A 246,996-nucleotide genomic window follows, 5' to 3' on the forward strand; every position below is an offset into this window, starting at 1 on the left:
AATTTTAATCTAACCCTTCTAGAGCATGCATTAAACGAGTTAATCTCGTGAGATTTATTTATTTTTGAGCAGCGTTGTTCCGCCGACCCGCCCCACTTAGTCTCCCGTGTGTTTCCAGTAAAGCTCTTTGGAGGGCCGTGAATACATTTACATATGAAACGCTATATTTCGCGAATCCTCCAGCCAGGGGACTGCACCTACGGTGTAAATGCTAGCAGATATGAATAAATAATTGAATTGTCTCTACCATGACGTAAAGGCAGACAATATACGGCATGGAGCTTTCATAATGGTTATAGGTTTAACTGGTGATTAGTAGTACCATAGGTTACCTACCTAGATATCGTTCGTTCGTTCGTTTCAGCCAATGACGTCCACTGCTGGTCAAAGGCCTCCCCCAAGGTTTTCCACAATGAACGGTCCTGCGCGGCCCGCATCCAGGCTCTTCCCGCGACCTTCACCAGATGGTCGGTCCACCTATGTCCTGTCCACGCTACGTCTTCCAGCCCGTGGTCTACATTACGGTAGACTAGATATAAATAGGTGATACACTTCAGAAGTCGTAGTGCACTGTACCTATGCTAGATACAACTATAAAGTTTGTCTCAAAGCGCTGGTAGGGAAAAAAAGAATGAGGCATATTATGTATAGGCTCCAGAGCATTTTACGATTTGTAAGTAGGTACTAATTTAATTAGTCTACACAAATACAGATAAATTTTGAGTTTGATTTTTAAGGCACCTTATTTTACGAGTAATAGGTAAACGCTCCTTCTGATTTACATTAAAATCATAAAAAATACCTTAAATTAATATCAGGAACGTGTAAAGGTGCTCGAACTGAAATATCTTAGCGGAAACCGAATGGTAAACAAAAGAAGGCCGCTTCACCCATATACAATTCAAAGTTCGTTCACCTTTATTTCTCTTTCAAGAAGTCTAAAATCACAATCATCATTTATCGATGAGGCGTGCGAATCTGGTCCTTATTTCTTCTAGAGAAGAGCTGAGTTGTGTAGAAGATGCACCCAAACAGAAACAGCGTCTCTTGAGAACGAGGGTGGTATAATTTGAACAAACAATGTATTGCAAAATGACCGAGGATCGGCTGCCGTAGCCCCTGCCTAGGGACCCATAGATCCTCAAACTTTACTGAACGAATGACCGAACGATGAGCGAACGAAATATTGAGTTTCAACGGCAAAAGTTTGGTGATTTATCGTCTGGTGTTTGAAATATTTTTTGAAACGCCAGATTTGGAAGTTTGCTTTGAATAAATAAACGCGGAATAGAGACAGTTTGCAACTTTCCAATCAAAAGTATGAAAAGGTAAAAAAATATTTTCTTTGAATATAGCTACTTTGTGTTCGTCTAAAACAGATGTCTTATTTTCGTAATCTAAGCCTGGGTTGCACCATATTACTTTAACTTTGACAAACGTCAAAAATCTGTCAAACACCATACAAAAAACACCGGTTATCGATAAAGTTACAGTCAAACCACGGTAATACTATCATACAGTATTGTAACTTCATATAAACGGATGAAACGCGAGCTTTCCTTCGAAATTCAAATCTCGGTATGCGCTCGACATGCAAAAGTCGGGGGTGTCGCGAATGTGCCACAGTAATAAACGGACGATTGTGTTGTTTTTTAAACAGTAAGCGCTCTTTTTTTTATAAAAATAATTACCAGTACCTATTTATACAGGGTGTTAGGTAAATAGGTTTATAAGCCGACACTAGCCCATGTTAACATATTATTATTATTATTTTTTTAATTTTCATACAAAATAAAATTAAAATGATGATATCAATTTTCTGACTTCACCATAGGCCATTTATATGCACGCACGTCATGTTAACATGGGCTAGTGTCGTATTATAAACCCATTTACCTAACACCCTGTATAATAATCAAGCATTTTGTACGCCTCTGTCGAGGCGCATACATTTTACGGTCGCAAATTTATAAGATTTGTTGCTAAATCTTAACACAAATATGTATATTTTTTTATTAAATCTACTAATCACAAAACAACATGCATTTTTATCCTATTTCATTCACGAAGTATTTTGTTTGTCAAAATAAAATAACAAATTACAATCACAAAATACATTCACAAAACTAGATAGAAATTCTAAGTAGGCAGATGTAATGAAAATAGGGTCTGCAGGTGGGCAGCCCTATCGCATGTTGTCATAGCGTGACGTACCGCGCGGCTGTTGACATTTAATTCAAAAATATGGCCGAGTTGGAATACTGTATAGATAGTATTACCGTGGTCAAACTTAGGTGGTGCAACTCAGCCTTAATATCAACAAAACCTTTGGAAAACTATAACTAAACACTAATTTTGAAAATTGGTAATGTTTCGATCACTTGAAAAGAACACTTTTTTGTTTTAATGAAAAACTGTTTCTAGAATGGTATTCGGTGTGATACGAACACAACACACAACTATATACGTTTTAATCTTATTAACATAAACCTACTTAACTATCATAATTACATGAAATAACGCCAAGCAAGTATACTTAACATTCTTAAAATGTAAATTGCAGGAGCGTCGATTAATTAATTTTGTAAACCGGCGAAGTTTGTTTTTATCTCGAACGAGTTTGTAACGGAGCGCTGCTGCTTTTAAAGGATTAAGTTTGTGAACTGTGTGTACAACGAAATTGCAGAGCTAATAATGATTCATCTTCTATGTTATAGGTTTTCAATACCTATAAAAAATAATAATAATACACACTGACAGATTGCCATTTCAGCTCGCTAATCCGTCAAGCTACTACTATTTTAGTTCGCTTACAGATCTCCTCATTTCTGGATCTCTTCATTGGGGGAGGCCTATGTTCAACAGTGGATATCATATGGCTGAAATGATGATGATGATGATGACTGCCAGATTCAAAAATATTATTATAATCTGTTATTGTGCTTACTTGCTATAGTTTTGTATCTTTTCACTTCGTTCGTTCATTCCTTTAAACTAAATGACATCCACTGCTGGACAAAGATCTCTTCTAAGGATCTTCATAACAACCGGTCTTGCGCTGGGCGCATTCAGGTGCGTCCCGTGACCTTAACCAGATCGTTGGTCCACCCAAGTCTTTTTACGTTTAAGTCTAATATTGTTCAAAATAAGCGCCCAGAACTTCAACGCCAGAATCAATAACAATTTGCAAATCACCTACTAGACAATTCATAGACCCTTCGCAATTCGCTAATACAAACGGAGTCTGAAATGTGACATTATGTATGCTAATGATATTGGGCCGCCTGCTTATTGGGCCAGAAGCGTTCGTTCAATATAGCGACGTCGCGAACAAATACCTCGTTTCAGATGTAGGTTAGCCTTTGTCAGCCGAGACTGTCGGACCTATGCTTGTTTACGGTTCGGGAATTTTGTTTGTTTATTGTATGCCTTTATTGGCTCGAAATGGTGATCAAACGATACATTTATATAGTTAAGCAGAGCAAACATGTTTCTAAACTTCATTGGAACGTCTCAGCATAGCTGATGTGTCGTTAAGGTAGAGAGATCCAATGCCGATTAATTTTAAATCGCTTTCATTATTTTGTAACGAATTTAAATTACAAATTCAATCGAACTAAGTAGTGTGGCACAAACAGAAATTAATACGTTCAAGTTCACAAAAAAATATTTGATATTCTATCGACTGTATTACGGCTATAAACGATACATCTTTCTCAGTGTTAGATATTATATGTATAGCATTTGTTTTTCTCAATAAATCCTGATAACCTAAACAAATGGTCTGTAAAAGTTGAAGACTGTCAAAAGTGCAAGATAAACAGATAAAACTCTGTCATCCTACGTCTACGATAACTTTTCACAATAACTTTATGCCGCCCTATCGCCGAAACTTCTTTGTGCAGCCGCAAAATAAATAAGCGATTTGTTCACGGAGTGACGCACAATGGGCCATGAAGTTTGGGAGCCGCTGACAATGACCCTCTCAATATTTCACGCTACATTGCATCCCGGGGTAATATCGTCGCGGTGTATTTTGCGCGTCCCCTTCTTTAGGGCTGTCAGTGGATTGGCTGACAACAAAATATTGGCTCTAAAACTACTTGAGTGGGTACAAAGTTCATACTGACTAAGGTGGCGTTTGAATAATAATTATTTATTTACAAAAATACAAATAAACAGTAAGTAGGTACTAAATGGAATGTAAAGTAATTAATTTAGTCAATCAAGTATTTACTTCACTGTCATTGGACTACCATGTTTTACTCTCTAGTACAAACGTCTAATCAGAAACATGAAAATGCAGCAGGGCTACTCCGAATAGGATTATATCTGTCACCGTCATTCATACTGGCATCTTGCTTTACTTGTTAATCTTTGGCTTTTATAATCTTTGGCTTTAAAATTTGTATTTGGCGTGGACAGCCCTAGTAGCTGGATCGTCGAACGCCTGCCGGACATTCCCGGCGTTGTTTGCGCTGCTTTATGAAGATTGCTCAATATTGATGGCCAGGAACTCCTAGTTTTTGCTCAAAACTTCGCGTAATTCGTAAACAAAGGAGTTTGCTTGAAATAATACGTCAGGATATGAGTATGCGCAGTTTATAAGGTAAAAAGATGACGTAGGTATACAGGGTGACAGGGAAACTCGATTTATTCCTTGAAAGAGATTATACTAGAGGTCATTAGCAACAAATTAAGAAGTGAACCAGGGGTCAAATGGGATGGTTACTAACTTATTACATTTTTCAGATTCTGGCTTTCATGTTAATCAGTATTATTCAATATGAACATGGAAGTACGCACACTGCACAGATTTGGTATCGGCCGACTCCTCATACAAAGGAGCCGACTAAAACTATAAAGTGACTAAGACTCTGTAGTAAAATTCTACTTCTGAACCATAGATTATTCTTACTAATTAACCTTTAAGTACAAGAGACACCTCGTTCCCAAACTTCCGTCGTAAACTCGAACATAAAAATATGCATATACAGGGTGTTATATCTTCGCGAAACGCGGCAATAAAAAATAAAATCGCCCATTAAACTTTATCTACGAAGACATAAGGACGTAAATATCAGCACATAAATTTGCGTTTTCAGGCGCTTATTGCTGTGGTTATGCTTGATGTTATTATTTATGAAGAATGGGATTCGAATGCTGGTTTTTGTGGGAGGTTTCAAGTCCTAACTGGTATGCTTATGTTTAAATTACAATTTAAGGCTTGAATCAGTATCATCATCATTCCTGTTACAGGTACTTATTATGTCTGTTTAAAGTTATTTCATTAGGAATAAGTAACATACAGCAGATAAAATGCTACTGTAATGCCGTTAAAAAGACAAGAGTGAACTAAAGTATATGAGAACTATTCCATTTAAGAGTTGTAAGGGCTGAAGAATCGCTGTTAACTCCAATACAGCTTCCTTATACAGCTTTCAGTATCCAGGTAAACCATATACGGCCACTGTAAGCCTCTCTTTTGTGCTACTTATGACTCTTTACTTCACCTATTTACTTCACCTATTTAAAATAATTTTTAAACAAAAGAGAAGTTTATAGCTTTTCTTAGATAGGCACGTGAAAAAAAAAAAAAGTAGAGGTATTTTCGTATTTATAAGGCAAAATTCTCTGAATTCACAAAAAGTACTTCTTAATCTGAATTTTACTACTCATAAACCAGTGAAACTTCGTGTAAATGTGCTATTAACTACTCCACATAGGGGCGAAGTCCCTAAGGCTGTAAATTAATTTGGCCAAACTGCCAGCCCAGCTGATTACATTGGTCGGCCATGTTGCAATATATTCGCTCGTAGTTTGGCCATTTTGTGCGTTTCTGAAAATTACTTGGATAGATTGGTATTGGTATACATTTTAAATCTATTTTTATAGTTGAATAGCTTTGGACCCAAGCTTTGGGTTAACTTATAATCCTTTTTACCTACTTGAGTAAGTATTTATATACTTTCACTTATTTACATACCTGTAAGTATAAGAAAAAAAAACGATTGAATTGTGAAGAACACTGTAATTAAAAAAAATAAGAAATCATCTAGGAATGATTATACGGATGAAAACGGATAAACACCTCTATAAGATCAATATAACATGCCGGGGGTTTCTTTTCAAGGATTTTACTTAGAGTAAAAATTATGGAATTTAAGTGCTAGGTAAATATTTAAATAATATGACGTACAGCAAACTGCCGATTTTAACAAAAAAAATCGCAGCCAACGAACCCTTCTGCATAACGTCGTCCTTTAAGTTTTCAAACTGCAATAAATTCTTGCTTACTACAAACTGCAGAACATAAGAGGACGGTGTCGTACACGACGGAGCCAGGCTGAGTGCCCAAACGATGATGGCTGAGTGCTCGCACCTGAGACTTGAGGGTAATTAATTTCTATGATTCTCGTAAGTATACTGTCGTTTTTCAACTTTGTTATTTTGACGTTTTGGAGTTGTGAAAGTGGTTGGCGCTGAATTTACAACTAATGTACAGCAGTATCTATATCAAAATGACATCTATTTATAATTAATTTAAGACGCCAGAGTGCTTTTTGAACTATGTTACTTTTGACGCTGAGTTAAAAACTAATGTAAAGTCAACAGTATTTTGGTTGCAGAATGGCACCTCTTATAACTTATAAGAAGCCACAGTGTTTCTTAATTTCATGTGCTGTCATCTTTACTAAACGAAGTTCAAAGCAAGATTCAAACTTTGTTGAGTTTTAGTATTCCGAGCACTCACAGTTGAAACTACTCTTGAGTGTGGATTCATACTCACTTAATAACATTATATCACTCGATTTCAGAAAGAAAACAGATAATTCATGACTAGACAGAAAACTAATCATCTACCACTATCAGTCTACTAGGTGGACCGACGATCTAGTAGGGGAGACCTAGGAGAGTTGTGACAGAGGTGAGTTGTGACAAGGGCGATATCTCCTTACTTAATATAGTTAGGAAGCTTGTAAAAACGCTTGTTTGTCGCTTTTAAGACGCTCTTCTTGACTAAGTACCTGCGGGCGGCGCATGAGACACGGTTACGTAAATATGACGTCTGTGTACAAAAAAATGCGAAAAGTAAGTTTTTCTTCAAAATTTTATTTCAATTTATATCATGTTTTAGTATATGTGCACTGTTGTGTTATTTTTTCTCAAGTTGTATGGTTATTCAGGTCTCAAAATGTAGCACTGATCTTTTGTGTGTGCGTCGTGTTTAGAAAATTAAAATTATTATTCGAACCAAGTCGTCATTTTAAACACCTAGGAGAGTTGTGACAGCCTGTCACAACTCTCCTAACTTACTTAATTTTTCTGATGGGCCTTTTCCACGATGTTTTTAGATGTTTTTTTTGTGTGTTTGTTCGCGATCGCGAGTGATATAAAACCTATTTGGATATTGTGACAGTGAAAAATCATACGGCATTCTTTTGTTTTACTCTCTGTCTGTTGGATTCGATCAGTACACAAGTCTGTTGAAATTATTTCGCATTTTTACTTTAAAATATACCTGATTCCCTTCATGGTCCTGGATCGAGCCGGATAACTATTGCTATCGAGGAAGTTACGGAAAGCGCAGTTATTGGCACTGGGGATTGCGCGTCGTCAAAGAGTGGTCGAGGTTCAAAGTTCAAGTTCAACGGTTTGAACGTGTGAGCGAAATGGTATAAAAAGTGATTAATTTTAGGACCCAGCACTCTACTAAGGTATATTTTATGTGTAATTGTAAGGATATATAAGGTTAGTAAGCATTAATGTTTATTTTATGTAAAATTTGTGAAATAATGACTGTGTAACTGATTTACCTACCCGTTGCAATTTAGCAGTGTAGATACATTTGGCATTCTGTTAAACTAGTTAAACTGTGTTAATAAGTTCGCAATTAAGTGCCGAATAATTTATCTAGTATTTGTTTAAGCCAAATTATCATTATTTTCACACTCAGTGTAACGGTTGTGATTTTTGTAGGTAATTAATCCACCTTATTATTCAGTGTAACAATAGTCTCATTTAGGCATAATTATTAAGAGTACTAAGTACATTCTAAACGTACGTTTAGAATGTACTTAGTACTCTTAATAATTATGCCTAAATGAGACTATTGTTACACTGAATAATAAGGTGGATTAATTACCTACAAAAATCACAACCGTTACACTGAGTGTGAAAATAATGATAATTTGGCTTAAACAAATACTAGATAAATTATTCGGCACTTAATTGCGAACTTATTAACACAGTTTAACTAGTTTAACAGAATGCCAAATGTATCTACACTGCTAAATTGCAACGGGTAGGTAAATCAGTTACACAGTCATTATTTCACAAATTTTGCATAAAATAAACATTAATGCTTACTAACCTTATATATCCTTACAATTACACATAAAATATACCTTAGTAGAGTGCTGGGTCCTAAAATTAATCACTTTTTATACCATTTCGCTCACACGTTCAAACCGTTGAACTTGAACTTTGAACCTCGACCACTCTTTGACGACGCGCAATCCCCAGTGCCAATAACTGCGCTTTCCGTAACTTCCTCGATTGCAATAGTTATCCGGCTCGATCCAGGACCATGAAGGGAATCAGGTATATTTTAAAGTAAAAATGCGAAATAATTTCAACAGACTTGTGTACTGATCGAATCCAACAGGACAGAGAGTCTGTTGAAATTATTTCGCATTTTTTTGAAATTGCGAGACTGTTATAATCGCGAAGTTGTCGCTCGCGCCATCTTAGACAGCGGCAGCACTTCGTGCCTGATAACCGAACGGCTACATAAACAATTAAAGTTGCCAGCTGATCATACCGATAGGATTGTCGTAGGTATAAATAAAAAAACATCGAGCATTAATAAAATGTGTCGTTTGCCTATTGCGTCGTTGTGTGAAACTTATTCAATTAATTTAAATTGTTTCATTCTTCCGTCGATCACAGATAGTGTTCCCGGTTGTAAGGTTAATGTTAGGGATTTAAATATTCCCTCTGATATTTGTTTAGCGGACCCTCAGTTTTATTCGCCCGCCGCCGTTGATATGATCATCGGCGCTGATGTTTTTTGGGACATTTTAGGCTCGCAAAACATTAAGTTAGGTGATGGAAAACCAGTACTTTATGAAACTAGACTAGGATGGATAGTCGCCGGCCCTGTCAGTCGCGGTCGTGTATCTGATTTTCCACACATTAAATGCAACTTTACTCAGGTTGATCCATTGACTTCACATTGCACTGAAGATGACATTCAAGCCCAACTTACGCGGTTTTGGCAGCTCGAAGAAGTTAGCCCTCAGTCATCTCATTATTTTCCAGAGGAGAAGCAATGTGAAGAACATTTTGTAAAGAATACAACTCGCCTCTCAGACGGTAGGTTCTGTGTTAGGATCCCATTAAAGCAAACACCAAGCGTGTTAGGTGATTCTTATCAGCGAGCGAAACATTGTATGTTATCATTAGAACGTCGACTTAAAAAAGATTTGTTATTTAGTAAAATGTATAATGACTTCATGGTAGAATACGAATCGTTAGGTCACATGACCAGCTACGCAGACTGCTCTATCAGCAAGCTAACACGCTTTCAACGCATTGAGCAATTACGCCAGCACTTTTGGACGAGATGGAGCAAAGAGTACATTGCAGAACTTCAGCAAAGAGCCAAATGGCATTCATGCAAGTACTCCCTAGAAGTCGACACGCTTGTTCTGCTGAAAGAAGATGGACTTCCACCTCTAAAATGGAAACTTGGGCGTATTGTCAAAGTCTTTCCTGGAGCCAGTGATGGTATATGTCGCGTCGCTGACATACGGACTGCGAACGGCGTCGTACGGCGTAGCTTCAGCAAGATTGTTCCGTTGCTCCCAGAAGAAGACGTTTCGGTTGAAGGACGAGCCTTCAACGCGCGGGGGCATGTTCGCGATCGCGAGTGATATAAAACCTATTTGGATATTGTGACAGTGAAAAATCATACGGCATTCTTTTGTTTTACTCTCTGTCTGTTGGATTCGATCAGTACACAAGTCTGTTGAAATTATTTCGCATTTTTACTTTAAAATATACCTGATTCCCTTCAGTGTTAGTAGGTTCATAATTTGTATGCATGCTGTTACTTTTTTGATTCAAAATGCCTAATAACTATACATGAAAGCCATAATAATATAGAGGAACTGCTTGCTAAAGTCAAAATCTACGACCTAGCTTATGAAGTGATTAGGTTAAAGGGTTAAAGTTTAAGATATGCTGCGACCTCTTACAATCTAAACTTGTCAAGATATATTAAGAAGAAAGAGGCTTATCAAGTAAACCCAGAAGGCGAAGCTCCGTCTATGGATTATACCATATTTTATTTTTATAGAAGAGAAAGAAAATACTATAGGTAATTAAGTGACTATAATATTAGCTTAAAATATAATAAAAAAAATCCAGGGTCATGGGAGAAAAATGAAAGCTGGAGAAATGTGGCTCAATCTGTGTAACGACATCCTATAACTATTTGTTTTAACTGGTAGGTACTAAAGGATGATTAAAGTACCTTTTTGCTAAAAATCATATTTGATTGAGTTTTATGGTATTTTTATATCTAATACATGAAATACAATGCTGTCACAACTCACCTCGGTACCTGTCACAACTTACCTCGGTGCTAGGAGAGTTGTGACAGAGGGAGTGGTCTAAGATTTTGGTTATTTTCTTAGAAACCCTAATACTTTAGTTGACTTTGGTGATTGTTTTGAAAACAGAAGGAACGGCGCTACATTAATTTGTATGATTTATAGCTGTGGAATGTTTTTTGAGCGAGATATGGCCCTTAAAGTAAAAATTGTCACAACTCTCCTAGGTCTCCCCTAAAGGTCGCGGGAATCACCTGGATGCGGGCAGCGTAGGGCCAGTCGTTGTGGAAGTCCTTGGGGGAGGCCTTTGTCCAGCAGTAGACGTCATTTGGCTAAAATAAAGATTAGTAAAAGATTTTACCCTAGTTTCTGTGCCCTAAATAAGCGATTAATATTGATCGATGCTGATGCATTCTAGGGTGGAAAATACCTGCGTTATACCATATTTCATAGTGCTCGTAAATTCCCACCGTTCGTCAAAGAGCGCCTGTTATTAAGCAATATAGAGTTTACGGCGGGATTACAAGGCGGTCGGTGGGTTATATATGTCAACGTGAAATTGTGAACTCTGTCAGTTTATAATATAACGCGTTAGATTGTAAACTTACAGTGGGTTAGGTTAGGTTAGATTGTAATTTAACTACGTCAGATTGTAATCTGACGGAATTCACAATTTTACGGTGACATATACACTAGGGCATTATTAGGGTTACTATGGTTCTTGGAAAGTTGAGGAATGTGACGAAAGACAACTTTTTGTAGTATAATTGTTTCCCATTCGTGTTGGTAATACTCTACTCGTAATAACACGAACACACAATATTAGACGTAATAAAAATGATGATACAAATTGGAAACTAAAATCTCGTTGTATTGTTTAATTCCGCCACGGAAATTTATTTTTTCAGGTATATGGTGGCATACCTACCTAAACTAAATATTATAGTCTAAGCTATTAATCATTTACGAGGCTGCTAAACAAATCAAATCAAATAATATAAATCCATGCTTTAGGTGACAATTTAAAGCCTACGAATAAGTAAGTCTCCACGACGGAAATAAATAAATAAGTATCGACAAATTGATGACAACGATAACTACAGTAATTCATTTTATTTATTTTTATTTTTATTTAACAATGGCAGCAAAGTTTTACTTGGAGGTAAAATGTATTATTGTGTGACTCAGAGGCGCTCCACTTAATGGTCACCCCAGTGGAAGCCAGTGCCGGATTAAGCCAGCGCGGGGCCTGTAGCAAATTTCTATCAAGGGGCCCTTGGTTTGCTTTAGGTTCTCAAGTTTAGGGTATTAAATGAAACAAAACTGTTACAAATGAACTTTTCTTAATTTAATGTGTGCAAATTTAGAGATAACACTTTCAATATCAACTTCTTTAAGCAAATCATGCTCTATATTCAACAAAGTAAGATGATTAAGACGTTCTTGTCCCATCGTGTTCCTTAATTCATCTATCTACAGGGTGGAAACGATAAGTGATCTCACGCGATTATTTCTTAACTATACAAGATTTCGAAAAACTGGTTACTGATCCTGAAAGTGCTTCACGAGCTCTTTCCAATAGTATAATAGGTTACAGAATTAACTGGATCTATCCGAAAATTAAATGTTTTCAGTCTCCATACTAAATGTATGCCAGCCACACAATATTAGAAGTGTTAATTTTTTTAATAAATAATAAACACTTAAATTGAACTCGTAAATTGCATTCTAATTTACAATTTATCATGGAAAATATTGGTTTTAGGCTTTACTTGCTATAATTTATCAGGACATGAGTGCCATGACTGTGGCAGTACTAAATCTATGGAATCTGGAAACATTGAATTTTCGGATAGATCCAGTTTATTTTGTAACTTATTATTGGTACCGTTGGATAGAGCTCGCATAGCACTTTCAGGATCTGTAACCACTTTTTAGATATCTTGTATAGTTTTTAATACTTATGTGGTTTTACTAAATGTATGGAAGCTGGAAACATTGAATTTTCGGATAGATCCAGTTTATTTTGTAACCTATTATTGATACCGTTGGATAGAGCTCGTGAAGCACTTTCAGGATCAGTAACCAATTTTCAGATATCTTGTATAGTTTAGAAATAATCGAGTGAGATCACTTATCGTTTCCACCCTGTATATTCTATACTTATAATAAACTAGCTTTTGCCCGCGGCTTCATCCGCGTGAAATTTAGTGTCACAGATCGGCATAAATTATAGCCTATTGTTATTCTGGGTTACAAACAATAATACTGTAAAGTTTCAACAAAATCTGTTCAGTAGTTTTTGCGTAAAAGAGTAACAAACATCCAGACATCCAAACTTTCGCATTTATAATATTAGTAGGATCTGTAGAGAGGTCAATTATGTACATGAAATATATTTTCAAAATAACTATCAGGGGGTGATTAGTGATCGATACTGATGCCAAAAATGCAATCAGTAAAATTTTTGTCTGTCTGTCTGTATGTTCCTTATACATAGAAACAAAAACTGCTCGACGGATTTTAACGAAACTTGATACAATTATTCTTCATACTCCTGGTATACTTAGGAATTCCCACGGGAACAGGAATTAGCGGGAAAATCTTTTTGTATGAAAAATCTAAACCGCTTAAGTTAGACGCTTGAAATGGCAATGCCAGATTTTGTATGGAAGGTGGCGTCTTTTTTTTTTCGCGCGGCCATCGACCAAACTTTATTTATTGATTACAAAATAGTGTAATAAACCAAACTTATTATTGCATGTATACCTCTAAACTCAGTCTGAACTGAGTTACGAGCATTAGAAGTTTGATGATTTTCATACTAGACTAGCGGCCGCCCGCGACTTCGTACGCGTGGATCCCGTTTTATCCCCTTTAAATTTTTCCTGAATTTTCTTTGCTATAAACCTCACGGAGCCCGAGACCTTTCCAACGAATGCAAAACCGTGGAAATCGGTTCGTGCGTTCTGGAGTTATAGCGTCAGGGAGGAAAACGCGACTTATTTTTATATAGTAGATTTGCTTTTTGCGCGCAAGTTTTGTAAGAAATTGCAACAAAATATTGCGCAATTTTTTTATTGCGCTGATTCTGCTGCATACTGCTGTCTGGAGCCTTTAATGGATGGTATTGTTTGTTTACACATACAATGTCACTATTTTGTTGCAATTTCTTACAAAACTTGCGCGCAAAAAGCAAATCTAGTATGAAAATCATCAAACTTCTAATGCTCGTAACTCACTTCAGACTGAGTTTAGAGGTATACATGTCATAGTAAGTTTGGTTTATTACACTATTTTGTAATCAAAAAACAAGGTTTGGTCGATGGCCGCGCGAAAAAAAAAAGACGCCAATTTCCGGCATTGTCTTTTGGCATGTAGGTTGTTCGCGCTGCTACATCAGCGCCACCACCGGCGACGCTAGCGCCCCCTATCATAATCAAGCATGCTCCATAGAAAGAGGTCTATGGAGCCGAGAGAATTTTGGTCTAGGCGACGACCGCCAACCGAAGCGTCGCTTTCACTTTTTTACCGCCAACAAGAAAGGCTTTATTTTTCTGTAATGTACCTATAATATTGTTTTAAACCAAAGTAAAACCCAATGTTCACCGAAGAATGGCTTATTATTGAAAAGGCCCCTATTTCCAAGAAACTACAAACTACAAACCTTAAGCTCCAACATAGGTACCTTAGTAAACTTTAAGCTTAGTTACAATAAGGAATTTCCGAAATTCCCACGGGTACGGGAATTGCAGGAAAATCCTTTTGTATGAAAAATCTAAACCGCTTAAGTTAGACGCTTGAAATATGGTATGTAGCTACCTTAGTAAACTTAAAGCTTAGTTACAACAAGGAATTCCCGAAATTTCCACGGAAACGAGAATTAGCGGGAAAATCCTTTTGTATAAAAAATCTAAACCGCTTAAGTTAGACGCTTGAAATTTGGCATGCAGGTACCTTAGGAAACTTAAAGCTTAGTTACAACAGGATATTGCAAAATTCCCACGGGAACGGGAGTTATCGGGAAAAAATCTAAACCGCGTAGATGAAAAAATCTAAACCGCATAGATGAAGGGGGTAAAACGGGATCCACGCGTACGAAGTCGCGGGCGGCCGCTAGTTTTTAATACGTTTTAATGTTGAAAAATAACGTTCGCCACTGTAGTAGCGAAGCACTAGTCGCTTGCATGCTTTCCATGTAATTGTCATTATTCCCGTTTCTAACTTATTCATCGTTGAAACTATCTAACTTAATCTTTTTTTATTTCGGTCAGACAGGCGTTGGAGCGCGGGGCCCCCAAATTCACGGGGCCCGTAGCATTTGCTACTCTTGCTACGTAGCTAATCCGGCACTGGTGGAAGCAGCTTTACGGTTATGCAAGCCTTTATCACTCATTTTTATGCACCCACTTTATGGAATGCGCAATACTTCTGCGGTGCTTTTTGGGTTATGACCCGATGGCGCAGTGGCGCAGTGAACCGATGCGCGTGAATTATCACGGGATCATATCTCATATAGCTAATCCATTAAGATTTTCCAAATAAATTGATTCTGTCTATTTATTCTTTTGGTTCTGTCTAAGCCAATTTGGTGAATCGGAAACGGAGATCCGTAAAAAAACTAAAGTTGCTGACATAGCCCGACGGATTAGCAAGCTGAAGTGGCAATGGGCAGGCAGGGCACATAGCACGCAGATTTAACGGCCGATGGGGCAGCAAGGTTCCGGAGTGGAGGCCGCGTACCGGAAAACGCAGCGTGGGACGCACGTAGTGGACCACCCACAAGGTGGACCGACGACATCATAAAGGTAGCAGGAAAGCGCTGGACGCAGGCCGCTACCAACCGGGCAACATGGAAAGCATTGGGGGAGACCTATGTTCAGCAGTGGACGTCCTATGGCTGAGATGATGATGATGATGAATTTGATAAAGGTTGCGGGAAGTAGGTACCTGGCTGCGGGCAATGCAGGGCCAGTCGTTATGGAAATCCTTGTCGAAGGCCAAACCCAGCAGTGGACATCATTTGTCTGAAACGTTCGAACGACTTAGCTAGCATTAGAGAGTTTGTTTCAAAATCAACATCACAAAATATTGTGTCGACATTTAGATACTTTACTGTTTTAATCTTCCATGATCAGCGTTTTAAATGTTCTACAAACGTCCTTGATATTCTCAGCTATTATTTAGTTAGTGCTGAGTCACTTCTCAAACCACAGAGTATAGACAGAGGTCACCCTGTGTTGCTAGGGCTGTCACTCGCCTGTTTACTTTCACGATGTTAGTTTACAGTCCGCTATGGCCTGACTTAGGGCTTCTTGCGTACGGCCACTAGACACGGGGGTGTTTGGTGGCCGCTAAAGGAGGACCCGTGGCGGCGGCGCGCGTATGTGTTCACGCGCACCGTTAGCGAAGACCAGGGGAAGTACTACTCCCCTGAAGCCAGTCGTCGCTTGCTCAAACAGAGCGAGCCACAGTCTGGGGCGGAGCCGCGAAAGAATGTCTGGGCCGTCTAGCTCGGACAATAACTCGCAGCACCGTCCCAAAGACTTCGGGAGGACACCGTCAGGTTTTAGTGAGTAGGCCCTGCCCATCTGGCAGGGAGAGCCTCACATAACGCACTGGTTCCCCCGGGCCAGTGGGTATGCAATTTCATGCATTTCCTGACGAAAAAAAAGGGGCTTCTTGCGTAGTAGTCCAAGGGTTGTCCACAAGGCAAACAAATTAACTACTTAACGCACAAAGATAATATGGTTAGATGATTTGTGACAGAACCCGTTAGCTTTTTGTTTCTTAATTTGTATTTAGGTAATTATGCCGGTATTCCTAATTAAACTTCAAGTAAACTCAGCACTTTCCGAAATTGTTTGTCTCGAAGCGCTAGTAGGAAAAAATAATGATAACAATTTAATTTGTAATACAAAAATCTTTATTTCTTTTATACTAAAAAAATCTAATCTTGCTGGACTCAGGCATGCCATTTAGCGTATCACATGACAGTTGGTGGCACGTCCAGGGAACTGATATGCAAGTGTACCAGTTTCAGTTACTGACTTGACCTTAAGTTACGAATGACGTCCATTAGTTTGACTTCTATCTGGAGGTGATTCTAAGGTAATTCGCTGACAATAGACGATGTAAATTGTACAGAATTTACATAAACACACAGGCATTGTAAACAGTGGAGTGTTTAAAAAGACATTAATCTTTGAAATCTATTTGTCATGCCTTCATCATGGCGAAACATGGTGCATCACCAGTCTGATTCTTATTATGTCAGTTCTTATTTTACTTTCTGGTTGAGAAGGCATAGGTACTACTCCATTAACGAATTCCTCCTGGACAAATTAAAAATGTGATCATAAAATGTTTGCATGTAAAATTATAAAATGAACAGGTTAGTATTAAGTAACCATTTATATATTGCACGCCATCTGCTTGGCAAATTGTAGCTGAACAATTCACGTTTAAATTTAAGACCCATCAATGTATTATATGTACCTACAATTGCAATAAACTAATTTGATTTGATTTGGTTTGATATTAAGTCTCGAAGCACTTTTTTTTTCAACAAAAACTTCACCTAAATGTCTGAAAGCCAAGCTTCTTCGTGGAGGGTAAAAAATATAATTATGAAAAAATGTGCTTCACTTTGGATCTCATCGTCACGTTTTGTGAAGTGAGATTGTCCAAAATGAGTCGCAATTCCAAGAAAATAAAAACGTTCAGACTAATAACTACTTCACTAATAAATAGAAAAAAAAATAATTAGCTTATCTTAATAATATTTAATATTACGATTGCTTAATCCTTAGACAATGCAACGCGGTAAATATTCCCGATACAAATCTTCCCAGAACTCCACATCTTCCTGCTCCGGGTGGGATTTGGTAGCCAGAGTGTTCCCAATATCCAGGTATTCCTGACCTTCGGTAGTGAATGGAGTCCATTTCACGCCGAGAGAGTCATCTGGTGTGGGGTGCCTACAAAATAATTTTATATTATTATTGAGAGCAATTCAGTGAAAAACCTCTCCTTGATAAAAATCGGGTCTCAGAGGCAAAATTTGAAATTATAAAATGACTTAGTATTTATGAGACCACCCATAAGGTGGACCGATGAAATCATAAAGGTAGCAGGAAGGCGCTGGACGCAGGTCGCTACTTATCGATCAACATGGAATTCATTGGGGGAGGCCTATGTTCGTTCAGCAGTGGATGTCCTATAGCTGAAATGATGATGATGATGATCAGCATTTATGTTTGCTTCATAAATTCAACCTGAGTGTCTGAATGAAAATTGAAAGTCAACATTACCTATTGGTAGGTGTAATTAATTACGAAAGTCAAGATAACGACTGAAACATTAATTAAATAATATTCCAAGTACATGTTAATCTGTCTCCATTTATGAATATGCATGTATGAATAAGCAACAGGTTTAGAGCTCGTAGGTACATGACAATGTCTTAATGTCTTAAAAGCTTAAATATATTCCTAAAACATTTTGCGACGCAGATTAGTTAGTGACTGGTAAATCAACAGAAGTAATGTAATTTGTCTCGTAAATTCCATTCTATATTTTTTAAAGTTTAGGTAAACTTACCCATATTTTGCGAAGTTTGTCCACAACTTTGTGACGTTGTCAATTAATTTGAAACTTTCAGGGCTTATATTTATTTTCTGATTGGTTATTTTAACCGGGAACAAGTAAGGCAAGTCGTCCGTGTGACAAACTAAAGATTTGTTATCTTTGAAGATTTCTACCGCCCGTAATACATTCATTAACTGGTTGCGTTCAGATTTGCAAGTGAACTTGTACAAATAAGTGTTAGTTCTCTTCGCACAAAACTTGGCCCAACATATTATTTCAAATATAAAAAAGTCGATGTTCAAAAATCGCAGAAGCTCTTCAATGGTGTCCATTGAAGCAAATTTGTTTTTCATGTAAAACTGTTTCACTTTTCTCGCCAAAACTAACTGGTCTTTCAATGGACATTCAATCATCATGCGTTTAGGAACGTAACTTTCCACATAGTCATTTATAAATTTGAAGAAATTATTAACATCACCACACAAGTTGAAAATAAACGCCAATACTCCTTCATGTTCAGTGTATCCCACAATAACTTCAACGTCTTTATTTATATTGTTTTGCAAAGCGTCAAAGATGTCTCCGTAGAAAAATCTTTCATTTTCACCAAATTTTTTCTCATCTACAACACCCAGAAATGTTTGGCACGGCTTCTTGGATAGCGTTGCAGATTCGCTTACGTTAACAAACGCTTCCGGTGGCTGGTTTTTGAAGAACTCGTATAACTCCTTATCATCTTCAGAGAGGCATCCCAATTTGCGAGCTATAGTCAGGCCAGTTTCACGGGGCGCAAAAGCTGAGGCCCAGTAATTAACAGGAGACCCGCTCTGGATGATAGCTCTTTTAAAAAGTCCTTTGGACATAGGTGATAGGAGTTGGAACCCAACACTAGTCGCCCCGCAACTTTCTCCGAAAATAGTGACGTTAGTTGGATCTCCTCCAAAACGACTGATGTTTTTCTGTACCCATTTGAGGGCAAGAACCTGGTCTTTCATTGCGGCGTTTCCAGGGATGTCTTCTGTGTCCAAACAGAGGAATCCAAGAACGCCTAATCTGTAGTTGAAAGTTACTAAAATTACGTCATGCCTTATGAGGAATTCTGGGCCGTACATGTTGTCATTGCCGCTGCCCCACATGTACCCCCCACCATGGATCCAGACCATCACTGGGAGAGGGGAGCTGGGCTTTACACTTGGGGTGTAGACGTTGATGTACAAACAATCCTCGCTTCCTATTATAGACTTTGCTTCTAAGATATCAAACTGATGGCTAACGGGCCCAAATGCTTTGGCTTGTCGCACCCCTTTCCATGGTTTCGCCGGTTTGGGTGGCTGAAATTAAAATTATTCTTTATCAGTCACTAGTCCTTTCAATATAATATTCAAGGTTTTGTAGTATACCACTTCTATAATTATTTAATACACACATACAATATCTAGTAGGTTTTCATTTTCGTCTTCAACTAAACAGATTTTCATTTAAAGCCAAAACTGTTACTGTAACATACTGTAACATAATAATACGATTTTTTGCCCAAAATTAATACATTAAATGGTATTGACATAAAATACAGTTATGTTGATGACAAAATAATGTGCAAATACTAACAACTAATTTTTGCATTATTTTTTAACATTAACATTCAAAATATTTTTTAAACAGATTCGTTTAAAAATGTTTGTTTTAAACTGTCTGGCATAATCGTCTGGTGGTCAAGGTAACACTGGCCTTGACTTTGTTTGTCTGTACGCAATGTTTATACACATTTGAGAGAGGACACGGTATATTATACTGTATCTAATACTTTGACTGTTAGTCAGGTACGAATTAAACCATAAATTAAAAGGTTCGCAGCAGTTCCTTAGCAGCTAATAACCTAACGGGACTATTCCTGCTTCTTGTTCCCACCACTGCAACTACTGTGCAGCCAGCTAGACCGCCAATAAAAGTACTTTGTAAAAGCCTATTTGCAAAAATAAAATGAGGTTTATGAGTTTTTTAAGCATAGGAGGAGTTCAAAGTTTAAAATCGATTAACAGCCGAAAGCGATTAAACCTACTAAGTCTTTTGCATGAGAAATCAATAAATGTGGTACTATTACTTATTCTGTGGTAATACAAAACTATTTTGGAGTTATTGGAACAACTGTCATAAAAACCATACCCAAAAACTAGTAAATAATTAGTAACTGTATTACGTAGTAGATATGACGTAGTATCGCGTCGTGCGGCTCACCATTAGCTGGCAAAATTGATACTTACCGCCCTCCTATAATATTAATTGTAAACAACACGCAGTCTTGATTATAAGTGTACTATCAACTTAATATTATTCTGTGGTACCATAACATTTAAAATCTACTGCGATGAATGTGCAACAATGTCACAACAAACATTTTTATGTTTAGTGACATAAGAAATGTATAGATTACTAGCGGCCGCCCGCGACTTCGTACGCGTGGATCCCGTTTAACCCCCTTAGTGATTGAATTTTGCAAAATCCCGTCTTAGTGTGCACCTACGTTCTAAAAGGAACCCCCATGAAAAATTTGAGACTCCTAGCACTTGTAGTTTCTGAGATTTCGTAATGGGTGAGTCAGTCAATCAGTTTTTGCCTTTCGCTTTTGTAGATATAGATTTTAAACTACACGCAGTCTTCATTATAAGTGTACTATTAAATTTAAAATCTACTGCGATGAATGTGCAATGTCACAACAAACATTTTTATGTTTAGTGACATAAGAAATGTATAGTTATAAGCATAATTTTGTAATTAACTTATAAAACAAATTATACTGACCTTGAACCTTAAGTCACCAATAGGAGGTTCCGCATACGGTATTCCTCTAAAACTGCAGAACCTCCCGCCATACTCATTCGCCACCAGCTCTCCTTCGAGGATACCATCTTCAATAGACACTTGAACCGCCATATTTCTTGACGAACAAAACGGAAACGTCTCCGAAACGTCTAACCAAATGAATTGAATCAAAGCAAATGGTGATTTCAGAAGTGATTTTGCACTGTATGTATTGTAAGCATTAGTCGGCAAATTTCGCCACAGTGGAATCATAAGCAGTGCTACCTCTACAAAGTACTTCGAACATTCTCTTATTCCACAGCAAAGATTTAGCATAAAAAGACTAACCCTGGGTCGCACCATCTTACTTTAAATACAGGGTGTTGATTTCAATCCTCGCCATATTTAGGGAGTTGATTATGTAGCTTATTCTGGTCACGAATCAGTAAAATTTTACTTCGAAAAAAATTTAAATGAACTTTAACTTTAGTAAGTCAAAGAAAAATACCTATTCACTACCTTCTTTACGTGGCTTCCTTCATTAGGCTATCCGACACGATAAGCGAGCGATCGGCGTAGCTCAATGGGCACAATACAGTCATGTCGCACGGAAAATATTTGCTAAAAATGCCACTTTCGTGTGTAATTTATTTGTTGGTGGATAATGCGTTTATATAAGTCATAATACATAATCTAAATAAATATGGCGATGATTGAAATCAACACTCTGTGTAACAAACTTCATGTGTCAAACTCCATACAAAAATGCCGGTTAAAGTTATAGTTACGGTTAGAATTAAGGTAATGAAACTCAACCCAAGAAAACTTATTATAAATGTAATAAAAGTGCCTCAAAGCTACTGAATATGAAATTTATTTTCCATGATTAATTTGCCTTTATGGAAAACTACTGGCGTAAGATTGAATTAAATTATAGATATAATTTTGAATACCTAAGATTAGATTGTATTGTATATATTACTTATCTTTAGAACGATAGGGCTCGATCGAGATACAGTGTACTTATTAGAGTAATGTAGGTGGCACATCAAGCTGTACAGTTTTGTAGAAAAATCACCTCTATTAAAACTACATAAGGTGCGCCAGTGTTAATCTTGACGTGCAGTCGCCTGTAAATAAGTAGGGAAGTGTAAAAATCTCCGATGTCCATTTGTTGTTAGACGATATTTATTTCAAACGTTTTTAAAATCTAAATTGAAGGATGTTGCTTAAACTTGTTTAGGTGCTTATAATCATTTAGATTAGATTCAAGGTCAACCAAGTAAATAAACAACTCGTATACCTACTTATGTTTGTCTATACTAATATTATAAAGCTGAAGAGTTTGTTTGTTTACTTGAACGCGCTAATCTCCGGAACTACTGGTCCGATTTGAAAAATTCTTTCAGTGTTAGATAGCCCATTTATCGAGGAAGGCTATAGGCTATACAACATCACACTACGATCAATAGGAGCAGAGTAATAATGAAAAATGTTGAGAAAACGGGTTTTCATGCGTACGAAGTCGCGGGCACAGCTAGTTTGTTGATAAGTACTTACTAATCTGTTACAAGTAAATACCTTTAAGTAAGCTGAAATGCTCTTCCATCAAGGTTTAATCAAATATCATCCATGATCAATTATTTTATTTGGAGTGTTCAGCGAGTTTGTAATAATGTATCACTTATGACTATGGCCTGTTAACCTCTTCACCGACTCACGTTTCCCATATTTAGGTCAATTCTTACAGGAGAGTGTTGCGACATTATCAGTCATAGAACATACCAGTACAATTCCAGGAAATCAAAAGGAGCACGTTGTCTAGAAGATTTTAAAATCATGTTGATTTTGTAGCTATAAGGTAAATATCATATAATATTATTTATTTTATTCGGATTGATTTACATAAGGGCCTGTACAGTGTACATTAAAACATCAAAGAGATTCACACAGCTACCTGGCAGGTACATTATTGAAAAAACATTCCATTATTTCTCGTAAGTAGGTATACGCAATTGAGAATGTTACTAGGTATGCAAAATCACTTGAAACCTATGTTACAGTAAAGCTTTTACATATACAAATACATTTGTTTTTATTTCATTTAATAATACCAAGTAGTTATGATTTTATAGGCATTCAAAGTTCGCTTAAATATAGAGTCCCGCCGACGGTCACGTGACCCCGCGTGACGTACATTCACAGTGTCCGCTCACTAGACAACGGATTTAAACATACTTAAATAAATTTTTTTTGTAAATACATACATATTATACTAACACCCAGACCCATCACAGAAATTAAAATTGAACCAAACCCAAACTTGATGCGATTGTGTCGTTTTATTGCGAATTACCTTCCAGCTCCATCATCAGACCCTGATTACTATATAGAATTGAAGTACTCATCAATACAAAACGAACGAGCCCAAACTCGATGGATTTAAGTCGTTTTATTATAGAGTTCCTATGGCCACCTTCCAGCTCCATCATCAGATCAGCTCCATGTCATCATAATATTGCATGGTCAATAATGGTCATCCAAATCACATGTGTATGCGAAATTTCAGCTTAATCGGTTGCCCGGAAGTGGGTCTTAATTCAGCTTGCAAGATTCCACCCATACAAATATGAGCCAGTCACTGTACTATGACGTCACGCGCATAAAATGGCGGGCCAGCCGCCGCCCGCACTTTTAAAATTCAATATCTTAGAAACTAATTGTAGTCCAGTCAATGAATGCTTTAACGACGGTGTAGAGAGAAATCCGTGGAACACAATTTCTGACCTCGGGACTTTATAGGAGGTGAACATAGCAAAAGTCCCCGCCCTTAGCCCTTGAGCCGGCGGGGAGAGGGGGGTTTAAAGGTACTACTTTTCGGTTTTTCGCTTAATTCTCGGAAACTATGCGTCCTAGTGACATGACTACTATGAAACAAAAAAAGCTTATTCAATTTGCTACAGGTGAGACAGTCAAGTTTTTCTATATCTTTTATAGTTTTCACGGCATAGGCTCTAGAAGGTCTGTAATATTGGATATTTTATTTTTGTTTTACATGTTCCCATCAGGAGAAAATCGAATAAATCAACATTAAGCAAACATTTTAGACATGCGGGAGCATGTTAAGCCTAGTTCCAGGGAAGGGACTGCACCGTGCGTATATTTAGACGACCCAATTGGAGCCACTTTTGACTCCTCATCACTCAAAAACTACTGTGCGTTAACACTTCAAATTTGGCTCATGTATTGAGACTTGCAAGATAAAAATCAGCTTCAAATTTCATAAATATACCTCAAACGGTTATTTAGATATTGACGTTCAAAAATCGACATTTAGAACACTAAAATCTATCTATCACCTGTGAAATGTTAAAATTTACTGTTCTTTTATTTGTTCCTTTGTATTTACACATCTACCTATCTGGATGCCAAATTTGAACCTTCAAGGTCATCTGGAAGTTGTTAGAATTTGGTATATAGGTCAGATATGTAGATTTTTGGACGTCAATACCTAAAGAACCGTTTGAGGTATATTTATGAAATTTGAAGTTTATGTTTATCTTGCAAATCTCAACACATGAGCCAAATTTGAAGTGTTAATGCACAGTAGTTTTTGAGTGATGAGGAGTCTAAAGTGGCTCCAATTGATTCGTCTAAATATACGCACGGTGCAGTCCCCTCCCTGGAACTAGGCTTAACATGCTTCCACATGTCTAAAATATTTGCTCAATGTTGATTTAGTCGATTTTCTCCTGATGGGAACATGTAAGACAAAAATAAAATTTCCAATATTACAGACCTTCTAGAGCAGACTCCGCAAAAACTATATAAGATATAGAAAAACTTGACTATCTCACCTGTAGCAAATTGAATAAGCTTTTTTTGTTTCATAGTAGTCATGTCACTAGGACGCATAGTTTCCGAGGATTAAGCGAAAAACCGAAAAGTGGTACCTTTAAACCCCCCTCACCCCGCCGGCTCAAGGGCTAAGGGCGGGGACTTTTGCTATGTTCACCTCCTAACTAGTCTAAATAAAGTCCCGAAGTCAGAAATTGTGTTCCACGGATTTCCATCTATAATGCTTTATTGACTGGACTATTGATGTATCGAAATAATTCATTCACGTGTATTTTTCATTTTTAACAGGAAATACAGAAAGCTAAAAAACAAAATTAGTGAACATTCTTCATTAAGAAGGCGTTAATTACTGTAATTGCAGAGCTCCGCAAGGTGCATCCATTTCTGTGTACGCGACAGCGTTGCATTTTTGTTTGGAAAGAGGTTTTAACATGATCTGTGGACATCATCTAATCTACACCTTTTAAAAGGGGTACGATACTACGATATTTCCAGACTTTATTAGATTTTTTTTTAACACTCCTAATATTTTATGTGCGGCTGGCACACAATTTTATATGAAAGCTTGAAACATTATATTTTCGAATATTGATCTAGTTTATTCTGTAATCTATTATTGATAACGTTGGATAGAGCTCATGAAGCACTTTCAGAATCAGTAACCATCTTTGGATAAATTGTATAGTTTAGAAATAATCGAGTGAGATCACTTATCGTTTCCACACAGTTATTTTATTTATTAAAACACAAAAAAAGATGTTTCAAAGTGTATATTTCATGTGACAATATAAATTAATAAAAGTTAGTAAAAAAAATCCTTATTAAGGTTCGGCCAAACCAACGCGATCACATGCGATCAGCCGGCGTGCAGTGATGGCGATCAATGCATTAATGCAATGCGATCGCGTTAATTTGGCCGAACCTTAAGTCTGGTCGCCATCACTGCACGCCGCGCCGCGGCGGCTGATCGCGTGTGATCGCGTTGGTTTGGCCGAACCTTAACTATTTCTATATTCTATACTATCTATAAAAAAAGTGGAAAATTGTTACAAATTAAAACAACGATATAACAAAAGCATAGATGCGAGCGTGCTAAGCGTAATCTTTTCATTGTGGTGAAATTGTAATCTTTTGGCAACTTCCATAAATAGAAAAGTAAAAAAGATATGCTTAAAAAAATAGTGCGTCTTGAAGTTCACTCTTTCTACAAATAATAATAATAATAAAATAAGATTAAGGTCGCGGAAAGCACTGGATACGGGAAGTGCAGGGCTGGTCATCGTAGAAACCCTTGGGGAGGCCTATATCCAGCAGTGGACGACGGCTGAAATGAAGAAGTAAATCCCCGTTAAGGTAATTCGACACCACCTTCCTCGTATATGCCAGTCCAGAATTCGTTGACGTCAGCATCAGGAGCTCTGTCAACGCGCAGCGTGGAGTTGATGATCAGGTAGCCCTTGGAATCGTTGTCGTACTCGGGCCAGTCCACGCCGAGAGAAACGTCAGGAGTCGGAGTTGGATCCCTAAAAGTGGAAGATTTTTAATTTTATAGTCTTTCCTCCGGAAAATGCTTCAGTTTTCTTGAATTCAATATATCATTAAGAAAAAGTGTGAGTAATCAAACACGAAATCTATAGAAATTCTTGTGACCCTTAATAATATAAATGTAATTCTAATCGTGGACAAATAGATTATTATTAAATGTGTGCTGATATAAAACAGTAATCGAATATTATTTTTCGTAAACTAAAATATTGTGCTAATAAAAAATTAAGAACATACCCATATTTAACAAAATTTGTGAACAACGTAACTGTTTGATTAACGAGTCTGAAGATCTCTGGTGATAGGGCTACTGGTCTACCAAGGGTAACAATAGATTCAAATAAATACAACAAATCATCTGAATGCGCCAATCCAAAAATTCCCAACGGCACCCCTTGTGAAGAAAACCGGTTCCTTTCTGACAAAGTGTAGAATTTGTAAAGATACCTCTTATTTCCACCAGGCAGATGTTTTAAAAACCTATTGACGTTATAAACAAATATTTCATCGCTTTGATACTTAAGATACTCTTTTAATGTTACAATATTTATGGCTCTGTTTCCAAAATATTGTTCAGATATTTTAGCGGCTAATGCGTTCGGGTCAACATTGTTTTTTCCATACAGCAAAATTTCACGAGGAACTAATAATTGGCGCATATTGTTGTATTTTTCGAGTGAATTGTTGATTTTTGTCAATAAGAATAGGTATTCCAAACTAGTGTACCCAATCAGCAAGTCTACTGCAGCGACGTTCCCTCTTTTAAGCGACTCATTTGGAGGTTCGACCAAAAATCGTTCTTGCCCTAAGTCTTCTTCTGGAGCAGGTTGGAACGCCGTCATTTTCAATTGAATATATTGCCATTCTTCTTCTTCTGGTATTACGATAGGCACCTTATTGACAAGACTATAAGCTGGCTGTTCTTGCAGGAATTTTAACATTTCGTCAGGATCAGTTGTGTTGCTGCCTAATAAGTTACCGAGAGCGAATGACCGTTTTGTTAATTCATACGAGATTGCAAATTCGCAAAATGGTACGCCGCTCAGGGCTATGGCTCTCTTGAACAATCCTTTGGACATCGGTGACATCATGTGATACGTCACTGACGCTGACCCTGCACTCTGTCCAATAAGAGTCACCTCGTTAGGGTCGCCGCCGAATTTGTGGATGTTATCGTGAACCCATTTCAACGCCAAGTTCTGGTCTTTCAATCCAGCATTGCCTGGAACATCCTTCGTATCTAGCTTGAGAAATCCCAAAGCATCCAGCCTGTAGTTGGTTGTAACTAAAATAACTTTTTTATCCATTATAAAATCTGGGCCGTATATAAGTGAGTTTCCTGATCCAGTCATAAATGCACCTCCATGAATGTAAAACATCACTGGCAGAGGTTTCTCTGGCGTGAGGTCAGGTGTGTAGACATTTAAAAACAGACAGTCCTCGCTGCCTGGTAAATAGGTTCCGAATATTAGTCTGTCAAATTGGACGCACCTAGGGCCGTGTACAAGTGCTTCTCTTAGCCCTGTCCATGGCTTGTGAGGTATAGGGTCCTGAAATTCGACATATAAGAAAATAACAAAAATATCCTCTACATAATGTAATATGTAATATTATAGACTAATAATTTTAGACAAAATGTTAAGTATCGCTCTTAACAATAACTTATTACTTTTTGCCCTAAAAGCTTTTCGAGATTACTAGGTACCTTAAATCTGAGATTTCCAACTGGCGGCTCCGCATAAGGAATCCCTTTAAAACTGTAGTACTCCCCTCGACCAGTGGACGTGGGTCTGCGAACTCCCAGTAATAGCCCTTCGTTTACCTGGACGACGGTCGATTCGACATAAATAATCTGGGAAGAGAAATTGTTGTTTTTTAAAAAGGTGGACATTTCAAGTGAATATCTTAATTGATCACCAATCACCGCAAAGGTAATATTAATTCTGAAATTTCTTTGTGTATCTCTTAAAAGGGTTTCCGGTTTACCGGACTATTCCCACTTTCCCACCGCTGCAACTCCTGTGTAGCCAGATCTACAGCTTGACCGCCAATAAAAACCCAACCAATGAAGGTCAAGTTTCTCCCAGAGGAAAGTTAAACTGTCATTGGACCCGCAACGAAATGAATCAGAAGAACACGCGGAGTGCGGGAATTTTGATCCGAAGAATCCGAGCGTCATTATTGTTGTGTGCGTGCACTCATGGATGATTTTGCGTGCACCGATAACAGTCAACCATTAGTGGAAGAATGGGGGGCGCGTCTTCGTGGATGGAACAATTATAAAAAGAAAAGAAATATAACAAGTCATGAACAGAGATGCTCTGGTTTTGGTGTGCCCCAGGGAAGTATCCTAGGCCCTACCCTGTTCCTGATCTACATTAATGACTTGTGCAACCTCAACATAGGTCATGGTAAACTTATATCATACGCCGACGACACAGCGCTATTATTCACAGCCAAAAGTAGCGCGGAGCTTTATGAGACTGCACAGCTAGGTTTTAACATTGTAACAAACTGGCTTCACTGCAATTTACTAACACTAAACGCTGACAAGACTAAATTCATACACTTTTCCATGCGCAGCCGACACGAAAATTCAAAAAATGCTTACCTTTCTGCACACCAATGTCAAACCTCCCTGACTCCGACTATTTAGGTCTTTTTTAAGTACTTACCGTTGATAAAATATTGAGCGATATCCATGTTAACGTAGCCATGGTGACGGATGCACAATAGCCTTTGCCAATTCACTATTGTATTTATAGTGTATTATCTAGGTCTCTGTGATGCACAAGTATCATAGTTACTTAAATGCAGATGCCATTGTCAATAATAACACCAATTGAAGAGTTTAAGTGACTGATTCACGCTACTTATAAATTAAGCCGTCGATCACACCTAAAACGTATCGTTGGAATCCCTACTTATCATAAATTAAAACTTTGAAGAAACTGCATAAGAAATTGATGATTGATAGAATAGATGCTTATACAGGATGGTTAGACTTGAATATTGTACAATTTTGACGATCATCATCATCATTTCAGCCACAGGACGTCGTACACTGCTAAACATAGGCCTCCTCCAATGACTTTCATATCGCACGGTTGGTAGCGGCCTGCATCCAGCGCCTTCCTGCTAGCATGTGGGTGGACGTTCCACGTTGCGTTTTCCAGTACTTGACCTCCACTCTAGAATCTTGCTGCCCCACCGGCCGTAAATTTTCACAAAATTTTCTAAAATATGCATTTTGTAAATACTCCCTTTATGATAAATCTGAAATCTTGCTTAATTTATAATCAAGTCTACCATCAGCAGTTTATTCCTAATCGGCTAAGGACTGCGATATTGCAATCACAATAGTTCAATGGCAAATGAATATAGGTAGGCGATGTTGTGAAGAGTTTTGACTTTAAAGTTTTATGTTCGCTCGTGCATGCATAAGTCATGCCCTTTTGTTCTTAAAAATCAATAGGCACATTATAGAGGATGCCTTGACCATACTTGAAAGTGAAAGTCACAAAATGAAGTCCATAATATTATCCTAAATTAAACATAATCGTAACATACATGGGGTTGATTTGGATAATTGTTACAGTCAAGACTCAATCGATCAAAATCACTTTTGACTGCAAAAATCAGTCAAAATCACTTTTGACCGAGGGCGTTAGTCAAAATTACTTTTGAATTAGACCTTGACCTTGAAATATCACTAGCGTGGTGAAAAGAAACCGCGCACTGTTTTTCGCGTGTTCAGTAATTACGCCCTGTGTCCTATTACCTCTCATCTACATTTAGTTGCTTGTCTCGCTATGATTTGCATCGTAATTTTGTATAATGAAGTTTCAATTATTAATAATTACTAGGGCAATCGTACAAAATTGAGGAATCGGCCAAATAGTGCGACATTGCTGCCCTGAGCGGGCGGTGGGATGCTGCCAGAGCGCGCGATCACGGGCGAGTAACCCTGTTACTCGTTGGAAAAAGAATTCCCGTCCAGTCACACCGTTACTTGATCTCTTTAAAATATATTGTCCGCAACAGATACTGTCAAATTCTATAGAAAAAAACGGCCCGACACTTCTCCGCGGTGCTCCGCTCCGCCTTGGTGGAAACCCGGCCTTACTGCCATAATTATGTTTGTCTCGAAGTGCTGGTAGGGCCCAAATGATAAGGAGACATGTAAAGTGCCCCATAAGGGCTACCTTTTTTTTATATATTTGACGTTTATAAGTGCCACTTGTGGTCTAAACTGAATAAATATTTTTGATTTTGATTTTTTGATTTTTTTGACTGCATCTCGCAAAACTGGAATAATGTACTTAAATAATACCTTCAAGTAAACTGAAAATATGGCCTCCCATCAAATATTTTATTTAGAGTATTTAACGAGTTTTTAATAATAATTTTATTTTTGTTACAGGTATGTGATAACCTACAGCTAGACAGTGAACCCAATAAGTAAGTCTCCAATTTAACACTACTAGACAATCATTAAAGTTTAAGGCTGGGTTGCACCATCTTAATTTAACTTTGACAAACGTCAAAAATCTGTCAAACTCCATACAAAATACACCGGTTATCGTTAATGTTACGGTCAAAGTTAGGTGGTACAACTCAGCCTAAGAATTTAACGATTAATTACCATCTCCCTATAAGCTAACGACAACCAAGTCATTCTACAACCCAATGATTTATGATCACTTATGACTAAGGCTTGTTAACTTCTACACCGGCTTACGTTTCCCATAATTATTTAGGTCAGTTGGACTGTTTCAAGAACCCAGGGTATTAATAGGGGAGACCAAGGTGAGTTGTACTAAAGAGAGTTGTGACATTGTCGATTTTTGGAAAGATCAGCGAGCTCGCAACAGCGCGTAGGTATTTGTTAGCTTGAGACTTCTAAAAATAGCGCACTCTCGGGCTCACTAGTTTAATAAGTTCCAAAAAACGAAAATTTCACAACACTCCTCTGTTACAAATCACCTCGGTCTCCCCTAATTGGACCATTACATCGCTGTACCGAAAACCGATCCTTTACAAACAGATCGCATTCGTGAGCGATTGTTGATTTTCTTACACCTGTTTTGTGGAGGAATGTGGCTCAACAATGCTTGACTTTTGCTGATGGACAGATGACCTAGTAAAGTCACGATAGATGCAAAAGAAAAGAGTATAACTATTGATTAATTAATATTAGTTTAATGTCTGTGTAACAAAGTTCGATTCAAATTATAAAAAGCTTGACAAGATTTTATTATTACAAATGTTATAAAATATTGTTGATAATTTTACACTATGTAACTACTCGTAGACTAAATCTATATTATTCAAAACTATCAGATTCTATCAATCGAGTAGTCATTATTTTGAAAGATTTATTGTAGGTAGGTACAATTTTCCTGCCCCAGCGGCCATCAGCTCTTCGAGCTATGTGCCCCGCCCACTGCCACTTGATTTTAGCGATTCTGCGGGCTATGTCAGTCACTCTGGTTCTCCTACGGATCTCCTCATTTCTGATTCGATCACGCAGGGAAACTCCGAGCATAGCACGCTCCATCGCTCTTTGGGTGACCTTGAGTGGCAGGAAAGTTCTTGAGTGGCGACCACGAGCTGGAAGACGTAGCGTGGGCAGGCCTCCCACTAGGTGGACCGACGATCTGGTGAAGGTCGCGGGAAGTACCTGGATGCAAGCAGCGCAGAACCGGTCTTTGTGGAAATCCTTGGGGGAGGCCTTTGTCCAGCAGTGGACGTCTTTCGGCTGAAACGAACGAACGAACGAGGTACAATTTATAGAAAAAATAAATAAATGAAGAGGTTACGCAATATTATCTGTAGTTTTTTAATAATGATAGGAGGTCCAATTTATTACATCGACATAACTAAAACGTTTTGAAATATCCCATTATATTATAGAAATTGTAAACCAGCGTAATCGTAGATAGATTTCCAAAAAGCGACGCTTTCTGAATCTAATTTCTGTCCAATTGTCAAGGACTCAGATATATCGCCGTAGTTTTCTTTGTCATCATACTCCGGCCAAGATACGCCCAAGGAAGAATCTGGTGTAGGGTTCCTGAAATATAAATAATAGAAACTTAGATAATGATTGTATTAGACTTATAAAGATTATAACAATAAAAGATGATAAGGAGGCGGGTATAAAATTTACAGCTTCATTATTTATTGTGTATTTGGAAATACTATTATAAGACGAAATTTGATTTTACTCCTCATTATTATTACTGATTGATCAAGAAGTGTTATGCACTTACCCATATTTAACAAAGTTGGTGAACAAGGTGCAAGCCAATCTCACCATTTTATATTCCTTACTATTCTTTTCCATCTTAATATTAGCACGTTTGGAGTCAAACAAGTACATCAGGTCATCTAAATGCGAAGCTCCTGTAATTCCATACTTTTGTCCAGAAGCACCAAAAACATTTCGGTTGGAGTAACATGAAAATCTATAAAAATACTTCTTAGACTTTCCAACACCTCTTAGCAGAGTCAAGTATCTGTACACGTCATAAGTAAAGGTACATTCATTCGCATAAACAAGGAATTCCTTCATATTCTCAAAGGTCATTTGTTTTTTTCCAAAGTAATGTGCTCGAATCTTGTCTGAAATTTCTAGAATTTTCGAAGGTGGACATTCATTCAATATTTTCCTAGGTACTAACAATTCTGGGTACCTATTGTATTGTTTTAACAGACCTTTCTCCAAAAATGGTATGCCTACCAATACTTCCATGTTCGTACAACCAATCAAAACATCGACGTCGTTTATTTTGCCGCTTTTCAATACATCAAAAGGCGCTTCAGTTAAGAAATGGTCTTGACCAAAATTTTTTTCTGCAACAGGCGTAAAGTGAAACATCTTAAGATTATTGCACGTGATTTCCTCTGCAGCAAGTAAGCATGGATTAGGGCTGATTAATTTTTCAACTGGAAGCGATTGTAGAAATTCCAGAAGCTCATTTGGATCATCAGTTTCTAAGCCTAATTGTTTGCCGAGTACGAAGGCTCTTTTCCGGGGATGAAACGCCTGGCTCCAGTCACAAAACGGCACTCCACTCATCGGTATAGCTCTCTTAAAGAGACCTTTCGACATAGGAGAAAGAACATGTAATCCACACGACGAGCCCCCCGCGCTCTCTCCAAATATGGTCACATTATTCGGATCTCCGCCGAATTTGGCAATATTTTCTTGAACCCACTTTAAAGCGAGGACTTGATCCTTCATGCCGGCATTCCCAGGGACCTCTTCAGTGTCCAAGCATAAGAACCCCAGAGCATCTAGTCTGTAGTTGATTGTAACTAATACAACATTATGGGTCATTAGAAAGTCTGGACCATAGTAGTCGTCATCTCCTGAGCCACTTTTGAAGCCTCCTCCATGAATGAATACCATGACAGCCAATGGAGTTCCAGGGTTAAGGTTTGGCGAGTAAACGTTTAGGTATAAACAGTCTTCGCTTTCTGAGATCAACTCTTCGGTAAAAATATCTACTTGTGGACATTTAGGCCCGAATTTGGTGGCTTTTCTGATGCCATTCCATGCCAAGGGTGGTTGGGGTGCCTGAAATAAAATAATAAGCCCTTTAGTTACACATTTAAGAGTTTGTGGCTAACTTATCAATTAACCCAAACACACTATAACTGAATGGAGCTGCTGTAAAATTAATATTGATTAAAGTACAGATGATTACACATCAAGATCTGCGACATCTTATTCAGTAATAGGTGCTATGTTGAAAAATATAGCAACAAATAAACTAAAATTCTAGTGTCATACAAGAGAAACGATTGTGTTCAGCATTTTTTTCTGAATGGTGACACGGTATAATTAATTTGCGATACTTTTAAAAAGGTTCCAAAAATCCACGCAATAAATAAAACTGTAAACATTGTTTAAATTATTTGCCTGCTATTTTTATAAGGCTAAACATGAGATCATTGTAAAAACCGACATCCTCAACCATGTTTGAAGCAAATAAAGACATTCTTATTCTTATTGCTCGTAAGCAGTTGTATGTTCACTTCTTCGCGAACAAAATAAAAACCTGACACAATAGTATATTGTGTGATAAGAAGATATTAATTTATGAGTCTTATGTTCTTATCACTAAATACAAAATTATTTTTAATTTTACTATTACGCTGGTCAAGGCGACCCTTTACAAGGCTTGGGAGCCTACGGGTGACGAGCTATTGGACGTGGAGAGAGTCATTAATTATACACATATTTTCTACTTTGCCGAACATTTGCACGAGAACGGTTTGTCTAAAACATAATAATATGAATTTGGTCTTATTTAATGCAGGATTAAATGCCCTTAAACCGTCAGGAAGGCCACTTTTCGATAGAGTAAGTCCTTTACGCGGTATAACCGGAAAATCGAAAAAGCGCCCCTTTCGGGGGCCCCCACCACTTAAGCACAACTCCGTCGAAGTCGAAAACCTAGGAGAGTCTTTATGGGCAACTAATGAAGGCATTAAAGGACTAAAATCTTTAGTAGGAATTATTTCCGATTTAATTCATTTTTGTGTTTAATTCTACTGGCCTAGATAGTTGTGCCCGATTTTAAATTGTATGAAGAATCGGCCAAATCGAATCGGTGTAGTGTGCTCACTCCCATATACTCGTATGCCCATACTGATCAACTGCCCGACTAAACTATCGGCCGACGAAAAATCAACGGTGTGCGCCTACTCTAAGCTACCTATCTTGCTCAAACTGCAGAGTCACTTGATTTCATTTATCCGTCTTGCACGTATATTGCACGTTGATTTTAACATGGCAGGTATTTATCTTTACACTTAACAAGTACGCCACACAAACTAAAGTGACGTGCACTTGTAATCGGTATTTAGTAAAGGTAAAACCTGTCACGACACTAACACGCAAAGAAGCTGCGGCGCTTTTGATATAATCGTTTGTGCAGAATGCATGGTATAGGTTTCTTGATGCATTTTTACACTTTTGTATCTTAATACATACCGATTAGCACTGAAGACTTGATGAATATGCCATTTATATATATTTATAAAAAACATACACACCTTGAACCTCAGTTTCCCCAACGGAGGAGCAGCATACGGTATTCCCTTGAAGCTGAAGAACTTCCCTTCTCCAGTGGAAGTCTCCAGCTGCTCCCCCTCCAGCCAGCCCTGCTTTATTTCCACTTTCACCATCGCGACCAGAACCGAACTAACTCACGTGCGCACGCGCCTGTGTACACAGACTACTGGTAAACAGGCTGTTGACTTGGTGATTGGAACAAAAATGTTCGCCCGTATTCATAAACGAATCATAAACAAAAAAGATAAGCAGGTTAGCCGTTCATTTATTATTTAAATAAAGAGGAAAGATTTGTATGTTTGTAAATTTAATAGGTTTCGAAACTATTGGACCGATTTGAAAGCCTCTTTCACCCTATTTTTTCTGAAGACAATACCTACCTAACTTACAATAATTTTATCATGCTGATCTTTTCAATTCTTTTTTACATGGTAGGATTTTTATTGAATATTTTATAGTCTTACCATAGAATAAACAATTAGGTATTATAATACTTACTTAGGTACCTACCTTTTAAATTATGTATTTTTATCTTGTCTTGTCTTGTGTGGTGGGCAATAAAGTGTGTTCTATCTATCTTAGGGTAGTAGAAAAGTTGATCAAATTGAATTTTTTCGAGAATTTTTCATTATTTATGAACTGTTTCTTTTTAAATCATGTCCATTCCGTTTAATATAAAATTGACACAATAAACATTATGTTAAAAACCGATAAACTGTTTTCAGTTCCAGCGGATGTGAATGCAAAAAATGATTAATTAAACATTAAATTTATATTTCGAATAAGAAAGATAAGAAGATAAAGACAAGAACAAAAATTTAAGAGGATCGGTTGGTCATTATTGGTCAATGTGAACCTATACACATACACACTACAGTCCATGTTATTGAGCACACATACACAGTCCAAGCCAACGTCACAAAATATAATTTGTGCCAACGTTTTGTTGGCGGTAAGATAAATTACCTACTGTTACTTGTAAATTCAAATTAAGTTTGTTATGCTCCTGCTTGGATACTGTTTTGTACTACTGAAAAATATAAGTACACAAGTCTTACTATTATTTTTGTACCATTTATTACCACTTATTTTTTACCATTACCATTTATTTTTGTACGATGGACATTATTTAATACTTCTGATAAGTCCTATGATATGATATGATGCGATAAATTATACAAGTTCAATGCATTAGTTAGGTAGGTAATTCAGCTTTTACCCATTGAAGATCTCCTTGAATTACTACTTAATTATTAGATAAAATAATGGAGATTCATTAAAATTACTGTATCATAAAAATAATAAGAAATAACGGTTATGGGAATGCGCAAGAACAGCCCAACAAACTTTTCATAGCAAAGTTTTACTGTTGATAACTTTTGCTACGAAATTCTACTTTATTTATTGACTCTTATTTTTGAGTTTTATTCATTGATCTGCTTGATTTTTTTCTTTGTTAATTTTTATGTTTTAAATGAACTGAATTAATTAAAAGGACATGAGCTCCCCTGGCTTACCTGGAAGTCTTTAAATAGACTTCGGACAGGTTGGCCGTAGTAAGGACAATCTGGTCAGGTGGGGATTCTTGGATGGCTCAAACATGGAGTGCTGGTGATGTTTTGTTCCACATGATGTCGTGCCCTGAGTGCCCGAGCAACTGCACTCAAGAGGATTTAATGAATGCTGCTGACAACGCCACTCTTGTAGCGGAGTTTTGGGCTGACACTGTGTAAGTTTGTTGTCGACACGATAAGAAGAAGAAAAATGAATTAGAAAAACTGTTGTTGTAATAAGATATACCTTAAATTTATTTTATTTACATAGCCTTTGATCATTTAGCAACATTTTGAAATCTTCACATGGTCTAACTAAACGAATTGTAGCCCTGCATCGTCGTAGACAGACTTCCAAAACACCATACACTCAGCATCCAACTTCTGTCCAATTGTCAAGGTCTCGGATATATCGGCGTAGTACTCTTTGTCGTCATACTCCGGCCAAGATATCCCTAAGGAAGAATCTGGTGTAGGGTTCCTGAAATAAAATTTCCAGTTTTAGGAAACATTCAAAATAAATACAAGCTTTCCTGCTTAGTGCAGAGACCGAGAATTATATGTATATGTACAATGTGAATACTTTTTACTTTTTAAATATACCTACACAATATTGTCCGTCGCACGATCTGGTGAAGGTAGCGGAAAGCACCTGGATAACTTTATTTTAAGGAGTTTTTTTTTAAATATCACTTTATGATGATGATAACTTACCCATATTTGGCAAAGTTGGTAAACAAGGTGCATGCCAATCTCACCATTTTTCCTTCCTTACTATTCTTCTCCACCTTTAAATTAGGCTCTTATGCGTGAAACAAATACATCAAATCATCATCATGCGATGTTTGTTCAATCCCATACTTTTTTCCCATAACGCCTGTAATATTAAGCTCTGAGAAAGATGAAAATCTATAAAAATACTTTTTCGATTTCGCAACATCTTTGAGTAAAGTTAAATATCTATAGATGTCAATATTAAAGGCAATTTCACTAGCATAGACAAGGAACTCCTTCATAATCTCGATGGTTAGATATTTATTGCCAAAGTAGTATTCTCGGATCCTGTCTGAAAGTTCTAGGATTTTCCGAGGCGGACATTTATTCAATATTTCGGTCGGCACTAGTAATTCTGGATATCTGTTGTATTGTTGTAGAAGTCCTTGCTCAAAAAATAGTATAGCTATCAAAGCCTCCAGACTCGTGTAACCAATTAAAATGTCAACGTCGTTGATTTTGCCGCTTTTCAATATATCAAATGGCTCTTGTGTGATAAAATGGTCTTGACCAAAGTCTTTTTCCACGACAGGCGTGAAGAAATACATCTTAAGCCTGTTGCTTGTAATTTCCTCTGAAGCCATTAAGCAAGGACTGAGGCTAATTAACTTTTCAACTGGTAGCGATTGGAGATATTCTAGGAGTTCATTTGGATCATGAGTGTCTAAGCCTAATTGTTTACCAAGTAGAAACGCCCTTTTCCGGGCCTCAAACGCCTGGCTCCAGTCACAAAATGGCACCCCACTCATCGGTATAGCTCTCTTAAAGAGGCCTGTCGACATAGGAGAAAGAACATGTAATCCACACGACGAACCCCCCGCGCTCTGACCCCGGATCTCCGCCGAATTTGGCAATATTGTCTTGAACCCATTTTAAAGCGAGGACAGGTACATAGGTGGAAATGGATCGAGCGTAGAAGAGCGGAAGTGTCGGGCGCATTCTTGTTTATCCATAGAATTTGACGGTACGGAGAAGAGCGGAGCAGAACGGAGATGTGCGCACCGCTGTGCAGTGTTTCATAGATATAGGTGTACCAGAATCTCATGGCAAACAAAAATATTGGAAAAGTGTGTTTTTCATATGGCAATTGTCTATGGTTTAATTGTCACCTGTCAAAGAAAATTATGAAATCTGTCAGTCGCTGCAAAAATTTTGTAATCTCTTCTTGACTATTTGTTATTTTTGTGAAAAAGTCGTAAAAGCTCAAGCAAGTCATATTGTTTTCAATGTGAATTGTAAAATAAGGCATAATTCAAAGTCAATCTTTGATTCTAAACGCGCCGTCGAGTTGACAGTGAGTTGGACTGAAATGTTTAATACATTTAGCTTATTACCCAACTGCGTCAGAAGGAGGGTTATGTTTTTTTATTCTTACTTAATAGCTGCTTTATCGATGTTTTCAGGTATATCTCACAAATTGGTGCAGAGGAATGGTCAAAATGTTATGACCATGTAAAGATAATTGAAAAAGATTTTATCAAGCAAGATTGAATAATGGAGAAGTTTCCAATTTTTTTCTTTTAAATAAACTTGAAATAAATATAAGTAAAACTAATAATAATTGTGAAAGAATCATGAAAATATCTCTACAAATAAATAAGTTACAGGGCCCTAAAGTAGCGCATAACTATTCACGCCGTTTTGATCGGTGTATTCACGACAGTCATTCGGAATACAAACAGTAAATCACCCCTGGTCCAGTGCTGTTGACAGATCCATATTTGTTTAAATCTATTTCTATTTTTTTAAGGCACTCAAGATTCTTTCTTAGTAAAATTTTGCAACCTTTTTTTAAATATCCCAGACCTGGCCATTTATACAAAAAGAACGGCACCGCCTGTTCCAATTCCACGCCAAAATATGTAGGTAATTTAAATAATTAATTTCCCAGACATTTCTTGATCGATTTTAAAAAAAACTTCACCGTCTTTTTAGTTTTGGTATAATTATATGTTACGGTTAATGTGATAAATTGAAAATTATTAATAATAACCGGTTATTATGAATAATTCCCGACAGTCGCGGTGAAAGTGATAAATTAATCACATTTAACAGTGATTATTTAATAATTCAACCTTAGTACTAACAAATTTCATAAAAGAGAACAACATCTTGTGTACGTGCTCGTGTACAGCCAAACTTTTGAACGTTTTGATATCATATATTAGTATAATTTGGCATAATGAGTTTGGAATGTTTTTTGCATAATATTACTTTTCCATGATGCCTATAACATAATGTTTTGATTTAAAGTGAAAAATAGGTTAAGGTGCGGCGGGGGGGGCCCCTGGGCCACCCCTAAGCCGCCTATTTAGTTTTATACACATATAAATGACCTCATATTAATCACATTTACCAAATCATGCGGTAATTATTCATAATAACCGGCGATTATTCATAATTTTCACATTTATCACTTTGACCGTAACACAATTATATTTTAATCCCATTCAGAGAAATATAGTTTTTTTTAACATCAGGAAACTTCTCCATTGAAATGTTGGAAGAACAATTTATTTACAACACCTCTTTATCTTGATCATCTATTGAAGAACAAGAAATGCAAGTGGAGTTCTTAGAATCGTTTTCTAGTTCTGAATGAAGTGATAAGTTAAAAGTATGGTGCATAATAAAATTAGTTACTTTAAGTAATATACGATTTATTTATAACAACATTCTTCATACACATTCTTCATACACATACCTACCTAAAAGGTATATTCGTACTTCATGTTCATTAATATTAAAGTCATAAAAGTAAAAAATTAAATAGTATCAAGATCGTTTATTCCAATTTCCCCAGTATTGCTCTCAACAAAGTTTATGTTCCCTATTTGCCATGAGATTCTGGTACACCTATACCATTAAACTGACAGCTGACAGCTACCCATAGCTTACACATCTCCCCTCGTCTCCGCACCGCTCCGCTCTTCTCTGCTCGATCCATTTCCACTGATAGGTTATTCAAAAAACTGCTCTTCTCCGCTCCGCACTGCTCCGCCTTGGTGGAAAACGTGCTTTAGGATATATTTTCGCCTATGTATCTATCTGTTCAGTATTTAACCATTTAAATCAAAGTGATAATCACTTAATTATATCCTTATCATTAATTATATCACTTGTAACCCACTTGTTTACCAGCAGTCTGCATACTCGGGCGTGTGGTCCGGTTCTGGTCGCGATGGTGAAAGTGGAAGTAAAACAGGGCTGGCTGGAGGGGGAGGAGCTGAAGACTTGTACTGGAGAGGGGAAGTTCTTCAGCTTCAAGGGAATACCGTATGCTGTGCCACCTTTGGGGAAACTGAGGTTTAAGGTGTGTACGATGAAAATACACCAGTAAAAAATAGTATGCGCAGTTGCAAAAAGATCTGTCAATATCAATTTACATAATAATAATCCATTTGCTTCTTTACATAAACCAGTTAATTGAATAGGGTTTCCACAAAGAGAAGAGTATCAAAAATGTGTATGAAAAACAATCAAACGTTATTTCCACAACATCTCTTCGCCCCGAGTCTTCGGTTCAGAAATTAATCTGATACATGACATCTCTTTTCTCCGCTTTTTGGTGGAAACCAGGCCTCGTGTGGAAAATTATTTCGATAATTAAATCTTTGGTTCCTCAGTCCTGAGAGGAACTTTAAACCTAAATTTTCAATATCAATTAATTACAGCTGTTATTAGTAATTGTGTAAGTAGCACCGATATTTTTTCTGTGCACGTTACTCGTACTTGCAAAATTCTTATCTTATCGCGCTTATCACTTTAATATAATCGGGCTAATGTTTGATATCTTTTTTAAATTTTTGGGGATAGATTATTACTTAACATAGTAATATTATGCGCATTATTTGTACTCGTATGTCTTGAATTTCTGTTTTAGGCACCTCAACCTCTTCTGAAATGGGATGGTATTAGAAAAGCCACCAAATTCGGGCCTAATTGTCCACAAGTAGACATAGTTACTGATGAATTGATCTTAGGCAGTGAAGACTGCTTATACCTAAACGTTTACTCTCCAAACCTTAACCCTGAAATTCCATTGACTGTCATGGTATTCATTCATGGAGGAGGCTTTAAAAGTGGCTCAGGAGATGACGACTACTATGGTCCAGACTTTCTAATGGCCCACAATGTTGTCTTGGTTACAATCAACTACAGACTGGATGCTCTGGGATTCTTATGCTTGGACACTGAAGAGGTCCCTGGGAATGCCGGCATGAAGGATCAAGTCCTCGCTTTAAAGTGGGTTCAAGAAAATATTGCCAAATTCGGCGGAGATCCGAATAATGTGACCATATTCGGAGAGAGCGCAGGGGGTTCGTCGTGTGGATTACATATTCTTTCTCCTATGTCAAAAGGTCTCTTTAAGAGAGCTACACTGATGAGTGGGGTGCCGTTTTGTGACTGGAGCCTGGCGTTTGAGGCCCGGAAAAGGGCATTTGTACTTGGTAAACAATTAGGCTTAGAAACTCATGATCCAAATGAACTCCTGGAATATCTCCAATCGCTACCAGTTGAAAAGTTAATTAGCCTCAGTCCTTGCTTAATGGCTTCAGAGGAAATTACAAGCAACAGGCTTAAGATGTATTTCTTCACGCCTGTCGTGGAAAAATACTTTGGTCAAGACCATTTTATCACACAAGAGCCATTTGATATATTGAAAAGCGGCAAAATCAACGACGTTGACATTTTAATTGGTTACACGAGTCTGGAGGCTTTGATAGCTATACCATTCCTTGAGGACGAAGGCGAGGACTTCTAGAACAATACAACAGATATCCGGAATTACTAGTGCCGAGGGAAATATTGAATGAATGTCCGCCTCGGAAAATCCTAGAACTTTCAGACAGGATCCGGGAATACTACTTTGGTTATTCAAATTTATGTATGCGAGTCATTTCTACTAGTATCTTAATATGTAAGTCTAGATATTAGCACGTCACTACCTTGTTTAATATACCACGCAATCTTGTATACCCATTCTTATAAGATACACCAATACAAGAATGCATGGTAAATTCAGTGAACTGCTCCTGAATCGAATGTACCTACTACTACTATTTATATTTATTTATATTAACCGGCAGACAGTGGTGACTGAGTTTGTTGCGGCGCTTCTTCTCTGCACTTGCCAAATGTTGGTCTCGAAGCGCTGGTAGGGTAAAAAGATTATGAGACATGTAGAGGCTCCTTAAGAGCAAAATGACGATTTGTAAGAACTATTTATTAGTCTAAACAAATAAAGAAATTTTGACTTTGACTTTGACTTTGACATAAATATTTAACCACCGAGATTATGAAGGAGTTCCTTATCTATAAAAGTGAAATTGCCTTTAATGTTGACATCTATAGATATTTAACTCTATTCAAAGAAGTTGCGAAATCGAAAAAGTATTTTTATAGATTTTCATCTTTCTCCGAGCTTAATATTTTAGGCGTTTGGGGAAAGAAGTATGAAATTGAACAAACATCGCATGCAGATGACTTGATGTATTTGTTTCATGGAAAAGGGCCTAATATAAAGGTGGAAAAGAATAGTAAGGAAGAAAAAATGGTGAGATTGGCATGCACCTTGTTTACCAACTTTGCCAAATATAGGTAGGTAAGTTTTCTTTGATTGATAAAACGATACATTATGAAAAATAGTACCATTCGCATTTGACGTCATAAGACAATTTGTGTACTATTTCTTCTAAATGTTTTCTGAATCTGCCAATTTTTTTTCAGGAACCCTACACCAGATTCTTCCTTAGGAATATCTTGGCCGGAGTATGATGACAAAGAGTCCTACGCTGATATATCCGAGTCCTTGACAATTGGGCAGAAGTTAGATGCTCAGTGTATGGCGTTTTGGAAGTCTATCTACGACGACGCAGGGATGCAGTTCATTTAATCGTTCTTTCGTTCGTTCGTTTCAGCCGAAAGACGTCCACTGCTGGACAAAGGCCTCCCCCAAGGATTTCCACAAAGACCGGTCCTGCGCCGCTCGCATCCAGGCACCTCCCGCGACCTTCACCAGATCGTCGGTCCACCTAGTGGGAGACCTGCCCACGCTACGTCTTCTTCCTTCCTAATTCATTTATAAAGATTTCAAAATAACTAAAGAAAAATTTAACCGCCTAAGGCGGGAATTGAACCCAAGGCCTTTCGCTTGCCGGGCGACTGCCTAAAAATAAAATAATGTATTGCTTAATGAGTAATAAACTAAATAAAATAAATTGTATGTATTTTTTGTTAAACCCGTGTATGTAGTAAACAAGTGAAATATCTAAGACCCAAAATGATTATTATATGGATTTAAGTGATTGTCACTTTGATTTAAGAGCGTTTACGTCTAGCGTGGCATGTCAAGTTTAGGTAATTTCGATGCTAGTTTTATTCACACTAAAATAATTATGACTGTGTGCGTGTTCTCACGCTCTATAGTCAAACCAAAATACTTTGATCCACCATCGTAAAAGTGTGCCAGGCTGTCAAGTGACAGCTCAAGGAAACTATAAAATCTTCAAATCTTCCAACACCGACTCCATAATTATAAATAATGGTATACTATCCTAATCAATGATAAATAAGTAAATTCTTTATCAAATAGTAAATTATCAAAGGTTTTTTACTATTTTGAAAATATTTTATACAGCCTATATGTTCAGCAGAAAAAATTTTGAATTTTAATGGTGAGAGATTTTTTCAAATCGGTTCTATTCAAAACAAACTTTTCCTGTTTCTTTTTTTATCCGGAAAATGCCCACCAGCTGCGGGGACAGCTAGTGGGTTATGTGGGGTTCTTCCTACCAGAAGGTGGGCAGCTACACCCACTTAAAACCTGACTGTTTCTGCCATGATCCATATGATTTTCAAATACTCATAGAAAAAAAATTACAATGAATTATTTTAAATTTCAAAGTAAATATTTTAGATAAGATATTCTTCTATTATACTAAGCTATTTATGTGTTGAATAAAGGAAGAATATTGGTGAAAAAATCACTTTGATTTTTGTGTATTTCACGTTCTTTTAATTTGTGATTTCTTATTGTAAAATGCTTAAATCTAAAAATTTTCTCAGATAACTATTTGCCCAAGGATAGATCCTTGGGCATTGTTGCTATAGGATATATATGTTTGTTAAATCGTTTTCACAGTATTTTTATAAAAATTTCAGCTTGTAAACTGACGCTAAAGTGGAAATTTACAAAACCTGTGTTCTTAAATGCTAAACTAATCGCAATATTTTCTCAATTAACTATTTAGACGATGAAATTGCCTAACTATTTATGCCTATAACATGTTTGTAGTATTACTGGTTAATGATTGTAACGAGTTGAAAAAGTACTGTTTTTGCGCCAAACGGCGTAAACGCTCTTAAATTGTTAAATACTAAACAGAAAGGTACAATAAATATTATGGTACATAGGTGAAAGAAAATATATCTTTATGCCGAAACGGCCTCAGTCAGTACCTGTACCAAAAGCGACTCACTGATCTATCAACTTTTTAGACTTCAGAAGTGTAGCCACAATTGTAAAGAACCCATGCATTATTTACTTAGTACGAGGGGTTAACAGGACTATTATTTAGTATTTTGTATTGCACAAATTATTAATATTCTTAAAAAATATATGGAACCATACTTATTCCAGTTCTTGATAAATCCACCAATATAATTAAACAAAATTCATATCATATCTTCAGATGTTTATTAAAAATTAAATAAATTATTTTATGAGTAAAAAGTAATAGGTAATTAATGAAACTTTGCAACTAGGCTTATTTTATCTATACTCTATTATAATCTCTAATAACACCAATTAGAGTTAGTTTACTTTCACACAGCACGAAACGGACACAAAAGAAGCAGCATAATATCAATATAGGTGGTTTTCTCTTAGAAGCGAATTTTATCGACTACACAGTCAGTATTAGTCTCTTCACCTACAAGGTGGACCGACGACATCGTGAAGGTAGCAGGGAAGCGCTGGATGCAGGCCGCTACCAATCGATCAATGTGGAAAGCATTAGGGGAGGCCTATGTTCAGCAGTGGACGTTCTATGGCTGACATGATGATGATGATGATTAGTCTTTTCAAGGCAGTTCCACGCCACCTTCCTCGTATATGCTCGACCAGAAAGCATTGGCTCCAGCGTCAGGGTTGATGTCAACGCGCAGGGTGGAGTTAATGACCATGTACTGCTTCGAAGCATTGTCGTACTCTGGCCATGTCACGCCCAGGAAATCTTCTGGAGTCGGGTTTCTAAAAAAAATAAAAAGATATTAAAAGGAGAATCTATTTATCATCATCATTTTAACCACAGGATGTTTACTGCTGAACATAGGCCTCTCCCAATAGCTTCCGTCTGATCATCCACAAGGTGGACCGACCACCTCATAAAGGTAGCAGGAAGGCGCTGGATGAAGGCCGCTACCATTATTTATTATCTTTTTTATTTTCTTTGTTCTTATACTATGAGAAATCGATTGGTCAATTTTTATGAAAATTTAAATTTTATACAAAAACTTACCCATATTTTGCAAAGTTTGTAAATAATGTGACTGTCTGATTAATAAGTCTGTAAGCTTCTGATGATACGTCAACTGTTTGGTTGCCAAGTTGGATATCAAAGACATATCGCAAATCATCCGTATGTCCTACTCCAGTTATTCCATACAGTTCTCCGTCGGGCGTGTATTTGTTTATTTCTGATATGCAGAAGAATTTGTACAAGAACTTTTTATTCCCATTTGGCAGGTGCCTTAAAAACCTGTTTATGTTGTACACAAATATTTCTTCACTTTGGTAGTCAAGGAACTCCTTAACTGTTTCGTTATTGATATCCCTTTTACCAAAATATTGTTCGGATATTTTCGCTGCTAATGCATTCTTGTCAATATTTTTTCGCCCGTAATATGTAATTTCACGAGGTATCAATAATTCGCGCATATTGTTGTACCTTTCTAGTGAATTGCCGAGTCTACGTAACTGATACAAATATTCCAAACTGGTGTATCCTATCATCAGGTCTACTGGATTAATTTTTCCTTTTTTAAGACTCTCAGTCGCGGACTCCACTAAAAATCGTTTTTGCCCAAAGTTTTTTTCGGGAGCAGGTACGTACGGCGACATTTTCAGCCCAATAGCCCAGTTTTCTTCAACTGGCATGACCGTAGGAAACTTGTGAATTAATTTCAAAATGGGTTGCCTTTGCAGGAACTCCAACATTTCGTTTGGATCGGTCGTGTTGCTTCCCAACATGTTTCCAAGTGCAAAAGATCGTTTTGCGGTCTCGTAACTGATGGCCCACTCGCAAAATGTAACGCCGCTCATAGCTATAGCTCGTTTAAATAATCCTTTAGACATTGGTGACAGTAAATGATAAGTCACTGACGCTGACCCTGCGCTTTCTCCAAAAATGGTCACTTTGTCCAGATCACCACCGAATTTATGGATGTTGTCATGAACCCATTTTAACGCAAGGCTCTGATCTTTCATACCAGCATTACCCGGAACATCCTTCGTGTCCAGGTTAAGGAATCCCAAAGCATCGACCCTGTAGTTAATAGTTACCAAAACGACATTCTTTTCAACAATAAAATCTGGGCCGTATACATATGAGTTTCCTGATCCACTAACAAAGCCACCTCCATAAATGTAAAACATTACTGGGAGAGGTTTTTCTGGCTTCAAGTCTGGCGTGTAAACATTTAAATACAGACAATCTTCGCTACCAGGGACATACATATTGACTACTCTAGAAAATTGAGGGCAAAGTGAACCGTGTATTATTGCCTCTTTCACGCCTCTCCATGGTTTGATGGGTATGGGATCCTGTAAAGCAGAACACAAATATTTTTTTTAAATCAAGTTGGTTACTAATTACAAAACTAGATAAGTAGCCGTATTCAGTAACAAAACCTCAACGACAACAAATCGCTGAGTTGCGATCCTATCGAGTAATCGATCCTAAAGAGTTCTATCGAAATGACCCTTGTGAATGTGAATTTAGAACGTGAATTATGCCAATGTTTAGGTCAGGTCTTGCGGAAGGCAAATACTCGTATTCGTGGTAAATTCGACTCAAAATTTTAAAATAAATTTTTGACGTTAATTTTACTATATTTAGTACTAAATTTCGTTCGTTACCTTAAATCGCAAGTCTCCAACTGGTGCTTTAGCATAAGGAATCCCTTTGAAACTGTAGTAATTCTCCTAGACCAGTGGACAGCTTTTTTCGCACACCCAGCAATAGTCCCTCATTGACTCTAACGATAGCAAGTTGCACAAAATTGCCCTGAAAAAAAAAACAACAGCATAAATATAAAATACGACCAATTCAACAGCTTTGAAAGCTGGAAAATTGAATTTTGGTGCCTTTTGTAAATTTCCCAGTAGTCAATATTTTTCAATGTACGAGTACATATTAACAATTTATAATTAATTAATTATTAATTTATATCTTAATCAACACAAAAGTCATTGAAGAATTTAAACCTACTTACCGTCGCTAAAGTATAGAAAAATATCAGACTTAAGAACCTCATGGCGATTGATACACAATTTCACTGTCAAGTTCACTACAGTTTCCTTATTTATAATTTATTGGTGCAATCACTGACATTAACTGGTTCTCGATCAATGGCATTTATCCGCCATAATGATTTGCATAAACGTTTGATTGACTCGCCAAGATGCTGACTGTCTTGACTGTTTGAAGTTCTTTCTATTTATAATCAGATATCTTTATATTCGCAACTTAAATAATTATATTTGTAAAAAGGTTGATCGATCGTGACGTCATAGCGCGAAAACAAATTGATGTCCAAAGTTCAAAATCTAAAATTGGTTTCTTGTTAACGGCTACCGGCGTGGCCAGTTATTTAAATCATGGGAATATTCATGAAGTTTTGGCTAACTTGGCTACTTTACCAACGCTTCATCTTGAGGTAAACAATAAGAGTCATAAGCTCGCTCAAAATGATTCAGTTTTTGAGTAGTGTCAAAGTAATTATTTGTCTTTCAATCACAAAAATAATAATGCCAATTAGGTACCAGATTTTTTTTTAAATACGAGCTTGCGTAAAACTAGTAATTAAAACAATGGGTTAGTTGAAGTCAAGTCCAAAGGTTACTTACACAATGTCAGTATTTGTATCGGACCATAAGTGGGTTATTAGTGATTTCCAATTACTTCTGTACACAGTTACGATGACAGCACAAAATTAAAATTACACTGATCGAACAATGTTGAGCTATCTGTCATCATGTTCAAAGTCCAAAACACTTTAATTCGCGTTATTTTTCTAGAATCTCGATCTCATGAATAATCATTTCAAAATCGCGGAAGAATTTTTAATAACTTTAATTCTATAATTAAGGCAGCACTTACATTAAGTTTAAATACGTTGTAAATGTTGATTGTCTTCTAGTGTATGTCTTGTTGATTGTCCTATTAAATAAATAAATAATACTGCAACCACAGATAACTACTGGCCGTGAACTAGGTACTTCATGTTGGTATCTACTCAACGGAGGGCATCTTGGTATACCTACCTTATTTGAGATTATGGTTTATTTTCATTGTACATCAAAACATTAAGGCGATTTACAAACCTGTTATGTGTGTATAAAAAAAATCCATTATTCCTCGTAACTATGCACAATTAAGATGGCGATAATTGCTATTAATTGTAGAACTCCATCTTGTGATTCTTTGCGATTTCTGTGTATGCAACAGCGTTGCAACTATATTGTAATGAGGAAGGCATATTAACGATTCATCATCATCATCATTTCAGCCATAGGGCGTCCACTGCTGAACATAGGCCTCCCCCAATGATTGCCACAATGGCCGGTTAGTGGCGGCCTGCATCCAGCGCCTTCCCGCTACCTTTATTAACGACTAGCTTTCCGCCCGCGGCTTCGCCCGCGTGGAATTTTGTTTGTCACAGAAAAACTTTATCGCGCGCGTCCCTGTTTCAAAAATCGGGATAAAAACTATCCTATGTTCTTTCCCGGGACTCAAACTATCTCTATGCCAAATTTCATCAAAATCGGTTGCGAGGTTTAAGCGGGAAAGCGTAACAGACAGACAGACAGACAGACAGACAGACAGACAGAGTTACTTTCGCATTTATAATATTAGTTGGGATTAGTCTTTGTCAACCCTTTAGACTTCATCATCTACCTCACACGGAATAGAAGAACCATACTTTGGCATAATTTTTTTCGCATAAAAATATTTTAATGTAATTTTAAACATTTCATTGATTAATCAATTAATCTATATTGAACCTACTTTTAAATTGTTTAAGAGACACCGTTCAAATCATTTTAATAATACTTAAATAGACATTGACTCTTCTCTCGAGTCATTTTTGAGACATTGATGCATGAAAAGAAAAATAACTTCAGAATATAAAACGCAATCATATTGTTCAAATTGGAACAGTTGTTTTTAACAAGCGTTGCTAATCTTTTCTCGTCATAAATGTAGCATGAAATAATGTATAATTTTTTACATAATAAAAAGTTAAAATCTGCTATAAGTTATGTAGGTAGGTTATATTCAAAGTAAAATTCGTAGTCGGAAACGCAGTCGCGCAAGAATAAGCTTTTTAAATTTATCTGGGGGCACGGCAGTGCCCCCACCAAGTCGAGCAAAAAAGCGGCACGGCCGTACCATCCTTTTCTCGAAGCAATTCAGGCCATTTTCGACCGCCTGTAACTTCGTTGTGGATAAAACTAGAAGGCTGAATTTTCATTAGCTATGCAGGCATTGTAAAGACACGGTATATTTAAAATTTCATTCAATTTGAACCAGTAGTTTAAGAATTATAACGGGTCAAAGTTACTTAATTTTGTCACTCACTGACTCACTGACTGACTCACCGATCATCAAAATTCTAAGGCACTTCTAGCAGACCTAGAAGCTTCAAATTTGAAATATAAGTAGTGTTTGGTGTATGAATCAAGGAAAAACTAAAATATTTGGGGGCACGGTAGTGCAACCGCCAAGTCGAGTAAAATTTTTCAATTTCGGTCCAGTTTTCTAGATACATAACTGCTGTCTACAAAATACAAAAAGAAATGAGATCCCATCAAAAACAATACTTGTCAAAAAAACCAAGTCTCGCAACTCAGTTGTTCTACGGTAAAAAGTTGTGAGATCCATGTAATACCAAGTCCAGGCCAGGAAATCTTTAACGTTTTACATAAATATATTGACTTGGCCATCGCATGAAAACACGTGTAAATTAAATTATTTAGTGCGATGGCCAAGTCAATAATTTATGTAAAACGTTAAAGATTTCCTGGCCTGGACTTGGTATTACATGGATCTCACAACTTTTTACCGTAGAACAACTGAGTTGCGAGACTTGGTTTTTTTGACAAGTATTGTTTTTGATGAGTTTATTTTATTGCTTTAGGAATAACCCATTAAAAGACACTCAAAAAGATGTATAAAGTGTAATTTTTCATGTAGGTAAGAACATACTTGAATAAATAACTAAAAGTAAATATATCCTTATTACTATTATCCACAATAATATTGAAAATTATTATAAATTAGAACAACGATTTTACCTAAGTATTGATGCTATCGTGTTTGCATTTTTTTTTTATTGAGGATGAGATCGTAATCTTTTGGCAACTTCTATTAATATAAAATAATAAAAAATACTAAACATAATTATTGTCTAGTTCATCTAGATTCGCGAACTTGACTCGCCTTTTTAATCAATTTATTTGTCATTAAAAATAAAGAAAGCACGTGAAAAGTCGTTGTGGTAAATCCTTGGAGGGAGGGGACCTATGTCCAGCAGTGGACGACGGCTGAAATGGACAGAATAAAACCCAAATCCATTACGGCAGTTCGACACCACCTTCCTCGTATATGCCAGTCCAGAATTCGTTGACGTCAGCATCAGGAGCTCTGTCAACGCGCAGCGTGGAGTTGATGATCAGGTAGCCCTTGGAATCGTTGTCGTACTCGGGCCAGTCCACGCCGAGAGAATCGTCAGGAGTTGGATCCCTGAAAATGTAATTCCAATTAATTTTCTGTTTGTCTTCAAGATCTTCGTTCAGTTTTTTTATTTTTTTAATCTTGTAAAAATAATAAAAATGTGACTTATTATAAAAACACAAAATAAATTATGTTATATCAAATGTTTAACATCATAAATCGTGGAAAATTTAATTTTAAAATTGTTCGTTAAAAGCGTATCCATATTGTAACCGAATCTTGTCTTTAGGAGGTACTAATAAAACATGATAGTAAAATAAGAACATACCCATATTTAGCAAAGTTCGTGAACAACGTAACTGTTTCATTAATGAGTCTGAAGATTTTCGACGATAGGGCTACTGGGCCACCAGGAGCAATTATGGAGTCAAATATATACAACAAATCATCTGTATGCGACAATCCAGTTATTCCCAAAGGCTCCCCTACTGAAGAAAACCGATTCCTATCTGACAATGTATAGAATTTGTAAAGATACGTCTTAATTTTAGTAGACAGATAATATTTCAAAAACCTATTGATGTTATAACCAAATATTTCATCGCTGTGATAATAAAGAAATTCTTCCAATGTCTCATTATTTATGGCTTTATTTCCAAAATATTGTTTCGAAATTTTAGCAGCTAAATCATTTGGATCTGTATCATTCTTTCCATACAGCAAAATTTCACGAGGAACTAATAATTGGCGCATATTGTTGTATTTTTCGAGTGAGTTATTGAGTTTTGTTAACATGTATAGATATTCCAAACTAGTGTACCCAATCAGCAAGTCTACTGCAGAGACATTTCCTCTTTTAAGCGTCTCAGTTGGTGGTTCGACTAAAAAGCGTTCTTGCCCGAAGTCTTTTTCTGGAGCAGGTTGGAACGCCGTCATTTTTAGTCCAATATATTGCCATTCATTTTCTTCTGGTATTACAATAGGCGTCTTATTGATAATATCATACGCTTCCTGTTCTTGCAGGAATTTTAACATTTCGTCGGGATCAGTTGTTTTGCTTCCCAATAACTTACCGAGAGCGAATGACCGCTCTGTTAGTTTATACGTGATAGCCCATTCGCAAAATGGTACTCCGCTCATGGCTATGGCTCTTTTGAACAATCCTTTGGACATCGGTGACAGCATGTGATACGTCACCGACGCTGACCCCGCACTCTCTCCAATAAGAGTCACTTCATTAGGATCGCCGCCGAATTTGTGGATGTTATCGTGAACCCATTTCAACGCCAAGTTCTGGTCTTTCATTCCAGCATTGCCTGGAACATCCTTCGTATCTAGCTTGAGAAATCCCAAAGCATCCAGCCTGTAGTTGATTGTGACTAAAACTACTTTCTTATCAATTATAAAATCTGGGCCGTATACAAGTGAGTTTCCTGATCCACTCCTGAATGCACCTCCATGAATGAAAAACATCACTGGCAGAGGTTTCTCTGGCGTCATGTCTGGTGTGTACACATTCAAAAAGAGACAGTTCTCGCTGCCTGGTAAATAGATGTTTAGTAATTTGTTAAATTGGATACAGATAGGGCCGTGTATAAGTGCTTCTCTTATTCCTGTCCATGGCTTACGAGGTATAGGGTCCTGAAATTCGACATAAAAAAGAAATACAACATGCACATATTTGTACTGATGAAATAAAGATTTATTAAAGAGTTTATACTAGAAATATTAGACTTTTTTATTGCTCTTTACATACCTAACTCATTACTTTTTTGCCCTTAAAGCGCAAAACAAACATTACGCAAGTTTCTGAGTATAATTCCCACAAAAAACTGACTATCGATTGACGAATATAAATATAGGATCAGCAACGAGTTATCTATTATTTCTAGCGAAGAATTTGGCGAAATGATCGAAACTTTCCGTTGTTATGGCGCCTATTTAACTGTACAAGACTAACGCCCGTATTCACAAACGATACTTGCTTAAGTGGAGCAGCAAATCGAATGCACAGCGTTGAATAAAGGCCTATTCAGACCTAAGCGGTATTCGCTACCGTCTGCGGCAGATAAAACGCTCTAGCCGCGGTACTTGATACTAAATACCTGAGCGAAACCCGCGTGGCATGTACTTCTACCCACAGCGGCAGCGAATATCGCTCAGGTTTGAATAGGTCCAGTGTGCGTCCACGCGCACTGTGAGACCTCATAGTAATGTTTGTGAATACGGGCGTTAGAAGCAGAAGTCTGAGTAGCTTGGTCATTTAAAATTAAAGATAAAAAGTGATGTTTGAATAGCAACTGCCCGAATCAGGGGTGATAGCACAAATGAAAATAAACAAGAAAAATATTAATAAATATTTAATTATAACTTTATCTTTAGTAAAATAACCTTGTTCAAATCAAACGTATCCTAAAACTTTCACGCGGCGCTTGTTACCGACCGTACCACACCCGCGTACCCCGATACACTACCGAGAACATGCAGCCGCGCCGAGAGAGCGGGGGGATTGACCGATAGCTCGCCCGCGGAAATAATACCATAGTTTCCTGATCTCACGGATTTCTCTATGAAAATAGGTTTTTTTGGCATCAGTGTCGTATATACTACCACACCCGAGACGGGCGTTGTTTTAAAAAAAAAATCACCTGTATAATACCTACCTTGAATCGCAGGTTTCCAACTGGCGGTTCCGCATAAGGAATCCCTTTGAAGCTGTAGAACTCCCCTAGACCGGTGGACGTGGTTTTATGCGCTCCCAACAACAGTCCTTCGTTCACTCGGACGATGGTCGAGTCCACATAAATAATCTGGAAAGAAAAAGAGTATATTTCAACTGACTATCTTAATTGATCATCAATCATAATGTTTATTTACAAAGTCAAATTTAATTGTGAGATTTCTGTGCTAATCTCATTTATTATTATAAAATGTTTCCATTTGAGCACAATATGATAAAAATAGTACTTACCGTTGATAAAATATAGAGCAACCTCCATGATAACATAGCCATGGTGGCTGATGCACAATAGCCCTTTAGCAACTTTGCTATTGTATTTATAGTTCAGTAATCACAGTATCATCTAGGTCTCATGCAGTCAATGTCATTTGTGATGCACAAGTATTAATAGTTTAATACTAACTTAGATGCAGACCATTGCGTCAATTGCTACAGAGTCTAGCTGACCGATTCACGCTAAAATATCTGAAGTGGTCGATTACACCTATACGTGGGACACTATTTAAGTTGTGAGCCTAACTATGAAAACAAAGTAGTTTATTATTAAAATGGTATTGATTGCGTTTATTGGTATTGTCTTTCATGATTTATGTACTTTTTAATGAGTCCGAAACACTTTTCATAGCATTTTTTCCACTCAGCTTGAGGCACCTCCAAAACATGGTTTTTGACCGCACCGACAGTTGCTTCTGGCTACATAAATCGCTGTTCACGCATTTAATTTCAATATATGGGTACCAAAAGAAGTGCCTAGATTCCAATCAAGAATTTTGTAGCGTTGGACCTGTTTATTTCATATTTTGAGTGTTCAAATAGTCAGTTGTTTGACGAGACGTGTAAAAGCTCACATTTTCGTCACGAATGGCGATTCGACTATGCTGGTCAGTTTCCCTTATTAAACTGAAGACTTTTGGAAAAAAAAGTGGCTGTTTACTATTAAGAATTAACCATTCTAAATTTCTCTAGTAACGTTTCTGTCATATAATCGGATATTTCGGAAAAATAGGCAACCGTAAGTTTTAAAGTGTTCCGAGCGCATGGGACTTTTGTTGGAAATGGTTCATCTTAAAACACCTCCATAGTCGATAGCTGTTTATTTTCAGGATCATTATGCATAGATCCTTAATTCGTCAACTGTCACAATTTTAAAAACGGCTTTTAAAGCTTTTTAAACGTATTTATCAAACATTTTCAAGGACTAAACGACTCAAGCGTCCTATTGAGCGTTTGAAAATTTTTGGGACATCCAGCGAGTAAAAAACGTATTAACCATAATATGGTCATACAATATTTTATTACTGCTAATGGAATTAATGCCTAGGATTATCTCAATCCTACGATATATCACATGACGAGGTTTCTGTTCCATTTTTCTGATAACATCAATGTTTTCCGCCACTATTAGTCATTTTGGACGACTTTCGCAAAGTTCACTGGTGAGCCAATGACATACAATATTATACTTCTTAAACTAGCGTTTTACAATGGTAAAGGACAGATCTTTATCACCAAAAGACAAATTTAGCTGACCGCTTCAGTTTTGTATTGATTAACCACGTCGAAAGTCATAATAAATCTTCGCGCGAAAATTTCCGCAAGTCAATTCCATGTTTTTGTAGTAAAGATAATTTTCAATTCAATGTTAATAATACAAAACGTGCTCAAATGATAAAAAGTTTTGAATAAGGTTGTAGTCAAAAATGTCAAACTTTTCATTAAAAGTATCAGATGTCGTCTAACAACACGTTATGTTGTCGAGGCTCACAAGTTAAATAGTGCCCTAGGTAATATTCCGCACTTTATATTGAAAGATATACTTTGCAATTTGCATAAATTAGGAAGAAACTGCGTCAGAAATTGCTCATTGATACTATAGACATATTTACAGGATGGTTGGATTTGAATTTTGAACTCCTTTGACGATTATCATAAACTAGTGACTTCGTACATGAGTGAGTGAGTCAGTCAATCAGTGACCTTTCGCTTTTATAGATATAGAATAGATATGACAATTTATTTTCAAAAATAAGCATTTTGAAAATACTAACTTGATATCGTGCCTGGCTGTTCTCAGAAGTTCATTCTTAATCGGTGAAGGACAGCGATTGCAATAACGTTAGCTCAATGGCATGAATACAGGGAGTGTTGTGAAAAGTTTTAACTTCACAAATGCAGGCTCATTTATTTAAAAAAAAACTTTTTCTAATTTAATTATTCCTAATTTGCACTCGTATATTTTCAAGAAAAAACATGACCAAAGGTTTGAGTGTTTCAATTCGTTATTTTTGCTTAGAAATAGGGTAAATACATAAAACATTTTAATTTAAATTTTAAAAAGGTAAAGTGTGAAAAGGATTAAAGGGCCTCATTTTAACCCTTTGCCAAACACCCTGTATGAAAGAAGTGTAAATGATATCGGCAGCGATAAGGATAATATTATGACAAAAGAAGAAGATTGTTACCGTTTTGAATCAATAAACAGCTTATGCTTTGTTAATGATTATTATTAAAATTGAACCATGACAGGTGATGACAGACTGGTCAATATTAAAAACTTAACGGTGTAACTTGATCAACCAAAATGACTTCGCGTTTTTTACCAGCCCTTTAAGTCCTTTTTCCCCGCTATTAGCTCCTAAAGTTGATTATACATTGTTTTAGGGATTAAATAATACTGCTGCAGCATTGCGCACGCGTGCATTTAACTGACTAAAAAAAGGAGGAGATTCTCAATATTTGGCTGGCACGTTTTTATTAACACCACTGCACTCGGTCTTCTTTGCATTTTTTTTTAACCCATATATGCCCAGAACTATTTAGGTCCCAGATTTTTATGTATATTGGCATATTTACTCTATATAGGCCCATAATCATGAACCAAGGTGAGTTTTTGGATTTCAGGATTTGGAACTATTTTTTTTTCAGTCGGTCGAAAACGACCGCCTGGGCATATATGAGACTAGAATGTAGGTGTTCATAGTATAAAGTATTTTCAAATAATAGTCGTCTTTATTATATAATTAGTTTACAAATTTGAACAGAATATAGCAAATAGTGTATAACAATCATATTTGGTTTATATAGGAACTTAAATAATAATACAGTTAGTACAATTTAGGCCTCAAAACATTTGTCATGGAGATTTACACTACACTTGCTGCATTTCTTCACAGTTATGTGTTTGCATACTGCACAATTTCTACGAATCTGACCGGTGAGGATCAATCAAATGCTCAGCACCATATCGCCTTACACTTAGTGGTATATTAGACGGCACTGGGCGTGTTGAAGGTAGACTGAGTTCAAGGAGATCTATATTTTGGAAGCAAATTTCTAGCTATTGACCTTCGAAACTCCAGAGTTATTTTATTGACGGTGACATCAATCAACCATGTCAAAAACATTAGAACCATTTTTTTCCTTCCCATGAATAACTTTGCCGAAATAGCGAGATCCCTTGAAGCATCTGTAGACACTTTGAAGTTTCGAAGGTAAATTACTAGAAATTCGCTTCTTACAAATGGATCTCCTCGAACTCAGCCTGGACCTTCTACACGCCCAGTGCCCTCTAATATACCTCTAAAAGGCTGTATGGTGTTGAGCATTTGATCCTCACCAGTCAGAATCGTAAGAATTGTGCTTTACGCAAAAACAAACAAGTGTTTTGCAGAATTTCGTGCCTAAATTGTACTAACTGTGTAATTATTCAAGGTCCTAAATTAACCAAATAACATTATTTTACACTATTTGCTATAATTTGATGAAATTATAAACTAATTATATAATAAACACGACTTTTATTTGAAATACTTTATACAATGAAAATCTACATTCTGGTCTCATATATGCCCATGCGGTCGTTTTCGACCAACAGAACTTTTGCAAAAAATAACAAAGCACATGTTTATATTTTCATAACACTTCTTAGTTATTTACCTTGGAAATATATTCATTTCAATATTTCAATCGCAATAATCGTTTAAAACAGAATACATAAAATAATATTTACATTTTTGTAAGACTGGGTGCACTAATTTCAACAACAAAAAAATTAGTGAAATTCAATTTCAAATTCTAAAAAAGTGGCGGCGTACGAACTTAGTAACTGTTATATTTGATTAGGAAGTTCTTTCAACATTATATTTATAGCGCTAAAACAGAAAACAAACGTACAGTTTTTTTGTAATTGGCATCGCAAGAGAACATGTACCATTGGGTCGTTTTCGTGCCTCTGGGCATATATGGGTTAAATATCACTAGCATGGTGATAAAGAATACCGCGCACTGTTTTTTGCGCGAGGATTGGTAATTACATCCTCAGTCCTAATTACTCAAGACAGACCATGTTTTTTTTTCTAAAACAATCAACGCAATCATTTGCATCATGTTCTATTAAAACGTTTCAATTAGATATTCTTTAAACAAAAAATGATCACTTTTTTGCCTTCTAATATTTAATTTTGGGAAAACTACAAACTTAAAAAAAGAACAACACTATGGCCAAGTCACTCGTCAAATGCACTTTACTGCACTGCAAATTTCGACTTTTATTTATAACTGGGAACATCGATGCGTGTTTCGAACTTTTGATATCAATACCTTCATTAAATAAATAAATTACCTGTCAAGTCTTATCGCTTCGATCGTTTGCCCGAATGCAAAGTGCATTTGTTTTAATTATGCGAAAATAAAAATGCAACTAACTTTTCTTTGTACTCGAGGGACAGTCTTCTCGGTCATACGAAATGAAATGTCGATAAGAGTCTTAAAATTTTGGTAATTAAAATAAGCTGTTATTGGTACAGTCTTCGCTAATATTATGTGTAAAGTTATTGCAGGATATTATGCAAAAAAAATATAAATCCAAAAATAAAAAAATAAAACCGACTCCAAAAAACCTACATTAAAAAGTAGAAAAATAATTACTAATAACCTACTTATTTATTAGGACGAATTAATATTTATGTAGGTATACCATGATTGATACTTCTGGAGTCGGTGCCAAGATTATGAAACATGTAAAGTTTGCCTGCACCGACTCCAAAAGTATCAATCATGGTATACCTACATAAATATTAATTCGTCCTAATAAATAAGTAGGTTATTAGTAATTATTTTTCTACTTTTTAATGTAGGTTTTTTGGAGTCGGTTTTATTTTTTTTTATAAAATTTTACTTATTTATTGCTTTTTAGTTAACTAATTATTACCTTGANAAAAAAAAAAAAACATACGGGTCGAATTGAGAACCTCCTCCTTTTTTTGAAGTCGGTTGAAAAGATTAAATCTATATAAATAAAAATGAATTTATGTTCGTTAGTCTGATTAAAACTCGAGAACGGCTGGGCCGATTGAGCTGATTTTGGTGTTAAAATGTTTGTCGTAGTCCAGGTCCGTAGGGTAGGTCTAAACGGAGAGCAAATAAAGAAAGATTTGCTTACTTATTGCCTTTAAGGCGGAACAGAGTTCGCCGGGTCAGCTAGTATGTAATAAATGTGCAAAAAAATATAGCAATGGCCAACGCTGCCATTTGTTAAAGGTTCTTTTTGAGGTTAAACAAAACTAAAGGTTTTAAGACAAACGAGCAAATCATTAAAAACAATTTAATAAATAAAAAATAAGTTAATAATTCTAACTTACGAAATACTACAATATTCTCATTCAGATAAAAATAAATTATTACTGTAACATAAGTTAACCTACAATGTCATCAGTCACATAAAATAGTAAACGTATTATCTAGAAACCCCAGCCTTTTCACGGCAGTTCTATGCCAGCGTCGCTGAAGATGCTAGTCCAGAAGGCCACAGCATCAGCGTCAGGATCGTTATCAGCGCTCAAGGTGGAGTTGATCTTCATGTAGCCCTTGGAAGTCTCGTCGTACTGTGGCCAAACTGCGCCGAGGGAGCCATCCGGAGTCGGGTTTCTGGAAAAGTAACAATAACATCAGGTCAGATACAGGCCAAGAGCTTCCTCGTTGTGAATAAAAAAAAATATATTAAAAAATAGTCAAGTGCGTGTCGTGCCACGCGCAGTGTAGGGTTCCGTAGTTGTCCGTCATTATCACAATATATTTCAGAAGCAAGCATTTACTTCATCAAAAGCAACTTTGAATATTTTCTTCTGAGGATTTTTTTATAAGGTATGAAATTTTATATCTAAGATCTATCTTAACCATTATAGTTATCCTTGAAATTTCATAAATGAAAGCTTACCCATATTTTACGAAGTTTGTGTACAACGTAACAGTCTGATTAATCAGTCTGTAGATCTCAGATGTCACACTTACTGGGAAACCCACTGGAAAACCGCCCTTCGCAACTCTGGAGTCGAAGATATATTCGATATCATCCGAATGGCTCACCCCAACAATCCCATACGGCTCGCCCAATGATGCGTACCGATTTCTCTCCGATATGATGAAGAATTTGTAAAAATACTTCTTAATTACAGCGGAAAGGTACTTGAGGAACCTTCTTATTTGATACTCAAATGTTTCTTGGCTGAAATACTGAAGAAACTCATACAGTGTGCCATAGCCAATGGCACTTTGGCCGAAATATTTGTCATATATTCTATCAGCTATTGCGTCAAAGTCCAGCTGGGGGGAGCCGTACAGTATAATTTCGCGAGGGATTAGTAACCTGCGCATTAGACTGTAATTAACAAGGGAACTATTAATGTTTGGCAGCTGATACAAGTATTCCAAGCTGGTGTGCCCCAACAGCAAGTCTACTGGAGTGACGTTTCCTCGTTTGAGCGTCTCAATCGGCGACTCAACTAAAAATCGTTTGTGCCCCAAGTCTTTTTCCGGGGCAGGTTGGAACGCTGTCATTTTTAGTCCAAAATTCCAAAATATTTCTTCTGGTATCACGATAGGAAACTTATGGACTATTTTCAAAGGGGATTGACTTTGTAAGAAGTTCAACATTTCATGAGGATCAGTTGTGTTGCTGCCTAATAACTTGCCAAGTGCAAAAGATCTTTTCGTAAGCTCATACGTGACTGCCCATTCGCAAAATGGTACTCCGCTCATGGCTATAGCTCTTTTGAACAATCCTTTGGACATCGGTGACAGCATGTGAGTGAGCAGCAAGTGATCAGTTCAGGGTCGCCCCCAAATGCAGCTATGTTATCGTGAACCCATTTTAACGCCAGGCTCTGGTCTTTTAATCCAGCATTGCCAGGAACATCCTTCGTGTCCAGCTTGAGGAATCCTAAAGCATCTAGTCTATAGTTCAATGTGACCAGCACAACGTTCTTTTGAACTATAAAGTCTGGGCCATATATAAGTGAATTTCCAGATCCCGCCCTAAATGCCCCTCCATGGATGAAAACCATGACTGGCAAAGGTGTGGTCGGTGTCAAGTCAGGGGTGTAAACGTTTAGGTATAAGCAGTCTTCACTGCCCGGGACATATGAGTTGATGATTGGATTAAATTGAATACAGACTGGGCCGTGTAGAAGTGCTTCTTTAATTCCTAACCACGGTTTGACTGGTCTAGGATCCTGGAAATAATGGAGTCGTATATTAAAACCAAATAACTCTTAAACAATTTTTTTTTAAATTCACTTAATATGGAGTAGGTAAATTAAAGAGAAAAATAATAAAAAAGCTCATATTCATTTGACACAATGCAATGCTGATTTGTTCAAAACTAACCCACGCCCATGCCTAGACCAATTAAAGAATGAATATTCAAGGTGCATTAGAACGTATATTGTAGGAGATTTAACACAATATGAACTGCGTCCGGTATTTTAATTACCAAGTCAGAGTGCCTTCTCAACCATAAAAAGAGAGAGAAGGAGGGGGTGCATTGCAAGAGCCATTTTACTAATTTATTCGTGCACAACATGTACGATTTAGTTATAGTCTTTCTTATTTTCTTTAAGCAATAATTTGTTACCTTGAAGCGCAGATTTCCAACGGGTGGTTCTGCATATGGGATTCCCTTAAAGCTATAGTATGACCCTTGGCCGGTAGACAGTGGCAGAGGAGCTCCTAGCAATAAGCCTTCATTTACTCTCACGATGAGCAGCTCTACATTTTTGAACTGGAACATTTAGATTAAACACCATGTAAAAAGGGAAAGTAATAAAATATATTAAAATTATTAATAAAAAAACAGTAATGTTTAGGTTTTAAAACTTACCATCGACAACATAAAGATAACTACTAAAGCTAAGGAATCCATGGTGATTGAATATCTCTTCCGAAGTGATAAAACTAGAACTTTTTTCTAATATTTATATCATTTGAAAACTACATAACAGATGCAATATTGTTTACTAATGTTGTGCAATTATCATATAACAACATTTAGTGCATATTATAAAATAAATGTAACTGTGAATAACAATGATAAGTAAATAAAAAGTATTTACAACTGCGAAAAGTAAAGATAATAGTTTCTCGTAACTATTTATTTCTTATTGAAAGGCCCTATCCGTGTAAAATTAACTTCATACATCATTTACATGATGGACATATTATGCTTTCTTCATAGTGTCACTCGCCCTAAAGTCAAGGTGACGTCTGCCAGCCACCCTAACATGTGTAGGTCAAGAATGCAGTGTTTTTCAACCTTTTTCATAATACGACCCCCCTAGTTCGAACCCCCAACCGTTCCTTTTTTTTTCATGCATTTTTATAATGTTACAAAGATGTTGTAGAGACCGAATACTTCAATCCATATAACTTTTTATGCATTTGCATGATAATAGATCTCGGATAAATATATCTTTATGACTTTATTGATTTTTTTGAAAGAGATTTCGCGACCTCCCTGGGGTCGAGACCCACAGTTTGAAAGACACTGCCCTAAATAATCTATAACATAAAAATGAATCGCAAAATGTGTTGGTAAGCGCATAACTCAACAACGCCTGGACCAATTTTACAATTTAGTTTTTTAAATGTTTGTTGAAATCCAAGGATGGTTTTTACGACGAGAAAAATTCGAATAATTTCCGGGAAAACCCTAAAAACTGCCCGCCGAACTTCAACCGCGTGAATTACGGACTGTAAATGTCAGAAAAAGTTTTTGTAGTGTGCTATGTTTTTCCTTGGGTCTCAAAATATCTATACACCTTATTCTCAAACTCTTTTTCTTCTTGTCGTGTCGACAACAAACCTACATCCAGTGTCAACCCAAAACTCTGCTACAAGAGTGGCGTTATCAGTGGCATTCATTAAAATCTTCCCGCGTGCCGTTGTTTGGGCACGCAGGGCACGACATCATCTGCTTCATCGACTAATTGTTCTCAAAGTTTGAACCATCTTAGAATCTTCACCTGAACAGATTGTGCTTACTACGGTCGACCTGCGTCCGAAGTCTATTTATTTTATCCTCAAATTCAAATATCTATTTACACTTAAAGTACCCTTAGTTTCGACCGCGTATAGATGACCCACGCTGAACTGTCCCACCAAACTCAATGACAGGGGGGCGCTACCATCGTTCAACTATATGGTTTCCAACATGGCAAAAATCGGAACGAGCGATCCGGTTTTGACGGTGGCGCCCGTGATGCATAGGACAGTTAAGTATTTTGGAACTATAGGCTTTGGTTTATTACAGAAACTAGTGTCAGAGTCGCCATAGAGTCAAAATGACGTTTGCCAGTTTTATTGGGGTAGGAATGCCGCTACTCATAGTTCATTTTCCCTGGATGACCCCCGTATATCCTGGAATGCATTCATAATAAATTCAGTCTGCAGGATATCAGACTAAAGATTTTGGATGCCAAATACCAACTTTTATAATTACTTATGATGCTAGTACTACCTTGATGCCTGTTAGAGAGTACTCTAATCAGTGTGCTTACCATGAGTTTACGTTAGGTGAGCTCGCTAGCGACTGCGTAAAAAATTACATTATGACAGATTGTACAGCGATCTTAGCGGCTACTTTCAAGAACTAAAATCTTCATAATAATTATTTGACGCACTCGCTAGCGAGCCGAGCACACCTAACGTAAACTTATAGTAGAAACACAGATGCCTGCAGCAGGTGACGCCGCAAAAAAAGTGACACTTCTTCCGCTTAATAGTGAAACCATTGTGAAATTGCGATACAACACACGTGACACAATATGGTGCGTGACTGATATTAACCCTTAACTGGTATCGTAAATTGGACATACGTAACTGGTATCGTGGGGGCCGCGCGGCCCCCATACTATGTTTGCTTCTAGCAAGCATGTTTTACCTATATACTTGAATAAATGCTCATAAATGATATATATCAGGCTTTTTCTATGTAATCATTTAGTTTTTATTGTATTAAATCTTCTTACTTATATACTTCAAGACATTACATAATAGTAACAACTTTTTACGTAATATTTTTGTAACGTTACAAATATCTATGAAACTTACGTTTAGAAAGTTATAATCAAAAATATTATTATTTTAATTAATCCATAATAATGTGAAATTAATAATAAATAACGTTGTAATGTAATGATTAATAAAAATAATAAGCATTTTATAAAAATAAAAACATAAATATTATGTTGACAAACATTAGCAGGTGCTGGTGGATTTTCAGACCACTTGTATTTATTTTTTCATAGTAGCTGGATTGACTAGGTCCTACAACATCTTCATTTTCACTCTCTGAAAAAAAAACTAGAAAATCAGAAGCAGTATCCTCATTATTGACCGAATATTGGTTATTGGGTCTTCACAATGACCTATAATTTTATTATCACTATATAATTCTTCTGACATGCTACTAATCAGTAATTTGGAATAAAAAACTTCGTTCTAGGTATCTCGTACTGTTTTATCACTAATAAGCCATAAATACTGCAAAAAAAAACAAAAAACAAATAAAAATTGCCATGAAAAAAAACTAACGTAACTGGTATTGTGGGGGCCGCGCGGACCCCAACACGTGCATATCTTCGTCCTGGTGAATGATACAGTGCTGAAACGCCTGCACCAGACGCGAGTAGCGCCGAAATGAGAATACCAAAAATTTTGGCTGCCCACGATGCGTAGCTTCTTAGAAATCAAAGAAAACGTCATGCGTGGGGGCCGCGCGGCCCCCACGATACCAGTTAAGGGTTAAAAATGAAGGACGTTCTTTCTTCTCATATCAACCTCGTTGGCACGGCGCAAGTAGACAGATAGACAATTATTTCCAACAGTAAGCTATACTCTCCTCAATTAAGCTTCTAATCTGCTAAATACGTAACAGATTAATAAATAACTACTTACGTATCGTAGGGTTATTTTTTTCTTGTTCGGTACTCTCTTGTCAGAGTGATCATTTGGTACATGGTGACAAGTATTACCAGCCTGAAAAGGAATTTGTGGAGTGAACCATTGAATGTAGTCTTGACTTGGTCTGTCCAAGGTTCAACGTATATCCATAGGTATTCGAATCAAGCGTTGTTATTTACAAAAAAAATTAGCCCACCCTATAAGCATAGTAAAGGGTATAAGGTGCTCTTTATAGTAATTAAAATTGAAACCCGCTCCACTGTGGAATTATAGTTCGGTGATCGAGATACTAGCCTCCAAGCCGGCGACCGTCAATTGTTTTTTGTTGCAGACCTTAGTGCGGCGACGTTTAAATTACTGGACCGTGTGATTTCATTGAAGGGGCAGGAAATTAAATGGGTACATGATGTATGTCTTCTTCTTCTTCTTTTATTATGGCAACGACTTGGTTTTAAGAACCATGATTTCGCCAATGTCACGTAAACAGCTTTAACAAAGTTACAGGGCTTATAAAATTCACAATATGTTTATGTTTAAAATGTTAAGCAAAATTATTTTCGTGAGTACCTAAAACAAAACAGTGGGTCTAGTCAAAATGCCATCGCAAACCAATAGGAAGTTTTCACTAATGTCAGTCGCCGCGGCCGCGTCACCAGTAATTCGATTCGATCGGAAAATAGCAGCCAAAATGCACATTGAACCACCAACGACGCGGCGATATAAAAGTTCATTCAAAATCGAATAAAAGTTAAAAAATGTTTATGACTTTGCGATTGATTTTACTTTTTTCAGCTTTTTTTTTTTAATTTGTTTATTCCTTCTTTCTGTGGGTCTAGTCAAAATGCCATCGCAAACCAATGGGAAGTTTTCACTAATGTCAGTCGCCGCGTCACCAGTGATTCGATTCGATCGGAAAATGGCAGCCAAAATGCACATTGAACCACCAACGACGCGGCGATATAAAAGTTCATTCAAAATCGAATAAAAGTTAAAAAATGTCTATGACTTTGCGATTGTTTTTACTTTTTCTAGCTTTTTTTTTTAAATTAGTTTCTTCCTTCTTTTGCTCTCTGTTTACGTCTATGCTTCGCTGTCAAACTAGCTGTCAAAACGACATCGCGATGCGGATTTGTCAAAACAGCCTTAGGGTGGGTTGCACCATCTTAGTTTAACTTTGACAAACGTCTAAAATCTGTCAAACTCAATACAAAAAACACCGGTTAACGTCATAGTTACGTTTAAAGTTAGGTGGTGCAACTCACCCTATTGGTTTTCGATCGAATCCAAGCTTATCACCGGGGTTTTAGTAATCGCAATGAAAATGGCGGGTGTTGCGATTCGATTCGATTTTGATTGAGTCTTAAATGCATGTTGGCTAAGCCTTTGTATGGGAAATTTCAATCCAGTCTTTCGATTATCGATAGGTAGGGCTTTGCAATTCGATTTTTTGCCGTTTGACTAAGCCTTTTTTGTTATCGACCTCTTTTGCGATTTGTTTATTTGTTTGCGACTGGTTTGCGATGGGTTTGCGATTTTAAAGTGCGTTTTGACTAGACCCGCAGGGCTCTTTGTAATGACAGATGTCAACTACACATATACATAGTTCCAAAATACTGAACTGTCCTATGCATGACATTGACAGTGGGGCGCCACCGTCAATACCGGATCGCTAGTTCCGATTTTTGCCATGTTGGAAACCATATAGTTGAACGATGGTAGCGCCCCCCTGTCATTGAGTTTGGCGGGACAGTTCAGCGTGGGTCATCTTTACCACTTTTACGACAATGTTAGAGGATCTGTGGGTCTAGTCAAAATGCCATCGCAAACCAATGTGAAGTTTTCACTAATGTCAGTCGCCGCGTCACCAGTGATTCGATTCGATCGGAAAATGGCAGCCAAAATGCACATTGAACCACCNTCTTAAGACGTTTGCAAATACTGAATACTCGTAAAAATACATATATTTATTCTATGAAAGTAAATGGGCGCTATTAATTCTACCAGCAAAGTATATTGATCCTACGGACATTGATCCTCATTGAGAGCTCGGATATCTTGTAACATTAAGGGATCGAGCGACTGTCAACAGTGGGCAATGGTAAGGCACCGTGAAAATGCCGCTAAAGGGGGTTTTGTTCCAATAAGAGCCCTCGATTTACCAGAGTACTCGGCCGGACCATTTTTTGGCACAATCGCATTAAATTATCTTGGAACGGTTATGTATAAAGATTTTAGTGGAAAATTATGATATAGTATATGGAGTTGGTTAATGCTATGTTGTAGCACAAACGAGTGAGCAACTATTTTAGAATATTAGGTACAGTAAATTAATATCCAAAATTAATTTACGGAGTTCGGCTCGCGGAGTTTATTTTCCCAGGAGTATTTCCATGTTGATTTTTTGAAAAGTAACTAATATACATCTTATTTATTAATTAATACAGTTTGTTTCTACAAAATATAATTAATTTATAATTCAAACTCTTAAGTGGAGTACCTACCTAACCAGTGTTAAAAATCTAATACGAATTACGAGTAGATTTTGCTGTTAATATATCGAAAAATAGTCGCATCATCCGTTGATGACAAACCAAGCTTAATTTAGGTACGTTAACTACTGCAGGTTATTATGTGATAATTACACTAATGGTTATGAAACAAACATCGTGCAATTTGGTTAACATTTAATAACACTGTACCAAATAAATTGATACTTAAATTACCTTCGTATCAATTTATTTCAGTTAGAACATGTCAATTAAATTTAAGCGTATTCAAAGCAATTTTCTTTCGAGACGATAAAGGAATGAATTTGTAAGTAGGTGGGTAAACAAGTGGAAAGAAAATTTCATAAAGCAGACTCTTTCTCGTCGGAATAAGAATGATTGATTATTGTTTAAGGAACAAACACGGCACAATCGTACTCACATCAAGTGCTCGCTCGACAGAATCGCTGAACCGCTGTTGGGAGAGAATATTGTTTTATTAACTGATACAATCCATATTTTTACATTATAAAAGCTGTAACTATTTGGCTGTAAAGTTATCACGCCTAACCGGTTGAGATATTGACTAATGTTGGTTAGAGATATACAAGATCGAGAGGGCCAAGTAGGAAAAGTCTTTCTGTGACAGATTGAAAATATATTTTCTTTCTAAAAGAAGGACATAGACTACTTTTTGTGACAAAAATAAAACCTTACGTGTATGAAATAAGATACGACTTCGATCACGTGAAGTAAAGACCAGTTATGTAGAGCCTCCAGGGAAATAGTGCTTTACCGATCTAATTACGGTATTCCTATACCTCCTGCCTACCTTATAATAAACCTACTACCCACCACTGAAAGCTCACCACGAATTACCTGCAGTCCACTACTACTCTTTACGTGCCTCTACAATACAATCGCCCGGGCAAATAATCCTGACCCGTGCAAACAAACTGCTCCAAAGAGAAATACAGACGTTTTTCTACAATGGACAAATTTAATTGCGTAATCTGAACTGCTTTCTGTCTTTACCCGTCCTACTGAAAACAAAACAAAAGCTTAGTCTGCACCAGTAAAACCCGGCGATTTTGCAAACAAATAATTCCATGGAATTTACATTGGAATTATCATAGAATTTCCTATGTCTTAAGTCATAGCTTTTTCTTGGAACTAATAATGACATAATTTTAAAATCACTATGAGCATTCAATATTCATTGTAGAGACATCTTATTAATGCATTTACCAAAGTCTATATTGACAGATTATGGGTTGAAAGTTGTTAAACTTGTTTATTGAATCTGGAATAATTTCCAAGCAATAATACATCGACATCAATATTAGATTTTTATATGGTATCATTTAATCAAATGTCTTGTTTTTCTAAGAATTCTATCGCATTTATGGAACAAATCGCTAAAGTGGTGTTCAGAAATATCTTGTCAATAGTCAATAAGAGTCATTTTGCTATGACAAATACCTTACTTAGAGCCTTTTCCCTAATGCTATGTATGGTACTTAGAATAAAGAGAAAAACTGTCTTCATGAAAAAAGCTGAATTCCTGTCCTGGTATAGTAATAAATTCATACCTACATTTATCTCAATTAGCAGATATCAAATACCTTTTACGATTGAAATTGCTGAAAGCGCGCGAGCGAATGTAAATGATCGGTACGAATCATCGTTCGCGAGCGAACTTAGAGAAATCCAGTTCATCCACGGGTTCATCCAGTGTTTAAGTAGCTCAGTTGGAAGAGCAGTCGCCCGCCGCGAAAGGTCGTGGGTTCGCTCGATTTTTTCAAGTTGTTTATTTCAAAATTTCGAAGAAAGAAAAAATACTTTAGAACATACCCTGGATATCCTAAGAGGCTGGTTGTGGTCTGCCCCTCCATGCATCCGGAAGCCCCACGGAGCGCCGCCCGTCAGCTCAACCTCTTTCGCCGACATCTTCTTCACTCCATGCCGCCCTGGTACATTGTCTTCATTCTCTCACTGGCTTTCTACATTCATGCCATATAATTAAATTGGAAGACCACCATTTCTAATATCACAATGTTCAGTCGTGTTCTGGTTTTGAGTATTCGGGTATCCTGAAACAAAATGAAAAATTGGTTAAATTATTTTCATAAAATTTTGAGCTTGCCTCAGTGAAACATTATCGCGTCCACATACTCGTACGTTACACTCCACTACTACACATTACACAATAAAATTACTGTAAAATAGAATATAGAGTCGCTGGCTCACTTGGCAGTCTTAAAGATCATTATTATTTTGGAAAGTTACATAATGCATCCTCATGAAAAACTTTCAGCACAAATAAACATTATTATCATTATTGAATAGGCAATGAATAATTCAACAAGAATAAATATTTCAACTTTCTTCTACGAATATAATCACTATTATTTAATTTTTAGCGTTAAGAGTCAATTCAATTCCCGCCTTAGGCAGTTCGATTTTTTCAAGTTATTTATAATTTAAAAAAAAAAATAATCACTATTATCGTAAATATTCGGTGTTTAAAGATTAATAGAGTTTTTAACAAAGGTGTGTTAATTTAAATCTTTCCGACGAAAATACACCAACATGACCATTATCTTATCAATGCCATCAAAATTGAGTTATCCAAACTAATTAGCCTCATCAATATCAACCTGGTTGGTTCATATAAATTTAGTTTTATGAACGGCCCTGTGTTCGTTTAAATACCCCATAAAGCTGCGTAGAAAGAGCATAAATAACGCGAAGGGACATCAGGGTGCTCGTAAAATGATATTTCCGAATGAAAGATGTATTTTCTATTTGAAAGGCTCAAGGTTTAATAGGCTACTAACAATAGTGTTTGTTTGTCGCTATAAATAGAGTGTAAAGGTAAGTACTAAAGATTTGGAAATTGCTTTATTTTCATGAGAGGATATTATTCTTAGTGAAAGGCCCAATGGGCGCAATGATGTGCGATACATCGCTAGTAAACGAAAGAAAAACATGAATACAAATTAAATGTTTCTACGGGAAAGATTTACTATGATAAGTTGAAATGTTTATACCTAATTAATTTTGTTTGTTTCATACCGCTCTGTCGGGACCCAAAAGATAAAAGGTATGTGAATACCTAGACCCATAAAGGTTACATTTATTTTATTGTATATGGATTAGGCACTTATAAACGTATCGTTGTACGTGCCAAATCCTGAACCAAATCATAAACCTTTGATTTCACGAGGTTCAAAGTTTTCTGCTTTACCTGGCCTTCTTATGAAAATCTAAAAACCGCACCGTGAACTCCCGGCCTAACCCATGAGATCATGTGCAGATATTTCAGAGTATGACGCGCAACACCAAGGCTGCGGTAACTGAATCACTCTTCAATTTACACTGACCTGCCTAATAATGAGCAACCTCTTCATTTATAATGTTATTAGAATGATCATGGCCAGTTACGGTCCAAATTAGTTCATATAGGCAATCGTGATTTGAGACCACGGTTGTTGAAAAATGATCATATTTTTTTTGTTTCAGCTAAGCTTTGACTCAAGCGCTCAACAAAAAAAAGAATGAATATCTTTCAGCCAAATGACTTCCACTGCTGGACAAAGGACTCTCTCAAGATCTCCACAACGACCGGCTTTGAGCCGCCTGCAAATAGGTGCTTCCCGCGATCTTCATCTGATCGTCCTGTAGTAGGTCCTACACTATACACTAAATAATTTTTTTCTGTTTTTACGCTCAAATTAGATTAGATTTATGCGATTGCGACTGCTCATATGAATAATTGCCTTCAAACTCACTAAACATCAACGTTTTGCTATATTCGAGGTACCTAGGTGGCTATAGTTGCTATGATGTTGCTTTATAACACGTAGGTAATATACAACCGATCGAAAAGTATAATTCGACCCTGCGGTTTCACGAGCCGTCCCCAAACAGCACGCATCTCGTAATATTTACATTCGTGTCAGCAAATACGGGCCTTTTCATTTACCCTGAACCTTCTATAGATCACAAATTAGAATAAAAGGTCGCCTTTCACACCTTTATTAAAAGAGTAACCTTAATTCCATTTCTACCTACGAGATAGGTACAAAGTTAGCTGTTATGAGACTAAACTGGAACGACTGAAATTTAGTTTAAAGTTTACCTAAAAAGAATTTGTAAATGTTAACCAAGAAAATCCTACTAATATAATATTATAAATGCGAAAGTTTGAATGTATGGATGTCTGGATGTTTGATACTCTTTCACGTAAAAACTACTGAACGGATTTTGATGAAACTTTACAGTATTATTGTTTATACCCAGATTAACATTAGGCTATAATTTATGACGATCTGTGACAAACTAAATTCCACGCGGGTGAAGCCGCGGGCAAAAGCTAGTAATCAATAAAAATTGTGAAGTTAGATACTTATGGTAATTATTCAACTTACTTTAGACAGATACAGTGTTGGAAAATTAGGGAACTTCTAATTTAAATTCTTTAATAGTAAGTAGACCCTGATAAAAAATGGTACAGCAGCATACTTTCTCTCAGAATTTTCTATACAAGATATCTCAACATTCCAAGCAATAACTCACTTCGCAAAAACTAAAAGAGTTAAAATTTTACGCTAACGCATCGTACAGTAGGTATCATTTTCCGACTTTCTGTAGAAACTGGAGCCGTTTGAACGCGATAAGCAACGCAGCCGTCAACATCGTACGGAAGCGTGCGAGTGACACCTGAATCGAACCCCTGTGATATGTCATGTCACACACAGCGACCTCCCTTTGATGCCAGTGCAGGCATTCGAGCTGGTCATGAATGCATCAAATTCAATGTAGCAATCGATCGATACGCTGGGGAATTTTAAAAAGTTATGGAAACAGCTTTTGAGTTGACGAAGCAAAAGGCGCTTCGTTGTTGACAATCTATTAACTTTTGAAAATGAAAGAGCTTTGTTGCTTTTATTTACACAATTGTTGGTTCTCTGTGATTAAAATTTAATACAATCACTGCCGACTGCTCATAACTTTCCACTCTTTTCCAACTAGTGTCTTAAGTTATATTTACACAGTTGATCGACCAATTTAAAAGGGCTTTAATATTAATATCTAAAAAATAAACTGCGAAGCATTTAATAGGTAAAATGCGTTTTAAGATCCCTGTGGATTTTCACATGAGCTTTTTTCTCGCATGATCTGAAATCTGATATCTCGTAGACCTAAGCAGCTTAACATGGTTTCAGATAATAATGAAACATCTAGAATTCTATTATTCCATCTAACAGTCCATTCAAGCCTGAAGCCCTTCATCGCCATCAAAACACAATCTGACCATCAAAACCTTACATAGGTCCAGCGAACGCACAATATCATTACGTAATATTATTATCGGCCCGTCCATCTCGGTAGTGACACCTCAATACACAATACCCTTCATCTCGGTGTCCGAAGACTACATTATTTCAGACGCAAATAGCCCCGCGTCAGTTCAAGTGTCAGTACAAAGACGCTAGTAATAGCAGCTCTGACTCACGCACGTTTGGATAATCGAACTCTATTTATAAGGCACATTACGCACGATAAAAGTGCACCGGATTCGACTGACGTAATAGGAAGCGTGTAATTGGCCCAATTCGCGGATAGAGCGGTTATGCTAAATTGACAAACGCCCCGATGTGTTTACGCAGTCATTTGTTTTGCTCAAAATATTTTAACGCGACGTTCTTTATTCTATTTTAACATAATAATTATTCCCACATAAAAATACTCCAGCACTAAATAATGAAAAACGTCTTTTTTGGCGTCATGAGTGTCAAAATATTTTTGATTTAATTTGATAACCCGATAGAGTATAAAGCCCCTTATAAACCTCCCTTTTTGTCTTTGCATTCTAAATTACTAGGTGTTTTAGAAACAGTAATTTATGGTTCCATTTCCAAAGAAATGTTGAATTATTACAATTCACCTTATCAATGTAGCCTTTGGCAACTAAACTTACATAATCAATCAAATTTCATCTTTGCCCTGGATGAAATTATCTAAAGACCGGCGTTCATAGAGAAAATCAGTAATTCCTAACGACAGCAAGTATCAATCGACCTTCGTTCCACGCTGATTACATTTACCAGACACATTTCATTTTCTTGTGTCAGCGAAAAAACAGAATTATCAACATAAAAAGAAATAAAGTGAAAGAATTTTCGCTATCTCGTTCGGAATCATGAATTCACAAAGTACCTATGCAATTTCACACTCCTTGTCGGGAGAATTTATTTTTTAAAAGAAATATTTTGCTACGAAAAATATGCGGCTCGATTCGCCCCGAGAATAGCTTTTGCACACAAATATGAACGGTCTTTAGTTGCAAATGGAATGAACATATTCGTTTGAGGTATTATAGCATGGCGTCGATGTCACTGAAAAATATTTCACTTGCAGCGATACATTTTTCGGAGTAACAGGGTTGAAAAAGTTTGTTAGAAAAGTTCGTTGTGTAAATTGGCAGTTCGTTATTTAAGTACCAGTTTATTTGCTTTTCAAACAAAAGTTGTCTACTGCTGGACATAGATCTTCTTCAAGGATTTCCATAATGAAACATTTTGAGATTCCATGACGCAAAAAAGCGAGGATCCTAGACATAGTACTTTTTCAAAAGTTCTATGAAACTTGACGCTGTTTGTAATATTCTGGCAAGGAGAATAGTAAAAGTCTGGCCCAAAAATGCATGTTATGTAATAGTGATACATTTCCACAGCCCATTACTACCCCCATAAATATCGTCCAGATCGTAAAATCGCAATAACGATAAATACGTAGTGAGAGAAAGTAAAATAATACTCCGTAACAAAGGCTTAATAGGGTGCATGTCGCGGTTTGTGTAATTAATTAAATTGACCCTTACCCCATGACCGCAAAAGCGGTCCAATGTGTTTCGCAAGACCCTATTTTGGACCTAAAGGTTGGAGCAATAAAGGCCCTTTCAGATTTCAGCGGTCAATAGTCACATTTTCCAAGACTTTGGTATTTTATTGCTTCGAACGTTTCATCTAGTGATTTCCTGAAGGGCCGCTATTAAGGGACCAGGTTTATCCCTCTGGTCGTTGTCGGGAACAAGTTATATTTGAAGTTATGGATATTACGATTCGGTTATGGTGTTAATTTCGGCTGAAACATTGAAAGTGTTAAATTGTTACGGCCATATTTTAATTTTACGGTTGCTCAAAGTTGATTAAGTCTTTTCCCGTGAAGTTTGGATGGCGGAAGTTCCGTGGGCCGGTGCAGTTAAAAAGTGGGAGTTATTAGAACTACATAAGATGTCATTATCTAGCTTGATATGCCGTCTTATGCACCTATCCGGGATAGGAAATCCGACGATGTTTCTAAGGCATGTAACGCGGCAGCTCAAAGGATTGCACGGTCGACATGGCAGGTCTGATATACCGTTAACAACCCTATGCATCTTTAAAAGGCTACCGAGACATTTTTTATTGCAACTACAGTTCCGTGACACTGAACAAGGTGAGGAAAATAAAACGCTCTTATAAAATCAATTATACATGAATGAATAGTCTGTATTCTTAGAACGCGCGTGAGCATAGTGTATTTTTTTAAAACATGTAAGTAATTTGTCACTGATGATCGTTGGGATGAAATTATTTTGTGGTGCTGATGTAAGTTACTTAATTTTGCTTCTTATAACCCCTTCTCTTTGCAATGTCATAAGGATAACAACAACTAAATCTGATGTCAAAGTGTATGCATCTAACATAGCGTGTCCTCCAAATAACTTAGATTGTCTTAGATTAACTTTCTGTTGTAGAAAGAACTTGATCGATCTTACAAAACCAATTGAGAAATTCAAAAATAATATTTTGTATGTCTTATTTTAGAACGAACCCAGGATCTCAAGATCCATCTTCTAACCACTAAACAAACGGTTCCAACCGCTAACGTAGCTGTTGGGAAAAATGTTGAGATGGCGCTGATATCGCAAATCGCCAATACCGTCGTTTTCATGTGTTGGAACGTTTTTGCATGGAATCGCGTCGTTTTCCCACCCGAAGGCACGTAGACCTACGTGACTTGGCTATCGAGCTAACGACAGCCATGCCCATATTAACATGCATGAATGGGGATGTTGCCTGGGTCAAAAAGCAAGAGTTTTAATTAGTCCGTCAGTTAACTTATCAAAAAATACTCTACACGTATTTTTCACTTTTTCAAACTAATGAANTATCGATAGGTAGGGCTTTGCGATTCGATTTTTTGCCGTTTGACTAAGCCTTTTTTGTTATCGACCTCTTTTGCGATTTTTTTATTTGTTTGCGACTGGTTTGCGATGGGTTTGCGATTTTAAAGTGCGTTTTGACTAGACCCACTGACCAACAATTGACATTGTTGAATAGGAACTAATAATGAAACACGTAGGAACTCACATACTAAAATAAGTGCGAAATTACCATTTTGAGCTATTGAGTTATTATACATAACTAGCTGACCCGGCGAACTTCGTACCGCCTTAGCGTAGAGATTTTCTTTATATTTTTTTCCGTAAAAACCTTGTACAGAGTATTAGAAAACTACAAAAAAAAAAAACAGCCAAATCGGTCAAGCCGTTTTCATGTTATGTCGTGACAACGGAAAACGGGTTTAATTTTTATATACATACATATATAGAAGATGTACTATAATTTGAGCATGTACGCCTCTGCGTCTGTTAGTAGTCGGAGTCTAATGCCCGTTTTCATAGGGGTCACTTAAAAATTAGGGATTGAAGGTGAAAACGGACATAACTCTTTTGATTCAAAGGTTCAATTTTCAGATACTCGCCAGTTGAAAAAATGTCGATCGAAAAACGAAAAGTCATCCTTGATATTGTATAACATTAACAAATTCAATTTCTTTCTATGTTTATAAATAACAGACGATAATGTCCGGATTTAAAAAAATAATAATTTATGTAATTGCAAAAATCTGAAATGGAAAATTCAAGGTTTGGAATAAAAGGCTTTATTATTATAATTATTATTTATTAATGTCCGGAGTGTTTTTGTCACACAAGTTTTTTTCCTCCAATTTACAATTTTAAAGTACAAAAAGTCTAATTGCATCGATGGATCCGCCGTTTGTTAGAGGTATATTAAGATTAAAAAAATAAAATGTGCAAAAGTATATTTAATATTACAAGAACAGTTTTACGAGTAGTTTAAGACTACCCTAAGTTACGAACTAGGTAATTTATTTATTTTGTTTAAAACAAACAGCTTACAAATACTTATTACTGGTAATACTTACAATATTATTACTCTAAAGTAATATACATTAAATAATAATTAAATAACAAGGGATGTCATTTAGCTAAAACGAGCAAACGAACTATTTAATAGAAAAAAAAATAGAAAGCAAAGCCCTTTCAAGGCAGTTCTATGCCCGCGTCGCTGAAGATGCTAGTCCAGAAGGCCACAGCATCAGCGTCAGGATCGTTATCAGCGCTCAAGGTCGAGTTGATCATCATGTAGCCCTTGGAGTCCTCGTTGTACTCCGGCCAGACTGCTCCGAGGGAGCCGTCCGGAGTCGGGTTTCTAGGAAAAAACAATACACGGTGTAAAAACTATCTTCGTTATCCTGTGGTTCGATACTAAAGGTGTTTAAAAAATATGAAAACTTACCCATATTTTACGAAGTTTGTGTACAACGTGACAGTCTGATTAATCAGTCTGTATATCTCGGATGTTACACTCACTGGGAAACCCACTGGAAAACCACCTTTTGCAACCCTGGAGTCGAAGATATACTCGATATCGTCCGCATGACCCGTCCCAACTATTCCATACGGTTCGCCCAGTGATGCGAATCGATTTCTCTGCGATATGATTAGAAATTTGTAAAGATACCTCTTATTTCCAGCGGGAAGGTGTTTTAAGAACCTTCTTGCGGGATACACAAACATTTCTTCGCTTTGATACCGAAGAAACTCATACAGGGTGCTGTAGTCAATGTCCCTTTGGCCAAAATATTTGTCAGATATTCTATCAGATATTGCATCAAAGTCAAGCTGGGGGGAGCCGGTCAGTATAATTTCGCGAGGGATTAGTAGACTGCGCATTAAATTGTAACTAACAAGGGAACTATTCATGTCTGGGAGCTGAGTCAAGTATTCCAAACTAGTGTCCCCCAAAAACAAGTCTACTGGGGTGATGTTCCCTCGTTTGAGCGTCTCAATCGGCGTCTCGAGTAAAAATCGTTCTTGTCCGAAGTCTTTTTCTGGAGCAGGTTGGAACGCTGTCATTTTCAATCCAATATTTTGCCAGTCATTTTCTTCTGGTATTACGATAGGCGTCTTATTGATAATACTATAGGCTGGCTGTTCTTGCAGGAACTGTAACATTTCGTCAGGGTCAGTTGTGTCGCTGCCTAATAACTTTCCAAGTGCAAAAGATCTTTTTGTTAGCTCATATGTGATTGCCCATTCGCAAAACGGTACGCCGCTCATGGCTATGCCTCTTTTGAACAATCCTTTGGACATCGGTGACATCATGTGATAAAACACCGACACTGACCCCGCACTCTGTCCAGCCAGAGTGATCTCGTCAGAATGCAGCTATGTTATCGTGAACCCATTTCAACGCCAGGTTCTGGTCTTTTAATCCAGCATTGCCAGGAACATCCTTCGTGTCCAGCTTGAGGAATCCTAAAGCATCTAGTCTATAGTTAAATGTGACCAGCACAACGTTCTTTTGAACTATAAAGTCTGGGCCATAAATAAGTGAGTTTCCTGATCCACTCCTAAACGCTCCTCCATAGATGAAAACCATGACTGGCAAAGGTTTTGCTGGTGTCAAGTCAGGAGTGTAAACGTTTAAGTATAAGCAGTCTTCACTGCCCGGGACATACGAATTGATTATTCGATTAAATTGAATGCAGACTGGGCCGTGTAGAAGTGCTTCTTTTATTCCTATCCACGGTTTGACTGGTCTCGGATCCTGAAAAGAAGGGAGTGGAGTGCTATATTTGTTTTGTGATATTTCATTACAGAAATTTTTCATTTTAATATACCAATGTGTAACTATTACCTTGAACCGCAGGTTTCCGACGGGTGGTTCTGCATATGGGATTCCCTTAAAGCTGTAGTATAACCCTTGGCCGGTAGACAGTGGCAGTGGAACTCCTAGCAATAGGCCTTCATTCACTTTCACCAAGAGCAGCTCAACATTTTTGAACTAGAACATTTAGATTAAACACCATGTAAATAGTTTAAAATGTTGTAACCCGACTACAGACAAAATATTGGAAATTATGAAGCAAACGAAAAGTAACACATTAAAATAACGGTCCTTTAGACTAAAATCGTAGTATATTTTTTGAAAAAACTACGAACTTTAGTTACGAATTCGTCATGATAATCGATATTTTCTTGGCAGTATATTTAAGATCCTGTTTAAGTCAATAGTTTAATAAACATTAAATTTATACTGTCATAATACTAAAAAAAAGTTGGATAAAAATTGATCTATAACACTAAAAGTTTTTTTTATTCAAATTTGAAACTTACCATTGACAATATAAATATAACACAAGTTAAGTAATTCATGATGATTGAAGTTCTCTGTCCAATTAATGAAAACTTAAAATTTTGCTTGTATTTATCACTTGAAAAATACTACACTAATATAATAAAGCTGAAGTTTGTTTGGTTGTTGAAATGCGCTAAATATATTTTATTTATTTGTAAGGTACAGCTACAGAAAACATACTTTTATAACAATAACGTCCTTGCGGTCTCCAGGTCAGGCTCTAAACGGTCTGCTATCCCTGTCTGCCTCTCCAGGCATACATGAAAACGCCTCGCTCAACTGCCATACTCCCTCCACTTATTCACTCTCAAAATGATACACAAAAAAAGGAAAAAAGTTAAACAGCGGTTACACGTCCTCCCACTCAAAGTGCACCTCACCAACATACGAGGACTGCACTCCAATCTCTCTGCAGTCCACCACCACCTTGAGACTGAGAAACCGCAGCTGCTGTTCCTCACAGAGACGCAGATCAAATAATGTCCAGCTGACGCAGCGTACTTGCTCTACCCTCGGTACACATTAGAACACAAATTCCATGCCCGGGCGGGAGTCTGCATCTATGCTCGCGATGACATTTGCATCAAGCGTCTCAAATGCCTGGAGGTTCCTGGATTCTCTGTAATTTGGGTTTTAGTTAACACAGGCCTAGAGAAAATACTCTATGCCTATGTCTACCGTTCGCACAGCGGAGACCTTGAGACAACCCGGCTGTTCGACTACCTTAGCCAATCAGCTGATAAGGCACTAGCCCGATACCCCTCTGCGCAGTTGGTCATTTTGGGAGACTTCAATGCACACCATCAGGAATGGCTCTTTCCATACCAGGTGACCGACCACGCTGGGAGAGAGGCACGTAAACTCGCTCTGACGCTGGATCTCTCCCAATATACTGTACAACCAGGGTCCCGGACGTCGACACTCACACAGCCAACTGCCTTGACCTTCTGCTGACATCTGATCGAGACAGATATTCCATCCTGGTTACTGCTCCTCTTGGAACTTCTGACCACTGCTTGGTGAAAACTGTAACGACATACTCCCCACCCCATCCAATCGTGGCCCTTGTGGAGTAAGACGAGTATGGCGATACAAGTCAGCAGATTGGGACGAGATGCGTCAGTTTTTCGCATCTTTCCTTTGGAGGCCGGCATGCTTTTCTTCTCGAGACCCAACGAGTTGCGCCGATGCCATAACAGAAGTTATACGCCTGGGTATGGAATTCTTCATTCCTTACTCAGACGTCGCCTCAGGTAGCAAAGCTCGCCCTTGGTTCGATGCTGATTGCCGTCATGCTGAAGCGTGTAAGCAGTCAGCGTTTTTGGCATGGGCTGATGCTCGAACGCGCGACTCACCGGACACTCGCAATCTGAAGAAAGCCTACAACCAAGCCTCCAAGTCTTGCAAAAAGGCGTTACGCAGGGCTCGCTATGATCATATTGGACGCATTGGCACCAAACTTGCTTCTTACCCAGCCGGGTCCAAAGCGTTTTGGTCCCTTGCCAAGGCCATCCAATCAAACTTCTATCGCCCCAGCCTGCCACCACTGCTGAAACCCGATGGCTCACTGGCTCACTCTGCTGAGGAAAAGGCGAACCTTTTTGCCACCCTGTTCGCTGATAACTCACGTCTTGACAGCGCAGGCAAAACGCCACCCTGCGTGAGGTCCGCATATGGCAGAGAGAGGTTTTAAATGTCTTGCGTTCTCTTGACGTAAATAAAGCCAGTGGACCCGACGGAATTCCGGCAATTGTCCTGCGTAACTGTGCGCCGGAGTTGTCTCCTATTCTGACACGCCTGTATCGACTCTCACTTGAGACTGGACTAGTCCCTAAATCATGGAAGCTTGCAAACGTACAGCCCGTACCTAAAAAGGGCAGTCGTGCTGACCCAACTAATTACAGACCCATCTCTGTTACGTCTATACTCTGCAAGATAATGGAACGTGTCCTCAACGGCCGACTCCTTCATACCTTGAAGAAAATGACCTACTCAGCGACCGTCAGTATGGGTTTCGGTATGGTCGTTCTACAGGTGATCTTCTCGTGTATGCCACACACTTATGGAGCGAGGCCATTAAGAAACATGGCGAAGCCCTTGCCGTTTCACTGGACGTATCAAAGGCGTTTGACAGAGTCTGGCACGGCAGCCTATTAAACAAGCTTCCATCTTTTGGAATCCCTGTTGGCTTGTGCAAATGGATCTCTGATTTTCTTGAGGGACGATCAATAAGAGTAGTCCTTGAGGGCTACACTTCTAGTCAACAACCTATTGACGCTGGCGTCCCTCAGGGTTCGGTGCTGTCTGCAACCCTTTTTCTACTGCATATCAACGATCTGCTCAAACCCGGCACCTTTAGGTACGCAGATGACACGACAGTAAGGTCGAGTCTTGTCGTGAGTCCCTAATTGAACGCTTAAATTTGGCCCTTCAGGATGTCTCTGATTGGGGCGATGCCAACCTGGTCCAATTTAACGCGTCAAAAACACAGGCGTGTCTGTTCTCCGCAAAACGAAGTCCATTTTTTATCGCTCCAACATTCTGAGGCGTGCCTGTCAAAATCACCGAGCGACTGCAACTATTGGGCATTGAAATGTCCAGCAAGCTGAACTTTGGCGAGTACATCGAGTCCATAGCGAAAACTGCTGCCAAAAAACTTGGTATCCTCTCGAGGGCAAGGCAGTACTATCCAAGAAGCAAAGGCTGCAGCTTTATAAAGCACAGATCCGACCTTGCATGGAATACTGCTGCCACCTCTGGGACGGCTCTGCCAAGAAACATTTGGCTGCTTTGGATTCGGTGGAAAGGCGTGCCAGAAGACTTATCGACAGCCCCGCCCTTGTTGAAGCGGCGCTCCAGGAACTTGACCATCGCCGTAAGGTAGCATCCCTATCGGTTTTCTACAGCCTACACTTCGGAGAATGTGCAAAAGAATTACACGAATTAATTCCACCAGCCCCCTTCCATCATCGGGGAACCAGACGCAGGTTAGCGTACCATCCCTATATTGTTGACATTCCACCAGCTCGCACTAAGCGTTTCGATGACTCTTTTATAAAGCGAACAGCTAGGGACTGGAATTCGTTGCCTGCTTCTGTCTTTCCCGAAAACTATAATCGGGGCCTCTTTAAGGCGAGAGTGAATAGGCACTTACAGGGCAGATATGTACCATCCTACGCTGCATCCCACTTAACATCAGGTGCGATTGTGGTCAAATACCTGCCTTGTCATGCATAAAAAAAGTCTGAGCTCCCATTAAGACACACACAATATTCACATAATGCAAAAATAATATTTAACGGGTAATATACAAACAGTCATAAGAAAATAATATTTTTTGAATAATATCTCAGGAACACGATTTGAATTTTTTTTTGGGTTGAATTGAATATGTCATTGGGTTGAATAGCCCAATTATTGAGGAAGGTTACAGGTTTTTCGTTTAAGATGACGCTACGATCATGACCATCAATGAAAAATGTTTTGAAAACGGGAAAATATTCAACTATTTTTACGCGTTCAAAGTCACAGGCACAGCTAGTGTTATATTATTATAAAGCATGAAAATGGTTGCATAATAAAATTATAAGTACATAATATAGGTAGTTAATATGTAAATTATAGTAAAGTGCTTCCAACTGTGACAATATAAATAATTTTTTGGAAAAATTTGCATATTTACGTAAGTAGGTTCGAATGTTTCATTTAAAGAATTGAATAAGGAGTGTAAAATTAATTTAACATCATTTAAATTTAATTTTACACGCATTATTAGATCAGTTTTTTTCCACTTAGCGTCGGAATATGCTTTGCGCATAACCACTAGTCGTTAGGGTCTAACGGCCCTCCAAAGTATGGGTCCGGGTAAATGCCTCGCCAGTCCTCACTTGTGGGGGTTATAAATCGTGACCTGGGTAAATACTTCGACGGCCCCCGGCACACTCAATGAGGATCATTTCGATTTTTAGCTGTGAATGCAGATTTATAGGGCTAAGAAATCCTTAATACACAGTGCAAAAATTTTTGTTCTACGACAAAAATTGACGAAGTTATGGCCAAATTACTAAAAAAGTTCACTGACCGCCCGGCGCGGGGACGATAACGTCATTATATCCGATCCGAACGCTGCCGGCGTACTGCGTGGATAGAAAATATTTTTTTCTAGCCAAATTATCAGTTTTAGAGAAAAACTTGTAATGACATTTATTCATCAGAATAAAGTAAGCTATCGATAGGTAATTTTTTACTTTATTTTGAAGAATAAATGTTATTAAAAGTTTTTTTCTAAAACTGATAGTTTAGCCGGAAAAAAATATTTTCCATCCCAATAGTACGCCGGCTGCGCTCGATTCGGATATAGTGACGTCACGCGGCCTTGCGTACGTTGACTTTTAGCGGCAAAAACGGCCTATGTTTATTACTTAATATCTTCGTAAGTAATGGTCCGATTTGGATAATTCAAAAAGATATATCTTTCTTATGTCTTAAAGATTAACGTAGATACTAGTTTTATTGAATTTTCTACAACAGTACTGATCCTCATTGTGGGTTACAGGTTGCACGACAGGCCCGGTGAGTTGACGTGACAGACCACGCGGACGTTGCTTAGGGTGCACCACGAGGAGGTCCATCTCCTCGCACCCAGGACCGCAGTCCCTAATACCTCCTAGATTTACCTAAATGTCACAAAGTGTACTATGTGACATCATTTAACAGTTTCTATGCCATATTTGCATACATATTTTTTAAACATCCTGACAGCTCATATAAAATTATATCGACTACTTTGGGTGCCTCAAACAATTTGCTCACTTTGACTGGTTAGCTACATTAATAAGAAATATTGAATATCAGATCATTTTGGCTATCTTAGACACTTCGATCTATCTGACGCTGACTGTACAAGCACAGTTTAGTTTAGGACTAGAGGTCTAAGTTACGAAATACTCTTACAATTTATGAAATTTATTAAAAATATCGAGATAGCCCTATCAAGGCAATTCTATTCCAGCTTCGCTGAAGATGCTAGTCCAGAAGGCCACGGCATCAGCGTCGGGATTGCTGTCAGCGCTCAAGGTGGAGTTGATCTTCATGTAGCCTTTGGAAGTCTCGTCGTACTGCGGCCAGACTGCGCCGAGGGAGCCGTCCGGAGTCGGATTTCTGGAAAAATATAAACGGCATAAAAACAACGTTCGATTACTCTGTACTCGGTGAGTCAATCCAAAAAGAAGTCATTCTGGTGCTCAATACTACAACTTTTTGTATAGAACATAAAAACACTTCTCCAATGGTTGATTAGTAATATAATGATCTGCTTCTGGAATTTGTAGGGCTAAGTTAATATAAATTTCCTTTTAAATTTCAATCAGACAAGGCTTTCACACACCTATCAACGTTGAACACTGTGCAGCTGTGTTACAAACAAACTCCCAAAGCACTGTAAGTAAATAGGTATTTAAAAAATATAAAAGCTTACCCATATTTTACGAAGTTTGTAAACAACGTGACAGTCTGGTTAATCAGTCTGTAGATCTCAGATGTTACATTCACTGGAAAACCGCCCTTCGCTACTCTGGAGTCGAAGATATATTCGATATCATCCGAATGGCTCACCCCAACTATCCCATACGGCTCGCCCAATGATGCGTATCGATTTCTATCCGATATGATGAAGAATTTGTAAAAATACCTCTTAATTACAGCGGAAAGGTACTTTAAGAACCTTCTTATTTGATACTCAAATGATTCTTGGCTGAAATACTGAAGAAACTCATACAGTGTGCCATAGCCAATGGCACTTTGGCCGAAATATTTGTCATATATTCTATCAGCTATTGCGTCAAAGTCCAGCTGGGGCGAGCCGTACAGTATAATTTCGCGAGGGATTAGTAGCCTGCGCATTAGACTGTAATTAACAAGAGAACTATTAATGTTTGGCAGTTGAAACAAGTATTCCAAACTAGTGTGCCCCAACAGCAAATCTACTGGAGTGATGTTTCCTCGTTTGAGCGTCTCAATCGGCGACTCAACTAAAAATCGTTTGTGCCCCAAGTCTTTTTCCGGGGCAGGTTGGAACGCTGTCATTTTCAGTCCAAAATTCCAAAATATTTCTTCTGGTATCACGATAGGAAACTTATTGACTATTTTCAAAGCGGGTTGACTTTGTAGGAAGTTCAACATTTCATAAGGATCAGTTGTGTTGCTGCCTAATAACTTACCAAGTGCAAAAGATCTTTTCCTAAGCTCATACGTGACTGCCCATTCGCAAAATGGCACGCCGCTCATGGCTATGGCTCTTTTGAACAATCCTTTGGACATCGGTGACAGCATGTGATACGTCACCGACGCTGACCCCGCACTCTGTCCAGCCAGAGTGATCAGTTCAGGGTCGCCCCCGAATGCAGCTATGTTATCGTGAACCCATTTTAAAGCCAGGCTCTGGTCTTTTAATCCAGCATTGCCAGGAACATCCTTCGTGTCCAGCTTGAGGAAACCTAAAGCATCTAGTCTATAGTTCAATGTGACCAGCACAACGTTCTTTTGAACTATAAAGTCTGGGCCATAAATAAGTGAGTTTCCTGATCCACTTCTAAACGCTCCTCCATGGATGAAAACCATGACTGGCAAAGGTTTTGCTGGTGTCAAGTCAGGAGTGTAAACGTTTAAGTATAAGCAGTCTTCACTGCCCGGGACATACGAATTGATTATTCGATTAAATTGAATGCAGACTGGGCCGTGTAGAAGTGCTTCTTTTATTCCTATCCACGGTTTGACTGGTCTCGGATCCTGGAAAGAAGGGAGTTGTATTTATAGCCAAATAATTGTCTCAAACTAAGAAAAACCCACGCCTAGACCAATACAGAAATGAATGTTGTACAACTAATATTTGTATAAAGGGGATCGAACACACCTCCTCTATATCCGGTATTCGAATCACCAAGCCAGAATGACATCTCAAGAGGACGCATTGCTTAGCCGTTTCACTTATTTATTGGTCTCTGATATTTGCAATAAACACGACAAGTAGTAAATTATAACTGCTACATTTTGTCTTTGTTTTGTGATGCTTAATTTTTCTCTTTCTTATTTTCTTTAAGCAATGATTTTTGTTACCTTGAAGCGCAGGTTTCCGACGGGTGGTTCTGCATATGGGATTCCCTTGAAGCTGTAGTATGACCCTTGGCCGGTAGACAGTGGCAGCAGAGCTCCTAGCAATAGGCCTTCATTTACTTTCACGACTAGCAGCTCTACATTTTTTAACTATGTCAAAAGGGAGGGTAATAATTACAAAAAGTATGTTTTGTTTAAAATAAAAATGGGAAAATAAATAAAAAATCTTTAAATAAAAATTAATTCTGAAACAAAAAATATTATATTTAAATTCGAAACTCACCAACGACAATATAAAAGTAATTATTAAACTTGTGGAATCCATGGTGATTGAAGTTTTGTTCCAGAATAACAAAAACTAGAACTTTTTCTATTATTTATATTTTATATCACTTGAAAAGACAGGTGCAATATTGTTTACCAATATTGTGTAGGTGGTTAACATAACAACAAAAATGTGCATTTATAAAACAAAGAAATTGCAAGGAATAATAAATGTAACAATACCCCACAGAAGTATAATAACCTGGTGTAAAGGCGAGGCAATAGCATTTTACGATACAACACCGATTCAGTCATATTATCACCACAAAATTATCTGGGGGCACGGCAGTGCCCCCACCAAGTCGAGCAAAAAGGCGGCACGGCCGTACCATCCTTTTCTCGAAGCAATTCAGGCCATTTTCGACCGCCTGTAACTTCGTTGTGGATAAAACTAGAAGGCTGAATTTTCATTAGCTATGCAGGCATTGTAAAGACACGGTATATTTCAAATTTCATTTAATTTTAACCAGTAGTTTAAGAATTATAACGGGTCAAAGTTTCTTAATTTTGTCACTCACTGACTGACTCACCGATCATCAAAATTCTAAGGCACTTCTAGCAGACCTAGAAGCTTCAAATTTGGAATATAAGTAGTGTTTGGTGTATGAATCAAGGAAAAACTAAAATATTTGGGGGCACGGTAGTGCAACCGCCAAGTCGAGTAAAATTTTTCAATTTCGGTCCAGTTTTCTAGATACATAACTGCTGTCTACAAAATACAAAAAGAAATGAGATTTGGGGGCACGGTAGTGCAACCGCCAAGTCGAGTAAAATTTTTCAATTTCGGTCCAGTTTTCTAGATACATAACTGCTGTCTACAAAATACAAAAAGAAATGAGATCCCATCAAAAACAATACTTGTCAAAAAAACCAAGTCTCGCAACTCAGTTGTTCTACGGTAAAAAGTTGTGAGATCCATGTAATACCAAGTCCAGGCCAGGAAATCTTTAACGTTTTACATAAATTATTGACTTGGCCATCGCACTAAATAATTTAATTTACACGTGTTTTCATGCGATGGCCAAGTCAATATATATTGGTAGCGGCCTGCGTTAAAGATTTCCTGGCCTGGACTTGGTATTACATGGATCTCACAACTTTTTACCGTAGAACAACTGAGTTGCGAGACTTGGTTTTTTTAACAAGTATTGTTTTTGATGGGATATTATTTACTAGCGGCCGCCCGCGACTTCGTACGCGTGGATCCTGTTTTACCCCCTTCATCTATCTTACGCGGTTAAGATTTTTTCATACAAATGTTTTTCCCGCTAACTCCCGTTCCCATGGGAATTTTGCAATATCCTGTTGTAACTAAGCTTTAAGTTTACTAAGGTACCTACATGCCAAATTTCAAGTGTCTAACTTAAGCGGTTTAGATTTTTCATACAAAAGGATTTTGCCGCTAATTCTCGTTCCCGTAGGAATTCCTAAGTATACTATAACCTGCCCAGGAGTATAAAGAATAATTGTACCAAGTTTCGGTAAAATCCGTCTTAAGTTTTTGTTTCTATAAGGAACATACAGACAGACAGACAGACAAAAATTTTACTGATTGCATTTTTGGCATCAGTATCGATCACTAATCACCCCCTGATAGTTATTTTGAAAAAATATTTCATGTACAGAATCGACCTCTCTACAGATTTATTATAAGTATAGATAAAAAAATATCTTTTATCCTTCTATGATTATACCTACATCTGAATACCAAATGAGGATAATGGTACGTCAAAAATGCTTATTCCCATTGTCCACATATCAGTGTCGCCATCTACGGGAACATCGGAAATAAGTATACCTAGACATGCCAAATAAATAAAAAGTATTTATTTCAGATAACAGGGATCCATAATCCAAAGCAACGTGCCAGCTGTTAGGTAAACGTTTTTTCAGTAAATCATCATCATTCAGCCATTGGACGTCCACTGCTGAATAAAGGCTCCCCCAATAATTTCCATAATGCGGCCTCCTTCCAGCGTCTTCCTGCTATCTGTATGAGGTCGTCGGTCCACCTTGCCTTCAGATAAACAAATTTGAAAGCCCCTTTTTGACTTTGTACATGAAAAAAACACATTAAAAAATTAAGTATGTTTAAATCCGTTGTCTAGTACCCATAGTAGGTACAAGCTTTACTTAGTTTGGGACTAGAAGCGTAGTGTGAAATGTCCAAGGATATATTTTAGTTATTTATTTACATATACAAGAGAAGGTTATTTAACATATTTCACAGGGCAAGTAGGTACTTGTAGGTTCCTTTTGATTGAGTACAATACAGCTCATGAAAACTCAATTTACTAAACGTACCGAATTTATTTTTCAGTGCTCTAAAGGATGGGAAATAATTGATCGATTATTGCATTGCGCCAGTTTAACCCGGGGCCTGTTCGCTCCACAATCCCTACTTGACAGGATTTCGCTTATTTTGCGAACACTCACGAGCTCCTCGGGGCCAAGTGTCTCAACAAATTGAATTTTTACGCCGTCTGTTTGTTAGTCATCTGCAAATAAGAACAGACTACTAATACACATAGACACATCATGTCTAAATTGTAATTATTTAATTGTATTTTGAGATCTAATTCATCATCATCATTTCAGCCATAGGACGTCCACTGCTGAACATAGGCCTCCCCCAATGTATTCCACGTTGATCGATTGGTAGCGGCCTGCGTCCAGCGTTTCCCTGCTACCTTTACTACTATCTAACTGCTGCGGCATTTTTTGATTGTTGCAGTCACGACCATCATCATCATCATCTCAGCCATAGGACGTCCACTCCCCCAATGCTATCCATGTTGCCCGGTTGGTAGCGGCCTGCGTCCAGCGCCTTCCTACCTTTCTGATGTCGTCGGTCCACCTTGTAGGTCACGATACCTAGCTGTATTGTTAGACCGTTGTTGTGGAAATCCGGTACCTATCCAAATCAGCATGCTGGGATCCTACGAAACTTATCTATTATCTCTTTTATAATGCGAACAGCTAGGGACTGGAATTCGTTGCCTGCTGCTGTCTTTCCCGAAAACTATAATCCGGGCCTCTTCAAGGCGAGAGTGAATAAGCACTTACAGGGCAGATATGTACCATCCTAGACTGCATCCCACTTAACATCAGGTGCGATTGTGGTCAAATACCTGCCTTGTTATGCATAAAAAAAAAATTAAAGCTGAGTTGCACCAAGTTACTTTTACGTAAATATGATAATAACCGGTGTTTGACAGATATTTGACGTTTGTTAAAGATGGTGCAACTCTGCCAATAAGAAAACTTTTTTTCAGCATAACAATGTGGCGGACAAAACAAGATTAAAAATGAATGTCTTAAAAATACATTATGCTGAACAGGCGCCCGCTCAGCAAAAATGGCGACATGACACAAACGTCATGTCGAGTCAAGAAGCTGGTTTTCAGTAGAAACGCGTGATGAGGATTGTACGCCCATTTGGTCGATTGTCGAGGCGGTTTGTTAACAGACAGATTAACAGGCAAGGTACAATCTAAGGGCGAGTTGCACCACCTAACTTTAACGGTAACTATAACGATAGTCGGTGCTTTTTGTATGGAGTTTGACAGATTTTTGACGTTTGTTAAAGTTAAAGTAAGATGGTGCAACCCAGCCTTAATTTTTGCGTAGTCTATAAGTCAAACGAGTCTGTGTAAATAAGGGAGAGAACACGGATTCACAATGCTATTATGTAGGTCACTCCGTTGTACGTGATTAAAAGGCTGACGGAAAATTTTGCTTATGTTTATGCCTCGAGGAAAATGTTTGGATTTGCCAGATTTTGTCGGCTTTGAGGCCAAAGGTTTAATTTGACGACTAACTGTGGCACATTTTGATTTATATCTAAATATATATAACTCAAGGGCGACTGACTGACTGAACCACTGAACGGATCGGGCTGTTTGGCATGCAGGTAGATGTTATGACGTAGGCATCCGTTATGAAAGGATTTTACGAAACCTAAGGGGGCAAAACGGGATCCACGCGTACGAAGTCGCGGGCGGCCGCTAGTTATGTAAATAATATAAGTGTAGATATTATACGCCCGTATTCACAAACATTACTATGACATCGCGTGGACGCACAGGGTGACATACGAACCAATCACAGAGCTCTATTCAACGCTGTGCGTTCGATTTGCTGCTTCACTTAAGCAAGTATCGTTTGTGAATACGGGTGATAGTAACCAAAATTTGCTTTACAACATTGAAAATAAAAAAAAGAATATACATATTAAGGTGTGTTCTGGCTTAGGGTGTCATCTAAGTTTTGCTGTCTACTTTGTCGATTAGATTTAATGAAAAAGTAACTAAGCCAGATTATTTATAGCCGAGATACGTATTGGCTATTCTGACAAGCCATTACGTTGTGAAGTTTTATTGATTGAAATAAGTTCAATAGTTTTTTATGATAAAGTAAACAAATATTTATTTAGAATCGGACCCGCGGTTCCATTGGCTGAATGGGGTCAGTAAATGGAAGACTTTCAATTTAATTCACTAATTCAATTCTCCTAACCTATTCTACTTTAAAAAAAAATCTAATCCTATATTTCTGAAAAGATTTTTTAGCCAAACCCTCACAATCACTTTAACTTATAACCACTTTGAAACAGCTAAAATGCCGCTATTAATTATAATGCAACCCGCCCGCTAAACCTAACGGCGGGTTTACCCATTAGTATGCTAAATCGGACCGTGGTGAACAGTGAACACCGAAATGTAGGCAAAGGCTTGAAAACATGTTATTACTAGTCCATGGCTACTGTAAATATTGATTTTTTATGCAGAACAATGGTTCTGGAATGGAGGCCGCGTACCGGAAAACGCAGCGTGAGACGTCCACCTACAAGGTGGACCGATGACATCGCAAAGGTAGCAGGGAAGCGCTGGACGCAGGCCGCTACCAATCGATCAACGTGGAAAGCATTTTTTTTTTTAATCTTTAAATATGGGGAAGGCCTATGTTCAGCAGTGAACGTCCTATGGCTGAAATTATGATGATGATGATGATGCAGAACAAGGCCTATAAAGGCATAGGTATGTTAAGTGAGAGTCTAGGATGGTGATGTCTGCCCTGTAAGTGTTTAGAAGTGTCAAAAGTGGCACCAAATGGTTCGTGTAATACATATTACACTCGGCGCTGGCTAGCCAGTTCCTTTGCCTGACCTTGGCTTGACTGACACTCTCGCCTTGAAAAGTCCCGGATTATAGTGTTCGGGAAAAACAGCAGCAGGCAACGAATTCCAGTCCTTAGCTGTTCGCATTATAAAAAGAGTTATCGATTGCCAAGTTTAATAACTTCGACATCCAATTACTTAGTTAGCCCCAAACTAAGCAGACCTTGTAACATTGCCATTTTCCAATGCGTATTTTTTACATGGCATTCATTCATTTTGCGAGCCATTCTTTGTTAATTAATCAATCATTGTCATTTTAGTCATTCTTTATTTAGGAGCAACTCTACAATCTCTATATTGTTATTTAATACATTTTCGTCATAAGTGAGGTTTGTATGGAAATTCATCCTACTTCCTAATATAAAAGTGAAAGGTCACTGACTGACTGACTCACTCACTCACTCATCACGAAATCTCAGAAACTACAAGTGGAGTCTCAACTTTTGCATGGAACCCCCATGCAAAAGTTTGAAGAACGTAGATTAGAACCGCTTTTAGAACGTAGGTGCTCACTAAAATGGGACTTTGCAAAATTCAATCACTAAGGGGGTAAAACGGGATCCACGCGTATGAAGTCGCGGGCGGCCGCTAGGTACATATTACAAATGCGAAAGTTTGTGTGCGTGCATGTTAGATTGTTGGATATCTGGATGTTAACATGTTTGTTACTCTTTCACGCAAAAACTACCCTTACGGATTTTGATGAAACTTAACAGTATTATTGTTTATAACCCAGAATAACATATATAGGCTATAATTTATGACGACAAACTACATTTCAAGCCGCGGGCAAAATTTAGTATTACAATATTGTAAAAGAACAATAACTATGTATGCTAGATATTAAAAGACCCGATGACCTAGAAGCATCCACTATGTTATTAGGTAATAATAAAGTGTCGCTACCGTTAACCATCTAGATGTCCTAGGCCTCGTATTGTCAATGACGTAGCTCATAAATAGAAATAGAGTATTAGTATTAATTTATCTTATAATACAGGGTAAACAAACAAACAAACACCCTGTATATTTCTTTTTATGACACTAACAGACTTCGTTCTGTCACAAATATTGCTTAGACAACAGTGAGTGCTTGTAATTGAATGTGAACTTTATTGAATAGCAATTAAGTTCGAATTGACTCTACATTTTAGTTAGAAAACGTTTGTAGGGGAAAAGAAAAGGGCTGTCTTTAGGGTTTTCCCGGAAATTTTCGAATTATTCTCGCCCTAAAAACCATCATTCCTTGGACTTCAATACCCTTCTATGATCTGAGGACTTCAACAAACAAAAAAAGAATTGGTGAAATAAAATTGGTCTAGGCGTTGTTGAGTTATGCGCTTACCAACACATTTTGCGATTCACTTTTATATTACAGATTATGCTATAGGCTTTTTAAAACTCTACAAGTAACTGCTTTCTTGAGTGGAGTTTGAAACAACAGATGGTAAAGAAAAAGTGGTCTACTTATCGAACGTCAATTAGATGTCCCATCGATTTCCCCTTCTGTTCTGACACACACAGAACAAATCCCAAAAGATCCGTCATCTTCCATTTATTTGCCCAATTAATTCCCAAATCAAAAATAACAAGACCAATGGCTATTGTTACGTCAAATTGGTACAGAAGGCGCTTTGATCGGCCCAAATTAATTTTACTGAAGCCCAAATATTATACTTTGATCTCTAACAGCCGATGAGCACAAACTGTTATGCCACAATCAAAATTAATGCAGATCGTGGTGCCCTCTGTTTTAAAGGAAAGTAAAATATTAATTATTTGCCTTTACTTCTACCAGACTTCTTCCGGGATAAAAATAACTTATAATAAATTATAGGAGCACATTTTACTTATCTGATCCTACTAATATTATAAATACGAAAGTTTGGATGTTTGGATGTTTGTTACTCTTTCACGCAAAAACTATACTAAACGGATTTTGATGAAAATTTACAGTGTTTATAACCCAGAATAACATATAGGCTATAATTTATGACGATCTGTGACAAACAAAATTTCACGCGGGTGAAGCCGCGGGTAAAATAGCAAATAATTCTTTGAAACCACTTTTTTAGTTTGCCATGCACGTGAAGTGTTTTCAAAGAGAAACTTTCTGTGCCAGTTCAAAATTCAGGTGGGCGAAGCGGGCAGGACCTAGTTTTGAATAAAACCGTTTTTTTTGTAAAGTGTATATTATTTGATTCTGAACTATTTTCACTTTGCGCGCGGCTGGTATACAATGGTAGCGGAGGGATAGTGGGGGCGGTCGAGCCCTGGGGGGAGCAGCGTCCGGATTGTGATGAGCACCCTCTCGATGTGCGGCAGACACGTCACCACCGCCATGCAGCGAGTAGGGCTCAAGATCTTCTGAACTGCACGCCCGTCCACGAGCAACTGAAAGAGAATTGTTGTTCTTAGAAAACTAACGTTCGTTTGTCGTTCACCTAGGATAACGAAGAATCTAGTCTGAGTAAGTAACGTAGCTCTAGCTCCCATTCCCGCTGAACACTCTGTGCAGATGCCCAAAGTTCTACGGTCAAGACAACCTTTCAATATTAACAGTTAAACATAATCGCTGAAAAGCGCCATAATTTTACATTTTCCCTTTTTAGACACAAAGGAGCCCGCCTCATTGATCATTGAAAGCTCAGTTATTAGTTAAAGACATCTTTGGAACTGAAAATACAGACCATCTTGTCTTAAAAAACAATTCAAAGTAGATTATTATTACTTACCTCATACCCTTGAACTCTTGACACGTTTGGAGGTGCTTTCCATTTGACAAGAACCGTGTGATCTGAAACTCTTCTGAGGCCAAGAAACTTCACCTTAAAAGTATCACAGCTACTTTTTCCCATCTGTGAAAATTTGTTGAAAGTATAAATTACAGGACAACGTGAAAGAGGTTATTTAGTTACAATCTTTGTTAAATTTTGCCATAATGTTACACGGCGGATTATAAATTCCAATAGCGACAACATTATAAAAGTTATTTTAAAGAAATGGCTTTTCCGGACATAGGCTCGGCAAGAATGCTGTTACACCAAGTGGAATATTTACCAGAGAAAAAGTATTATCCATGCAATCCACCGCTTTTTCTACGCTACTTGTTACGTTGCAAGTTTGAGACGACGCAACGTTGAAGCTTTTTGTTTTCAAATCTAATTTACTCTGAAAACAAAATAAAAACGTTTTAATAATATACAACCCGGTCGTGTTATAGTTCCAAAATACTGAACTGTCCTATCGATGACATTGACAGCGGGGCGCCACCGTCAATACCGAATCGCTGGTTCCGATTTTTGCCATGTTGGAAACCATAAAGTTGAACGATGGTAGCGCCCCCTTGTCATTGAGTTTGGCGGGACAGTTCAGCGTGGGTCATCTATAACTGCGCACCTGACAGCCGTGATGTCACATCGACGCTATGGTACAGACCGGACGGGGTGAATGAGGGGGAAAGTGACATTTCAACGAGGTGCGCAGTTAACTCAATCGGGTTGTATTCATAAATCTGATTAAAGAAATTGTTTACGTGGCTTACTTTTATCATCGGACTTCTTATTTTGCTCGCCGATTCATCCGACGATTGGGGCACTGACGATTCCCACAACCTATTCACCTCTGTTTGCAATTTAAGCTGAAAACAATATATAAATTATTATAGTATTTAGACAGGTTTATGCCTGAGGAATGTTTATGAAAATAAAAAGCTCACCAAAGCTTTATTTCCATGGCCTGTGACTTTTACTTCATTGTTCGCGTCAGATCTTCCCGCCTCCCCACTCTGCCTGTATATAGCTCGAAGAGTATCTTTTACTTCCAGCAGCAATGGTGGCATTATGGAAAACCCTTTATTTTTCAAATACGGTGAATTTAATATGCAATTTTTCTTAAGTATCGACCAAGATGAATTTTCCAGTCTTTGACCAGCCTGAAAAGAAAAATTATAAAGTACCAGCCAAAATCTTCCTAATTTTTTAGCAAATTCGATAGAATATCAGAGAAATACATCATCAAACAATATCAAATTATAGTAAGTATAATGCTAATCGAACCTGTATCGGTTGTGTAAATCTTGAATGCTCATAGCTCCCCAACATATCGGTAGAAGTTGAGGTAGTCTCGCGTTTTTCTCTTGGGAATTGCTCATCTTGAGTAGTACTATTCGTAATTAGAGCCCTACTGCTAACCTGAAAACTTTGAGGTTCCAAATTCTGCCGTGTCCCAGTACAAGTTGCAGAAGCTAAGTTAATTAGTGCCTCTTTTAATTTCAACCTTTTGTATAATATCAAAGATCTAGGAACCCGTAGTCTATTACCACTTTTGACATTCTTTTGAGTTTTATTAGAACGACACCTGTGCTTACAAAATTTATACTTTTCGTCCAAATCGCCATCAATATGTTTATCGGACTGTGAGCTATGATCAATGGGAATATTCTCTTTACTTAGTTGATATGAAACATTTTCTTTATTTTGTTGCTTATAAGTACTTTCATAACTAATCAAATCTTCATCTACAGCATGATCAATTTCACTATTGATAAGTACAATTTTATTACTGCAGTCAGTTTTCTCATCCATCTCAAATTTTTCGTGCTTGTTTTTGTTTGTTGCTGTCACATTTAAATTATGAGACCCATACTTTTTTACTGGATCATACGGTGAGCGATCATGACCAACGTGAGAAAATAATTCTTCATAATATGCATCACTGTTGATTGATTGATTTATTTCAATGTTGTACGTGCTTTGCTCAAGGTTTGTGAAGAGTTTTGGATTGCTATAAATATTCATTCCTATACTATCCTTCAGAGACTTATTTTCTAATTTGTTATTAGCCATTTGATAATCTTTTAACACTTTTGTAAGTTCAACTGAAAAAGCCTTTGCTTGCTGTAATGTGTTTGTTACTTTTTCGAAGTCTATCTCAATGTCAGAAAAATCCTCAGTACAATTTTTATAACAGTTTTGAAATGATGTAACATTTTCTTTGTTGTCGTTTCTAATTATTTTTCTTTTGATAATCGAGTTAGTTGGGAGACTAATATTAGCCTTTGAGGGTCTTAATGTTGAATCATGGTTTGACAGCTTGGGTTGCATCAAGGTCGAAAGTCTTTTGTTTGCATTTTGTAAGGAAGTGACCAAACTGCGTGATAAGTCGTTAATGTTAGTTCTTTTACTGCTCTCATCGCTTCTATTTAATTTATTGTCTAAACACAGAGTTGGAGAAGCTTCAACGTTACATTTATCCAAAGTTACTGGTGAATTGATCCCTTCAAATTCGTTTGTCATAGAATGGTATTTTTCTGTGCAGTATTGGTAATCATCATAGTTTGGGTTAGTTTTAAAAAATCGCTGTATCGTGCTGTTTTGCGATTCAATGGGCTTATGAAAGTTTTTAAAGCTGTTGCTGTTTTTTATGTCACACCCGATATTATCATCTAAACATCTGTTTAGTGGAACATGCATTGCAACATTGTTATGATCTGATTCATTGTGTGTTGTGGCACATTCAAATAATGGTTTACTTTGATTTTTGAGATCTATGGAGGTCAATATTGGTTGAAAATTTAACATTTTAGATGAGGAAGAGATGAAGCTCCCAGATGAGTCATACTCGTGTGGTCTGCAGTAAGACTGCACTATATTTTTTTCTTTGTTTGGTCCATGGTCTCTATAGTCTATCCAATATAGCTTGATTAGAATGACGGCTGTCAAACGAATGTGACTAGTGATGGGTATGTTTCGTACGGTTCACATAGATGTATCGATAAGTTTTCGAAAAAATGATATGAAAAAATGCACCCAATTTTTCTTCATATATCTTTATTCATAAAAATGACAATTATGATTTAAATTTAAAGACAGTAAAATTTAAAATTCATGTCAAGGGTGTACAACCTAAGTCGTAGTCATTATCATCAGTGTTCTTCAGTGGTTTTTTCCTCTCGCTAGAGGGCGGTGGGCATCTCTTCTAGAGCAACGGTGCTATGAATACCCAAAAAATACCGGTGATTGATNTGCGTGCGGTCGTTGCGCGTGCGCACAAAGGAATGAGACCGCTCGGACACCGAGCCCACAGCGTGGTAGGGGTGGGGTTGCCCGCTCTTTTGTTTTTTAATACTACTACGCTGAATATTGTGTGCGGATTGGGTTGTCGTACAGGGGTACTACATGGTAAAATAAATCTCGGAGGCGAAAGCAGGATAAATAAGATTTAAGGCGTCCACGAAACCGTTTCGGATAATTTAAGACGCTTGTGTTTAATGAAAATTCGGAATTGACTCGATAACATAGTGTTAACGAGCAGTGGAATAGAGATGTCTTAGAGTTATTTTGTTTTAATTGAGATGCATGGCAATGGGAGAAATTATATCGCTTTCTTGGAAAAGGCAATTTTAATAAAACAAGAAAAGGCATACTTACTATATCGTGTAACTAATTTTCCTGCGCCATCTGACAATGTCATGCATCAGTGATGAAACAAGAATTATCTTCAGCCAGAATTATTCGTGGTGTAGTGTGTACGCATCCTTTCCCCATATTAGGCATAAACCACTAGTATATAAGCTTAGGATAATCTTCATTCTGACGATTAAACCTACAGTGCGCACATCTAACTGTTTTATTGTGTCTCCCGAACGTCACACATTACATGGCGACCCTGCCAGTGCTGCCCACGGGCAGCGCTGCGCAATCAATCATTAATTAAATAAAAAGTGAATTTGCGAATAATATTTTAAAATATGTGAACGGACTGAATTATAAAAGACTTTCGTCTACAAATCAAATATGAAGTGAACATTTTTGGTGAATTATGGAGACCACATTTTGGATGGCGTAAGATGAAAGAAATGCAGCCGCGTTAAACCTATAAATAAATGAAGAAATTTTGAAACTGTGCTGGGCGTAGCTGCCGGGTGACGATGGTGAAATGTTTTTTGGTTTTTAATAGTGAACATTTAGAAAAACGCATAACTTGACTTAAATATGTTAAAAAATGAGTTAGAAAAAAAATTTGTTAAATATGTTAAAAAAATAGTTTTAATTTAATATGACATTTGTCGATATGTCCCAACACTAACATTTTTGTAACTCGAGATAACCTTGTAGAGACGTCGTTAATACTCTAGCTTGATTTTTATAATTTCGAATTACTACTTATTGGTGTAATTTAACGCTGCATTTACACGAAATTATCATTTTTATTGGAAGCACTGTCGTCGAAAATATTGTTTGTAGGTCAGACGTGAATTATTTCTTGTCCGCCAATATTTTGCTCTCAATGATCGCTACTACAAAGTTATGTCGTTACTTTTGATGACAGCTGTCATTCTAATCAAGCTATATTGGATAGACTATAAATTGAGAGTTGTTTGATATCAAAACTTGGGTACTTTTTCTTACTGGATTATCTTTTAATTCTTTCTCACTAGGAGAATTATAAGTTGCTAAATTTTGTCCAGATTTTAAGTGTATAGCTTGTTCTTTTACGGGTTGTTGTATCCTTGATGTTAAATACGTATTATGATCAATCTGGTTAGCAAAATATTTGCCAGTCATGTCCTTATCATACTTAAAAGGTGAATAATTGTCTCGGTATCGGTTCGCAGCTTCATTTATAAGCTTACTTTGGTCCGAGCACATTTGACAATTACAACTTGAGCAGTAACAACCATCTCCAGTGCATTTGTACATCATTTTCTGACAGTCAATACACTCGCAAAGACTGCATTTACAAGCGTTGGTAGGTATCTTGTTTTTAAGTACAACGTTGTAAGGTCTATTTTCATCATTACTGGTGGAGGGTATGGATAAAGCATCACATTTCAGACACTGACATACATTGCATTCACAACTATTATTATGATACAAACTATCTCTAGTTTTGTTAGTGTAGTTACATATTTCACATTCGCAAGGAGAACATTTACAAGCTCCTAAATTACGAGAGATAAATGGTTTCTGTTTTGCTAAAGTTCTGTTGTTTTCTTTACAAATACAAACAACGCATTCACAGTCACCACAATTGCAAGACTTATTCTTATTATCAGATTTTAAGAAATTGTTACCAACTGCTGCAAACATTGCTATGGTATCGTTATTGTGTTTACTTTTTCTTTCAATCACATTATTTTTTATTAATGCTCTATGAATGTCGTAATCACGTATATCTTTTTCTACTGGCTTTCGCATAAGTCTTTTCTGTATGTCACACGTACAGGAGTTGCTGTCATGTGTCTCACAGGATTGGTTTACACAAGTATCACAGGAGCAATTAACAGGCCTGTTAATGCCAGTGCCCATTTCACGCCTTAGACTTGATGCCATTTGAAAATCTTGGCCACATTCTCCACAATCACACGGAGAGCATTGGCAATAGGCTCGCGGGATTTCTTCTCTCATTGATGCCACTACAAGAGTATTATTTTTTCTGGGTTTATTAACAGAATATGATCTGCATTCTAGACATTCGCAAGGCTGACAGTTGCAAGGTCTAGTAAAGCTGTCTGTGCATTTAAGACAGTCACACGGGTCGCAATCGCAATAAGCTAGCGGCCCTTTTTTGATTACACCCTTGCAGTCTCTTCTATCACATCGTATACATGGACAACCTAAGTACAGTTGTTGAATTTTGCCTTTATAATCGAAACTTTTTAATAATGACGCACAATCCTTACATTCACAGGGTTTGCATTTGCAATATTCATTGCGCGTTGTTGTCTTACCGATTAAACATTCGCATACTTTGCAACTACACGCTCTGTATGCTTCTTTTATTCTTCTGAATATATCATAACGAGACAGCTTCGTAGGTTTTGGTGAAAGAGTTTCTGGTTTAGTATGAGAGATTGATTCGGTAAAATCTTTGTACGGCACATTCATAATTTGTGCACTTAACTGAGCCGCATTCGTATCAAATTCTTTGCGAGAGCTAGTGACGGTCTCGCTTAGAGAATATGTGGGTTGTTCAGTGGAAAGATCTGTTCTATCATCATCTGTATTGTCCCGGTTTTCTAATGCGGGTATACAATAATTATACGAATATTTTGAATGCTTTTTTACAGTGGACAAGACGTTATTGTTATTGTTATATTCGTAAGTAATTTCTTTTTTGACGTGCTCTTTGAGAGCGCTGTCTTTTTCAGATATTTTAACGGTTTTTAAGGAATATTTGCTTTGGCAATTACTGTATACTTGTTTCTTATTCCCCTGGCAATCTTTCTGAGCTTTGTCTTGTTTACACGGACACCATCCTTTGTTTCTTAATGCAAAGCATTCGAAAGAATCGCAGTTTGTGCAGGAACAAATCGATACGTTTTCGTCTTTTGGTGGTGTGTTTATGTTGTATTTTTTAAATGGATTTTCGCAACAGGTGTTGTTTTTCGAATTGGATAGTTTCATGCTGGCTTACGTGCTTCTTTGGGGGTTATTTAGATATCGGCTCTTTTTTCGGTCGTGTGATAGATGCTGCACTGCGACAACATACATTTTCTGACTTCACGACCTGCAAAATAGTTTGAATTTACAATCTACCGTTCCACATTACACGCGCTTACTTGTTGAGAAACTGCTCTAGCAGTTAACAATGGCAGCTTCAAGTTGTGGACTATGACTACAAGAGCGATCCGGGTATGGTGGATCTAAGGAATACCCAAGACAACTTGCAAATCTTGCAATATTATAATAATAGTTATGATCAACCCAAGATAACAATCACTGATAATGTAGAAGAATACCTTTATTTATTTACCTACCTTAAAGCCCATGGAAATCCATGGCACATTTTATTTTTACAACTGAAATTTTTCTCACATTATTCTTCGTGTTGCCCAAAAATTTGGCAGAACTTCAAAATTGACGGTTTGACAGGTTTAATCAGAGACTGCTTTTAATCTTCTAGATTAAAAAAACAAAGTAGGCCACAAACAAACTATGGCAGCCTATGGTTATAGTTCCGATTTTTACTATAGTTCCAAAATACTGGACTGTCCTGTCGATGACATTGACAGTAGGGCGCCACCGTCAATACCGGATCGCTGGTTCAGATTTTAGCCATGTTGGAAACCATATAGTTGAACGATGGTAGCGCCCCCCTGTCATTGAGTTTGGTGGGACAGTTCAGCGTGGTTCATCTATACTAGACGTTTCACAATCGTTGCACTCAAAAGTAGGCCTTAAGAAAATGAGCCCTAGCACGTGCCTATCAGCCGTGCCAGCTTCCCTTCTGTAATCAAAAGTTTGTAATAACGTAATTACTGCCACCTGCACCTAAACACTTAAACTACTCGCAGTGTTAATTAAACAAACAAAATGTGAGCAAGTTTATATGGCGGCCTTAGTTTTAATGTAGGTTCGGGCCAACATAGCTGAGTGAGCTGCCTTTCAAATTAAAGTACCTACGAGAGCACATCAAGCTACTATCTTATGGAGTTGAAATAGATGCGATTTAAAAGTGTACGAGTACAAGCAACAAACGTAGGTAACTACAACATAGCAAATACAGTGTGCGAATTTCGCCCGAATTCACAAACATTAGGTCTCATAGTGCGCGTGGACGCACAGGCTGACACACGAACCAATCACAGAGCTCTATTCAACGCTGTGCGTTCGATTTGCTGCTTCACTTACCTATGCAAGCATTGTTTGTGAATAGGGGCGTTTGTTATTAACCTATTTCTACTATCATCATCATTAACATTTCAGCCACAAGACGTCCACTGCTAACTTTGATTGCTCCAAGTTGACTTACTGAAAATACATACCAAATACTTTAGTGCTCAAAACAACACATTGTGTGTTCTGCTAATTATTACGAGCTACATAAACGGAAAAACGCAAATACTAAGAAGTCGTAAATAAAAATAATAAACCTTTTTTGAAAAGCATGCTTTTAAGCCTAGGCGCAGACCATCGATTTTTCGTCGGCCGATAATTTAGTCGGGCTGTTGATCAGTATGGGCACGTATGGGAGTGCGCACACTACGCCGATTCGATTTGGCTGATTCTTCATACAATTTGAAATCGGGCACAACTATCGGCCAACTAAAAATCGGTGGTCTGCGCCTAGTCTTAATGTTATAGACTTCATAAGATGTTGATTATAATTATTATCTAATGGCTCCTCTTTTCTGTTACAGATCGTAGCGGCAGGCTCCGGTAAAGCCGGTAAGTACTGCAATGTTAGCTTTTTGTTAAAATATTACTTTATCGTGTACCTACATTGGCGGAAGTTTTTCAATTTCTTATTGGTAGTTGTCTGGCTATCGAGGAAATTTTAGAGGCGGAGTTTTAAGAAGAAATTTGTAATTTAGATACAAAATTAGGTATTACTCTTTTTAGGGGTCAGGGCCCTTTGGGAACTCTTTGTTAGTTAAGAAGTAACTAAAACTTAGTGATCACTACTAGTTAGTTGATCTTATTATTATTGAAATATCTTAAAATTATCTTGTCATTATTTTTTAACCAAAAACATTCAATGTTCCAGTTTAGGTATTGTGTAGTATGTACGCATCCTTTCCCCATATTAGGCATAAACCACTAGTATATAAGCTTAGGATAATCTTCATTCTTACGATTAAACCTACAGTGCGCACATCTAACTGTTTTATTGTGTCTCCCGAACGTCACACATTACATGGCGACCCTGCCAGTGCTGCCCACGGGCAGCGCTGCGCAATCAATCAATCAAACAATAAATTAATTATGTGAATTTGTGAACGGACCGAATTACAAAAGACTTTCGTCTACAAATTAAACATGAAGTGGACAATGTGGTGAATTATTATGGAGACCAAATTTTGGATGGCGTAAGATAGAAGAAATGCAGCCGCGTTTAACCTATAAATGAAGAAATTTTGAAACTGTGCTGAGCGTAGCTGCCGGGTGACGATGGTGCTGGAGGACATTGGCTGACGTGAGAGGATATTTAGCTGCCGGGAGATGCAGAAGGTGCGTGATGATGGATTGGCGCTGGGTTGTGAAGATAACAAGATGGAAGTTTGGAACACGCACACGTGACCAATATGTTTAACCTTTTATTATTTTAATTAATATTCTTAACTTCGTATAAGTGGCCACTATACATAAATTATTGAAAATCATTTATCTTTGTAATTAAGGTCATATAAAAGTGTAATGACTTTTTTTTTTCACGTATGTACTTATTCATAATAACGTAGACGAATCATTTTTAATTAAATTAATATTGCAGTAAATATTGTCATACATAATACGTGGAGATTTTCTATTGACATTTTAAAATATCGTTTATAATTTTATGGAAAATACTTAATGGAAATTTTGCAATTTATTTTTATAATTATGTGAAATCTTTTACATACATAGTACAAAGCTTGGTAACACAATTTTATTAGATTTACCTTGAAAATAATATATGTTAAAAATTATTCTGATATTATAAACAATTTTGAATATAAAGAAAAGTTCAACTTTATATTGCTGGTAATTAAAACTTTTAAAAAATTCATAGGTACTTAATGCTACTTCATGCAGTCGATTAAAGGTAAGTTATTTTAATAACTTTAACTAATAATTTAATTAGGAGACATTTCTTAAAATGTACTACATTCTCCATATTAATTATCGAATCATGCCGATTTAGGTATTCTGCGAATCTAATAATTAATTTAAATTTTATTTCTTTGATCATTTTCACGTAACTGAAACATTTTAACAACAATCACAATCATAATTCAGTAAAATTTAAATAAATANTTCTATTTTTAAACTAGTTTTGTTGAATATTACAGAGATTTTTTATTTTACATTTTAAATTATTATTCTAATATTATCAGATGTATCTACATTTTGAGTAGTCAAAAAATTTTATTTTCAAGTAGTTCAGTATTTAATAAAAACGGCTTGTTTCTTCATTGCAAAATATTTTGAAACATTGCTATATAACTTTTGGTATCAGTCATTTGTTTTCCAAGATTTTATGAAAATAACTTTTCTTAGTTTACGTTGATTTGGAAGTAGAGCCAATGAAATATTCAATCATTTTTTTCTCTCCATTGCAAAGAAATCATTGGTAATAATCACGTAAGTATTCAAGTAAATCTTAATTGTATTTTCTATTTCTATAAATATTAAATTCAATATAATTAAATGACATTATTAAGTTATATGCCCTACATAACATAATAACTTTTAAAATTGGTAAGTACTTAGTAGGTGATGCATTGCTGCATTCCATTCCCACATACATCGACACGTGTTAACGCATCAGCATTATTTTGCTACCGAGACCGACGACGCGACGTATCTAGAACGAAACTTGAAACGAATAATAACATTGATAAGTATTGTAACAAGCAGTTCTGCGAATTCTTACTTTATGATCCCACCATAGATTAGCTGTATTTGAAATTTTGAATTTACTTTATGAGATAAATGCATTATGTTTATTTATTGGTATTTTAATAGCGTTACATATCTTTATGAATAATAATTGAAAAAATGGCATTGATTAGGAGATTAATATTGTAGTGGTAAATATTACGATAAATATTACGATGATTTTGACGTATATAGAATGACGATACAGGTGTATTAAATATCTTTTGTGCCAACTGAGTGCATTAGTTACACCTAAACATATTGAATATAGAAAAAAAAGAGGTTGTGAATGCGATTGAAAAATAGCTTGCAGTATGACTGACTAGACTGAATTTGAGATGCAGGGAATACTTTAGTAAAATGTTTTGTTATGACATTGGACTGATCACCCAAGGTTAAACAACATCATTGATATTAAAGGATTCATTTTGATAGTAGTAAAGTGTGTGATAGCAAGTTTGAAGTGAATAGAATAATGAATGAGAAATTATATTGTGACAAAGATGATAGAAGTATGTAAAGACATGATAGAAGTATGNAGGTGTATTAAATATCTTTTGTGCCGACTGAGTGCATTAGTTACACCTACAAATATTGAATATAGAAAAATAAAGGAGGTTGTGAATGCGATTGAAAAATAGCTTGCAGTATGACTGACTAGACTGAATTTGTGAAGCAGGGAATACTTTAGTAAAAATGTTTTGTTATGACATTAGACTGATCACCCAAGGTTAAACAACATCATTGATATTATAGGATTCATTTTGATAGTAGTAAAGTGTGTGATAGCAAGTTTGAAGTGAATAGAATAATTAATGAGAAATTATATTGTGACAAAGATGATAGAAGCATGTAAAGACATGAAAGAAGTATGAGGTATAAAACGGTGTCGAATCCTTCAGTTTTGATCACGGTGTAAACGAGATTTCTCTGTGAAAACGGTTGAAGATAACTAAAAATCTTAAAAGAAGACCCGTTAATAAAATAATAAATAATTTATAAAGATAAATAAATGGTACAAGGTACAGTGTAGGGTACAGATCCTTCATTTGATCATGGTGCAGACGAGCTTCTCTCCGTGAAAATAGTTGGAGATCAAAATAAATAAATAAAGATCTTAAAACATGTCNGATCATAATAAAGAAAGATCTTAAAACATGTCCCTATAAATTATAAGACTATGCATAGCAAATGACTTAATGTCTAATAAAATATAATTAAAAGTCGACTATAAATAAAATAAAAAACTGTACCAAATATTATGAAAGTTTATAAAAATAAAGGGGCCGGCCCAGTGAAAATATTGTGTAATGGATATTATATTGACAAAATGATAATACATAAAAGGTACCTAATGAAGACTTATTTATAAGCTACGAGTTAAAATGACCGAGCTTAAAATGATCTTATATTAAGACAATGACTATGACTAAACTTATGATTATGAAGTATGAGTATGTAACGGATATCTGATAAGGATAAGGCTTATTGAGTGTGAAATTTTATGAGGAAATGTGATGCAAATCAATATGAATATGAAGTAACCAATATCATAAAGAAGAGTATTAATTTAAAAAGGAATGTTTCTGCCATTTCATTCACCTTTTTTAATATCTATAAAATCAAACACTACTTAAACTATTTAAAATGTCTTTATCAATTTAGTAGTAAAGTATTCTTACAACAAAACAATTATAGCTCCCAATGTATAGGATTATTTTACAATTTACTTAAAAAAAATGGGGTCATAAACTTAAAGAAAATCATAAACTATATTTTTATGATTCTATAAATTTTTAAAGTACCAATTACATTGTTNTTTAAATTACATAAATGTGAAATTCTATATAAAATTTGGTTTATCAGTTAATAACGAAATTATTCTAAAATTCTAAATTATTAAAATAACCAATGTATACTTTATACAGTCTCTACAATAATTGTTTTAATTGTAATTGCCTATATTTCAACTTGATTATTTTACTATTTTATTGGAAATTCAGTTCAGGTTCAAAAGCAGCAGGCTTTTAATTTTTATTGGCTGATATTGTGATGAAATTATTTAGCAATCTGTTAAAATCTTGATATTATTATAACAAAACAGTAACATAATAATGTTCAAAATCAATATTTTAAATATACCATTCTATTCCATCAATGTAAAATAATTCAAATTTTATCATATCTAAAAATCGTAATGTTCAACAGAAAATGTATTTTATCAATATAATTTCAATCATATTAATGAAATATTAGTAGTGTGTCTATAAACATACATATTTGGAATTTACAAAATTTAATTTGGTTTGAATTCTAATTTAAAATCAAAATTTTTATTGTATTGTATAATTTTTTTAATAAAAAAAAAAACTATCATTTTTTTTCTTCAAAAAAAGGGGGGAGGTGTAGTGTGTACGCATCCTTTCCCCATATTAGGCATAAACCACTAGTATATAAGCTTAGGATAATCTTCATTCTGACGGATTAAACCTACAGTGCGCACATCTAACTGTTTTATTGTGTCTCCCGAACGTCACACATTACAAGATTGTGACACCCAAAGTGGCTAAAAAAAGTGGACAACACAACCGTAACATACTTAAACGTGTTGCGAACTTTTTGACGCTGACTGTGTAGCCTAATATTTAAAATGCCTAGGATATTCTACTTACTTGAAATCCGCCAGCAACAACGTGAAGGATCTTGTCCTGCATCTCGCTTCATGGAAAGTATTGATTAGACCGAAGGTTTCGTGAGTTTCACCCAGAATCCATAACAGAAGAACTGGCTATCGTACCTATAATAAATTGCCGAAACACAACAATACTGTCAATACTGTTGTATGGCGGACTTCGAACAAGCCCTATCACCAACCAATTTGAGCAGAACTTTTTTTCATGAAATTGCTCCCGCTGGGAATCGAACCCGGGTGCCCTACGCTAGATCGGAGAAAGATGGTCTTACCACTAGACCGCACAGGCGGTTAATTTTAGGAAAAATAATGCGAAAATGTACTATCGGCAACAGTGTTAACTGCCCATGGCCAGTCATGTCATTGTTATCTCGTTCTATCGCAAAGAATCACCATTTGATTAGAGCGAGAGCAAAAACGGAAATGGACTTAGTTAACAGTGTGGCCGTGTGTACGTATGTCCACCTCAGAATGGTCTAGTGCCCACCCCAGGATTTTGGGATTCGAAGATAACTTGACAAAAAAAAAGTAACAACTACTTAATCCCGCCCATTCCAATGGCCATGCGTGGGCCATGCCATGGTAAGCTCGGAGCCAGACTCCAAATAATAATTATCCTAACTCACAGGTACAAAGAAAAGTTCGAATTCCTAAGTTAACCACTTTTTAATTCAATTAATTCAACGTAGTTTACTCAACCGTTAATCCTGATTGTTTTTAAAAAGATTGCATCAAGAAACGAGAAGTGGGTTGGACTAGTTAGGGTAAAAGTAGGATTATTTTCCTTAAAAAGTACTTCGCCATATAGTTATTTTGATTGCTATGTATTAACTTGCTGTGGATTTAATACATTCTCGATTTTCTCAACATTTTGAGTAATTTATAATCTATGCAAAAGATATTCTAAGAACGATCACCCAAAGCCAGAAAAGAACATCACTAAATTTAAAAAACAAAATGTCACTGAATAAATAAACATGGCCGCAGTGTGCATTGTTGTGTTGTGTCATTCTATTCATCTATTGTTACTTTGATATTATTTGTTTAGTGGTATAAAACAGCATTAAATCTTAATTTAGTTGCGAAATCGTTAACTAAAAGACGCACTTTGATAATATGAAGGTCGCAATATAAGAGCAAGTTTTTACACTCGGAGAAAGTGAACCAACTATTCAAGGTAACTTTTTATTGCATTAGTTTCCGTGTTATTTCCAACGTAATTATACAAACGATTGTCTTTTAAAGCTTCCTCAACGCTGTGCAGTAAGTTTTTCTGCCTTTCACGGTAGTTTCATGTGTGTGCGAGTCGTGGACAACTTTCTATCATCATTGTAACTTCCTTTGAAGTTCTGTCCTTACAAGGATGTTTTGTGCATAGTTTTCAATTGACTCACGGATTGTCTTGGAACCGTTAATTGATGCGAGCAACACTTATTAATGTTAATAATGGTATGTCGTATGTCTGACGACGCAAGAAAGTTGTTAACATAACAAATGTTTCAATCAATCTTTGTTGTTAAGCGTTTTTTTTGAGGTATGTCGTGATTTCTTGAATAAAAGTTTGAAACCAAACTTTTTATTTAACTTCTATATTTTTAATTGGATATCAAGTTTTAACAAAGATAATACAAAGATGTATTTTTAAAAATAAATTCCAAGAATAAAACTCATTTATTTCTGCAAATAGGCTTTAAAAAAGCACTTCTCAATCTTTTATTTAGTAGGCCCTAATCTTCGAATTATGACTTTAATTTAACATTAAAATTAAGTTTTATGTGTTTGGCGAAGGCCCATGTTTAGCAGTGGACGTCCTGTCTCCATAATAATCCTTGTATTGTATTTGCACTCAGACTTAGATATCTATACTAATATCATAAAGCTGAAGAGTTTGTTTGTTTACTTGAATGCGCTAATCTCAGGAATTACTGGTCCGATTTGAAAAATTCTTTCAGTGTTAGATAGCCCATTTATTGAGTAAGGCTATAGGCTATATACCATCACGCTACGAGTAATAGGTGCAGAGCAACAATTAAAAATGTTGCGAAAACGGGTTTTCATGCGTACGAAGTCGCGGGCACAGCTAGTTAGAATATAAAATACTTGACTGTTCTTATAAAAACTTATTCGAGCTAAGATATTAAAAGGCAATTCATGTTTCCATCTGTTTTTAGTACACCTGAATGAATCTACGAACAAAGCACAATGTCTCACGGACACGACGAGGGCCCTGTGTACTACAGGGAGATACAGAAAAATGCGTACCTTAAACGGATACCCAACGAGAGTGGCGGAAGCAAACTCAGGCCTCTGGGGCACAAGGTATGTAGACTTTTATTTATTTATTTAATATCTTTATTTATACACACACAAAAAAGCAGTACAGAGGCGAACTTAATGCCATGTGGCGTTCTCTACCAGCTAACCTTAGACAAAACAGAGAATTTGAGTAGGCGGTGCAAAATAGTAGGTACTTATACATAAAATTCATCTTTGTAAATGTTTGCTATAATAAAAAAAATATACTAATATTATAAAGCTGAAGAGTTTTTTTGTTTACTTGAACGCTGTAATCTCAGGAACTACCGGTCCGAATTAAAAAAATTCTTTCAGTGTTAGATAGCCCATTTATCGAGGAAAGCTATAGTTCTATATTGTATGTTTTATTTTGTATTCTGCCTATATTGTGTATTGTGCCAAATAAACAATATTCTATTCTATTCTATTCTATTCTATATACCATCATGCTACAAGTAATAGGTGCAAAGCAAAATGATTTTCACGCGTACACAGTCGCGGGCACTGCTAGTCCTTGATAAATTTTAAAATATCCTTGATAAATTTTAAAATATAATATTATAAATTGTATTTCTGGGAGGAATTTCAGAAACTTAAGGATCAAAACCATGTAAAGTTATTAAATCTCATTCTCCTAAAGTTGCATTAAAACTTTCTCACTGGAACTACAGAACGTTTTATGATTGGCAAAATAGACTGTTTTACAGACTAAAGTAAAAAAAAACTCCCCAAAAAAATGTTACAATAAAATAACCTAACGTCTACATACATAAATCAATTCTCGACTATTACTTACAAAATCTATGGAAATATTCTTATTACATTCCAGAAACCACCCCTAAAGCCAATGTGGACGTTATTCTGCGTCCATAACGGTCGTTCACCGTACCTGGAACAATATCCACTAGCGGAGAGTCCTGCTACACTATCACATAAGCCGGTGTGGAGGGCGTGTCTAAGGACCGCTAGACACGTGACGGCTAGTGTCAAACCACACTCGGGCTTGGAGTATGACTTCTTGATTGATACCGACCATGGACCTGTGAGGATGATTGCGCCAGATTGGTAAGTCTATACTAATAATACAAATGCGAAAGTAACTCTGTCTGTCTGTCTCTCTTTTATGCCTAAACCACTGAACCGATTTTGATGAAATTTGGCATAGAGATAGTTTGAAAAGGAAAGGACATAGGATAGTTTTTATCCCAGTTTTTGAAACAAGGACGCGCGTGAATAAGTTTTTCTGCGACTGACAAAATTCCACGCGGGCAAAGCCGCGGGTGGAAAGCTAGTTTAATATATTTTTTAAGTCGTGTAATCCTTAGTGCATGTGTAATGAATGGATTTAGCAGTGCCAGGGTTCGAACCCGCGTTCCTCAGACCGTAATTCCACGGATTCGAATCGAACGTAGTGCGAAATGTTGCGTAGTTTTATAGATCTAAGTTGCATAGTTTATAAGACAGCGGGAGCGATTTTGTTTGTATGTAACGATAAAGATATTTGGTTTTATAAAGCACTTATCATACTAAAATATTTATTTTCCAATGTGCGGACGACAGCACATTAACCTAAATACTGCAGCATTTTATACCGTTGCAATTAGGGCGAATATGCAACAAACGGACCAATGTTGTCCCGAAGTGGTGGTAGAGCTATTTGACTTTGACAAATTGAAATGATGTTGATTAAATAGTGACTGAGTTTCTTGCGCTGCTTTTCTCACCACCATATTATTATCCCGCACTAGTGGTTGGGTTGGGACTTGTAAAAGTGCTCTTTAAGGCCCAGAACACATGGTGAAACGCAACTGCAACGATACTGCAACTTCTAGTTACTTTTGAGTTGCATCTAAGTTTCTGCCATAGATTCCGTTGAGAGACCACACATGACCCGACCAGTTTGACCATTTCAAACCGGTTTCAAACCAATAGTCAAATTTGACAGATGTCAAATGACAAGTGGTTAAATATCAGAAAAAAATGTTTTTCGAAAAATGGTTAGCTTGACTTTTAGTGCATTTTTTAACTAATTGTTTACATTTTGTTAATATTTAATCATAAGTAGCAAAATTTAACAATTAGTTATTTTAACTATGAATAAAAAAACTGGGCCTAAGAGTCTACGTACAGAAAATAAACGAGTTTTTTTTATCCCAACAGGGAGTCGATGCAAGATTGGGTGACCACTCTCCGTAACAAGCTGCACGAGCTCCGTATCCTCTCTAAGGGCGAGAATGTGTACTGCGCCGCGCCCGCCGCCCCCGCCCCCCGCGCGGCAGCCAGAGATCCCACGTCACCGCTGCCGCCTACACCGCCTGTGCCGCCTGATAGGTGAGTAGCCCCTAGCTTCCTTCCTCTAAAAGTGCCCTCTAGCTCCCCCTACAGTGCCTCTTAGATCCCCCTTGATAGAGCCCCTTATTTCCCCTGATAGTGCCCCCCTAGCCCCCCTGACAGTGATCCCTAGCCCCCCTGACAGTGATCCCTAGCCCCCTGACAGTGATCCCTAGCCCCCCTGACAGTGATCCCTAGCCCCCTTGTCAGTGACCTCCCTAACCAACCACTAAGAGTGCCCTTAGTCCCTTCCTGACAGTGACATCTAGCTCTCACTGTCATACCCCATACCCCCTAACTTTTTCCATAGCCCCTTAACATTCCCCTAAGCCCCCTTACATCTGCCTTAATCCCCCAACTAGTAGTCCCTTGGCTCCTCAGACAGTATCCGACTATTAGACACCCCTCACCACCTCGACCAGTAGAGCCATAAGAGCAGCCTCTAGCAGTAGCCCGCTCGAGCTGCGCATCCTGTCCAACGTGTAGCATCCTCCACCAATAGAGCATCCTCCACCGAGAGTAGCCTCTATAACAGTAGCCCTCCCGCTAGTAGTCTCCTGTTAGTCAGTAGCCCGCACGAGCTCCGTATCCTCTCTAAGGGCGAGAATGTGTACTGCGCCGCTCCCGCCGCCCCCGCCCCCCGCGCGGCAGCCAGGGATCCCACGTCACCGTTGCCGCCTACACCGCCCGTGCCGCCTGATAGGTGAGTAGCCCCTAGCTGCCTTCCTCTAAAAGTGTCTCCATGACAGTGCCCCCTAACCCCCTGTAAGAGTGCCCCTTAGCTACCCTAACAGTGACCCTTATCTCCCCCTGATAGTGCCCCCCTAGCCCCCTGACAGTGACCCCTAGCTCCCCCTACAATAACCCCTAATAGACCTCAAGCTCCCTTAGCTCCCCCTACAGTGAATGCCAGATCCCCCCTAGGGGCCACTCCCCTAGTATCTCCCTGACAGTGGCCCCCTAACCCCCTGTCAGTGACTTCCCTAGCCACTAAGGATGCCCTTAGTGCCTCTTACATTCCCCTAGCCCCATCTCCCTGAAAGGCCCCTAACCCCCTGACAGTGACCCTGAGCTCTCACTGACATTTTCAGTAGCCCCCTAGCATTCCCCTAAGACCATGCCAGTAGTCCCTTGGCTCCTCAGTTAGTGGCCGACTATTAGACACCCCTCACCACCTCGACCAGTAGAGCCATAAGAGCAGCCTCTAGCAGTAGCCCGCTCGAGTTGCTGTCCAACGTGTAGCATCCTCTACCAATAGAGCATCCTCCACCGAGAGTAGCCTCTATAACAGTAGCCCTCCCGCTAGTAGTCTCCTGTTAGTCAGTAGCCCGCACGAGCTCCGTATCCTCTCTAAGGGCGAGAATGTGTACTGCGCCGCTCCCGCCGCCCCCGCCCCCCGCGCGGCAGCCAGGGATCCCACGTCACCGTTGCCGCCTACACCGCCTGTGCCGCCTGATAGGTAAGTAGCCCATAACAACCCCCCCCAAGACTCTAGCAAACCCCTAGCTCTTCTTGACAGTGATCCCTAGTCCCCAGGTAAGTAATCATCAGTACCCCCTCCTGACAATGCCCCTAAATTTCAGAAAGTAGCCCCCTAGCAAACCCCTAGCTCTTCTTGACAGTCGATCCTCCCTGATAGCGGCGCTTATCCCGCGTCACCGTTGCCGCCTACACCATCTGTACCGCCCGATAGGTAAGTAGATAATTAGTGCCCCCTAACCCCCTCTAGTAAACCCCTAGCTCTTCTTAATAATGCCCCCTAGCCGCTCGACAATGCCCCCTAGCACCTTCTGATAGTGCCCCTTAAACCTCTCTGACAGTGCCTCCTAGCCCCTCTGTCAATGCCCCTTTCTAACTTGACAGTGCCCCCTTTCTACCTTGACAGTGTCCCCTTACTACCTTGACAGTGCCTCCTAGTCCCTCTAACAATGCCCCTTACTACTTGATAGTGTCCCCTTACTACCTTGACTGTGCCCCTAACCCCCTTGTCAGTGACCTCATAGCCACTAAGAGTGCTTTTAGTCCCTCCCTGACAGTGGCCCCCTAACTCCCTGTCAGTGACCTCCCTAACCAACCACTAAGAGTGCCCTTAGTCCTTCCCTGACAGTGACACCTAGGTCACATGTCATTTACCCCATACCCCCTAACATGTCTCGTAGCCCCTTAACATTCTCCTAAGCCCCCTTACATCTGCCTTAATCCCCCAACTAGTAGTCCCTTGGCTCCTCAGTCGGTATCCGACTATTAGACACCCCTCACCACCTCGACCAGTAGAGCCACGAGAGCAGCCTCTCCGCAACAAGCTGCACGAGCTCCGTATCCTCTCTAAGGGCGAGAATGTGTACTGCGCCGCGCCCGCCGCCCCCGCCCCCCGCGCGGCAGCCAGGGATCCCACGTCACCGTTGCCGCCTACACCACCTGTACCGCCTGATAGGTAAGTAGCCCATAATAACCCCCCCTGGTCAGTAGCCCCTCTAGCAAACCCCTAGCAATCTTCAATACACCGTTTATTATGACAGTGCCCCCTAAATCCCTGCAAACCCTTAGCTCTTCTTGACAGTGATCCCTAGCTTCCACCTGACAGTGATCCCTAGCTTCCCCTACAGTGACCCTTAGCCCTCCCTGATAATGCCCCATAGTCCCCCTGATAGTGACCCCTAGCTCCCCCCCTGATAGTGCCCCTTAGTCCCTCCCTGACAGGGTCCCCTAAACCCTCCTGACAGGGTCCCCTAGACCCTCCTGACAGGGTCCCCTAGACCCTCCTGACAGTTCTCCCTAGCCCCCCTGTCAATGACCCCTAGCTCCCTCTACAGTGGCCCCTAGCCCCCCCTGATAGTGCCCCCCTAATAATGCACCCTAATTCCCCCCCTTAACAGTGCCCTCTAGCCACTGAAAGTTTCCATTAGCTAGTTTGACAGTAACTCCTTAGCCCTTTGAAATTCTTGAGAGTGGTCCCCTCCAAATATCAGCCGACTATTAGACACTCCAACCAGTAGAGCCATGAGAGCAGCCTCTCCGCAACAAGCTGCACGAGCTCCGTATCCTCTCTAAGGGCGAGAATGTGTACTGCGCCGCTCCCGCCGCCCCCGCCCCCCGCGCGGCAGCCAGAGATCCCACGTCACCGTTACCGCCTACACCACCTGTACCGCCTGATAGGTGAGTAGCCCCTAGCTTCCTTCCTCTAAAAGTGCCCCCTTAGTCCTTCCTAACAATGTTTCCTAGCCCCCTCTGACAATGACCCCTTGCTCCCCCTGATAGTGCCCCCTAGCTCCCCCTGATAGTGCCCCCTAGCTCCCCCTGATAGTGCTTTCCTAGCCCCCTGACAGTGACCCCTAGCTCCCCCTACAACGACCCCAAGTAGACCCCTAGCTCCCTAGACGGTGCCCTCTAGCCTCTGACAGTGCCCCCTATCCCACTGACAGTGACCCCTAGCTCCCCCTACAATGACCCCAGANCTCCCCGCCTGACAGTGACTTCTCTAGCCACTGAAAATTCCCTTAGTACCCCCCTTACCCCATTAGCTAGCTTGACAGTAACTCCTTAGCCCTTTGAGACTCTTGAGAGTGGTCCCCTCCAACAGTAGCCGACTATTAAACACACCAATACTATCACCAAGACATTTTCCATAGCCCCTTAACATTCCCCTAAGCCCCCTTACATCTGCCTTAATCCCCCAACTACACTCGCGAGCAAAAGTATGGAATCACTTACATGAAGTTGTTTCCACGCGATCTTGTGTACTAACGAATTTGTTAGGAACAAACAAAGTGGCACCATTTTAAAGATTAAACTTTTATCTTCAAATTGATACCAAATTCATTTAAATCACACCAGTATTTAAAAAGATATCCCGGCTGATGTGAAGAAGTAACGAAAAAGACATGTATGAACTGTTTGATACGTCGCGAGTTGCGGCCTATTTACCCCCTATAAAAGCACGCGTTTTCGGATTTTTGGTTTCACACGTTGATTCATACACATCTCCGCTTCTTTAGACACTTTTCCTGGGATTCTATACCTTCAGAAGCAGCACAAATCGTTGCACTATTGCAAGAAGGGCTCAGCCAGAGGGCTGTCGCACGTCAGCGCCACATAAGCCAGTCCTGGGTTTCGAAAGTTTTAAGACGCTTTCGGGAGACTNTGCACCCTAATTCCCCCCCTTAACAGTGCCCTGTAGCCCCCCCTCCCTGCCTGACAGTGACTTCCCTAGCCACTGAAAGTTTCCGTTAGCTAGTTTGACAGTAACTCCTTAGCCTTTTGAGACTCTTGAGAGTGGTCCCCTCCAAATATCAGCAGACTATTAGACACTCCAACCAGTAGAGCCATGAGAGCAGCCTATCCGCAACAAGCTGCACGAGCTCCGTATCCTCTCTAAGGGCGAGAATGTGTACTGCGCCGCGCCCGCCGCCCCCGCCCCCCGCGCGGCAGCCAGAGATCCCACGTCACCGTTGCCGCCCACACCACCCGTACCGCCTGATAGGTAAGTAGCACGTAGCTCTCTTCCTGAAAAGGCCCCTAGCCCCTCGACATCGACCCCTAACCCCCCCTGACTGTGCCCTTTTGCCCCCTGACAGTGATCCCTAGTCCCCCCTGACAGCGGCCCCTAGCCCCCCTTGATAGTATCCCCTAGCCCCCTGACAATGCCCCCTAGGCTAGCCCCCCTGATAGTGCCCCCCAAGCCCCCTTGACAGTGCACCCTAGTTCCCCCCCCTTAACAATGCCCTCTAGCCTTCCCTCCCCGCCTGACAGTGACTTNTCTAACTTGACAGTGCCCCCTTTCTACCTTGACATTGCCCCCTTTCTACCTTGACAGTGCCCCCTTTCTACCTTGACAGTGCCCCCTTACTACCTTGACAATGCCTCCTAGTCCCTCTAACAATGCCCCTTACTACCTTGATAGTGTCCCCTTACTAGCTTGACAGTGCCCTCTTACTATCTTGACAATGCCCCTTACTACCTTGTCAGTGACTTCCCTAGCCCTTAGTCCTTCCCTGACAGTGACACCTAGCTCTCACTGTCATACCCCATACCCCCTAACTTTTTCCATAGCCCCTTAACATTCCCCTAAGCCCCCTTACATCTGCCTTAATCCCCCAACTAGTAGTCCCTTGGCTCCTCAGTCGGTATCCGACTATTAGACACCCTTCACCACCTCAACCAGTAGAGCCATGAAAGCAGTCTCTCCGCAACAAGCTGCTCGAGCTCCGTATCCTCTCTAAGGGCGAGAATGTGTACTGCGCCGCGCCCGCCGCCCCCGCCCCCCGCGCGGCAGCCAGAGATCCCACGTCACCGTTGCCGCCTACACCACCCGTACCGCCTGATAGGTAAGTAGCCCCTAGCTCCCCTCTTCTGTGCCCCTTTGCCCCCCTTGAAAGTGCCCCTAACCCCCTCTAGCAAACCCCTAGCTCTTAATAACTCCCCCTAGCCCCCTGATAGTGACCCATAGCTCCCCCTACAATGACCCCAGAAGACCTCTAGCTCCCTAAACGGTGCCCTCTAGCATCTGACAGTGCCCCCTATCCCACTGACAGTGACCCCTAGCTCCCCCTACAATGACCCCCAGTGGACCCCTAGCTCCTTGAAAGTGAACCCCTAAACATTTCCACAAGTCCCCCTGACACTTTCCCTAGCCCTGACATTTTCCCTGTCCTCTTGACTTTTCCCATAGCCCCCTGAGACTTTCCCTAATCCCTCTGAGATTTTCCCCAATCCCCTGATATTTTCCAAATCTTCTTGACATATTCCCGAGTTCCCTTAACATTTCCCCAAACCATGTCATTTATCCCATACCTCTTGACATTCTACTAAACCCCCTTACTCCTTGACATCCCATGTATTCTCAGACAGTATCCGACTATTAGACACCCCTCACCACCTCAACCAGTAGAGCCATGAAAGCAGTCTCTCCGCAACAAGCTGCTCGAGCTCCGTATCCTCTCTAAGGGCGAGAATGTGTACTGCGCCGCGCCCGCCGCCCCCGCCCCCCGCGCGGCAATCAGGGATCCCACGTCACCGTTGCCGCCTACACCGCCTGTACCGCCTGATAGGTGAGTAGCCCCTAGCTTCCTTCCTCTAAAAGTGCCCTCTAGCTCCCCCTACAGTGCCTCTTAGATCTCCCTTGACAGAGCCCCTTATCTCCCCTGATAGTGCCCCCCTAGCCCCCCTGACAGTGATCCCTAGCCCCCCTGACAGTGATCCCTAGCCCCCTGACAGTGATCCCTAGCCCCCCTGACAGNATCCGCAACAAGCTGCACGAGCTCCGTATCCTCTCTAAGGGCGAGAATGTGTACTGCGCCGCGCCCGCCGCCCCCGCCCCCCGCGCGGCAGCCAGAGATCCCACGTCACCGTTACCGCCTACACCGCCCGTGCCGCCTGATAGGTAAGTAGCCAACAATAGCCCCTCTAGTCAGTAGCCCCTCTAGCAAACCCCTAGCAATATTCAATACACCGTTTATTATGACAGTGCCCCCTAAATCCCTGCAAACCCCTAGCTCTTCTTGACAGTGATCCCTAGCCCCCTTGACAATGATCCTTAGCTCCCCCTACTGTGAATCCCAGATCCCCCCTGAAAGTGGCCCCTAGCTCCCCTGGTACCCCCCTAACCCTCTTACACAGGCCCCCTAACGCCCTGTCAGTGACTTCCCTAGCCACTAAGGGTGCCCTTAGTGCCTCCCTTACATGTCCTTAGCCCTATCCCCCTGAAAGTGGCCCCTAACCCCCTGACAGTGACCCTGAGCTCTCACTGACATTCCCCTACCCCCCTGACATTTCTTTAAACCCCTTGCGTTTCCCCTAATCCCCATGCCACTAGTCTACTGCCTCAGACAGTATCCGACTATTAGACAACCCTCACCACCTCGACCAGTAGAGCCATAAGAGCAGCCTCTAGCAGTAGCCCGCTCGAGCTGCGCATCCTGTCCAACGTGTAGCATCCTCCACCAATAGAGCATCCTCCACCGAGAGTAGCATTTATAACAGTAGCCCTCCCGCTAGTAGTCTCCTGTTAGTCAGTAGCCCGCTCGAGCTCCGTATCCTCTCTAAGGGCGAGAATGTGTACTGCGCCGCTCCCGCCGCCCCCGCCCCCCGCGCGGCAGCCAGAGATCCCACGTCACCGTTGCCGCCTACACCACCTGTACCGCCTGATAGGTAAGCTGTGACAACTAGCTCTCTTCCTGAAAAGGCCCCTAGCCCCTCGACATTAACCCCTATCCCCTTGACATTTCCCCTAACCCCAATGAGAGTGCCCCTGGCCCCCCTGATAGTGCCCCTTACTACCTTGAAAGTGTCCCCTTACTACCCTGATAGTGTCCCCTTTCTACCTTGATAGTGTCCCCTTACTACCTTGATAGTGCCCCTTATTACCTTAACAGTGCCCCCTTTCTACCTTGATAGTGTCGCCTTACTACCTTGACAGTGTCCCCTTACTACTTTGACAGTGTCCCCTTACTACCTTGACAGTGCCTCCTAGTCCCTCTAACAATGCCCCTTACTACCTTGATAGTGTCGCCTTACTACCTTGACAGTGCCCTCTTACTATCTTGACAATGCCCTACCTTGTCAGTGACTTCCCTAGCCCTTAGTCCTTCCCTGACAGTGACACCGAGCTCTCACTGTCATATACCCCATACCCCCTAACTTTTTCCATAGCCCCTTAACATTCCCCTAAGCCCCCTTACATCTGCCTTAATCCCCCAACTAGTAGTCCCTTGGCTCCTCAGACAGTATCCGACTATTAGACACCCCTCACCACCTCGACCAGTAGAGCCATAAGAGCAGCCTCTAGCAGTAGCCCGCTCGAGCTGCGCATCCTGTCCAACGTGTAGCATCCTCCACCAATAGAGCATCCTCCACCGAGAGTAGCCTCTATAACAGTAGCCCTCCCGCTAGTAGTCTCCTGTTAGTCAGTAGCCCGCACGAGCTCCGTATCCTCTCTAAGGGCGAGAATGTGTACTGCGCCGCTCCCGCCGCCCCCGCCCCCCGCGCGGCAGCCAGGGATCCCACGTCACCGTTGCCGCCTACACCGCCCGTGCCGCCTGATAGGTGAGTAGCCCCTAGCTGCCTTCCTCTAAAAGTGTCTCCATGACAGTGCCCCCTAACCCCCTGTAAGAGTGCCCCTTAGCTACCCTAACAGTGACCCTTATCTCCCCCTGATAGTGCCCCCCTAGCCCCCTGACAGTGACCCCTAGCTCCCCCTACAATAACCCCTAATAGACCTCAAGCTCCCTTAGCTCCCCCTACAGTGAATGCCAGATCCCCCCTAGGGGCCACTCCCCTAGTATCTCCCTGACAGTGGCCCCCTAACCCCCTGTCAGTGACTTCCCTAGCCACTAAGGATGCCCTTAGTGCCTCTTACATTCCCCTAGCCCCATCTCCCTGAAAGGCCCCTAACCCCCTGACAGTGACCCTGAGCTCTCACTGACATTTTCAGTAGCCCCCTAGCATTCCCCTAAGACCATGCCAGTAGTCCCTTGGCTCCTCAGTTAGTGGCCGACTATTAGACACCCCTCACCACCTCGACCAGTAGAGCCATAAGAGCAGCCTCTAGCAGTAGCCCGCTCGAGTTGCTGTCCAACGTGTAGCATCCTCTACCAATAGAGCATCCTCCACCGAGAGTAGCCTCTATAACAGTAGCCCTCCCGCTAGTAGTCTCCTGTTAGTCAGTAGCCCGCACGAGCTCCGTATCCTCTCTAAGGGCGAGAATGTGTACTGCGCCGCTCCCGCCGCCCCCGCCCCCCGCGCGGCAGCCAGGGATCCCACGTCACCGTTGCCGCCTACACCGCCTGTGCCGCCTGATAGGTAAGTAGCCCATAACAACCCCCCCCAAGACTCTAGCAAACCCCTAGCTCTTCTTGACAGTGATCCCTAGTCCCCAGGTAAGTAATCATCAGTACCCCCTCCTGACAATGCCCCTAAATTTCAGAAAGTAGCCCCCTAGCAAACCCCTAGCTCTTCTTGACAGTCGATCCTCCCTGATAGCGGCGCTTATCCCGCGTCACCGTTGCCGCCTACACCATCTGTACCGCCCGATAGGTAAGTAGATAATTAGTGCCCCCTAACCCCCTCTAGTAAACCCCTAGCTCTTCTTAATAATGCCCCCTAGCCGCTCGACAATGCCCCCTAGCACCTTCTGATAGTGCCCCTTAAACCTCTCTGACAGTGCCTCCTAGCCCCTCTGTCAATGCCCCTTTCTAACTTGACAGTGCCCCCTTTCTACCTTGACAGTGTCCCCTTACTACCTTGACAGTGCCTCCTAGTCCCTCTAACAATGCCCCTTACTACTTGATAGTGTCCCCTTACTACCTTGACTGTGCCCCTAACCCCCTTGTCAGTGACCTCATAGCCACTAAGAGTGCTTTTAGTCCCTCCCTGACAGTGGCCCCCTAACTCCCTGTCAGTGACCTCCCTAACCAACCACTAAGAGTGCCCTTAGTCCTTCCCTGACAGTGACACCTAGGTCACATGTCATTTACCCCATACCCCCTAACATGTCTCGTAGCCCCTTAACATTCTCCTAAGCCCCCTTACATCTGCCTTAATCCCCCAACTAGTAGTCCCTTGGCTCCTCAGTCGGTATCCGACTATTAGACACCCCTCACCACCTCGACCAGTAGAGCCACGAGAGCAGCCTCTCCGCAACAAGCTGCACGAGCTCCGTATCCTCTCTAAGGGCGAGAATGTGTACTGCGCCGCGCCCGCCGCCCCCGCCCCCCGCGCGGCAGCCAGGGATCCCACGTCACCGTTGCCGCCTACACCGCCTGTGCCGCCTGATAGGTGAGTAGCCCATAACAACCCCCCCCCAAGACTCTAGAAAACCCCTAGCTCTTCTTGACAGTGATCCCTAGTCACCAGGTAAGTAATCATCAGTACTCCCTCCTGACAATGCCCCTAAATTTCAGAAAGTAGCCCCCTAGCAAACCCCTAGCTCTTCTTGACAGTCCCTAGCTCCCCCTACAGTCCTAGATCCTCCCTGATAGCGGCGCTTATCCCCCTCTGATAGTGCCCCGTAGTCCCCTGACAGAGCCCCTTAGTGCCCCGTAGTCCCCCTGGTAGTATCCCCCAGCCCCCTGACAATGCCCCCTAGGCTCGCTCCCTCTACAGTGGCCCCTAACCCCCCTGATAGTGTCCCCCTAGCCCCCCTGATAANAGTAGCCTCTTGGCTCCTCAGATAGCAGCCGACTATAAGACGCCCCGGTGTCACCCCGACCAGTAGAGACGAGAGTAGCCTCTTGGCTCCTCAGATAGCAGCCGACTATAAGACGCCCCGATGTCTCCCCTACCAGTAGCGACACGAGAGTAGGCTCTTGGCTCCTCAGATAGTTATTTACGTTTTTTCGGGGATTCCCGCAAATAATACATAGGCGTAGGCATTCGCTTTGAGAACTGATTAGGAGAATTACCGCACATTAGGGAAATTACCGTGCGCTATTTACTTGTCTAATTTAACTCTCGTGCCGACACTGCCCATTGAAATTTGAGAGTAGTAGTCCGCATAACTAAAAATGTTTACGTAAGCATAGGGGGAGGGGGGTAAGTGCTTTGCTTACTTTTGATGACAAGGGGGGCGGGGGGGTAAAAAATGGTAAGAAATCTGCTTACGTAATACTTGAACGGCCCCACACCAAATGCAATAACAATCGCTTGTAACTTCCAGAGTGCCGGGCATAGAGTTGGCGCCGCCGGCCCGGGCGCCGCCCGCAGAGCCGCCGCCGCCCGCGTCCGTCCCAGACCCGCCGCAACCTATAGGTATGTAGGATATGAGTGCGAAACGGAACATAAGGCGTGAAAGAGGAGAAAGAGTGTGAGTGTGACGAACGACGATTGTTTTAAATAGGATATTATTAATCGCACATCAGATAACTTATCGTAAATCAATTTATTTTCATCAATTTAAATAAATTATAGTTCAAATAAATTATTTCATTGCAAATAAACAAATTGTTTAACAAAACTAGTACTAGAAATAATACGAAAATACACAACAAAAGTGTACTATATTTTTTTCTCAAAGGCGCAACAAAAAAATTCTTTGATGTGCAATAATATTATTTTCTCATCAAATATACTAATTGCACAGCAAATTTACCCGAACGTACATCAGTAATACTCATACTCATATCAATATAACTATTCTTGCAACATGTTTTCTAATATGCATTTTAAAAGTTGCTCAACAATAATGTCTCAAAATTTCAGAGAGCTTGTTCGGCAAATTTAATAATAATTAAATCAAAATTATGTTCTTTGTATAGCATTATTTCTTAAAGTTGAACTGAAAATCTATTTTCCGTCTTTTCTAACACTTTATGCCTTTGCGCTTTTTTTGTGTGGTCGAAAGGTATGTCACCAGTTTCTTCCGTCACTTCTCAACACCAGCCCATATGTTGTCCCGAAGTGGTGGTAGGGCAAGCTCTATTTGAGACGTGTTTAAGCGCCCTAGAAAGGGCCTTTGTACTAATAAATTATTTGAATTTATGGTAAGAAACGATATGCTAATTGCATTTTGCCTCTGGCAATTTTTAGAGGGCCATGCTCATGCAATAGAGACTAAAATAATGACCTTATGTACTTAACGTCATTACAATACTAACCTTCATTGGATTCGGGCAATACATACTACCAAATAGAAATTTACCACAAACCATGTCTAATATCATCCAAATCACATAATAATCGACTGAAACTTGTCCAGACATATCCAGCTGGGATGAAACGACCCCCGTGCCAAGCACAAGCCAAGAAAGTGAGCCCAAGAAGAGCGTGGCCAAGATCTGCGGACAGAACATATGCCTGGATGATTCTATATTGAAACGGTATGTTTTTGCAACTCACGAAGGCGAGTGAGCGTTACGGCCGGTTCACACATGTCTCCGTTTTACTGTTCCGTTTTATCGTGTACGTTTTTTTTCGTCGATGGCGTATGTAGTTGTATGAGCGTCTTCACACATGACACAGTATTCTGTATACAGTAATACATACATACATCGACGAAAAAAAAACGTACACGATAAAACGGAACAGTAAAACGGAGACATGTGTGAACCGGCCGTTACTTGTGTGTTTGCGTGTACATGCAGTTAACGATAGAGTAATGTCTGTCAAAACTTTTGAAAAACAACTAGTGCTTAAACAAGTTTTCATTGCATACAAACCTTGTCTTGACAAATGGTTTTCAGCATTACAGTATGTTTTGGTGTAAATAAATAATTTAATTTTGAATTGATTTTACCAGGAACGTAGACACAACGGACAGCGACGAGGAATTCTTCAGCGAGTTGGACCGCGCTACCGGATCAGTTGAAAGGCTACACATAGACAACAACTACAAGCAGACTGTCATGGTTGCTGACGAAGTGGCTACGGCTGCTGAGAACCAACCGTAAGTTTGCTGACCATTGCAGATTACAGCCACTATAGTCTGATCTGCGAGCACGTAGAATTTTGTCCAATGACCCCAAGCTACCCATCCTTATCGCTCGCACGTAATTATGTTGCTGTCGCACTCGCAAACTCACTGCGGGCGCCCGTCGCACAGTCGCGACAGCAATATAATTACGCGCGAGCGATAAGGATGGGTAGTTGGGGTCATTGGACAAAATTCTACGAGTTCACAGACCGGGCTTTAATAGACTTAGCCAAAGAGCCAAAGACTCCCAAGGAGCTTAGCTTTCTGCACTTCTATAACAGCTACAAGGTCGCTGACGAGGTGGCTACGGCTGCTGACAACCAGGGGTAAGTTTGCTGACCATTACAGCGAGTTGGATCGAGTCAGCGGGTCAGTTGAGAGGCTACACATAGACAACAACTACAAGCAGACGGTGGTGGTTACTGACGAGATGGCTACAACTGCTGACAACCAGAGGTAAGTTTGCTGACCATTGCAGATTACACGAAACTGACTAAATGATCTGAACTGAGCCATCTCAACATCTCTTTTAATACCTCCTAAGTCTGGCACTTCGATAACAGCTATAGACTGGAGGATACCGTCCGGTTTTATAGTATAAAAAAGTACACTTATCAACATCGTATCGCCTTTTGCCGCGAGGCGAGGCGTTTACGTTACGGTACGGAGTTTCATACAGATACTATTGACCGCCTCGAGTTGATACGGTTACGATCCCTTTCCGGGTTGATAATTATGCCTCGTCCTTTATACACCCACCCCCTAAACCAGTGGACTAATTTTAACAATAGTGACTTATTGTAAATGTGACTGACAAATAGTGACTGAGTTTCTTGCGCTGCTTCTTCTCAGCACTGGCCCACATTTTTGTCCTGGTTTAGTTGTAGGTTTAAAAGCTATGTTAGGATGTGTAAAAAGCGCATTTAAAGCCAATATACTAATAATAGTAATTTTATCGTTTCCTCTGTGCTATCATCCACCATTTTTATTTCCAGCGACTGTCAAGCAACCAACATCACTGTCATCCAAGTGTCAAACAAGCCACCCCACACCGCCATACCAGTCCTCGGCCCAGAAACTGACATTTTCGACTTCAACTTCACTCAAAACCCAGAAAACAACACCGAAACGTCATTCGTGAACATTGTCAACACTGAAGTCAACGTCAACTCTGAAAACGGCTACGGGACCGTATTCACGGACGACTACGGCCATTTGAGTTTGACAACAACTGTCAACTTGACAGATGTCAATGACAGCAGCACAGACAAAAATGGCGTCTACGAACGACTGTGTTTAGCGTCGACGTCGAACGAAGCGGTGACGAAATTGAAAAAGCTAGATCGAGTAAGGAAATCATCGTTGCCCAATTTAGAAACGTCTAATTGTGACACGACGTACGAATATTTATACCCTAGTCAAAATCAAAATCAAAATACAAATACAGCTGTGACAGTGAACGGTGAAACGCAGAATCAGAATGGGAGGGTAGAAGTGAATTCTACGCAAAATGGGAGGGTAGAAGTAAATTCTGACTCTAACGGGAGGGTAGAAGTGAATTCTAATGTAGATAGGAGCCAAAATGCCGTGACGGTGGCGGGAAATGTGAGCTTTAATACGAGGGCAGCAAGGTCGAATGTGGAACGGTCGCACAGTCAAAACGCGTACGATTCGCCAAGGAGGGACAGTGTGAGACGAGTGAATAATTTAAGTCCGAAGAGAGAAGGGAGCAATGGTAAGTTATAATACACTCGACATCAAATAAATCGCACCTCCCGCGACAAGCACTTTCAAACGTATGCATCCCCACTTCACACCAATATTGGTACCATTCAAAATCCTAGTTCTAAACTTCATTTCATTAAAGGAAAGGTTTTTACCCCAAAAATGTGTCTTTAGAAGGATCCAGAGTCACTTCTTCAAAAAATAGGCTATTACGCTTGAGCCAACTTTTATGGCTATAAAACTGTTAAGTTGGGATTAATCGGTATCCATCTGTTATAGAGGACACGTGTGATCATTATTTGGTTTTATAATCATAAAATTTGGTCTAATTGATCCCAGAGGTGAGCCCAAAGTGAGGTCTCTTTTCAAGTCACATTTATGGTATATGTTAATCATTTATTTAGAAATTAAATGTGTTTTTCTTTAAGGATATTTATTGGGCTTTCAAATAACACCAATATTGTTGGGGCATCATGATTGTGTCAGAAGAAAATCTTTAAAGTTCGCGTCGCAGAAGGTGCGGTTTATTTGATGTTGAGTGTAGGTTTAGCGATTAACATACTCAGTGCTTGAGGTATGGGAGGGGTGACATTGACATATGACGTAACAGAGCATTCAAATCTGAAGCACATTTGAAGTCTCGCTGACGTTTGACGTTACAAAAACACTTCTCGTGTCGCTCCCATACCTCTGACTGAGTTAAAAGCTTGATCTATAGTACTTTATAGTTTTGAAATAAAATAATAAGGATTATTGCAAAGAGAGTGAGAGAAAACAAGTGACAGCACATAATTTTTAATTTTAATTATTTCTCCAAACTCTGGCTTAAATTGTCATTTAGTATGGTAATATCATTTTATTCCAATGTTCATCCTAGTTGTAACTTTTTATTAAGAGGTTTATAATTTCTACGTCAAGAAACTAAAGTCCGGTCGCCGAGCAGATAGAATTTCGTACAATGATCCCAACCTCGCACACTCACTGCGGCCGCCTGTCGTAGCCGCGACAGCAATATAGTTACGCGCGAGCGACAAGGATGGGTAGCTTGGGGTCATTGGACGAGATTCTATCTGCTCGGCGACCGGACTTTATAGCAGAATATGTCGAACCTCTTCATCGTAAGATCTACAGTAACCATAATTATTTGCAATAATTATTATTATTATTTGAAAGTGACCTAAATGAACTGATGATATTTTTATCTCTCTAGACAGAGACAACTCGGAGGCAGCCAAACCAATATGGCGGCGCGGGTTGACAGAACTGTCACTGTTGACACGCCTGCGCTCGCTAGCAAGAAAGAACAGTCCACCGCCTCATGACAGGTTAGTGAAGCTTGATTTTAGACCTTATAGCGAAGATGTGAAGTCCAAAATCCGACGAGACAGGATATAAAGTGCTCAGCTCAATTAAAGGCGTGTGTGATTTTGGACTTTAAGTAAATGTGTTAGAGTTCAAAATCTATTGGGGTTAGTCATTATGTAGATTAAACATTTTTTTTTACAAAAAACTATTTTGTTGTCACACTATTTTGAAGTATGTTGCTATGTATTAATGTCAACTATGAAGCAAATATGGCGGCGCGGGTTGACAGAACTGTCACTGTTGATGCGTTTACGCTCGCTATAGTCTGGTCCGTGAGCACGTAGAATTTTGTCCAATGACCCCAAGCTACCCATCCCTATCGCTCGCGCGTTATTATGTTGCTGTCGCGCTCGCACACCCACTGCGGGTGCCCGTCGCACAGTCGCGACAGCAATATAATTACGCGCGAGCGATAAGGATGGGTAGCTTGGGGTCATTGGACAAAATTCTACGTGCTCACGGACCGGGCTTTAATTGTATTTGAATGTTGTTGTGTTTTTGATGTGAGGCTCGTGCAGGGTCTCGTAAATGATACACATAAATAGACACCAGTTATATATTGTCACTTTGAGTACGGTTTGGTTACACAGGATTTGATAAAACGTATACATTTGAATAAAATACCGGAGCGCTCTGTGGCGCGTGTCGAGTTGGACCGAAACAGACAGTTCGCTCAGTGGCGACCTCTATTGGCATAATTTAGTACGACAATACTAGTATGCAAACGGTGTTTGCTTAAATAAAATATTTGTATTTGTAACTAGGTAGTCTATGCCTAGTTTTAACTGTAAAACTCAAATGTCTCTGGTGCCCGCAGGAGCGGCGCGGCGCCGACGAAGGTGGTGCGGCGCTCGCGGCCCGAAGCGAGACCCGACGCCGCGCGACGGAGAAGCAGCTCGCTTAGCAACGGTAAATATATCTATTAGAGATGAAACGGATAGTTGTTTGACCGGATACCGGATATCCGGCCAGCTGCGAGGCCGGATAGCCGGATATCCGGCGGCCGGATAGTTGGCCCATTGTCTCGTTGCATGTCGTGACGAGTTTAGCGCCGCACAGGTGCTTCGAACGCGATCAGTGGGTCTATTAGAAGACTATATTAGTCACACTTTTCGAAAATCGAATTAGTTCGAATAGAATGTCAGATTTTGCCACTTGTCTAGGGGGCAGATCAATTCGGGCGATTTCGGTTGCTATCGTGAGTGTGTGATTGAAAAGTGAAAATTAAATTAGTTTACTTGCTGCATAATCTGACTGAACTGCATCATGACATCAGACCATTAGTGAAAATAAGATCGCCTATTTTATTTGGCAATATTTCGACCTAACATATATTTACTATTTATGTATTCGTCATTAGAGTGAATAGCCCAGAAAAAGAAATTAGTTTTTTTAAAGGCTTTAAATAAAAGCCGTCATTATTATAAGCCATTTTATTTATGTTTACCTCAAAGATTAATGTATTTCATTTTATTAATAGGAAATTGTCGTAGTTTTTTAATATCCGGTATCCGGCCGGATAGTGAGTTACTATCCGGTATCCGGCCGGATAGTAAATTTAGGCCGGATATCCGGCCTACCGGATAGTTACCGGATATCCGTTTCATCTCTAATATCTATCATCAATTTTAATCTTTCGCGTTGCATTTGAATTAATTTAAACAGGTAGTTAAAAAGGTAGAAGAAATAATATGGGGGTAGAATTACATGATTCTACTCACCATACAGATCGCTCACTCGACACTCCAGTCAGCCTGTGACCACGGCTGGTGCAACCCGGTCGAATTTTTTTATTTTTTTTATAAAAAGATTATTAAAAAAATTCAGGCAAACAAGTAATATTTCAATATTTCCTAGCCGCGTATCGCGTTACAACTTATTCGTTCGCCACAGAAAACGACGTCCACTGCTGGACAAACTAACAGTCGATTTACGTAATAAATGAGTATTTATTTCTTTTCTGTAAGTATGTTATATAGAACCCTTCAGGTTATGCAATGTTTCAACCAAATTGTGAACAAATAGCAGTCGGCGTCAATTAACTTGTATAGTTATTGTCATACTAATTGTCGCCTTTAATTCTTAAAACAGCGCTTTTATGCGAATTAGACCATATTTTTTTGTTATGCACCGTATGATATCCTGTTTTTTCAATGTTGCTTACTACATACAGGGTGGAAACGTTAAGTGATCTCACTCGATAATTTCTAAACTATACAAGATATTGAAAACCTGGTTACTGATCCTGAAAGTGCTTCAAGAGTTCTTTTAAACGGTACCAATAATAGGTTACAGAATAAACTGGATCTATCTGAAAATTCAATGTTTCCAGCTTCCATACTAAATGTATGCCAGACACACAATATTAGAAGTGTAATTTTTGTATTTAATAATAAGTCAGAAGTTGGATGGGTGACCGGAAGTTAAGCAACCTTGAGGATAGTCAAAAGTTGGATGGGTGACCGAAAGTTAAGCAACCTTGAGGATGGTCAAAAGTTGGATGGGTGACCGAAAGTTAAGCGACCTTGATAATTGTCAAAAGTTGGATGGGTGACCGAAAGTTAAGCAACCTTGAGGATTGTTAAAAGTGGGATGGGTGACCGGTAGATCCAAGTTAAGCAACCTAAGGAGTGGCCATAAGTTGGATGGGTGACCGCAACATAGAACTCCCAACAGTTACCAACAGATGGCGCTGTTACTACTCCTCTATGGCAGACTCCACCGCGCGTACAATCCTGCATCGCGGTGACGAAGTTTTTTACCCTGCCCAGTATATATAGACAAACCAAGCTGGTGACAATTGGACCAAAAGACACTGCTGTAGTAAGAAACTATAGGCGCCATTGAATTAAGTAAGATTATGTGACCTTGTAAATAAATTAGATGGATGAGTAGTAGTCAAGCGACCGCCAGCGTGTCACAAGCCAGCTGTGAATCAAGCGGCGTCCCTCGAAGTTAAGCAACTTAAAGAGTGGGCCATAAGTTGGATGGGTGGACCGCATTTAAGCGACCTTGGTAGGTTAGTAAGTTCTAGTCAATAGTTGGATGGGTGACCAAAAGACACTCTGTTGTGGTAAGAAACTACAAGCGTTATAGAATTAAGTAAGATTATGAGTGCCCTTAGTGTCTCCATAAGTTAGAAGGGTGGGTCGAAGTCAAGCGACCGCCAGCGTGTCACAAGTCAGTTATGAGGGTAGTAGTCAAGCGACCATGGTAATTAGTCAAGCGACTAATGGTAAGTAGTCACCGTGGTAAGTAGTCTAGCGACCGTGGTAAGTAGTCAAGCGACCGTGGTAAGTAGTCTAGCGACCGCCAGCGTATGTCACAAACTAGCTATGTGTGTAGTAGTGAAGCGACCGCCAGCGCCACGCGCCAGCTGCGCCCGCTCCCAGGGCAAAGCCAGCCGCCGACGCCGCTGGTGCCGCTCCGGGTGCGCCAGGCGCGCCTGCTGGCGGCCGAGCAGCGCGCGTGCGCCGCCGTCGCCGCCGCCGCGCCGCACCACGCGCCGCCCGTGCTGGCCCAGCACAACGACCAGCTGTGGTGAGTACAGTTAGGGTTAGTCATGAATCTAGGATCAAGCTACCTTGAGGATGGACAAAAGTTGGATGGGTGACCGGAAGTTGTAACCTTGACAGTGGTCAAGAGTTGGATGGGTGACCGGAAGTTAAGCGACTTTGAGCATGGTCAAGAGTTGGATGGGTGACCGGAAGTTAGTCTGGTCAAAAGATGGATGGGTGACCGGTAGATCAAAGTTAAGCAACCTTAGGACTGTTCAAAAGTAGGATGGGTGACCGAAAGTTGAAAATTAAGACACCTCGAAACGGCCCAGGGTCTTGGGTAAGCTACTTTGATAAAGGTCAAAAGTTGGATGGGTGACCGCAAGTTGTAAGTTAAGCAACCTTGGGAGTGTTTAAAAGTAGGATGGGTGACCGAGAATCAAGCAACCTTGAAGATGGTCAAAAATTCGATGGGTGACCAGTAGAGGCAGTAGATCGAAGTTAAGCAACTTAAGGAGTGGCCATAAGTTGGATGGGTGACCAGCTAAGCAACCTTTGGTAAGGACATAAATTGGATGGGTGACCGCATTTAAGCGACCTTGGTAAGTTGTTCTGGCAGATCGAGGTTAAGCATCCTTGAGTGTAGTCAATAGTTGGATGGGTGACCGAAATACACTGCTGTGGTAAGAAACTAGTATATGTAAATAAATTAGATGGATGAGTAGTAGTGAAGCGACCGCCAGCGCCACGCGCCAGCTGCGCCCGCTCCCAGGGCAAAGCCAGCCGCCGACGCCGCTGGTGCCGCTCCGGGTGCGCCAGGCGCGCCTGCTGGCGGCCGAGCAGCGCGCGTGCGCCGCCGTCGCCGCCGCCGCGCCGCACCACGCGCCGCCCGTGCTGGCCCAGCACAACGACCAGCTGTGGTGAGTGGAGTTAGGGTAAAGTACCTTGGGAGTGGTCAAAAGTTGGATGGGTGACCGGTTATCAAGCAAGCTTGAAGATGGTCAAAAGTTAGATGGGTGACCGCATGTTAAACGACCTTGGGGTGGTCAAAATTTCGATGGGTGACCGCATTTAAGTGACTATGGAAAGTAGTCAAGCGACCGTGGTAAGTAGTGAAGCGACCGTGGTAAGTAGTGAAGCGACCGTGGTAAGTAGTCAAACGACCGTGGAAAGTAGTCAAGCGACCGTGGTAAGTAGTCAAGCGACCGTGGTAAGTAGTCAAGCGACCGTGGTAAGTAGTCAAGCGACCGTGGTAAGTAGTGAAGCGACCGTGGTAAGTAGTCAAGCGACCGTGGTAAGTAGTGAAGCGACCGTGGTAAGTAGTGAAGCGACCGTCAGTGTGTCACAAACTAACTATGAGGATAGTAGTCTAGCGACCTCCAGAGCGCGTCACAAGCCAGCTATGTGTGTAGTAGTGAAGCGACCGCCAGCGCCACAAGCCAGCTATGTGTGTAGTAGTGAAGCGACCGCCAGCGCCACGCGCCAGCTGCGCCCGCTCCCAGGGCAAAGCCAGCCGCCGACGCCGCTGGTGCCGCTCCGGGTGCGCCAGGCGCGCCTGCTGGCGGCCGAGCAGCGCGCGTGCGCCGCCGTCGCCGCCGCCGCGCCGCACCACGCGCCGCCCGTGCTGGCCCAGCACAACGACCAGCTGTGGTGAGTGGAGTTAGGGTAAAGTACCTTGGGAGTGGTCAGAAGTTGGATGGGTGACCAGAAGTTAGTCTGGTCAAAAGTTGGATGGGTGACCGGAAGTTGTAACCTTGACAGTGGTCAAAAGTATGATGGGTGACCGGAAGTTAAGTGACTTTGAAGATGGTCAAAAGTTCGATGGGTGACCGAAAGTTAAGCGACCTTGATAATTGTCAGAAGTTGGATGGGTGACCGGAAGTTGTAACCTTGACAGTGGTCAAAAGTTGGATGGGTGACCGGAAGTTAAGTGACTTTGAGGATGGTCAAAAGTTCGATGGGTGACCGAAAGTTAAGCGACCTTGATAATTGTCAGAAGTTGGATGGGTGACCGAAAGTTAAGCAACCTTGAGGATGGTCAAAAGTTGGATGGGTGACCGAAAGTTAAGCAACCTTGAGGATGGTCAAAAGTTGGATGGGTGACCGAGAATCAAGCAACCTTGGAAATGGCCATAAATTGGATGGGTGACCGCAACATAGAACTCCCAACAGTCACCAACAGATGGCGCTGTTACTACTCCACTATGGCAGACTCCACCGCGCGTACGATCCTGCATCGCGGTGACGAAGTTTTTTACCCTGCCCAGTATATATAGACCGTCAGAATCAGTATCATCATTAATTTGCTTTAAATGTGGTACAGAAGATGGATACAGCGCTGTTCTGTTAGCTTGGTCGCCATAAGTTACTGGGCGGGTGTAGTAGCGCGTCCCAAGCCAGCTGTGTAGCTGTGAGTCAAGCGCCGGCACTTAAGCGACCACGGTAAGTAGTCAAGCGACCGTGGTAAGTTGTCAAGCGACCGTGGTAAGTAGTGAAGCGACCGTCAGTGTGTCACAAACTAACTATGAGGATAGTAGTCTAGCGACCTCCAGAGCGTGTCACAAATCAACTATGAGGGTAGTAGTGAAGCGACCGCCAGCGCCACGCGCCAGCTGCGCCCGCTCCCAGGGCAAAGCCAGCCGCCGACGCCGCTGGTGCCGCTCCGGGTGCGCCAGGCGCGCCTGCTGGCGGCCGAGCAGCGCGCGTGCGCCGCCGTCGCCGCCGCCGCGCCGCACCACGCGCCGCCCGTGCTGGCCCAGCACAACGACCAGCTGTGGTGAGTACAGTTAGGGTAAAGTACCTTGGGAGTGGTCAAAAGTTGGATGGGTGACCGGAAGTTGTAACCTTGACAGTGGTCAAGAGTTGGATGGGTGACCGGAAGTTAAGCGACATTGAGGATGGACAAAAGTTGGATGGGTGACCGAAAGTTTGGTCAAAAGTTGGATGGGTGACCGGAAGTTAAGCGACCTTGATAATTGTCAGAAGTTGGATTAGTGACCGGAAATTGTAACCTTGACAGTGGTCAAGAGTTGGATGGGTGACCGAAAGTTAAGCTACTTTGAGAGTGGTCAAAAGTTGGATGGGTGACCGGAAGTTGTAACCTTGACAGTGGTCAAGAGTTGGATGGGTGACCGGAAGTTGTAACCTTGACAGTGGTCAAGAGTTGGATGGGTGACCGGAAGTTGTAACCTTGACAGTGGTCAAAAGTTGGATTAGTGACCGGAAATTGTAACCTTGACAGTGGTCAAGAGTTGGATGGGTGACCGGAAGTTGTAACCTTGACAGTGGTCAAGAGTTGGATAGGTGACCGGTAGATCAAAGTTAAGCAACCTTGGGAGGAATCAAAAGTAGGATGGGTGACCGAAAGTTGGAAACTTAAGCAACCTTGAAACGACTTAGGGATCTAGGATTGAGCTACTTTGATAAAGGTCAAAAGTTTGATGGGTGACCGCAAGTTGGAAGTTAAGCATCCCTGGGTGTGGTCAGTAATTGGATGGGTGACCGAGAATCAAGCAACCTTGACAGTGGTCAAGAGTTAGATGGGTGACCGGTAGATCGAAGTTAAGCAACCTAAGGAGTGGCCATAAGTTGGATGGGTGACCGCAACATAGAACTCCCAACAGTCGCCAACAGATGGCGCTGTTACTACTCCACTATGGCTGGCAGACTCCACCGCGCGTACAATCCTGCATCGCGGTGACGAAGTTTTTTACCCTGCCCAGTATATATAGACAAACCAAGCTGGTGACAATTGGCCCCTATCCGTCCCCCGGACCGGCCTAAGCCGAGGTCCGAGCCTACCGTGGCGCCCTCAGGCCGCGTCCGTAGTCCCCTCGATCGGGCCCACTAGAGTGAGCCCGCCGTAGGCTGGACTTTGGTCCAACACCGCGGTGGGCAACCCTCTAGTTGGGTTCGCCACTGATCGGGCGCCTTATGCGCTCGATACGGCCCGATCGCGAACGTCGGTCTGGGACCGACGCGGACGAGCCTGGGCTTCGCTTCGCGAAGCCCACACTCGGCCTCGTCGGCACGCGCACCGACGATCGCCAAACGGCTAGAGTACCTTCTGTACTCGCCACTCTGCCCGGTGAAGCTGGAAAAGCTCCTCAAGCTACCAGTGCGCGTCCCTTCAAAAAAAAAAAAAAAAGTGACAATTGGACCAAAAGACACTGCTGTAGTAAGAAACTATAGGCGCTATATAAACTATATAAGTAAGATTATGTGACCTTGTAAATAAATTAGATGAATGAGTAGTAGTCAAGCGACCGTGGTTAGGTAGTGAAGCGACAGCCAGCGTGTCACAAGCCAGCTGTGAATCAAGCGGCGTCCCTCGGAGTTAAGCAACTTAAAGAGTGGCCATAAGTTGGATGGGTGACCGTACTTAAGCGACCATGGTAAGTAGTCAAGCGACCGTGGTAAGTAGTCAAGCGACCGTGGTAAGTAGTCAAGCGACCGTGGTAAGTAGTCAAGCGACCGTGGGAAGTAGTCAAGCGACCGTGGGAAGTAGTCAAGCGACCGTGGTAAGTAGTCAAGCGACCGTGGGAAATAGTCAAGCGACCGTGGGAAGTAGTCAAGCGACCGTGGGAAGTAGTCAAGCGACCGTGGGAAATAGTCAAGCGACCGTGGTAAGTAGTCAAGCGACCGTGGTAAGTAGTCAAGCGACCGTGAGAGAGCGTCATAAGTCAGTTATGAGGGTAGTAGTTAAGCGACCAGCGTGTCACAAGCCAGCTGTGAGTCAAGCGGCGTCCCTCGGAGTTAAGCAACTTAAGGAGTGGTCATAAAGTTGGATGGGTGACCAAAAGACACTTCTGTTTTAAGAAAGTAGGCTCTATGAAATTAAGTAAGATTATGTGATCTTAGTGTCTCCATAAGTTAGATGGGTGGGTCGAAGTCAAGCGACCGCCAGCGCGTCACAAGCCAGCTGTGTAGCTTAGAGTCAACCAGGCGTCCCTTAAGGAGTGGTCAGAAGTTGGATGGGTGATCGCACTTAAGCAATGCAGTTCTCTTTCTTTTCAAAAATAAAGGAATGTTTACCTTCAGTAAAATGTTTTATCTACAGTTTTAAGAGCACTTTCCCTCCAGGTGGCATTACAAAATTCCACCCTGTATGTAGTATATCCGTTAAGCTAGCACCCATAACACAAGCATACAGGGTGTTAGGTAAATGGGTATATGAGCCGACACTAGCCCATGTTAACATGGTCATATAAATGGTATGGTGAAGTCAGAAAATTGATATCTTCATTCTAATAATTTTAATTTTCATACAAATCGGATTTTATAAAATTTATTTTGTATTCAAATTTAAAAAAATAAAATGATGATATCAAATTTCTGACTTCACCATACTATTTATATGACCATGTTAACATGGGCTAGTGTCGGCTCATATGCCCATTTACCTAACACCCTGTATAAGCGCTGTGTGAAATTGTCTAAAGATATTTATTTTTGTCCCCAGGATAGCGTGGTGGGCGGTGGGCGGTTCCCGCTGCAGTGGGCGGGCGGGCGACCGCCTGGCAGCCATCAGAGGCACGCAACCGCGCGACTTGCAGCACGCTAGACAACTGTTTAAGACCTCGCCCACGCCTATCGTGAGTGTCCGTGCTTTTAAGCGACTTTGTGATAAATATTGGCAGGTAAAGCTCGGTCTGTGAGCACGTAGAATTTTGTCCAATGACCCCAAGCTACCCATCCTTATCGCTCGCGCGTAATTATATTGCTGTCGCGACTGTGCGACGGGCGCCCGCAGTGAGTGTGCGAGCGCGATAGCAACATAATTACACGCGAGCGATAAGGATGGGTTGCTTGGGGTCATTGTAAATTCTACGTGCTCACGGACCAGACTATAGTTGCTAATTGGTCATAAGATAGGCCCTTTAATTGATATTTATTGTCCGTGGTGCATAATCTTTTCTTGAAGGTTTTAAACCTTTGTCACCTGTCATCCGCTTTGCAATGGAGGGAAGTCGAACCTTCATTTCGAACTCCTATGTTCTTCTGTTTAATTTCGTTGCGGGTCCAATGACAGTTTAACTTTCCCCCGGGACAAACTTGTCCTACACTCCCCACGCTGGCCAGACGGGTTGGGGAGGCCTGATAATTTGAAATCAACCACTCCTATAATAAAATAGGTGTCATATTTTCTTTCGTTGTTTTATAAAATAGCTTTTTGACCATGTTTTTTTCTTACAGGTCGACATATTATTTCACCGGGTGCCCCTAGCCAAAATCTACGTGCTAACCAAGAAAGATCGCGAGAGTATAGGTAAATAAATACCATAATATGTAACTCAGTCAGTGCCTGAGGCAGCGCGGCACGGGAGGGTGTTTTTGTAACGTCAAACGTCAGCGAGATAGACCTATAACCTTAACAGAATGTTTATTAAGTTCTTACTATAATATAATATTTTGAATCTTATTGTTATGATTATTAAGTTGAATATTAACAACACCGCGTCTTCAAATATTTACTAACATATTTTGAACTTTAATCCGACGTTAAAAGGTTTAAAATCTTTACCCTGCACTCGGGTATAAAAATAGACAGTAAGGTTGAGAGTTGCACCAACTTCAACAATGACCGGTGTTTTTTGTATGGAGTTTGACAGATTTTTGACGTTGGTCAAAGTTAAAGTAAGATGGTACAACTCAGCCTAAGGCCCGGTTTTTTGATTCGTAGTTAAAATAACCAATGGGTTCGGTCCCCGCCGCCGGTCGACTATATTGGTGAGCTCACTCGTGACACAAGCATATTTAGCTTAGTACGAGGGGCTAACGGGAGTATTAGTAATTTGTGTAATAACAAATTACTAATAATCTTTAAAAAAAAATTGACAGATGTCAAATAAAGTGACAAGTGGTTAAATATCAGAAAAAATGTTTTTCTAACAATGGTTAGCTTGACTTTTAGTAAATTTTTTAACTATTTGTTCACATTTTGTTATTATTTAACCATTAGTAGCAAAATTTAACAATTATTTATTTTAACTAAGAATCAAAAAACTGGGCCTAAGTGTAACATACTTACTGAAATCTGAAAATCTATCGCCACCATCGCGCGTTCATTATCAACTTGTTTAGAAATCTTTGCCAATATATTTTGGACTTTACTACAATAACAATATAGTTTATTCAGCACATAGGCCCTTTCCAGGGCATTTATACACGTCCCAAATATACATAACTTGCCCTACCACCACTTAGGGACAACATATGGGCTGTAGCTGAGAAGAAGTGGCGGAAGAAACTCAGTCAAAATCAATGACTTTCTTTAAGTAAAAAATATGCCAACGTATTTTAAACTCTATCGCAATGACACAAGGTTCAAAATCAATTTCTCCATTTCCAGGAATAAAACTAGACGTCGAATGTAACATAGTATCGGTCGAGGACCAATCGCCGGCGGCGCGAGCCGCAATACCGCCGCCCGGGAAATGGGCCGTCACCGAGGTCAACAACCGACCTATCAACTTAATCAAGGTCAGTTGAGGTCGATGACCTTAGTAATGGAAAAAAGTTAAATAAGTTTGTTAAAAAAAATTAAGCAAGGTAAACCGAGGTCAACAACCGACCTATTAACCTGATCAAGGTCAGTAGAGGTCGATGACCTTAGAGCAGTTTTTTTAACCTTTTTCATGACACGACCTAGTATGAAAAAATATTTTGCGCGCCCCCGACTGTTAGCTTTCTATTTCATGCATTTTTTAAGTTACAAAGATGTTGTAGGGACCGAATTTTTCAATCCATACAACATTTATGCATTTGCATAATTCGTCGCTTGCCTCTGTAACTGACGTATCTGACATTTTTTTCGAAACTCGAGTTATCTACACCATCTTAATCAATTTCGAAAGACGAATCGAACTGTCTAATCGCCTGAAAATTTTGCAAAATGTCAGTTACGTCAGTTAGAGAGGCAGCGACGAATTAGGTCAAATCAAATCAGTTTCTTTGCGTAAAAAGTGGTCTACAAGTTCTTACAATATTAAGATGTCCGCACAGTCCACCAGAAACCGGTCTCGGTCTCTATCTTTAAAACTTTATTGTTCTTTACTGAGGTAGTTTTTACGACCTCTCGCGACCCCCCTGTAGAGGCTTCGCGACCCCCCTGTAGAGGCTTCGCGACCCCCCTGTAGAGGCTTGGCGACCCCCTGGGGGGTCGTGACCCACAGGTGGAAAAATACTGCCTTAGAGTAAACCAACCGAGGTCATTGACCTTAGTTATGAAAAAAAAAGTTAAATAAGCTTATTGTCTAATAAGGCAATATAAAAAACTTATTGAAACTAGGGTGGGTAACCAAGGGAATTACAGTTAGTAATTATTAAAGGTTAATGATCTTTTACCAACTGAGGTCATTTTCAGTCCTATCAACCTGATCAATCAGTGTAGGGCAATGACCTTATAAAAAAATGGATACCAAATGACTGATCAGGGAAGTGGGCTGGAAATTATTCTCAAATTAAGAGAGTCAATATCAGAATCTCAATATTTGAATCTGGTCGTAAATTAAGGTCAGTGACCTTACCATATGAACAAGGTGAACCGAGGTCTTTGCCTTGTTAGACAAGGTGTTCCATCCAAGTAAAGATAAACTTGAAAAAGAGAACCCGAGGTCAATGCTTCATCTACCTGCTAAAAAGCAAAGGTCAACGACCTTTTTATAGCTTGTGAAACCTTGTAGTCTAAAGTCAATGACTCCATAAACCAAATAAAAATAAAAGGTCAACGATCTTGCCACACTCTTATTATTAAAATTTTTGCTATATTTATAACAAAACTAGCGGCCGCCCGCGACTTCGTATGCGTGGATCCCGTTTTACCCTTAGGGGTGGACTTTCGTAAAATCCTTTCTTAGCGGATGCCTACGTCATAACATCTATCTGCATGCCAAATTTTAGCCTGATCCGTCCAGTGGTAAGGGTTGATAGAACATAATTTTGTACATGAACGCCCAGTGAAGGCGTTGCAAAACTTAAAAATAACATTTGGTTTGGGCTGTGCGTTGATAGATCATTATGTCAGTCAGTCAGACGCCTTTGAATTATATACAGGGTGGAAACGATAAGTGATCTCACTCGATTATTTCTAAACTATACAAGTTATCGAAAAACTGGTTACTGATCCTGAAAGTGCTTCACGAGCTCTATCAAATGATACCAATAAGAGATAAACTGGAACTATCTGAAAATTCAATGTTTCCAGCTTCCATACTAAATGTTTAGAAATAATCGTGTGAGATCACTTATCGTTTCCACCCTGTATATTTAGATAAAGTTAATTTTACCTTGATTTATACTTCACAGGGTGGCGACGAAGAAATGAACAGACTATGTATGCACGGAACCGAAGTATCTGTGCTCATACAACCGTCGGCTCTAGTCAAGAAACTTCGCGCCGCCATCAAGGCAAACAAGCACCTATTGTCTATGAGGTAAAGTTCATATTCGCTCGCTGTATTCCGAGTCAGGTGAATGAGCTAGAATTCGGGATAGTGGTCGAGGAAAGTACATCACTGTGTAAAGAATATAATAGTGTAAATTGAAAGCAGAGTAGGTTTTTACAAAATTGAACTTTGATTTAAGTATACACAACATTGTTTTTAGTTAAAAAATGTTTAATAGGTGACTATACTCATAAAAAAAATACTTAAAAAGGAATAAATCGAAATAAAAACATTTTGCTGTCCTATACTATGTTAACAGTTAAATAAAAGTATGTGAAGACAACAGTTTGCCTTTGTTTTTTATAAGAAGAGCAAATGTTAAAAGGCACTAAAAATACTATTATCTAAGCTAAAAAATAGCAGTGTATGAAACAAAAATGCAATGCTAAAATTTGTAATACTCGTTCTACTTCATTATATTTTGCTCTTTAAAAAAATATTTATTTCATAAATTATTGAAAATCGATTTGTAAAGAAAAAAATATTTTCCAAATCTAAATAGTAGTTGGTAAGAATTTTAGATGAATTTTACACACACACATGTAAATTTTTAGCGTAATTTTATAGTACATTTTTGCAATAATACTAATAATAGTGTGACAAGATTTTTTTAAAGTATTTGCTAGAAAATGGTATGTGAAAATATTTTGGATCGAAAAATTTTGTCATTTTGAGGGACTTTTTAAATCCACGGTTTTGTGGAAAAATATTTAATAATTAAGAATACTAATATACATCCATAATATTCCAATCCAAAATTTCTGACTTAAGTACCTATGCGAACATCAGGCCTCCCCAACCCGTCTGACCAGCGTGGGGAGTGTAGGACAAATCCTCCATTTGCCTCTGGTACATTAGAGGGTAAGGGATAATAGAAATCTTTGTACTGGCTTTCTAAACTTTCCTTCTAGTTACTTCAATGTATTTTTACCTTTATTTCTTCTTATCATGGTTGATAAACATGGAACCGTCCATATTTTAGAAGTTTCCAATAATTCCAAAATTCCAATTGTTCTGTACTTTTTACTAGTACAGAATTAACATCTATATGTACACACGGCCACACTGTTAACTATCCATTTCGGTTTTTGCTCTCGCTCTAATCAAATGGTGATTCTTTGCGATAGAACGAGATGACATGACTGGCAATGGGCAGTTAACACTGTTGCCGATGGTTCGTACTATTGCATTTTATAAGCAGCTATATGAAATTAACTATAGAAATAAATATGCTTTAGAAGTTTTTCACAGAGCATCTAATCTAAACTTGTACAATGGGTGCCAGATACTAAGGTCAAGTCGCCTATTTGCGTCCATACGATAGACTGTATTAAAACAGTGGAGATAACCCTACCAACACACCAACAAAAGAATTTATGTATTCCTGGATGTAAGACAGGTGACACTATAGTATTTTTCACCTTTTTTAAGAAATCAGTTGTTTGTTTGCAAATAGGTAGGTGGACGTTAACAGGCGACATTACCTTAACTTCTTTTTTTGTAAATTTTATCTTTGTAATATTACAACTGGTTGACCAATCAGCAGCTATCAAACTAAGGCAGACAACAATATCAGATACTTTTAGTGTTTAAACTTCAATTTTTGTCATAATGCGCATATTTTATTTATTATTTTACTATACAATCTACTTCTCGCTATATTATATTCAGCTTGTGTTCTTATATGTAACTCAGAGCAATCTCCATTGTGATAATAATGAATAATAATTATTAATAAGTAATAATAATAATATGTGTGTCAGTCATATTTTTGACACGGTTATTTTAAATTATTGTAAGATTTTTTGTTCATTGATTTAACAGTTTTTTTTTTCGCTTTCCTGAATTCTGAGAAGCTCAAGCATCACAGACTTGAGTTTCAAGTTTGAGTCGAATTTTGAGCACTCAAAAAATGAAAGAAAATTAATCTATCAATTTCTATTCTATTAATTTTTAGTGCATATCTTATTTACGTTCATCTCATTTTTGTAATCATTTCATTGAATGGCATTTTATTAAGTATGTTACCGATTCTGAAACATAAATTTGAATAAACATTTTTTTAAATACATCACGAAACAACATCTTATACAGGGTGTTAGGTAAATGGGTATATGAGCCGACACTAGCCCATGTTAACATGTGCATATAAATGGTATGGTGGGCATATAAATGGTGAAGTCAGAAAATTGATATCTTCATTTTAATTATTTTAATTTTCATACAAATCGGATTTTATAAAATTTATTTTATAAAAAAATAAAATGATGATATCAAATTTCTGACTTCACCATACCATTTATATGCCCATGTTAACATGGGCTAGTGTCGGCTCATATACCCATTTACCTAACACCCTGTAGATTTTGTACAGGCACAGAATTTATGAAGGGTGTTAATTGACAATTTTTAGCCCACTATTTTTCAGTTACTTAAAAACAGATTTTCAAGAACTTTTAGGTCTCAAATCTGTTGTCCTTGAGAAGTTAGTACCTTAGAATTATTGGTCGACTAACTATAGGTCCAGCTCTTAACTCAGTGCTTGAAGTATGGTAGCGGCACGGGAGGGTGTTTTTGAGACGTCAACGTCACCCCTCCCGTGCCACTTCCATACCGTAGGCACTGAGTTAAGGGATGCTTGCTTAAGTGAAGCAGCAAATCGAACGCACAACGTTGAATAGAGTGATTGGTTCGTGTGTCACCCTGTGCATCCACGCGCACTGTGAGACCTCATAGTAATGTTTGTGAATACGGGCGTTAGCTACTTCCTTTTTTAGAGCCTCATAAAATGAATTCTAGTCGGGTTTTTTAAAACTTTTTTTTATGAAATAATGACCCTATTATGTTTCAGAATCGTATTTATTTAATGGATCTCCAAATTGTATAATTTATAGTATTTATTGGCGATTTTATTTACTCTTTAGTTTTAAGTGAATTGTGATCGAACATCATGGACTATACATACCAGGAAGCACATATCCTTGAAACTTGTGATTTGTACTGTAAGTCTACAAATAAATGATGACACATTGTGATTTCATTTTTTATTATGTCTCCCATACTTTTACTATTATAAGATTTATTTTGCGACAATTTTCAAAATTGTAATTTTTCCAAATTCATAAATAGGGTAAGGGATAATTTTGAGCCATTTTTTTTTTCAGTTTATATTTTAAAATATAAAATTATAATGAAAATGAAAGAATGATGAATGATTTAAATTGGCACAAATTATGGAACTCACCGAGATATGCGCTAGATCTTTAATAACAAAACTTCGTTAGATTGCAATAGGTACGAAAAAATGGTTTATTAGTAAAAAGAAAGAATGTTATAAATAAATAGAAACCCAATTTAAGTATGAATAAAAATATTTATTTTACATAAAGTGCTATGTTACAATTTGCAGACGCGTCTTTGAGACATGATTATAATAGTATAAAAACCGCACAGTATACAGGGTGGAATTTTGTAATGCCACCTGGAGGGAAAGTACTCTCAATACTGTAGATAGAAAATTTTACTCAAAGAAAACATTCCTTTATTTTTGAAAACAAAGAGAACTGCATTCAAAGATTTTTGAAGATACAAAGATACCACACAATTTTCTGTAAATAATTAAAATAATTAAAGATTTCATGGTTTTCCTTTCATTTTGTTAGAGAGATTTCATCCATAAACTTAACTCTAACGATCGATGCAATAAAAATACATGGTGTAATTTTTAACAAATTTTCGTTGGTTCGATTCCCGGGTGTAGCATACAAATTTTTGGAAATCTTTGAATGCAGTTCTATTTCTTTTCAAAAATAAAGGAATGTTTTCTTTGAGTAAAATTTTCTATCTACAGTATTAAGAGTACTTTCCCTCCAGGTGGCATTACAAAATTCCACCCTGTATAACGTTATGTATACAGATCGCATCAAGCTTTCTTCAGCGTCAAATAGTTCGTGACACCCAAAGTGGCCAAAAAATTTACATCACCTTATTCAAATTGTAACAAAGACGTGTTGCGAACTTTTTGGCCACTTTGGGTCCTAAATGCGCTAATTATCAAATTCGCAAATAGTCAAGCGGTCGCAATCTGCCAAATTCGCAAAATGTTAAATGCGCAAATTCGCAAAATGTCAAGTTTTAAAAATGATAGTTTTTTTTTAATATGAAACCATAAAACCGTAATATAAAGACATTTTTAAAACGTGACATTTTGCGAATTTGGCAGATTGCGACCGCTTGACAATTGGCGCATAAAGGCTTTGGGTGTCACGAACTGTTAATTGACGCTGACTGTACATAAGATGCTAGTGGCTTGATGTGCTGTTCATAGTACAATCACAAGCAGTACTTTCTAATGGTTTTATTTCGTTCCATCGACTGTACCACGAGAGAATTTTGTCCGTATTCACAAACGATGCTTGCTTAAGTGAAGTTCCCTCGTGATTAAGTGGTAAGGTAGTTGTACTTTTTTCGACTCTATGGTTCTGGGTTTGCATTCTAGATTTCTAGGTAAGAAAAAAACGGGTAAATTAATAACATTTGTTTCTAACTGGATTAGGACAGTGTAGTCTTGTTAACGAATCGAATAACTAAAATTAATTTCAGATTTAATAATTACAAAAAATCTCGCAGTTAAATCGATGGAACGAAATAATTACATCAAAGACAACTTTTTTTCAACAATCTTCTAAGTAGTCTATGATTAGGAATTAAAAATATAGTCCAGTTTCTTCATTCGAGTAAATAAATGACTGTGATGTCACTTTCGCGATGCCTATGTAATAAATAATACACATAATTCATATTAGCCTATTTATAATTAAACCCTTTCTTTAAAAATAAACAAAAGTGTGATAACACAAATGTTTAAAAATCTGGGCTCATCTTTGCATTACTCATGGCTCATACAAACTTCATAATTAGCAATTTAAATTAATAAGTACATAATCTTGATTAAAAATATAGCTGTCATTTTCATGGTTAGATAAAAAATAGCCAAGAAGTAACAAACTCCAGTATATTTTACATTATTTCGTAATTTTTTGTAAACAAAAAAACATTCTTAACTACAGCGCTTTCCAGTTGGCGCCACTGTAGATAACGGTCCTGTAGGACTATCGCATTCGCATTTACTGGGTTGATGCCACAAGCAAATTTGGTCCTTCTCGATTAAAAAAATCATTAAACTTTTTCTCGACATTAAGCTAAAATAAAAGCAAAAAAACTATTTTAAATTGTGATAAAATTAAGATCATTCAAACTTACTATAAACAAGTTATACGTTAACAACCAAAACCATACAAGCATTATGTATAGGTACCTTAAGTACATCGATAAAATCGCAAAAAAACGACGGTGACGTAACTTGGCGACTTGTATGCCACGTGACTTAGCGATTAAATGTCGAATGTTACATTGTCGAACAGGTAAATTAAAAATATTTACCCACCACACCCTAGCCATACCACATTTTAATTTAACCATTTATCTCAGTTAACATCTCACTTAATCTATAAAATGTCATATTTTACTAGTTAATTTCCTTCTGAAATTATTCTACTGCTCAAAAATATGCTTGAATAGGATAATATCGCCTATTCGCTTCCAAACGACAGGCTACTCTTTAAAAACAGTAGAAAATAACCATACCAACACACAAAAAACCTTATAAAGATGAATTTTTACTTTTTTTGAGAGTGATTTGTCACTTGGACGCTAACAGCCGACACGACCCTATTTTAACCAACCACAATTTAAACAATTCAAAATACTAGCAATAGAATAATCCTCAAGGACGGTAACTAGTAAAATATAACTCAGTATAAATCTATAATAATATTATTTAGTGGAATAACTATTTTTAGTATTTTGTTATAAGGCATATTGTTGTTCAAAAAATGGCACTGTTACCCCAATTGACTATAAAGCTTTAATTAATTTCACTTATACATGTATCTATTAAAGAAAAATACTATAGTCCGGTCGCCGAGTAAATAGAATTTCGTCCAATGACCCCAAGCTACCCATCCTTATCCCTCGCGCGTAATAATACTGCTGTCGCGACTCACGACTGTGCGACGAACGGCCGCTGTGAGTGTGCGTGCGCGACAGCAATATAATTACGCGCGAGCGATAAGGATGGGTAGCTTGGGGTCATTGGACGAAATTCTATCTGCTCGGCGACCGGAATTTAGAGACTGGAATTTACTGCCTGCTAGTGTTGTAAGAAACTCGAGTTATAATGCGAACAGGGACTGGTATTCGCTGCCTCAAGGCGAGAGTGAATAGACACTTGCAGGGCAGATATGTACCATCCTAGACTGCATCTCACTTAACATCAGGTGGGATTGCAGTCCAATACCTGCTTTGTTCTCTATAAAAAAATGGCTCATGAGAATACAAAACATTACCTACATATTTGACGTCGGGTAAATAGTTGCCTTCTAGCTACCGCGATATTTGTAAGAATTTTATCAATCTATTGGTGAAAACAATATGAAAATCCGTCCAGCGGTTTTTTAATTCATCGTAAACAGACAGACAATACAGAGGACACATGTATTGAAATTAAAGGCATAAGATTAGTTCATAATAATAATATATTCGTTTATTATAATAATAAATGAGTTATTAATAATAGCTACGTAATCGGAAGCTGCATTCGTATAGTTTACAGCACACACAGAATGAAATGTTTTTCTTCAATTGACTTTGAATGATTGAACCTTACATGATAGAAATAAAGTTTCAAATTCATTGAAGATATGCACTGTTTTAGTTAACTTAATGTGCTGTTAACTATACTTTAATTTTGTACAAGATTATAAAAAGTATTCGTAAATAAATTAAATATTAAAAAATAGTGATGAGCGTTTGTTAGAAAAAAAAACGTCGATACTTATTTCGGTAGCGCTCAGCACTATTACATTTTTTTCACATAAATTCTTAAGCCTAAAGATTCTCAATAAAACAAATTAAAACCTACCCAACCCATTAATATAGAAAAATATGTTTTCTACGATAAAAACATAATATGAAAGGTCAATGAAAAAATTTGATAACGTCACATCATTTATATTTTGAAACCAGTGATGTGAAAATATGGTACCGTTTTGTGATGTCGATATTTTTTGGTATTTGTCAGAATAATTGTTTTATTATCACTTTATGGAGACTATTATAAGAGATTGTTAAACAGTAATTTAGAAATAAATTCATAAATACTAATAATTTCACATGATTAATAAGATTAAATATTACACTATGACTGGGTTTGAGTAATTCGTTAAAATGCGACAGTACAAGCGTGTATATCAGTCTACAGATATATTCGATCACGTATCATCTCATAGATATTTCATAAATTCAATCTATCGATATATTTTGTTCCACCAGGATTGCTTACTGACATCACTAGTCGAGACATTATTAAAATTAATAAGTTAGTAGTTATCTTCTTTTAAAGAAGTTTACAATAAATATTTACATTTGTTTTCTATGAAAGGCAAAGCGTGGCTACTTTAAAGTATTTTAATATACTTTAGTTATAAAATACGTTTAGTAACTGTTTTTATTATTAAAACCTTAATAATTATATTAAAGTAGACCTTGAGAGTCATATCGAATTCAGTAAGCAATCCCGCTAAAAAATCATTCTCTACCTTTCACCTTAAACGATTTTCGACCATACGCACATAGACATACGAGCTAAATTAACAGTTACGCCTTATCTATAACTTCTTTTCTTCTTTCCGCCAACCGTCTTCTTCTATGTATTAAGGGCACGAAACCCCACAACGCTGCGCCGCTTATTAGAATAAAACCAAGTGTCACAAATAAGGATTTATAAGACTGGGTATACTCAAACCAAAACCCGCATATAGGAGGCCCTATCAACTGCAGGATACCATTCATAAACAAACTGATACCGTAAGAAGACATCAGTCTTTCGGTACCGAGCATCTCTGTCATCACTAGCGCTGTCACACCTACGTTAATACCAGACGCGATACCGAAAATAGAACAGAACGCACTTATCGCCGAATAACTTGACACTAACGGTATCATCGCTAAGCTGATACCCGAAAGCAAGAGACCGAAAATGAAGAAATACCGTTTCGGGGTCAACACTACGTCCGATAAAGCTGACCCGCCTATCCGCCCGATCAAATCGAGCAAGGATATTATCGATAATAAGTACGCTCCTAGTGATTTATCGAAACCGCATTCTTTAGCGTAGGACGGCACTAGAATAATGAAGTTCGTATACGAAATCGCGCACGTACAATTCGATATTAAAATCACTAAATAAATCGGATCTTTCAGTAACTGTACGTCGAAATACTTGCTGGGTTCTTTTTTGGCGTTATCGTCTTTAGGTTTCTTTTTGCATCCACAGCAATACGTGATCGGCGCTAGACTCTCAGTCACAGACTTCAAGCTGAATTGCGAAGCGAATTCACTGGGTTTTTCAAATGCAGACAACGTAGACCCATGAAAAGGCGTCGACATATACTGAAAACTAGACGTCGAAGGGCTTCTTTTAGGCGTTTTCGGAACAGTCAGCTTCTTTCCAAACGCTTCGGTGGAGTTCACTCTGCTAGCCTTGCCTTCTGGCACTGATTCTAGCAAGGACGGATTGCTAGGCAGGTGGTTTTTACTTGATATATTTTGTAAACCATGTTTTGAAGAAACTGGAGTGGGTTTCCTAGTTCTTTCTTCTTTTCCGACCAAAGCAGCACTGGCAGATCTGACGAAACTGTCTGGTCGGTTAGGTGATAGTTTTTCTTCAATATTCGCGTTCGAATGGTTCTTGAATATAGGTGGAGAACCGTTAGGGTGTTTTTCGCAAGATGGCGTCATTTCTTCTGGAGTGAGGATAAGTTTTGGGTTGATTTCCTCTGTGTCGCCCGCTTCTTCTTCTGCAAAGGGCTCGAGCTGTAAAGAATAAAGTGGATTTTAGTTAAAAATAAAAGTGACCGACATAGCCGCAGAATTGCTAAAATCAAGTGTCAGTGGGCGGCACATAGCTCGTAGAGACGATGGCCGTTGGGGCAGAAAAGTTGTCGAGTGGCGACCACGGACCGGAAGACGTAGCGTAGGCAGGCCTCCCACTAGGTGGACCGACGATCTGGTGAAGGTCGCGGGAAGGGGCTGGAGCCCTCCTATAATGATTTCCAGATTGGCTCGATCCTGCATGCTTTGATGTCACAGTGAGTATAGTTCTATTTAATAGCGCCATAGCACGATCAAGTGGTTCACGTCTTGACAAAGGTAGCTTAGCCTGACCTAACCTGCTCGATGGACCGACGACCTCAAAAAGATATCTGACAAGAGCTGGATGACAATAAAACTGCAGGTTCTGATGGAGTCTCAATATTAGGTAAGTATTGTGCCAATGTTTTCAGTCGGAAAGGCAAGTTTTCTAATACCCATAAAATATTATGTTCTATCAAAATTCTAATTTATACATCAGAAAATCGGTTTTTCTACTTATTTATTATAATTTTAATCAACAGAGATTTGTATTTTTACAAAAAAAAATAGGCCTACTGTTATTCAATCTATAAAGGACGAAACACACTTATTAACTCGGAAACGGATCGTAACCCTATCAACTCGAGGAGGTCAGTATTCTTTGTATGTAACTCCATACTGTACACTTATCCTAGCTAAACACTTCGCCTAGCGATTAACAGCGCGACGAAAGGCGCATACGGTACTGATCCCTTTCCGGGTTGACCATAATAATGAAATACAATAAAACAATGAATATAATAGAAAATATTTATTTAAAAATGTCTTACAGAGTACACATTCAATTTGGGAATCGAGGAATGACAATGGAATGGCCTCTTAAAATGCATACATAAATGTATAAATATCACAAAATTGATTTGTATAAAATACATAAATATTTACAAACAAATTCCAGTTTTCTGTTAGTAGAAAAATAATGTCGAATTGGGATGATGATGAAGAAAATATTGGACACGCATTTTTTAATATTTTTCATAATCGAATAATTACAATTATATTGAGTTGAAATGTCGCGTGACGTCACTTTTGAGTAAAAAATCTACGCGTGACGTAACTCGCCACTTCAACTCGATGTAGCACTGTTATTATTTAATTATGAAAGAAAATAAAAATACGAGTGTAATATTTTCTAATTATCTGTCTGACGGACAAATAATTGAAATTTTGTCATCTAGCCTATTATTTGGGGAGCTTTGTCTTATTTTGAATTATAACAACAGGATTTTTATATCATCATCATTTCAGTCACAGGACGTCCACTATTGAACATAGGCCTCCCCCAATGATTTCCTGCATTTAGTAAAAAATCATATTTTTTCACATTACTTTTCTACCAAAAGAATCTTGCAGTTTATTAATAAATACATTTGGCAAGAATTAGAATAAAATCGATCGTCACATTCGTTTATACTGTCGGTGCCTTTTATAAGATTTATATTAGTTTATATTTGTATTAGTTATATAAAATAACAGTTGAGAGCCTCAGGGGTAACCACAATTTATAAATATTAGAAAACGTACCTAAAATATACATTTTTATATTTATTTAAAAATAAAAAATATACAGATACAAAAAGTACCTAGAACTAAATATAAAAGGAATATAAAATTACTCGTACCAAAAAATAACGTTATCGGTACCATAAAATAACGTTATCGTTATTAGTACACAGATTAAAATTACCTAACTATAAAAATAATATGAATAAATGTAGTATATCTTACCGTCAGAATAAATTCATTAATGTACTATAAATTCATTTGAAATTAATATAAAATATCCTAAAACGTGTCGCAAGCAACCTCACACAAACTGACAAATCCGCATAATGAAATTTGAACTGTACGTCTTTAGAATAAAGTTTTAAAAAGACTTTTCGTATGCTGTACAACTTTACGCTATGACACTGAAATCATGATAAATATAGATAAAAATTGAATCATGTTTGATTATAAAACACAAAATTTAACAACAACAATTTTGTGCATGACAATGGCAAATATAGTTGCCAGTGTATTTATCCTTATTGCTTTAAGAAGAAAATGTTTTTTTCTTTCTACCTAAAGGGCTGGAGAATGGTAAAAAATACCACTTAGGGTTGATTTTTCAATCTTCGGATAACTTTTAACTGAAGAATAAGTTTTGCACATTGACAGTTTTAGTATGGGAAATATGTCAAAATGACAATGTTATTCTTCAGTTAAAAGATATCTGACGATTGAAAAATCAGCCCCTAATCGACTGCAAATTAAGTCTTTCAAAATTTAGTATCACTATTATTAATTTCATATTGGATGGATCACAAAAGTAAGTTTTTAAATGAATGGACTAAAATGCTAAATCACAAATGCCAGTTACAATATCAAAAAAAGATAACAGACTACAGTCTAGCGCATAAATGAGTCAATACCTGTGGGTGTAGATAAAGTGCAAATTATAATCGCAAACCAGTCGAAAAGTGGTCGAAAAGCCCCTTTTTTGTATGGAGATTTGACGGATTCGATTTTCGATTCGATCAAAAAGTGCGTTTTGTCTAAAGGGGGTTGAGGTAATGAGAGAGGCACGAGAGGGTTTTTGTGAGATCAAAACGTCAGCAAGACTTCAGATGTGCTTCAGACTTGTATTAGAGTAAATACAAATGAGTAGGTCATCTTCATAGAAACGCACCGAGCGCGGTTTGTATGTGAGCGCGCCGCATACGTATTGGCGCGCTCACTTACAAACCGCGCTCGGTGATTAGGTTAGGTTAGATGCGTTTCTACACTCAACATCAAATAAACCGCACCTTCCGCGACGCGAACTTTAAAGATTTTCTTCTGACACAATCATGGTGCCCCAACAATATTGGTGTTATTTGAAAGCCCAATAAATATCCTTAAAGAAAAACACATTTAATTTCTCAATAAATGATTATCATATACCATAAATGTGACTTGAAAAGAGACCTCACTTTGGGCTCACCTGTGGGATCAATTAGACCAAATTTTATGGTTATAAAACCAAATAACGATCACACGTGTCCTCTTTAACAGATGGATACCGATTAATCCCAACTTAACAGTTTTATAGCCATAAAAGTTGGCTCAAGCGTAATAGCCTATTTTTTGAAGAAGTGACTCTGGATCCTTCTAAAGACACATTTTTGGGGTAAAAACCTTTCCTTTAATAAAATGAAGCTTAGAACTAGGCTTTTAAATGGTGCCAATATTGGTGGGGAGTGGGGATGTATGCGTTTGAAAGTGCTTGTTGCGGGAGGTGCGATTTATTTGATGTTGAGTTTATGAAGATGACCTACTCATTTGTATTTACTCTGCTTGTATGTTCTGTCACGTCATGTGTCACCCCTCCCGTGCCCCTTTCATACCTCAGGCACTGACTCAGTTATGGGCTATAACTGTTATTTTATTTTTTGCCAAGGAATCATCAATCAATCAAGTTTTAAGTACCTACCTCATTACTTTCACGAAACGAAGTTCATACAAATCAACGCATTCTACACGCAACAGTGCCTCATAAAAATGGTCATACATCAAATTGTATGTGATTTTGATCTACTAATAATTAATTCGGAAACGACAAAGTTCAACAGTCTAAACTTACATCAGGGGCTTATGCCCGTTTTCACCATTAATCCCTAATTTTTAAGTGACCCCTATGGTAACACTAACAGGAATTTAGTTTTCATAGGAGTCACTTAAAAATTAGGGATTGATGGTGACAACGGGCATTAGTGTGAGTTTACATCAAACGTCATCGCTAGCGACTGCGTAAAAAAAAAATATTAAACGTAAGACAGATTGTACAGCGTCCCTAGCGGATACTTTCAAAAACTAAAGCCTTCATAGATTTTTGACGCACTCGCTAGCAAAAGTTCAATGCAAACTCGCACTAAGCACACTGTAAGATGAAACGAAGCACAAACACAATTCAAAATCTGCGATTGGTTGAATTTTCATGTTTAGATCACTAAAAAAAATATTTCAAACTAGCTTTCCGCCCGCGGCTTCGCCCGCGTGGAATTTTGTCTGTCACAGAAAAACTTTATCGCGCGCGTCCCTGTTTCAAAAACCGGGATAAAAACTATCCTATGTTCTTTCCCGGGACTCAAACTATCTCCATGCCAAATTTCATCAAAATCGGTTGCGAGGTTTAAGCGGGAAAGCGTAACAGACAGACAGACAGACAGACAGACAGACAGACAGACAGAGTTACTTTCGCATTTATAATATTAGTTGGGATAGTAACATGACCAGTAATTTTCCAGACAGCTGTAAACACTGACACCAGTATTCATAAACATTACTATGAGGTCTCTGTGGACGCACAGGGTGACACACGAACCAATGAGAGAGAGCAGAGAGTCAGAGACAGACTCAGCTCTATTCAACGTTGAGACTTTATTCAACGCTGTGCGTTCGATTTGCTGCTTCACTTAAGCAAGCATCGTTTGTGAATAGGGGCGTGGGGTACCAAATCACTGAGCTACCGAACCACTGAGCTACTTTGAATTTAGTATTCTCCTTCGTTTCATAATACAGATGTCAAAAAAACATGAAAATTACAACAATAACATTAAAAATAGCATAATAGTAAAAAATAGTATTAACTATAATAATACAAGAAAAATATCCTACATAGAAACATTTTGTGCTTAACGCTAGCGTATATAAATCTATATACTTAATATATTTAGTATTCTCTGTAAGAAAGCACGTAGTTCACTATAAAATTCATATTTTGGCCTAACTTTGGCAGTCGATACGATCGCAGAACGCAACTCTGTGGCGACGGACGTATCTAGAATCAAATCACAATGCATTTACAGCTACCGCAGTCATCTAAATAAAAAGCAGTACGAGTTCAACAAATCGATTTTGGGACAATCGTAAAAGTATTGCCCGGAATAACAGTTTTTTATTTAATCTTAAGTTAAATTTTAGTTGCAAGTCGCAACTCTGTGGCGACCGGTCGCTTAATCTAGTAATACCTACGCTTTTTGGTTGCCAGCCTCTCTCTTCGCGTTGTCTCTCTTCCTTTTGTTTATTATCGGCATAAACAGCCATAGAGATGCGCCAGCGATGAAAATGAAACCAAAAGTTATGAACATGTTCGTGAAATTTTTGTCTCGCTCGAACCACAGACCACAAATTGGCGGACCTATCAACTGTAAAAGTCCGTTGACGAAAAGACTTATTCCATAAGTCGACATAAGTCGTTCTACGCCTAGAATTTCCGCCATGACCAAAGTGGTAACACCGTTGTTGATACCCGACGCCAATCCGAAGAACGCACAGCAAACGCTCAGCCCTATATACGAAATCATAAAGGGCATTATCACTAACGTAATACCAGAAAATAATAAGCCCCCTACGAAGTAAAAAGTTTTAGGTATTAAATTCAAATCTGACAGAGCAGACCCTCCTATACGTCCGACTAAGTCAAGCGCTGATACTGTACTAAGAAGTAAAGCACCTTCTGATTTATCAAAGCCAATATTCTGCGCGTGAGATGGTAACAAAATTATGAAATTCGTACACGAAATTGCCACTGTACTTGACGATATCAATATGACCAAATACGTCGGATCAGTCAGAAGACTCAAATCAAAGAATTTATTAGGTTCCTTCTTCTTTTTTTTCTTGCAGCAGAAGCAGCAGTAAGCTGCATCAGTAACGCTTTCAGTTATAGATTTCAAAGAGAATTGGGACGCAAATTCGTTCGGCTGTTCAAAGGCAGATAACGTAGAACCGTGAAACGGAGTCGAAACGTAAGCGAAACTGGAAGTAGACAAGGTTCGTTTCGGTCCGGCCGTACTGAGTCTCCTCCCGAAAGTTTCTTGGGATCCCAGTTTTTTTATATCTAGCCCAATAGACGCAGAGCTGAGTCCCGCTTTTGACATTTGTCTCGCGTTTGACAGCTTCCGCTTTGACAGGTTGTGTTTCAGCTGGCTTTGGGAAGAGAGAGACGGCATGCAGTGCTGACTGTTATGCATGTGGGTTTGGGAGAGGTTTTTCTGTATGTCAGAGTGTCCGTTGATTTTTTCCGCTGTAGGGTTCCTTGGCAGTTGGGAGGTCATGTTGTAGGTCTCTACAGGTTCTTCCTCTTCGAAGAGTATGTCGTCCTGAAAGAAATATACTTTGTCAACATTTTTATGAGTATTTTTGGGGAAAGAGGGACGCAGTTATTACAGACTACAGATATTATATCTATAGGACAAAAAGGCATAATACTATACAGAAGTCATTGTAATAGTTCACTCAGTTAAAATAGGCAAGGTGAATGTGTCAAGTGTAGAAAGCCCAATCCGATACTATAATGCCCGTTTTCACCATCAATCCCTGATTTTTAAGTGACCCCTATTAAGTAACACCTAACAGTAATTTAGTTTTCAAAGGGGTCACTTAAAAAATAGGGATTGATGGTGAAAACGGGCATAAATCATTTAGTTAGTTATAAAAGTTGGCCCAGACACTACAATGAGCTCGCTATTCCTTAAAACTCATTCTGTATATTCAAAATTATAACCCACCACCATAATATAATAAGAAAAATAACTGAAAGGCATTTAACCTTTCGGAGATACCGATAAAAATAAGATTTCAAATCATCATTGAATAAAAAAAGTTCTCCCTAAAAACATATTTCAAATAAAAACTAGCGAGCATAGAAATATATCTAAAGCATTCGTTCCAAACATCACTCTATTACCTAAATACAGAGAGAGTTTGCGCTATTCCTTAAATTTAGGGTCTGTTTCGTTCTATAATTTGATATAAAAAGAAAAGACACGACAGTGCCAGACAATATGACATTCGTTATAGATTTCGATTCGATTACACCGTACTGTTACCGTTTTTACACTTAGAAACATAGCGAAACGATTGTAACGATGTAATAAAACACACTGTAACAGAAAGAGACCCTAAATAAGAATTTAATCTAGCAAAGTTAAATACTACTTTTTTTATTCTAAAATACAAAAAAAGTTACATAAAGCAAAAGAAAACAAATAATAAAATATTATTCCAATCTGTCTCTAGCAAAAAAAGTTTAAAAGAATTTTTTAATAACAATACAGAATAAAAATAAAAGACAGATTAAAATAAAACTACAGATAACATTATAACCACTTTCGTTTTTAATACAACAACAAAAATACCGTTACAAATACCGTTATTTTACAGTGCGTTTTGAAAATGAAACTATACACCCGCTAGGTGGCGCTGCAAGTAAGGAAAGTGATTACAGTGGTGTGTTTGTCAGTTGTTAGTATCAATGATTGTGAATGAAATACGTGCTTAAATCATGCTTGAGGGTAGGGGGATATTTGACGTCAAATAATGTACAGTGCCGTAAACTCTACATTATTTCAACATTGGCAGAATCAACGCGTTAACTTCGCGTTTTGGTAAAAAAAAAACAGCATAATCTACTTTTTAGAAATATGTATCTGTTACGGTCAAAGTGATAAATGTGAAAATTATGAATCATCATCATCAACAGCCCTTTAACAGTCCACTGCTGGACTATGAGCCTCCTCCACTATGGTGGAGGGATTTGCCATAATCTCCACGCTTGGCAGGCGGGTTGGAGATCGCAGTTTAAAAGATTGATGTTTTTCAGAGAGCGCTGCTGCCCATTCTCTGTTTGTTGTGTAGTCCCTAAGTCGCCTCTTACGACACCCGCGGGAAGAGTAGGGGTTGGTGACAAATGTATTCTACTCTGCCGTCACCACACGGCTTAGGAAAATTATGAATAATCGCCAGTTATTATGAATAATCACCGCATGATTTGGTAAACGTGATTAAAATGAGGTCATTTATGTGTGTATAAAACTAAACAGGCGGCTTAGGGGTGGCTCAAGGGCCACCCCCGCCGCACCTTAACCTATTTTTCACTTTAAATCAAAACATTATGTTATAGGCATCATGGAAAAGTAATATTATGCAAGAAACATTAAAAACTCATTATGCCAAATTATATTAATATATGACATCAAATCGTTCAAAAGTTTGGCTGTACACGAGCACGTACACAAGATGTTGTTCTCTTTTATGAAATTTGTTAGTACTAAGGTTGAATTATTAAATAATCACTGTTAAATGTGATTAATTTATCACTTTTACCGCGACTGTCGGTAATTATTCATATGTAACCGGTTATTATCAATAATTTTCAATTTATCACATTAACCGTAACATATCCACCGGCTAGATAACGAATCTGTATTTTTACGTACTACAAATATTATGTAACTGAATGGAATATAATTTTTCGTTTTATTCACTGTTATTAATTTGTTTTACTGACCTCATATTGTTTGTTTTCGTTATAGATATTTTATTAAGCATCCCAAAGCGTTTTCAAGCGGTGACATTTTCATATGCCATTTTGACAGCCTCAAAATCGAATGAATGATTGAATGGAGTGGTTAACTTAGTAATTCACTAGCACCATATCCTACCAAATAACAGGTAAATGTCAACTCATCTGTCATATTAAATATTATGTCATAAATTTTATGTCAGTACACATTTACAAAATAATTTTTCCTCTGTGGTCGAGGATTCCGGGTGAAGATAGTTTCCACCATCGGCCTGATCATCACTTCCCATCAAGTGAGATACAGGCCAAGAGTTAAAAATACATTAAAGTCAAAAAAAGCTATTGAATTGATGATAGCAAGCAATTTTGCTTCGTTTACAATGAATAAAGCATTATGGTATATTTTCCCTCGTCGACAGGGGGCTTTAAAATATTCGTTAATTTTTTTACGTAAATAAATCTAATGAAAATGTTACTCTAACTAACATACAAACAACATACACAAGATAGAAAAAGAAGACATCGCATAACAAGTTGTAATAGATGTGACACTATAAGTATAAAAAAAGTCAGATGTAAATAATCAAATTCAAAATCTTTGTTAGTATGTAGGCCCTTTTCAGAATATACACGTCCCAAATATAGCTTGCCCTACCACCACTTCGGGGCAACATATGGGCTGGAGCTGAGAAGTGGCCGAAGAAACTCAGTCACCTTTGACAGCATCTTATTTATTATTGAAAATATCATTTACAAGATATGTAATATGTGCGAGCTAGGCAGGTACGTATTTATCTGACTGACAGCGTTATTTATAATGTCAAATAACTTATCAAAACATTATCAGTAATGGGTGAAACTGGGCTAGTAAATAAATGTACTATTTTTTACAAGTGTCACATCTATAACTGGAAAAATTAGTATATGCAGTATGATACAGGCATGACATGGACCAAACATACAAACAAATAGATATACACATAAAAAAATGATTTCGCTTACTTTATGCTATGTTGTCATATCCCAATGCGCAATGGTGTCGTTTCATTTTCAAAAACACTCAATAAAATACCGTTATTAATAACGTTACGCGTTTTTCAAAATAACGAGTCCTTAAACGGTTTATGAAATAATTCACGTTACGCGTTATAACGTTATTCAAAATAACGAGTCCTCAAACGGTTTGTGAAATAAGTGCGGTGTGTGTTATTCAATAATTATGTAAAAATAAATTATGTTCACACAAACTGCCACCATGCGTGTAAAGAAACCCTTGTAAATTATTAAAAGTGAAATAAAAATTTAAAAAATAATTTTTTCTTGCAGATTATTTTGTGTTTTTTTAGCAGACATAAGATTATGTTATTTTACGGCACTAAGTTTGTTTTTTCAATATCATGTTTTACGGCTCTGAGTTGAACACTCTAAGACCTAAGTTAATAAGAAACATTCTATAAAAATGTGTTGCTTAAATTAAGCACATAATATAGCAACAAAACAAGGCCCCACATAAATAGTTTTAGTTATTTGAAAACAGTTACTCTGAATTTATGTTCGTAAAAAATATACACACATAGTAATTAATACGGCTCAAAATCGCTCAAATATTCGCTAAAAATTCCACTTTCGTTTGTAATATTTTTTTGGTAATGCGTTTATATGAGTTAATAGATCACCTAAATAAAAATGGCAAGGATTGAAATCAACAACCTGTATAATTATTTTTGTAAAATAAAATCTATTGCAACTGCGTAAGTTGTATTTATCTTTAACTAGTTGACCCGGCGAACTTTGTTCCGCCTTAATGGCAATAAATAAGCAGACTTTTTTTTTAATTTCGAACGGGATAAAAAGTATCCTATGTCCTTCTCCTGGCTCTAAACTACCTCCCTGACAATTTTCAGCTAAATCGGTTCAGCCGTTCTTGAGTTATAAGCGAAGTAACTAACACGACTTTCTTTTATACAGTGTGAGTCACGTTAAAGTGTACATATGAAAATAGTTGAAACTAGACCTATTTTTATCGACAAAAAAGAGGTCAAAAATTTTTTGAGATTTTTTTTTAATTTTTTATAGAATTTTTTTTCTTCCAATTACTTATTGTAAAGAAAACGTAATAACTTTTAAACTAAGCGAAATATCCTGATAAAATAAAAACAGTAATAATGCTAAATAACAGGCAATACTAAAAAAATACATAAAATACACAAAAAATGCCAACAAATAATAAAAAGTGATGCTTTTTTAATAGACGTAGACTAATAAATTTACATTCGTTTTGTAGAATAGCTCAAATACTAATAATACAATGCAAATAAAACATACCTTAACGACCTGGTTTTTCTTGTGTTGGAAAATAACTGAAAAAGAAGTGAAAAAAGTCATGTTTTTTTCTAATTAAATCCATTCTTACTCCCTTAAAATGTATGAAACTTGTATCTGTTTTCTACTTCTGCTAATAGATAATTTTATTGGCTATCGCATGATATAAAATTTTTGCTTATTAGTGTTAAGCTACCCACGCTTTCACTTGTTTTTGAAGGAAGAGGTGAAAACTAAAAATTAAAAACTTAAATCCTCGTAATTTTGCGAGAAATGGGTCAAGCCCCAAATTTGAAGTATTTTCTTCGATAAAATTGTCCATAGATTACGCCCTTAAAGTTTGATCACTACAAGCCCGGACACACTGTATAGATGTGTTTCAATTAAACTAAGATATACGAACGTAAGTTCCTGTGAAACTGTTTAGGTCTTTATTCATGACTTAAGCCTTGTGTATATTGGCATAGTGTTTTGTACCCTATCCCCTCGACTTAGAGTAGGCGCACACCGTTGATTTTTCGTCGGCCGACAGTTTAGTCGGGCAGTTGATCAGTATGGGCATGTACCTATTGGGAGTGCGCACACTACGCCGATTCGATTTGGCCGATTCTTCATACAATTTAAAATCGGGCACAACTATCGGCCAACTAAAAATCAACGGTGTGCGTTTAGTCTTAAGATTCAAAATCCTTTCTCTCTCTCTCTCACTCACCTGAGGACCCTCCTCGTCTTCCTCAGGATCTTTGTACTTCCGCACCATGTGTTCCTCAACAGGCTGGAAGAGGAGCGCCGCCGCCCATACGTTGAGCATTATGCCGCCTAGCACGAGAACCGCTCCTCTGTGAACAAAGGTAGAGTGAGCATTTTGCCGCATGGATCTTTAAAGATAAATGACGCTGATCATAATGCCGCCCAGTACGAGAACCGCGCATCTACAGACAAAAGTACAATGAGCATTTTGCCGCTATTTGTATTTCCGTCTCCGGACAAAAAGATGGAATTGAGCATTTTGCCACTTAAAGATAGATAAATAAATAGTAGCACACACGTTGAGCATAATGCCACCCAGAATGAGAACCGCTCCTCTGCGGACAAAGGATAGAGTGAGCATTTTGCCGCTATTCGTATGCCCGTCTCCGACCAAAAAGATGAAGTTGAGCATTTTGCCGCTTACAGATTTATTTTATTTATTAGGACAACCAACAAGACAAACACGCATACATGGAATTACTATAACTAAAAGTGCTTAGAACTAAGTGTTGTCTTAATGTTGAGCATAATGCCATCCAGAATGAGAACCGCTGCTCTGCGGACAAAGCTAGAGTGAGCATTTTGCCGCTAGTCACATATTACTTTGTAGACAGATAATTGTGTTGAGCATAGTGCCGCCCAGCAGGAGAACCGCTCCTTTGTGGACAAATGACAAGGTGAGCATTTTGCCGCTTAAAGATAAATAAATAAGCACGCTCACTTGTATCCGTAGGTCTCCAGCAAGTATCTCAGCACCGGCGGCAGTATAATACTCCCGAAGGCAGAGCACTTCGAGACAGTGGTTTAGACTGGTTTGCGACTAATGGCAATATCGTGTCCGTGAGCGCACTTCTTCGTCGTAGTGATTTAGATTGGTTTAGCCACTTGGCCAGTGGTTTACTCTTTTAGACACTTCACTGTAGTGGTTTAGAGTGGTTTGACACTTCACGGCAGTGGTTTAGACTGGTTTAGACGCTTAGCGGCAATGGTTAACTATTTTAGATACTTCGCGACAGTGGTTTAGACTGGTTTGAGATCATTGGCGAAGCGATATTATGTCCGTGAACATACTGGTTTAGAGTGGTTTGACACTACACGGCAGTGGTTTAGACTGGTTTGCGATCAGCACTCACTTGTACCCGTAGGTCTCCAGCAGGTACCTCAGCACCGGCGGCAGTATGATGCTCCCGAAGGCGGAGCCCGACATACAGATGCCGTTGGCGAGCCCGCGGAGACGGACGAGTGACGTCACATGTACACGCTGTATTCAACCTTATGTAGTTGCAATAAGCACTCACTAGTATCTAAAGCCCGGTCCGTGAGCACGTAAGCAACATAATTACGCGCGAGCGATAAGGATGGGTAGCTTGGGGTCATTGGACAAAATTCTACGTGCTCACGGACCAGGCTTTAGTGGAGCGTCGAGTAGAAAATCGGACCTGATTCGCCGTAGTGGTTTAGATGCACACAGACGCGTCTCGAGCGAGCGGCATTCGCGCTCTCACTGGTATAGATTGGTTTAGAAACTTCGCGGCAGTAGTTTAGACTGGTTTGGACACTTCGCGACAGTGGTTTACTCTTTTAGACATTTCACGATAGTGGTTTAGACTGGTTTACACTTCTCGACATTGGTTTAGAGTGGCTTGAGATTACTGGCGATATAATGTCCGTGAGCGTAATGGTTTCGAGTGGTTTCACATTTCGCGGCAGTGGTTTAGACTGGTTTGCGATTATTGGCAATATCGTGTCCGTGAACTTACTGGTTTAGTGGTTTGACACTTCGCGGCAATGGTTTAGACTGGTTTGCGCTTCCTGGCGATATCGTGTCCGTGAGCGCACTGGTTTAGAGTGGTTTGACACTTCACAGCAGTGGTTAAGAACTTTAGACGCCACTATAGTGGTTTGGAGTGGTTTGACACTTCGCGGCAGTGGTTTAGACTGGTTTGCGATTATTGTGCGCGCAACATTGTACCCTATTGCACTAGTAATAGAACTCACTTGTATCCGTAGGTCTCCAGCAGGTACCTCAGCACCGGCGGCAGTATGATGCTCCCGAAGGCGGAGCCCGACATACAGATGCCGTTGGCGAGCCCGCGGAGACGGACGAAGTATGACGTCACATGTACACGCTGAATTCAACCTTATGCAGTTGCAATAAGCACTCACTAGTATCTAAAGCCCGGTCCGTGAGCACGTAAGCAACATAATTACGCGCGAGCGATAAGGATGGGTAGCTTGGGGTCATTGGACAAAATTCTACGTGCTCACGGACCAGGCTTTAGTGGAGCGTCGAGTAGAAAATTGGACCTGATTCGCCGTAGTGGTTTAGATGCACACAGACGCGTCTCGAGCGAGCGGCATTCGCGCTCTCACTGGTTTAGATTGGTTTAGAAACTTCGCGGCAGTGGTTTAGACTGGTTTAGATACTTAGCGGCAGCAGTTTAGACTGGTTTGAGTTTTGTGGCGAAGGCGTAATCATGTCCGTGAACTTACTGGTTTAGAGTGGTTTGATACTTCACGGCAGTGGTTTAGACTGGTTTACACTTCGCGATGATGGTTTGAGATCATTGGCGAAGCGATAGCGTGTCCGCGAGCGCACTGGTTTAGAGTGGTTTGACACTTCGCGACAATGGTTTAGACTGGTTTGCGATTAGCACTCACTTGTATCCGTAGGTCTCCAGCAGGTATCTCAGCACCGGCGGCAGTATGATGCTCCCGAAGGCGGAGCCCGACATACAGATGCCGTTGGCGAGCCCGCGGAGACGGACGAAGTATGACGTCACTATGTACACAGTGGGCGGGAAGGCTAGACCGGCGCCCGTTCCCACCATTGCTCCGAAACTGGAAAGAAAAAATAATCTATTTGGCACCAAATACATAAACGAAAATCCGGCTCGAAGGACCAAAACTTTATTTGGCGCCAAATAAGCCAAATACACACAAAAATCCGTGTCGAAGGATCATCATTATTACAGCCATAGGACGTTCACTGCTGAACATAGGCCTCCCCCAATGATTTTCACTTCGTTCGGTTGGTAGCGGCCTGCATCCAGCGCCTTCAGGTCATAGTCATAGCAGACTTGTCAACTCCGAAAGGGATCAACACCGTATCGCCTTTCGCGAGTTGTCATCGCCTTTCGCGAGTTGTCATCGTCTTTCGCGAGCTATCATCGGCTTTCACGCGCTGTCAACCGCGAGGCGAGGCGTTTACTTTGCGGTTATCCGCACTTATGTGCGTTGCAGTATGGAGTTTAATTCAAAGTATACTGAGTTGATACGGTTACGATCCCTTTCCGGTTTGATAAATGGGCTGACCTTTATGAGGTCGTCGGTCCACTTTGGCACAACTTACCTAAAGTATAGATACGTGATTGAAAAGGCACAGCTGCTGAATATCATCCCGAAGGCCGCGAAGCTACCGCCGATGAGCGTCACCGTCCGGTACGACCACTTCACTGACAGAATTGAGGAGAGAGGCCCTGAAGCATAGAGGAAGAGAAGTAAATACAAAATAATATTAGAAAGAAACAAACAAAACATGTTTACGTATCACACATATTATATTGATAGAATTGAGGAGAAGACCTGAGTACAATCACAGGTTTTTATAAAGTCCGGTCGCCGAGCAGATAGAATTTCGTACAATGACCCCTTTGTCCAGCAGTGGACGTCATTTGGCTGAAACGAACGAACGAACAATGACCCCAAGCTACCCATCCTTAAATTGCTGTCCCGCTCGCACACTCACTACGGTCGCCCGTCGCAAAGTGAGTGTGCGAGCGCGACAGCAATAGGGGAGAGTTCGGTATATTGTACCGCCAGGTAAATTGTACCACCCTCATATTTCGTAAAGTATTTATTGAATGTCTGTAATTGCAACACTCAGCGATACACAACTAAAATCAATTTATATCGGCCATGTGGTTTTTGCCGTGACAACAAACACGTGTGTTTTATTTTGAAAAGTATTTTTTCATTGTTTTCAAGTAACTTTTGACAATACATGTTTAGATTGTAATTTTGTTAAATTTAATCACAGGGTGTTTCTAATATATTATTTAGAAGCGTAAATTAGTGTGGATTACAATTATTTGAAACATTTTTCGGTATTTATAAGCTATATTTTTTACCGATTTTTTAAAAGCACTGTCACTTAGTCGGCTAAATTGTACCACATCAAGTTGTATGGAACTTTACCAAAGGATTTTGAATTTTTTTTTAGTAAATCATATTTAGAAGTTATAATAGCGTAGTTATGTTTGACTAACAATAAATGAAAGCAAAAGACTGGCAAAGTAGATTAGGTACAAGTGTGCGTTACGATAATTGGAATTACAAAACTTGTACTCAAAATCGTGATAACGTGTAAAAAAATATCGATTGTCTATGTTATTAACTACTGTTCCTCTTCGTTTCCTAATTTGTTAAGAATGTATCGTATAATATTTTGCCTTAGTTTTTTTATAGGCTTGAAATTTATTGAAATCCAATTTAGTAACCCTGTGGTACAAATTATCGAACCGGTTGGCTAAATTGGACCGAAGCTCTGAACTCGTACTTTGTTGATTTGTGCTAAATATACCTACAACAATCATGATAATTAATACTTATGAAATATTAAGTTGAATAATGTATCTTTTATTATATACCATGGACATTAGCAAAAACAAAAGAAAACTATGTGTAAAATGGGATTGAAAAAAACTCCCTTATATGTAATTAATGATGATGAATTATAATAAATAAATAAATATCCTTGGACATTTTACACTGCGCCTCTAGTCCCAAACTAAGCAAAGCTTGTAATATGGGTACTAGACGACGGATATAAACATAAACCTTAATTCTTTAGAAATTTCCATCGATGTAAACAAACACTTGTGCACACAATTACACTATAATACTCACGTTTTCTTAATATCATACACATTATTTCACAAGCTCATGAAACCAACTTTATTCTCATGATGAAACAAATATGAAATCTAACATTGAAAACAAAATATTTTAACAAAATATTTGGATGGTGAAAATTTGTGCTTCATGTTAAAATGTCAAATCGACATTTGACGTTGAAATTTAGGTCCTATCTCTGGAAAATCTGTAAGTCATAGACAATATTCATAGATAATAATCTGTAAATTTTATCGATTTTATTTCAAGTATTCAATTATTTCAATGACCATTAATTACTTTGATAATATTAATTTAAAATAAAATATAAACGAGGTTATATTCAACAATCTATTTTTTCTTCATTGAATGCAACAACACACTTTGCGAAGAAGTCTTTGAATTCAGAGCCCCGATTACGGTAATTTTTAACGTCTCCAATCCAGACGCGTTTCTGATTCTGCAATACGATTGGTCAAAACAGCTGACGTACGCTGTTGAACGACCAATCGTATCGCAGAATCGAGAAGCGTGTCTGGATTGGAAACGTTAAAAGTTACCGTAATCGGGGCTCAGCTTTATTATACAGACGAGTGTCACATAAAAAAGGCATTTCGACCACTTTTCGACTGGTTTACGATTTTATTGTGCACTTTGTCTAGACCGACAGTATAATTTAAATTATATTTCCTAAACAAATAAAAAAGGGAAATTTAAATTTTCTTTGATTAAGAAGATCCTATTTTGACGATCACATTACTGATCACAACTATTCACAACATCAATCAGAAGAGGGATTGATCTTAACTATACAAACGATCTTTAAAAATCTAATAATCGTCTGTCGCAGTCCGTAAATGACATTTACAGATGCGATTAACGAGAGATTTTGTCGCATCACTAGTAGATCAACTGACATAGACTAAAAATTCGTCAATGTCAGTTGGCCATATTTGTTTACATTTGGGGAAATTTCTAAAGAACTAAGGTATACTTAAATACGTATAACGTATATATTATACATAGAAAACACCCAGTCCCAGACCCGTCACAGAAATTAAAATTCATCATTTCAATTTCTGCCCGGCCGGGAATCGAACCCGGGACCTCTCGGCATAGTAGTCCGTTCTGAACCACTACACCAAACGGCCGACAATTACACGCAAGCGATAAGGATGGGTCATTGTACGAAATTCTATCTGCTTGGCGACCGGAATTTTAAATTCTATCTGCTCGGCAACCGGACTTTAGAAGATCTACAATGTATGGACAAAAAAAACCCAGACTCACGATAACTTATGACTTAGTTATTAAAAAAATTCTAGCGTTATGAATCGCCTCTCGATCTAAATATTTTTAAAATAACTTGAAAAAATCTAACTGCCTAAGGTGGGAATCGAACCCACGACAATTTCGATTGACAATGGAAGTCGGACCTCATCTCAGATGGGACGAAATGACCTACTTAAATCAGCAGTCCGACACTGACTTCGTTGGGCTATGTTAGCTGTCACTTTATCTAGACTCACGGTAGCGTGTCAAGCCAAGTTAAAGTAACAGAACTGGCGAGCAGCACCGTGTGTGTTACACGAACCATTTGGAGCCACTTTTGCCCTCGATAACTCAAAAACTGACTGTTGATTCTGGGCTGTTGAAACTGTTGATTCTGGGCAGCACTTGGTCCAGACCCTGGCATTATCTGGCTCATAATATAAGTACGGATATTGACTCGGGACTATTCCCACCACTGCAACTCCTGTGTAGCCAGGATCTACAGCTTGACCGCCATAAAAACCCAACCAATGAAGGTCAAGTTTGTCCCGGGGAAAAGTTAAACTGTCATTGGACCCGCAACGAAATTAATCAGAAGAACATAGGTGGAGTTCGAAATTAAGGTTCGACTTCCCTCCATTGCAAAGCGGATGACAGGTGACAAACAAAGGTTTAAAACCTTAAAGAAAAGATTATGCACCACGGACAATAAATATCAAGGGGGCCTATCTTATGAGCAATTAGCAATAACCTGCCAATAATATTTAATTATATTTTAAGTTCGCCTAATGTTAATATTTTCGGCATTGAAGTATAAATAAATAAATAAATATTTTTCACAAAATCGCTTAAAAGCACGAAAATTTTTCCATGTCGCGACAAGATCGGTGTAATAAATTGCGGAATCATATGTTGCGGATATTGTCTCACCTAAACTACTGTATAAAAAGTAACACAGCGCGACGATTCCAGACGAAGCGGACGCGCTGGTCTGGAATACGTCGTTGAATTCCACCAGCAGCACGCCGAAGGACTTGATCGTGCCTGGGATGAGGATGTTGACCAGCGTCGCTCCTGGAATGGAAAAAGGTTTAAATATTAATAAAAAGGCAGGTCAAGCTAATAACCTTGTAATATGTGATGTGGGATAGTGATGATCGAAATTCTATTTAGTTCTATAGTAAAAAATCTACTCAAAAGTGACGTTACGGGACATTTTAACTTGATGTAGCACTGTTATTATTTAATAATGAAAGAAAATAAAAAATACGAGACTAATATTTTCAAATTTTATCTGTCTGAAGGACAAATAATTGAAATTTTGTCATCTAGCCTATTGACGTACTTTTTAAAACTGTCAAAACGAGACTCTCACATAGGTTTTGTATGGCAATACAAGCAAGTGACGTCACTATTTTGTCAACTCAATTCAACTACTTTTTTCAATAACAATGCAACCAAAAGTCTTAATTTACAGCTAATTTAAAACTAATTGAGTTTTTAAGACAAAATAAGTTGGTTATTGCTAATACATAGTCTATTGCTTCCTTCCGAGCGGGTTTTGCTCGAGTACCAAAGTCCAGTTGTTTATCATGTAGTAAACTCTGACACCGCGATGCAGGTTTTTGTAGGCGCGCTTTTGACTGATTTTTGCTTTCTAAAGTGGTTTTGGCCGATTACGAGTTTTGACTGTAAAATATTAATACACTTTTATCTGCTCAAATGAAACGGTAGCCCTGACCTTGACCAACTAACTGTGACACTAATAACCGTTATTTTATTCGGGTGTTTCAATTGACAGTGTTTTATTCTGTATTGTCTGTATACAATAGGCCATACATACGCAATACTTCTTTGTTTTGGTAATAAAATTATCTGTAAATTGTATGGCAACATGGAACAAGAATACGTTACGAAAATACTCGTAGTAGGCTGTTATAACTTGTAAATATGTTGTTTTCCTTGTTTTTGTTGATTAACAAAAAATAACAACGTTTCAGTAAATATTATTTCTTCTTCAGCCGCTAAATGCGAGCGAGCGAGAGGAGTATGCAAAACTGCAAAATATGGTGAGTTTGATAATATTTTAGGGCGCACGGTAGGGTACCAAGCCAAGATGATGACTCAAATGTTGATTTTAGCCATCGGAAAAGGTGCCTTGATCTTGATGTTGATCTGTAATCGCCTCAACCACTACACCCCGACGCTCCGAATTTTCTGGTATACCACCATCGAAGTTTAGGTAATCAAGCATCGCAGCTTTTGACCACTCGCCATGACGTCATCCCTAGTGTTATGTTTCTGCTGCAGGATGGCAACCTTTTTTTGTAATACACAGAGGCGAATTTTCTAGTAGCTACCTACGATCACAAACAAGCCCCCTTTTAAATCAAATCCCGGTTATTACCCAAAGCCATACATGTTGGCCGAGCCTTGACGAGTGTACGCCAATACCAACGTCTAGGCAGTAAATTTGCGTTGCCTTGCCATTGCTCGGCGGCGCTCGCCTAGTTGGTCGAACGGAGGCAAGCACCAACGACCCAACGTGTATACAACGCATTTGCCAACGCTTGCCACGACTCGCTGTCACTCGTGATCACTTGCTGCACTTCGGAACGTTGTCGGTTTTTCGTCACAAATCAAAGGCGCTCGCGCGCATTCGGCCAATAGCGTCCACATGTTTGTCCGTTTAATCACTACGCGGTTAGCGCCCGTCGTAGGTATACGAAGAAATGTCACTCTCAACAAACGACGATATATTAAAATTTTTGGAGTTCTACCAGAATGAAGCGGTTATTCACCCACCTTCTATTTTGTCACACACCCACCACCTTCTTTTTTGTCTTTTTTTTTTCACTACCTTCGTGCGGTACACACTGACATAATAATTATAAGCACACACATAGCAGCAGCTGAAATAGCTTCTACGTCGACGTCCATATTCTTTCAATTCACAATATAAACTGACCAAGCCCAACGTATGGGCATCTTTCAAATTAGCTTGCGTCCATTGGTCTAGGCTCGCGTTGGTCTTTGATTTGCCAAACATGTAGACAGTAGCGCTTGACTTGTGACGATTTGCATAGGCTCGCGTTGGTCTACGCTCGGCCAACATGTAGGTATAGCAGGCTCAACAATTCTTCCGGCCACCCATCCAAGTTTAGCCATCCGAAAAGATGCTTAACTTTGATCGATCTCAGAACGCTTCGACCACTAGGCCACGACGCTCTCAGCAATGTAACGTCAAATTGTCCAGTGTAACCAATCATTTACCTACGAGCACGCACCAGCCCCATTTGCCGTCGGGCGGCGCCATCTCCCAGTCGCGCTCCGGCGCCGGCCCGATCGTGAACCGGCCGCCCACCGGGCCCTGCTCCGAGGGGAGTTTTACTGTGGAAGAAGAAAGGGTATTTGTTAGATTAAAGGTAAGGTAACATACACATTACAGAATTATTTGGATGAGGGCAGATGAGGCCTCTCCCAAGAAAATACTTGGAGGAGGCCTTTGTCCAGCAGTGGACGTCTTTTGGCTGAAGCTAACGAATACACGCACACTTAAGAGAGATGCCACACAGCCGTTGACGTGTGTCAAGGCAGCGCCTCGTCCGGACTTCAGATTAAAGCTCATAGCAGACTGATCAACTCGGAAAGGGATCAACACCGTCTCGCCTTTCGCGAGCTTTCATCGCCTTTCCGCGCTGTCAATTGCGAGGCGAGGCGTTTACGTTACGGAGCGGATAAGTGTGCGTTGCAGTATGGAGTTTCATGCAAAGAATACTGACCGCCTCGAGTTGATACGGTTACGATCCCTTTCCGGATTCATAAATTCTACATCATTAAATCGTTTATCTATCTTCTATATAAATAAAAATGAATTGATGTTCGTTAGTCTGATTAAAACTCAAGAACGGCTGGGCCGATTGAGCTGATTTTGGTTTTAAAATTTTGTCGTAGTCCAGGGTAGGTTTAAACGGTGAGCAAATACGCGCGCGATATTGTTTTTCTGTGACAGACAAAATTCCACGCGGGCGAAGCCGCGGGCGGAAATCTAGTAATAAATAGTATTGTAGGCCCACGCTTAAACGTGCACCGATAGTTTCGCGATAACACATCGTCCTATGCTGCGTGGAGTCAGCTTAATCTTCATTGGTTGGGTTTTTATTGGTGGTCAAGCTGAACGAGAGGTGGGAATAGTCTCGTGCTGGGAGGAGTTGTCAGCTATAAAATGACATCATAACACCTAAATAATTAAAAGTCCTCCAACGCGACTAACTCAACAACTGACCGGATTTTCATGCGGTTTTCTCCAATAGATAAGAGAGATTATTGAGGAAGGTTCGGATACATAATTTGTCAAAGTTTCGAATTAATTGGTTCAATACAAGGATAATTTATAACGATATTAATAAATCGACGCAGTTGAATAAATGATTGAAAGGTCAAAGAAATGGGGAAAAATAAGAATACATATATGTATAAACTCCGTTTAAAAAAAAACTGACTTCAAAAACTAAACACTAAACCGTCTCCAAAAAAATACACTAGAGAGTAGAAAAATAATTACGTTATTTATTTATTAGACAAACATAACCATGATTGATTTGAACTCCTCCTATGTTCTTATGATTAATTTCGTTGCGGGGCTAATGTTAGTCGAACTTTCCCCCGGGACAAACTGGACCTTCACTGGTTGGGTTATTGGCGGTCAAGCTGTAGATCCTGGCTACACAGGAGTTGCAGGTGGGAACGAGAGGTGGGAATAGTACCGTTTATTACCGTGTAAGAAAATCTTAAAATAGCAGTCTCAAAAATAGACATCATTCAGTCAAAGTAGACGACAGTAAATCAAGCTATTGACAGTGGCGTCTTATCTTTTTGCAATACGGTCTATTTTGGAGCAAAAATGTATGGTCTGATGCGATGTTGACTGTATCAAGCACTTGTGCTATAGTAAACAAAATATGTCAACGACTTGAAGGTCAATACCCCGAGATATTTACAAAGACAGCACGTTAAGGTAAACAATGCACCTTATGTAGTTAATAGATAAGTGTTATTTTGCAATGAAAATAGATAGGTTTAAGTGCTGTACATCATTGAAACAACATTGACAGGTGAGGACGAGGATGTTATTTTTCAATAAATTATACGTCAAGAAAAATATGGTGAATTGGACGGGCACACGGTAGTGTAACAAGCCAAGATGAGATGATATAGTCTAGTCTAACAATTTTATCTTGGCGTCAAAGTCCCCCGAGGATTGATAAAAAGATCTTTGTCACACTGGATGTGGTCTGCGGTCAGGTCATAGTACATAATCTATACTTATAATAAATCTGTAGAGAGGTCAATTCTGTACATGAAATATATTTTCAAAATAACTATCAGGGGGTGATTAGTGATCGATACTGATGCCAAAAATGCAATCATTAAAATTTTTGTCTGTCTGTCTGTCTGTCCGTCTGTATGTTCCTTATAGAAACAAAAACTACTCGACGAATTTTAACGAAACTTGATACTATTATTCTTCATACTCCTGGGCAGGTTATAGTATACTTAGGAATTCTCACGGGAACAGGAATTAGCGGGAAAATCCTTTTGTACGAAAAATGTAAACCGCTTAAGTTAGACGCTTGAGTTAGAGCAGAGGCATGGTAGTTACCTTAATAAACTTAAAGCTGAGTTACAACAGGATATTGCAAAATCCCCACGGGAACGGGAGTTAGCGGGATAAAACATTTGTATGAATAAATCTAAACCGCGTAAGATAGATGAAGGGGGTAAAACGGGATCCACGCGTACGAAGTCGCGGGCGGCCGCTAGTCATACATAATGCGGGCTGCGCCTACTTTCATCTAACCGCATACCGCATCTAGAATACAAATCGTTTAGGGACGTTTTGAATGCCGAAACCGTTGTCGTTCGAAATTTCTCATTTAAAATTAGAAACAATATTATTTCATCCAAACGGCAAAATATTCCTTTGTCTGCCAAAACAGATGTCCTAATTTTGACAGGTTGTTGACTGTTGTTCCGTTCCCTGAACGGTAGGTATTTTATGCGGAGCTTGGCCCATTTTTCACTGTTTTTCTTAGAATTTATAATTGTAAATTTCAGCACATTATTTAATCGATTTCGCGGTATTCACAGTTAATTACATCCATTCGTAATTAATACTTGAGGAATGTCAAGGAGGCCGCGTAGTAACTGGTAGCACGTAAATAAATATAGGTAGAAAACTAACTTCAGAGAACAAGGAAAAAGTATATTAATTTTCTTTGACTTTAATTGATCCCTTTCTTTAAACTACCTAGTGTAAGGATAGGTTTTTGAAACAACAAAGAAAAAATGTTAATAAAAATTTAATTTTATAGCAAATTGAACACTTACTTGATTTAAAGTGTTTTTGAAAGAAAATGTATTGGAATTATTGGTTAACTAGCTATTGCCCGAGGCTCCGCTTTCATGTTGTCAATTTTATAGAAATTACTTAGAAATCATATCTAATGTTTCGTATGGCAAAGTAAAAGCCAAAATATTAACATTCCCCCTCCCTTAGTATTACTAGAACCTGCGTAGGTACGTCTGTTTGTTTATACTTTATAGTATCTTATTAGAATAAAATATCGTTTCTTAATTACGTTTTAGTGCAGTTAAGATAAATGCGTCCCTTTATTAATAGCTACCTCGCACAGCTTGGCTGAATGCCAACTGGAGCTGGAGGGAGCATACGGGCCTGTATTTTGACAGAATTATGCCCGTTTTCACCATCAATCCATAATTTTTAAGTGACTCCTAGGCTAGCACATAACAGGAATTTTGTTTTCATATGGGTCACTTAAAAATTAGGGATTGATGGTGAAAACGGGCATTAGTCAGCTATACCTCCCCAACCCGTCTAGCCAGCATGGGGAGTGTAGGCCAAATCCTCCATATGCCTCTGGTAAAATAGAGAGGGTCGTGCAGACTAAAATGAATGATGATGACGTGTCAGCTATAAAACATCTGGTTAGTACATTTTTGCTGCATAATGGCACCTATTTTATCCGCAGTTTGCATGTTATCTTGTGCAGTGTTTAATTTGCTTGATGTGCTGATATACAGGGTGGAAAGGGATGTATCCTGTTTGATGTAATAAGCTTTAAAAGAGCCAAATCAAACTATCTGACCTAAAAAAACTAGGCCTACGATGATGATGAGAAGATGGGCGAAAAGCCATCAGGCTTCAAAGGATATTACATCAACAAATAAATGATCTATGTAATTAAATATGATTATTTATCACGTACTGTCTGCCAAAATAAATATGAAATAAAAATGCCTTTGATCATTGACGTCTAATCTTTAAACAAGTGTCTGTTTCTTTTAACAAAGCTTTTTTCTAAGCACACATCCAACTGTAGTTCGGTCTGTAAATTCCTGATAATCTCCGAAACGGCTGGACCTATATTGATTGAATTCATTAGCAGATGATTAAATGTTATTAGAAGTAACTTGGCTTCTTTTTTTAGGAGACGAAATTAGGGTAAAATCTGTGATATGTCACAAGAGAAAACACGGACAGAAATCAGTTAAAAATTAACAAATAAGCCTTCTGATTAATAAATTACGATCCAATTATACAACCGTATGTTCTATGTCCACAGAATTAGAATTTGTTTACCATAACTTCAATTCCAGTAATTTTCTTTGAAAAACTAATTTTGCTTAAACAACCGTTTTAGTATCTTTTCTCTTTATGCCAATACTAAATGTAGTTTATTAACTACAACACATCGAGTTAAATATGTGTTTGTAATAGAAAATTTGGCTCTTAATAAATTTTTCAGAAGACACCCAATAATTGAGCAAAAAAGGTTTTAGCTTTTAAAGGATAGTACCAGGATGGCCAGGGTTTGGACCAAATGCTGTCCAGAATCAACCCATAGTGCAAGGGTTCCCTAATTTATTTGAGACGCAGTCTCTCAGCGGTCGCAGTTTTTTATCCTTGACTACACAGATGGCTCGCGCCCCCCTTTAAAGGTGTTTGCGCCTCCTTTGGGCACCTAGGTGTATTTTGTTCCTCAGGCCAATACTAATGTAAAGTGTAAACTGAAAGTGCACTATTGGTCTGAGGAACAAAATGCACTATGGGTTGATTCTGGGCAGCACTTGATCCAACTTCCATACATGAATTGTCACTGCCCTTTCCTTTTTATAGTTATGAAACCTCTACTATAATATTAAAACACGAAAGTAGCATTGTCTGTCTGTCAGAATAATGTTTTATAGAAATAGTTTGAGACGTGGGAAAAAATACTAGGATAGTTTTTATCCCAGTTGTTGAAAGGGTTAATGCCTTTCATAGGTACTGAGTCTTCCAGTGACTTGGCCTATTTTAGTTTGGTCGACGGGCCAAGCCACTGGATTTTTTTTCAGTAACTAGTCCGATTTGAAAAAATATTTTTGTGTATGGATAGCCCATTTATTGAGGAAGGCTTTAAAGCCTACACACTACAGCCAATAGGGGCGGTGCAGTAAAGAAAAATGTTGCAAAAACGGGAAATAAAATTCAAACTATTTTCACGCATAGATAGGTACGAAGTCGCGGGCACAGCTAGTCTATTTTAAGCATAAAAGATGCGTACCTTTCTTTTCCCTTTTGTTTTCATTGTTTTTATTATCCTCCATTATAGACAACAAACACTATTTTCAACGCATGTTCGTTTTGTATGAAAATTCGCGTGTAACTAAATTATTAGAAAAATCCTTGCATATCTTCAATTATCGACAAAACAATCAATTTTGTATCCAATCACTTTAACATTAAGGTCGAAATATTAATCAGTCAATTTGGAAAACGGTTTATTTTAGTGAATCTTATTTCAAGGGGGATAAGGTTGACAATATGGTGAAATAATTTTGTTCTACATCGGACAGCAGTAAATTATATCATAATTGGTTTTAAATGCAGTGAGAAAAACGCATGTATTATGAATTGACTAGATTTTTATCGCGGCTTCGTATTAAAAAAGACTTTTCCTTAAGTTGTGAGTTCCACCACTTCTTCTCAACACCAGCCGGTCATGTTCTCCCAAAGTGGTTGCAAGGCAAGCTACCTATATTAGGACTTTGGGACGTATAAAAGCGCTTTTTAAAGCCTATTTGGGGCCATCCATAAAGTACGTCACACGAATTTCATGATTTTTTGACCCCCCCTCCGTCCTTGTCACAGGTGGTCACATTTCTGAGACCCCCCCTCCCTAGTGTGACGTCACATGTTTTGCAATTTCACATCGAAAAATTATTAAATTAACAGCAGTTCCGAAATTAGTTTCATTTCCATTTAAATTAAGTACCTAAATTTTTTTATGAAATCAACATTATGTCAAATATTTAAAACAATTGAAATGTGATGTCACGAAACTCAGGACCCCTCCCACCCCTTGTCACACCACGTCACACTTTGTCAACCCCCCCCCCCCTCCTTACGTGTGACGTACTTTATGGATGACCCCTTTGCAGCAATTAAACGACATTTGTGACTTTAGGTGTGGTATATGTGATCAAGACATAAAGACAAACAGTGCGGGCAAGTCATCTAAATATGATCTGACTGACTGACTGATATAGTGATATATCAACGCACAGCCCAACCCAAACCACTGGACGGATCGGGCTGAAATTTGGCATGCAGGTAGATGTTATGACGTAGGCATCCGCTAAGAAAGGATTTTACGAAACTCCACCCCTAAGCGGGTAAAACGGGATCCACGCGTACGAACGAAGTCACGGGCGGCCGCTAGTAAGATATAATTATTAGGACTTCGGGACGTATAAAAGCGGTTTTTAAAGCCTATTTGCAGCAATTAAACGACTTTTGTTGTTGGGTGTGGTTCATACGTCACATCGCGTGATCTATCAAGAGTATCAAGACAAACAGTACAATCTCATTGTTTTATATCAATTAAAGTTTGTTTACTCCACGCTTAAGAGCGTTATAATACAGCTTTGAACGTTATTGCAACAGGGATTAGGATGGTAATCCTTTAACGACTTTTGTATATGAGCAGTTTCAGTTAACTGGATGTGATCGGAATAACAATTTGATATTATAATAAAAGATATGAAGATGGTTTGAATTTGCATTGCTTATTAATTTAAGTGAAGAGTTATCGTGAAATTAAAAACCCAGTTATTTATTTAACTAGCTTTTTTTTGCCCACGGTTTCGCCCGCCTTAAATTTTTTATCACAGAAAACTTTATAGCTCGTTCCCGTTTCAAAAACCGGGATAAAAACTATCCTACGTTCTTTTCTTTTCCGGGACTCAAACTATCTCTAGTCTATACCAAATTTCATCAAAATCGGTTTAGTGATTTTGACGTGAAAGCGTGACAGACAGACAAGATTTACTTTCGCATTTATAATACATATAAGTAGGGTTTTTTTTGTCTCTAAGTAAATCATTTGGAGTGTACGTGATTTACGTAGGAGCATAAGAAAAATACACTCCAAAAATATGTAAAAAAAAAAAAAAAAAGAAAATGTAAAAAAATATTTGCTCATTTGATTGTAGCTGAACACAACATTCGTTTCAGTCTGAGATTAATATAAAATTATAAGTTGTACAAACTTACATCGCAACTTCTTGTATTTAACCTCCTTCTCCTTCATTGTTCAAACTTTAAAAAAATAACTACACTGAATTAAAAAAAGAACAATCTTTTGAAAATGGAACCAAGTTTTAAAAATAGAACGCACTTTTGAAAATGGAATAAACTTTTGCAAACACAATAACACTTCACAATGGAAACTGGGCTGACTTTGTCACGATTGTTATGTGTCATGGAGAACGAATGATCTGATTATTGTTTTGACTACCCTCAATTTTTTTGGAGAAATGGTTGAACTTTTAATACTTAGTTGGTAGTATTTGTGAGATGAAAGACTGAATGGACATTATGTTTAGTTGTGAATGTAAAAAATCAGACAGGAAATAATGTAAGTGTGAATAAATTGTCATGTTTACTAATAATGGACTAGAATAGTACATTTTTAATTTCAACATAATATGTTCGTACATTATATTTGAATCTGTATTTAGAATTAACAAAAAACCGTTTGTTTATATTCGCTGTCTGGGTAGTACCAGATGCAAGTTTTGCATGATTTTTGACTACATGCCACCGTGTAAAAGGTCTAAGAAGGCTTTAAACAAATTTTTATGATAGTGTTTTAAACGAAGTAATGAATATTGATATCTATATATATAAAAGAAAGTCGTGTTAGTTACTTCGCTTATAACTCAAGAACGGCTGAACCGATTTAGCTGAAAATTGTCAGGGAGGTAGTTTAGAGCCAGGAGAAGGACATAGGATACTTTTTATCCCGTTCGAAATAAAAAAAAGTCTGCTTATTTATTGCCATTAAGGCGGAACAAAGTTCCCGGGTCAGCTAGTTTTTTATACAGTGTGAGTCACGTTAAAGTGTACATATGAAAAAAGATGAAACTAGACCTATTTTTATCGACAAAAAAGAGGTCAAATGGCAATGCCAGATTTTGTATGGAAAGTGGCGTCTTTTTTTTTTCGCGCGGCCATCGACCAAATTTTGTTTTTTGATTACAAAATAGTGTAATAAACCAAACTTACTATGGCATGTATACCTCTAAACTCAGTCTGAACTGAGTTACGAGCATTAGAAAATTGATTATTTTCATACTAGATTTGCTTTTTGTGCGCAAGTTTTGTACGAAATTGCTACAAAATATTGCGCTATTTTTTTATTGCGCTGATTCTGCTCCATACTGATGTCTGGAGCCTTTAATGGATGATATTGTTTATTTACACATACAATCTCACTATTTTGTTGCAATTTCTTACAAAACTTTGCGCGCAAAAAGCAAATCTAGTATGAAAATCATCAAACTTCTAATGCTCGTAACTCAGTTCAGACTGAGTTTAGAGGTATACATGCCATAGTAAGTTTGGTTTATTACACTATTTTGTAATCAAAAAACAAAGTTTGGTCGATGGCCGCGCGAAAAAAAAAAGACGCCAATTTCCGGCATTGTCTTTTATTTTGAGATTTTTTTTTAATTTTTTATCGATTTTTTTTTCTTCCAATTACTTATTGTAAAGAAAACGTAATAACTTTTAAACTAAGAGGTATATCCTGATAAAATAAAAACAGTAATAATGCTAAATAACAGGTAATACTGAAAAAATAAATAAAATACCCAGAAAATGCCAACAAATAATAAAAAATGAGACTTTTTGAAAAAAATCTGCTTAAAAATTCGTATTTTTTTGGTTATTTGATAAATTTCTCAAAAAAATGCCCCTATAATAGGTGATTTTTATTACTTTGTATTATTCTCTATCGTATTATCTTTGTAAAACCAAAAATCGCATGTCTCTATCCCTATCACAACATTTGCTATGATCGTTTGAACAAAGGCCTGCCACAACATTATTCTCCGCTACAGGTAGAGACAATTTTAATTTTTACTAAAATGCTTATTTTACTTCGAAATCTTTTGTTTTTATTTAAAATCTAACTTGTCTTTATCAAAATTACAAATCTAGAGCCATTTTCAGTTTCGTTGTTAACGAAGCGTTGAATGGCGCGCCCGGAGAGGCTTAGTTCAAACAATCATTGCAAACGTTGTGATAGGGATAGAGACATGCGATTTTTGGTGTTACGAAGGTAATACGATAGAGAATAATACAAAGTAATAAAAATCACCGGTTATAGGGGCATTTTTTGGAGAAATTTATTAAATAACCAAAAAAACACGAATCTTTAGCAGATTTTTTTCAAAAAGTTTCATTTTTTATTATTTAATGGCCTTTTTTGTGTATTTTATGTATTTTTTTAGTATCGCCTGTTATTTAGCATTATTACTGTTTTTATTTTATCAGGATATACCGCTTAGTTTAAAAGTTATTACGTTTTCTTTACAATAAGTAATTGGAAGAAAAAAAAATCGATAAAAAATTAAAAAAAAATCTCAAAAATTTTTTGACCTCTTTTTTGTCGATAAAAATAGGTCTAGTTTCATCTATTTTCATATGTACACTTTAACGTGACTCACACTGTATTTCTGTAACTACAAACAGCAACATAATAAATACGAGTGTCACTCATCACGAAATCTCAGAAACTACAAGTGCTAGGAGTCTCAAATTTTGCATGGGGGCATTGAGTTATAATGTACTACGTACTAGAGAAGACATGTCAACTAGACTGTTTCTGGCACTTAAATAGGTCCACGGACCGAAATACAATTAGTATGTGCCCAGCGCTTGTCACGAGGTGACGCGTTTGAGCGAAGTTTTGTTTTCTGAAAATATGCCTTCATGTGCATTAAGATACTGTTCAAAGAACACCAAGAACACAAGTAAAAGTCAAGGAGTGACTTTTCATAAGTAAGTTCAACATTTATTATATAAAAACACGCAATTGATTTTAATTTTTAAATTGCAACGGGTCCCCGCGGCGGTAGCCATATTTACGTGAAAATCAAAGAATAAAACATTTCTATGCGCAGACTAGACACTATCCCCCTTACTAATAAAAAGTTACACAGTTGTTGAACACTGTTTTAAAATGACATTTCCATACTAAACGTCAGTTTAAAACACTGTTCAACGAGCGTGTAAGTTTTATTAGTAAGGGGGGTTATGTGTATTGACGTATAATCTATATAAATAAAAATGAATTGATGTTCGTTAGTCTGATTAAAACTCGAGAACGGCTGGGCCGATTGAGCTGATTTTGGTTTTAAAATGTTTGTCGTAGTCCAGGGTAGGTCTAAACGGGGAGCAAATACGCGCGCGATATTGTTTTTGTGTGACAGACAAAATTCGCGAAGCCGCGGGCGGAAAGCTAGTGTTAAATAAAAATGAATTATGATGAATATAATTTTAGTATTATTTATTATTATTAATTTGGATTTAAAGGTTTCCTCGGCCGTGCCGTGATACAAGAGAAATATGGATCAAATTCGTTCAAAAGAATCGCAGCGAAGAAACATGGTTACCTACCGAGCATTCATGCATATGTTCCATGCATTTCCAAGAAAACGAAAAATTCACCTCTAAATCGGGAAGAGTGTACTTAAAGAAATCTGCAGTGCCATGCGATAACGTAATTATATTATTATTTTAATACTATTTTTATTAATTTTTAATACTGTAACGGTATTCACAGGCTTCTAAAATAACTTTTTCTTTTTCAGCCATCAACATGTGAACGGGAAGTATCAGAATCGTTGTCTGAATCAGTAAGCAGTTCGAATTCTATTTTTGACAGTCCAAGAAAAATTGTACTTAAAAATAAATTACGCAAGGAATCTGAAGCTAACAAGAAACTCACTGAAAAAATGAAGAAAATTCAAAGCCAAAATGTTTATTTGAAGAAAAAAAATGCTTCTTACAAAAAAATTGTCCAAAATTTGAAAGATACATTTGGACTCAATTTAAATGCCGAGATTGATTTAATGGCTAAAGCAGAAGTTGTTGAGTTACATAAATCTTTAATGAAAAAGAATAAACAGAGCAGGCATTATCTATTATGCACTGCACCCTTACGGAAATTCGCATTGACTTTACACTACTATTCACCAGCTGCTTATAAATACATTAGGGAATGCTACAACAAAGCTCTTCCACATCCTAGGACCATTTGCAGGTGGTATTCAACGGTTAATGCAGAGCCAGGTTTTACTTCAGAAGCATTTGCAGCCTTAAAGAAGAAATCCCAATCCAACGCAAATTCAAATAAACCTGTAATCTGCTCATTGGTATTTGACGAAATAGCTATCAGGAGACAGAAGCTTTTTCACAATAATCAAAAATTGGGTGCTGTTAATTTTGGAGCAGGTCCTATGGAAGGTGAAGAAGACGAGACTGTAGCAACGCAAGCTTTAGTATTTATGCTGGTTGCCCTAAACGAAAATTGGAAATTACCCGTGGGGTACTTTTTGACGGCCGGTGTAAATGCTGAAACAAAGGCGAATTTGATAAAAATATGCTTGCAAAAGTGCCATGAGGTTGGTTGCCAAGTTTTAAGTCTTACGTTTGATGGTTGCTCTGCAAACTTTGGCGCAGCTGATATTTTGGGCTGCAAGTTATCTGACGTCAATAATATGAAGACTTATTTTCCACATCCATGCACAGGAGAAAAAGTTTGCATTTTTATAGACCCTTGCCATGTTATAAAACTTATAAGAAACACGTTTGAGAAAAAAAGACTGTTGTTCGATAATAATGACAAACAAATCAAATGGCAACTACTAATAAATCTAAACAAGCTTCAACAAAACGAAGGTCTCACATTCGGAAACAAGTTAACACCTCGTCATATATATTTTCGTCAACAGATTATGAAAGTAAAGCTTGCAACACAGCTTCTGAGTATGAGTGTAGCAAAAGCTTTACTACTGTGTGATGAAGTTTTGAATTCGAAACAATTCCAAGATTCATCAGGAACGGTGAATTTTATTACTTTGATGAATAATTTTTTTGATATAATGAATTCTAGAAAATGTCATTTCTATGGTTTTAAGCGTCCTGTCGATAGCAAAAGCAAGTCCCAAATATTTTCTTATTTGGATGAAGTGAAATCATATATACTTGCATTGAAATTTCGTTACCAATCAAAAAGAATAATTAAACGAAGGAACCAGACATCCAGAATATTATTACAAATCTCAAAAAAGAACATAGTTGAATCTGCTAACAAAACCGGGTTTATTGGCGCCATAATATGTATCGAATCATTTAAGATACTCTACAACTACGCAGTTGTAGAAAAAGAGATGCTTCGATACATATCTATGTATCGAATGAGTCAAGACCATTTGGAGTTGTATTTTGGTTCCATAAGAAGTCATGGCGGTTATAATAATAACCCCAATGTCTTACAATTTAGAGCAGCATATAAAAAAACTTTAAATCACCTGGAACTTAAGTCATCCTTTACCGGCAATTGCATTCCTCTCGACAATTTCACTATTCTAAATTCTTCGTCTGAAAATATAATTAATAGTACATCCTGTGCAACTAAATATGACCTTCAATCCTTTGAAGTATTGCAAAATACATCATTGCTAAAATCCAATTTGGAAGCTGAAACTAATTGCGATATTTTTGCAAAAATGCTTGATCATGAAACATTTACATATGAGTCCAAATTGATAGTAGGTTATATATCTGGTTATGTATCAAGACAGTTAACAAAAAAGTTAAAATGTGAAGTCTGTATTGACAGCCTGACGACACCACATAAACTTCCACATCACAGGCTTATAACTGTTAAAGACATGGGTGGCTTATGTTATTCGGCAGAAGACGTGTACGTAATATGCTTGGCTACAGAAAAAATCATACGTAATTTAATACGACGAAGCGGTGGAAGTCTTGCCTCGAGATATGATTATAATTATATTACCGTAAACACTCTAAAGAATTTCATTGAGAAAGAAGTATTTGCAAATTTGAATCAACATTCACTGAATCAGCCAGCAACATACAATCATAGAATTCATTTGATTCGAGCCATAATAAATCAGTACACAAAAATTAGATTGCATCACGAAGCAAAAACCGATCAGACTGTGGATAAGTATACCAAACGGCAGAAACTAACTAAACTTATATTATTTAAAGGAAATTAAGTTATTTTTACAGTTTAAATGCAATATAATCTGGACTGTTACATGGTTTCATTCGTTTTTTTTAAGAAATATCTTGGAATTATCATTCTTAATCTTGTAAGTTAAGATATCCATGTCACTATATTGTTTATTATAGGTACAACGTAATTTTGTATACCTATTTTTGTGACATACTCATACGTACCCATTCAAGAATGTGTAGCAAATTCAGAAAACCACGTCTGAATCATTAATGTACCATGTACCTACTACCGTTGTTTATATTCAACACAATAATACCCTTGTTTCGGCGCTTCTTTTCAGCACTTGCCAAAATGTTGGTCTCGAGGCGCTGATAGGGAAAAAAATAATTTAAGATACATGTAAAGGCTCAATAAGAGCAAAACTTAATTTTTTAGACATGTAGATTTTCAGATATATACATTTAGTTTAATTGTTTTTATTTTAATATTTAATGATTTGTAAGCACAGTCTAAGAAAATAAAGGAACTTTGACTTTGATTTTAAATACTTTTTTAATATTTAATTTTATTTATTTTCCGAGTATACACTCGTACAATATCAAGTATCTTATAAATCAATATCATCTGCGCGCATTAATTGTTATAATAATATAATAATAACATTACATTCGCGGCCGCTGCTATTTAGTGCGCGCGGCATCTTTTGTTTGGACCAACACAAACAAATAATGTTCATGCAACAAGTTTTTGTTGCGCGTTTGATATAAAGTACACTTTTGATGTGTATTTTCGAATTATTTCTGGTACTAGTTTTGTTAAACAATTAGTTTCTTTGCAATGAAATAATTTATTTCATGTGAAAGTTATTTAAATTGATGTGCGATAAGTTATTTGATGTGCATTTAATAATATCCCACTATTCAATAGGCAGAAACTAAACGTAAACGAAGTGTCGCCTCTGTAATGGTATCATTATCTATAACTCATAATATTTCGTGCGCTGTTGGATGACAGTTTTAAACTAGAGATGGGTAATTTTTTTATCGAATTAGAAAATACCAGTTAAAGATTCTCAAGGCGATTATCGATTACATTAGATTTTAATCGGGAAGAAAAATAATTAAAGCCTTAAGCATCAGTATGAAGCCCATACGCACTTGTAGCACTAGTAACACGATTAGCCTCAGTCCCCTCAGTTGTGAATTCGGAATCGCCAGTTGTAATTTTAAAATCGCATCACAGAGTGAAGTAACTAACACCAAAAAACGGCAGAGCGAAGTGATTTCGAATGTTTCAACTGCCACGTTTTGTCAATTGTCTAGGAGGGCTAATTATTAGTTTAAGGGGGGGCGCTTAGATTACATTACAGGAAACGCACAATATAATAAAAGAAAATAATGTGAGTAGCTGAACATTTTTGCTATTGAGCTGCTTGAGCACCATGAAAATTATAAATAACACAATTTAGTCGATTTGTTTATTTTCACAATCGATTCATAATGTCTATGATGAGGCGACCGCAGGAACGTCACTATTCGCGCAATCCTAGCAATGAAGTACGACATTTTCTGGTGCAGATTTTATCGCCATAAATTATGAAACTTGATAGTCATGGATTTGACTGACAGCTGTCCGTCAAATTCCCGCCCCGCACCCCGCGCTGGACATATTTTGTTCGCGATGTCTGTTCTATACGTAGTAATATTACTTCAATGCATGGGGGTTAATTTTAAAACGTAGGTGATCACTGAGACAGGAAAATTCAACCCCTAAGGGGATGAAACGGGACCACGCGTACGAAGTCGCGGGCGGCTGTTAGTAAATTACCATATACAGGGTGGAAACGATAAGTGATCTCATTCGATTATTTCTAAACTATACAAGATATCCAAAAACTAATTACTGATCCTGAAAGTGCTTCACGAGCTCTATCTAATGGTAATAATAATAGGTTACAAAATAAACTGGATCTATCTGAAAATTCAATGTTTCCAGCCTCCATATATCTAGTAAAACCACATTATATTAAAAACTATACAAGATATCCAAAAACTGGTTACTGATCCTGAAAGTGCTTCTCAAGCTCTATCCAACGGTACCAATAATAAGTTGTAAAACAAACTGGATCTATCCGAAAATTCAATGTTACCAGCTTCCATACATTTAGTACTGCCACAGTCATGGCACTCATGTCTTGATAATATTATAGCAAGTAAAGCCTAAAACCAATGTTTTCCATGAATAATTTTAAATAAGAATGCAATTTACGAGTTAATTTTAAGTGTTTATTATTTAAAATAAAAAAATTAACACTTCTAATATTGTGTGGCTGGCATAGTGGCATATATTTAGTATGGAGGCTGAAAACATTGAATTTTCGGATGGATCCAGTTAACTCGGTAACCTATTACTGATATCGTTTGAAAGAGCTCGTGAAGCACTTTCAGGATCAGTTATATGTTTTTCGATATCTTGTATAGTTTAGAAATAATCGAGTGAGATCACTTATCGTTTCCACCCTGTATTTCTATTGTAATTCAACAACTTACCTTTCTTAGAGGATTTCACCGACAGCAGCCCCTCATCCTGCCCCGAATTAGGCACCACCAGCACTTGATTTTGATCCAACAACTTTTCTTCAGCCTCATCCAACACCTCCTTCTCCTCAATAACCGATCTGATCGGCGTCGCCGCCATCTTGTCGTCGGGCGGATTCAAAATGGCGTCAGAGCATGTCAATTTAAATTTGGAATGTGCGTTTTGTTCCGTGTTTTATTTCTACATAGCTTAGCTCAGTCTTTTGTTTGGTTGGCGCTGATTTGATCTGTAACAAAGATAAAAGGTGTTAATTAAATGAATTTTACTGAGGCTTTGTTTGAATAGAATAGAATGGACTTTATTGATCACAGTAAGCAAAATTTATAAACAATAGCTTTTGCCCGCGGCTTCATCCACATGATATTTAGTGTCACAGATCGGCATAAATTATAGCCTATATGTTAATCTGGGTTACAAACAATAATACTGTAAAGTTTCAACAAAATCCGTTCAGTAGTTTTGGCGTGAAAGAGTAACAAACATCCAGACATCCAAACTTTCGCATTTATAATTAGTAGAATAACAACACAACACGAGAAGAAAAAAAAATTAGCAAGGCCACTGTGCCAATAGGCTTCCGCTCAGCATTTATCTTGACATGCTCGTAAGGGCATGTCAAGAAGCTGTGGCCTAATTCACGTATTTTGACAGTCAAGATCTCGCTGACGTTCAGAAGTCGCCCCATTGAAAAACAGTTCTAAATCCGTATTCACAAGGGTCATTCCGATAGAACGATTACTCCATAGGATCGCAACTCAGTATTTTGTTGTCGTTGAAGTTTTGTTACGTCGCGTCGTCCCATTGAAAATCAGTTCTAAATCCGTATTCACAAGGGTAATTTCGATAGAACGATTACTCGATAGGATCGCATCTCAGTGTTACGTGAATAAAGCTACTGGTCTTCCGCGGAAGCCCTTGTTTGTTGTGGAATCGCGCATCTTTTTGCGAGAATTTCTACTGTCAAACTCCATACAAAAAAACACCGGTTATCGTTATAGTTACGGTCAAAGTTAGGTGGTGCAACTCAGCCTTAGAGTGGGCCCAGTTGCTGGAAGAAAAAATATTTAAAAATTCAATCCAGCGACTTGAAAGAAAGGGTGCAATTAGTGTCATAGCTCACGAGTGAGTACTGTCATCGTATCATCGGTTGCCCAACATACATCCTGATGCGTGGGCTTCATATTATTCTGTGGTTCAACTTTCGCCTGGCGCAGCAGGCCAAATAAAAAGCCTAACAAAAGCCGGCCGGACAAGACCGTAAAAAGCCAAACATGTCCTGGACGCTTGGCAACCCTAACCCCACTCAGCATATGCCGTGGCCCCCGGTGAGGAAGGCCACGACGCTGGTTTTCAGTGTACCCCATGCCGAATGGGACTCACGGACACTAACCTATACTGCATAAAATATACATACATACATAAATAATAATAGTGCGCGTATAAATTTTAAGTGTAAGTACAGTATTATAAAGAAAAGATGTGGCCCGGTGGACCAAGCTAAAAGTGGGCCAAGTTACTGAAAGACTAAATCATACCTATATGAAAACCGTTTTGTCGGCATCGACAGTCAACAGTATCGAACCTTGACGTTGATTTTTAGATTAATAACTATACACACAGCGTTAATTAAAAAACACAATTATATACACAAACAACTGTCAATCGCTACAAAACAAGCGTAACTTGATTATTTGATTCGGTGAACATTAAGTGCGTTATCTATTAATTTGTAACTGCATTTATCATTATTATCATTTATCAGTCTACCACCTGCCGATTGGGTAGATAAAAATAAAACATCGGTATATTTAAAAATAACTAGGAAAAAAATTATAAATAACTTCAAAAATCGAACTGCCTACGGTGGGAATCAAACCCACGCCCTTTCGATTCTAACCTCCTGGATTTTGCATAGAACTTGGTACTCATTTAGATCTCCATTCTTTTTGCGGCGAAGCCCACAGCCAAGCATAATGTTTGTATTGAACTTGGCTCTCCTTTTTTACATTTATGTTGCCGTAGGAGCGAGCCCTAATTTGAAAGAGCCCTTACGCCCGTACTCACAAACATTACTATGAGGTCTCCCAGTGCGCGTGGACGCACAGGCTGACACATGAACCCATCACAGAGCTCCATTCAAAACGCTATGCGTTCGATTTGCATATTCACATATGCAAGCATCGTTTCTGATTACGGGCGTTAGTCGCCTTAGGATATCTACGAAGAGTGCAGTCCACGGGTAGTCCCATTCTAGTCTGGTAGCCGTTTGGTTCCGGGTTAATTCCACTTATAGCTTCACAATTCCTAATAAGGAAGTAATTTAGGCAGGAAATATTTATCATTAGCTTCGTTTAAGACAAATTAAAACAATTGGGTACAGAATTAGCGATCACCCAACCATGGCAGGCTGCCTTGAAGTATTTACGGTTTGTCTGTCTGTAATGTTGGTAAGACCCCCTGTAAATTACAGACTTAAGCCCGGTTTCCAAGACGGAGCGGAGCGGTGATTTTTTTTATGCATGACAAGGCATTTGATCGCAATCGCACCTGGTGTTAAGTGAGATGCAGTCTAGGATGGTACATATCTGCCCTGTAAGTGCCTATTCACTCTCGCTTTGAAAAGGCCCGGATTATAGTGTTTAGGAAAGACAGCAGCAGGCAGCGAATTCCAGTCCCTAGCTGTTCGCATTGCAAAAGAGTCATCGAAACGCTTAGTGCGAGATGAGAGATGTGCGGCGAAGCTGGCAGGTTATTTCTATCAAAGCGGAGAGGAGAAAAGCGGAGAGGAGACGACACAAGAGAAGATGTCTGAGCTGTTGTTTTTTTTTTTGTTAAATTCCTTTATCTAACCGTGCGAAGCCGGAGCGGGCCGCTTAGTTCGAAATAATCTGATAATAATTACTGTATGCTGATTGCTGGCACATTAAGCGAAACACTGTGGGACCTTATGTGACTTGCATTAAGTAATAATTTACAAGAACAATGTATAAAAATAAGCCTATTACGAGTATGCTGTCTATAACCTGTCAAGTCGAAACTTAATTTCGAACTCCTCCTATGTTCTTCTGATTAATTTCGTTGCGGGTCCAACTTTCCCCCGGGACAAACTTGTCTATAACCTGTCAAGACTGTAACATGAAACAAAAAAGTAAGAAAAATAAATCAAATCAGATGAAAAAATCACTAAACTTAACGACTATGAAATATTCCATTTAACAACTATCTTATCAACGAGAGCCTAGTGATAATACCTAGTAATAGTCATAATATAGTCATACGCCTATTAACGGTTGTACAGACAGAACTAGCGTACATTAAATACATAGGCTGTTAAACACATAACCCCTCCTTTGCGTAGCGCAGTCGGATAAAAAAAGGCTCTTATTGCAATCAAATACATAGCTCACAGCTCGCACATAGCTATAGAACTGGTGGCCTTTGGGGCAGAAAAGTTCTCAAGTGGCGACCTCCCACTAGGTGGACCGACGATCTGGTGAAGGTCGCGGGAAGCACCTGGATGCGGGCAGCGCAGGACTAGTCATTGTAGAAATCCTTGGAGCCTTAGTCCAGCAGTGGACGTCATTTTGTGGATGAGAAAAGGGAACCAAAGATCTGGATGCAGGCCGCTACCAACCGTGCGGTGTGGACGTCATTGGGGGAGGCCTATGTTCAGCAGTGGACGTCCTGTGGCTGAAATGATGATGATAATGAACCAAAGAACTTCGAGATGCACTACGCTTAAGCGTGGCTTTTTATAAGATAAGATTTAGTCTCAGTGCTTAACAATATTATAATGAATTCTGATAACTGTTGTTCAGCTAAATAATACATTCAAATGCGGTCGTTGACATTGGCCGTCTGGTAATCTGGTTTTGATATCAATTCGCGAGTCGTTATGTGTTATGTCGACTCGTAAGGAGGCTAATGACGTTATGCCACCTTGAACAGTAATAAAAATAAAATAAAAGTTAGAATAGGTAGTTAGCGCTTCAGTCAGTGCCTGAGGCATGGGCGCGGTAAGAAAGAAAGAAAGAAAGATACATTTATTACAATGGACATCACACAAATACAGGCAATTACATAGACATGGCAGTGGCACATAATAATGGAAGAAGAAAAAATAAAAGCAAGAGTAAACTGAGCAGTGCCACCCATTCACCAACAAGACGCCCACTGCAACGGGACCCCACTCAGCATATGCCGTGGCCCACGGTGACGAAGGCCACGGCGCTGGTTTTCAGTGTGCCCCATGCCGAGAGAGGGTCACGGACCATGTGGTAACGTCAGATGTCATCGAGACTTCAGATGCTTCAGATATGCTCTGTCACTTAATAATATGTCAATGACACCCTTCTCATTCCGCTCCCATACCTCAGGCACTGACTGAATTAAGCGCCAGAACTATAGTCATAGTTATCAATTTAAGTATGTTTACATTCATACTATCTAACCGCACACTGCCTACTTGAAATACCACACAAGTGCTTATTTTGACCTATATCAACAGTTATGCGGTTTCATAATTATTTACCAAGTTAATAAATAAACTGTTACATTGTCCTGTGAATCATATTAATTAAAATATGTATTTGGAACAATCAGGACAATTATTATAAGATTTGTATTATCCTGAAAACCTATTGAAAAGGAAAACAATCACAATGTACTAATATTATAAAAAGGAAAGATTTGTATTTTATAGGTATTTTCGTTACGAATAACCTCAAAAATTACTAACCGATTTAAAAAAAACATAACCCTCCTTCTGGCGCAGTCGGGTAAAAAATAGCTGTGTGTAAATGTTGCAGTCCTACGCTGCCCGCATCCAGGCTCTTCCCGCGACCTTTACCAGATCGTCGGTTCACCTAGTAGGAGGCCTGCCCACGCTACGTCTTCCAGCCCGTGGTCGCCACTCGAGAACTTTCCTGCCCCAACGGCCATCGTCTCTAAGAGCAATGTGCCCCGCCCACTGCCACTTGATTTTAGCAATTCTTCGAGCTATGTCGGTCACTTTGGTTCTCCTGCGGACTTCTTCCTCTTGTCGTGTCGACAACAAACCTACACAGCGTCAGCCCAAAACTCCGCCACAAGAGTGGCGTTGTCAGTAGCCTTCATTAAATCTTCCTGCGTGCAGTTATTTGGGCACGCAGGGCACGACATCATGTGCTTCGTCGACTGGGGAACAAAACCACACTTGCACTCCAAGTTTGAGCCATCCAAGAATCCCCACCTAAACAGATTGTCTTTACTACGGCCACCTGCGTCCAAAGTTTTCCAGGTAGGCCAGGGGAGGTCATGTCCAGGCGGAGGACTCTCAGACATAGGGACAAAAGGGCAGGGGAGATCAGCTCTCTCACGCCATAACCTGCATCTCTCTTTTGACCGATCGTCATGAAGGAGAGGGGCACACTTATTACGATTTTTTTTCCTGATTACTGATTTGATCACGCAGGGAAACTCCGACCATAGCCTGCTCCATCGCCCTTTGGGTGACCTTGAGCCTTCTTATGAGGTCCATAGTAATGCCTATTTATCATCAAGTAAATAATATTAGTATAGATCTAAGAAAGTACACGAGTGTATTGTAATCGTGCTAGGTAATTAATCTATACTAATATTATAAAGCTGAAGTAGTGGAACATGACGCTCAACCACCATAAGGAGTTAGAACATTTAATTTACACAATCTTGGTTTGTCTATATATACTGGGCAGGGTAAAAAACTTCGTCACCGCGATGCAGGATTGTATGCGCGGTGGAGTTTGCCATAGTAAGATCGTAACAGCGCCATCTGTTGGTACGGTTTGTAGTGGCGCAATTTATTAATCACAGTTTGTTTATTTGGTTGAACGCGCTAATCTCAGGAACTACTGGACCAATTTGAAAAATTCTTTTTGTGTTGGATAGTCCGTTAATCCCTGAAGGCTTTAGGCTATATATCATCACGCTAAGACCACTAGGAGCGGAGCACCAATGAAGAATGTTTCAAATCAGTGATTTTTTTCCTTTTGAGAGCTGACGCTGCGTAAACGGTTAAAGTTTCGCATAAATTATGTATGATAGGATTTTCCCCTTTAAAAGTTCTACAAAAAAGTCCGCTACAGCATATGTCTATCTTTTATGGTTGGCTCACTGTAACCTTTTTGTCTGGATGTCTGGATGTTTGTTCCTCTTTCACGCAAAAACTAATAAACGGATTTTGTTGAAACTTTACAGTATTATTATTTATAACCCAGGCTAATATATAGGCTACAATTTATGACGATATGTGACAAACTAAATTTCAATAAATAGTTAAGAGGTGAGAAATATCCTTAAAAACGCCATCTATCGACGTGCTTTTGACGGTCGTAAACATTCATGAGAGCGAAGCCGTGAAACGTATCATTAGTCCTAATTAGGAACTAAATATTACATTTATAGAACTGTTCATAATATTTAAAATTTAGTCATTATAGATATTTTATGTAATTGAATAATTCACTGTGTTTAAACGAGCAAATCAAAGTCTAAATTAGTGACCGCCATCTATCGACGTGCTTTTGACGGTCGTTAACATTCATGAGAGCGAAGCCGTGAAAAGTATCATTAAAATTTGATGTAATTGAATCATTCACTGTGTTTAAACGATCAAATAGTATTCAAACATTTAGATGATAACGTTAAAAACCATTTAAAAATCCTATGAGAACTTTTTCGACTTCTACACGGACGAAGTCGCGGGCAAAAGCTATTTGTAAAATCATCATCATCATCATCATCATTTCAGCCATAGGACGTCCACTGCTGAACATAGGCCTTTGTAAAATAATTAGACTAAATTATTAAAAGTGCCTACCCAAAGTCATTAGTCCACGCGGACGAAGTCGCGGGCACAGCTAGTATTAATTATATCAAGTTACACGGCTCGGGAGTACAAGACAAGGCTACGGCTTATCATTCATTCAGATAAAAACATATGTTTTCTGATAACGTTCTGTTTAATTAACAGTTTTTATAAATTAATAGGCCTCCAGACACTATCATTAATAATATTACTGCTATTTATTACTACGGTAATGAAATTCTAATGCGAGTTTTCACCATCAATCATTAAGGCGGGTTTTAGATTCGCGCTGACCGCTCGCTGATCGTCGGCGCTGACAGATCAATATATGTAATTGAAGGGAACGGTCCTGCTGAGTGACGTTGATCGCTTGGCGCCTATGCTTCATACATTTCGGCTGTCAGCGCTGACGGTCAGCGTGCGTCAGCGTGACTAAAACCTGCCTAATTTTTGAGTGACCTCTATGAAAACAAAATTCCTGTTGTTACCATAGGGGCCACTTAAAAATTAGGGATTGATGGTGAAAACGGGCATCAATCTCCTCGCATACAAATAGCATTGCATTATTAACCGTCAATCCTTCATTACAACCACCACATCTAAATATTTATAACTCAAAGGTGACTGACTGACATAGTGATCTATCAACGCATAGCCCCAAACCACTGGACGGATCGGGCTGAAATTTGGCATGCAGGTAGATGTTGTGACGTAGGCATCTGCTAAGAAAGGATTTTACGAAACTCCACCCCTAAGGGGGTAAAACGGGATCCACGCGTACGAAATCGCGGGCGGCCGCTAGTTACTGATAAATGTCTGGACCGCTAACCTTATTTACTTGATATTAAAGCTGTATTGAAAGTTTGCTTTTGCCAGCATATTTTTAGACCATTATTTAGAAAAAACCTTTTAACCACTTCGTCGCCTATCTATTTAGGCTCATTTTGTCAAAAACGCCTGAACGTTGGTTCTTTCGTTCATCATCATCATCATCATCATCTCAGCCATAGGACGTCCAATGCTGAACATAGGCCTCCCCAAATGACTTCCACATCGCCCAGTTGGTAGCGGCCTGCGTCCAGCGTCTTCCTGCTACCTTTATGATGATGGTCCACCTTGTGGGTGGACGTCCCACGCTGCATTTTCCGCAGCCTCCACTCCAGAACCTTGCTGCCGTCAGTTCTGCGTACTATGTGCCCTGCCTATTGCCACTTCAGCTTCAGCTTCTTTTGTTCGCTTCAGCCAAATGACGTCCACTGCTCGACAAAGGCCTCCCCCAAGGATTTCCACAACGAACGGTCATGCGCTGCCCGCATCCAGGCACCTCCTGCGACCTTCATCATTTAAGCCATATGACGTCCACTGCTGAACATAGGCCTCCCCCAATGACTTCCACATCGCACGATTGGTAGCGGCCTGCATTCAGCGCCTTCCTGCTACCTATCAGGTCGTCGGTCCACCTTATGGGTTAGCGTGAAGTTATCAAGTCTAAACAATCTCTTGGAGCTGTGAAAAATGTGAAAAATGACACACTTCTAAGTCAACGCAATAAAAAGATACGACCATTAAGTTTACGACGCATATTTCGGCATTCGCAAGAGAAATAAACCTATTTATTATGGGACTTTCCATTGACCTAGATTCATGATATCAGAAGCTAAATATCATGTTACATTATGGAAAAATCCTAAATATTTAATTGCGTCACACTTTTTACATTGCATACTTATATTTGAAGATAGATAGTACGGGTGACATGTAAATAATCTGCTAGGTTAAGATAGACTTTACTTTTTAAATCAGACAATTGATGGACAGTGTAAAATGGGCTTAAATATTTTCCAAGCGGTGTAAGAAGAAAATCAAATCTTTTATGGAGTAGATACCTAGGCCTTTTCCAGGGCACTTATAAACGTCCCAAATATAGCTTGCCCTGCCACCACTTCGGGACAACATATGGGCTGGTGCTGAGAAGAAGTGGCGGAAGAAACTCATGCCCGTTTTCACCATCAATCCCTAATTTTTAAGTGACCCGTATGGTAACACATAACAGGAATTTAGTTTTCATATGGGTCACTTAAAAATTAGGGATTGATGGTGAAAACGGGCATTGCAGTCACTCAACTCGACTCGTCAAAAGCGTGTAACTCCGACTCGCATTTTACCGGTTTTCGTTTTATAACCCACATCGTGCATAAAGGGTATTGTCCGATCCACTACGTTCGAGCCAATTGCCAAGTGTCACACCCACACACCACACACGTCAGCGGATGACGTTCATCCAGAGCCGTAGTCAGAATTGCCAGAATTACTATTATTAACAAGTCTCCTACCAGTCCACGTCTCTTTTCTGTTCGAGACCAACTCAAAATCTACGGATTTGCATGCGGTTTTCAATGGACAGAGTGATTCGTGATCGTGAGGAGTGTTTCCTTCTAACTATGCAATATTTATTTATTTATTTATTTATTTTCTTTATTAGGAATACATACAGCATTTCTTATGTTTTTCTCTTTGTCATAGTATTAACGAAACTGTTCCAACCGGTTCAACTCCTGTATAGCCAGGATCTACAACTTGACCGCCAATAACCCAACCAGTGAACTAGTGAAGGCCAAGTTTGTGCCATGTGATATTGAAGTCATGTCATGTGATATTATAGTTTCTTTATTTATCCCAGTTTTTAAAAGGCGAACGAGCGCAACCTTTTTAACCTAAAGGCCCTAAGTATTTAAAGGACTAGGACCAACTCCTCTAAAATCAAAGGGAATTTCTAAATAATATTAACTTTCATCGGTTACGTACAACTAAAGCCCGGTCTGTAAGCACGTAGAATTTTGTCCAATGACCCCAAGCTACCCATCCTTATCGCTCGCGCGTAGTTATATTGCTGTCGCGACTGTGCGACGGGCGCCCGCAGTGAGTGTAGGTACGACAAAATTTTACGTGCTCAGTGCTCACAGACCAGACTATAGTAGTGAGAGGTTACTATTTTTTTTTATTGAAAGCAGACTAACAGACATGGCCCCTTTTTTGTGGCCTTGAGAGTGCACATAGGGAAAGAGGGGACTACCTACGGCCCTGCCTGTCATTCCAATTGGCGCCAATGATTCGGCAGCCGCGTCTTTATTGCGCCACTTAAGCACCACCAAACAAACCTTATAAGGTTTCCAAACAATTTCATTTATCAGATCTTACCTCCAACTGCCGAAATACAACAAATACTATTTTTAAACATTGTTAAATTGTTACATGAAGGTTGGCGGCAGTTCATTTGAACTATTCTAGTGACCATAAACACACCTTAATCATTAACCGATTTCTTTAGATCATCATCATCAGCATAATTTCAGCCATAGGATAGGACGTCCACTGCTGAACATAGGCCTCCCCCAATGATTTCCATGTTGATCGATTGGTAGCGGCCTGCTTTTGATAGCCTGCGATTGGTAGTGTTTCTTTACGAGATCGCGAATCGCGACATAGCCCGACGGATTAGCAAGCTGAAGTGGGAAATGGCAGGGCACATATTACGCAGAACTGACGGCCGATGATATTAAACTACAAGTGGGTACTGAACCCAATTTGGCGAAATTTTTATGGGACTAGTTTGGTACATAATATCCTTTTCTTTAAAAAAAACTATGTACTTCAAATTGGTTTATAAATGACAGAGTTCTAACTTCTAAGTCAACATGTACAAAAACATACACTCTCCTTTTTTAAGTCGGTCAATAAACCGACCATAAAGTAATGAAGGTGAATCAACAAAACAGGACAATAACGTTCCGTTCCAAGAAGCAACAGTCAACACTTCAGTTTAAACTTTTCGTTGTAAAACCAGACCTAATACGGCTACATAAGATGCTAATTTGTTTACCTCGACATATTAGCTCACTTAGTGACTAAACGACAGTTTCGTGAAATGGAATGTAAACAACTTTGGACTTTGGTTACAATACAAAGCGCTTTGTTTCGACTTACAGTGTCAAGTACTAACTGTGCAAATGAAATGACTAGTTTGAAATAGGGTTTTTAACCTTCTGTAAGTTCTGTACTCATAGACCATTTTGAGAATTAGGTAACATCATATCATACCAACCAGCAGTAAACATTATAAGTTTATTTATTGCTATACTTATTATACTTTCACAGTTTAACCAACAAACTTGACCTTCACTGGTTGGGTTTTTATTGGCGGTCAAGCTGTAGATCCTGGCTACACAGGAGTTGCAGCGGTGGGAACGAGAGGTGGGAATAGTCCCGTATACTTTGCGGGTCTACTGAATCGATATGATAAAATTTGGTAAAGAGGCAGTTTGAGAGTTTGAGACCCAGGGAAAAACTTAGGATAGTTTTTATCCCAGTTTTTGGAAGGACTTAATAATGTCTTTCTGGGTTCCAAATATAATAACTACATTTGCGCGAAAAAATTGTAAGAAAAAAGTAGACCTGATAAGAAAACATCACCCTCCTATTAACATTCCAGTAAAAATAGCTCATAATGATCCACTTACGACGAATGTAACTACCGGTATCCAATTTTCAGCGCACGCGCACGTGAATTGTCGCTAAGTGGCGTCTACAATTACTATTGTACACAACACCGAGTTGACAATTTGACATGATCTATGTCGCTTGTGAAGTAGGCTCTAATAATGTCAATGATTTGTGAGAAATAACTACTCGTATTGTGATAAATGCGTGTAAAGTACGGCCAACTAGCAGCGATACAAAAGGTCGATACGACTATCGAGTTAACAATATGTTCTGTCTCTTCCCATCTTGTGTATTTGTCGTAATGTCTCGTTCTCCCGCCAAAATATGTCAAAGTCAGACGGGTTCACCCATGACATTTGGTTTGTTTACATTTGGTATCGCTTCTCGTTGGCCGTAGTTTAGACAGGTCTTGGTAGGGCATAGCAACCGTCATGGACGTACGCAGTTGAGGAAATCGCTTTGAAGGAGCTTATGCCTGTTTTCACCATCAATCCCTAATTTTTAAGTGACCTCTATGGTAACACATAACAGGAATTTTGTTTTCAAAGGGGTCACTTAATTAGGGATTGATGGTGGAAACGGGCATAAGTCAAAGTGACCTAAATATCCCTAGGCGAAAAGCTGGGTTTGACTTGCCCGCCCTAGGGCAGGAAGCTGGAAACATAGGCGTTACTGCAACAGCGAGCAGTTTTGGATGGGCATAAGTCAAACTGACCTAAAAAAGCTCCAGAAGCTTGGTATGACTTGCCCCTCCTAGGGCAGGAAGCTGTCAACATGGGCGTTCCTGCAACCGCGTACAGTTTTGTATCTGCTATCGGACGCGTGGTGACGCTGCTCGGGTGGTGGATAGGGGAACGCCCCCCAGTCATGGCAGTAGGTACCGTATATTGTTCTAAACTTTCATGGTCACTAACAATACTGACGGTTATTATTATGGGAGAATACCGGTTTACCGGCGCAGACTTTTGTTGTTGACGTTTGCTGACAATAGTGACTGAGTTTCTGCTGACAATAGTGACTGAGTTTCTTGCGCTGCTTCTTCTCAGCACTGGCCCATTTATTGTCCCGAAGCAGTGGTAGGGTTAATATTGGGACGTGTAAAAGTGCTTTTTAAAAGCCTATTTGCAAAAATTAATGAGTTTTAAGTTTTATGAGGTTTTTTATGAGTTTTAGACAGAAACCTAAACGCAGCAGGTCAACGGAGTTTTAGACAGAAACCTAAACGTCAACTCGGCGGGCTTGAGCAACCCGTACGTAACCCACAATTGAGTGGACTGGAGACCGTAAAGGCATATTTGCCCTGGCCACAATCACACACCTGGCCCTGGCAAAACTGTTTGGGGACTGGCGGGGCGTTTACCGGGGCCCATTCTTTATAGGGCTGCTCTTGGTACTCCTCTGATCAGTAGAGCTAACTGAGCAGCACCATAGAGCAGACCGTAACCCACTAACTACCGCTATGGAGGGGCGGGGGTACTGTAAAGGCCTCTATGATCTAGTGGTAAGACCACCTGCTTCAGACGCAAAGGTCCCGGGTTCGATTCCCAGTGGGGGCAGATTTTTCTGTTCGGTTTGGTTGGTGGCAGGGCTTGTAAGTTCTAAGTCCGCCTGGCTAGCTACCACCATCTTACCTAAGTCTGTCGCCATAACAACAATGTTAACAGCATTGTTGTGTTCCGGCAGTTAGAGGTAAGATAGCCAGTTCCTCCGTGGTTGAGGATTCCGGGTGAAGCTCGCTTCCACCTTCGGCCTGATCGTCACTTAGCATCAGGTGAGATACAGGCCAAGAGCTTCCTCGTTGGATAAAAAAAAAAGGTCATAGCAGACTTATCAACTCGGAAAGGGATCAACACAGTATCGCCTTCGCAAACTGTCTTCGCCTTTCGCGTGGAGGCGATGCGTTTACGTTACGGTGTGGTTAAGTGTATGTTGGAGTATGGAGTTACATACAAAGAATACAGACCGTTTCGTGTAGATACAGTCACGATTTACCAGGTTGATATGTGTGTTATGTCCTTTGTACATAAATATTTGAAAACAACAACTCCATTTGCAGTTGTCTTACTACTGATCAATTTCAGGGCCCCGATTACGCTAAAAATTTTCATCTTCAACGTGCCCGGACGTCAGCTGTTTTGACAAATCCGTATCGCAGAATCGAAGAAATCGAAGAAGCGCGTCTGTATTGGAGACGTTAAAAATTAGCGTAATCGGGGCACAGGACAGCCTAATAATTTAAAAACAATCCTCTTTCCTGCACTTAACTTGTTTACAGTCAGTCAGTCACCTGATATGTACACAAACAATGCTTGATTAAGCAAAGCAGCAAATCGAACACACAGTGTTGAATAGAGCTCTGATTGGTTCGTGTGTGACCCTGTGCGTCCACGCACACTGTGAGACCTCATAGTGTTTGTGAATACGGGCGAGTGACATCAGCTTATCTAATCACACCATAAAGCGAAGTGTGACCGATTTATTGTAGGAGGAAAAACTTACGAAGAATCTTGTTTGCAATGAGATCTCCGTGTCAAGGCAAATATTTAAAGACGTCTATCCATCACTGATAAGTTGTACTGTGGTCATTGTTAATATGGATGGGTTTTAGTAGTGTTTTTTTCATAAAGGAAAAAGGAGACTAAAGGAGATCCATTGCTGGACAAAGGAGACCCCTATGGATTTCCATGAATATTCCTGCCATTAATCTTTTAGTTGAAACAATGGGCATTCAAATGCAAAGGAATACAGATTTAACCCTTCATTTGGCAGTGATGCTTTTAAGCAACAACCACTTTGAATATTTCTACAGCACCAAATAATAAGTTTTGTGCAAATCATTCGATTTTGTTACAAAGCTTAGTTCAGCAAAACACTAGTAAATCGGTCGTCGACTGAGTTTTGAGTGATTTCATATCCATATTTCTGTCAGACGCCAAGATGACGCGCAATGAGAATAACAAAGACGGAAGTTTTATGATTTTGTACTATTTTATCATCTCTAATTATTTTTGTTTTGTCTAAATTTAATTCATAATAAATCAAACTAATCATATAAAGCAATATTTGGCGTAGAAATTGTGTTTTCTAATACATGACATGCTTCCGAACCTCGATGTTGCCTAGAAGCAACAGTGCCAAACATCTAACAAAATAGGTTTAGCTTTTTGTTAATACAAAAGAGTGTCAATACACAATAAATCAATCATGTATTACATGAATAATGTTATAGAGATGGTATAGTAATTACTTTTGATGCAATTACGGACCCTGTCGGGCACAGCATTTTAGGAGAGAGGAAGAATTTGCTGTCTGTCTCTGTGTTGTTTGTCTTCACACTTATACCGCTGAACTAATTTAAATGATAAACACATTTTTCTTGCGTTGAAGTCAACAACTATAGCAAATAACGGTTACATACCAGTTTCAGAAGCTAAAGAGAAAATAAAAAGCCAACCTTGGCTCGGCATATTGATCGTGAAGTATGATGACATACGTCATCTATCAAATGTTGGAGAAAAAGGTCATTAATCGACTTTGCGAAAATGGCCAAAAAAAAGTTTAATGCATAAAATGTGAAATACGATTGATTTTTTTAAGATTTTCATATAAAAAAATTAATTCTATAATATATCTCAATGTTTTATTTAAGTACCCCTATTTGGCAATGTGGTAAATAAGCAACAATCGTTTTTCGCGAAAATACCAACCAAATATTTTTTTTACTATTTTTCTTAACTTAATTTGATAGTAACAATTAGGTCTAAATAGATTTTATTGAAAAAATCAAACAATTTGTGTCTTGCCAAATGAAGGGTTAAAAAACATTAAATTGCATTTTATTTTGTAACATTTAAAATAGATGTAATTTAATTTTATTTAAGTGGTAAAGAGAATTGCTTTCAATTTGAAGCCTACACAGTTATTTTGATTGTCATCATGTTATTAATTAACATAGTAGTTAATTTAACGTTTATTAGATAAGAATATACCGTAATAAACTAAAATACATTATTTATTTAATTAAAAATCTTAATTAAAAGATTCAAATACTTGAAATTCATGAAACCAGCAAGCTTGAAATGAACATAGCTGTTAAAATTTATTATAGATAAGTAAAAAGTATTTACGAAACTTTGTACCAAGCCAACTTTACCTACCGAGATAAAAACTATGTTTGTGTGAATGAACTGAGAAACACAGATTAAAATATGTCATGACTCATTCTTTATACCATATGGTTTTCAAATTCTTTGAAATATTTGCTTGTAATAATGTTGTATATTTTTGTCTTTTTCAAGGTAATGCCATCAATTTGGAGCTACTTTAAAGAGCTATAAAATATGTTATGTTATTTATACAGTACTTGCTGCTTAGGTCATAGAATTCTAATAGATTATGCATATGACTGCAAAGTTTTTGATTGATTTGTACTTTTTAAAAGTATGTACCTATTTGATAGAAAATTGAAGTGTTTGCCGTATTTATTCTTTGCCTTCTAGTTTTAATAGCTGGTGGCTTGAATATCACGAGTTTAGACCAAGTTTTAACATCAGTTTGATTAAATACAAAGACCATTTCTTTATCGTCAAACAAAGCAATCCTATACATCGCATAGGACTTCCTTAGCACTACACAAGCACGGGACAAAGTCCTTGTCCAACGTACGTACGAATAATCGCAGCGAAAGCCAGTAGAAAGTATTAAATATAAAAATAATACTCACCAGAGGTATGTCAGTCCGTGTTGTATACCAAAAAAACAATCAGAATCACAATAAAAACTTTATCACTAAGATACACTCGCGAACCGGAAGGCTCTTGTCACATAATTGTTTTTTTAATTAATTAAACTAACATTAATTGACATCAATGTGTGCAAAATGGGAAACAAAAACATCCATCAGCCTCCATAACTGTTGAATGAATGAAAAATCAAAATGAATGAATTGGTTTCTGTCAGGGCTGTCAATCACGTAAGCCCAGTGGTCCAGTGACTCATGTTTAGATGTAACGGTAACGTTATTAATAACGCTTGATCAATTTGTTAGAGCGATTCGAGTCAGATCGATTCTGAGTACTTAGTTGGTTACGTTGCGACTTGCGAGCCGAGTATTTCAAAATGTTTATAAACAATCTTCTATTTCGCGATTGGAACTTGAGTTCAACATGATGTCGTCAGTTGTGTTGTGCATTGCAACAGTAATTTATATCTGTTCTACTGCGCGATTTGCCAGTACAAAACGTTTTGATTCATATAATGAAGATGACTTATTGAAAAGTAACTTACGACAAAAAAAATATACAAGAAATACTAAAAATGGAAAAACTAAGATGCAGAAACCAGATAACTCTTCAATTAACAGTTTTAATGTCGATGGAATAACACACTTTGAAGTTATAAAGAGTAATAAAAGTTGGAAGAAGATAAATAAAATCGAAAAGAATTTCAAAAACTTAATAGCGATGAGAGGAGTGACTTTTGTTTACAAAAGGGATACGTTTTGGAGAACATGGCGAGATGTGGACTACAAAATGTCTCACAAAACTATTTTCTATAAATGTTCCAACATTATAAATACTTCGTGCACCGGTTGTTATGGCGGTGGATTTTGGGTAAGTTAGTTTTTTAAGTAACACAACATTTTACCTCGAAAACTTGAACTTAGAAAATGTGGAGAAGTTTATTATAGGACAGACAAATTACTTTAGTTGAATATTTGATTGATTTATATTTTGCACTTTACTTATATTTTAGGTTATTGAAGAAGATCAAATCCCATGTCCGTATGAGATATTTTCTATGATAAATAAAAATAAAGTATGTGCCGTTAACTACACACATTTGGAAAAAATCGATGAATTATGTCCTTCTGAGTTGAGTCTATTCGATCTTACGATTTCCTGTAACAATCCGATTGTTACGCTGTATCGAATCACAAAATCGTACAGTAATTCGACTTCCGAACGCAACCACAGTGACATTTGTGGAGGGCGGGAATTTTGTGAGATTTCAACCATTTACAGGGTAAGTTACATAACTTATTTAAAACTTTTGTCGCGTAATCTATACATAGTAATTAATTTACACCAAATTCTGTATAATATTAAACTCGTGCACCCGTTCGTTTTATTTCAGATTTATCAAGATTACATAACATTTCAAATTATTAACTTAAACAAAGACGTAATTTACTCCAAAGTAATGATGAATAATAACAAAACTTTTGCTTATTTAAATACTACACGTTTTCTCTTGGATCCAGTTACACCAAAAAATATGAAATCAAACAAAGTTCAAACTTTTAACGTTAATAGAAGTAAAATACATTTTGCAAGAAGGCAAAATGAAAGAGGCAAAATTTCTAAACCTCGAGTTAGCGATAATAATACCTCCACAACGTTATCTCCATGTAAAAAATTACAAACTTCTACAGCGGATTATTATGACGAAGAAGACTATGATTATGAAGTTTAAAAAATCTAATATTATTGTATTTTGTTTTATGTATAGGTTGGGAAATTTTTATGGTCAAATTAAAAAACGAGCATGTTGATTCACAAATTTTATTTTTCTCTTAACTTAAAAGTTAAATAAAGCAAAGAATTAACCTACCAACTTAACAATAAAGATAAAAAAAAAAATGAAGTAAACATAGGAAGCTATTTTGTGCTAGAATGTAAACATAACCATGCATTTAAACTTAAACAATACTTTTACCTCAAATACATAACAAGCGAAGCCGCCAATTTAACAAGGATATTCTATTCCTTGTAAATAAAAATATTTTTACTTGACCAAGAATCCTTACAAAACGAAGGTTAGGTACAATAAGGCACTATTTAAAAACCTCTCATATTCATAAAAAAAATACAAGTTTTTTTTGTACAATTAAGGAATATACTTAGATTAATTAATCTAAGGGAATAGGTAAAAACTTTTTTTTAATATAGGTCATGGTTTCACAAAATTGTATGAAAATAGTTTTTTATGATAGATTCTCTCTCAATACACAGGAGTATCATTTAAGGCACATGCGATATCAGTCTTACATATAGAATAACATTGTATGTTTATTAATTAATACTACACAAGAAATTTTAAAAATTAATCTAAGGCAAGTTTAGTATAAAAACTTAATTGACAGCTAAAATGCTTGTCAGACAGATCATGCAAAATATACCTATGTTGGCTATCAAGCCTAGTTACAGACCACCGTATTTTAGTTGGCCAATAGTTGGGCCCGATTCTAATTTGTATGAATCGGCCGATACCAAATCGGACTGGACTAATAGACGCGATCGACCGGTTGGCCACCCCTGCTATAAAGGATATAAGCTAATAATTCTAATTCAGTTTGTATAAAATTTATCTAATACACTTTTGGAAGACTTAAGTAATTTGTGCACTTTTAAATTGCAGTCAACATTTAATAGACACTCTTTTGTCACATGCATTACATATTTTTTAAAATATAACAATAACATTATACATAGGTTGCTTTGTTATTGTTATACTTAAATAACATCTTAAATTAGTGATGTCTACTAATAACAATGATGTAAAAGCATGCACCAATTTTTAAAAGAGATTAGACCTGAAAGAAATCCTAATATTCAAAAAAGTAAAAAGTACCTATTTATTTTTAAAATATAACACATTGTTACAGATATATTAAAACAATGTGCATTTTAAGTCTACAAAATATCAGCTAAATAAAGTTTGTTTTCATTCTAATTGCATTATTTTAACTAAATCACTAAGAAATACTTATTACCAAAATGAGAGATATTTTGAAGTGTGGAAATCCAGATTCATGAAAAGTAATGTGAATTAGAATTCAACACTTCAAAAATATATCCAGAATATCTGTTTTTAGCACCACAGTGTAAAAATAATACTTTTTTCGTACTACTGACAGGGTTCCAGTGTAAATGGATTTACAGGTCACTTAACTCAGTCAGGGTGAGGGTATTTCTCTATCGTCACACATTAGCGAGAATTTCGATTTTCTTCAGATTTTTACATATAGACTGTTACTACACTAGGATGTTCAGCAGTGGACATCCTATGGCTGAGATGATGATGACACCAGGATATCTCAGGCGCTGACTGAGTTAAACGCTAAACATAGGTCCCTGTCAATAGACAAAATGGCAGGTTTTTAATGGCATAAACTGTTACAACGGTATGGCCCAGAACAGACAGTGAAACTTTCTAACGCGTCATGTGTGGTCTCTCAACGGGCGCTATGGCAGAAACTTAGATGCAACTCAAAAGTAACTAGCAGTTGCAGTTTCGTTGCAGTTGCGTTTCACCGTCTGTTCTGGGCCTTAAGGGGACGTCAATGGTTTATCTTTTCCCGCTGATTCCTAAATTTACCACAAACATGGTTAACCAGTTGATAATGACGATTATAAGTGCGCAAGCAAGTTTCACACTTAAATCTACGTAGTTTAAGGTGTCTTTCCCTTATGTGTGACTGTAGACTCTTCTTCAGCATTTCTTTGTTGCAGTAATCGCAGACGGCTTTAGAATACTGAGACTTGTCTTTACTCGCAAAAATCGAGCGCATGTACTGCTGAAAGGGATTGTTAACATTCTTACCGTCTTCCTGACTTTCAGATTTAACTGATCCAACCTTTCTTATAGCTATGACGTTGTTGTTAACCTTAGTCATCTCCACACATACTTCTGTCTCCAAAACTCGCTCAACCCAGGTCTCGTTCAGAGATTTCTTATCGATATCTAAGTTTTTTTGCTGTAGATTGAAGTGTTCCTTTCTGATATGGTATTTGAGCAGTCTCTCTTCGCAGTAGGAGGCGTCACACGCTTGGCAAGTGTAATTTTTATCGTTATCCATACAGACATCGTGTATACGGAAATGCTTCACTAAATTTCGTTTGTCAACAAAATCACGGCCACAGTAGTCGCAAATGTGAGTCTTCTGGTCGCCCCTGTGCACACTTAAGTGCCTTTTATACACGTCTTTCCTATAAAACTCTTTCAAACACACACCACACTGAAAACGAGGTGCAACCACTTTGTGAAGGTAAAGGTGAGATTTCATGTTGTATGATCCACCGAGAACCATTTTGTGACAAACGGGACATGGGCTTTTAGTTTTTGTAGATTTAGACGGCTTTTCTTTCATTTTGAGGGTTAATTTTGTAACAAAAACAAGCAAACAGAAATTAAAGTGCACAAAAAAAACAAATTGGTATTTTTTTGACAGCTGACTGACAGTTGACATTTCTCTTTTTTTTTTATCTTTTTATTAGCTTCCGTGGCTTTGGGCCTTGTACAACGGCCGCATCGGAAAATTTTCCAAAGAGGTTATCAACAAATTACCAGAATTAATTTAGTGAAGGAATACCTAGCATAAATCAGAACTTTTTTACCCATTTATGGTAAAATTCCTTGTTTTAGAGATGTTTTATGTTATTTAATTTATCCAACCAGACATTAAGCCTCCCCAACCCGTCTGGCCAGTGGGGAGTGTAGGCCAAATCCTTAGATTTGCTTAATGGACACAGAACAGTAGAAATTCCTCTCATGGAGACTTAATTTTATCGATGATGACTATAAAAGTAATTAAAATAAAACAAAACAATGCTGTAAACTCTTTTATTTCTCATAATTTTGATTCTAGCGCACAATCGCTTCTTTTCTAATCTAAGATTGTTGCAGTTCAGTCTGTTGTGATTCGGACTCTTCGATGTAGGTGGTCTGGGTGACGTTCACGGTGACTACTTGAGTGGTGGTCATGATGACCTTGAAGGTACGGTCTGATTTGGCAGTCTGGATGGTTGACTTGACGTCTTCCGAGTTGGTGCTGATATCTGGGAAGAGAAATTGAATATTATTAAATTCAGACTCATGAATGGTGGCACTGGAAAAGAGCAGCGATTAGATTACTTAAAGTCAAACGATCTGAAACGACAAGTGGCAAAAATCTAAACTAATAAACCAATATTGATAGTAGCGCCCTCCTATCAATATCAATGGCGCTGGGACAGTTCAGTGTGGGACAAATCTTTTACTGAAGATAATGCACATAGTTGGTAAAAAAAATGCGGTCACGATCACGAATTTTAATTCCTCTAGGTAAAATCAAATTTAATTTAGTTAGAATTTGAACTTGTTTTATTTGTGCCTAAATATGACTGTGACTTGTTTTGTGAGCCATAAATAAATAAACTTCTATTACCTTGGTATCCTTTCTGGGAGACGTATTGGTCGCATGATGAAGACAGGCTCTTTGTGATCTTGTCTCCGACTGGAAGGAAAAGAAAAACATTGTTTATTTGTCCTTTAGTAATAATCATGATATTATTAATAATAAAACAATAAAATTAAACAGTAGAAACTTACGGTCAGTTTGGTAACTGTTTCCGATGATTCCAAGGATCTTGGTAACTGTAAAAAACAATGCGAAGTTAGTTTTTTTCATCTATCTTCATTTTGAAGAAGCTTTCCTGAAGTTTTATGAAGTCTAAGAAAACTTACTCTCAAGGTACAGTTTGCTGAAAGCGTCATTGGCGGAGTAATCTGAAATAAAAAAATACGTAAGTAAATTAAATAGATTTTTAAAGATCAACCACCACAACAACAGTAAAATTTAATTTTGTAAAATTTAGCATTCATTTTAAACGCCATCTAGCGTTGAGTAGCAGTATTAGTACCTATTTTTAACCATGCTTTTTAATAGCTACTTATGTCATAACGCCATCTAGCGTTGAGTAGCAATACTTGTAGGTACTCAATTTTTGTCACAGAGGGCGTTGTTCGTGCTTCTGTAGTGGAGACTAAAATAAATGATGATGTTAATGACAATAAGACAATAACTATTTACTTACTGTCAACGTAAGTAGCTAGGTTGAGGCAAGATTGCAGGAGTGCTCTTTGACCACCCTTGATGACGTCCTTGACTCCTGGAAAGGTAATGAGAAAATCAGGAAATGTTCAAGAAAATTATTAAATGATCACGAAAATTAACCTCGTTTTTGTAGCTATCTAAGTTAATTCGGAAAGGAAAAGTTGTAATATCTTAACAAAAATACAGTGAATCTGCCATCAATTAAATCATTAGGGAAATTTTATAACGGGACTATTCCCTCATCGCAACTCCTGTGTAGCCAGGATCTACAGCTTGACCGCCAATAAAAACCCAACCAGTGAAGGAAGTGTCCCGGGGGAAAGTTAAACTGTCATCGGACCCGCAACGAAATTCATTAGAAGAAAATTAAATAGGAGGAGTTCGAAGTTAAGGTTCGATAGTATATTTTTATAGTAAAATTAACTTGTAGTCTTCTATGAACCTACCCTTGCCCCTAGTCTTCTTCTTGATAATCTTAAGCATTTGCTTTTTGGCTTCCTTGATCTTATACAGGGTGATGTATCCGCCGATGTCTGTGGCAGTGCCCTTGATGCCGAAGGCATCGCCGTATTTATTGTTGCAGAAGCCTGTGAGGCTCTTTCCTGAAAAATAAGGTAAGGTTAGCGTACTATGCCTGCGATGTTGTTTCACCAGCATCCTTAGACAAGTTGCACTTTTTGATCGAATCGAAATCGAATCCGTCAAAACTCCATTAAAAAAGGCCTTTCGACCACTTTTCGACTAGTTTGCGATTGTATTGTCCAGTGTTTTTCAACCTTTTTCATGACACTGCCCCCCTAGTATGAAAAAATATTTTGTGACCTCCCGACCGTTCGCTTTTAAAAAAGCGAACGAAGCTCTTTCCCGAACATTATAATCCGGGCCTCTTCAAGGCGAGATTGATACTTAAGCAAATACAGAGTAGGTGTTAAGAAGAAGAATCTTACCTGAGCAGCAGAGGGATCCTTGTGCCAGTACCAAAGAAACTGCAAAGAAAAAATGAATCAATAAAATATTCAAAAAAATTAATTTAATAAAATGTTTCAAAGAAAAAAATATAATTACCTCGTCCAACCAAGCTGCCCACTGTAACATACAAACAAAATGTTAGATATTTTATTGTAAAATAATGTGAATAGTATTTTTTATTTTTTTAAGCTTTTTACAGTTAACTGTGTGTGTGTATTTTTTATGAACAAAATAAATTAACCACGTGTGCCAAGTTAGAAACTGCACGCTGCGGATAGAAATAATTAAATATGAAAAAAAAATTCTTTACGCAAATAAATTACAAAGTCACCTTGTATAAAAACTCACATCCTTTAATCAGGCTGTCGATCAGGCGGGATACGACGATGCTCACTGGAATAATAATACAAATATTGAATTTAGGTAATTTAAAATTTACAGAAATAAAGCGAGATTTCAACGGTGATAGAATTTTTCAATTCGGTCCAGTAGTTTCGTTCGTAGCTGAATACAAACGGAGTTTTGGGCTGACACTGTGTAGGTTTGTTGTCGACACGAAAAAAAGAAGAAGAATACAAACAAACAATAAAATCTTTCCTCTGTTATTATTAGTTTAGAAAAGAGACTCACAGTTGCCGATGATGTTGGCTACATCCACGAAGGACTTTGGTGCACCTGAAAAAGGAAAAATAATTGAAAAATTATCACAGGGTCGTTTAATGTAGAAAACGGGTTTAAACAAACATACTTAGGTAATTAATTACTTTGTTGTTATTGTTATTAGACATCTACTAACAATATATCCTGTATAGGTACTAAAGTTTGGCACGCTCTTTTTGGGACACTCTGTATATCAATAAAAACAGAAATGAAAACTAAATTGTATGTAGGTAGTGCGGAGATCAAAAACCCACGAAAGGACATCATCCACGTTTCATATATTTTTGGTACAAAATCAAAAGTGCCGGCCATCAAAAAAAAAACATGTTGTTTTCTTAGGGTAACGGGACCATTCTCACCTCTCGTTCCCACCGCTGCAACTCCTGTGTAGCCAGGATCTACAGCTTAACCGCCAATAAAAACCCAACCAGTGAAGGTCAAATATGTCCCGGGGGAAAGTCAAACACAGGTTAAACTAGTGTCATTAGACCCGCAACGAAATTAATCAGAAGAACATAGAAGTTCGAAGTTTTCTAAAATAGAGTGGTTAAATCGACGTGTTAAAAATGAACTAAAAAACTTACCGAGGTTTACCAAGTTTATGAGATAAGTGTCAGAAACACGGCAACTGCCCTTTCCCTCTGAAAATAAGAAAACCTTATTATTATTGCTCTTATTGGCAATAGAAAAAAAACACTTTTTTTTTCTAAAAAAAAACATGTTATGAAAAGATAAGTTATTGTGATTTTCTTTTCATAAAGAAAATAATTTAAAGTTACTTAATTATTTGGCATTAATTATTGGATTTTTTTATGTTTACTGCCTTGCCCTGCATAAAAAAGCCAATTTATTCATCATCATTTCAGCCACAGGACGTCCAACTAAGGCCTCCCCCAATGATTTCCACATCGCTCGATTAGTAGCGGCCTGAATCCAGCGCTTTCCTGCTACCTGTAAGAGGTCATCCATCGGTCCACCTTATGGGTAGACGTCTCAAGCTGAATTTTCCGGTACGTGCCTAATTAATTTGCATTAATTAATAAACTCATTTAGCTGAAACGAATAAACTTACTTCGGATTGGCTTGAACAAGATGTCGAAGTAACCACCAAGCGGCGAAGAGACTGAAGTCTGTAAGAGACATTAAAAAATGATTTTATTTTGCTTTTTTGTTTTGTTAACTTATTTTTTTAAATACGTTTTTTTTTAAATAAAATATCCTTGGACATTTTTACACTGCGTCATCTAGTCCCAAACTAAGCAAAGCTTGTACTATGGGTACAGTGTCAAATAGTTCGTGTCACCCAAAGTAGCCAAAAAGTTCACAATACAACTTGTGCTGTCAACTTTTTGGCTACTTCTTGTTTGGTTTATGGCGAAGAACTTGCGTTTTTTCGCCACTGAGGGCACACTGTTCCACCAATGTCACGTGCAAAACTTTTTGGCTAAATTTTTTAATAAATAAAATAAATAAATATCCTTGGACATTTTACACTTTGTCACGAACTATTTGACACTGGACGGTACATTCAAGACAATTGATATCAAACCAAGCGATGAAGATTTTCTGAAGAACATCAAAGATACTTACATTGTTATCATTGGCATCATCATCATCATCATTATTGTTATTGTTGTTGTTGTCATTTCCTTGGTTGTTGTTGTCATTGTCATTCCCTTTGTTGTTATCATTGTCATTCCCCTTGTTGTTATCATTATCATTCCCTTGGTTGTTGTTGTTGTTACTTCCCTTGTTATCATCGTCATTATCATTATCATCATCATCATCATCACTGTCATTGTCATTGCCGCTGTCTGGCAGTGTAGCCCATGGGGCGTCGTCGTCATCATCAGCATCCTTGATCACCACTCCAATTTTTGGTTTGGAACTTTCCAATGCTAGAAAAAAATAAGTTTTTACTTGAACCTGGAGTTTCCATTAATGGTTAATATTCATTTCATTACATTTTTATAATAGACACTGAAGTAAAATTACTGCTCAATAAATTACAACCTGTATACTAGCTTGTGCTCACGTTCCAATTAAACAATTTATAAAAAATATTAAAAGTGTACCTAATTAGATGAAAAATTATACAGGGTGGAATTGACGTCGTACGCTGCACATAGCGTAGCTTGTGGTGTAGCAGACTTATCAACTCGGAAAGGGATCAACACTGTACTATCGCCTTTCGCGAGCTGTCATCGTCTTTCGCGCGCTGTCAACCGCGAGGCGAGGCGTTTACGTTACGGTGCGGATAGTGTGCGTTGCAGTATGGAGTTTCATACAAAGAATACTGATCACCTCGAGTTAATACGGTTACGATTTCTTTCCGCGTTGATAAGTGTGCTACGTTCTTCTTAATAGGAGACTATAGCTTTAATAAAAATAAACTCAAAATGTATTTCACTGACCTGGGCAACCGGCGTCCACCAGGAACTTTCCACATAGCCCGATAGCGTTATCGGTGACGGATTGACCAACTGCAAAAAAGACATTGGTTTTATTTTCTGACCAGTTGACGCGGCGAACATTGTACCGCCAATAAAAATTAATAGCCTATGTTCATCAGGGATAATGTATGATTCTAATGGTGAAAGAATTTTCCAAATCGGTCCAGTAGTTTCGGAGCCTATTCAATACAAACATACAAAATTACAAATCTTTCCTCTTTAAAATATCAGTAGGTATAGAATTGGCACTTAAAAATTTACAGGAGAAGTGCACAATAAAAGAAAGAAAAAACGTCGAAACAAACTTGGTCTCCACTGATTAGGTTTTTATTGGCGGTCAAACTATACATCCTGGTTATGGGTAGGGTACTCATGTGTATCTATCGTCTTGGAGATGAGACTGGGAATATATGAAACTCTTTTAACCCCATGGGGTTCATTATCCCAATATCTCCATACTGGGATTAAGTTCATGCAGTATCATCAGTCCAGAATAGGAGGTAAATGGAGAAATTCACAGGAAGAATGGTTGTGCTATTCTTCGTGTGGATTTCTCCATTTGCTTTTGGTAAATTATAGGGGGTCGTGCTCCTGCAATGGAGACCAAGTGACCAAAGCGTGAGAAGTGTATTAATGCGTGAGCCAAATCCTCCTTGCCTCTGGTAAATTAGAGAGGGTCATACATGCAGTGGAGACCAAATCATATATAGGCCAAATCCTTCATTTGCCTCTGGTAAATTAGAGGGTCGTGCTCTGCAATGGAGACCAAATGACCTGATGATGATGATGAAGTAAAAAGTCTACTTACGGCCTGCTGAGTAGCTGTTTCCGATCAATCCGCTGAGAGTAAGGATCTTCTCGAACAGACGAGTGGCGTCAGCCTTGACCAGTTTCTTTGGACCTGAAAATAAACGAATCATCAGCTTCTTTATCACCAAGATTAGCTGTGCCTGCGACTTCGTACGCGTGAAAATAGTTTGAATAATATTTCCCGTTTTTGCAGCATTTTTTTTTACTGCTCCGACCCTATTGACTGTAGGGTGTCGGCTGAACCATTTAAGAACCTAGTAGAGTCATTCGGGGTAACAGCACGCGGTGGGTAAAAGTACGCGGTGGTCCGATCTCCGACAGGGGTGGGGGTGCCGAGGTCTGTGTTTGTAAAATAGAGTGGCGCTACTGTCGCCGTTTAGGAGCCACGCGCCGCGCCGACGCAATCTAAGTACTGGTCGCGACACGTCGCCGAATACTTGTAGCACGCTTAATTCGTTTAATTTTTATGCCACGGAAAAGTGTGCTGTAGTTAAATGGATAGCTCTGTGCCAGTAAGTATACTATATTTCTATTGTTCATTTAATGTAGTTTTGATCTAAGTTTATCATATTCGTAAAAAGTATTTAACGTGTGTGTTGTGAATGATTATTTGGTATATTTGCCGATTGGGGTAAGAGTACGAGATTAATAGTACGCACCCGTACGTTTACCCCCGTTGCGCACTTATACCCCAAATGAAATAAAAAATCAAAAATTGTTCAATCTTTCAGAATACTTACACCAAAATGCCGAGAAATTACATAAGGAATGCAGCGAACCCTCATCTCATCTCAGATGACCAAATAATGAAGGCCAATTATTTTGATCTTAAAGTGTGACTATTGCCAATATAAATAATATAATTTAAGACAAGATTTACATTTATAATAGATACAGGGTGGAATTTTGTAATGCCACCTGGAGGGAAAGTACTCTTAGTAATGTAGAGGAATCGAACCAACTAAAATTTGTTAAAAATTACACCCTGTATTTTTATTGCATCGATCGTTAGGGTTAAATTTATGGATGAAATCTCTCTAACAAACTTGCTTAAATTAAATGAAAGGAAAACCATGAAATCTTAAATTATTTGAATTACCTATTTACAAAAAATTGTATGGTATGATATTTTCGTAAAATTTTCAAAAATCTTTGAATGAAGTTCTCTTTGTTTTCAAAAATTAAGGAATGTTTTATTTGAGTAAAATTTTCTATCTAAAATATTAAGAGTACTTTCCCTCCAGGTGGCATTACAAAATTCCACCCTGTATAATACAAAGAGTTCTTATTTTTTTTTAATGTTATAGTTCTTAAAATGGTATTTACAAGATTAAATAAATATTGATTATTGCCAATCTTAATTGTATTCTCTAAGAAATCTGAATGCGTACATTTACCCCGCGTGCGTAACTTTACCCTAAGACTTGCGTAATTTTACCCACACATCGGGTCAAGAGTACGCATTGGAAAAGTTTTCAGTTAAGCCTAGGTAGGGCTAAAACTAATTAATCTTGATGGAATTTTTTCTTAAATAGTGAAAATTTATTAAATATTCTACAGATTTAATATCATAACATGCCAATTATATAATTCGGCTGAACCATTTAAGAACCTAGTAAGTGCAGCGGAGCAAATTTTACAGGAGAGCGAAAAAACGCATTTTCATTTGCCCTGCTAAGATGCTTAAAGATTTGGATAACTTCTGATGTTTATATTAAAGATTAGTTACTAAAGTATACTTTATGGAATAAAAGAATATATTTAGTTAAAAATTGCAAGTTTTATGCTCTTTACTAACACTAAAAATTATTTTTTTGACAAAAGTGCCTCGTAAAAATCAAAATCAAAATCGAATATGAATCAGTACTCATGTAGTCCCCAGATTTTGATATGGTTATCGAGTGTCAGCCAACAGAACTCGAAATAATATTTAAATTACAGTAGCATTTTACCTCTAGTAAGTCACATTGACCATTTTGAAACCTAGTAAGTCCATGCACTTACTAGGTTTTAAATGGTCATTGTAACTTGCTAGGTTTTGATAATGGTTTTTGCAGATTTGAATTGGACTTACTAGGTTTTTAGCAACGCGTTTCTCCGGTGTTAAGTGTAATAGAGCGATTTCTGTCTTCACATCCTGTGGAGACCTTAATTCTAAGGTGATTTATGACAAAAAACGAAAATCTGAAAAAGTGTTCCTTACTAGGTTCTTAAATGGTTCAGCCGTGATGTTTTAAGCCTTCCTCGATGAATGGGCTATCCAACACAAAAAGAACCAGCCCCCCCTAGACAAGTTGCACTTTTTGATCGAATCGAAAATCGAATCTGTCATAACTCAATACAAAAAAGGCGTTTCGACTATTTTTCGACTGGTTTCTCCTTATTCACAGTAGTTCCTGAGATTAGCGCGCACAGACAATCTTTATCGATCATCTTGCACAAAACAATTTTATTTCTCACGAAGATTGTTTTTTTATCCACTATTTATTCTTAAAAAAAAGAATTAATGAAATAGAACTTAGCCACTCGCATCTTTTTACTGCACGCGTACAAAATCATCAATATTTCATCCAAACCCAACGTGGAGTTTTGATGCCATCGCGAATTATATTGAGAGACTTTATTGAATCGACGTTACCGATAGTTTGGTAAGAACGTCGATATTTTTTGTCGATGATGTTACTAACAATTTATTTGTAACTAGTTTTCCGCCCGCGCGTATTTTGTCTGTCACAGAAAAACTATATCGCGCGCGTCCCTGTTTCAAAAACCGGGATAAAAACTATCCTATGTCCTTTCCCGGGATTCAAACTATCTCTGTTCCAAATTTCATCAAAATCGGTTCAGTGGTTTAGGCGTGAAAGCAAGACAGACAGACAGACAGAGTTACTTTCGCATTTATAATATTAGTATAGATTGCACTAGGGCTCTGTATTGCAGATAAACTGTTGTTGCAGTTGTCCTTGCTGTTGTAAGGACATAAGGACAACCGGGAAAGGACCGATACTCCAGCGTTCTCTACGTCATACGGCGCAAAGGTTTCCACCGTAAAAATACTATGGATTGCTTGACTTCTTTTCAGTAGTTTGTAGATGTTTGTAGTTGTTTAATAATATTATAATATATCAATTTTATTAATACTAATAATATACTATCAATGTTTACACAGGGTGTCCCAAAAAGTAGTGTCAAGCCGAAGCCCAGAGGTAGAGCATCAATAGGGCTTGTAGTTTTTGAGTACACACCCTGTATAGCCACCCACTTTATTGCGATCCATTGACAGCGTTCGATACTTTCGATGGTAGAGTCACTATTATTATTAGTGTATGGTAGTTACGATACTTACGTACGATACTATTCCTGTGGGTCTAGACAAAGTGCACATTATAATCGCAAACCAGTCGAAAAATGGTCAAAAAGCCTTTTTTTGTATGGAGTTTTACGGATTCGATTTTTGATTCGATCAAAAAGTGCATTTTGTCTAGGGGGCTGTTCACTGTCTATGCCTAAAGTACGGCCAACGAGAAGCGATACCAAATGTAAACAAACCCAATGTCATTGTCATTTGGAATAGTAGGGGTGGGTTGCACCACCCATCTTTAACGGTAACTATGACGATAACCGGTGCTTTTTGTATGGAATTTGACAGATTTTTGACGTTTGCCAAAGTTAAAGTAAGATGGTGCAACCCAGCCTAAGGGTTTGACTTTGACATATTTTCAGGAAGAGACAGAATAGATTGTCAATTCGAAAGTCGAATCGACCTTTTGTATCGCTTCTCGTTGGCCGTACTTTAGTTTCGTACAATCGACAAATTATCGATATTCGGCAACACTTTATCACCCCTCGCGTCACCCTAATTCCAATTCGACTTATGACGTCATCGCAGGAGGTGGGGGAGCGAAATAAAAGCAGGGTTGATCGTATATGATTCCGAACGCCACCAAAAGATGGCGTTGTGCTTACTTAGCTCGCGCAAGACAAGTTTTTTTTCAGCCTTTAAGTACCTATACCACCACCACTTCTTAAATAAAAATACCTCTATTATATTCACGACTATAACATTTTTTGGAGTAACAGACTAGGGACTCTAACGAGTGAGCTAGGTCCTGTTACTAGAAAAAACAATATTTTTCAGCATTGTAGAGATAGTATACAGGGTGTCTTTTAAATCGTTGGCATCCTTTTAATTTAAACTAAGTCTAAAGTCTGGTCCGGGAGCACGTAGAATTTTCTCCAATGACTCCAAGCTACCCATCCTTATCGCTCGCGCGTAATTATGTTGCTGTCGTGCTCGCACACTCACTGCAGGCGCCCGTCGCACAGTCGCGACAGCAAATAATTACGCGCGAGCGATAAGGATGGGTAGCTTGGGGTCATTGGACAAAATTCTACGTGCTCCCGGACCAGACTATACTCATCAACTCATGGTACGACATTCCCTGAAAATGAAACAAATCTGATGAGTTAAAATTTCAAGAATTAAAACCTTGTACAGACGCGTTGACGACAGCTCACGACAGCTCATCAAACTTGACACTGCGTCATCTTATTTCGATGTATTAAGTGTTATTTTGCAACAAAATGTATAGGCTGATGTGCTGTTCACAGTACTATACCGCGGTAATACTAAAAATGACAAAAAACTTATTGGATTAATCTCATATTCAGGGAATGCACTGTGTGCGAAAGTGTATTTCCGCACTTGTGTCTAATGGTGGGTGTTAATCTACATACACTGGTCATCATAAAAATCGACCCTCCCGCGACAAGCACTTTCAAACGTATGCATCCCCACTTCCTACCAATATTACTATAGGTACTATATTACCATTTAAAAGCCTAGTTCTAAACTTCATTTCATTAAAGGAAAGGTTTTTACCCCAAAAATGTGTCTGTAGAAGAATCCAGAGTCACTTCTTCAAAAAATAAGTAGTTACGCTTGAGCCAACTTTTATGGCTATAAAACTGTTAAGTTGGGACTTGGGATTAATCGCTATCCATCTGTTAAAGAGGACACGTGAGATTATTATTTGGTATTATAACCATAAAAATTGGTCTAATTGATCCCAGAGGTGAGCCCAAAGAGAGGTCTTTTTTCAAGTTTTTCAAGTCACATTTATTGTATTTATGTTAATCGTTTATTAGGAAATTAAATGTGTTTTTCTTTAAGGATATTTATTGGGCTTTCAAATAACACCAATATTGTTGAGGCACCATGATTGTGTCAGTAGAAACGAGTTTTCCTGTAAAAAGTAGGTGGGCCGATTTTTGTGATGACCAGTGTAGATAGTTATAAAACCTATCTATTTAGCTCCCCAATGATCACTAGTTATCTAGCGCCAAAATATTTATCTATTTTCCAAGCTTTATGCGACTAGCGAAGGATATTTTGACAACAATCAGCAACCAAAATTTAAAGCATATTCGCAATCAGAATTTCTTATGAAACAATATGACAAAATGTATCTTATATTGTCGATAATTATCCTAGAATTATCTGATAATTATCCGATGATTATCTATAATTATCATGAAGCGTAACTATCTTGATAATTTTTTTTTTTTTTTTTTTTTATCCACAACGAGGAAGCTCTTGGCCTGTATCTCACCTGATGGTAAGTGACGATCAGGCCGAAGGTGGAAGCGAGCTTCACCCGGAATCCTCAACCACGGAGGAACTGGCTATCTTACCTCTAACTGCCGGAACACAACACTGCTGTTAACATTGTTGTTATGTCGACAGACTTAGGTAAGATGGTGGTAGCTAGCCAGGCGGACTTAGAACAAGCCCTACCACCAACCAAACCGAACAGAAAAATCTGCCCCCACTGGGAATCGAACCCGGGACCTCTGCGTCTGAAGCAGGTGGTTTAACCACTAGACCACAGACCAATGTCGAACCCCGGATCTGGCGCTTAACTGGGTCAGTGCCTGATGTATGGGAACGGCACGGGAGGAATGACATTGACTTTGACATAATATTATGACGTGACATAGCATACAAATCTGAAGTCTCACTAACGTTTGATGTCTCATAAATACCCTCCCGCCGTGCCGTATCTATGTGCTAGACGTATAATATATAGGATGTGAAAAACAAGGGTTCTTAAAGTGTTAATTAATATGGTTTTGAGCTCCATGCTTTACCTTTTAGATATCAAATGGAAGTTACATAATATGTTATGTTATATTTTAGCCATATCTAATTGGTCAAATAAATAGTGTTTATTTATTTAATAGGATAACCAACAGACAAACACGCATACAAGAGAAATAATTATTATAACTAAATTAACTAATATGCTAAGAACTAAGGCCGAGTTGCACCACCTTAGGTACCTATTTTAACCGTAATAATAAAATAACTGGTGCTTTTTATAAGCCTGACCAGGAACATAAAAACCCTGGCATAGAGGCGCTTCAATTGCATTTGATAGTGCAACACTGAGTACAGTCGTACATGTGTTAAATTAATAGGCTAAATTTATGTATCAGGATTCAGGATTACGGGCTATTTTAATTTGATATTTTCATAAATGAACGAAAAATATTATTAAAGGTAACCTGGTTTAAATAAATTAAATCCCATCAAAAACAATACTTGTCAAAAAAACCAAGTCTCGCAACTCAGTTGTTCTACGGTAAAAACTTGTGAGATCCATGTAATACCAAGTCCAGGCCAGGAAATCTTTAACGTTTTACATAAATATATTGACTTGGCCATCGCATGAAAACACGTGTAAATTAAATTATTTAGTGCAATGGCCAAGTCAATATATTTATGTAAAACGTTAAAGATTTCCTGGCCTGGACTTGGTATTACATGGATCTCACAAGTTTTTACCGTAGAACAACTGAGTTGCGAGACTTGGTTTTTTTGACAAGTATTGTTTTTGATGGGTTTTTTATCTTCTATATCTATAAAAGCGAAAGGTCGCTGGCTGACTCACTCACTCATCACGAAATCTCAGAAACTACAAGTGCTAGAAGTATCAAATTTTGCATGGGGGTTCCTTTTAGAACGTAGGTGCTCACTAAGACGGGATTTTGCAAAATTCAACCCCTAAGAGGGTAAAACGGGATCCACGCGTACGAAGTCGCGGGCGGGCGGCCGCTAGTACAGTCNTAGACTGACATGCAAGATGACATGATGTCAATGAAGTTTTCAGTTACTGTTGCCATTAAAAGAAATTAGTACCATTAGTTTTCCGCAACATGGCGAGGGTTTTTATGTTCCTGGTCAGGCTATATATAGAGTTTGACAGATTTTTATCGTTTGTCAAAGTTAAAGTAAGATGATGCAACCACGTTGCCTTAATTAGAGGCTGCCAAGGTATTAATACTCGTATTTAATATTGGGGAATTATAAAACGATCGACTAAAAATAACTTAGCGACTGATGATGGCATACTGTTTTAATAAATTGAGCGATATGAATTTGAGTAAGCGAAAAATTAACTTAACTAACGACGAATTGATTAATAATCAAATGCAGAACGAGTTTACAAAAAGTGGGTTATGTTTAATCCATTTTAGATATTAAAATTCTGTCCGTGCGATTACATTACTAAGTGAGCGACTAGAAATACAAAGAGGGCAAAACGTTACCTGAGCTTGGACAATGGATTTTGGATCTAGCAATTCAGCTGAAATTAACAACACTAGGTACCACTAGAATCAAATGCAAAGGGGATGTTGCCTGGGTCATAAAGCAAGAGTTTTAATTAGTCCGTCAGTTAACTTATCAAAAAATACTCTACACGTATTTTTCACTTTTTCAAACTAATGAAAATTTAAAGAGATAAAGCGCCTCAAAGTTCATAAGAAGAGGCCCGTGACGTCAACGCTTGCTTAAAAATGCCGCACGTTGTGACGTCGTGCGCAACTTCAACGCACCATAACTATGTAATTATTTGTTAGATTGACAAATAGAAATATATGTGTCCAATATTTTTTGATATTAAACATTACGGACTAAAAAAATTTTTTTAGGCAACTAGCCTATTGACGCGCCTCTATGCCAGGGTTTTTATGTTCCTGGTCAGGCTATACTAAAAAACACTATTACTGTACTAATTACTTACTCAAATCAAATCAATGGGATTTCGGCACGCGTTTTATTATCTACCCACATCGTATCTGGGGGCACGGCAGTGCCCCCACCNCCTTTTAATTCCGCGACTGTACATTATGTTTTCCGTTCTGCGTGCGTGTAGCCTGCATAATAGGCATAATTGTATTTATAATTAAATGACTACAACTAATGTATAACTACTTACTGTCCAGGAAAGCAGCCAGCTCAAGAACAGTGCGCAGGATAGCCCTTCTGGATCCCTTGAATTTGCCGATACCTGAATGAAAAATATAATTAATTAGTACGCAATTATCATAATAATAATAAGTACACTTTCTTGCACCTATTCCATACAAAACGATAACAAAAGAAAAGAGAAAAAATGTCTTTGGCTATGGGTTGATTAAAAATGAAAAAAAAAAAAGAAAATTATTTAACTACGTTGTTCTTTTTACCTGACTTAGTGACTTCGGCAAAGCCAAAAGGAAGGGTTACTATACATTTTATTTTTACATCATCAAAGTCATCATCATCATTGAATTTTGAGCTGTAGCCATTTTACGTATAATATGTTTATATTCCTCTGTAGCTTCTAAGCTATTCATCAGAATTTGATGTAGGTACTTACTCGTTCAATCAATTCGTTTATAGCCCGGGTTTAACCGACATTCCTCGGGTAACAGTTTTTTAAATAATAATTATTTTTTGAGATCTAAGAACTTGCACTAAGCGTTTCGATGACTCTTTTATAATGCGAACAGTTAGGGAATGGCTGCCTGCTGCTGCTGCATATAATGATTAAATCTGTCGTCCCTTCGTCGCCTTACAGGGCAGATATGTACCTACCATCCTAGGCTCATCCCACTTAACACCAGGTGCGATTGTGGTTAAATACAAATATGTAGAGTCTAAAAAGTTTTAAGTATTTTCACGTACCTCCGTTCTTGTTGATGAAGTCGTTGACTTGCTTCGTGGCGTACCTACAGTTGTATTTGTCTAGAAGAGCATCGATGTCGTTGACGCCCTTGACGGACACTCCGAGATAGGAGTTGCTGTAGTCGTGGCCACAGTAGCCGCAGTTGCCTGTTGTGTTAAAAATAAATAAAATAAATAAATATCCTTGGACATTTTACACTGCGCCGCTAGCCCCAAACTAAGCAAAGCTTGTACTATGGCTACTAGACAACGGGTATAAACATACTTAAATACCAAAACTAAAGAAGAGGAAATCTATATAAAAGCGAAAGGTCACTGATTGACTGATGAGTGGCATCACGAAATCTTAGAAACTACAAGTGCTAGGAGTCTCAAATTTTCCATGGGGGTTCCTTTTAGAACGTAGGTGCTCACTAAGAACGGATTTTACGAAACTCCACTCCTAAGAGGGTTAAACGGGATCCACGTGTAGGTACGAAGTCGCAGGCGGCCGCTGCGCAGGTAACTCATAATCTTCAAGCTTCATCAATATCAGAATGGATTTATTAATTGTTGCGCCAGAAAAGAGACTAAGAATTATCAAAGGATTAGAGACAAAGTCAAAGTACGGGACTATTCCCACTGCTGCAACTCCTGTGTAGCCAGGATCTACAGCTTGACGCCAATAAAAACCCAACCAGTGAAGGTCAAGTTTGTCCCCGGGGAAAGTTAAGCTGTCATTGGACACGCAACGAAATTAATCACAAGAACATAGAAGGAGTTCGAAGTTAAGATTCGACTTTCCTCCAGTGCAAAGCGGATGACAAAGTAACAAAACAAACGGTTTAAAAAAGGCCAAAGTCAAAGTAGGTATACAAAGAAATTCCGAAAATAATTACCGAAAAGTCCAAGGACACAGGCAAGGATCCTAAGAACAGCAGCAACAACTGAAAAAGAAAATAAATGAATCAGATTTCAAAGAATTATTTATTTAAAACACAACAAATAAAGGAAGAAATAATTGAAAAGTTTTTACTTACTTCGTCCGACAAGATCACCCACTGAAAAACAAAGAATGAAATTAATGTAAATTAACGGGCTTAAAATATGAAAAATATAAAATTCCATTACTTTTATTAAAACAAAATGCACACTCACATCCAGGAATAAATATGTTGATGGCACTTCCGCATCCAAGACCGACTGTAAAATAAGACGTAAGTTAATAATGCTACTTCATTTCGACTTAGTGTCCACTGCTGGACAAAGGCCTCCCCCAAGGATTTCCATAACGACCGGTCCTGCGCTCCCCGCATCCCGGTGTTTCTCACGACCTTCACCAGATCGTCGGTCCACCTAGTAGGAGGCCTACATTTTCGTCTTCTGCTGCTTTAAAATTCCAAAATCTAGCTCTTCAACTGCAGGAGTGAATCGACCTCATCTAATTCCATGCATAAGCTTCAAAAAAGGTGCGCTAAGCTAACGGTCTGATTTTGATATCATCGTCATCATCATTTCCGTCACAGGATGTCCACTGCTGAATATATGCCTCAATAATTTCGAGATTGACCAGTTGGCAGCAGCCTGCACCCAGCGTTTTTTTTACGTGGAAAAAATGTATAAAACTGCATCCTGCAACCTTTATGAGGTCGTCTATCCACCTTATGGGTGAATGTTCCATACTGGACTTGCCGATATCTGTGGATGCTCATGTGTGACATCAGAATGAAACATAAAATTAAAAGATAAATAATAAAAGTAGCAAACTCACCTCTCAATATGAAGCTAAGAGCGCCATCGAGGTTGGTAGGAACTTCTGTAAAAGAAAAAAAAAACTTACAATAACTTCTTCAAAATATACTTGCTACTTTAAAAAATTCAGAGTATCCAAACAAAAAGTAATGGAGATTAATTATTTCTGATTACCGCGAAATTGCTATGACACTATTTACTTCAGACATTATTTATTACATAAAAACAAATTAATAACTTGCGTTATAAAACATGTGTTTTGAACAACAATTAATATGTGGCGTTTTGAATAAATAAAGAGTTAAACTTACTGATATTGATCAAGTCTCTGTATAAACCATGATGGAATCTGCAGTGTTCTGAAAGAAGAAAAGAAAATTGCTTAGGGAATAATTTGTGGGTAGTTTAGATTTACCGCTTACAAAGAGCATAATAAGAACTAGCATCTGAGCACCTCTGTTATTTTTTTACTACGGTAATATTCCCACCTCTCGTTCCCACCGCTGCAACTCCTGTGTAGCCAGGATCTACAGCTTGACGCCAATTAAAACCCAACCAGTGACGGTCAAGTTTGTCCCGGGGGAAAGTTAAACTGTCATTGAAAGGAGCTTCTATTACTAAAAATATTTTATCATGATCACACCCACATTCATAGCAGCCTACGTCATCATGTCCAATATCAATACCAACTAAAATATGGCTACACCCAATGATTTTCATCAGATTTTCATTCCCAACTATATCTGGTTTTCTCATACTTAAGTAGACTAGAATTCTACGCTGTGCTTGATATTGTACAGATTTGGAATTCTTTCTTCTCCATCGACTGCCGATTCTTTGTGCTATCTACATCATAGCAACTTTTGCTTGTTAATCGTTTTTGTTATATCGATGACGTATTTTTTATTTGCTGCTTCACTTAAGCAAGCATCGTTTGTGAATGCGGGTATAAGACCATAAAGGTACCTCTTAATGTAAATTTGTTTCACTGTATGTTATCCAAACAAAATAAAATAAAAATAAAATAAATAAATAATCATTATTAAAGAGAGTTTACAGTAAATAAACTTACTTTTTAGTCCTCTGAAGAGGAACCTGAGTGTTCGCTTCAATCCATGATTGATAGCTCTATCGGCACCCTGAAAATACAAATTCATTGTAATTTAAAAGTTGTTAAGGAATTCACGTACTCGTACTCCTGCGAATATTAATTTTAAAATTAAAAAACTATACAGTAAAAAATTGTATAACATGTACAATATTTCCAGAGAGAGAGTGAGGGAGAGCAGAAGATATTAAACCTTGGAAAATGGCTGCTTGCTCAAAGGTTGACTGGGAGAGACTGCCATGTGGCAGAGTTCGTTTTTGGAACGAATTGGGGCGTGTAAAGCACTTTTTACTCGACTGCGCCAGAAAGAGGGTTATTTAAATCATTATAGCTCTTGTACAGTCAGCGTCAAATAGTTCGTGATCGTGACACCCAAAGTAACCAAAAAGTTTACAACACGTCTTTGTTACATTTGGAATAAGGTTACACTGTCAATTTGTCTGTACTTTTAATAAATAAATGTTTTTTTAGCTTTCTTCTTTTTTCTTTCATAAGAGTTTAAGAACTTACGATTCTGCAGCGCTTTTGGCGTTTGAAGAATGTAGCTGATGATGGACAGCATACAGCCACAACCTGGAGAAAAGAGGAAAAGTAAATAAATAGAAAAAATAAAAGATTTTGGCAACATTTTCAGGGTCACCTGACTAATAAAGTGCTAACATGTCGGCTATTCTAAACTTGCGGCCATACTCAGTAATTTTGTTTAAACCAAGATGTCCACTGCTGGACTGCCTGTCCTGTGCTGTCCGCATCCAGGCTTCCAGCGATCTTTACTATTTGATATTCTTATACCTACGAGATCAAATCAGAAGTGAGGAGTTCCGTAAACGATCTAATATCGCTGACATAGCTCGATGGATAAGCAAGCTTAATTGGCAATGGGCAGGGCACATAGTACGCAGAACTGACGGCCAATGGGGCAGCAAGGTTCTGGAGTGGAGGTGACGTACTGGAAAGCGCAGCGTATATACTACATAAAGGTAGCAGGAAGGCCCTGGGTACAGGCCGCTACAAATTGGTTATTATGGAAATCATTGGGGGAGGCCTATGTTCAGCAGTGGATGATGATGATGATGATGATGATAATGATACTCACCAGGATAAGAACAACCAAGCACTTCAAGGACACCATTTTGGCAGTTGCCCAGCAGGATTTGCTGGAAATTCTCACTCGCTACGTTTATATACCACATCTAGAGAGTATTGTTTGTCCAGTTGGTAAGTGCAGTTGTTTGCTATTTGATGTAACTGCCAATAAAGCTGTTTTAATTCTTTAAATAGATTGTTTTGAGTGAAATGGTGTGTTGGAGATGTTTGCTGAAAAATTACACTTTTAAGCAAAGCTTATTAAGAGATTTATCATTGTCTTTATTTCAGCCAATGGCAGACAAATGCTGGATGTAAGCTACACACAAGTGCCAAAAGCAAGATTTTTCATTAAGCTTTCAGCTGGACGTGGTTGGCCTATTGAATATCGAGCTTATCGAGTAAATACAAAGGAAAACGCAAACGTGGTCGCCCCAAGCAAACTTGGAGGTGCATTGTAGCAGACGAGGCGAAGAAAATCGGTAAGACCTGGAGCGATATCAAACGCGAAGCTCAAGACCGAACGCGATGGAGGACTATTGTGGACGCCCTCTGCCCCATTTAAGGGACATTCCTATGTCCCCTAGATGTCTAGGATCTTAAGTCAAAGTGGCCAAAAAGTTGACAAAACAACCTTATTCAAATTGTAAAACTTACTTTTTGGCTACTTTGGGTGTCACGAACTGTTTGACGCTGACTGTACGTATACGTAAGTACTATTAAGAGTAGGCGCACACCGTTGATTTTTAGTTGGCCGCTAGTTGTGCCCGATTTTAATTTGTATGAAGAATCGGCCAAATCGAGTCGGCGTACTTAGTGTGCGCACTCCCATACATGTCCATACTGATCAACTGCCCGACTAAACTATCGGCCGATGAAAAATCAACGGTGTGCGCTTACTCTGAGGGTGGGTTGCACATCTTACTTTAATTTTGACAAACGTCAAAAATCTGTCAAACTCCATACAAAAAGCACCGGTTATCGTCATAGTTACCGCTAAAGTTAGGTGGTGCAACTCAGCCTAAGACTTGATATCGGATTAGGCAAACAACCGTGTGTCCCCATTTCAAACCTCGTTAGTGAAGTTCAGGTTTTGCGTCATTCATCCACCAGAAATAAATCTCCTACTAGATTTTGCTCGCAGCATCGACAATGTGTTTTTTCAAAACCTCTTTATCTACACTAATATTATAAAGAGGAAAACTTTGTTTGTTTGTTTGGTTGTAATGAATAGGCTCAAAAACTACTGGACCGTTTTTAAAAATTCTTTCACCATTCGAAAGCTACATTATCCACGAGTAACATTATGCTAAATTTTATTTTGGAAAAAAATAGGGTTCCGTAAAATATGTAGAGATAATGTAGTCCACGCGCGCGATGCCGCGGGCGGAAAGCTAGTTGGTTAATATAAAGACCTATTACGACGACTGCATTGACGCATTGTTTGTGCAATGTAGGTACTCGTCCTTGTTTAATTACTAGCTACGTACTAGGTCACAGTACGTCAGACTGCATCCAAACAACACAAACATTTTTTTTTTTCAAATTCAAATTCAAATTTTTTATTGCATATTAAGTGTTTACAATTGGGTCTTAATCTAAACAATGAGCTTATAACTTAATAACCCGTTAATGGGTATTGCAATATTAGTGGTGAGAGAGGACTAGTCTAAACTTAGGTCTAGCAACTTACATTATGAGATGCCTTATCTTAAAAGAGTTTGTTTACTATTAAAGAATTCATCTAATGTATAAAAGCAGTTGGTAATTAAATATTTTTTTAATTGGTTCTTGAAAATTTTGAATTTAGTTTGGTTTTTTATCTCTATAGGTATTTTATTATAAATTTTTACTGACATAAATAGTGGGCTGCAGTTAAGTTTTTTAATTTGTGTACATAATCCATAAGTGAATATTATACTTTTACCAATAAGTGTTTTCATCTGCAATTTCTTTATCCTCAGCATCAAACTCCTGATTGATTTCGGTGCGGGTCCAATGACAGTTATAACTTTACTCAGAACAAACTTGGCATTCACTGGTTGGGTTTTTATTGACGGTCAAGCTGTAGATCCTGGCTACACAGGAGTTGCAGCGGTGGGAACTAGAGGTGGGAATAGTCCTGTCCTTTTCAAATGACTGAGGTAAATGGGTTCCTTGCCCCTAGCAACTATCGTATTATATACCTAAATTAAATATACACAAATTCTATAAAATCCATATTTTTGAATACTTTTGTGTAAAATTTAACCGTTTATACAGGTGTGTTGTATAATTTATTGCCTATTCATTATTATTTTTTCATTTTTATCGGATAATTTGCATTGCATATTTTATATTTTTTTAAACATGTACGAGTACGATTCGTTTCGTTAAATAAGTAGGTACCGTGTTGATGGGATGGGCTGAATTTAAATTCAATTTATTGCAAATAATATTAACTATGACTTATGACAGGGGTGGCCAAGCGGTCGATCACGACTATTAGTCCAGTCGATCGTGGCAAGGCATTATACTATTACTACATGATTGTGTACTAAACTATGCTGTTTCATATAAGATTTCAAGTAGTATGTAAGTGGTAGATCGCCCAGGGTTTCTTTAGTAAATAGTAGATCTTATGTTTAATCAAGTTGGCCACCCCTGACTTATGGAATGCAGTCTAGGATGGTACATCATGGCCCTGTAATAAGTTTAAGCCAAATGAAGTCCACTGCTGGACAAAAGCCTTCCAAGGTTTTCTATAATGAACGGTCCTGCGATGCTCGTATCAAGGTTCTTCCCGCGACGAAAGATCGTCGGTCCACCTAGTAGGCCTGGAACCTGGAAAGGGATTAACGCCGTATGCTCTTTCGTCGCGAGGCAGAGGCGTTTACGTTACGAATTATGCGGATAAGTGTGCGTTGCAGTCCGGAGTTTCATACAAAGAATACTGACCGCCTCGAGGTGATACGGTTACGATTCCTTTCCGGGTGGATAAGGTGTCCTTAATTTCGAACTCCTCCTATGTTCTTCTGATTAATTTCGTTGCGGGTCCAATGACAGTTTAACTTTCCCCCGGGACAAACTTGACCTTCATTGGTTGGGTTTTTGTGGCGGTCAAGCTGTAGATCCTGGCTACACAGGAGTTGCAGCGGTGGGATCGAGATGTAGGAATAGTCCTGTAAGTGTCCTATAAAAAGAATGCAGACTCTCCCAAAAACAGCGGATTATTATAAAAACGTTTTGTACAATATATTTATTTATTTCTTTATCTTGTTTTTCTTCATTCCCGACACCTTAGGAGCTCGGTACTTGTACATGAAGGTCTCGTCAGTAGGCACCACGTCTGCTTGCGTACTTGGGTTGTCTTGAGGGAACATCTGAAAGGGTTTGGAAACGTTAGAGTAGGCGCACACCGTTGATTTTTCGTCAGCCGATAGTTTAGTCGGGCAGTTGATCAGTATGGGCATGGGAGTGCGCACACTACGCCGATTCGATTTGGCCGATTCTCCATACAATTTAAAATCGGGCACAACTATCGGCCAACTAAAAATCAACGGTGTGCGCCTACTCTTAGAGAACTGTCGTTAAAAATTTATTTAATTTCTGCAAATAGGTTTTAGTTTTTGCAATTCACGAAGGCGAGTGAGCTTTACATGTGTGGTGGTGGCTCGCTACTGTTCGTTTTTCAAAAGTTATGATAGACATAACACTATCGTTAAGTGCATGTACACGTACTAGGGATGTTATGGATATGTAGTTTCGGTTATGGATACGGTTACGGATATAGGAATAATATTATACCGGTTTCGGTTACGGTTACGGATATCTGTGCTTTAGAATGTAATTTGCAATAGTTGTCCAACACGGTTAATTCATGGCCGCACCACTTTACATCGAATAAAAATGTATACTACACTTGCGAGCAAAAGTATGGAATCACTTACATGAAGTTGTTTCCACGCGATCTTGTGTACAAACCAATTTGTTAATAACAAAAAAAGTAGCACCATTTTAAAGATTAAACTTTTAACTTTAAATTGATACTAAATTCATTTAAATCACACCAGTATTTAAAAAGATATCCCGGCTGATGTAAAGAAGTAAGGAAAAAGACATGTATCAACTGTTTGATACGTCGCGAGTTGCGGCCTATTTACCCCCCATAAAAGCAAGTGTTTTCGGATTTTTGCTTTCACACGTTGATCCATACACATCTCCGCTTATTTTGACACTTTACCTGGGATTCTACACCTTCAGAAGCAGCACAAATCGTTGCACTATTGCAAGAAGGGCTCAGCCAGAGGGCTGTCGCACGTCAGCTCCACATAAGCCAGTCCTGGGTTTCGAAAGTTTTAAGACGCTTTCGGGAGACTGGTGGCTTTAACCCGAGACCAAGTTCTGAACATTGCCGGTGCACATCGCAGAGGGAAAACCGTTTTTTCATGTCAACTTCTCTACGAAATCGTCATTTGACTGGTATCGACGTCCAGCAAGAGCTCAGAAATGTTCGTAGGATAGCTGTTAGCGAGTGGACAGTTCGTCTAAGATATACTGCACAAATCGCTCCCCAGGCCGTCTATAGACCCGACCTCTTCGACTGCTGCACTGCAAAAACAGTCTGCATTCATCGGAGAACAAAACTCGCCTCCATTACTCGCCTTCCGAGTGCGAGCTAATTGAAAGCGTGCTTGTCGGCGACCTGCCGTCAGTTTCCAGCCTGTGGCAGGCCTTTTTGGAGTCAAATTTTATTGCTCATATCTTAGACGAACTGTCCACTCGCTAACAGCTATCCTACGAACATTTCTGAGCTCTTGCTGGACGTCGATACCAGTCAAATGACGATTTCGTAGAGAAGTTGACATGAAAAAACGGTTTTCCCTCTGCGATGTGCACCGACAATGTTCAGAACTTGGTCTCGGGATAAAGCCACCAGTCTCCCGAAAGCGTCTTAAAACTTTCGAAACCCAGGACTGGCTTATGTGGAGCTGACGTGCGACAGCCCTCTGGCTGAGCCCTTCTTGCAATAGTGCAACGATTTGTGCTGCTTCTGAAGGTGTAGAATCCCAGGTAAAGTGTCAAAATAAGCGGAGATGTGTATGGATCAACGTGTGAAAGCAAAAATCCGAAAACACTTGCTTTTATGGGGGGTAAATAGGCCGCAACTCGCGACGTATCAAACAGTTGATACATGTCTTTTTCCTTACTTCTTTACATCAGCCGGGATATCTTTTTAAATACTGGTGTGATTTAAATGAATTTGGTATCAATTTAAAGTTAAAAGTTTAATCTTTAAAATGGTGCTAGTTTTTTAGTTACTAACAAATTCCTTAGTACACAAGATCGCGTGGAAACAACTTCATGTAAGTGATTCCATACTTTTGCTCGCGAGTGTAGATGGCATTATAAAGGTAAATGAGGCTGTTATGCCTTTACATTTATAATGCTATACAAAAAACCATTTTAACTGCCTACATCCGAAACTATCCGAAACTTTTGAATCGGTTACGGTTACGGTTACGGATATTTTTTATTTCGGATATCCGAAAGTTTCTGTTACGGATATCCATAACATCCCTGAACGTACACACAAGTAAAGCTCACTCGTCTTCGTGAGTTGCAAGAACTATTTAAAAAATGCAGCGTTCGCTTTGACGTTCCCCTACAAGGTGGACCGACTACCTCATAGAGGTAGCAGGAAGGCGCTGGATGCAGGTTACCAACCGAGCGATGTGGAAATCATTATTATTTTTATTTATTTTTTATCCACAACGAGGAAGCTCTTGACCTGTATCTCACTTGATGGTAAGTGACGATCAGGCCGAAGGTGGAAGCGAGCTTCACCCGGAATCCTCAACCACGGAGGAACTGGCTATCTGACCTCTAACTGCCGGAACACAATAATGGTGTTAACATTGTTGTTATGGCGACAGACTTAGGTAAGATGGTGGTAGCTGGCCAGGCGGACTTAGAAGCTCTATCACCAACCAAACCGAACAGAATAATCTGCCACCACTGGGAATCGAACCCGGGACCTCTGCGTCTGAAGCAGGTGGTCTTACCACTAGACCACAAAGGCTGAAATGATGATGATGAAGTTAGTATGGATTCTTACGTCATGGTAATGTTCTGTGGTGGAAGAGTATTTACGGTCATCAACGCCGTGCAGTGGCAGCCTGGTGGACTTCTCGGAGAAGTCCTCGCCCATGCTCTTGATGATGGAGTGAATGATTTTGCTGAAAAGTTTACATTTATAAATAAAAAGTTATTTTTAATAACGCCATTTGTTGCGGCGCTTCTTCTCAGCACTTGTCAAATGTTGGTCTCGAAGCGCTGGTAGGGTAAAAAGATTATGAGACATGTAGAGGCTCCTTAAGAGCAAAATATTTGACGATTTGTAAGTACTATTTATTAGTCTATTCTATAGAAATAAATAAATTTTGACTTTGACTTTAATATTTCGAGATAGGCAGCGGAGAACGGGACTATTCCCACCCCTTGTCCCCACCGCTGCAACTCCTGTGTAGCCAGGATCTACAGCTTGACCGCCAATAACCCAACCAGTGAAGGCCAAGTTTGTTCCGGGGGGAAAGTTAAACTGTCATTGGACCCGCAACGAAATTAATCAGAAGAACATAGGAGTTCGAAGTTAAGTTTCCACTTCTCACCTTCCCACTAGGTAGCGGAGACTTGAATGCAGAGCTCCAGAGGCAATATGTTCCAAAAAGTTTGTTTTCGAATTGCTCACAAAACGTAGATATACTTTGAAAATGATTAAGATTCTAGAAGACTTGCAGACAAAGGTTTCTGTACTATTGTAAAGCCTGGTCCGTGAGCACGTAGAATCCCGTCCTATGACCCCAAACTACCCATCCTTATCGCTCGTAATTGTATTGCTGTCACGACTGTGCGACGCGCGCCCGCAGTGAGTATGCGAGCGCGACAGCAACCTAATTACGTGCGAGCGACAAGGATGGGCAGCTTGGGGTCATTGGACGGGATTCTACGTGCTCACGGACCAGGCTTTAGAGAGTTAACTCAATCAGTGCCTGAGGTATGGGACCGGCACGGGAGGGTGTTTTTATAACGTCAAACGTCAGCGAGACTTCAGATCTTATTTATGCTTTGTCATAATCGTTCGTTCGTTCGTTCGTTTCAGCCGAAAGACGTCCACTGCTGGACAAAGGCCTCCCCCAACGATTTCCATAACGACCGGTCCTGCGCCGCCCGCATCCAGGCGCCTCCCGCGACCTTCGCCAGATCGTCGGTCCACATGTTTGTCATAATGCTTTGTCATAATACCTAAGTCAATGTCACCTTTCCCTACCTCAGGCATGGCCGCTTCCATACGTCTTCAGGCATGACTGAGTTAAGAGCTAGATCTATCAAACCAGACTTACCCCGCAAACTCGAATCCCAGGTCCCTGAACATATTCCGCTCCTGCAGAGTCAGAGAGCTGGTCAGGAGATGGTAGGAGTCCAGCTTCTCCACCGGGCTCCTGTTGTCCTCCTCCCCCTGTCTCCCAGGGTTGTGGAGATGGTGGATATAGTCTTGGATGTGGTTGGAGCCAAAGTGGGAATCCACAGGGAGGTTGATGAAGGGACTCCGGACGGATCTGTGGGGAGAAAAGGGATATACAGGGTGTTTAAATCGTTGGCATCCTCTTCGTTTCAGCCAAACGACATCCTCTTAAAATTAAATTAAGGCTCATGATACATAGTAGGTACATTTTCCGAAAGAGTAACAGGGTTACTTAAAAATCCCATCCAGTCGCACCATTATTCGATAGGGCATCTGTTTAATATTATATTTGTCCCAATGAATCACACTGCTACCAGTAGCAATGCTATACCAACCAGTTACACTGGTTTTTTATGTATAACAAGGCAGGTATTTGACCACAATCGCACCTGGTGTTAAGTGGGATGCAGTTTAGGATTGTAACTACATTATTCTGCCCTTACTCGTTAGGACTTCTTTCTTTTCTCTCCTGAGTTATGATACTAATCGCACCCTGTGACATGTCATGTCAGGGCCTCAAAAATAATCCTAGATACGCCAATAATAAAATAAATAATAAATATCCTTGGACATTTTACACTACGTGTAGTCCCAAACCAAGCAAAGCTTGTACTGTGCCAACAACTGTACTGGCCAATGGACGTCCTTATAATGAAGAAGGTCTTCTTCTCAGTCAGTACACTCTTGTCAGAGTGGTCGTGGTCATCATTGTGAATCACGATGAGTGATGTTTCTCGCAATACGGGCCATTCCTCGCGGACTGCAGCTTTCCGGGCACTTTCGCTAACCGAACACTTAGCTGAGTTGCATCGCTTTTAACTTTGACCGTAACTATAACGATAACTGGTGCTTTTTGTATGGCGTTTGACAGATTTTTGACGTTTGTCAAAGTTAAAGTAAGATGGTGCAAACCAAACTTGATTTGCTCCGATGAAGAAAGTAGCTTACCTCAATCCGTCAGAAACAGTGGTCTCTTGATCTTCCTTGGGTCGGTACATATTCTCAATTTTCTCAGTCATCTTATTGTTGTAATGGTAAAGAGTTTGGAGACCAACTTCTTCGAGATATGCTTTGAGTTCTTCCTTCTAAAAAAAAGACTTCTTCTACATCATCATTTCAGCCATGAACACTGCTGAACATAGGCCTCCCTCAATGATTTTCAGATGGGCCGTGATGATATGAAAAGTGCCCACTTCTTCTTCTTATCGTGTCGACAACAAACCTACACAGTGTCGGCCCAAAACTCTGCTACAAGAGTGGCGTCTGTCAGTAGCATTTATTAAATCTTCCTGCGTATGGTTAGTGACCATTGACACATTCATTAATTTAATAAATCATAAATAATGAATGTGTAAGAGGTCACTATAGTTTATTATTGAGTAGTTCTACTGCACCTTATCGTTCAATATCTTCAGATAGTCAGGGGTCCTTCGGAATCTCTGTAGGACAGATTTCAAATCTTCTCCGTACAACTTCATGGCTTCGTCTTCGATGTCGTATTTTCGGCATTTTACTTGGCTGAATATTACTAATAAAGATTTGAAACATTATAATTCTTACTTACTAAACTCCATGCTAATATTAAGTTTGCCTTTGTCACTCACTCTCAGTCTCTCTCAGGACTGTAATCAACTGCACAGAGCCCATTTTGATTATGTTTAGTGTAAAATACTGCTCATCATCATCATCAGCCTATCACAGTTCGTTGGACACAGACCACAGTTCACTATTGGTTATTGGATTCTCTAAAACACTGAAGATCCATCCGACCAATTTCGGCCATGGCGACCTCTCCGACTCCTAGCTGTCTTGGCGGCGCTGGTGTGCCCGAAGATCTTCGCAGCAAACCCCCTCGCACCCCCCTAAAACACTATGTTACTTACAGTCCTCTTTTTACCTCGTGGCAGTCTATTGCTTTGCTACTTCTATTTGTTAAGTATTTGGGCTATATTAATTTATTTATCTCCCAACTTATTTCCTTATACTCTTTCCTCCAGAGAAATCAAGAACTTTATAGCCTACTAACTACTAGTAAATAGATGAAATAATTACTTACATAGAATCGAAAAACATATTTTTACAATGATTCTTCTTTTGTTCATCTTACTTCATGATCAAAACTTTAGCTAACACAATGGCTTACACAGCTACACCAAAATAAAACATTACTTTTAGTATTATTTTACCTATTACGATATATTTTTACTTTGCCATAAAAATGTAGTAAAACTCAGATTGTTTGAGTATAAAATAAACACAAAATGTTATTCAATCTTTACTTATCATCATAAATCCCGCGTTTCCCAATAAATGGTATAGGTGTTCTTCCTTGGAATGAACTACCCCCTGCTCTATCTCTAGATTTATGGTATTCTGGGATCCTAGCAACGTAGCTCGGTTTCTCATAAATTTTGTCATCATCGTTAAACTTCTTTTGCTTCCAACTGCTTCGTGAAGTCTTTCCATTATCCCTGGAATCTTCTCTAGCTTTCCCCCATTCTCTGCCCACTTTATCCCAGTCGTTGTCGACCTCATCTGTCACTTTCTTAGGCTTGCTCCAATCCTGTTTCTTCTTCTTAGGTTTAGGCTCTTCCCATTTTTTGGGCTCGTCCCATTTCTTAGGCTCATCCCAATTCTTATTCTCATCCCATTTATTGACAGCTTTCTTTTTCACGCTAACCTTTTTCGGCTCATCTTCAAACCTATCTTTTTTCTTTTTGTCCCAGTCTATTTCGCGGCTGTCCCACAAGTCCTTCTGTTTCCTAGATCCTCTTTTCTTCTTGCCCATCTTTTTAGACTGTACCGGTTCGTCCCAAACGCTTTTCTTAGTAATGTCATCCTTGTCAGCAATTTTCTTCCAGTTATCGGATACTTTCATTTCGACTATATCATCCCAAGCGTTGTCTTTAGGCTTTTTCTTGACAGGTGCATCCCAGGAATCAAACTTGGATTTTTCCTCACTTTTAGTCTTATCGTCATCTTTTTTCCAATCGAAATTCCATACATCTTTAGTGGTTTTCTCTTTCTGTCTATCACTTTTGACTTTGAAACGTTTTGTTACTGGGTTTATATTATCTTCTAAATTAGAAAACGAATCCCCTTTACCGTCTACTTCTTTCTTATTCTCTCCTGATTCTTCTAAGTGTGGTTTGAATGGTGTGACCTGCTCTTCGATGGATTGTGGATAGTTCTTAGTTTCTCCGTGGGGCTCTTCATCTTTTGGGCTGGGGGTGTCTTTTTCTTCATTGGAATCTGTGACAAGATAATTAATTTAATGGAGAAAGGTTCTGTGTGCGAATATTACAAAAACTAGCTCAAAAGTAAATTTAGAATTTGAATTCTAAGCTATCTAAGCTTGAGCTTAGTTTCGTGCGTGTGCGTGAGGCTTCAATATTTTTAACATTATTTTAGAATGGGATGTGATAAAATAACTTAGTATTATCACTTGACTAGACTCAAAATTACACAAACGCAAGTAAAATCATGACTCGGCTAAAGCCGATTAATAAAATTATTTAATAAGTTAAACTTCACAATATCGTGGCACATCTGTTATAACAAAAATGGCCATAACAACAATGTCAACAGCAAATTATGTTTCGGCAGTTGCAGATATTAAGATATGTAGTCAGTTTTTCCGTGGTTGAAGATTCCGGGTGTAGTTTCAATAGCTATTTATCATCACTTTCTATTAGGTGAGGAGATGCAGGCCAAGAAAGAGTACACCAAGATAAATAACTTGAAAAAATCGAACTGCCTAAGGCGGGAACCGAACCCAAGACCTTTCGCTTGCCGGGCGACTGCTCTTCCATCTGAGCTACTTAGACACTGGATGAACCCGTCGTTTTCAAGTGTCTTAGGCAGTTCGATTTTTTCAAGTAATTAATAATTTACAATTTAGTTTGAAGTGAAACTTAACGCTAAAAATTAATTAAGTTGTAATAAAATATACTCAGTACTTCTAGCATGAACAACTTTCGTCTTCGAATCGTTTGCGTATTCGATAAAATTCGATACTCAATCTTCGAATTAAACGATAACGTGACAATTTTGATACTCAAAATAAGTTTCGTGCAACCACATCTCATACTAAGTTCACTTTACGACACGTTCACAACGGCGCGCCGCTGTGGTAGTTTTCTTACTAAATCTTTTGATGGCGATTCGAGTACGCAAACGAATTGAAGTCGTAAGTTTTTCGTGCCAGCTGTACAGTTCAGCACAACTTGTTATGTATCATTATTACATTACCTACCTGTAACCCGGAACATAGCGTTTCTCCTGATGTCCAGATCGTTGCCAAACCCCATGTCACTGTGGCCGCTGCTGTCGTCATCACTCAAGCTGGACCTGTTTGAACAAGTTGTCATCATGGCCATTAATTGTTACTTATTTACTAAGTTTTTAGGTTTAAAATTAACGATATAAGTGCCCCACCAACTGCCACTTAAAAATGGCACTACTACCACTACTTTGTAAAGAGGCAGACAAAGGTGACTGACTTTCTACAGCCACTTCTTCTCAGCACCAGCCCATAAATATTGTCCCGAAGTGGTGGCAGGGCAAGCTATATTTGAGATGTGTATGCGCCCTGGAAAGGGCCTCAGTGAATATAAGTCACAATGTTTACTAGGTAGAAATGTACTACTGTTGTGGTCTCCTTCAGACGTTGACGTCGACGTAATATTATGACGTCGACGTAATATGACGTCGATGGAAACGACGTTCGTAAGCGCACACCGTTAATTTTTAGTTGGCCGATAGTTGTGCCCGATTTTAATTTGTATGAAGAATCGGCCAAATCGAATCGGCGTAGTGTGCGCACTCCCATACATGCCCATACTGATCAACAGCCCGACTAAACTATCGGCCGACGAAAAATCAACGGTGTGCGCTTACTCTAAAAATTGCAACTAGAGGTATAGTAGAACCTAGATGATCATTGTCATTACAATACCTATTTTTTAATACGATCTCTTTGTTGAATTGAATAAATTAATAAAATTGTTATTGTTTCATAACTCAACATCTGTTTTATTAAATAAATTGACGTTAAAGCATGTAGAAACAGCATTATTTGTACACATTACTTGTAGAGATGAGACGTATTTACTAGAACAGGTCCACACACTAGGTATTTTACAGTACTAAGTGGCACCTATTCCAATTTTTAAAATACTTGATCCACTTAGTATTTTTTAAATTACACGATTTCCGACCCTACCATCAAAGTAATAGAGGTTATTATTGCATAATACGTAGTCGTGTATTACACGCACCGCGTATTTCTCGCTAAGTATTTTTTAAATTACACGATTTCCGACCCTACCATCAAAGTAATAGAGGTTATTATTGCATAATCCGTAGTCGTGTATTACGTGCACCGCGTATTTCTCGCTAAGCTTATGTGCGAACGTAGAGATTCACTCCGTCTCTGTCTGACAAACAAATTTGAGCGCAGGCAGGTGTGAGATAGGAATAGGTGTTTGATGTATTACGTAATTTAAACTCTATTTGTACACAGGTAAGGTTTTGAATATTTTAATTTTTGTTCTCTCTCATCCAGCTCACTCCTTGTTGACTAGCCGGTAAAAAACCAGTTTTTATTCTTCCGACAGGTTTGTTTTGGTTTGTTGTCACGCGTCCGTGATAATTGCATAATTTGTATTGAAATAGTAATTTGATAATTAGATTAAATTGGAATAGTTTTCGAGTGTTGATTAGATAGAATTTAACTCCTGTTTCTGAGAAGTTACCCGCTAAAATACCGGTGGTGACAAAAGTTCCCAGAAATTTTTGGTAGTAGATGACCCATGGGGAGTTTTGTCACCAAGATTTTTTGTCTGTGTTTCTTTGTCAATTTGGGCGTGTTCCTTTACATGTATGGAGATTTGCTATTTTTGACATCAACGTTGATAAATTTAGCGATATCTGTGATATTTCTTTAATCTGTAAGCGTTTTGTGAGCGATGTGAAAAAATGTTGAAATGGAACACTCTCAGTTTGACATGAGCCGTCACACGTCCGATTTTTGAAGTGTTTATTTTTTATAGAAGAAACATTCTATTCTACAAGTTATTCAATTTCAAATTGCATTATTAATACTACGGTTGTATCTTTTCAAAGAAAATTGTATTTTAAAGTCATAATACGTGGATTAGTCCGCACTCCGCACTAGTCGCGTCAAGTATGGTAAATTACTACGTACTAAGTGGAACAGGTATTTGGATCACGTATTAATAAATACTTGGAATAGGTGCACCTAGTATCAAATTTACCTAGTATAACCCATCTCTAATTACTTGCATAATGTAATAAATGCACTAGAATGGGAAATGTGCACGATTGTTCAAATTATTCCTTGTAGTTACTGGTATTGGACATTATTAAATAATTTTAATAAAAACTTACCATTGTTTTAAAATTTGAAAATGCTACATGCATAGATAAAAATCTCTAAGTAGGAGTAACTATTTAAAGTTCTACCCTAAAATTATTCATCGTTTTAGCCAAACGACGTCCACTGATGGACAAAGGCATCCCCCAAGGTTTTGTGTACGTTACTCCAACTGGAAAGTAGCTCCTAGAGTGATAAGAGAAGAACGTATAATTAGTTCCCAACGTGGTGTAAATGTGCGCCGAATTAGAGATTTGTGCGTGCTTTCGTTTTGTTATAAAAACGGAAAAAACGATTCCTGCTGGAGTAACGTTGTTTTAGCAGGAAAATTCTAAACGAATGATCGCAAAGAGAAAAACTGAGCACGAGCAAATAGCTTATATTTTTTGTTCTAATGTGTGAGCTGAAAGTGTGAAAGTCAACTCATATCACTCTAAGAGCTACTTTCCAGCTGGAGTAACGTACACCAAGGATTTCCATAACGACCGGTGCTGTGCTGCCCGCATCCAGGTACTTCCTGCGACCATCACCAGATCGTCGCCCAAGCTATGTCTTCCGCCTCATGGTGGTCACTCAAGAAGACAAAAGACTTTGATCAGTGTGAGTTGTCAGTGAGGACATATGGCTCCGAAACGTAGCCTCCCACTATAAGCTTCATAAAGAAGCTCAACGTTGCACAGCGTGCAGCGTGCTATGGAAAGGGCCATGCTCGGTGTCTTTACGAGATCGAATCAGAAATGAGGAGATCCGTAAACGAACTAAAGTCGCTGACATAGCCTGACGGATTAGCAAGCTGAAGTGGCAATAGGCAGGGCTACCAATCGGGATATGGAAATCATTGATGGATGCCTATGTTTAGCAGTGGACGTCCTGTCCTGTGGCTGAAAATGATGATGATGAATAAAAACTTACATTATTATTTTGAAGTCTGATATACGAGTATTTATTAAATTCAATAAAAGCATCTCTAAATAGAAGTAGCTAAAATTCTACTCTAAAAAAGTAGGTATCTATAGGCTACAGGTGTGTTTGTGAACTAACGTTAATAATCGTATTTAGAGTAATTTTCCATTAGTAATTAAATACTATTTTGTTATTCAGTAAAACCACATGTGTTACTAACAGCCTAGTATAAATCATTACCTGTACCTACATACATATAAATTAAAAAGCAGACCAATTGTTAGAGAAATTGACTCTCTCTCTTGAACTTGAAATAAATTCATCATCATCATCATCATCAATTTGGTCATTGGTCGTTCACGCCCGTATTTACAAACATTACTATGAGGTCTCACAGTGCGCGTGGACGCACAGGGTGACACGCGAACCAATCACAGAGCTCTATTCAACGCTGTGCGTTTGATTTTCTGCTTCATTTAAGCAATCATCGTTTGTGAATATGGGCGTTAGTCTCCACTTCAAGAGCACGATTTCTAATTTCATCATCATCATCATTTCAGCCACAGGACGTCCTGCTGAACATAGGCCTCACCCAATGATTTCCACATCGCCCGGTTGGTAGCGGCCTGCATCCAGCGCTTTCCTGCTACCTATATGAGGTCTTCGGTCCCCCTTGTGGGTACGTCCCATGCTGCGTTTTCTTTGGCATCTCTAATTTACCAGAGGCAAAGGATTTGCCCTACATCATCAACAGCCCTTTACAGTCCACTGCTGGACTATGAGCCTCCTCCACTACTATAGTGGAGGAGGCTCATAGTCCAGCAGTGAGTGAGTGGAGTGAGTGAGTGGAGGGTTTTGCTTCACGCTTGGCAAGCGGGTTGGAGATCGCAGTTTAAAAGATTGATGTTTTTCAGGGAGTGCTGCTGCCCGTTCTCAGTTTGATGTGTGGTCCCTAAGTCGCTTCTTACGACACCCGCACGGGAAGAGTAGGGGTTGGTGACAAATGTATTCTACTATGCCGTCACCACACGGCTAGCCCATTTGCCCTACAAAACCTTTAAAATTTTATACTCACTCTCTTTTCAACTTCCTAATATATTGTTTCAGTACTTCAGGATTCTTGATCACGTGTATTCTCACTTCAGGGTCTTCAGGATTGTCAGTGATATCATTTTTCGACTTTTCATATTGATTTTCTTCATCATCATTTCTATTTAATGCTTGTATTATCCTTGACAACTGATCTCTATTTTGCTTCTCTTGGAAATCTGTGTTTTTTGTTCTGTATACTGTAGCTTCATTTTTTACTATTGTTGCTATAACTGGAAATAATTCATTTTCTTTTTAGTTTCTGTATGACTAAATAAATATTGGAACGCCTTCCTATGTATAAATTCCTATTTATTTTCATTTATTTATTTGATCACCACCATTCTGTATACATAAACGTAACAGGAAGGCGCTGGATGCAGGCCGCTACCAACCAGTCATTGTGGAAATCATTGGGGGAGGCCTATGTTCAGCAGTGGACGTCCTATAGCTGAAAATAATGATGATGATGAAAGAATGGAATATGGAAAAAAATAAGGAAATTCGATTCTGTTTTGGTCTCCTCTAGTTTTCTATAATTAATTTCGTTGCGGGTCCAATGACAGTTTAACTTTCCCCGGGACAAACTTGACCTTCACTGGTTGGGTTTTATGTGCGCTGTAGATCCTGGCTACACAGGAGTTGCAGCGGTGGGAACGAGAGGTGAAATTGTGACCTGATGAAGGTTGCGGAAAGTGCCTGGATAAGGCAGCCTAGTTGTTATGGAAATCTTTAGGTAGGATTTTGTCCTAGCAGTGGACATCTTCCGATTAAAAATAGACAAAAAGAGAGAGATAGAAATAGAAAAAAATTGAAGATAATATTTATAATCAAAATGAATTGCTGTTCGTTAATCTCGCTAAAACTCGAGAATGGCCCGATTTCGCTGATTTTGGTTTTGAAATTATTGTTGTAGTCCAGAGAAGGTTTAAACGGTGAGAAAACATGGGATAATTACGATTTGATTTCCACGCGTACGAAGTCGCGTGCACAGCTAGTTATTTTATTAACATTGAAGAGGTATTTTTAAGTAAGTTAACCAGATCTGTTTCTTAACTTACCGAAAGCAAGTAGAATATTTTTTATCATATTTTATACAAGAAACGTTTCTTCTGAGTAACATTTCGTATTTCTCGTATTTTATTGCTTGTTTACGATACACAGTCATAGTTTATAACTGGAAATAATGAAATTTAAAGGCGGAACAAAACATACATAACTACTACGATTTGCTATATGCTTTGTGAATGTCGTAAAAGGCGACTAAGGGAATATTCGAACATCAGGCCTCCCCAACCCGTCTGGCCAGCGCGGGGAGTGTAGGACAAATCCTCCATTTGCCTCTGGTAAATTAGAGAGGGTCGTGCTCCTTTAATGGAGACTAAATGACCTGACGGTGATGATATTTACAGATAGAAAATACGAGAAATGTAGTGAATTTTGTCCACTGATTGGGTTATTGGCGGTCAAGCTGTAGATTGCTACACAGGAGTTGCAGCGGTGGGAACGAGAGGTGGGAATAGTACTGTGGCATCTGAACTTTAGTCGATCGCCTTTGTAGTAGATTACATTGATTTTTACTCAGATAAACAGTCGGTAATCTAAATAGAATTCTTATAAAACCCTATTTAGCTATTATTCTTCTGTTATCTTATCATTTATCTATGTATAATGTAATCAAATCCCCGATAGTAAATAATAAAACGTTATAAAATTCCAATAAAGTAAAGCCTAAGTAGCCAAAACATTAGTGGAGATAGATTACACTATCTCTACATTTTTTAAAGTAGATAGGCACTGTTTTTTTGAGTAGCTGATATTTTGGGGAGGGTTTAATTAGAAAATCCCAGTTTTACTACTTGAGGTCGAAGGTCAATAGAGTTACAGTAAGTCTTTTTTTTTTTTTTTTATACACAACGAGGAAGCTCTTGGCCTGTATCTCACCTGATGGTAAGTGACGATCAGGCCGAAGGTGGAAGCGAGCGTCTGCCAAGACCTTAAGCTGGGTCCAGACAGTTGTAATGTGTAATGTAATGTAACACAAATTCTACGTGTGGACGGCACTACGAGCATTACATGTAAAGTGCTGCCCATACTATTTCCATTACATTACACGTAAAATTCCATAACGCGTTACACCTGTCTGGACCCCCCGGCTTTATGTCCACTCGAAAACCGTTTTTAAGGTTTCTTAGTCCTGACAAGGAACTCTTTTTTAGGACTCTACATGTAACGTGGGGATGAACTTTTTTATTTTCTACCCCATGGTGTAGGGTATTATTTGAACAAAGTGCAAATTTTTGTTCGAGTAGGGTGTCCCCATTCTCAAAACTAAATTGTCAGCAAAAAACAGGTTGAAAAATCTGGAAAAAATACACACGGAAGTGAATGCACTGTAAATCTAACGCCGTATTCACAAAGAATCAAATCGAACACACAGCGTTAAATAGAGCTGTGATTGATTCGTGACCCTGTGCGTCCACGCACACTGTGAGACCTCATAGTAATGTTTGTGAATACGGGCGTAAATCGCGACGTGGGCAAATCTGCGGGACAAAGCAAAAATCTATACTTACTAATATTATAAATGCGAAAGTAACTCTGTCTGTCTGTCTTTCTTGCTTTGACGCCTAAACCACTGAATCGATTTTGATGAAAATTGGCATAGAGATGGTTTGAGTCCTTTACATAGGATAGTTTTTATCCGGTTTTTGAAACAGGGACGCGCGCGATAATTTTTTTCTGCGACAGACAAAATTCCACGCGGGCGAAGCCGCGGGCGGCAAGCTAGTTCTATCTATACAGATAAGATATAAATTGAAATTATCAGAGGTATTTAAATTCGTTAATCGCGATAGTTAATTAGTAAAAGACAACATGGCGCGATTCGGGCTACTTCTGCTTGCTTTTGGACTTGCCGCTGTCAATGGTATTTATTTATACATTTTTACTTACAATACGGGACTATTCCCACCTCTCGTCCACCACTGCAACTCCTGTGTAGCCAGGATCTACAGCTTGACCGCCACAAAAACCCAACCAATGAAGGTCAAGTTTTTCCCGGGGGAAAGTTAAACTGTCATTGGACCCGCAACGAAACTAATCAGAAGAACATAGGAGGAGTTCGACTTTAAGGTTCGACTTTACTTATAATAGTCATCATCATCATCATCTCAGCCATAGGACGTCCACTGCTGAACATATGCCTCCCTGCTACCTTTATGATGTCAAAACAAAAACAAACAAACAAAAACTTATTTATTACTCAAAAATAAAAGTGTGTCCGCGAGGCAAAGAGGCGAGGATGCCGGCTGCATTTTTTCGCTGGATAAGCAATACTAAGCCTTTGTGCAAGGAAAGAGCCAGCATTCAAATTTTCCGAAATTTTAATTAATTTAGGGGAAATGGTCCGAAACAGTTAAAATTTAGTTACCTACTTATCTACTTAACACGTGTAAAGAGTGATCCCAAGTCGATCCTAAGGAGTTCAAACTCCTATGTTCTTCTGATTAATTTCGTTGCGGGTTCAATGACAGTTTAACTCTCCCCCGGGACAAACTTGACCTTCACTGGTTGGGTTTTTGGCGGTCAAGCTGTAGATCCTGGCTACACAGGAGTTGCAGCGGTGGGAACGAGAGGTGGGAATAGTCCTACTGTTACAATAGTAGTTGTTGTTGTGTTCTTTTCAACCGACTTCAAAAAAAAA

General features: G+C 38.5%; 13 protein-coding genes and 2 pseudogenes across 17 annotated transcripts; 3 read left to right on the top strand and 12 right to left on the bottom strand.

Moving 5' to 3' along the window:
• Positions 1–16,567: 16,567 nt before the first annotated feature.
• LOC114357549 (uncharacterized) lies at positions 16,568–35,693 on the bottom strand. Its single transcript, XM_028311229.1, has 9 exons — positions 35,481–35,693; positions 32,687–33,996; positions 32,324–32,487; positions 28,117–28,373; positions 26,649–27,961; positions 26,235–26,389; positions 21,009–21,295; positions 18,222–19,540; positions 16,568–17,599 (listed from the first exon to the last, which is right to left on the bottom strand). Exons 1-9 carry the CDS (start codon positions 35,610–35,612, stop codon positions 17,428–17,430), a joined length of 5,109 nt encoding a protein of 1,702 aa, XP_028167030.1. The 5' UTR covers positions 35,613–35,693; the 3' UTR covers positions 16,568–17,427.
• Positions 35,694–37,367: 1,674 nt separating this feature from the next.
• On the bottom strand, positions 37,368–38,650 carry LOC114357548 (carboxylesterase 4A-like). The gene is made up of 2 exons (XM_028311228.1): positions 37,767–38,650; positions 37,368–37,533 (listed from the first exon to the last, which is right to left on the bottom strand). Exons 1-2 carry the CDS (start codon positions 37,811–37,813, stop codon positions 37,368–37,370), a joined length of 213 nt encoding a protein of 70 aa, XP_028167029.1. The 5' UTR covers positions 37,814–38,650.
• Positions 38,651–40,968: 2,318 nt separating this feature from the next.
• On the top strand, positions 40,969–43,980 carry LOC114357545 (juvenile hormone esterase-like; annotated as a pseudogene).
• Positions 43,981–45,619: 1,639 nt separating this feature from the next.
• Positions 45,620–49,648, bottom strand: LOC114357546 (venom carboxylesterase-6-like). Of its 2 annotated transcripts, none has more exons than XM_028311227.1 (4): positions 49,435–49,648; positions 47,968–48,115; positions 46,349–47,652; positions 45,620–46,080 (listed from the first exon to the last, which is right to left on the bottom strand). In XM_028311227.1, the coding sequence occupies exons 3-4, from the start codon at positions 47,563–47,565 to the stop codon at positions 45,912–45,914; spliced, it is 1,386 nt and encodes a 461-aa protein (XP_028167028.1). In that variant the 5' UTR covers positions 47,566–47,652; positions 47,968–48,115; positions 49,435–49,648; the 3' UTR covers positions 45,620–45,911. The 2 variants fall into 2 exon arrangements, with proteins under 2 accessions (XP_028167028.1, XP_028167027.1); XM_028311226.1 differs by lacking the exon at positions 49,435–49,648 and adding an exon at positions 48,324–49,239 and having other exon boundaries at positions 45,703–46,080.
• A 1,627-nt stretch (positions 49,649–51,275) lies between these two features.
• LOC114357538 (uncharacterized) lies at positions 51,276–62,736 on the bottom strand. The gene is given in 9 exon segments (XM_028311217.1): positions 51,276–51,856; positions 52,116–53,428; positions 54,451–54,597; positions 54,759–54,843; positions 60,288–60,452; positions 60,742–61,621; positions 61,624–62,035; positions 62,437–62,583; positions 62,683–62,736. Coding segments are annotated over 9 exon segments (3,360 nt in total). The 5' UTR covers positions 62,725–62,736; the 3' UTR covers positions 51,276–51,687.
• A 14,542-nt stretch (positions 62,737–77,278) lies between these two features.
• Positions 77,279–79,836, bottom strand: LOC114357542 (esterase B1-like; annotated as a pseudogene).
• A 4,733-nt stretch (positions 79,837–84,569) lies between these two features.
• Positions 84,570–87,251, bottom strand: LOC114357543 (venom carboxylesterase-6-like). Its single transcript, XM_028311224.1, has 4 exons — positions 87,203–87,251; positions 86,923–87,069; positions 85,286–86,595; positions 84,570–84,969 (listed from the first exon to the last, which is right to left on the bottom strand). The coding sequence occupies exons 1-4, from the start codon at positions 87,242–87,244 to the stop codon at positions 84,801–84,803; spliced, it is 1,668 nt and encodes a 555-aa protein (XP_028167025.1). The 5' UTR covers positions 87,245–87,251; the 3' UTR covers positions 84,570–84,800.
• Positions 87,252–94,636: 7,385 nt separating this feature from the next.
• On the bottom strand, positions 94,637–102,356 carry LOC114357539 (uncharacterized). Its single transcript, XM_028311218.1, has 8 exons — positions 102,186–102,356; positions 99,817–101,935; positions 96,481–98,121; positions 96,141–96,356; positions 95,967–96,062; positions 95,483–95,593; positions 95,158–95,280; positions 94,637–94,816 (listed from the first exon to the last, which is right to left on the bottom strand). The coding sequence occupies exons 2-8, from the start codon at positions 101,830–101,832 to the stop codon at positions 94,637–94,639; spliced, it is 4,383 nt and encodes a 1,460-aa protein (XP_028167019.1). The 5' UTR covers positions 101,833–101,935; positions 102,186–102,356.
• Positions 102,357–109,460: 7,104 nt separating this feature from the next.
• Positions 109,461–143,102, top strand: LOC114357544 (uncharacterized). The gene is made up of 15 exons (XM_028311225.1): positions 109,461–109,658; positions 110,653–110,800; positions 111,606–111,841; positions 112,937–113,107; positions 123,759–123,850; positions 124,797–124,917; positions 125,337–125,483; positions 126,506–127,245; positions 128,446–128,560; positions 129,418–129,509; positions 131,993–132,140; positions 137,559–137,691; positions 138,293–138,365; positions 139,449–139,579; positions 141,404–143,102. Exons 2-15 carry the CDS (start codon positions 110,684–110,686, stop codon positions 141,533–141,535), a joined length of 2,448 nt encoding a protein of 815 aa, XP_028167026.1. The 5' UTR covers positions 109,461–109,658; positions 110,653–110,683; the 3' UTR covers positions 141,536–143,102.
• A 5,018-nt stretch (positions 143,103–148,120) lies between these two features.
• Positions 148,121–203,621, bottom strand: LOC114357541 (solute carrier family 16 member hermes). Of its 2 annotated transcripts, none has more exons than XM_028311222.1 (8): positions 203,415–203,621; positions 187,317–187,591; positions 171,416–171,532; positions 169,073–169,216; positions 165,330–165,456; positions 164,639–164,818; positions 161,940–162,066; positions 148,121–150,477 (listed from the first exon to the last, which is right to left on the bottom strand). In XM_028311222.1, the coding sequence occupies exons 2-8, from the start codon at positions 187,462–187,464 to the stop codon at positions 149,260–149,262; spliced, it is 2,061 nt and encodes a 686-aa protein (XP_028167023.1). In that variant the 5' UTR covers positions 187,465–187,591; positions 203,415–203,621; the 3' UTR covers positions 148,121–149,259. The 2 variants fall into 2 exon arrangements, with proteins under 2 accessions (XP_028167023.1, XP_028167024.1); XM_028311223.1 differs by lacking the exon at positions 148,121–150,477 and adding an exon at positions 155,515–156,701.
• A 400-nt stretch (positions 203,622–204,021) lies between these two features.
• LOC114357540 (uncharacterized) lies at positions 204,022–206,121 on the top strand. Its single transcript, XM_028311219.1, has 4 exons — positions 204,022–204,303; positions 204,446–204,715; positions 204,827–204,935; positions 206,111–206,121. The coding sequence occupies exons 1-4, from the start codon at positions 204,022–204,024 to the stop codon at positions 206,119–206,121; spliced, it is 672 nt and encodes a 223-aa protein (XP_028167020.1).
• Positions 206,122–206,948: 827 nt separating this feature from the next.
• Positions 206,949–207,922, bottom strand: LOC114357554 (zinc finger and BTB domain-containing protein 17-like). The gene has a single exon (XM_028311235.1). It carries the CDS (start codon positions 207,840–207,842, stop codon positions 207,033–207,035), a length of 810 nt encoding a protein of 269 aa, XP_028167036.1. The 5' UTR covers positions 207,843–207,922; the 3' UTR covers positions 206,949–207,032.
• A 379-nt stretch (positions 207,923–208,301) lies between these two features.
• On the bottom strand, positions 208,302–227,501 carry LOC114357550 (uncharacterized). Its single transcript, XM_028311230.1, has 25 exons — positions 227,408–227,501; positions 226,822–226,884; positions 226,276–226,342; positions 225,515–225,562; positions 225,223–225,267; positions 224,610–224,654; positions 224,492–224,512; positions 224,351–224,398; positions 223,473–223,619; positions 222,742–222,813; positions 214,458–214,550; positions 213,611–213,679; positions 212,787–213,094; positions 212,269–212,326; positions 211,781–211,837; positions 211,167–211,211; positions 210,885–210,929; positions 210,633–210,653; positions 210,515–210,553; positions 210,014–210,169; positions 209,548–209,622; positions 209,198–209,239; positions 209,063–209,107; positions 208,899–208,967; positions 208,302–208,530 (listed from the first exon to the last, which is right to left on the bottom strand). The coding sequence occupies exons 1-25, from the start codon at positions 227,441–227,443 to the stop codon at positions 208,364–208,366; spliced, it is 1,881 nt and encodes a 626-aa protein (XP_028167031.1). The 5' UTR covers positions 227,444–227,501; the 3' UTR covers positions 208,302–208,363.
• A 2,988-nt stretch (positions 227,502–230,489) lies between these two features.
• On the bottom strand, positions 230,490–237,126 carry LOC114357552 (uncharacterized). Its single transcript, XM_028311234.1, has 5 exons — positions 236,296–237,126; positions 235,850–235,986; positions 234,780–234,995; positions 233,495–233,615; positions 230,490–230,759 (listed from the first exon to the last, which is right to left on the bottom strand). The coding sequence occupies exons 1-5, from the start codon at positions 236,377–236,379 to the stop codon at positions 230,640–230,642; spliced, it is 678 nt and encodes a 225-aa protein (XP_028167035.1). The 5' UTR covers positions 236,380–237,126; the 3' UTR covers positions 230,490–230,639.
• A 37-nt stretch (positions 237,127–237,163) lies between these two features.
• On the bottom strand, positions 237,164–243,581 carry LOC114357551 (midasin-like). Of its 3 annotated transcripts, none has more exons than XM_028311231.1 (3): positions 243,277–243,581; positions 239,157–239,251; positions 237,164–238,153 (listed from the first exon to the last, which is right to left on the bottom strand). In XM_028311231.1, exons 2-3 carry the CDS (start codon positions 239,209–239,211, stop codon positions 237,177–237,179), a joined length of 1,032 nt encoding a protein of 343 aa, XP_028167032.1. In that variant the 5' UTR covers positions 239,212–239,251; positions 243,277–243,581; the 3' UTR covers positions 237,164–237,176. The 3 variants fall into 3 exon arrangements, with proteins under 3 accessions (XP_028167032.1, XP_028167034.1, XP_028167033.1); XM_028311233.1 differs by lacking the exon at positions 243,277–243,581 and adding an exon at positions 241,054–241,081; XM_028311232.1 differs by lacking the exon at positions 243,277–243,581 and adding an exon at positions 239,550–239,607.
• Between the last annotated feature and the right edge of the window lie 3,415 nt (positions 243,582–246,996).

This window comes from Ostrinia furnacalis, unplaced genomic scaffold (genome assembly GCF_004193835.3).
Source record: "Ostrinia furnacalis isolate ACB-3 unplaced genomic scaffold, ASM419383v2 OfSCF3220, whole genome shotgun sequence".
In the NCBI taxonomy this organism is placed as follows: domain Eukaryota; kingdom Metazoa; phylum Arthropoda; class Insecta; order Lepidoptera; family Crambidae; genus Ostrinia; species Ostrinia furnacalis.

Bases quoted from the DNA above. Each gene is read 5' to 3' on its own strand.
- LOC114357539 (XM_028311218.1), bottom strand. From the start codon at position 101,832: ATGAAACTATCCAATTCGAAAAACAACACCTGTTGCGAAAATCCATTT. The intron at 98,122-99,816 runs GTTTTGATATCA...ATTCTAATCAAG, and splicing joins CAGTAAGAAAAAGTACCCAA to CTATATTGGATAGACTATAG. The intron at 94,817-95,157 runs GTAAGTAATAAT...ATTCTCTTTCAG, and splicing joins CAAGAGTTCAAGGGTATGAG to TTGCTCGTGGACGGGCGTGC.
- LOC114357548 (XM_028311228.1), bottom strand. From the start codon at position 37,813: ATGGTGAGATTGGCATGCACCTTGTTTACCAACTTTGCCAAATATGG. The intron at 37,534-37,766 runs GTAAGTTATCAT...ATTTTATTTCAG, and splicing joins ACCAACTTTGCCAAATATGG to GAACCCTACACCAGATTCTT.
- LOC114357541 (XM_028311222.1), bottom strand. From the start codon at position 187,464: ATGGCGGCGACGCCGATCAGATCGGTTATTGAGGAGAAGGAGGTGTTG. The intron at 164,819-165,329 runs GTAAGTTGTGCC...TTTTCTTTCCAG, and splicing joins ATCACGTATCTATACTTTAG to TTTCGGAGCAATGGTGGGAA. The intron at 150,478-161,939 runs GTGAGTGAGAGA...TATTCTTTACAG, and splicing joins AAGACGAGGAGGGTCCTCAG to CTCGAGCCCTTTGCAGAAGA.
- LOC114357550 (XM_028311230.1), bottom strand. From the start codon at position 227,443: ATGGTGTCCTTGAAGTGCTTGGTTGTTCTTATCCTG. The intron at 224,399-224,491 runs GTAAGTAAAAAC...TTTCTTTTTCAG, and splicing joins GGGTGATCTTGTCGGACGAA to TTGTTGCTGCTGTTCTTAGG. The intron at 210,654-210,884 runs GTGAGTTTTTAT...TGTATGTTACAG, and splicing joins CGACAGCCTGATTAAAGGAT to TGGGCAGCTTGGTTGGACGA.
- LOC114357552 (XM_028311234.1), bottom strand. From the start codon at position 236,379: ATGAAGTTGTACGGAGAAGATTTGAAATCTGTCCTACAGAGATTCCGA. The intron at 234,996-235,849 runs GTAAGCTACTTT...TTCTCCCCACAG, and splicing joins ACTGTTTCTGACGGATTGAG to ATCCGTCCGGAGTCCCTTCA. The intron at 233,616-234,779 runs GTAAGTCTGGTT...TAAACTTTTCAG, and splicing joins CTGGGATTCGAGTTTGCGGG to CAAAATCATTCACTCCATCA.
- LOC114357544 (XM_028311225.1), top strand. From the start codon at position 110,684: ATGTCTCACGGACACGACGAGGGCCCTGTGTACTACAGGGAGATACAG. The intron at 127,246-128,445 runs GTAAGTTATAAT...TTATCTCTCTAG, and splicing joins GAAGAGAGAAGGGAGCAATG to ACAGAGACAACTCGGAGGCA. The intron at 139,580-141,403 runs GTCAGTTGAGGT...TATACTTCACAG, and splicing joins GACCTATCAACTTAATCAAG to GGTGGCGACGAAGAAATGAA.
- LOC114357543 (XM_028311224.1), bottom strand. From the start codon at position 87,244: ATGGATTCCACAAGTTTAATAATTACTTTTATATTGTCGTTG. The intron at 87,070-87,202 runs GTGAGTTTCGAA...CTTTTGACATAG, and splicing joins TTACTTTTATATTGTCGTTG to TTAAAAAATGTAGAGCTGCT. The intron at 84,970-85,285 runs GTAAGCTTTTAT...ATATTTTTCCAG, and splicing joins ACAAACTTCGTAAAATATGG to AAATCCGACTCCGGACGGCT.
- LOC114357551 (XM_028311231.1), bottom strand. From the start codon at position 239,211: ATGGGGTTTGGCAACGATCTGGACATCAGGAGAAACGCTATGTTCCGG. The intron at 238,154-239,156 runs GTAGGTAATGTA...ATCTTGTCACAG, and splicing joins CGCTATGTTCCGGGTTACAG to ATTCCAATGAAGAAAAAGAC.
- LOC114357549 (XM_028311229.1), bottom strand. From the start codon at position 35,612: ATGGTGAAAGTGGAAATAAAGCAGGGCTGGCTGGAGGGGGAGCAGCTG. The intron at 33,997-35,480 runs GTGTGTATGTTT...ATTTTATTTCAG, and splicing joins TGGGGAAACTGAGGTTCAAG to GCACCCCAACCACCCTTGGC. The intron at 28,374-32,323 runs AATATAATGGGA...CCCTTTTAAGAG, and splicing joins CGCTGGTTTACAATTTCTAT to ATACACAAAGAAATTTCAGA.
- LOC114357540 (XM_028311219.1), top strand. From the start codon at position 204,022: ATGCAGAAACCAGATAACTCTTCAATTAACAGTTTTAATGTCGATGGA. The intron at 204,304-204,445 runs GTAAGTTAGTTT...CTTATATTTTAG, and splicing joins GTTATGGCGGTGGATTTTGG to GTTATTGAAGAAGATCAAAT. The intron at 204,716-204,826 runs GTAAGTTACATA...GTTTTATTTCAG, and splicing joins AGATTTCAACCATTTACAGG to ATTTATCAAGATTACATAAC.
- LOC114357546 (XM_028311227.1), bottom strand. From the start codon at position 47,565: ATGTATGTCCCTGGTAGCGAAGATTGTCTGTATTTAAATGTTTACACG. The intron at 46,081-46,348 runs GTAAGTTTTTGT...TATTTTTTTTAG, and splicing joins ACAAACTTTGCAAAATATGG to AAACCCGACTCCAGAAGATT.
- LOC114357554 (XM_028311235.1), bottom strand. From the start codon at position 207,842: ATGAAAGAAAAGCCGTCTAAATCTACAAAAACTAAAAGCCCATGTCCC.